The sequence below is a fragment of the Mercurialis annua genome, linkage group LG8 (assembly GCF_937616625.2).
Source record: "Mercurialis annua linkage group LG8, ddMerAnnu1.2, whole genome shotgun sequence".
Taxonomy (NCBI): domain Eukaryota; kingdom Viridiplantae; phylum Streptophyta; class Magnoliopsida; order Malpighiales; family Euphorbiaceae; genus Mercurialis; species Mercurialis annua.
In genome coordinates this window covers 9,450,038-9,724,481 of record NC_065577.1, presented here as the reverse complement: position 1 = coordinate 9,724,481, position 274,444 = coordinate 9,450,038, and the positions used below count along the sequence as shown (strand labels likewise).

At 32.0% G+C, this 274,444-nt stretch overlaps 18 protein-coding genes and 1 long non-coding RNA gene across 34 annotated transcripts; 6 read left to right on the top strand and 13 right to left on the bottom strand.

Moving 5' to 3' along the window:
• Window positions 1-8,434: 8,434 nt before the first annotated feature.
• LOC126660219 (uncharacterized) lies at window positions 8,435-10,486 on the top strand. The gene is made up of 2 exons (XR_007635272.2): window positions 8,435-8,604; window positions 10,240-10,486. It is a non-coding gene; the product is annotated as an uncharacterized LOC126660219 (long non-coding RNA).
• An 8,475-nt stretch (window positions 10,487-18,961) lies between these two features.
• Window positions 18,962-20,699, bottom strand: LOC130014954 (ubiquitin C-terminal hydrolase 12-like). The gene is made up of 4 exons (XM_056104112.1): window positions 20,672-20,699; window positions 20,466-20,595; window positions 19,331-19,500; window positions 18,962-19,257 (listed from the first exon to the last, which is right to left on the bottom strand). The coding sequence occupies exons 1-4, from the start codon at window positions 20,697-20,699 to the stop codon at window positions 18,962-18,964; spliced, it is 624 nt and encodes a 207-aa protein (XP_055960087.1).
• A 6,899-nt stretch (window positions 20,700-27,598) lies between these two features.
• LOC126660217 (uncharacterized) lies at window positions 27,599-29,227 on the bottom strand. Its single transcript, XM_050353586.2, has 5 exons — window positions 29,016-29,227; window positions 28,763-28,932; window positions 28,380-28,665; window positions 28,139-28,305; window positions 27,599-27,938 (listed from the first exon to the last, which is right to left on the bottom strand). Exons 1-5 carry the CDS (start codon window positions 29,225-29,227, stop codon window positions 27,775-27,777), a joined length of 999 nt encoding a protein of 332 aa, XP_050209543.1. The 3' UTR covers window positions 27,599-27,774.
• Window positions 29,228-40,108: 10,881 nt separating this feature from the next.
• LOC130014953 (uncharacterized) lies at window positions 40,109-41,347 on the bottom strand. Its single transcript, XM_056104111.1, has 5 exons — window positions 41,136-41,347; window positions 40,878-41,047; window positions 40,508-40,766; window positions 40,263-40,429; window positions 40,109-40,170 (listed from the first exon to the last, which is right to left on the bottom strand). Exons 1-5 carry the CDS (start codon window positions 41,345-41,347, stop codon window positions 40,109-40,111), a joined length of 870 nt encoding a protein of 289 aa, XP_055960086.1.
• Window positions 41,348-42,339: 992 nt separating this feature from the next.
• LOC126660216 (peptidyl-prolyl cis-trans isomerase FKBP42) lies at window positions 42,340-48,583 on the top strand. 2 transcript variants are annotated; one of them, XM_050353581.2, is made up of 8 exons: window positions 42,340-42,523; window positions 42,743-42,811; window positions 43,923-44,105; window positions 46,094-46,183; window positions 46,681-46,865; window positions 46,967-47,089; window positions 47,187-47,339; window positions 47,958-48,583. In XM_050353581.2, the coding sequence occupies exons 2-8, from the start codon at window positions 42,772-42,774 to the stop codon at window positions 48,279-48,281; spliced, it is 1,098 nt and encodes a 365-aa protein (XP_050209538.1). In that variant the 5' UTR covers window positions 42,340-42,523; window positions 42,743-42,771; the 3' UTR covers window positions 48,282-48,583. The 2 variants fall into 2 exon arrangements, with proteins under 2 accessions (XP_050209538.1, XP_050209540.1); XM_050353583.2 differs by having other exon boundaries at window positions 42,341-42,458.
• Window positions 48,584-48,977: 394 nt separating this feature from the next.
• LOC126660215 (uncharacterized) lies at window positions 48,978-49,436 on the bottom strand. The gene has a single exon (XM_050353578.2). The coding sequence runs from the start codon at window positions 49,347-49,349 to the stop codon at window positions 48,999-49,001; it is 351 nt and encodes a 116-aa protein (XP_050209535.1). The 5' UTR covers window positions 49,350-49,436; the 3' UTR covers window positions 48,978-48,998.
• Window positions 49,437-85,347: 35,911 nt separating this feature from the next.
• On the top strand, window positions 85,348-90,735 carry LOC126659668 (protein OBERON 4). Its single transcript, XM_050352987.1, has 2 exons — window positions 85,348-89,179; window positions 89,941-90,735. Exons 1-2 carry the CDS (start codon window positions 85,855-85,857, stop codon window positions 90,501-90,503), a joined length of 3,888 nt encoding a protein of 1,295 aa, XP_050208944.1. The 5' UTR covers window positions 85,348-85,854; the 3' UTR covers window positions 90,504-90,735.
• A 9,963-nt stretch (window positions 90,736-100,698) lies between these two features.
• LOC126660230 (DNA topoisomerase 2) lies at window positions 100,699-107,949 on the bottom strand. Its single transcript, XM_050353602.2, has 19 exons — window positions 107,249-107,949; window positions 106,353-106,645; window positions 106,193-106,259; window positions 105,836-106,106; window positions 105,548-105,744; window positions 105,255-105,473; window positions 105,052-105,165; window positions 104,859-104,969; window positions 104,583-104,747; window positions 104,125-104,466; window positions 103,904-104,037; window positions 103,447-103,819; window positions 103,186-103,372; window positions 103,045-103,094; window positions 102,483-102,926; window positions 102,222-102,384; window positions 102,067-102,131; window positions 101,871-101,976; window positions 100,699-101,540 (listed from the first exon to the last, which is right to left on the bottom strand). The coding sequence occupies exons 1-19, from the start codon at window positions 107,792-107,794 to the stop codon at window positions 100,933-100,935; spliced, it is 4,455 nt and encodes a 1,484-aa protein (XP_050209559.1). The 5' UTR covers window positions 107,795-107,949; the 3' UTR covers window positions 100,699-100,932.
• Window positions 107,950-114,674: 6,725 nt separating this feature from the next.
• On the bottom strand, window positions 114,675-122,718 carry LOC126659999 (uncharacterized). Of its 9 annotated transcripts, XM_050353328.2 has the most exons (6): window positions 122,573-122,718; window positions 121,502-121,610; window positions 120,697-120,740; window positions 120,262-120,280; window positions 119,835-119,912; window positions 114,675-114,860 (listed from the first exon to the last, which is right to left on the bottom strand). In XM_050353328.2, exons 1-6 carry the CDS (start codon window positions 122,609-122,611, stop codon window positions 114,820-114,822), a joined length of 330 nt encoding a protein of 109 aa, XP_050209285.1. In that variant the 5' UTR covers window positions 122,612-122,718; the 3' UTR covers window positions 114,675-114,819. The 9 variants fall into 9 exon arrangements, 3 of the variants coding, with proteins under 3 accessions (XP_050209285.1, XP_050209286.1, XP_050209287.1); XM_050353329.2 differs by lacking the exon at window positions 120,262-120,280 and having other exon boundaries at window positions 120,684-120,740; window positions 122,573-122,707; XR_007635180.2 differs by lacking the exon at window positions 121,502-121,610 and adding an exon at window positions 122,391-122,448 and having other exon boundaries at window positions 114,839-114,860; window positions 119,835-120,280; window positions 120,684-120,740; window positions 122,573-122,653.
• Window positions 122,719-127,965: 5,247 nt separating this feature from the next.
• On the top strand, window positions 127,966-129,271 carry LOC126661335 (double-stranded RNA-binding protein 4-like). Its single transcript, XM_050355161.2, has 3 exons — window positions 127,966-128,253; window positions 128,332-128,542; window positions 129,029-129,271. Exons 1-3 carry the CDS (start codon window positions 127,993-127,995, stop codon window positions 129,142-129,144), a joined length of 588 nt encoding a protein of 195 aa, XP_050211118.1. The 5' UTR covers window positions 127,966-127,992; the 3' UTR covers window positions 129,145-129,271.
• A 13,894-nt stretch (window positions 129,272-143,165) lies between these two features.
• On the bottom strand, window positions 143,166-147,180 carry LOC126659900 (phenylacetaldehyde reductase-like). Of its 6 annotated transcripts, none has more exons than XM_050353226.2 (8): window positions 146,785-146,857; window positions 146,509-146,562; window positions 145,960-146,243; window positions 145,588-145,757; window positions 145,257-145,448; window positions 144,791-144,953; window positions 144,496-144,682; window positions 143,166-143,457 (listed from the first exon to the last, which is right to left on the bottom strand). In XM_050353226.2, the coding sequence occupies exons 3-8, from the start codon at window positions 146,072-146,074 to the stop codon at window positions 143,313-143,315; spliced, it is 972 nt and encodes a 323-aa protein (XP_050209183.1). In that variant the 5' UTR covers window positions 146,075-146,243; window positions 146,509-146,562; window positions 146,785-146,857; the 3' UTR covers window positions 143,166-143,312. The 6 variants fall into 6 exon arrangements, with proteins under 6 accessions (XP_050209183.1, XP_050209184.1, XP_050209179.1 ...); XM_050353227.2 differs by having other exon boundaries at window positions 145,960-146,043; window positions 146,785-146,852; XM_050353222.2 differs by lacking the exon at window positions 146,509-146,562 and having other exon boundaries at window positions 145,960-146,043; window positions 146,785-147,180.
• A 779-nt stretch (window positions 147,181-147,959) lies between these two features.
• On the bottom strand, window positions 147,960-150,374 carry LOC126659902 (phenylacetaldehyde reductase-like). The gene is made up of 6 exons (XM_050353228.2): window positions 150,160-150,374; window positions 149,557-149,726; window positions 149,216-149,407; window positions 148,683-148,845; window positions 148,374-148,560; window positions 147,960-148,122 (listed from the first exon to the last, which is right to left on the bottom strand). Exons 1-6 carry the CDS (start codon window positions 150,275-150,277, stop codon window positions 147,978-147,980), a joined length of 975 nt encoding a protein of 324 aa, XP_050209185.1. The 5' UTR covers window positions 150,278-150,374; the 3' UTR covers window positions 147,960-147,977.
• A 5,253-nt stretch (window positions 150,375-155,627) lies between these two features.
• Window positions 155,628-157,990, bottom strand: LOC126659904 (phenylacetaldehyde reductase-like). Its single transcript, XM_050353231.2, has 6 exons — window positions 157,788-157,990; window positions 157,223-157,392; window positions 156,831-157,022; window positions 156,342-156,504; window positions 156,021-156,207; window positions 155,628-155,928 (listed from the first exon to the last, which is right to left on the bottom strand). Exons 1-6 carry the CDS (start codon window positions 157,900-157,902, stop codon window positions 155,784-155,786), a joined length of 972 nt encoding a protein of 323 aa, XP_050209188.2. The 5' UTR covers window positions 157,903-157,990; the 3' UTR covers window positions 155,628-155,783.
• A 212-nt stretch (window positions 157,991-158,202) lies between these two features.
• LOC126659903 (phenylacetaldehyde reductase-like) lies at window positions 158,203-161,112 on the bottom strand. Its single transcript, XM_050353229.2, has 6 exons — window positions 160,617-161,112; window positions 159,967-160,136; window positions 159,673-159,864; window positions 159,351-159,513; window positions 159,018-159,204; window positions 158,203-158,613 (listed from the first exon to the last, which is right to left on the bottom strand). The coding sequence occupies exons 1-6, from the start codon at window positions 160,732-160,734 to the stop codon at window positions 158,469-158,471; spliced, it is 975 nt and encodes a 324-aa protein (XP_050209186.1). The 5' UTR covers window positions 160,735-161,112; the 3' UTR covers window positions 158,203-158,468.
• A 3,097-nt stretch (window positions 161,113-164,209) lies between these two features.
• Window positions 164,210-172,701, bottom strand: LOC126659905 (cinnamoyl-CoA reductase CAD2-like). Its single transcript, XM_050353232.2, has 6 exons — window positions 172,582-172,701; window positions 168,452-168,618; window positions 167,008-167,196; window positions 165,971-166,133; window positions 165,445-165,628; window positions 164,210-164,881 (listed from the first exon to the last, which is right to left on the bottom strand). The coding sequence occupies exons 1-6, from the start codon at window positions 172,697-172,699 to the stop codon at window positions 164,731-164,733; spliced, it is 972 nt and encodes a 323-aa protein (XP_050209189.1). The 5' UTR covers window positions 172,700-172,701; the 3' UTR covers window positions 164,210-164,730.
• A 6,167-nt stretch (window positions 172,702-178,868) lies between these two features.
• Window positions 178,869-180,878, bottom strand: LOC126661578 (uncharacterized). The gene is made up of 2 exons (XM_050355432.1): window positions 180,470-180,878; window positions 178,869-178,933 (listed from the first exon to the last, which is right to left on the bottom strand). The coding sequence occupies exons 1-2, from the start codon at window positions 180,876-180,878 to the stop codon at window positions 178,869-178,871; spliced, it is 474 nt and encodes a 157-aa protein (XP_050211389.1).
• A 2,743-nt stretch (window positions 180,879-183,621) lies between these two features.
• On the top strand, window positions 183,622-188,701 carry LOC126659732 (phenylacetaldehyde reductase-like). Its single transcript, XM_050353063.2, has 7 exons — window positions 183,622-183,909; window positions 184,425-184,594; window positions 184,685-184,876; window positions 185,236-185,252; window positions 187,687-187,832; window positions 187,970-188,156; window positions 188,384-188,701. The coding sequence occupies exons 1-7, from the start codon at window positions 183,789-183,791 to the stop codon at window positions 188,520-188,522; spliced, it is 972 nt and encodes a 323-aa protein (XP_050209020.1). The 5' UTR covers window positions 183,622-183,788; the 3' UTR covers window positions 188,523-188,701.
• Window positions 188,702-197,558: 8,857 nt separating this feature from the next.
• LOC126660710 (alpha-N-acetylglucosaminidase) lies at window positions 197,559-207,953 on the top strand. 2 transcript variants are annotated; one of them, XM_050354353.2, is made up of 19 exons: window positions 197,559-197,932; window positions 198,787-198,860; window positions 199,100-199,311; window positions 199,830-199,951; window positions 200,625-200,710; window positions 200,933-201,027; window positions 201,212-201,293; window positions 201,492-201,598; window positions 202,495-202,525; window positions 203,097-203,214; window positions 203,542-203,592; window positions 204,432-204,541; window positions 204,670-204,772; window positions 205,015-205,113; window positions 205,775-205,885; window positions 206,649-206,896; window positions 206,983-207,220; window positions 207,377-207,455; window positions 207,538-207,953. In XM_050354353.2, the coding sequence occupies exons 1-19, from the start codon at window positions 197,711-197,713 to the stop codon at window positions 207,771-207,773; spliced, it is 2,424 nt and encodes an 807-aa protein (XP_050210310.1). In that variant the 5' UTR covers window positions 197,559-197,710; the 3' UTR covers window positions 207,774-207,953. The 2 variants fall into 2 exon arrangements, with proteins under 2 accessions (XP_050210310.1, XP_050210312.1); XM_050354355.1 differs by lacking the exon at window positions 197,559-197,932 and having other exon boundaries at window positions 198,787-198,864.
• Window positions 207,954-209,132: 1,179 nt separating this feature from the next.
• Window positions 209,133-216,860, bottom strand: LOC126662173 (polyamine oxidase 1). The gene is made up of 10 exons (XM_050356067.2): window positions 216,749-216,860; window positions 216,398-216,647; window positions 215,925-216,044; window positions 215,736-215,797; window positions 215,272-215,426; window positions 213,966-214,109; window positions 212,359-212,508; window positions 210,628-210,882; window positions 210,088-210,169; window positions 209,133-209,870 (listed from the first exon to the last, which is right to left on the bottom strand). Exons 1-10 carry the CDS (start codon window positions 216,798-216,800, stop codon window positions 209,659-209,661), a joined length of 1,482 nt encoding a protein of 493 aa, XP_050212024.1. The 5' UTR covers window positions 216,801-216,860; the 3' UTR covers window positions 209,133-209,658.
• Between the last annotated feature and the right edge of the window lie 57,584 nt (window positions 216,861-274,444).

Below are 274,444 nucleotides of genomic sequence, written 5' to 3'. Positions count from 1 at the left end.
ACAAGCCTATCGAGTAGCTCGTTTCAATCCAGATCCATAATCGCTTAAAACAGTTCAAAAGCATTTATAATACTAACATAAATTGTGTACTTAATAAAGCGGTAAATAACACTACAAACTCACTGCTTGCTTATCCACGTGAATCCTGGCAAACAGCTTACCCTGCGTAGAGTCCGAAGCACGAGCAGTCGACGGGTCTAAAACAATATATAAGTTAAAACCCATTCAACCCCTAACTCTAAGAATACTAGACACTACATAAGACTAGCATCATACCAAGTCTCGCACAAAGCATAGCCACAACAAAAAGAGCAATTAATTATTACATAATGACCCGAGTCAAAAACGAACCACATCGAGTAATGCAATACAAAAATAAATAAGTCAAGTCTATTGGGTTTTCGTTTTAAAATCCGTTCTTAAAAATATTACTTAAATAATAAGTAAATAATAACTTAAATTCATTTCCTCAAATATTGGGTTAGCCGAGTTACCAATAACTACGAAGTTACCTCACATGTCGGGTGACTCAAGTCTAACCCGATCCAAATATTTTAACAAAATATAGATCAGAGTTTATAATTCTCAAAATTTACTTTAATAAAATAAATATGATCATATACAATTATAAACCATATTTTATAATTATAGAATCAACTTGATAAAATAATAAATAAATATTTAAAACGGAACCCAATAGCTTTAACTTCAAGTAACCCAAGTTACAACCAAAAACTTAATCAAATAAGTTTTAAAAACGTTCAAAGGCTAAATTGTAATTTAACCAAAATGACATATAATTACCCAAATAATTATATTAAATTATTTTATAAAATAATCATCGTTTTCAATAAATGATAAACAAAGACAATTTATATTATAGTCGGTACTAATATTATTTTTTAAATTTAAAATAATAATAATAATAATAAGGGTTAATTCCTAAAAAAATCACGAATTTTACACGAAGTTTCATTTTAATCATGACCTTTAAAAGTTGCCATTTAAAGGCACTAACTTTCATTTTGGTTTCAAATCTATCATTTCAGTGTATTTTTGTTGACTAAATTCTTCAATAAACCATTAATGAAAGACCCAAATTATAAGTCGTGGTTTCAAATTCTTTAATAAACCATTCATGATTAAAATGAAACTTCGTGTAAAGTTCGTGATTTTTTTAGGAATTAACCCTAATAATAATAATAATAATAAGTAATTTAGAAATCAAAAAGTTAATTAAAAGTCCGTGTTCAAATCGGCATCTTAACAAATCAATAATATTTATAAATCATAAAAACAACCAATAAGAATTAAGAACCAAATAGCCAATAAGAAATTCTAAACACCTAATTATTAAGAGAAAAAGGAACCAAATGCAGCACTCAACACAAAGCTCATATAATATTGAATTAAGGACATTCCCGCCAACCATTAAACATGGCCAAAAATTCAGCTTAAAAATGAAACAATAACAGCAAGAAATATGAACCCATGATGAACCAAAATAAGAATAACCAACAATGGCCAAACCCATTATTGCCAACCTCATGAATTTAAACCAACAATGGCCCGTAAAAATAATGCATTAGGGCCGGGCTTGAAGTATATTTAAAGCCCGAACCGGGCTTGGGCGAGCTGGAGCTTGCCTTTAAAAAAGTTAAGCCCGCCTAAACCCGTCCTGATCCCGTCCAAGCCCGGCTCATGAACAGGTCTAACGATAATTAGAAATAAAAAATATAAAGAAATCAAAGATATTGAAATTTATTCAAATAGTTATATAATATAACTTCTTATACATGTAAATATTTGTTTACATTTCAATAATGAAATAGGGAGTTTGTCTATTTTTAATGATATTATAAAATATATAAATGTAATATAATGTGATAATATTAATTAAAGACTTAATTGTTTAAAAAATTATAATTTTTAGTGTTAAAATACCAGCTTTTAATTTATCAGCTTTTAATTTTTTGCAATTTCAAACTTTTCAAATTAATTATGAATTTTAAAAATTTGTGTTAAAATCGAAAAACAAGCTAAATTTCATGATTTTTAAAGTACGTAAGCCTTAACTGATTTTTTCAAATAATAGGTAAAGTATATTACTTTTTATTTTAAATTAAAAAAAATATTTAGGCTTAATATAATATTTGACCCCTAAACTTTACCCTTTTGTTCCCTATGACCTCTAAACTATTTAATTGTTCTATTGGACTTCTTAACTATTTTTGTTTTCTATTTAACCTCATGTTAGCAAAGCCATGTCACCAATTTTATCCATGTCATTGCGCGTGGTGTGCACGTTTCAAATGAGGGGTTAAATAGAACAAAAAAAGAGTTAAGAGGTCCAATAGAACAAGAAATTAGTTTAGAGGTCGCAGAGAATAAAATGATATAATTTAGAAGTCAAATGATATATTAAGCATACAAATAATATAAATATTAATTTGGAGCCTCCTTGATCTTCTTTTCAAAAATCCATAAAAAAAAATTAACGTTTTCTTTTTATGAAATCTCTCTGGAAGCTACACGAAGAAATAGAAAAATTACTTAGTATATTATTAACCCGAAGAAACACTTTCCATGATAATAAAATAATAACATACAAACAAATTTAATAAATTACACTTATATAGTCTTTTTGCCATATGATATGATATCTATATAAATAGATAGATAACTAAATAAAAGTTTATAACAATAAATATAGCTCTTAAGAATCATAACATAACATCAAAACCGACATATATACGATATAGTCTTTTTGCCATATGATATGATATCTATATAAATTTAATGACTTAAGTGACAATTTTTCCCTTCAATTTATAAGCAATGTGTAATTAACACACAAATTCGTGTACTAATATAACACAAAATTAATTTATATGTTAAATGTCCATTACTTACAAGTTGAAAGGGACTTAATTCTACATTTAATTTTTTGAAGTGTTCATCTATTAGTTAAAGAGTTGGATTCATATCATGTGTCATGTCGGTTTCATGTCATGTCTGACATAGGTATGACAGGAAAAAATGAAAAGTTCAGGTATCATAGCTCGGCATATGTCATGCATTCCCGGAGCTTCAGATGTTGGTGGGAACGAATATGTTGGTACGAGAATTTCATTATAAATCTTTCTTGATACGAATTGGAAATTTGGAATTGGAATTGATTAACCATCAATAAGAATTACCATAATTTAAAAGTGAGTTTTAAATTTTTCAGATGTACAAAATTGTAATTACATATTTCCGCATCTGAACATCTTGTATTTAGTCACCCTCAGTAAGAAAGGATAAGTGATCATAAAGGTATCTAAATTATCTTCTTCTTTTTTTGTAATTAGAAACCAAAATTTTAATTTATTTCAATTTCATTATTATATATTAATTTATTTTAATTTTATTTGAACATGAGGTTTTTCAGAAAAAGTACATACGTGGCAGTCGTATTTTATCCTTTTTTATCTTAAAATTTTCACCAAATATATGCCTTAACCTAAAAAAATTATGTTATAATAAAATTATATATATACATGATAACTTTTCAAGAAAATACAAGCAAAAATGAATTTTACATGAAATGTTTTTGTATTTTGATCGAAAACATATGTTAAAATGAAATTTAAGTTTAGTATTCATAATTAAGCATCAAAATACAGTAAAGTAACAGTTTGAATGCTCTAAAATCAATTACTCCAATAAGAAATAAATATGAACACGAAACAAGGGTGAATGTCAAGAAAAGTGAAAACAATTATGCTTATTTATGGTACCAGAATACTAGCTATACTAAAGGTTATTGAAATTCAAACACATCATAAAACTTAATTCAGGACAGCCCTTTAATCACGGTCATGGCTTGAATTTCTACTTCGACAATCAAAGTATTATTACAGAGAAAGCCCTTTGATTTGTCATTAAGATTATTGAGAGACATAAATTTTGGAAAACCCCACCCAGTCTTGGATTCGAACTCAGAATGACCTGCAAAATGTTAATTAAGAGTCTTACCATTTCCCTACCCGATGTGGAAAAAGAAAAGATTGAAAACAAGTGAAAACATGAGTATTGAAACATTTACCTTCCAATTCACAATGTTTTCCCTCAAATTGGTTTCTTACTCGTAACATGAATTCCGCGTACAACTATCTTCCATTCTCGTCATCCTCTAGTCGTAAATATATGGATATGCTTTTGCCTTTCGCTCCTTCAACCCCTTTTGGATAAACCTGTATTGTCCTGAAAATTGTTGGAAATTAGTAGAAAGATAATCGATTCGACCAACATGTTAAGAAGCATCAAAGCATGCATACCAATTACTGCCACCGATGGCAAACTTTTCGGAATGAGTATGTAATGAATTCAATTCTGAAAATTTGTGAATTGTCCATGCAAAATTACGGAAATAGACTTCATTATGGGTATAAAAATAAAAATTAAAAATTAAAAAGAGTTGTTGTATGTTTAGGTTAATATAAATTATTATAGACACTACAAGAAACTTGATTTTTGGAAACGTGAGTTGTCGTTGTGAAAACCTAAAATATGGTTGTTAAAAGTTTTTAACAACGACAAATGTGGTTGTGCGTGTTGGCGTAATGTAATGTTTTTTTATAACGACTTTTTTAAATAATAGTCGTTGCTATAGGTTTTACAAAATCTATAAGATTTGTTGTTAAAAGTTATTAGTAACTATAAAAAGTCGTTGTCAAAACATTATAATATTAATTATTATTTAAATATGTTATATAATTTTAGAATTTTTTTATTTTTATAATTTAAAATACAATTATTATTAAAATTTAATATTTTTTACTTTTTGATTGATATATTACAACAAAAATAAAAATTATTTTTTAAGTGAAGGGTGGGTTTGTTTTATGCATCATTCTCATTTCACTTATTTTCAATGTGGGATTTTCACTATTCCTTCTTTCTTTTAGCAACGAAATTATTTGTCGTTGTGAAATGATAATATTTAAAAACGACAAATATTAAATCGTTGGTAAAGCAAATAATTTACAATGACATGATTAGTCGTTGTAAAAAATTTATCTTTAAAAACGATATAAATTAAGTCGTTGCTAAAAGTATAACTTTTAATAACGATTTTATTAGGCGTTGTAAAATAATTATATTTAGAAACGACATTAAAATAATCGTCATAATAGGTATATGTATTGTCACGATTTTAATGGTCGTTATAATAGACCGTTGCTAAAACTCACTTTTCTTGTAGTGAGAGTTGTTGTACGTTTAGGTTAGTATAAAAAAAGACTCTTAAAACAAAATAACACAGAATTAGAAATTTAAATATAAGAGATGCTTCAATCAGAAATTCACCATGTATAGGACTCTTACAAAGATAAACCGTCATATTATTTCAATTGTATCATTTGTAAATATAGAAACATGTTTTTATTTAGGTAATATATCATCTATATCTATATATCTATATACTTATATAATTGCGCGGAATCAAATTTATATATTATTTAATGTATGATAATCAATATTATTTTTACTTACCAATTGTCATGTTTCTTTTTTCAAGTCTTATTTTTTGTGAAAATTCTTAATCTGCTTTACAACTTTTTTTATTATCTGATGAATTATATATTTCTTGGTCGGTATTTATTTTATTGTTTAATTTATCTTCTAAATTCTCTTCAATTTGACTTTTTAATTTGATTCTTTGTCGGTTTCTGATGAACTTGTTATTGTTCTTTTTTTTAATGCTATGTTTTATTTTTGAAGAAAGCTATAGAACATATAAAATATTATAAACATATAATATAAATAATTGTAATTGAAGTATACTATGCAAAATAATAAATTGTTTATCTGAATTATTTGTTGTTGTTCCTATTCTTAATTTTCTTCTTCGGTCAAAAATATTTTCATATTCTAAAATTTAAAAATCTTTTTTTTATTTGTCAGACTTTTTTTAGCAGTCAATTTTAACAGTTTTTTTGGCCTTGTTCTCAAAGATAACAAACATTGTTCTTAATGCATAATCGATTACTTCAATTTGTATTTTGCATTAATAGAAAAAACATTGAACAAATGGTCAATTCATCCCACGAACTTGGCTTGAAATATTAAAAAAATTATGTTAGATTTTTGTTTTATGTTTATTGGAGAAATTTATGTATTTTGTAAAAATTGATTGCATTGAAAAAATTGGCGTTCAATAGAATTTTTATCATTTCTGATGTTTAATGAATTTTTTTAAAAAAAATAGGAAAAAAGATGATGACAATAATTATTTTTTTCTTTTATAAAATATGTATTACAAAGTATTTATGCTATTTTTCTATAAAAAAATATTGATAAATTCTAATTATGAATATAATATATTTATTTTTAGCTCATTAATATTTCAGTAGCATATCATATTAGCTTTTCTTAATATTACACTTGAATTTATAAAAAAAATCCAAATTATCTATAAAAAATATAAACATGTTTGACTTTACCAATGTCATCTATAAATAATTGTAAACATTTTATTAATTTCATATTTATATTAATTGAAAATTATGTAAATCAATTATGTTTGACTTTACCAATTTTATAACTGCTTTTAGAAGCAATTTCAAAGGTAATGTTAGATTTTTATAATGTTGATAAATTGTGTTCTATCTATCACAACGAAAAATAATAAAATAACAAAATCTTATAACATTTTAAATTAGGCCTAATGGTAAATAAAACCCAAACCTTTACGATTTGTTGCAATTATATCCAAACCTTTTAATTTTTGCAATAATATCCAAATTGCATTTTTTGTTGCAATAATATCCAAATTGCATTTTTTGTAGCAATAGTAGTCAAATTGATGGTTAAACTTGTTGTTTTCAATTAAGATATTAGGCTATTATTATGTTTTGATGTATAATGATACAGTAAAAGTTCCAGAAAATGATAAAAAATTTTAAAAAAATTCGCATAAAAAGTGCAATTTGGATATTATTGCAAGAAAATAATGAAATTTGAATATTATTGCAAAAATTAGAAGGTTTGGATATAATTGCAACAAATCATAAAGGTTTGGGTTTTTTCTGCCATTAAACCTTTAAATTATTAGGCTATTTGTGAAAATATTTGGCGTATCAACCTTCTTGAATGCTCAATTCCGGTTTGTTCGAAAATCAACTTACAAGTCTTTTGACATTCTACTTGTATCTATTTGCCTTTGATATCTGTTCAAATTCTACACAAACCATCAAAAAAGTTGAAGTCTTTTGCTATTTTTTGGTGACATCAGAGTTATATATAAAATGAAGAAGTGATTGTATAACATGTTAAATAAACAGTAATGCAAATAAAGAAGTATAAAGTAATTTCACCAATTGATCTTTAAAATTAGAAGTAATTTTATTCTATAAACAATACAAAGTGGAACTCTTAAAATAAACGATTATCAAAAGTAAAAATTGGATTCATAAAAAAAAGAGTAAAAAATGTTCACCTCAGAAAACCTCAAACACATCCATTTGTGTCTCTTTAGCTAATAAATATATTGCCGAAAACCTCAAACACATCCATCTATATATGTGTCTCTTCAATACAACAATTCATTGTTTATTTATACGACATATTTTCGAAAACCTCAAGTAAAATCCATATATAAGTAGAAATAAGAGTTTACATAATAATAGGTTTAAGTGTTTGAGATAAGTATAATCTCTAAATTTTTAAATGTGTTTAAGTGTTTGAGATAAAAATAATCTCTAATTTGTTAAACGTAGAGATTATCTATTAATAAAAAATAAAATAAAATAAATAAATAAGTAGTTTAATTAAATGGGGAACTCATAAGAATACTCTATTTACTGAGAATCAATGAGAGAGTTCCGTTGGTCCTCTCAATTATATATGAAATAAATAAATATAATCTCTAAATTTTTAAATATGTTTAAGTGTTTGAGATAAAAATAATCTATAATTTGTTAAACGTAGAGATTATCTATTGATAAAATTATCTATTAATAAAAAATAAAATAAAATAAATAAACAAATAGTTTAATTAAATTGGGAACTCGTAAGAATACTCTATTTGCTGAGAATCAATGAAAGAACTCTGTTGGTCCTCTCAATTATATAAGTATATAGATATAATTGAGAGGACCAACCGAGCCTTCTCATTGATTCCTACAAAATAGAGCGCTCTCATTGATTCTCACCAAATAGAGCATTCTCATAGTCTCCAATTTTTTTAAACTACTTAACTTTTATTATTAGATAGTTATCATTAATTATTAATTTAATAGATTATTAGATAATTATCATTAATTTTTAATTTAATAGATAGTTAATCTAATAGAACAGAGATTGTGTTCATCCTAAACACATAAGTCTATTTCTATATAAACTCTCTTAAGAGTTAATTCATGGACTTTGCATATTTTTATATTCTCACGGTTCTTCTCTTATGAATGTGTTTCAAGTTTAGTAACTTATGAACTTCTCATATTTACTGAAGGAGAAAAGGAAGGGGATGAGAGACAAAGTGGAGCTATTGCTACAATGGAAGCAAGCAAGTATATACTATTGGGTTCAAGCAGATTTAATTCAGGAATAGGCATGGAGGTAAATAAGGTTTATATAGTGAAAATATGTCATATATTCACATGTTCTCTCATTAGCAGTTCAGATTTATTTAACTTTTTCGTAGCATAAATATATTGTCGGATTTCTTCTTCCGGTACAAGACTATTGTCAAAGAAAGTTTGAGAAAAAAAATGCATTAGGAATTTTCAAGACATGAAAAATATACAACAAAAGTGAACAAAAAAACATGACTATATAAAAAGGAAATTTCAACAAATTACAAATCATTTAGTGCCCATGTAATATAATTAAGATTTGAAATATTGAAATTTATTAAATCATCAAACTATTTTAAACTTTTCTTACAATTCATCTCTTTTAATCTCAAATTGAAAGAACAAAAATTACAGTTGTCTTTTGAATTAAAGAGTTTGTTTCAGTTACATTATAAATTGAGATAATTTGATTTTGATATTCAAAAAGAGAATTTTTAGAATGATTTGAAGATGTAGTTATGTTAATTTGGTTTTATATTTTGAAAATAAAAAGACATATAGCTATTGGATTCACCATCACCGTTGGCTGAATAAGCCTTCATCTTAAGTAAATTTTCATAATGACAAACAAAAGCAGAAGTTACATTACAGTTTGATAAACACCGCCTCTTCTTATTTGGTATAGTATTTTCATATGCTTTTTTCTCTTTCTTTTGCTCATTTAATCTGTTAAGTTTCTGTAGAAAAGGCATTTACTCATTTACTATATCAAAATGTAACCTCACAAAGATAACGATGCAATACTAAAATGAAAAAGCTAATGAGATCCTCATATTTCTATAATTAATATGTAATGCAACAATAATATAGCTTAAACTCAAAAAATTATCCAGAACACCCTTTGTTTCTTATCTTTTCCTTATTTCGTTTAATGAGCCCTCTCATTCATTCTCACCAAATAGAGAATTTCTGTTAGTTCCCACCTTTTTCAAACTACTTATTTTAATTAAATTTTATAATTTTTTTAATTTACAATTTCAACTTATATTAGTATTTGTTTAAGCTTATAACTCTACCTTTTTCAAACTACTTATTTTATAATATAATTATTTTAATTTAAATTGTTATCAGATTTTAATTTATATTTATATCTTAATCTATTTATTAGATAAGTATTTAACAGTTGAGTTGTTATGAAGTTCACAAGTTTTATTTAAACACAATTTGTTTAATTTTAATTTTAGTCTTTATAAACTCTACCGATTCACTTTTTGATGAATAGCAATTCTTCTCTATCATAATAACTATTATATTCTAGGGTTAATTACATATAAAATCACCACCTTTACACGAATTCTCAAAAATAACACGACCTTTAAAACGTGTTAATTCAGGGCATCACCTTTCATTTTTTTTTAAAAACAACATGGGCACGTTTTTAGATAAAATTTTGCTGACTTGGACAGCCAATAGGAGCGCCACGTGTCATGCCACGTCAGCAAAAACGCCATTAAAAATGTGTTCATGTTGTTTTTGAAAAGAAATGAAAGGTGGTGCCCTGAATTGCCACGTTTTAAAGGTCGTGTTATTTTTGCAATTTCGTGTAAAGGTGGTGATTTTATATATAATTAACCCTATATTCTACTGGTGAAACTAATAAGAATTTTTCTTTTTGCAGCATAATTTGATACAGGTAATGAATATACTAATATTGTTTTGTTCACATTCATGTGCTATACATACACATCTAAGGTCACTGAAGTACTTGATAGAATGGAAAGCCCGTGTGTGTATGTACATATTATAATTGGATCTAAGTTCCTTGCTAGAGCATACATGTAAATGGACATATTCAAAATAGTGCTGGTACAGGTAATCTCTATGTACCATTAATCTTATCTTCCTTTATTATTTATCTCTCACAATTTTGTGATTTTCTTCACAAATAGCGCTACGGTGATCGTGTTCGAAGTTCTTTTTTCATTGATTTTTAATTTAATCTGTAAACTTCTTTTGTTTTGCTATGTCCTTTGCCTGCTTGGTCTTCTAAAGTTTGTTTCTTTTTTTATATCCTGAAAAAATTTTCCTTGTATTTAAGGAAAACGGAATATGAAAGAAAAAAATTAGACATTATTTCAATGAAAATATACTAAATTAGAAAAAAAAAATAAGATGAACCACTTTTACATTAGTTAATCCCATTATTGAAAAATAAGAAAATTTTCATACGGAAGAATTCCACAACGGATAATTCCACAATTTAAAAGAATAAAATTCTTACTAAAGGGATATGTGAAAGATCGAACTAAATAAAATTAGTAATTTGATGTATTATAGTCACCATGTTTATGCATTGATTTGTTTTTATTTTTTAAAAAAATAGTTACGCCGGATTACTTATTATCATAGAGACGTAATACTAAGATACCTTAATTAAATAGTGAAAAAAATCAAATATTATTTTTAAAAATCATTCGAAAAATAGCTATGAATATTTAATTTTTTTTAAATTTATATCTAATATTTTGTTATTAAAATTTACTGTTATTATTGTTTGCAGGAAAAATAGTTCAAAGATATCACAAACTATATTACTATTGCATATGTGATGAATTAACGCATAAATAAATGAAAATGTTATGGTAGTCAATTGTAAAAGAATCAAAATCGCACAAACCACTTTCATGAATATTGTAAACTACTGAGAACCATGATATTTGATTTATATTTTACTACGAAAAGTAGCATTATGCACAAAATTCCAACAAATATATATAATAGATATTCTATATTTAAAAAAGAAGTATAACTAAAATTAATAAATATTTTTTATTTTATTTATTTACATATTATTCAATTTTACTTTTTTTGGCATTCTTTGTATTAAAATTTCTCAACAAAATTATTATTTATATTAAATGAAATATAGATTCCGCGCAAATGCGCGGGCGTACGACTAGTATTATATAATTGAGAGGATCAACGGAGCCCTCTCATTGATTCTCACAAAATAGAGCACTCTGGTAGTCTCCAATTTTTTTAAACTACCAATTTTACTTTAATTAATTTAAATGTATATTTAATAATCACTTAAGTTTTTTAATTTAAGTCCAACTCATTAACCTAAGAAAAACACAAAATCTGAATAACAAACGGTGATTTAAAAGAAATCAAACATTATCGAGAAAGGACCGAGGGCGAAGATGATTGTAAAAGGCTATTTCATGTATTGTTGTTTACTAAATATGTCATAACCTTTTTATTATAAGCATTGTTATTTCTTATATACCTGTTTGTCTTTTCTTGCATCATAATTTGTGTTCTTTTTACTAATAGCTTATTATTATTATTATTATTATTCCTTAATAGCTTATTATTTACATTTTCATATATATTGATTTAATTTTTAAAATCTAAGTGAATGAACGTTTGTTGTTGGCATTAGAAAGTGTTTTTCTCAAATCTATTGTAGATTATTGATTTTGTACTAGGCTAATATTATTCATCAAAAACTCTCTTTTTTATTAATTTTTTTTTTCTTTTTAGAAAATACGATTGATATATATTGCTTATTAATAATAGCATTAAGTATTAGGAGCATTGCTTATCAAGGCATAAAAACTTTACTATTTGTCTAGATTATGTATATATATATATATATATATAATTGGTTTAACTAATAATTAATGGATATCTCATAATATCATTATAATTTAACTAATATTTATTTATTTTTGGTTTGTAGTTACAGGAGTGCTAAAATTTTAGAATTGATAATGATTTAAAATTTATAAGCGATTAGAATCTTTTTAAATGTTGAGCCAAACACTGATTATTTGGTGAGTTAACATACATCGCTTGGATGACAATATGATAAATTCATGATTAATATGTGTTTACAAGATTGATCTACATGCTCTTTATTGCATATGATTCATATTGGTAAAAAAAATTATTTTCTAATGCAATAGAAGAAAACCAACAAAATTTTCTCATTAGTTATCATCAAATAATACATTATAACGAGTTCCTATTTTTTTAAACTATTTATTTATTTATTTTTATTTTAATGAGTTTTTTTTAATCTATATAGACTATTCAATTTTTAAATTTTTAAAATAAAATTAATTTTTTAACTATTCTTCATTATCGACAAGATATAGACTCTAAATCAGTGGCGGAACCACGTTCAGGTTTGGGTGTGCTTTAGCCCGGGCTGAAATAAATATATATATACATATTATGTAGTGATACGTAGGAGGAAGTACCTTGGCTCAGTGGTTCAATAGTTCATTTTCTTTCTTATAAGGCATGGTTCGATTCCATGTTTGTTATATCATTTTTATTTTTCAATTGTTTTACTAAAAGCTACTAACTTAATCACTTTTACTTTTTATTTTTTGCAGTTATAAAAAAAATCAATAAAATTTCACCTAGCCCCCTTAATTTAAGATAAATAAAAAAACTAAATAAAAAATTATTAGTTTAAAACCATCCAAAATTAACAAGCCATGAGTATTACTCTTTTTCTAAAAATTACGAATTTGAACTTTTTTATTTTTTTATTCTAATTGGAGGAGCGAAATATTTTATATTGAAATTATTTTAAATTATATGTATGTGCACATTTACGTTAAAAATATCAACTTTTTATATATTAATTAGCCCGGGCTGAAAATAAATTCTGGTTCCGCCACTGCTCTAAATACTAACTATATTATCTCCATTTTTTTAGGCTACCTTCTAAAAGAGAAAATTTATCCATAAAAGTTTGAGGTTATAAAAAATTTTGAAGTTTACAGTTATACGAGTCCATTGAAAATAAAAAAAAATGAGGTTTATATGAGGTGTTGGTCTAAAAATGAAAGCGTGTCCACATTGATGGGAAAAACACATTTTTAGGTTTTAACAAATATTTGCAGGTTTACATGACTCAATGGGTTTAATTCCAAAGTTATTGCTGAATGCCATATGGTTATATTTTTCAATTGGTAGAAGAGAATTATTAAAAAATATAGAATTATTCAATTTATTTATCGATAAGTAATTATTCAGTTATCTCAATCACTTAAAATTCAAACAAAATTTAACCAAACTGTTTAAAATTTACTTTTGTAAAATTTAAAAATATTAATTAAATATTTTTTTCATTAAAATATTTTTTTTTCTAATGAAAGCATATATTGGTTATATATTGATGGTTATATATTGAGTTGGAAAAATAGTTTAAATATCAAATTATACATTAACTTTTTTATAAACAAATGTTTTTTTAGATAGACATTATGACAAATTTTATTTCAATTATACTGTTTGGTTATCGTATTTATTATTATTTTGATAGATAAAACACAACTTATTAATTTAAAATTATAAAAAAAATCCAACATTATCTTTGAAAATTCTACAAATAAACAGCTATAAAAGTGATTTATAAAATTTTAAATTAATATAAATATATTATTAATAAATTATTAATAGATGCAAATAAAATATAATCTAATCCACTTTATTTTTGTAGGTAATTTAAATTTTACGTTGCAACACATAATTCAAATTATAAAAAGAATTTGAATCTCAATTAGTTTTGATATACATATTTAAAAATAACTAATACTGATATACTACTAAAATATAAAAAAGCTAAGAGTAAATATGCTCTAATCATTGTAACTTATTAATATGTTTTTTCCAGATATTATAATATTTTTAAAATTTAAAGCAGTGTTATAAAGACTAAACATGTAGCAAATTGTATTTATACAGTTATCGAATTCATGCTTTATAATAAACAAAAACATAAATTTTATTAAGAACTATAAAATTATCAAATCGTACAAGAAAATTTGATAAATATTACTCCCTCCGTCCCACTTTAAAAGTCCCATTTGACTTTACACACAGATTAAGAAAATATTAATTATTCTTGTCTTTTCATGTTTTTTCATGTTTTGCCCCTATTAATGATAGTGAAATTTTCCATAGAACTCTTTTAAGATGACTAAAATAAGGGTAAAATATGGTATTTAATGGAAAAATACTCTAAAAATAGTAATGGGACTTTTTAAATGGGACATCCCAAAATAGAATATGAGACTTCTTAAACGGGACGGAGGGAGTATAAAGTACTAAAAATCATATTATCTGGTCCATAGTTCATTAGAATACGCAACTTTATGTAAATTTTTGAGAATATAAAAATGAAAGAAAAAAATCAGATATTGATATTAAAACTATATGAAAAAATGTAAAAACTGTACTAATATTTTTTTTTCACATAACCTTTGTAATCAAATTATTATTCAAATTAAATTGTAATTTGATTCCACGCAAATGCGCGGGTTTACGACTAGTGTAGTATATAATTTAGAGAAAATAACAAAAAAAGTCATAAATCACAATTGCTTTTCACCAATTGTCATCTTAGGTAGAGTTATTTCTTTATTACCGTTATTATTTCAATTAATAACACAAAACCTATTTAGTTTTCATTTACTGTCATCTTTCTCAAGTTGACATGTGTCCAAGAATAAAACACATGATAGATAGCTGTTTGTGTTCATTAGCATATTCAAATGAGTTATTACGTGAAGCCTATCCTTAAAAGGTTGTTCCGGTGGTGTTTCTTTATGATAGAAGGATTGTGCAATGTCTATCGTATTTTTCACATTCATTTTCTTACTCTATGAAAAACAAAAAGATCCTTCAATACTTCCTTTACTCTTTGAACTAGGTTTTTATTTTACATCTTTATTTATTAATTATACGACTGTGTTGGTTTTAAGCTATATTTGGCGACATTTTATGGCTTGGCAAGAAGAAGAAAAAAATGACATGGCATGACTGAATCTGGTGAAAATGGACTCACTGAAGTAAAGAGAATTTTTTTTTGATTGAAAATAAAGTAGAAAATAAATATTTTGATTTTTTGCAGAAAACAGAAAGTGAATACTGATAGCAAGTACATGAATTGGAGAAGATAAGAAAGAGATATAGTGAGGGTTTATTGTTTTTTTTTAATTGAGAAGATAAGGAGACCAAATACAAATGAAATTTGAACCAAATTAAAATAAAAAGGAAAGAATTTCTAATAGAAATTTTTGTGGAGTAATGTGATATTAAACTAATGGGTTATAATCGAATCAACACAGTTTTGTATAGCTTTTACAATAATTTTTTTTGAATTTTTTTTAAATTTAGGTAAAAAAAATGAAGAAATTGTGATAAAAAATATGAAAAAATATATTTAAAAGACAATCGTCGATACATCTCCGATACATATTTTATACACGATAGATACATCTCCGATACATCGTAGATAAATAATAGATATATTTTTGATACCTTTTTGATACATCTGCGATACATATATGATACATTTTCGATACAATTTGACCGTTCGAACCCTTTTTCTTGTTCTTTTATACGTCTTTTTTGTAGTTTTATTAGACATATTTGATACATTTCTAATATATACTTGATACATCTTCGATATACAGTTTATACATGATAGTTATGTTCTTTTTACTACATAATTTATACATGATAGATATATTTTATTTTTTGAATTATATATAATATGTATTAAAGATGTATTTTTATTTTTTTAAAATATAAATTTTTAAATGTACGTAACAGATACATCAATGATACGTAATTTATACATGATAAATGATATATATTTTAAATGTAGTTAATAGATATATTTATGATATATAATTTAAACGTATTCGTTATGTATCAATAATGTATCTGTAGTTCATAAAATTAAATTTATTAAAATTACATTATTTTTATATTTTTATATTATTAAAATTTAATACGTTTAGATTTTTAAAATTAAAATTAATATTGACATTTTAAATATAAATATAAATTTAAATAGTAAATAAATATACAAATAAAATTGATGGGCAAGGTGCATGAGTGAAGGTGTACTCTGAGAATAGAAGTTTAGGTGGGTAAGAATCTCCTATGACGCGCGTCAGTCAACCAACAAGGCTGACGCGCGCTGACACATACATAAGATGGCATAGATGAAAAGAAAATTGGTTTTTTTGGTACTGGTGTAAAATTTTTTAGTGAAATGATATTTAGTGTAAAACCAATTGTTTTTATGGTGATTTTGTTATTTTCTCTATAATTTATAATGTATTGGGAGAGATTTCTGACCGTGGCTATGGTTTGTATCATACGTGTATTTATGCTATTAGTATGTAATAGAATTAAGTGGTTCCTTTATATACAAATTATAACATATTTATAGTATATAAAAATGACTAAAAGATGTTATAACTACCTTTATTTTAATAATTCAATTATTATTTATTATATTTATTGGATTATATAAATATCACTCACGTGTACATGCTATAATTTTAATTAAAATAAAAAATAATTTATAATAATCTATTTAAAATTAATTATTACGTTTATAATAAATATTTAATTTATATAACGGGTCATATAAATATAACGTGTACTGTAGTTTTAATTTGAATAAAAAATTCCAATAATTTATTATAAAATAAAATATTATATCTAATAATTTAAAAAATATTTAATATAAATAACGGGTCATATGAAAGCCGCTCACGTGCGTAACACGTGGCGAAACGCTAGTTTTATATATAAAAGCACGGATGGGGGGGGGAGAACAGGTAAATTTACTGAATAATTCTTTTCAATTTACTACTAAATTAAAGGTTTTATAGTGATTAACTAATTAGTTATTTAATTAATCACTATTGTAATTCAAGTTTTAATTAGAATAGGTAACTAAATTATCTCCAATTTAGTTTTTAGTATGTAAACAATAACTAAATTGTCTCTAAATTAGTAGGAATACCTATCTTTTAGTTTGATTGAAGTACCAAACTAAAATACTGTATTTGGTCAATATAATATTATTTAAATTTTTATCTTATTATTTTTAAAGATATTATTAATAAAATTAAGCTAATTATTTAATTATGGTTATTATAAAACAAAAAGAAGAATAAATTCAGTATGTAAAAAAATTTAATAACCGAATATATTATATTTACTTTTACAATTTTTTTAACTAATTCAATATTAATTAAAAATAAAGAAATTGATATAATTATAATAAATTTACTAATATTTTCATTGACGACTTACGTTACGAGCCACATGCATAGCACGAAATGTAATATTAGTATAAAAAAGGGTACGATTGAGGATTAAGGTAAAATGAAAATTTTCCTATGTTAAGGTAAAATTACAAAAGAGATTAAAAGTAAATTTTTCTTAATAATTAGGCCTATGAAAAAACAATTAGCATAGCATATCAAAACAAGAAAAATGCATAGGATTCATTAGTGAAGCGTTACTAATGTATCCATATTGGAGCACCCAAATAAGTATCCAAAACAAAGATTATTCATTCGAAAGACAACTGTCATGGCATGACTTCGGAAATAGCAACAAAATAGGGTTAAAATATATTTAGGTCACCGGATTATAGTATTATTATAAAACGGTTACCGAGTTATAAAATTACAAAAGATAACCGAACTATAATTATTTTTACAAAACATTTAATTATCGTACTATTTTATTTTTTTTACAAAACAATTATTTTACCATACATATTTTTTTTGTCCACCTCATCGAGATGGTAATCCATTTATAAAAAAAAATACTCCGGTTACTATTTTCTCACTTTTTATAGTGTGGCAACTGTTTTGTAAACAACTATAATTCAGTAACTATTTTATAGCTTTTTATAAGTCAGTAACCATTTAGTATAAACACTATAGTTCGATGACCTAAATACTATTTAACCCCACCAAAATAAGTAAAGTTGGAAATCGCATGACTTCAGAACAAATCTTCAATAACGGTCATGGCATGAATCTCTACTTCAACAATCAGAGTATTATTATATATGAAGCCCTTCGATTTGTCATTCAGATCAGTTAGGGACACAAAATCTGAATATCGCCATCCGCTTTTAGAAACGGTCACATCATGATCTGCAAAATGTTACTTAATGACATTAATAACTGTCTATGTTGAGTCTTAGAGTGTAGGATCAAAATATTAATTCTAACTTTCGTATTATTTAGGATTCCAGCAAAATTTTGAATCGATAAGAGAGAAAGGAAGAGATTCGAAATGAGTGAAGCTTGCATACTGAAACATTCACCTCTCTCTTCGATATGATGTCCTGCAAGCTGGTTCCTTATTCGTAAGGTGTAGTCCACATATAACTTTCTTCCATTCGCAAAAGGTGCATCATCCAGTGGACTAAAAAATAGGGATAAGCTGCTTTTGCCTTCCTTTGTTGAATCCCCGTTTCGATAAATCTTAACGAACCTAAAAGATGATATAAATTAGTAGGATGATTATACATGTTAAGAAACAAAAGATTTAAATCAAGTTTGTGCATACCAATTAATGCCACGGAGGGCAAACACTTTTGAATCCTCAAACGGTAGATCCAGTTCCAAAAAATTTTCAATAGTCCATCTATACTTATTGTTTGCACGCTTCTTCAACATTGACAAGCATCCGCCTTTACTGGTAGTTTCTATAATGAAAATTTCAGCGCCAAAAATGCAACAGTCGTCCAATAAGTATCCATTGGATTCATCTTCGAAATCAGCAACTGAAATGAGTTTGTCAAATCCCCATTCTCTTTTCACTCCTTGAAACCGCCTTTCTTTGTCATCTACAAAATGATGCATTAACAAATTAATAGTCCCTTCAACTTACAAACGACACACAATGTCACTGTTTATTACCTTGAATAGTCCAGTACTTGTCATGAATATAGTCATAAACAAAGAGCTTGAAATTTACGTTAATCTCTTGAGTGAAAATAAGTTCGTTGGATTCAGACAGAAGTAGATATAAAGATATGTATCCATCGCCTTTCTTTTTCTTATTTCCGCCAAGGTACACAGATAACTTCCTGCACTCACAAATTTATAAATACATATTCTTTTCACGAATTAATATGTATATAAAAACCAAATATTAAACACCCTATGTCACTAGGTTTACTGATAGTCACAAAAAGATCACTATATTTTATTTTGTTATTAAAAAGTCATTGAACTTAGTATTTTGTTAAAGCAGGAGCCCGTATAAAACTCACCGTTTTCACGGATATTAAACTCTGTAGGTCACAAGATTTTTCTCAAATTACAGAAAGGTCACTAAATCAACTTTTATTACAAAATGGTCATTGAACTATACCCTTTGTTACAAAAGGGTTCACCCATGTAAAACGTACCGTTTTCACATAAAAATGCAACATTTTTGCTTACGTGTCAAGCCGAATTACAAAAAAGGACATACTTCAGTAACCTTTTTGTAACAAAAGGTATAACCTAATGACTTTTTTGTAATTCACAAAAACCTTAATGTTCTTTTTGTAATAACGGAAACATTTTTATAACAAAATGTATAGTTCAGTGACTATTTTGTAAGAAAAGTTCGTTTAGTGATATTTCTGTAATTTGAGAAAAATCTAGTGACCTAAAGAGTATAATATCCCCGTTTTCACATTTAAACGTACCGTTTTCACTTCCATGGCAAGTCATAAATACAAAAAAAGATATAACTCAGCAATTTTTTTGTAATTCACGATAAATTTAGTTATCTTTTTATAACATAATTGAATTGAATTTGCTGCAATGACCTTCCGTTGTAACAAAATGTATATCATGACTTTTTTGTAACAAAATAAAACATAGTAACCTTTCTGTTGTAACTACCGATAACTCCAATAACCCAGGATGTTTAATATCTAATAAAAGCCATAAAAATGGCAAAACCAACAACACAAAACGTGGCGTGGCGCACTTATGAATTAATATATATTGAACTTTTAAACACAAGGCTTGCATGAAGAACAAGAAATAAGGTACTAACCATTTATAGGCACCAACTTGAAAATCAGCAGACTCGAAGCACTCAGCTTTTGAATCGGACAGCAAAGAGAAGTCTTGGATCTTGAAAATGTAGTGTGAAGGTGGAAGACTTCTTAGTTTCCAACGTATTTCTGTTCAACAATATCAAGAAAGAAAAAAAGATGAATACGGACTAATCTGAACAAGTACATAAATCAATTAATATACCTGAATTATCATCTGTCAGTAGATTCATCTTCCATAGCTAGTTTCCTTCCTATCGTGTTTTTTTCTTTATTTGATTTGGTGTTCTTGGTAATCCTTAGGTCACATATTTATATGAAAGTTGAAACCAATATGAATAATTGCAAGTGTAACGGCCTTTGGTTTTTCAAGATAGTTTTATTGGTAATTGCTGTTTTTATTTTATCCAAGAATTTAAAGTAAATGATGTGTGTGATTGTGAAAGTCTCGAAGAGCCTGAGAAATGGTTAAGAATTCAAGTCATGATTACAAATAAGGTTATTATTCAGTTCAGTTTTTTAAAAATCGGGCTATATGGCCGAACCGTATAGCCACCGGTTTCCGGATAAATAAAATTATTTAAAAAAAAATCCAGGAGGATCGAAACAGATTAAAGAGATATTGTGTTTATAAGATTTTATAATTTTTTAACTTACCATTTTAAACTCCTAATATATTCTCATTTCTTAAATAAAATTTTAAAAATATGAATCTCATATATGAATTAAATTTAATTCTAATCAACATGGAAACAAATAACATATTTAATTTATATATTGAAAACTTACCACTTTAAAAATTAATTAAAATCATTTATTATGATTTGTTAATAAATACTAAATAAAATCCAAATATATATCACATTTTTTTAAGTTTTAATTAAGCAAGTAAAATTTAAATATGCATGTTTTCAAAATCACATGGCTCAGTTTCATATAGGAATTAAATATGACTCTAATCAACTTAAAACTAAACAACTGATTTGATTTAAATATTGAAAATTTGCCATTTTAATTTAATTAGTTATTAAAATTGCTTACCATTAATTATTACCAAATGCTGAATAAAATTAAACAAATATCATAAAAAAAATTGAGCTTCTTCATTCGGAGGCTCATTCATGAGGATTTATAGACCGGCGACATTCTGTGAACATAACTAAAACCCTCCCTTTCATCTCTATCCTTGAAAACATAATAAGTTTTCTACACATTAATTATTCACCCTATTCTCCTCACCATGTTGAATCTAATCATAATAACCTCACACAAATCCATGCTTTGAGAGATGGAATTTCACTAGGTTAACATCTTAAAAACTCATATTTTGACATCTTGATGGACATTTTATTTGTCCCTCACCAATACATTCAAAATGTTGTAAAGCAACGTTTACAAACTCCTCAACATGATATTCAAACGCAATACTTAACAGCTCATTCCTTATTATCTCATTATACATCCAATTTCATTCTAACTGCATTTCAGTACAACATATAATATATATGGTTTAAATGCTTGATGATCTTCAAGTCGATCAAATTGGCTACTGAAAGGTAGGACAGTACCTCATTTACAAAACTGGCACATATCACTCAATCACTGTATATGCATAACACAGAGAAAAATATTTGGCAGCCTTTCAGCGTAGTTTTCCAAATGCATTATATAATATATTGAATAATATTAATTAATCGAAAAGAAAGTGTTACGAAGCGTATATTAAATAAGCTCTCAGAGAACATACATCCAGTGTTTTAAAAACTGAACCGGTGGCCGAACCGGTGAGGCCACCGGTTTCCGGTTCAACCGGTTTTTAAAACACTGCATACATCAATAAGTTACCAAATATTCTTCTACCATATGTATGAATATATGTTATGCGTGATCAACATACAAAGCTATCACTTTTGCAAACTGTCCACATAGACAATCTTGTGTCATTTATTCTTTTGAGGCTTATCCCCTTAAAAACCCCCCACCTTTTACCCCCAATTCGTTTGCACCCTCACGTTGTAAAACCACCAAATATACCCAAATTACGACCTTTCACTTTCAATTGTACCCTCAAGCATCAAATTGACCTCTTTTCACTTGAAAAATGTTCAAATCAATACTTTAAATTTTAGCATATATTTTAAAATAGGACTTAATATTTTATTTAAAACAAAAATAAACCTATTTTTTCAAGTGAAAAGAGATCAATTTAATGCTTGAGGGTGCAATTGAAAGTGAAAGGTCGTAATTTGGGTATATTTGGTGGTTTTGCAACGTGAGGGTGCAAATGAATTGGGGGTAAAAGGTGAGGGGTTTTTAAGGGGATAAGCCTTCTTTTGAAGACACAAGACGGGTTTTCTACGATTAATAAATATTTTATTCAATTTGAATAAAATATTTATATATATTTTAAATATTAATCTAATTATTTTTTAAACTAAAATAAGTACTATAAACAATAACACTGGTTGAAGAGACGGCCATAAGCGGAGGGCAGTGGAGGGGAGCGGAGACGTGAGCGGCTATTAGTAGAGACAAGTGTTAACGGAGACAAACTTGTGTATATTAAAAAGGTAGGAATTTTTGACCGGTTTGTAATAATATAAAAATTATTAAATACAATTTAGAGTTTTTATCAGTTTTTAATTATATTGAAAATCCGACAGCACTTCCCCTAAAATAGAATTATCACACATTTTTCAGGAAAACCCTGTAAGAAAATAATACATATTTAAATACACAAACCACCGATTCCGCTGCACATATTAATCTGGTCATGAACCGGTCACAAAAATTGGTATCAATCTTCAACAATTGGTATCGATATTACAACAATTGATATCAGAGCCATTTTGTTTTTCAGATTTAATATGGATCCTGATTATTATGGCAAAAATATTATGTGGAGAATTTCACAATTCAAAGGTGAAATTTCTTGACACAGAGGAGATGATTTGGAGATAGAAAAGCTACTAGTTTGAAATGCCAAAAGTCATTGATTCAGATTGAAGACATACTTGGCTATGAAAATGCATAAGGAAAATTTTGTGATGTAGATCAATATGCCACTTTAATATACAAAGAAGAAAGGTATGATTTTTTAACGGGTCATATAAATATCGCTCACGTGGTATATAAAAGCACGGATGGGGGAGACAAACAAATTTACTAAATAATCCTTTTCAGTTTACTACTAAATAAAGGTTTTATAATCATTAACTAATTAGTTATTTAATTAATCACTATTGTAATTAAAATCCTAATTAGAATAGGTAGCTAAATTATCTCCACTTTAATTTTTAATATGTAAAAAATAACTAAATTGTCTCCAAACTAGTAGGAATACCTATCTTTTAGTTTGATTGAACTATAAAATTAAAATACTGTATTTGGTCAATATAATATTATTTAAATTTCTATCTTATTATTTTTAAAGATAATATTAATAAAATTAAGTTAATTATTTAATTATAGTTACTATAAAATCAAAAGAAGAATAAATTTAGTATAGAAAAAAATTTAATAATCGAATATATTATATTTATTTTTATAAAAAATTGTAACTAATTTAATATTAATTATAAATAAAAAATTAATATAATTATAAAAAATTTACTAATATATTCATTGATGAGTTACGTTACGAGCATATGCACGTAATGCGAAACTAGTATACAAAAGTACACCGACATATACTTAGTTACTTAGTTACATGTATGCATTACATATGCATATCCTATTAATTAGTAGACTAAGACATCGGTGGATAGGTTGTTGAACTTATTTAGTACTAACCTTCTCATTTAAATTTTAAAAGATCAATTCCGATTCATATTGAACTCTTATTAAAGTAAAACTCTTTAATGAGATTAAGCTTCTTTAATTTGTGCTTAATAGAATTAAATTTGTAAATAATTGTAATCAATTTCTAGTTAACTTTTATTAACATTTGATCTGTACTTAATTCCGTAAATTTTTAATTGTTAAAGACTAATATTGTAATTTTGTCTATCCTCTCCTTCCCACATATAAGATAGCTATAGCTAGATAGATAAATTTGTTTTTATTTTCGATTTTATCTCTTTTCAGTAAAATCCTAGTTCTAACGCTGCTTATATATGTATAGACTATAGTGACATAGCATATCAAAATAAGGAAATTGCATTGCATATACAAATAAAAGTTTATTATAAATTGTATCGATCTAGTAATTTAGTCGGAATATTAAATTCAAAGGCAACATAAAAGTCAGAATCTCCATAACTTCACAATCCTTTAATCACTGCCATGACTTGAATTTCTACTTCGACCATCAAAGTATCATCATGCATATCAATGTTGGACATAGAACCTGGAACACTCCATATCTTCTTACTAGAATCAAACTGATGATTAAGACCTGCAAAATGTAATTTGATTATAAGAATGTAATGAAACAGTAATGCTGATTGTAGTTTTAATTTTATCTAAACTCTTTCATTCCAAACCATTCATTGTATAACGAATATAAAATGATTCATTGCACATAATAGTTAATGTTCAATCAACTTGACAATATTATAATCCATTTTTAGTTCATTACATATATATATAAGTGTGTATGCGTGTTTGGATTAAATATAATAAAAAAGAAAAAGAATTATGCACCTTTTAGTCTAATAAGGAAAATACATTATAGTGTCTGAACTAAATTTTGAGTTTGTCAATATTCTCCTTTATAAAATAAAGAAAGAGACTAAAACTCTAGTAATGAACAGTTCGTCATACTTTTCCAAAAGTTGATTCCTTACTCGAAACACGAATTCCGCATACAACTTTTTTCCATGCTGAAAAGTTGCATGATCCTCTAGCTCTAAAAATATGCCTAAGTTTTGGCCTTTCCCATAAACATGTATGGTCCTAAAAAATAATTTGGCTCAGACTTTAACAGTACATATAATTATGCATCATATTCAAATAAAATTTGTGCATACCAATTACTGCCACCGATGGCAAACACTTTGGATTTGGTAGATAATTTAAACTCTGAAAAATTATGAATTGTCCATGAAAACGTATTGTTTGCAGGCGTCTTCACCATGGACAAGCACTCACCTTTACTGCCATTTTCTATGACAAAAATCTCAGCTCCAAAAATGCAGCAGTCATCCATTAAGTATTCATTGGATTCATCTTTGAAATCAGTGAGAGAAACTAGTTTATCAAATCCCCATTCGCTTCTAATTCCACAAAACCGCCTTACATTTTCATCTACAAAACCATGCATTGCAAATTAATAATCCATTCAACTAGCCTAGTTGAGCATACATAGATGTATACACATCGTATATACCTTGAACGTCAAGTACTTGTCGCGAATATAATCATAAACGAAGAGCTTGAAATTTACGTTAACCTCTTGATTGAAAGGGATTGTGTTGGATTTGGAGAGCACTAGATATAAAGATATGTACCCATCCCCTTTCTTTTTCTCGTTTCCTCCCGGATACACAGATAACTTCCTGCACTCAAAAGTTTATAAACACACGCATATTATTACAAAAAGAATTTCCTTTAATCACAAAAAAAGCACTAACCATTTATAGCCGCCAGCTTCAAAATCAGCAGATTGGAAATTCTCAGCTCTTGCATTGGAAAGCAAAGAGAAATGTTCAATCTTAAAAGTGTAGTGTGCAGGTGGAAGTCTTCTTAGTTTCTAACTTATTTCTGTTCAAACAATTACAAGAAGATGAATAAAAAAATATATGAACTAACAGGAAAAAGAAATTATTATCATCTTCCTTTGACCTGCCATTAGAATCATCTTCACTGGCTTGTTTGCTTACTATCATGCTCTGTTGATAGAGATTTTTCTTTATTTGATTTCGTGTTTGTTTTGTGAACTCGGAAACCCTAAAGTCACCCTTTTATATGGAAAATGAAACCTATATATTTGCTTGAACAAAGGATCAATTCACCCCCTCAAGTTGGCATTGATTATCAAAAAAGTGAATTCTATAAAAATCGATAAAATAATACCCGAACCTTTGCTAAACTGTATTGGTTTTACCCCTAAAAAAAGTGAGACACTTAATTAATCTTAATTAAAATCTAGCCCTAATTAACTCTACTTATTTAAAACCTAACCCTAATTAACCTAACTAACCTAATTAACATCCAACCATTTGCTCTCAATAAAAAACCTTCCCAATAGTTTGTTTTTTAAATAACTTTTTTGTTTTTTTATTTAATTTTTGGTCGGAAATTTTTTTTTGGCCGGAAGTCGCAAAGGTGGTTCTTGGTTTCAAGGTGGTCGGGATGAGTTTGACGTTTTTTTAATTTAAAAAATAAATTATGTATATATTAAATTAATTTAGATTTAGTTAAATTAACTAAAATTTAAATTAGTTTAAATTAGATTATGGTTTTTTTGTTAGTTTTTAAAGATGAAGGATCTATTTGTATTTTTTTGAGTGGAAAAATATATAATTTTATCATTAGACTTGGTTAATTGAATGATTTTATCCTTCAAGTAAAAAAAATGTAAAAAACTAAAAAATTGAGTATAATTGAAACGAAAAAATATAAAATAAGGTAAAATTTACCAGTTTTCAACGTCATAATAGAATTGAAAAGGAGTTTCAGATGTTGGTGAGAAGATAATTTCATTCTAAATCTTTCTTGTTACAAATTGGAATTGGAATTGATAAATCAGTAGAAGTAGCTTTTAATTTTTCTGTTTAATAAATCAATACGAAATTCTAAGTACTTTATTTCCGTATCTAAACATTTTGAATTTAATCATCCTCAATAAGAAAATTGATTATGAGTGTATCATCGCTTCTTTTACTATTTTAGATATTAAATTTTGGTTTGTTTCAATTTAGTTATTAGATTTTATTACTAAACTTAATTTTGTGATCAACGAGAGGTTTTCGGCAGAAAAGTGCAAACGTGACAACCGTATTTACTCTTTTTTACCTGAAATTTTGCCATAGATGCATAATTTTAACCTAAACACTTTTCGTTGAAATAAAATTATAATGTGATAAACCTTTAGGAAAATACAAACAAAAGAAAAGAACTTTACATGGAAAAATTCGGCGTTTCGATCGAAAAACCTCTGTTAATATGAATTCAGAAATTAATACCGAAATGTAACAAAACGGTAGTTTGATTGCCCTCGATCAAATATCCCAATAAGAAACATAAACACAGAACAAGGGTGAATATCAAGTGAATAATTATGCTTATTCATGGTACCATAATAACTAGCTATACCGAAGATTACTGAAATTCAAAGACACTATAAAAGTTGGAAATCTTCATTACTTAATTAATTGAGGATAACCCTTTAATAACAGTCATGGCTTGAATTTCTACTTCGACAATCAAAGTATTTTTATGTATAAAGCCCTTTGATGTGTCATTTAGATCACTGAGGGACATAATATCTGAATAACCCCATCCTGTCCAGGATTCGAACTCAGAATGACCTACAAAATGTTAAATGTCGGATATTAAACTCTGCAGATCACTAAATGTTTCTCAAATTACAGAAAGGTCAGTAAATAATTTTTTCTTACAATTTCCCTTCCTCTTCAAATTACAGAAAGGTCAGTAAACAATTTTTTCTTACCATTTCCCTACCTGATATCATAAAAGGAAGTGAAAGCTTGAGAAATGTAACATTTACCTTCAAACTCAAGATGTTCTCCCTCAAATTGGTTTCTTACTCGCAACATGTATTCTGCATACAACTTTCTTCCATGCTTAAAAGTTGCATCATCCTTTAGGACTAAGTAAATGGATAAGCTTTTGCCTTCCGCTTCTTCATCCCCTTTTGGATAAATCTTTATTGTCCTAAAAATTGTTGGAAATTAGTAGAAAGATAATCAATTCAACAAACATGTTCAGAAGAATCAAAGCATGCATACCAATTAGTGCCACCGATGGCAAACTTTTCGGAATGAGTATATAATGAATTAAATTCTGAAAATTTGGGAATTGTCCATGTATACTTATTGTTCGCAGGCTTCTTCACCATGGACAAGCACTCGCCTTTATTAGCATTTTCTATAACTGAAATCTCGGCACCAAAAATGCAACAGTCATCCGTTAAGTATCCATTGGAGTCATCCTTGAAATCAGTGACGGAAACAAGTTTGTCAAATCCCCATTCTCTTTTAATTCCTTGAAATCTTCTTACTTTCTCATCAGTATCTACAAAATCATGCAATGCAAATTAAATTTTTTTTATGTTCAGTAGTAATTTAGTTGAGTGGTATAATATAAATGAATGGACAACACAACAACACACCTTGAATAATCCAGTAATTGTCGCGAATATGATCATAAACGAAGAGCTTGAAATATACGTTAACCTCTTTATTAAAAGTGAGTTCATTGGATTCCGATAGTACTAGATATAAAGATACGTATCCATCCCCATTTTTTTTCTTGTTTCCTCCAGGATACAAGGACAACTTCCTGCACCCACAAATTTATTAATGCATATTGAACAGTCATGAATATATTCAGGTGTTGCATGAAGAACGAGAAGACTTACAAACCATTTATAGCCGCCAACTTCAAAATCAGCAGAGTGGAAGGACTCGGCTTTCGCATCGGAAAGCAAAGAGAAGTTTTGAATGTTAAAGATGTAATGTGCAGGTGGAAGGCTTCTCAGCTTCCAATTTATTTCTGATGAAACGATATTAATAAGAAGAAAGAAGATGAAAATTGTTGTTTTTGCCTGAATTATGATCTTCCTTTGACCTGCCATTGTTACAGATTTTTGTTTATTTACTTCGGTGTTTGTTTATGTGATATAAAAGATCTTAAGTCAACACTCTTTGTGTTGAACTCAATCACTAGATTAAAACAACAACTCTATCTTACTTCTCTTTTATAAATTATTACTATTAACTGATTAGTATGATATATTGATTATTTATTGCATAACTTATTAATTCTCCTCTTTTAATTTATTACAATAGTAGTATATTTTATAATTTAAAGATATCATAAAGCAAACTAATAGCAAAATTAACTAAAAATGTTACACTTAATAGATATAATTGCAAATCATAGTAAGCGTATTATATCATAGTGAGCGTATTATACTTAAATCGACACTTAAAATTGCAAATTACTATATTTTTTATTATGTATATTTAATATTCTATTTTTACTTTTATTTTTATAATCTATATGTCATTTATTTAATATATTCGCTCTTCAATATTATTTGGACTTCCGTTTGTAACACATAACATTGATTATCAAATTTAAACGTTTTTTTAGAGGTTTAAAAACTAGTATTTTATTTTAAGAACTAATTTTCAAGTTAAATGGATGCATCATTATATCTTTAAGGACTAATTATCAACATTTTGTTTTAGTAAAAATTTGGAGTCGAGAAATCAGGAAACGCACCTGAACATCTCAACTAGGTTGACACCCTCTTAACGTATGCATCATTTTTCTCGCTACCAATCCATAAAATATATAAAAACTAAAATTCAGTTACAAACCCACATGGGTAAACCCAGAAAAGGGAAACAAAGCTTAAAACGCCTAAAGCTAAAACTCAAGGAACTAAAGAAGTTCAATGAAAAAATGTCAACTAAAACGAGAACTTAGCCTAAGAGATAGAATTTCCTAAGCTGAGGACTATTTTGGCAAAAAGAAATTTGATAAGCAATCCACTCATTAAGCCAGGAGCAAGGAGATGATGCACGACCATAATAAGTGAGAATGACAATTGAGACCACATCTCAAAGAACAATACTGCACCAAAACAATGAGCAGAAGCTTGAATGTAAAATTTTCAATGTGCACACCACTCTGAAACCCAAATGGAACCAGAATCTAGCCAATTCTCCACCTCTCCTTCCTCGAGAAGTCGTGATAAAAAGAATCATTGCAAAAGTCCGGAGACTGATTCCACCAGAATACACCATTATTCAACGCCCCGTGACGAGCAAGATCATCTGCTACAGCATTTCCTTCTCAAAAAATATGTGAAACAACAAATTGAATGCTATTGATGTACTTTAAACAAGCAATCCATCGTAATCTGAGTTTCCAAGGAATCTGCATATCTCTTCTCTTGAATAAATTAACCACATAAATAGAATCACATTCGAGCCAAACAAACTGAAAACCCATCTCGAAGCTTTAAGAACTGCATATATGGCAGCCTCTATCTCCGCCATGAAAGCGAAAGAGCACCCTAAATGTAGAGCAAAACATCCTTGACAGAAGCCTCTAGTATTTCTGAAAATACCACCTCCTCCTGCAGGACCCGGAGCACCCAAAGCTGATCCATCAGTATTCACCTCTATCCATCCTATCGGCGAACGCCAAACCACTGAAATAACTCTTTGAGGTTTTCTTGGTACACTTTTAATACGAAGAAGTTTAAGAGTTATCATGTCATTGATCGAATTATTACAATGTCGAAGACTAAGAAAGTCGCATTCCTTTAAACAACAAAGAATTTTTCTAATCACACCATGAATATTAGAGAGTTGACCATCAAAAATAATCATGTTTCTATGTTTCCAAATCGACCAAATTGTGGTAACCACTGCCACATTCCAAACAAAAAACACTTGAGGGCTGAATTTTTCATTAGAAGCATCCATAATCAGAGAATGAAGAGACCCATTTGTATTAATTTAATAGATCTGATTGCATTTCCAATATCTGAACTAATAAAGCTCAGCAAAATCCAACTTTCATTAATAAAAAAATATGTAACTAAATCAGTTTTCTTAGACTTAACTGAATAGGACAAATTCATTCTCTCCGCAACTGTTGGAACAATCCAGTCATCAGTCCAAAAATTGAGCCTTGAATTGTCACCGATTATCCATCTACAAGCTATCTTATTCGAAGGGTTAAAGATTCTGGGGGTCACTGAACTTTCCAAAAGTTACAAAACGGTCACCAAACTTCAAAACGTAACAAAATGGTCACCGTACTCTTACTTATTGAACCTCCGATGGTCTGTAAATGAATTCCGGCCAAAAAAAGCATATGTGGCAACCGGTTGCTGACTCACCTCCACACCTTATTTTACATGTCATTTACCTTTAATTATTTTACACCTCACCAATACACATCACCATTCTCTCTTTAAATCACTTACAAAAAAATCCCCAATCCCATAATCCCTAACCCTAAATCGCAAAAGAAACCCAGCAAAACCCCTAACTGTAATTCCTACCTCGACCATTATCAACTCAACAAAATCCTTACCCCGACCATTATCAACTCAACAAAATCTGCAACTGTAATCGCTAGTCCCTTACTGATGGCTGACAGATTCTATCTTCCCAAGTGTAGATGTGGCGAGTTGTCAATTCTGCGAACGTCTTGGACTGAAGCAAACCCAGGTCGAAGATTTTTTGGTTGTAACAGATACGAGGTAAATTATTATTGGGTATATTTGAATTTTGTTCAATTTTGTGTCGAATCATGGTATAATTGATGAGGGTCTGAGATTTTTCATTTTGTTGTAAGTGATTTTTCAATCTTTATCGTTTTTCATTTTGTTCAATTTTGATGTTAGATTGGAGGAGGATGTGATTTCTTTCAGTGGTTTGATCCTCCAATGCCATATAAAATTGTGGGGCTGCTGCACAAAGAAGATACATGTTATGAGCACAAGTGCAAGGAACAGAAGACTAAGAAGCTGTCATGGATTCAGCTGCTGTTTGTGATGCTAATTGGTGTTGTTGTTGGCAGACTAAGCTCTGCATCTGGTTGTAATGGAAATTGACTATGCTCTGCATTAGCTTAGAATAAGAAAAAAATGTATGTTTGTGTGTACAATGGTGACTTTATGTTGGATGTAATGGAATTTAATATAATGAAAACGGTTCTGTTATCTGTGCTGTCATGTGTATTGTTACTTTAAGATCAACTGTAATTAGTATTAACATTCACCAAACACTTACACCTTGAAATAAGGAAAATATAAGTTAATATTATAAAAATAAGTGTACATAAACATCATGTTCTCTCCACTTGCACCATACAGGGAGAAAATCTAAAGTATTCAAAAGAGTTGGCCCTACATTTACTCATACTAGCAATAAAACAGCACAACCAACAAAATAGCACAGCACACAAGGCTGGCAAGACAGTCAAGATGGTCCCCAACATTACTAGTGGCCTCTACCAACATATGTATGAGTAAATGCAGCAAAAGAACAATATAAAGTCTTCATTTTCCTGTTGGTATCCAGATCTTCCTTTTCTTCTCCTCTCTATCCTTCTTGAAAGTAGACAGGGGAGCTCTGAGTGATGCCATATCATATTTCTGTTGTACCTCCTTTCCTTTGAGCTTTGCTGCAGATGCTGCCTTTGCCTTCGCTGCCTTTGGTGCTGTTGCTGCTGGTGGTACATCCTTCCCTTTGAGCTCAGCTGCTGCCTCCTTTGTCTTCAATGCATTTGATACAGGTATTGGCCCCTTTCCCTTGAGCTTATCATTTGCAAACAACCTCCTTGCTGTTAGCTTAGTGCTTATTCTATTTGGATCTGCCTCAGTCCCTATAACCACACCATGTGCCAGATCTACAATTTCAGTCAAATTCTTCCATTTCCCTAACAAGGGATCCTCCTCTGGTGTTAAGCCCTGCATCTAAAACTCAAGAAATTACCAATCATTTTTACAAGTATGTAATGGAATGTGTTAAAATTTGATTGTCAAATATGCCTACCTGTGATAGAGGGATTTCCTGTGTTATAACATCAGGAATTTGTTCTTCGGGTGCAGGAGGTGCAGGAGGTGCTTCAGGTGCAGGTGCTTCAGGTACAGGAGGTGCTTCAGGTGCAGGTGGTGGTTGTGCATTAGGATACCTACTTGAACCCTACAAATAGCACAAATATACATTACATTATATGGACACAAGTCACAAATAATAAATAACAAATCATAAGCATGTTTGTATCTTACATCAGGCATCCACTGGACTGTCAAAGGTGGGCCAAGATTCTGACTTGCAGATCCTCTTGCAACCCCAGCAGTCTGAGTTGTTGGTCCTCTTGCAACTCCACCATTTTGCCTTCTAGGTACTCTTGATTATGCCATAGTCTGACCTGTGCAGCTTCTCTTATTATGGCCTCTTCCTCCACAGTTTGTGCACCTCATGATACGACCCTTTCTTGTAATTCTTACAGGTTCCAAGGCCTCTCCTTCTACTCTAGGGCCATGTCCTCCACGTTGAATTTCATCAGCTTCCCTCTTTCGTAATAATGCTTTCCTTCCTCTTTTCAAGTTAACTGGTTCTGGAGCTATGATACTTGGCAAATTGCTCTTAGGCCACATTTGCTTTCCATTTGTAGGATTGAGGAAATGGCTGTAAATCCTTAAGTAAGTTGATACCTTGTAGCAGTCATGAAGATACCTTTCAGGGCTTTTCTCATTATTTAGGTTCATGGCAGAAATGGCATGGTGGCAAGGTATACCAGTCAATTGCCATCTTCTGCAGGAGCATGTTTGCTCTTTCTTGTCCACAATAAACTGCCCATCACTCCCTATAACTTGGTATTTGTCCCCACCAGACCAATCTGCCCTATAGTACCAGCTAATCTGCTTAGCTTTCTCCAATTTCTTTAAAATTTTAGGACAAAATTCCTCCACTGATCTCAGCATCACACTCCTTTTCTTTTGGATTCTTTTCATTAGCAAAGTCCTAATAATTTCATTCATAGTTATGAACCCTTTTGTCCTAGCATCTAGAATGAAACTATTAAAACACTCACACAGATTGTTTAATAGCATGTCACACTTAAATCTTTCATCAAACTGATACCTAGCCCACTTACCATTAGTAATTTTTCCTAGATAAGTAGATGCACCAACAGACATTTCACCTAACAGTTTCATCTCCTCATTAAACTTAACCTCATAACTAGACCTAGCACATCTCCACAAATCATCTTTTAGGGCCTTTCCCTTAAACCTCTATCTATAGTTAGTTAGGATGTGCCTCACACAAAATCTGTGTTCAGCATTTGGAAAAAGGGCTTCAACTGCAGGAATCAGTCCCTAATTTCACAAGTCACAAACCAAAATAAAATAACACAAGTCACCAAACAACAACTAAGACAAGTCACAAACCAAAAAAATAAGCCAAGTCACAAACCAAAAAAATAACACAAGCAATCAAAGCACAATAACATTTAAACTAAAAATCTTATATGGACATACCTTCTGTCTGTCGCTCATAAATGCCCAATCTCTGCTATGATTGATGTCCAGATCATCTGCGAGCAATCCCAGGAACCACATCCAGCTTTCTTTGGTTTCACTTTCAACAATTGCCCATGCAACTGGATAGATGCAGTCATTTGCATCTATCCCAACAGCAGTTAAGAGTTGTATACCAAAAAGACCCTTCAGCCAGCATCCATCAACAGAAATCACATTTCTACACCCATCTTTAAATCCATCTCTCAAGGGTGCCAAGCAAACATACATTCCCCTAAACACAGCATTGTCTTGCTTGAACATGATTGTTGATGTAGGGTGTGTCCTCATAAGCTCAAGCCTGTAGTCATAAAGCAAACTAATTTGCTCTGTCTCATCCCCATTGATAAATTCCAGAGCTGCCTTCTTTGCTCTGTAAGCAACAACCTTTGAGATTTCACATTTCTGATTTTCCCTAACTGCCTGCATAATCCCTTCTAGCTTCCATGTTGGGTCTGCCCTAAATTGCTCAAGGTACTCCTTGGACAGCCACTTTGTATTTACATGTCTGATGTTGTGATCCCTAGCACATGTATGGGTCAGAATTCCTGTTTTGATCTGCACAGTTGGATTGTCTGCACTTATGACAGAAGCCCACAGGTAGAATGGACATGTTTTCTTGCACTTTGCCTTGCATCTCTGCTTGTTATTTGGCTTGAAATTAATGACATATCTATTCCTAATTCCATAGTTTTTGCAAGCCTCTTTAAATTGTTGAAAGCTGCTGAACATCATCCCCACTTCCAACTTAGGATCACTCATATTCTCTTCCATAAAATCTGCAAACCTTGGCCTGGACAGACCTTCGTTGTCACTATCAGAGCATGACACCAACTGCTCTGAAAGTGCATATTCAGATGAAGGACAATCCAGTACATGTTCTTCTGCAACTCCCTCATTGGCAACACTCTCATTGGCAACACACTCAGGTAAGTTGCTACCTGCAAAAGCATCATTCTGTGGAGCATTTTCAGATTCTTCTCCATTGAAAGATTCAGAGTCCAGTGACACAATGTCCTCTATATCCTCGTCATCATTGAATGAATAATCAGAATCATAGAGATCACTATTGCTGATATCCACAATTTGTGGTCCATCCAAATTCACAACTGGTACCGGGGTTTGGAGCCTAGCCTCAACAATTACAATCCTAGAAGGACCAACAGATTCAGCCATTCTCAGCACATCATTGTCAGTCACCAATTCCCTCAAGGGATTATCACCAGGAAGCATCCAGAAATACTTGAAATCACCATCTCCTACTCCTAAAGCTTGTCCCATACTTATAATTTCAATTCTTGACAGGTGATCTGCACAACACCAGTCAATGTATCCTAATACTCTTTGTGTTGTCTCACCGGCAGTGTCCATAGTGACTTTGAAATATCGAATTGTAAAATATTCAGACTGGGGAGCTGCAATCACAACACCATAAATGCTACCAGTAAGAACACATCGCTAATTGCAAAATGCAACCCCAATTTCAAAATAACACCCTAATTTCAAAACATAACCCTAGTTTCAAACATAACCTTAACATCTTCATAACCCTAATTTTAAAATTACCCTAATTTCAGACAAAACCCTAATTCAGAATACCCTTAACTTCATACACAACACTATTTCGAAAATAATCAAAAACATAAAAAGATATCACAGACAAGATTGACTTACCGAATAAAGGACCATCTTCATGGTCAAATCGTACGACCCACTGAGCCATAGCCATTGCAAGATAACGATCAGTACGCCTGAGTTTGAGAGAAACTGAAATGGTGGAAAGGGTTTGAGAAACTGAAACGATGAAGTGCAAAAAAATGAATGCGTGGGAAAAGAAATCGTTATAAGTGAAAGAAAGGGAGGGAAATGATGTGTATTGGTGAGGTGTAAAATAATTAAAGGTAAATGACATGTAAAATAAGGTGTGGAGGTGAGTCAGCAACCGGTTGCCACATAAGCTTTTTTTGGCCGGAATTCATTTACAGACCATCGGAGGTTCAATAAGTAAGAGTACGGTGACCATTTTGTTACGTTTTGAAGTTTGGTGACCGTTTTGTAACTTTTGGAAAGTTCAGTGACCCCCAGAATCTTTAACCCCTTATTCGAAGCATAAACTTCCCTTATTGAACTCCAAAAAGAAGAACCAATTGGAAGTTTTTTTGGAACCCCCGAAACTGTGAGAAAACGAGATTTAAGAATGTTAAGAGGAAAAGTATCAGAACTAATCATATCCCAAGCAATTTTGGATAGTATTGCTTTGTTCATAGCCTTAAAATTTATGATTTTTATTTACAATATGTGTAATATTCATAATATTTTTTTAATATTATTTATTTATATTTTAAAAATTATTTGTATTTAGTAATTTATTTTTAAAATAGTTAATCTTGAAAAGGTTTCATATGTAAATATAATAATTTCAATAGTATTCAGTAATTGTAGACTTGCGGTTATCAAACAGACTTATTTAATTCAGCACTTAAAAAATCAGCAATTATTATTTTCAGCACTTAAAATTCAGCACTTAATTTTCAGCACTTAATTTTCAGTTATTTCAAAAGTCACCTAACTTTTCTTTTTCAAATTTCTATTAAATTAATTAATTATTATATATTGAGTATTTATTGCATAAATTATTAATTTTCATTTGTTTATTTATTACAACTAGGTCTATGTTCGTGCTTTACATGGGTGAAGTTAAATAATTTTTATATTATTATAATAATTTTCTAAATTTAACAATTTCAATTTATTAAGTATTATTTTAAATATTCTCTTTTAAGCCTTATTCAATTTTGAAATAGTTCATAAAAGATGAAAAGTTTTTAATTAAATTTATTTAAAGTAATTAAATATTATAAAATTAAATAATCTTTATTGGTTTATTTTTAAAATTACTTTATTTCTACAACTTATATTAACTTAAAATTATGTATTATAATTAATATAATACAATTTAAGTTTAATGATTAAATATTAAAATTATTGATATACTAAATTTCTTCAAATTTACAATCATAGAATTTATAAAATTTAATTAGTTTGCACTTTATATATGTAAGAGATGGTTGTATTAATATTTGTAAAACAAGGATTAACTAGAGCTAGACTTTCAAATTAGTCGAAACTCGTATACTAATAAGTGTCTAATATTCTAATTCCGTTGTTAAACACTTCTTAATCAGACTCTTTATATTCTAATTCCGTTATTTTATCTTATTATTATTATTATTATTATTTCAAATCCCGAGATTCTAGTACTCGTCATGTTTAATTATTATTCATTTATTTTATTCATATTTGATTCTGTTGGAACTTTATTATTTAAATATTTATAAAATTCTTATTCCTTAATTATAAATTTATTAATATTTTATATTTGATTTGATATTATAATAAAAATCTTTAATTTATAAATAATCATTTAACATAATAAAATTTTAATATTTATCGGACTTTAATACCATCTAATTAACTTTAACTTTCAAATTATAAGTTTTTATAAATAATAATCGGAAATTATATTCCGAAATAAATTTATATAAATAATAATCAAAATAAATAATAACATTCTCGAAAGCCGAAAAAAGCTATCCATTAAACCAATAGAACCTTAAAAAACACGGCTCAAACCTAATCTTAGAAAGAATTGGAAAAAAAAGGACGTAAATTATCAAGATATTGCCAATTTATAAAGGATAAATTACTAAAAAAAACCCTGTGTTTTAGTAAAATATACTAACTCACCCTCTGATTTTTACAAATTCACTATGGCACCCCTCATATTTAGATATATTGTATATTATAGCCATCTGGTAATCTTTTCATTAGTCAATTCGGTAAAAGAGTTAGATTTGACCCTTAAAATTAATTTTTGTCCAGTTTCATTCGAAAATTATCAAAAATAATTAAAATTATTTTTTTTATTTTTTTAAAATAACAATGAATTTGATAAAAGTAATTAAAATATGATGTAATATTTTAATAAAAATTTATTTATAAATTTTAGTAAAATTTCTAAAAAAAAATCTAATGACATTTCATATACTAAATTATAAAAATGCGATTGTTTATAAATCTTATTGAATATGAATATACATGAAAAAACGGGATATAAATAAATTTTAAGGGTCAAATCTAACCCTTTAATCAAATTAACAAATGGAAAAGTTACTAAATGGGTATAATAGTACTCCCTCCGTCCCGTTTAAGAAGGGACATATCCCATTTTTATTTGTCCCATCTAAGAAGGTCATATCGTGTTTTCTGTGCCAATTTATATTGAACTTCCACTTTTATCCCTTTAGTTATTTCAATATGCATTAAAAACAACTCAATTTACAATACATTTATTCTATTATTAGGAGAAACTATACTAATTAATAAGGGTAGACATGATAAAATAAAATATTGTCTTATTTTATTAATATTTGTGCAAAATTCATTTGTCCCTTCTTAAACGGGACGGAGGGAGTATAATATATCTAAATATGAGTGGTGTCATAATGGATTTATAAAAATCAGAAGGTGAGTTAGTGTATTTCATAAAAGCACAGGAAGATTTTAGTAATTTAGCTTTTATAAATTGGCAATATTTTGATAATTTACGTCTTTTCATTTTGATAATTTGAGTTTTAGTAATCCACCTACAGCTGATTGAATTGCGGCTTTTCTAGGGTAACGACACAGATAATAATTTTCAAGATAAAAAAGCACATCATCATATTTAGTGCCTGATTTAGCCTTAAGAGCAGATTAGACCGCCAAAACTGTCAAGCTCGAGAAATTTATAGAAGAGGAGAAATTGGAAGGTTGAGTTGCTTGAGAATATTCAAACCGTAAAATTTGTACTAGTAGATATGCTAAACAATTCAATAATATAAGTGAGTATTTTAATTGTATTAAAAGTAATTTAAGTTAGCTGATACGACTTTACATATTTTCCTGAATTAGGTCAAGCAAATTTCCCAGCTGATACGGATACTCAGCATATGTCATGCATTCCTGTATTTACTCCTTTTTACTTGAAACTTTGTAATTTTACCTACACACTACTCGTTAAAATAAAATTATGCATATCGAAAAAATCTTTGTTAGAATGAAATCATTGATTAATATCAAAATGAAATAAAGCGATAGTTTGAATATCCTCGATCATTTACCCCAATAAGAAACATAAACACGGAAGGGCGAATGTCAAGTGAAAATAATTATGCTAATTCATGGTACCATAATTACTAGCTATACCAAAGATTACTGAAATTCATAGAAACTATTAAAGTTGAAAACTCCATTACTTAATTAATTCAGGACAACTCTTTAATCACGGTCATGGCTTGAATTTCTACTTCGACAATCAAAATATTATTATGTAGAAAGCCCTTTGATTTGTCATTAAGATCATTGAGAGACATTTAAATCTGGATAACCCCATCCATTCTTGGATTCGAACTCATCATGAGCTGCAAAATGTTAAGAGTCTTACCATTTCCCTACCCGATATGAACAAAAGAAGATTGAAAACCAGCGAAAGCTTGAGAATTGAAACATTTACCTTCCTCTTCACGATGTTTTTCCTCAAATTGGTTTCGTACTCGTAACAGGTATTCCGCATACAACTTTCTTCCAGGCTCGGAACTTGCATTATCGTTTAGCAATAAGTAAATGGATAAGCTTTTGCCTTCCTCTTCTTCACCCCCTTTTGGATAAACCCGTAGCCCCCTAAACAATGTCGGAAATTAGTAGAAAGATAATCGATTCAACCAACATATATGTTAAGAAGCATCAAAGCATGCATACCATTTAGTGTCACCGATGGCAAACTTTTCGGAATCAGTACTATATAATGAATTCAATTCTGAAAATCTGTGAATTGTCCATGTATACTTATTGTTGGCAGGCTTCTTCACCATGGACAAACACTCACCTTTATTAGCATTTTCTACAACTAAAATCTCAGCACCAAAAATGCAACAGTCATCCGTTAAGTATCCATTGGATTCATTCTTAAAATCAGTGACAGAAACAAGTTTGTCGAATCCCCACTCTCTTTTAATTCCTTGAAATCACCTTACTTTCTCGTCAGTATCTACAAAATTATGCATTGCAAATTAACAAATCTTTTAAACTAGTAATATAGTTGAATGGTATAAATGAATAGACAACACACCTTGAATAATCCAGTAATTGCCGCGAATATGATCATAAACGAAGAGCTTGAAATATACGTTAACCTCTTGATTAAAAGTGAGTTTGTTGGATTCGGACAGTACTAGATATAAGGATACGTATCCATCCCCATTTTTTTTCTTGTTTCCTCCGGGATACACAGACAACTTCCTGCACCACAAATTTATAAATGCATATTGAACTGTTTCGAATATATTCAGCTTTCGGATTAATCGCGCTAAATTAACGAAGTACAAACCATTTATAGCCGCCAACTTCAAATTCAGCAGAGTGGAAGGACTCGGCTTTCGCATCGGAAAGCAAAGAGAAGTTTTGAATGTTAAAGATGTAATGTGCAGGTGGAAGGCTTCTTAGCTTCCAATTTATTTCTGATGAAACAATATTAATAAGAAGAAAAAAGATGAAAATTGTTGTTTTTGCCTGAGTTATGATCTTCCTTTGACCTGCCATTGTCACAGATTTTTGTTTATTTAATTCGGTGTTTGTTTATGTAATATAAAAGTCTAAAAGATCTTAAGTCAAAACTCTTTGTGTTGAACTCAATAACTAGATTAAAACAATAAGTCCATCTTACGTCTATTAATAAAATTAACTAAAAAAATTATACTTAATAGTAGATATATTTATATAATATATTAGTATATATTATTAAAATAAAAAATAATTAAATAATTTTTTTTGTTAAGATTTATAAAAATTCTTTACAGGCCTTGGGTGCTTGTTTGCGCCTTTTCAGACATAAGGGCATATTTGCTCCTCACTATAAACATTAGGGGCATATTTGCTCCTCACTATAAACATTAGGGGCATATTTGTGCCTTTTTCCTTTTTTCTATTAGAGATGGCAATGGGGCGGGGTGGGGACGGGGAAGCCATTCCCATCCCCATCCCCGCGTCTATGGGGAATCCCCATCCCCGTCCCCATTTAATTAATGGAGATAAAATCATCCCCGTCCCCATCCCCATGGATTCCCCATTCCCCATGGGGATCCCCGTTCCCCGTACAATTAAATATAATTTATGAATAATTTTATTATTTTCATAAGATATTTGAAAAAAAAATCATTATAGAAAATACTATTACCTTTTATAATATTATATATTTATAACTAAATAGAAACTAATAAAAAAAATTATGTTAAATTATTTAAAATTATAAATAACATACTAAAACTTATAATATAATATAAATATACATAAATATAAATCGGATCCCCATGGGGACGGGAATGGGGATCCTCATGGGGTGGGAACTATACTTTCCGTCCCCTCCCCATCTCCGTGGTTGGAGAATGATTTTCCCCCATCCCCGTACCCATGGGGGTAATTGGTGGGGATTCCCCGTCCCATTAGGGGGCGGGTCCCCACGGGGAACGGGGAATCCCCTCCCCATTGCCATCCCTACTTTCTATGTAGATGATACTAACAGCAACTAAAATTTCTATATTAGCCGGTTTTGTTCTGGAATCTTCTTTGATATTTACAAACACGAACTCTATACTGTTTGTTTCCCGAGAAAATTTTCTTTTCTTTTCTTTTCAAAACGAAATAGAATCTTTCAGTAAGGAAACTTTCCTGCGTCTAACTTTTGGCTGCTTTTGAAAAGAGTGATAATCGATCAACTTTGTAAGTAATTGCTTTAATCATTCCCCTATTTGTTTAATTCTTGCTGAATTTTTTTTCTCGGTAACCAAACAAAACTTAATCAATGTGCTACTTTGGGTTGTTCATGTCTTTATCTGCATTTAGCATGTTTAGTTAAATTCAGGTTTCGATTGATTAATTATACTGAAAATTGAAGTTTTGTTTTTGGAATTTAACTCCTTTGTGACTTCTTTTGTGCAGAATTGTGATCTTCAATTTCTAATTGAGTAATGGAGGATTCTGAAGAGCAGAAGCAAAGTCAACCGATTGGTAATTTGTTTTTATCATCATTATTCATAGTTATGAGCTTGTAAATGTTTAGCTATATGCATATGCGCGTTTAGATTAGTAATTTATTATGCAATGGCCATTGGTACGAAATAGAGTTATTAGATTTAGTTGAAGTGGATTCGTTACGCTGTTTTCTAGAAAAAATTGCTCAATTAGAAAATCTAGCTTATATTTCTCTATGGCTAAGTCTAGCTTTGGATCTTTCCGCCACACAACTTTTAGAGATGAGACAAGTTTGATTTCGGAGGTGAAATTAGGGTTTATAAGAGAATTTAAAATGGGTCTCTTGAAAAGCATACCTCTAGATTGTAGTGATCAGTTGATACAGATGCTGAATTAGCAGATGTGAAACTAGGTGGAAATATAATTAGGGTTTAACTTAAGCTTTCGGCTTATCAGAAGAACCTGATTTTAATAAAGACTAAAGTGTATGGATGAAATGTCAAACTAATTAAAATGCATGGACCGAAAGTTAGTTATGCCATGAACAGTAACGTAGACAGAGCACAGAGGATTAGAATCCGATAAAATTATTCAGAAAAAAAACGCATGCGGTTGACTTTGCTTCTGCTCATTTCCATTTTCACAAGCAAAAGCTCAACATCTTTCGACTCACTACACTGGCTGTTTCCATTTCTATCACAATCTCTCACTTTCTAACAAAGAAACAGAAAATGGAGATGTTGCTCAAGACATGTTGAGTTTTAATAGTAAAGTAAACAGTGGCCTTAATTAAGGAAACTAATAATTGATTCACCTGTGCACATAATATTTCTCTGACGTATCTGTTTGCTGCATTTTCTGTAAATTTTGTTTCGCTGGTCGACTGTCTAGCAAATTTACCTTTTTACCTATATTGGAAATTAAATGTCTCGGCTTTGGTCTCTGCAAATACGGTTGCTTATGAATGATATAAATAAATACTTCCATTGAGAGTGTAATGAGATTTTTGCATCACTTGTTTATGCTGTTTCCCTTAGTCTTTTGTCATTGTGGGGTTATAGATTTTACCCCTTTTAGTTGATAGAAGCTCTAATTTTATGTTTACAAAGTCAAACTCAATCTGGCTCATATGCTGCCTTATTCTCAGGTGAGGATGATGAAAATGAAATAGTTGCTGAAAGTGCTGCTTTTGTTCATGGTGATCCTCCTCAAAACGGTGATGGTCCCCCAAAAGTCGATTCTGAGGTGGAAGTCCTCCATGAGAAAGTCACGAAACAAATTATCAAGGACGGACATGATCAGAAACCATCAAAATATTCAACTTGCTTCTGTAAGTACCATGGTAGATAGTCATTGATGCTTCTAAGAATATCATTATTTCCTTTTGTATTCATATTCTGTGTCCATGACTTTGGCAATTATGCTAGATTGTAAAATCATATCATAGCTTTGCTTTAGGTTGTTTGAAAACTTTTTCATCTATATGTCAGTTTTAAGGGAGACACTGTTATGTCTTGCTGATTAAGATTTTACCTTCGAAAACATGATATCAAACTCTTCTTAGAACTTGAACTAGATTCACTTTTTAACAAAAAACTGACCTATGAAGAGGCGGTCCTAATCTTACGAACTAGAGCTTCTAAAAATGTCAAGAGACTCCCTTTCTATTTTCTGCATGTATAAATTTAAGAGGACACTCACATTTCTTTTACGTAGAGTAAACTTTTGTATGAAATTCATCGAGAAAGTCATTACGTTGGCATAAAAACCATCTTATTTAGAATGTTGATGTTGGTTGGCCTGGTTTGGTGTGTTCTATTGTTGCTTGATATGAATGCATGGTTCTCCTGATGTTGCAACATTTACAAATTTTTAGAAGTGTGCATCACATCACCATCCCCTATCTATTATAACTGCAGGACATGATTACCATTAGGTGTAGGATCCTGTTGTTGAAAAAACTGTGTAAGGGGTTTTAGTGTGATTCTAGTTACTGAGTGTTAAAATAGTGAGATTGGAAGGGAATTCTTTGTGGCTTACCCTCTCTGTCTTACTCTTATATGTTACTCAAAAACATGTGAAGTTATGTTGGTTCTAGGCTTGTGTGGTCCACCGGATCTGTTTTCTTATCTCAGATTGTGTCCAGCTAACTTTATGGTTGAATCCATATATTTGCTATCGGTATGTACCTTAGAGTGGTGGGTCAAATGTCAAAAAGTAGAGCTGTGCCCATCTTGCATAAAATCAATTAGCTTGTACTTGGTTTCATTAACATTCACTTATAAGTTACTTACCCTTTCTTTAATTATTCGGTGTAAGATTTATCTGTATCTTCGACACTCTCTCAAATGCATTTAGGCGTGAGGACTTTTTCATATGTTCAATTCTCTCTCAAATGCAATCGTATGTGGACTAGTTCTCACTTGATTGATATGGATGGTAACTCTTGCATCCTTACCATTTCTTAGTCTGTTCTTCTCAAGGTCTAAGATATATATTAGAGATATACTATTGTTAGAGGAGGGTCATCTGACAGTTTGAGTGTCAGGGTGAACTAGTTATTTGATATAGTATTAGAGCCTCTATAATCTAAAGGTTTAGCTTTCGATCTTTGACTACCTTCAGTTGATTTATTTAATAAAAAAGGTAAAATGAGCTTGTACTTGTTGATGCTTTAAGCCTGATGAGCATTCGCATGCAGGGTTGTTGGAGATAATATTGTCGAATAATCAATTCATTCAAAAGTTTAACCTGTTAGGTGAGATTCTAATGAATATTCGCATTCGGGACTGTACTTATTAACGCTTCAAACCTAATAAGTATTTGCATGCAGGGGTGTTGTTGGAAATAATATATTATTAGAATCTTACACCTAACATGTTGAACTTTTGGATAAATTGGTTATTTGACAATAGCATTAATGTGTTGGTCTTTTCTGCTAGTCTAACTCTAGTTTTCAAACACAAGTTTAAAATCATCCAACAATTAAGTCATTTGATACTTTGATATCTTATAGAGACTTTATGGACTCTTAGAGTGGGGCCCAAGTGACGGTAAATGAAATTGGAAGACGTCTTTAACAAAATCAGTTGACTTATACTGAGTACTATTAACGTCCACTTCCAGATCAGTTAATTTTTTGTTAATTAATCAGTGTGCGAATTATTTTTATCTTCAACAGTATGTGTTCTTGTGTCTGTTGCATGAATGGGCATGTTGCATGTATGGGCATTCTAGTTCTGGTCGGATCTTATGCAATGTGGAGTCTTTTATGAATTATAGAACTAAAAATCTGTATATACTGCTTTTTCTCAATAGTGCACTACAGAGCATGGACTGAAAGCACCCAGCACAAGTTCGATGATACATGGCTCGAGCAACGGCCCACTGAAATGGTTATAGGAAAAGGTATGGTCGTCCTCATTCTATTTTGGGTTATGTTTTTTCTTTTTCTCTCTATATTTTATGTTTCTGCTGCTGCTTTCATCCGAAACATTGCATTCAGACTGATCTATATATTTGCTTCTGATTTTAATTCTCATTTTGTACTGCACATGCATTCAGCATATTATGATATTTAAAAACAATATTATGTTTCCTACTACTTTGTGAACGGACAATATCGGTGAATGAGTTCAATTGTTCAAACTATGAACCGTCAATACTTGCATTCCTCTAGAGTCAATTCGAATGTGTTTAGTTAATGAAAATATTAAGCCTTTCGCTAGTATGGAACAGTAATCAAATGGAAGAATGTAGTTATATGATTTTATCTTGGCAAAGAGGAATTGTGTATTTATTTCTGTACTGCATTAAAGTTTGTTCGCATGTTATTATGCTTCACATGTCTTAATATTGAATACTTGAATGTATCCCTGATTATTGATTTTCTCCTACAATAACAGAAAAGAAAGAAATGACGGGTTTAGCTATTGGTGTATCTAGTATGAAGGCTGGTGAACGAGCCCTCTTACACGTGGGCTGGGAACTTGGTTATGGGAAAGAAGGAAACTTTTCTTTTCCAAATGTTCCACCCATGGCTGATATAATTTATGAGGTTGAACTTATTGGGTTTGATGAAACCAAAGAAGTAAGTTGTACTTTAAATAATTTTCTATTGATGCAGTTATAAATTATTGGCTCTTCATTTCAAATCACATTGATCTTAATCATGATGTTTGTACTTCATAGGGAAAATCTCGTGGCGAGATGACTGTGGAAGAGAGGATTGGAGCAGCAGATAGAAGAAAGATGGATGGGAATGCTTTATTTAAAGAGGAAAAACTTGAGGAGGCCATGCAACAATATGAAATGGTTAGTCTCTTGTGCCTTTTAACATTTTTTCTTTGGTAGGTTCCTTTTATTCTCTTTTTATCCTGTTCTATTTTTGACAAGTTTGTCATCATATTAGGCTGTAGCATATATGGGAGATGACTTCATGTTCCAACTGTTTGGCAAATATCGGGACATGGCATTGGCAGTTAAAAATCCATGCCACCTTAACATGGCCGCATGTTTGATAAAGCTTAAGCGCTATGATGAAGCCATCGGGCAATGCAGTGTTGTAAGTATCACATATCAAGTGTCTTTTATACATACATAATTAAGCTAATAATGATTAGAAAAAATATCTGTAACTGAAGGAAGTTTTCTAGCAGCCCCCAATTAAATAACATAAACATAAGCTCTTTTAACTTATATACTATTACATTATCCTGGTTCTGTAACTCATGGAAGTTTCTTTGAAGCCCACAAAAGTTTGGTCATTCATTTATTGATGGCAAGTAGGATTGTAGATTCGGCTCATACCGAACTGAAATTTTAATTTCTTTCGGAACTGAACTGAACTGAGAATTTTATAATGATATTAGTTTTAAATTTATAATAATTTTAAATTGAATTGAATTAAATCAGACGATTTTGTTTGATTTTTGGTTAGGTTCGGTGTATACCAAACATGAATTGATTGATTTAATTTTAAAACCGAACCGAAGTGATAAACTATTTTTTTAATTAATCTCAAACAAACTACTTGGTTCTTGCATACCCCTAAGACCATGTATGATAGTTAAATGATTAGATTCTGTGCTTCATTTTAGTTCAGTCTGAATTGTTTCCACTTTGATGCCAAGTAATGATTCTCAATGTCTGATAGCATAACAACCGCGAAATGAAATCACAGGTTTTAACAGAGGATGAAAACAATGCAAAAGCATTATTCAGAAGGGGAAAGGCCAGACAAGAACTTGGGCAAACAGATGCTGCCCGTGAAGACTTTTTGAAGGCGCGAAAATATGCACCCGAAGACAAGGCGATAGTGAGGGAGCTGCGATTGCTTGATCAACATGACAAAGCTGTATATCAAAAACAAAAGGAAATATACAAAGGAATTTTCGGACCTCCTCCACAGCCAAAACCCAAGACTAATATGGTGATTCTCATTTGGCAATGGCTGCTGTCTCTAATATACCGCCTTTTTAAGCGTGAAAGGCGCAAAAGTGACTGAGTAATGAAAGATCAACTCGGCAAAGAAATGATAATCTTCATCAAGCAAAATGTAAACCCACGGAAAGAAAAAGCAGGTAACTGGTGGACTAACTTTCAAAGGAGTCAATGATCCCTATTGTTCATGTCGCGTGGAATTTCGACTGGATATGGATGAACTTTCATGGTTGTGCAGAAAACTTGGCGCAGTTTCTAATTTATGACTATAAACTGATTGTTTTGTGGATTCAATCAGTTAGAAAAAATCATACGATTCATTCCTGCCCTTATCCAGATCAAAATAATATATCTTGGTTCATATTATTTTGTTTTCATCTGCTAGATTATTCAAATGATTGATTAATCATCATTAAACTACATAGTCAGTTGTATTTTCTTGCTTCTATAATATTTGCTTAATGCGTGTAATGGAAATGGAACATTGAAACGAGAAACACTGAGAAGAAACTTTTTACAAGATTATGTTATAAAATTGTAGAATTTCAAAATTACTTTCAGAAACGGAAACAAAACAAGACACGAGATTCGACAAGTCGTGCAACATAGTTTGCTTTGAAGAAATATTTGCATCATTCTATCTTGAAATACTTACTTTACCATATCAGTAAATCAACCAAAACCCCAAAAAAGAAAAATCAACCAAAAAATCAGAAAAAGCAAGAAAATCTTAGCTATGTATAATATTATATTCCACTAATTAAAGCAATATCTACCATGATTACTTGAACATAGAATTCCAAGCACAATAAGCACAAACAATCTGCTGAGAAATATACACATAAACAGCAAATGACAAACTCATCAACACCACATCTTTCCAATCACCCTTTTGCTTGGGGCTCAAGCTATCCTTAACTCCCTTCCCCAATTTCTCTAAACTACTCAAAACTTGCCTCACCATCATCACTTTCTTCAATTCTTTCTTCACTTTAGGGGTAGAATTGTCAATTGGCTGATCTCCTTGGCAAGACAATTGTGCAACAACTTTTGTGTAATTTCTTGTTTTCAACCCTTGAGTTGAACTTTTATTGTTGTGGATGAAGTTATGAGTTAGTGATAGAGCTGCCATGGGAGAAGGGAAAAAAAGTATAAATGAAATAAAAATGATCTTTGAATTTTAAGTTTAGGTGTTTATGTTAATGTGAGATGAGAAAATATCTTTGCATGAGAAAGCAAATGTTTGTTTGCCTTAGATTTTTTTTAAAGTAGGAAATGGATAAGAAGTTTGGTCCCACGTAAGAATAAGGGAGATTTACATATTTACCTAAAATAAAATAATATTTATAAAGTTTACCTCAGCACGGAAAACTTATGAAAAATACATCACGATTCTAACCTTTTTATTTTTTTACTCCCCGTGTCTAAGAGCTTATGAATTTACTCTGACATATAACACATACAATCTGACACATCTCTCCTTTTCTCTTTCTCTTTTCCTTTTCTCTCTTTCTTTATTCTCTGACACATCCTTCAACTTGCATGCACAAATTACTAAAAAAATTGACATTCTTTTTTATTTGCTCAAACGTTTAATTTTCTTCATTCTTTTGATCTTTTCATTCTTTAATTAATTGCAAATGTGCAGATTTCAGTTACTAATAAAATTGACCTTTTTTAATTGTCCAAATATTTAATTTTTTCGTTCATATGTTTTTTATTCTTTTAAATTAATTATAAATATAATCATTTTAATTAAAATATCAAACTTTTCTATAAATTTTATAATATGTGTTACTATTTACTTAATAATTTTTGTTAATCTCAGCTTGCAATTAATTAAAAAATGATTATTTTAGTTTCTGATTTAAAAATTTGCAAAAAAAAAAAACAATCAGTAAAAAACAATTTTTTCATAATATTATCATAAAAGCAGCAGTGACATTATCATCTCGGTATCATAATGTTTCTGTAAAAAAATTATTTTTCGTACGTTGTCATACTATTATCATTAACTTTGTCATACTATTATCATAACCTATTTTTATAAAAAAAAATCATTAACATTATCATAATATACTTTATCATAACAGTATCATAAAATATTATCATAATATTATCATGACGTACTTTATCATAATTATATCATAACCTTTTATTATAACATTATCATACTATCATAATATTATCATAATATACTTTATCAGGACAGTATCATAAAATATTATCATGACGTACTTTATCATAACTATATCATAATCTTATTATACTATTATCATAACCTTATCATAAAACTTACCATACTATTATCATAACCGTATAATATTATGATACTGATATGATAATGTTATGATACATATATGCTAACGTTAATGATACCGATATGATAATCAAGTATTTTTTTGACAAAAAATTATTTTTCTCTATAGTGTTATGATACTGATATGATAATGTCATAGTGATACCGATATGATAATCAGACGCTGTTTTCTGCAGAAAAACGTTTTTTTATGCAGAAAATTGATTTTTCATTATAAAATCGTTTTTTATGCAAATTTTTAGATCTGAAACTGAAAAGATTAAAGAGCAATTTTTATTGATCTGAGAATTAAAATAAATCGTAATAATCACCACGATCTAAGAAAAAAACGCAAAAATTAAATATTGAAGAACGGGCGGATTGACGGCGGCGTGATGGCGGATCAACGATGGTGTCATGGCAGAACAACGACGGATCGATGAAGGACGGAGGCTGATCGATGAAGGACGGAGGCGGAGCGATAAAGAAGAAAAAAAAGAAACGAGGAGGAAGAAAAAAATGGAGAAGAAGAAAAATGGAGAAGAAGAAGAAGAAGAAGAAGAAGAAGAAGAAGAAGAAGAAGAAGAAAAAAAAGAAGAAGAAGACAAGAGGGAGAGAGAAGAGAAACAAGAAGAGAGAAAAAAGATACAGGTGTAGAGTAAAAAAGAAATACTTAGAGTAAAGAATAACAAAAATAAGTATTATTACCATAAAAAAGGATCTTAGAGTAAAAAAAATAAAAGTGCTAAAAAGATGAGATATTTTTTCTATCTTTTTCTTATTAAGGTAAAACTCACTATTATTTTAGAAAATGGAGTGTTTTTCTTAATTTTTTCTAAAAATAATGATATTTTGTTTTGAGCAGAGTGATACTTTTGAACATTTCAGAGTTGGCCCAACTCTGAAGACAGGCTTTTCTGAGATGCTTCCTCCTATTTTTTTTCAGTTTATCTTAATCATGGATGTTCTTGATTGATTCCTAGGAAAGTAATAATAAAAATAAAAATATTCATTGATATTTTATTTCAAGAAATACTTGTTGGACCCCAGAAATTATAGTATATTTTAAAAAAATAAGAATATTTATAAAATTATTAGTCTTTAAACTCTAAATCCTAACTTAATTCTAAACCTTAAATCTTAATTTTTAAGCTCTACACCTTAAATTCCGACCACCACCCCACCACCTCCGGCCTCCGGCCACTCATCATCCTAAAATTTAAACTCTAAAAACTAATCACTAAACCATAAATTCTAAGTACTTTTACAATTATTTTCACTTAAATAATTGTTCTTGTAAATAATTTTGATCAAACGATTATTGTTTTATAAAAAAATTAAATATTTAGAGCATCTCCAAGGATGCTCTTTATTTTATAAAGTATATTTAGAGCATCTCCAATGGCCTTTCTAATATAAATTTTTTATTTAATTTTATTTTTATAAATATAATAAAAATATTCAATATTAATAATATTAATTTAATAGACTCTTTAATATTAATATTTTATTTTAGTTTATTTTTATAAAAATAATATAAATATTAAATATTAATGATATAAATTTATGTTTATTTTTAATTAATTAATTTATTGAGTCTTTATATTAAAAATAAAAAATATTTTATTTTAAACAAAAATAACTAATTTATTATTTGAAATCTTATCTCTTAAAAATAAAGTAGAGAGTGAAAATGACTCTACATATGGAGAGCCATTTTTACTCTCTATTTTAAATTTAAAGAATAGAGAGTTCATTGGACTCTGAATTTGTTGTCAAACTCTTTAAATTAAAGAGTTTGACAATTTTAGAGAGTTCTTTGGAGATACTCTTAATAGGTCATCAAACTATTTTTTTTATTTCGAAAGGAATAGTGAACATTGATTTATTTTTAAAAGGCTATTAAACTATCAACTTATTATAAAATGAATACCGTACATTAATTTATTTTTTAAAAGGTTATCAAAATTTAGTTTCTCTAATCATCTGAATCATATGTGAAAATTTTTGAATAATTATTTTCCACATAAACTATATCCATGTTCAAATCTTCAATTAATTAAAAAAAACCTTTCATTGATAAAAATAAAATAAAATTTGATAACCTTTCAGAAATAAAGTGATGTTTGATATTATTTTTGAAATAAATTAATAATTTGAAAATCTTTTAGAAATAAGTAATGTTCGGTATTTTTTTTTGAAATAAATTGATAGGTTGGTAACCTATCAAATATTTAACCTTCCAAAAAAAAGTCAACTAAACGCTTTCATTTTTTTTTAGTATAGGATGTAACCTTTTTCATGTTTTTAGGAGTAATTTAGGGATATACGAGCGCCATTCTTCAGATGGATTGCTGGAACAAACACATAAATAAAAGGACGAGAAAGAAAAAGTGGTCGTTGATTGAAGAAGATAGAGTGAGACTATATTAAAAATTCAGTCATCCACTTTATCCTTTAGTTTTGTTTTTATATACACTCAATATATTTGGAATGATATATCATTTATTAAGATGGGATTTACATAGATCAATAATGGTCTAAATAAGTTTGATATATATATATATATATATATATATATATATATATATATATATATATATATATATATAGTTATATAGTTATTTAGTTATTAGAGAGATGAATTGGTGAAAATTAATATTAAGTTTTAATAATGGTTTAACTTTGGACAGGAGAGATTGAGATTGAGATTGAGATTGGTGATTAAATATTGGAAAGCTTATGAAAAAAAACACACAAAGATCAAATGTGACTTTTTACTTTTAGTATTAAATAGTCACTTGCAGTTCAAGTGGCAATTTTTAACCTAACTCTTTAGGTTTACGTACCATCATGGGCATGGAAATTTCTTGTTAAATTCCTCATTTTGTGGAATTCTAACCAAATATTCTGCCACATTGAAAATCATAAATATATATAAATGTGCTTTCCTTGTTTTGAAATTACTAATAGATATCAGTAATGTGTGATATAAAAAAATTAACGTCTTTTAAGTAAGATATTGGTTCGAATATTGTGAATAAACACTACCACATAAGTCATTTTCAGCAACACCGGATAAGTTTGCTTTATGTATGAAAACCATTATCTTAGGCCTATTGCAACGTTTTTCAATCAGCTATAAAAAAGAATATGGAGATTGACATTGATTTAGTAAATCCTAGGTTGTGCACTGTAAATCAAATTGAAATTGAAAATAAAATCAAAAATAAAAATGAAGAACGATCGCTTACCTTTAATCGAAGAGAGATGGCGAAGAGAGATTACAAAAAAGAATATGGAGATTGACATTGATTTAGTAATTTGGTGAAGCTTTAATGAAACCAAACATAGAGTTATTTAGTGATTGTTGAGATTGAAAAATAATGTTAATATCTCATCATCTACTGCTGCTTAATAATATGTCATCATATTTATGAAAATTGTACAAATTTGTGGAACTGGTAGTCTGGTACAATACAAAAAAAAACTATGATTTAACTATCCTAGAAGAAATGGATTAAGTTTTTTTAGAAAAAATAGTGGAGAATGATAATTACAAATATAACAGAATAGGAGAAATTAAATTGTAAAAAAACTTCAAAACTAAAAAATTTGAGATTTTAATTCAAAATTTAATAGAGTGATTTTGAATTTTTTTAATGAAAATATAATAAAAGATTTCACATTTTAATGAAAAATTATAATTGAAAATTTTCAAAATTTTTATAGTATTTAAGATAAGACAACAGTTTAAAAGTGTTGTTAGATTCAGTCAAACTGTTGCATTTTCTTAAGCTAATGCAGCAGTATTCTATATATGTTACCTTATGCTGTAAATTTGTGAATTTTGTTAATTTCTTTGCAACGGTTTTTAACTGTAACTTTTCTGTCGCCTTATATATATTATTGCAACGGTATTGAAAGTGTTGCTGTGTTAGTGTTGCTGAAAGTGACTTATGTGGTAGTGAAGAGATTATACATTGAAAAAAATTTACTTTTACTTTTCGTGGGTTTTGATTAGATTATGGAATACTTGGTAGCACTACAACCAAAGAAAAGCTAATACATATTGCCCTTATCAATGTTTTAAAATTCGGATTGGCTGATTCAACTGGTTTTAGAAAATTCAAGTCGGTTTGACTTAATCGTTTAGTGAAATACTAAAAAAATTCAATCGTCTCATTCTTTATTTACTAGTTAGAATTATGATCTAGTTATTATTTTTTAATTAATTTTCTAATTTAAATTTTATATATGAGATTAAATTTTTAAATTACATATTTGTTCTATCATATATGTGATATAAATATACTTATGTTTTATTTAATTGGCTGAACCGACGAGTATAGAAGTGGACAAACTGATTCGGACACCGGTTTGATTCTTAAGCCACGGGCCATCACTTTCAAATTCCTTGCAATCCGATATAGTGTAGTGGAACTTGTTTTCATCTTCTTCCACATCTTCAATAAAAATATTTGGTTATCAAAGAAACTTCTTAGTGTTTTCCCATGATATTTAAGGTCAAGCACAATTCTTGTTTGTTATAATCATGGGTACGGCTATAAGGGGTTTGAGTGTATAACCGTAAATAAAAGACCTAATGCTCTAAAAAAATAACTCGACCTTATAATTTCTTTTCTTATAATTTCTTTTTGATCCTATTTAATGTTGAAAATTTGTCAATTTTACCTTATTTCGCATTTAATTGTTTCAATTGAACCCTAATTTTTTGATATTTATTAATTTTTTTACTTAAATGATGAAATCATTCAATTAATCATATTTAAAGATAAAATTAAATTTATTTTCATTCAAAAAAGTATAAATAAATCTTTTGTTTTTAAAACTAACTAAAAATCATAAATTAATTTAAATTCTTAATTAATGTAACTAAATCTAAATACATTTTAAACATGTACAATTAATAGATGCTATACATTGAGAACGTTTTTTATTTTCCAAATGAAAAAGATGTCAATTTAATATTTCAGGCTACATTTGTAAAGATAAAATGCGGAATAGAGTAAAATTGACAAATTTTTAATGTCGAGTTAGGATCGAAAAGGGAATACAAGTTGAATTTTTTTAAGATAATAGGCCTAAATAAAAAGAATAATTTAGTATTGAAAGGAAAACAATTTAAAAGTACTCTTTCCCCATAATTGCTCTGGGTAGGGATGGCAATGGGGAGGGGATTCCCTGTTCCCCGTGGTGACCCGCCCCTAATGGGGCGGGGAATCCCCACCAATTACCCCCATGGGTACGGGGATGGGGGAAAATCATTCCCCAACCACGGAGATGGGGAGGGGACGGGGAGTATAGTCCCCACCCCATGGGGATCCCCATCCCCGTCCCCATGGAGATCCGATTTATATTTATGTATATTTATATTAAATTATAAGTTTTAGTATGTTATTTATAATTTTAAATAATTTAACATAATTTTTTTTATTAGTTTCTATTTAGTTATAAATATATAATATTATAAAAGGTAATAGTATTTTCTATAATGATTTTTTTTTCAAATATCTTATGAAAATAATAATATTATTTATAAATTATATTTAGTTATACGGGGAACGGGATCCCCATGGGGATGGGGAATCCATGGGGATGGGGACGGGGATAATTTTATCCCCATTAATTAAATGGGGACGGGGATGGGGATTTCCCATAGACGCGGGGATGCCATCCCCGTCCCCACCCCGCCCCATTGCCATCCCTAGCTCTGGGTTTGAGGTTCGATATCTCCAAGGGTTTCGGTCTCATATTATGAGTTATTAATTAGTTTAATCATTAGAAAAAATATATGATTAAAATTCTTTCAATTTCATTTCAACTTGGTCAAATTTAACAAATCTACACCATTCATTTTATAATAAGTGGTAAATAAAAAATATAATTCTTATTAGTTAATCTGCACTATTCATTTTATTATGAAATGGTGTAGATCATGAATTTAACTCTCTCAAGTTGAAATTAACTTGAAAAAATTATAATCCGAAAAATTATTATTAGATGATAAAATTAGCTTTTAAACAAAAATTAACACTTTTTAATTGTACTAGTCTCGCTTTGCGTGCTACGCACGTGGCTCGTAACGTGACTCGTCAATTCATGTATTATTATTTTAAAACAAAATTAAAAAAATCAATTTTTTTTGTAAATTTACACATAACTAACAAAGATTTGGATAATATTAATTGTGTTGCTAGTGTAGTCAAACTAAAAGATTGATATTATTGGAAAAGATTAGCTATTTTTTCTATACTCAATTAATATTCCTCTATCATGATACAATTTTATTTTAACTAAAACTCTAATTATAATAATTTTTTTTGTAATTAATTATTATAATTAATTTGTTAATGACTATAAAACCGTTATTTAATATATATTAAAAAGGATTATTCCGTAAATTTGTCTGTCCCCCCCCCCCATCCGTGCTTTTATATATAGTATAGATTAATGATTAAAAAAGGAATACATACAAAATGATAGCATTAGAATATTAATAATAATAAAAGAAAATAATTATCAAAAAGTGGAAGGAAATATTAATATAAGGCAATGTCTTATATTTAGGGTCGTAAATGAACCGAATCGAGCCGTATTTTGAAGTGTTTATATTCAACTAGCTACATAAACAACGTTCATATTTGGTTACTTCTCATTCGGGATTTGAATAAAATGTACATGTTCGGACGCTTATTTATTTCGTTTTCGTTTGTGTAGCTATTAGACAAGCTCGTTCACGAGCTAAAACTCAATTCTTATGCAGTTGCAACTAATGTGCTTGTTTTGTAAGTGAAATACACACCAAACCGTTAACCAAGAATCAATTGGATGTGAGAAACAAGCATACGCTTGTTATCAAGTACACATGCTTGTTCATATAGTCTTATGCCCTTAAAAGTCAGAGGCATGAACCCCTAATGTACAGGCCCACACATTTACCTTTGAAAAAAAATGCAAAAATTACAAAACAAAATTTAAATTTTATTACTCCAATCATTCTCAAATGTAAAATGTCAAGTATTTTCAATAAAATTCGGAAAATACAAACTCAAAATTATCAAAAAAAGTTAAAATTTAAATTTTTCTTTTTCAAAAGCATCAGAATCCCGTGATTAAATTTTTCTTTTTCAAAAGCATCAGCGTGATGAAAATATATTTCAAATGATTAAATAAACCATCCTTGCAAAACTCAAAATCTATTTGGATTGAGGGTTGAAAAGGGTTAGTAAAAATTAATAGTGGTTGGAAAATTTTGACTCTCACCTAAAAAATATTTTTTAAATAAGAGATGTGGATTTTAGAGGGTCGAAAAAATTTTCTAAATTTTTCTCAACTCCTATATGTCAATGCATCAAATTGAGGTGTTGGATTATTTTTAATTAAATTTTGCTATAATTTCATACTTTATTGTTTCCCAAACATAGAAGGATTAAGGATTGGGATTTCCTCAAGTTTATTTGAACTTGAAAGGGTCATATTTACAATCTACACCGTCCATTATAAAATGAACAGTATAGATTAATTTGATTGGAATTGTACTTTTTCAATCTATATTGTTCATTTTGTAATTGACGGTGTAGATCGTGAACATGACTCCCTCAAGTTCAAAATGAACTTGTGGGAATACTAATTCAAGGATTAAACATATAACACTTCCCTTTTTTTACCGTCTATTCTTTTCTTTACTTTAAAAAATTTATACTTTACTCTATTCATTTCTCCCTCAAAAAAATCGTAATATTCCAATAATTAATTCATCCATAGCCTTGAATTGCAGATAGTCAGATTGAAGACTATGATAATACAAAAATTCAAAAGGGCAGAAACTTCCAGAATTAAACCAGAAAATTAATAATCAACAATGTAATGTAAAGAAAATAAATTACCCAGTAACCGGACATTCAATTTTCCAATGGTGACCGGTGTAAGAAAAATCAAATTTTGCAAGGAATATAACTTGGTTTTTTAGTGGTAGTCTGACATCATAAATTCACAATTTATATGAAGCAGTTCATCAGCAATCCAAGTGGTAACGGAATAATGGAATGCGTAATATTCACAAAAATTCAAATTTTTCAATTTTATTTGTATTATACTAAAAAGCAGGATTTTTTTCAATAATATTCAACTGCGTGATTTTACTGATGTAGTGCCTACGTAGCGCTGATGTGACAATACCACATATCAGCGCCATATAAATAAAATTGCATAGTTGGACGTAATTGAAACGAAATCCTGCATTTCAGAAAAGATTGGATAAAATTAAAAAAAATGGATTTTTGTGAAATTTTCATGAAAGATTTGAGATTTTTTAATCATTTGACCAAAATATTATGAAAAATTGCATTGTTTTCTCTTATACAACAAACTGTTTTTTGTTAAAAATTATTTTTTAATAGATTTTTAGATTTTGAACTGTAATAAGCATTTATATTAACTGTGAGTGGAAATAGACAAAATATATTTGTATTGAAATTAATTTTATTGATTTTTATTTCAAATCATAAGTAAAATGACGCCATACTATAGAGAGAGAGAAAGAGAGAAAGTAAAGATAAAAATTGCATAAATCATTTTTGGAATCATTTTTAAAAATTTAAAGATGAAATAAACAATCAATATCATCACAACTTAAAGAAATTACTATAATTGTTTATAATGAGAGAGAGAAAAAAAAGAATAAAATAAAGCAATATAAATATTTTTTTTGAAAACTATCTTTTCTGGGGAAAAATTTCAAAGCATTTTTTAAAAAAATTTAATTATGTGGTATCCAATTTTTCAAAATAATTTTATCGTGTATTTTTTATTTTTTAAATATATTTTTTAATTTCAAAATATTTTATTTTTGTTGGTGTTTTTAGTGTAGTTATTGTGTAATTATGCCATATTTTATAATGTGTTTATATTATTTTTACAGTGTACTTATAGTGTTTATGGTGGGTAAATGATTGGTAAATAAAATATATTTTTATTAATATTTTATAAAATTGGAAAAAAAAAAAATTAAAAAAAAATTATGATTTAAATTTTTAATTATTTTCTGAAAATAGAACAGTTCAAGGGTAATTTCATTTTTTATAAACATAGTAAAAATGTGAATTAATTAATAAAATAATAAACATAAATAAATAAATATAATATTTATACATATATTTATTTTAATATGATTGTTATTAATTTAAAAAAAAAGTATGTCAGGATGAAAGAAATTTTTATTTTTAAATGGAAAATTTTAATCTAGATACGGTTTATGAATTTTTTGTGAACATATCTAACGAAATGTTAGAAAACTAATATAAATTTTTCTTTTTTTCTCTAATTTTTTTCTTCTTCTTATTTTTTAATATTTTATTGGATAAGTCTATAATTTTTCTGTAGACCGGGTTTAAATAAAAAAAATATATTTCTAAACGAAGGTTTTCTTTTTCCAATTTCTAAAGGAAGTTTAACAAATACTTGTAGGCATCTGTAGGCTACAGTGGACCTCAAGTAGGGTCTTTTTGACTTTTGTTTCTGTATATCTCATTACTACAAGGACAACTTACACGTCTTATTTTTTTTTTTTCAATTTATCACCATTAATCTGTGAGTCCCATCTCAATCAAACGGTGCTGATCCGATCTTCAATTTTCGAATTTATAATTTGGAAGAGTCAAAAATGTTGTGTTTTATGTTATGTTATTATGACGTCAAAAAAGTCTATTACAAGAGTCAAAGTTGCCCCGCACTATATCTTTTCTATTTCATAACAAGCGCATGATTTATAATTTAAACAGCACGCGCTCCCATGAAGCCAATGATATTAGATCATTAAGACGTGTACGTTATAGATGGAGAGTAACTCGATTCATTTAAAAACATACGCAAATCTGATGAATTGGACACAAATTTATACTCCCTCCTGTCCATAATATTTGTCGCATTTGCCTATTTCACATAGATTAAAAAAATTATCTTGATTTGTGTATAGTTTTACTAAATTGTCCATATTAATTACCACTTGTTTTATGTTTGACTAGTTCTTTTAACCTTATAAAGTATTTATTGTTAGGGATAATTTTGGAAAAATAGTAATTAATGCTTTCTTGAAACTCTAATGTGACAAATATTATGGACCAAAAGAAATTTTCAAATGCGACAAATATTATGGACCGGAGGGAGTAACAATTTTTATGGTTTATTTGTATAATACTTTATTAACTTAATTCTTTAAAAAAAATCCTCATCTTAATTTTTTTATTTATACCCTGATTTTATAAAAACACCATTTATATTTAATTTTGAGTTTTTAAATTTCATCCTTAGCCAAAAATATTAAATTGTACTTTTTTCATTTAAAAATAAATTTAAAACAATCCTTTATTTTTAATATATATATTAATTAAATATTAATATATTAATAATATAAAAATTCTATCCTTTTAAAAAAATTAAAAAAATAATTTCTTTTAATTTCTTTTTTTTTTAAATCTTTCTGGAGCTACCGCCGCCGCTCCTTTTCATCGGAGAAAGAGCGGTGGCCACTCCTTCTCCACTTTCAGAGAAGGAGCCGCTCGCTCCTTCGACAAAAATGTTGTGTTTTATGTTAGTACTAGCTTTAGGCCTGTGCGTTGCACATTTTTTATTTAAAAACTAATTAATAGTATTTTTTTTTGATAATTGGATATGGTAAAACATATGTGGGAGATTTTTCATTTGCGATCTAGCAGTTTGTTGTGCAATGCTAATACAATTTGAGTTATAGTCGTTGGTAATTAATATTTTATTTTAGCTATAGTTATAGGAATTAGTTATGCATTTTAATAAATATTTTTTTAATTAAGTATCAGTAGTTGTTGAATTGTTTTCAATAAATAAAATTTATAAATTTATTTTAATTAAAAGTGTCGGTTTGCTTCTTATTTTTTTTTTAAAAAAATTCATCTCAAATTTATACAATTCTATCTTTTCTATTTCAAATTTCAAATTTTTTTATTCACACAAAACGACTCGTCATTTCATATCTTTCATGCTAAATTAATTTCATAATAAACTAAAGAAAAAACATGGTTTCAATTATAATATTAAATTATCCATTGTAATTAAAATTTATATATTGTACATTTCTTCTTCTTTTATTAGCTACTAAATTAATTAAAATAGAACAAAACATAATATATATTTAAACCGTCAATTTTTAATTACTTTATGGATAAATGAATATAGTCCTCTAGCTATATATTACTTAGAAATAAAGTATATATAATTATATCTACATTTTTATTAATAATTATTTTAATATGTTATTTGGCAAAATAAGTTACTTTCAACATAATTAGACCTATCAAAAGGTTAAAATTAAACATAAAGAAGTGATAATAGACTGGAAGGTTTGATAATTAGAAGAAGAAAAAATAATGTAGTCTATTTATATATATTATGGTGAGATAAAAAATTAAACATTTATTTTTAATAAATTTGATTTAATTGTCTTAATAAATAATCTATTGTAACTGACTAAAGTTAATTAAGATTTTACAATTGCATAATTTTAAAAAATATAAATAATAGTAATGTGAGAGTGAAATGAAATGTTAATATTTTTTTTTATATATTAGAATTAATTTTTTAACGGATATTAACATTAATTGATGATACATTGATAGTTTTAACTTTAATATTATTAATATATTAGCATTGTAACGTTTGAAACTCAGGGGGTTAATTAGCTAAGGAAATTAGTAAGTTAAATAATATGAAAGATAAACAAATTTTTAAAAATCTCTTCACATGCCTAAAAGTATATTTTACTTGACTCCAAAAATAACAATAAAGCAAATATGCCAATGGAGATGATTATTATTTTTAGGGGTACATATTTCATTCAAATTAAATTCATAATGTTTTTTTAAAATGAACCAACACATATAAAATAAATAAAAATAATGATGATAATTATTGGCTATCAATATTATTTTATTTCTGTTAATATTCAAAATAATAACATTTATAGAAATAATTTACATAAATAAAATATCATGAATCATTTATAAAATAATAAAACAATGTCAAAAGAAAATATATCAAATTTGTTCAAAAGTAACTTTCAAAATAATTACCATTTATACTTTAAATTAGCATTTTAAATGTTCATATTTTAGCAAATGGTGATAATTTTAAATGTTAATTTTTAAATGTTAACATCTTTTAAAATTGTAATTAGTAAATGGTAATTATTCCAAATATAAATGGTATTAAATAGTGAAGAAATATATGCATTTAATAAGATAATTAATAGACATTATTAAATATATTTTTAAATTTAGCATTTTGAATAATACAATTTCAGTGAAAAAAAAATGATTAATTAGGAAAGAAAAGCCAAATAATTGTTTTTACAAACAAAGAAACATGAAAAAAAATTCTATTCAGTAAAATATGAAAAAAGATATAATTAATATTATCAATTAATTTTTTTAAACAAAGATTAGTAAATATATTTATATTAAAAATATAAGAATAAAATAATGTGGCTATATTGCTCTTGCATGCTTTATATCTACTGGAATTGTCAATAAACAATTGAGATATTGGTTATTGGTTGTTTTTAATTTTGATATTTTTATTAGATTATGGATATTTTACAGTTTTAGATATTTAAAAATAAATAAAATGCAATATATATATTACAATAGATAATTAAATGAATAAATAACCACACGTATCATATAATAATAAACCATAATATAATTAAATTAAAAGCAAATAAATCACTAACCTTTTCAATGTCATCTAATGGCAAAAATGACAAATATTTAAATTTTAAAGGAGAAAATACTAATTTTAAAGAAGAAAGTGCTAAATGTAAAACACTGAAAAAGTAATATATTAACGAATAATATTAACTAAATCATTACATTTGGTAAATTTAAAAGAGAAAAGATCTTCTAAAATATGAATTGAATAAATAACACATCCATATTTTTTTTTATCTTATTGTAGAACTATATTGCTAAATTCACAATAACTTTGTCAATTTCAATCGGACAAAAGAGCAAATAAAACATAAGACAAAAAATAACAATCTTATGAACAAATATGCAAAATATATTACAAACGATCTAAAAACAAATGATATAACCACAATATGAAAAGAAAGAGGAACAAAGGATCACTTTACCCCCCGAACTTGGCGCAAAGTATCAAAAACGTCCAAATTAGCAAAACAGGATCACTTTTACCCTGAACTTGTTAAATTTAGTACAAAAAGCCCCCTCCCCACTCTCACCTCAGAGAGTGAGATACACTCTCCGGTTTTAATAGTGGTTTTGTTTTATAGGATGGTTTTTTAGTGGTAAAAAGGTTTAAAATAGTCCTAATATTTATTTCACAATATAAATTAATACCTAATAAATTAAAAAAATACAATTTAATCCTTTTAATTTTAAAACTTTATATAACAAATTGACCCCTAAATTTTATATATATGACCAATTAACTCCCATATTAATTTTTTAACAAAAATATTAAAACTTTAACAAAAAAAAATTTAATTTTTTTTATTTTTTTTTAATCATAAACAGACCCATGGGTCTGTATGAACAGACCCATGGGTCTATTTTTTGTTCATCAAACTGATGAACAAAAATGTTCATCAGTTTGATGAACAAATCTGTTCATCAAAAGATGAACAGAGTCGGTTCATCTTTTGATGAACAGAGTCTGTTCATCAAGCTCAGGCGAGGAGGAGTCCTCGCCTGAGCTTGTTCGTAGACACAAACGGGTTCGCCTGAGGCGAACCCAGATGCAAACGCATCTGGGTTCGCCTCAGGCGAACCCATCTCTGTCTGGGTTCGCCAAAGGCGAACTCAGATGGGTTCGCCTGAGGCGAACCCAGATGCAAACGCATCTGGGTTCGCCTCAGGCGAACCCATCTCTGTCTGGGTTCGCCTTTGGCGAACCCAGATGCGTTTGCATCTGGGTTCGCCAAAGGCGAACTCAGATGGGTTCGCCTGAGGCGAACCCAGATGCAAACGCATCTGGGTTCGCCTCAGGCGAGCCCAGATGGGTTCGCCTGAGGCGAACCCAGAAATGCGTCTGGGTTCGCCTCAGGCGAACCCAGACAGAGATGGGTTCGCCTCAGGCGAACCCAGACAGAGATGGGTTCGCCAGAGGCGAACCCAGAACCGGCGAGGGGGAGACATCAGAAAATTAATTTTTTTTTGTTTTGAAAAAGTTCGAAAAAGTCCCTGAATTAATTAAGAGTTTAATTTTGGTTAATTAGAATTTAATTAGAATAAATTATTAATTTATAAAACTCACTCTCCAATTAAGGTGCCACATCAGCGTAAGGGGTTTTTTGAGCCGGTTTTGACAAGTTCGGGGTAAAAGTGATCCGGTTTTGCTAATTTGGACATTTTTGATACTTTGCGCCAAGTTCGGGGGGTAAAGTGATCCTTTGTTCAAAGAAAGAGCAACCAAATGACTAACCTTATATATAAGAGCAGAGAATAAGAATTTAAAAAAGGAGCATTAAATTCACTAATCATACCATATTAAATAGTATTAATTAGAAAAACGTTAATTTCAATAAATTTTCTAAAATAAAACTTTAAATAGAAAGGCTAAGAAGTTTTTCTATTGGTGGCTTACCATTTATAGTCATATAATCATAGCTATAAATTTTCAAATTATAAAAGAATAAGAATCAATAACATTAAAATAATAGATGCTAATTTTTTATGGAATAGCTTAATTTTTTATTTAATTTTAAAAATATACAATTAGTATGTTTATTTTTTTTATTTGTATAATTTTTTATTTATAAATTAATACATAGTTCATCCCTACTTTTAAAAAGTTCAGAAAATTGAAAAAAAATATTATCAAATATAATATTTTATATGTATTAGAAGTAGATAGTAGTAGATTGCATGTGAAAAGTTAAATTTCAATTAAGCATGCCTTTTTTAGGAAGTGTATTTTTATATAAATATTTATTATATGATACAAAAATTAAAAAAATTAAAATCTTATAATAATTGGTAGATTTTTTTTTTTGAGAATGCAAATAAAATTTATCAAATAAATGATTAGTCTATTATTAGCAATATTCTTATTTTCATATCAAGTTACCAATTTACGATGAATGTTAACAAATCAATCAATGTATTAAATTGTGAGAATAATGATTAAAGCAATTAAAGTAACATATTTCTAAGACCAATTGGAATGTGCCAAATGTCAACGTATCAAACTATGGGAAAAAACATCCTGCTTTATATATATGTAGTACTAGATGTTATTATGACGTCAAAAAAGTCTATTACAAGAGTCAAAGTTGCCCCGCCCCATATCTTTTCTATTTCATAACAAGCGCATGATTTATAATTTAAACAGCACGCGCTCCCATGAAGCCAATGATATTAGATCATTAAGACGTGTACGTTATAGATGGAGAGTAACTTGATTCATTTAAAAACATACGCAAATCTGAAATTTTTTTTGTCAAAGATAAAATTACACTAGGTTAGGTGTTAGTTGTCAGTATTAAACACTAGGTTAGGTGTTAGTTGTCAGTGTTAAATTTTTAAAAAATATAATTTGTCAACCCATTGGCGGGCAGAGAGGTGGGTCGAACCCACGCCCTCATGCAAATGCACAGTGAACTATGGCCAACCGGGCCAACAGTCACTTGCACGCAAATCTGATGAATTGGACACAAATTTATAACAATTTTTATGGTTTATTTGTATAATACTTTATTGACTTAATTCCTTAAAAAAAAATTCTCATCTTAATTTTTTTTATTTATACCCTGATTTTATAAAAACACCATTTATATTTAATTTTGAGTTTTTAAATTTCATCCTTAGCCAAAAATATTAAATTGTACTTTTTTTATTTAAAAATAAATTTAAAACAATCCTTCATTTTTAATATATATATTAATTAAATATTAATATATTAATAATACAAAAATTCTATCTTTTTTAAAAAATTAAAAAAATAATTTCTTTTAATTTCTTTTTTTTAAAATTTTTCCGGAACTACCGCCACCGCTCCTTTTCATCGGAGAAAGAGCGGTGGCCGCTCCTTCTCCACTTTCAGAGAAGGAGCCGCTCGCTCCTTCTACAAAAATGGAGAAGGAGCAGCAGCTCCTTCCCCAAATTGGAAAAGGAACGGCTGCCACATCCGAATATTTTTTTAAAAAATTTTAATTTTATTTTATTATCTTATAAAATTGAACAAAATAATATTTGAATTGAATTTCTTTAATTCGCTCGTTAAAAGGGGTCTTAAGAGAATTTTCTGGGAGAATATTTTTAAATTGAAGGACTTGTTTGTATTTTTTAAATAGAAAAAAATATGATATAAACTCTTTTCCAAACAAAAAGAGTACAATTTAATATTTTTGGGTAGGCATGAAACTTAAAAACCCAAAATTAGATACAAATTGTGTTTTTACAAGGTCAAAGTATAAACGAAAAAAAATGCAAGGTGAAGGTTTTTTAAGAAATTAAACCTACTTTATTTTGAAACTTAATTACAACAATGCTGGCCATCTTTTTATAATTTATGTCGCTACCTTGTAATTATTTTCAAAAATAACCTCTAATTAACAGGAAGAGATAACGACGTTATTCTCATGTTTTCACCTACCTTATTTTTGTTCAACCATTATCACCACCGATGCAATCTACAAATCTGTCAGGCGGCTTTCAAACTTTCACTCGTCCTCTCCCGACCTCTATGGCGTCACCATCGTTATCATAATCATCAAACGAAACAGATAAAAGTAGCCAGACACTAGCATTCAACACCGGCGATGTTAAACTTTGTGATTATAATAATGTTTGTTGCTCTGATGGAGGCCTGAGAAAAGAATAGGCGGTTTTTTGTTAATAAAGATTTCCGTCTTCTATGTGCTATTTTAACTGTTTATTTATGCGTTTTACTTGTCCTTTTTTCTATTCGACAAATTCAATTCTTGTTCATGGATAACCAGAATGAGCTTATGCCAATTCACTCTTAAGCTATTTACAGAATTTGATTTGATAAACCAAACATAAACTTAATTGATCCATGTGATTTTTGGAAACGTGAGTTGTCGTTGTGAAAACCTAAAATATGGTTGTTAAAATTTTTTAACAACGACAAATGTGGTTGTGCGTGTTAGCGTAATGTAATGTTTTTTATAACGACTTTTTTAAATAATGGTCGTTGCTATAGGTTTTACAAAATCTATAAAATTGGTTGTTAAAAGTTATTAGTAACCATAAAAAGTCGTTGTCAAAATATTATAATATTAATTATTATTTTAATATGTTATATAATTTTATAATTTTTATAATTTAAAATACAATTATTATTAAAATTTAATATTTTTTATTTTTTGATTGATATATTACAACAAAAGTAAAAATTATTTTTATAGTGAAGGGTGGGTTTCTTTTATAGTGAGAATGCATCATTCTCATTTCACTTATTTTCAATGTGGGATTTTAACTATTCCTTCTTTCTTTTAGCAACGAAATTATTTGTCGTTGTGAAATGATAATATTTAAAAAAGACACATATTTAATCGTTGGTAAAGCTAATAATTTACAATGACATGATTAGTCGTTGTAAAAAAATTATCTTTAAAAACGATATAAATTAAGTCGTTGCTAAAAGTATAACTTTTAATAACGATTTTATTAGGCGTTGTAAAATATTTATATTTAGAAACGACATTAAAATAATCGTTATAAAAGGTATATGTATTGTAACGATTTTAATGGTCGTTGTAATAGACCGTTGCTAAAACTCACTTTTCTTGTAGTGTAAATTTTCATGGATATGTTTATGTATTAACTGGAATTAAATTAAAAACTGATATGACTATCCCCAAGAACTAAAATTACAAAATTATTATAATTTAATCAAAAATTAATTAATTTTTTTAAAAAAGAAGATTAAAGGGATTCTTTTCCAAATTTCTTAGTTAGTTTGTAACCTGAAATTATACCAAAAGTTCTTAATTAGTGTACGTTCGAATAGTTAGAATACCGTTATCGAATTGTCCTTTATTTGTTATGGTCTCAGAGTCGATGTTAATTATGTTGGTGGTGGTAGTATCAGTGAAGTAGAAGCTGCAAGGTCCTAATACTCATGAATTACACTCTTCTAATACTCAATTTATTACCCTGAATTCTCACCCTTAATACTCTATCATCCAACATGTGTCTCCTTTTTTCTAGAAATTAAGGCTTATGAAATTTTAGGGTTTATAATGAAGTCATGCTCAACACTTCAAAATAGAATGTTGGTTAATCCATCTTTCCTCTTTAAAAATGGAACTGAGATTTGCTACTTTTTATATAGTTGTTGATTGATTGTGTTATTATTTTGCTGCTGAACAGTCTGCTCGCACCATTGATGCTAATAGTAAATCGGTTTAGTTTTTATTTGTTTAGATTTTTTAAAAAGTATTTATTGTCTCCAACAATAACTGATAGTTTCAATCACTTAATATAACATCAACATCCAAAAGAAGCGTCATTGATACCCAGGGGCGGAACTAGGGAGGGTCGAAGAGGGTCGGTCGACCCTCCTCGCCGGGCAAAAAAAAGGGTTTTTTTCAGTAGGGGCGGTTATAACCGCCCCTATAAACCGCCCCTACATGTGTTAGGGGCGGTTTTTTCCCTGTAGGGGCGGTTAACAGAAAATTTATAAATTTACTCTATATTACATCCGTTTGATTTTTTTTAAATAGCCGAACGTAAAAATTTCGACCCTCCTAAGTTGGAGTTCTGATTCCGCCACTGTTGATACCTATAGTAAATCAGTTTAATTTTGGTTTTTTTAGGTTTTTTTGAAGAGTATTCATTGTCTCCAACAATAACCAATAGTTTCAATTACTTAATATCATTAATAGCCAAAAGAATTAGATAGCAACACTTTTTAAACCTTAGTTAAACCTTACTTTGCATAGACATATTTATTAAATAAATAGGATATAATCCAAGAAAGCTTCGCATAAAGTATTCTTATAATAAGCCTTGAGTGTTATATGCAGTTGAGGCATTAGTTTATAAATCAGAGGCCAATGTGTTTAAATTTAAATGGGTTTACTTTTACTTTACAAGGAGTTCATGACTGTTTATTGTTTATTATGTTTGTGTCTTTTTATTATAAATAGCTTTACTTGGAGGTTGAGTATTCATTTGCAATATGTGTTTAAGTTTTGATTTTCGGTAATTCTATAGAGATAGTCCTTTAAAAGATTCAACTGTTCTCAAGTTAATTCAGAGCATGAGTAGTGCTTTCTTTCCTTTGTTCAGGTAAGTAAGTTAGATGCTTGGTTAGCCTTTTAGGCCTTCTTGATACCCTATAAAACTTGACCTTTTGATTTCCTTAATAGAACTTCAGCAAGTATTGAAGAAGTGACGATTATTTGTAGCTACAACTATTATGTTAATTTGATAAATTTTGGTTTAATTACGATACTCTCTCATTTTACTTTTTAGGAGTTTAATTTTGAAATATTTTTGATTTAATTTGATATCCTTTCGGTCTATGGTGATCAGTTTTTATACCATTTAAAATTGGCTTAACAGTTGCATAAAAATACACAACATAAAGTTGATTGTAAGAAAACAGATCTCCGTATTGCATTCACTACTAGAAAACAACGTTTTAGCGACGGATTTTAGTGACGGATCTAAATCCTTCGCTATTTTTTTGATTAGCAACGAATTTAGCGCTAAACACCACATTAAATTTTAGCGACGGATTTTTCGTCGCTAATGTTGGCGGGATTAGTCCCGCCAATTGTTTTGATAAAATTTAGCAACGGATTTTAAAATCTGTCGCTAATTATTGGCAGGAATACTCCCGCCTTTTATTTTCCGCAATTAGCGATGAATTTTAAAATCGTCGCTAAATTACGCCTTTTGCGACGGAATTTAGTGACGGATTTCAAATCCGTCGCTAATTTTCAATGTCAAAAAAAATTAAAAGGTATCAAATATTATTTAAGATAGTATTTAATAAAAAATAGTTATTAAATTTTTTAGTTAAATTTATATTATTTTAATATAACGTTTTTATTTATAAAATAATAATTAAACCTTATTTATGAAAAAATAATTACATATTATTTATTTATTTAAAGTATATAAATATTTTAAAAAATTATTAATTATAAAAAAAAATTATCTTAGAATGCGGTATTAAATTATGGAAACAAATATTTGTTGTTATTTAAGTATAATATATATAAATATATAACATGAATATAAGCTGGTTAAGGTGGAGTTATGCGCTGGAGAACTACAAGGTTAAGGAGTCTTGAGTGGGAGTAATGGAAGGAAGAGTGACCTACTGGGAAGTTTGCGAAAATTGACAGGTGGATGCGGGTGGGTGATTTAACTCAAGTGGGTGAGTGACGGAGGGCACGGATGAGTGATTGATTAAATAAAAATTTTATTTTACGATGTAATTTTAAAATTTTATTTTTTTTAAATTAGTGACGGATTTAAATCCGTCATTAAATCCGTCGTTATCAAACGTTGCGACCAAAAATATAACGGACTGTTTCCATCGCAAATCCGTCGCTAAACGTGTTTAGCGACGGATTTTGATCATTTAGCGATGGAAATATCCGTCGCTAAATGACTGTTTTCTAGTAGTGATTTACTTGCAACAATTTGGTGGGTTTAGTCCCTAAATTTTTTAATATTGGTCTAGTTTTTGCTATTTATGATATTATTTTTCTTTTATTTTGGTTTATTTATAATTTTGAATATCTGAACTAAACCTTCTCCCATTCGCAAACCCTCGAATGAGATACACTCTCCATATAAAAAAAATGGAAAATGTTTAAAAAGACCCTTAGTATTTATTTATTTCTTAAATTGATTGTCGATAATTTTTAAATTTTAATTACGTCTTTATAATTTTAAAAAGGAAAAAGGGTCATTTATGCGCTCAAGGTTTGGCCTTAGGATCAAATAAGCCCGATTTGGACAACTAGGCCCCTGACGTTTCATTTATGCGTCAAAATTAGGGGCCTGGTTGTCAACATTTTAAAACGTTAGGAGCATATTTGAACCTTTTCGGACGTGGAGGGATTAATTGATCCTGGAGATAAATCATAAGGGCATAAATGACCCTTTTTCCTTTTAAAAAGGGCTAATGTCATAAAAATTCATCTTTACATGTTTTTTTATTTTAATCACGCAGTTTAAATTTTCTTATTTTCATGCACGAGCTACCACTTTTCTCAAATTCATGCACGGTGCTGAGGTGTCATGGTTCTATTGATATAATTTGCTGAGTTGGAGGTTATTTTACACCAGTGAATGAGTGTCACCTCAGCACCGTGCATGAATATGAGAAAATTTAAACTTGATGATTAAAATGAGAAAACGTGTAAAGTTTGTGATTATTTTTGACATTAACATATTAAAAATTTGATATTCATTTTATTTTCAAATAAAAGTTTAGGGATCTTTTTTCTCTATTTTTTCTTCTTCTCTTTTCTTCTTCTTTTCTTCCACCAGTTTGATTTTTTCCATCACCGCTTCTTCTCGAAGTAGACGAACCCACAACAATATGGTGACTATCGAAGATACAATATGCGGCATTGTAGAAGAGATTACGGTTAATTAGGATTTTAAATTTAATTATTTCTAATTAGAATTATATTAGGTTGTAATACCCCAAAATATTTTAAGATAATGACGTCGTGCCACGTGTCGGGATTTCCGATAAATTAAATTAAGGAGAATTTAATTTAATTATATCGGGAATTTAGAATAAATTTTAATAAGTTAGTTAGCGGGATTTAAGGATTTAACTTCAGAAATTAATATAAAATATATTATAAATCCCGTGACGGAAATTATTTCGCCAAAGTCCGCGAAATAATTTATAGTATTAGTGGTAAAAGTTTCGAGTCAATCGGAGACCGTTTAAATTTTGGACGCGGATAGGTTTTGGGCTAAATTGCAACATTTGAAAAGTTTCAAGGACCAAGTTGCAAATTGACCATTTTATATATGATTTCCTTCAAATGAAGGAATGGATCAGAAGCTTAAAACCTTATCAGATTTCATTTCTTTCGTTTATCGCCGTTTACACCGTTTCTCTCGTACGATCTCCGTTTCTCGTCCGTTTTCGACGTTCTATAACTCGAATCGATCGTATTCCGAAGGGCAATCACGGTAAGCAAGTCGTTTCTCCGTTTATTTGAGTATATTTGATGGAAAAACGGTTTAAAACGATAGGTTACGGCGAAACCGAATCGCGATTACGTATTCGATTCGTTTTAAGCGTTTTTCTTGCGTTTCCGACTAGCTTGATTGATGTTTTGATGAATCTAATGGCTCGGGAATGTTTTAGCACGTCGGGAGGGCCTTTTTCAGCGGTCAGGGTCGTGCCCACGAAGGTGCACGACGTGCACAACATCAGTGCACGTCGTGCAGGGGCACGACATGCACCAGTGAGGTGCACGACGTGCACCCAAGGTGCACGACGTGCACTAGGGGGGTGCACGACGTGCACCACCCCTCTTTTGAAGGGAATGACCCTAAAACCCTAATTTGACGATTCCCCATCCCGATATCGACTCCCGGACTCCGAAAATGCGAGATTCGGACGTAAAACGAGTAAATTATGACTAGTTGTTTGGGATAAGTTAGTTTATGGATATCTATTGGTTTCATTGAGAAAACCTATATTCTCTATTGAGAATTGAATTGAGAAGTATTAAGAAATGAGAGAAGAATGATTCGCTTATCGGAAAAGATTACGTTTGAAGCACGACGGCTTATGTTTTGTGTCTTGTCGTGTCTCGAGTCTAGAGTCAATCTTAGAATAGGATTCTGATGTGAGTCAAATGTTTTGAAATTGTTTTAGATCCAGCGAGGCAAGGAGGAGCTGGACCAGGAGCTCGGGAAGCTTGACGTTTCTAAAGCCCCGACGTATTTTTGGATAAGCGTTTTCTGTGAGTTTATACGATTTGCTTTTAAAGTATTTAATTAAGCAATTATTCTATATTGCTTTATATTTGAATTGCATGATTTATATATTAAATCTTTAAGTGAGTTGCACATATGCTTGATTTGAAACCAGTATTGATCCGATGGAACGTGCTACCTATTGAGCGGCAATAGGACTGTGTGATCACCAGTTTTGATTTGATACAGCTGTGAATATGATTAAGTACATGAATTCTGAAGGTAGATGTATGATTGTGATACGAGAGTGAACTCGGTTACAGTGTAACCTGAGCCCCGTATCTAGTGGGTTAAACCCACCACTGGGATTAAGAGAAGTGTCGCGACTGACGTGGTAGAGTGTGAATACTCCCGGGTCGGACTATTGGATAAGTCTTCCTCTGAGTATATACGGTTAACATATTTGAGGATTAGGGTTTCAATCGGATCTTGTACTTGGCTGCATATGATTGATTATGACTTTATGTTTTATTTGAATACTTATCAGTAAATGTATGAACTCACTCAGTATATTCCCATATACTGACCCCTCACAGATTTCCTTTCAGGATAAAGACGCTTTGACGCAACGGACTTCTATCCTACTTCCAGAAGTCTGTATTTTTGAGTATGTAAAGAAACAGTACTTTACTCTTAGAGCTGCAGTAGATAAGTGTTTTGTAAGTCAGCTTGTATGTATAGTTTTCTGTAAATATAACTTTAACGTTTTAAAGTTCTAAACGTTTTACGCTTGCTGCGTTATATATATTGTGACTGCCAGAGGATATGTGTACCTGGCATGTGTGCTTCTGCATGACACGTGATTGCTTATGTCATGCATGACGTTTGTGTTTTGCGAAAAATTATTTTACGTTTTTAGGCTTGCTACGGGTTTTGGAGCAACCACTCCCATTCCCTAGCGCCGGTCTCGGCCCTGAGATTGGGTCGTGACAAAGTTGGTATCAGAGCATGGTCCAGTTACCATTGCTTATGTCAGAAGAGTGATTGATTTTCCTAGGATTCTACTGCAGCACATAGGACTCAAGTCTTGTCTTTGTTACGTATTCATTTGATTTTCAAACTTTCAGCTTTCCCTCTAGGTTGTGAGTCTGTCTTACGTGTGTGTTCGCATGTGATGAGATGCGCGTTTTATACGGTATGCGTTTGCGATAATATGTGATTAAGTGGCTAAGTAACGCTGTTTGTCTTGGTCAGGATGTCTGACCAACGACAAGAAGTCGAGCGAGCTGCCGCTGCAGCACGAAATGTTATAGAAGGGGCGCATGACGTCCATCCAGAAGCTCAAGATGAGTCTTCTGTTCAGGGAGGAGGAGGTGGCCAAGAGGCCCAGGCGCAGGCACCTGGAGTGCAAGCGCAAGCCCATCAACCTAATGTTGTGGGTTTTGATCTGAATCAGTTTCTTACGGGAATTGCGGCTATGCAAGCCAATCAGGCTGAGGTGCAGAATATGCATCGTGAACAACTACAGCAGCAACAGTTACGTAATGTGGCTTTCACCGATCGAGATATCGTCTTGGCTTATATGCGTCTCAAACCAGCTAAGTTTGACAGTACAGGCGATGCTCTCGATTTCCTCGAAGAAGTAGAACGTAACGCTCGACGCCTGCAAGCTAATGAGAGGCAGACCATCATTATGGTGGAAATGTCATTGAAAGGACCTGCGAAAGATTGGTTTCAGCAGCATATTCAGCCAACCATGGACACTATGACCTGGGCTGAATTTGCAAACCACTTTAGGGAATACTTTTTACCCTATGCGGTGACAGAGAGTTATCGTAGTCAGTGGTTGACCCTGAGTAGAGGCAATCGGTCTGTGCAAGAGTATGTAACGGAGTTCACCAGAGTGAGTAGGTTTGCATCAGACCTGACTACAGACCCAGTTAGAGTGAACTCAAGGTTTGTAGAGGGTCTAGGAGCTGAATTTGTGAGTCTGACGTCTGATATCGGAAGAACCCTAGTGCAATTGATTGATAGCGCTAGGCAAATGGAAGTTTCTCTGATCCATTTTGGAAGAATTCCTGACCCTTCCAATGTTGCACCTGTGAGAGATAATACGTTTCGTAGCGTACAGAGTGCGCCTACTCAGTCATATGTTGGGAATTATTCTCGATATACACAACGTCAGCGAGAACGCAAAAGACCTCGACGCGGAACACGAGTTAGTACCTCAGGCACCGGATTTAGTGCCAGATCGATGAGTGACATGGGAGGTGGAGTTCCTTTATGTTTGAACTGTAATAGGAGGCACTATGGCGCGTGTTACACTGCTAATGGAGCATGTTTTAACTGTGGTCAACGAGGTCACTTTGCTAAAGACTCTCTGAGGCAGATGCCCCAGGGTTCGATGACTACAGTAGTACAGCCTTCTTATCAGCAGCAGAGGACTGCACATCAGGCAGCGTCAGGATATGATCAGACAGGGAGTACCTTCACTGGCCAGAGAGGCCGTGGTTACGCAAATCGAGGAGGCAGAAATGGCGGAGGACGCGGTACTGGTCAGACTTTGCAGACTGGCGGAAGTCAGGCTAGGGTCTTTGCACTGAATCCTCAGGAGGCTCAGGCTTCCAATGCAGTGGTGCAAGGTACCTTTCCTATCGCTTCTCAAGACGCATTAATTTTATTTGATCCGGGCGCTACGCATTCGTTTGTTTCGCCTAGTTTTGCTAGTAAGTTAGGAGTGCAACCAGCGTACCTTAGGAATCCTTTGTTAGTAGCTACCCTAGTCGGAGAAAGTGTGGAAGTTAGTATCGTTTATCCGTCCTGTCCTGTGAAAGTTCAAGGACGAGATTTGTTAGTTGACTTGATTTTACTCGAAGTATTAGCTTTTGATGTCATATTAGGAATGGATTGGCTAGCTCAGCACTACGCCAATGTGGATTGCCGGAAGAAGACGGTAACGTTTAACACGCCTGGAATTGAAGCGGTTTCAATTCAAGGTGATAAGATGGAATCTTCTGCGAGTATTATTTCAGCTATTAAAGCTTGTAGTATGTTGAAGAAGGGATGTCAAGGGTTCTTGGCAATAGTACGAGACGTGGAAAAGAAAAGTGCAAAGTTAAGCGACGTACCAGTTGTATCGGAATATCCAGGTGTTTTTCCGGAGGAATTACCTGGATTACCCCCAGATCGTGAGATTGAGTTTTGTATCGAATTGGCTCCTGGCACGAAGCCGATATCGATACCACCTTATCGAATGGCACCAGCAGAGCTCAAAGAACTTAAGGATCAGCTAGAAGAATTGTTTGATCGTGGTTTCATCAGACCGAGTGTATCCTCGTGGGGTGCACCAGTGTTGTTCGTGAAAAAGAAGGATGGATCGCTTCGATTATGTATCGATTATCGACAGCTGAACAAGGTGACGATCAAGAATAAGTATCCGTTACCTAGGATCGACGATTTGTTCGACCAGTTACAAGGAGCGAAGTTTTTCTCCAAAATTGATCTAAGATCAGGTTATCATCAATTGAAGATTCGTAACGACGACATACAAAAGACTGCTTTCCGAACTCGATATGGACATTACGAATTTCTTGTTATGTCATTCGGATTGACAAACGCCCCAGCAGCCTTCATGGATTTGATGAATAGAATATTCAAACCTTACTTGGATCAATTCGTGATCGTGTTTATCGACGATATTTTGATCTATTCACGTACAGAAGAAGAGCACGCTCAGCATTTGCGGATAGTACTACAGACGCTAAGAGAGCATCAGCTTTACGCCAAATTCTCTAAATGTGAATTTTGGCTAACGGAAGTGGCTTTCTTAGGTCATGTGGTTTCACAAAGCGGCATTAAGGTTGACCCAAAGAAGATCGAAGCTGTGATAGAATGGAAACGACCTGAATCAGTTACGGAAGTTAGAAGTTTCCTTGGTTTAGCAGGATATTATAAACGATTTGTACAGGACTTTTCGAAGATCGCTGTACCTTTGACGAAGTTAACTCAGAAAAACGCGAAATTCAACTGGACGGACCAGTGTGAACTCAGTTTTCTAAAACTGAAAGAGTGTCTGACAACAGCACCAGTCTTAGCGCTACCAGAAGGAACGGAAGGATTAACAGTTTACTGTGATGCGTCAAGAATTGGACTAGGATGTGTTCTTATGCAACACGGTAGAGTAATAGCGTACGCGTCGCGACAGCTTAAGAAGCACGAGACGAATTATCCGACGCATGATCTAGAACTAGCAGCAGTGATTTTCGCGCTAAAGATCTGGAGACATTATTTATACGGCGCTACGTGCGAGATCTTTACAGATCATAAAAGCTTGAAGTACATTTTTGACCAACGAGAGTTAAACCTCAGACAGCGGAGATGGATGGAGCTACTAAAAGATTACGACTGCACGATACAATACCATCCAGGCAAAGCCAACGTAGTGGCGGATGCCTTAAGCAGGAAGTCGGCAGGAAGTCTCGCGCACGTTACAACGACATGGCGGAGACCATTAATCAACGAGATTCATACGATGTTTAGCCAAGGAGTGGAGTTCGAGATTTCATCTCTCGGAAACCTAATGGCTCAGTTAACGATACGATCGACGTTGATAGATCAGATCAAAGAGTTGCAAGCAGACGACCCTCAATTAAAGCATCTAATTGAGGAAGTTCAACAAGGAAAGAGTCAAAATTTCAGTATCGTTAACGGAATGCTGAAATACGGCAGTCGAATGTGCGTTCCAGACGTGGAAGACTTAAGACAGAAGATCATGGAAGAGACTCATGGAACGATGTATAACGTTCATCCTGGTTCCACGAAGATGTACCATGACATCAAGACAACGTATTGGTGGAGCGGAATGAAGAAAGATATTGCAGAGTTCGTGACGAAATGCCCGACTTGTCAGCAAGTCAAATTGGAACATCAGCGACCTTACGGATTTCTTCAGCCGTTACCCATCCCGGAGTGGAAATGGGAGCAAATCACGATGGATTTTGTCGTCGGATTGCCCAAGACACCAAAGGGTTTTGATTCCATTTGGGTAATCGTGGATCGCTTGACGAAGTCAGCGCACTTTATTCCGATCAAAACAACGTATTCTGCCGCAAAGTTGGCGGAGATTTACATCGATAAGATCGTGAGCCTACACGGAGTTCCCGTGTCAATTGTTTCAGATAGAGGTTCCGTATTTACCTCTCATTTTTGGAAGAGCTTACAAGACGCATTAGGAACGCGATTAAATTTCAGCACTGCGTTTCACCCTCAGACAGACGGCCAGTCTGAGCGGACGATTCAAACGTTAGAAGATATGCTTCGACTTTGCGTATTAGACTTCGGAGGTAGTTGGGATACGTACCTACCTCTAGTCGAATTTGCCTACAACAACAGCTATCATTCAAGCATTGAGATGGCTCCTTACGAAGCATTATACGGTCGCAAGTGTCGATCCCCTATCTGTTGGGACGAAGTCGGTGAACGAAAGCTCACTGGAGCAGAGATCATCCAGATTACGTCAGAAAAAGTACCATTGATAAAGCAGCGTTTGACTACTGCTTCCAATCGACAGAAGAGTTACGCGGACCCCAAGAGGAAGGATATTGAATTTCAGATTGGAGACTACGTGTTTCTCAAAGTATCACCGATGAAGGGAGTAATTCGTTTTGGAAAGAAGGGTAAATTGGCACCGAGATATGTCGGACCTTACCAGATCGTAGAACGCATAGGCTCAGTTGCCTATAAGCTGGATTTGCCACCAGAGATGTCGCAAGTTCATCCTGTCTTCCATATTTCCATGCTCCGGAAATATGTACCAGACCCTTCTCGAATAATTCAACCACAAGTGGTGGACGTGAGCGAAGAACTAACTTACGAAGAACGACCAGTGCAGATTGTCGACATGCAAATACGACAATTACGAACAAAGAGGATTCCAATGGTGAAAGTTCTTTGGAGAAGTCAGTCCGTAGAAGAGTGCACGTGGGAGACAGAAGAGGATATGAGGCAGAAGTACCCATATCTTTTCACTCAAGGTACGTGGCTAAATTTTAAATTCGAGGACGAATTTATTTTAAGGGGGGGTGAATGTAATACCCCAAAATATTTTAAGATAATGACGTCGTGCCACGTGTCGGGATTTCCGATAAATTAAATTAAGGAGAATTTAATTTAATTATATCGGGAATTTAGAATAAATTTTAATAAGTTAGTTAGCGGGATTTAAGGATTTAACTTCAGAAATTAATATAAAATATATTATAAATCCCGTGACGGAAATTATTTCGCCAAAGTCCGCGAAATAATTTATAGTATTAGTGGTAAAAGTTTCGAGTCAATCGGAGACCGTTTAAATTTTGGACGCGGATAGGTTTTGGGCTAAATTGCAACATTTGAAAAGTTTCAAGGACCAAGTTGCAAATTGACCATTTTATATATGATTTCCTTCAAATGAAGGAATGGATCAGAAGCTTAAAACCTTATCAGATTTCATTTCTTTCGTTTATCTCCGTTTACACCGTTTCTCTCGTACGATCTCCGTTTCTCGTCCGTTTTCGACGTTCTATAACTCGAATCGATCGTATTCCGAAGGGCAATCACGGTAAGCAAGTCGTTTCTCCGTTTATTTGAGTATATTTGATGGAAAAACGGTTTAAAACGATAGGTTACGGCGAAACCGAATCGCGATTACGTAGTCGATTCGTTTTAAGCGTTTTTCTTGCGTTTCCGACTAGCTTGATTGATGTTTTGATGAATCTAATGGCTCGGGAATGTTTTAGCACGTCGGGAGGGCCTTTTTCAGCGGTCAGGGTCGTGCCCACGAAGGTGCACGACGTGCACAACATCAGTGCACGTCGTGCAGGGGCACGACGTGCACCAGTGAGGTGCACGACGTGCACCCAAGGTGCACGACGTGCACTAGGGGGGTGCACGACGTGCACCACCCCTCTTTTGAAGGGAATGACCCTAAAAACCTAATTTGACGATTCCCCATCCCGATATCGACTCCCGGACTCCGAAAATGCGAGATTCGGACGTAAAACGAGTAAATTATGACTAGTTGTTTGGGATAAATTAGTTTATGGATATCTATTGGTTTCATTGAGAAAACCTATATTCTCTATTGAGAATTGAATTGAGAAGTATTAAGAAATGAGAGAAGAATGATTCGCTTATCGGAAAAGATTACGTTTGAAGCACGACGGCTTATGTTTTGTGTCTTGTCGTGTCTCGAGTCTAGAGTCAATCTTAGAATAGGATTCTGATGTGAGTCAAATGTTTTGAAATTGTTTTAGATCCAGCGAGGCAAGGAGGAGCTGGACCAGGAGCTCGGGAAGCTTGACGTTTCTAAAGCCCCGACGTATTTTTGGATAAGCGTTTTCTGTGAGTTTATACGATTTGCTTTTAAAGTATTTAATTAAGCAATTATTCTATATTGCTTTATATTTGAATTGCATGATTTATATATTAAATCTTTAAGTGAGTTGCACATATGCTTGATTTGAAACCAGTATTGATCCGATGGAACGTGCTACCTATTGAGCGGCAATAGGACTGTGTGATCACCAGTTTTGATTTGATACAGCTGTGAATATGATTAAGTACATGAATTCTGAAGGTAGATGTATGATTGTGATACGAGAGTGAACTCGGTTACAGTGTAACCTGAGCCCCGTATCTAGTGGGTTAAACCCACCACTGGGATTAAGAGAAGTGTCGCGACTGACGTGGTAGAGTGTGAATACTCCCGGGTCGGACTATTGGATAAGTCTTCCTCTGAGTATATACGGTTAACATATTTGAGGATTAGGGTTTCAATCGGATCTTGTACTTGGCTGCATATGATTGATTATGACTTTATGTTTTATTTGAATACTTATCAGTAAATGTATGAACTCACTCAGTATATTCCCATATACTGACCCCTCACAGATTTCCTTTCAGGATAAAGACGCTTTGACGCAACGGACTTCTATCCTACTTCCAGAAGTCTGTATTTTTGAGTATGTAAAGAAACAGTACTTTACTCTTAGAGCTGCAGTAGATAAGTGTTTTGTAAGTCAGCTTGTATGTATAGTTTTCTGTAAATATAACTTTAACGTTTTAAAGTTCTAAACGTTTTACGCTTGCTGCGTTATATATATTGTGACTGCCAGAGGATATGTGTACCTGGCATGTGTGCTTCTGCATGACACGTGATTGCTTATGTCATGCATGACGTTTGTGTTTTGCGAAAAATTATTTTACGTTTTTAGGCTTGCTACGGGTTTTGGAGCAACCACTCCCATTCCCTAGCGCCGGTCTCGGCCCTGAGATTGGGTCGTGACATAGGTATAATTGATTTAAGGCCTAATGTCTTAAAAACCCCCGACCTTTTAGCCCCTTTTCAATCATACCCTGACGTTGAAAAATTGTCAATTTTACCCTATTTTGCATTTTTGTGTTTCAATTGTACCCTGAAAAATTAAATTAACGTCTTTTGCGTTTGGAAATTTGTTTAAAACATTCTCCATGTATATATTAATTGTATATTTTTAAAATTTATTTATATTTAGTTAATTTAATTAAGAATTTAAATTAGTGTTAATTTGATTATGGTTTTTAGTTAGTTTTTAAAAATAAAGGACTTATTTATACTTTTTTGAATAAAAAATAATTTAATTTCATGTTTAGACTTAATTAATTGAATGATTTCATCATTTAAGTAAAAAAATTAACAAAAATTAAAATATTGGGGTACAATTGAAAACGGAAAATTTAAAAGTGGGTAAAATTGACAAATTTTCAACGTCGGGGTGGAATTGAAAAAAAGTTTAAAGATGAGGGGTTTTTAAGTGATTAGGCCTTGATTTAATTAGAAAAAGGCAGATAAAGTCTGCAATTTTTATCAATTAAAATTTTAATGAAGATTAATTAGGGTTAATTAAAATTAATTAAAATTAATTTTTTTTTAATTTGATAATTCCACCTCCTTTTCTGTAAGAGGATGAATTTGATACGAAAAACATAAGCTGCAGGTTTGTTTGATCATTTTTTTTAAAAATGACTCATTTGATATTTTATGCTAAATTGAAGTGGTGAATTCATGCTTTGTTCAATACAAAACTATAAATATAATTAAATATTTTATAAAATAGAGAATTAAGTACTTTTTAATTGTCTTTAATTATATTTAAATGGATTAGATATATTTAACCCGTATATATAAATTCTTTGTGGCCTATTATTTGAGGCTAATAATTATCTAAGGTCTTTGAATTTTGAACTTTTTATACACAAACCCCCATAATTTTATTTCGTTTAGTAAGCACCATTAGTTTTAATTTTGAAGCTATTAAACTCCTTTCGTCCATTTGAATTCTAAAACAGTTAAATATTGCTGACATGACATTTAAAAAAATATACACTTAATCAGCTCAACATTACTAGACACGTCATTAAAACAAATCCTGCAAATTCAGAAAAAACATAAATATTCTTAAAATCTAAAACTACAAATCTTAAAAATTTAATCATACAATAAATAAAAATATAAAATCCTAAATTTAATTAAATAATTAAATAAAAACTCCACTCCAACCTTCCTCCATTACTCCGACTACCATTGCCTTTGTCACCTCTATTATTTCAGCCATCGTTGCCTCCACCGTCCTCCTCAGTGGAGGTAGCTGGAGTGGGTGGCAGCGGAAGCAAGTGGAGAAGCAGCGACAGGTGAAAGGGTTACGTTGACAGCAAGTGGAGAGGTGAGTAGAATTTTAGAGTTTTTAAATTTAAGAATTTTAGTTATAGGGTCTTAAGAGTAATTTAGGTTTTTTTAGGGCTAATGTTTTTTTTAATACTAAATCTTTATTGGTTTTGTCAACTGTAGCCAAATCTTTCAAATTCGTCAAGATTATTTCATTTTGGAATATTCATAACCTTTTGTGGCCATTTTTTGAATTTAACCCTAAATTATTACATGCAAAATTAGCATAAATGGCTAAAAAAGTTTCAGAATATCCGAAAATGGACTATTCTTTACAATTTTAAAAGATTTGGCTATAACAGACAAAAAATACAAAGATTTGACATTAAAAAAAAAAATCCTTTTATATGATCTATCATGTGACATGGAGCTGATTGTGTGTGGCACATCATTAAAAGTTTAATTGTGCAAGTTTAAAATGGACAGTAGGAGGTTTACTAATCTCAAAATCAAATCTCAAAAGTTCTACTAACTAAAATTGAAACTCAAATGGTTAGTGGATCGAGGATCCAAGAGTTAGAAACCGTGAGTGACAATTAGCCATTATTTGATGGTATGGTGTCTAAAATTGTTATTCATATTAGTCCGTCGTTATAATTAATATAAAACGTGTTTTCATCAATAAACCCATTAGTTTTGATTTTGAGGCCACTAAATTCCTTTCGTCCATTTGAATTCTAACACCATTAAATATTGTTGACGTGGCATTTAATAAAATACACACTTAATCAAGTCACATCATAAAAAATCCTAAAAAATTCAGAAAACGCAAAAATATTTTTAAAATCTAAAACTACAAATCTTAAAAATGTAATCACATAATTAACAAAAAAATATAAAATCCTAAATTTAATTAAATAATTAAATAAAAAGTCCACTCCCGCTTTCCTCAACTACTTAAACCACCACTGCCTCTGTCGCCTCCGTCACTCTGACCATTGCTGCCTCCACCATCCTCCTTAGCAGATGCAGCTGGAGTGGGTGGTGGCGGAAGCAAGTGGAGAGGCAACGACATGTGAAAGGGTTGCAACCACAACATATGGAGAGGGGTAGAATTTCATAGTTTTAAAATTTTAAGATTTTCAGCTATGAATTTTTAAGATGTTTTGATTTTTTTGATGACCTATCACGTGATGTGGAGCTGATTGTGTGTGACTAGTCATCAAAAGTTTAACGGGGTAACCTTTAAACTAGACATTAGAAAGTTTATTGGTCTCAAAATCAAATCTCAAGAATTTTACCAACAAAAATTAAAATTCAAATGGTTAGTGGATTGAGGATCCAAAAATTAGAAACCATGAGTGATAATTAGCCATTATTTAATGGTATGGTGTCTAAAATTGTTACTCCTGCTATTAAACTATTTTACTTTTTTTCTTTATACAATAGATCATTTTTTGTAGGGTTTCCCAAAAATTCAAAACCGTTCGGTTTTTTAAAAAAATTGGTCACCGAACCATATTAACCAAATTATATCAAAGCCGTATTAACCAAACCGAAATATTTTGGTTCGGTTCGGTCGAAAACCGTAATATTTTTTATATGATTTTTAGAAAAAAAAAACAGTTTTTAGAAAAAAATAAAAAAAATAGAGAAATTAACCTAGAAAGTACATGTGCTTTAAATTAAATTTATATTTATCGTTTTTTATTCTAAAACTATTAATATAAACAAATTTAAGATATAAAAGTGTGTATATGAAAGTTTTAAACAACGTAGTTTTTAAATATGGTCGGTTCGGTTATTATGGTTATTTTTTTGTAAAAACCGTAAACCGAATAGTCAAAATTTTAAAAATTCAGACTGTAATCGAACCATATTTTCAAGTTATATTTCGGTTTGAATAATTCGATTCGGTTTGATCGGTTATTCGGTTTTAACCTTTTATGCTCACCCTTGTTTTTTGGGTGGTATTTTATATAGCCGAAAATGCATCTTTTGACTGTAATTATCTAATCTGATATCGTGGTTAGATACAAGACTTTTAATAACCAAATTTTATATCAATGAGATAATTATCTTTTGTCGAAAAGATGAAGAACCAAAATATCTAATTAACCTTACATAGCTATCTTGCGTATCCAACATTCCAAATTTCTCACTCTTTTTACCTTTTTATTAATTGGAGCAGTAGTAGTTAAACTGCGTTGACTGTCCATAACCCACTTTCAAGTTTAAACAATAAAACACAATTTTTCCTTCTTTCCTATTATGACCTCACTTCTCTCTCTTTCTCTCTCTCATCGCCGGCGTAACTAAACTTCCCATCTCCGGTCAACTTTGTAAGATCAAAACTCTGTCCCCGGTGTCGTTTCGCTTGTTATCCTGCGAAAATTCTCTGTAAAAAGCTCTTTTTTTCTTTTTTTTGACCAATTTGTAAATTTTGAGAACCCTAATTTCTTGTTCAATTTGTACATTAGAAACCCTAATTTAATGGGTGAGCTTTTTTGGGGGTTTTTTTGGTAGAGAAAAGATGCAATTTTTATATCAAGTTAATAGAAAATTAGGGTTTCAAGCTCCAATCTTGATTTTCATTTTTAAGATTTAGCTGGTTTTATTCTTGTTTCTTGCTCTTGGGTTCTTGGTTGTATTATTATTATTATTGTTGTTGTTGTTGTAATATTTTAGGTGATATTATTTATAAATGAAGAGGCTCAAATCAAGTGATGATCTTGAATCTTATAATAACGAGAAAAGCTCGAATAAAGATTCGAATCCGAATAGATCATCTCGGAGCTTCTATTATAAATCTGATAATGTCAGGAAAGGATTGATGTCTACATCATCTTCTTCTGGTAGGTATGATCGAGACCGATCTGTAGATGATGATAGTAGGGAGAGTTCAAGGATGGTTAGGAAGCGGTCTGATCATGATTTTGATGGATTTGATCGGAGAAAAGGCGCAGGGTTAGGGTTTGATAGGTATGGAAGTAGAGAAGGGCATAGCAGCGGTGGAAGTAGAGAAGGGCATAGTGGTGGTGGAAGTGATAGAGTTGTTCATCGATCGGAGAGTTTTTGTGGCTCGAGGAGGGATTTTCCGAAAGGATTTAGGTCGGAAAGGGATAGGTCGAGAAGAGAAGGGAGTGTTTCGTCATGGAGGAGATTTGGGGGGGTTATTGGTAAGGAATTTGACGAGAGTAGTAGAGGCGTTAGAAGTGGAAATGAAGAAAGACTGAATGTGAATGCTGCTACTCGGTCTTCACCGAATGGTAGAGGTGGAAATGAAGAGAGACTGAATGTGAATGCTGCTGCTAGGTCTTCACCGAATGGTAGAGGTGGAATTGAAGAGAGACTGAATGTGAATGCTGCTGCTAGGTCTTCACCGAATGGTAGAGGTGGAATTGAAGAGAGACTGAATGCGAATGCTGCTGCTAGGTCTTCACCGAATGGTAGAGGTGGAAATGAAGAGAGACTGAATGTGAATGCTGCTGCTAGGTCTTCCCCGAAAGGATTGAGAGATGTAAAGTCACCGAGTTGGTCGAGGGATTCAGGAAGTGAGCAAACTAGGGTGGTGAGAGGTAGTGTGAGGGATGAGGGGAAGGGGAAGTCTTCGAATTCGAAATCGAGATCATCACCCACATGGTCTAAGGATTCAGGAAGTGAGCAGTCAAAGAGTGTGGAGGTGGCAAAGAAGAGTGAGGTGGAGGCCAAGAGTGCTGCTAGTGAAATAGAAGTGAAGAGTGTTGTTGCTAGTGGAAGTAGCAGTGAAATGGAAGAAGGGGAGCTTGAACCAGAGCCCGAATCAGTTCCTCAAGCTGTTGAGGAGGTTAAGGAAGATGCAACTGATACTGAGAAAGGACGACAAGAGAATTTCATGTCCAATGCTGATAACAGGGAGGTTGAGAATGACACTGAGGTGAAGGATCAAGTTAATAAAGTAGAAAAAGAATCCGACAAAGCAAGTTCTCACAAGGTGAATTTTTTTGTTAAAGAAGTTAATAAGATGTCGAGTTCCGAGGAGAGTTTGAATGATGGTAATAGTACTAATGAGGATGAAATTGGGAATATGAAAAGTGATGAAAGGGGTGAGAAGAGTCAAAGTTTGAATGAAAAGAGTGTGTGCAAGGAGGAACATCAGGACATGGTGGTTGATAAGCCAGTATATGTGCAGGTAGAGACTAGGACAGAGAAAGTTATTGATCTTGTGGATAAGGTGGATGATGTTGAAGCATCAAGGTTGAATAAGGTAATTAAAGAGGAGAATGGAGTACTTGAAATGAACATCGGTCCAGTTACAGAAGCTTTAGGCCAAAATTTGAAGGACAAAGGCAAAAGTGTGGCTGTTTCACAAACCCATGCTGCTGATGCCTCAGAAAATGGTGCGTGGATTGAGAGAGAATCCAGAAATATTGCGGCTTGTCGGGATGAGGAAGATGATATGGAAGGGCCAAGTACTAGGGCATTTGAGTTGTTCACTAGCTCTCCTGTCAGAAGATTTGAAAAAACAGACCATGGTCTAAGTAAGCCTAAAGATGAAAAACTGATGCTGGAGCCTCTCGATCTTTCTCTTAGCTTACCAAATGTTCTGCTGCCAATAGGTGCTTCCAAAGATGCTGCTCAGGCTCCTGGCTCTCCTAGTCATGGGAGAAGTGTTCAATCTTTTAGCTCATTTCGGACGAATTCAGATGGATTTACTGCATCAATGTCTTTTTCTGGTTCGCAGTCATTTTTCCACAATCCAAGCTGTTCTCTAACACAGAATTCAATCGACATGGACAACTATGAGCAGTCTGTTCACAGTCGTCCCCTTTTCCAGGGAATTGATCAAGGAATTTGGCCAGGGCTAGCACAAAATGATTCTAAACATAAAGATGTTCCCTTGTATCAGAAGGTTCTGTTGAATGGAAATGGTTCTGTACATCAGTCACAATCATTGCAGGGTTTGTCAAATGGTCAAGCACTGCAAGGGAGCTCTAAGATTCCCAATGGACTAGAAAGGCAGCTAAGTTTTCATAAACAATTGTCAGGACAGGGGAGAAATCCGGACGAAACCAGATCTCCTTCACAAAGTATAGGATCTCATGACATTGGTTCAACTTATAGCCTTGAGAAAAAGCGGCCCATGAGAGAAAACCATGAAGGTAGACTATACAGGAGTAATAGCCAAAAAGAGCAAGAACAGTTTCTAATTGGTGGGGCTGATTTCGTTGAGACTATTGTTAGCAGAATAGTTTCTGACCCTATTCATGTTATGGCTAGGAAATTCCATGAAATGACCGGGCAATCCACATCATTAGTGAAGGAAAGTATTCGTGAGATGATGTTGAATGCTGATAAGCAAGGGCAGCTATATGCATTTCAAAGTGCCTTGCAGAACAGGTCTGACTTGTCATTGGATATACTACTAAAATCCCATCGGTGTCAACTGCAAATCTTGGTAGCTTTGAAAACTGGCCTAAGGGAATATCTTCAAGTAGACAATAACATCTCATCACCTGATTTGGCGGAGGTCTTCCTGAACCTGAGATGTAGAAATCTTACCTGTCGAAGTCCCGTGCCTGTGGATGAATGTGATTGCAAGGTTTGTTCTAAAAAGAGTGGTTTTTGTAGTTCATGTATGTGTCTTGTGTGTTCAAAGTTCGATATGGCGTATCAAACTTGTAGCTGGGTCGGATGTGACGTTTGTCTCCATTGGTGCCATACGGATTGTGCATTGAGGGAGTCTTACATTAGAAATGGGAAAAGTGCAAATGGAGCACAAGGGAGCGCTGAGATGCAATTTCATTGCGTTGCATGTGATCATCCCTCTGAGATGTTTGGGTTTGTCAAGGAGGTTTACATAAACTTTGCAAAGACATGGGGGGCAGAAACATTTTGCAAGGAACTTCAATATGTCAAGAGAATTTTTAGCGGCAGCAAAGGTGTGAGAGGCCGGCGGCTCTATGAAATTTCTGCTCGGATGCTGGAAAAATTAACAAATAAGTCTAAACTTCCAGAGGTTTACAGTTGTATCATGGGCTTTTTGAATGGTGAGTACCTATTCTTTGCTTTTCTTTAAAGTTGCTCATTTTTTTTAATCAACAAATTTAATTTTTTCTTTTAATTTAATTAATGTAGAAGATATGAATTTTGAAATCTAAAATTTTGAGTTGCTCTTGTTATTATTTCCCTTCCATGCATGGAAACTTTGTCATCTATTAAAAATAAATCATGTCATGCGTCTCTGTCTTACTCCTTATTATGCAACAATTTGCATTCTTATTTGTAGAGCCAATTTAATCGTCATTGGATGGGCCACTTATTAATTAAACTTATTATGGAAATTATTGGAAGGACCACTTTCCATCACCTTCATTAATTTATCAATGGTAGATTGCTTAGCAGAAAATTTTTGGGTTCATAATTTGATTACTTATGCTCAAATGTTTTCTTCTGACATCTTTGGACTTAGCTGTTGCTAATAGTAATAAGTTGTAGCAAAACGGTCATAAACTCTGATTTTGAGTATTTGTTTCATATCTATACAACTTTTATTCTGTTTTGACATTTTAGTGTAGTTGTATTTGGTAATTGATAAGGTTAAGAAATAGTATTTGGTTGCAGATTGATACGTTTTATGTATATTTCATATTTGATTGTAAGTTAGAGAGGTCAAGTGGTGATTCTGACTAAATAACTTCTCATTTGAAAATTTTCAATGCTCACATCTTATCTGATATTCTGTTGTTATTTGTTTATCATTTTCCTGTTGTTGATGTGTATGTTCTTCCATGTTATCCTCTTATTACAGAAAGTGATTCTTCAAAGTTCAGCAATACATCTTCCTTCTTGGGGAAGGAACAGGGAAATGGAAGCAATGTGGGTACGGCAGGTCCTAGCCAGGATGCGTCCTGGCTCAAATCTGTTTATAAAGAAAAAGCTCCGCAATTGGAAAGATCAAATAGCCTCCTTCCCACCTTTCATACAGACTTGCATGATAAACGTCGAGTAGATCCTGAGCTGGAGAGAAGTGCCCAGAAAGAACCAGTTTTTGACGAACTGGAGAGCATCGTGAGAATTAAACATGCAGAGGCTAAAATGTTTCAGTCACGTGCTGATGATGCAAGGAGGGAATCTGAGGGTCTGAAGCGGATTGCACTTGCGAAGAATGAGAAAATCGAAGAAGAATACACAAGCAGAATCACAAAACTGCGGTTACTCGAGTCTGAGGAAATGCGTAAACAAAAATTCGAAGAATTCCAATCTCTTGAAAGAGCCCATCAGGAGTACTTCAGCTTGAAAATGAGAATGGAATCAGATATCAAAGACCTGCTGTTGAAAATGGAAGCTACAAAACGAAACCTCGCAAGGTGATTCCCTAACAAATATGATTGTAGCATTAGAAATGTTGTAAATTTACTCGAATTGCAACGTCCGAATGCGATGTAGCATTACGGCAGGCATTCGGTTTGGCATTCAGAAGTTAGGTAGATGTTCCGATTAGATTAAGTTTTGGTTATCGTTTTGCTGCTAACTTGATATGTACAGAGACTGCAGAATCTTTGTAATCTTTGTATTGTAGTAGCAGAAGCAAATTTGAAAGAAATATGGTAGGAGGTCAAGTTTGTACTATAATGCTGTCAACTTTGTGTTAGGATAGATATGAGTAAAAGCCGTAGCTGCCGGCAAATTCTCGAAATTGTTGTTCATTTCATAAAAGCCAAAAGAAAAAGCAGAAAGGTCAAGCTGGCCATGTGATGGCAAGAAAATCTAGGCAATTGTGGTCACCATGTTTTGTCAAATGCCATAATTCGTGGTGGATTGACATGTAAACATGGATTGCATTTGGACTTGATTTTAGTTTGACCAAAGCTTTAAGTATCTTCAAAATTCTAAAATTTTAAATTCGGTGATTGGGTTTTATTTAAAAATTTGAGTTTGATAAAAAAATTCAAATTAAGTTTGACTTGGTTGTTTGTATAAAAAATTTAAAAAAATAGATTTCAGTATAAAAGTCGAGTCTTTTGATGAGTATTTTGATGTTTGAAGCTGATTTGAAAGTTGATTCGACTTGTCCTATTCAATTAAGAACAAAGAATTCGTGCAACTTGAAATTTCCTGCAATTCAAATTGCTTGAAAGTCCTACTACCATATTTATGTCAATTATTGATAAAAAAAGGCTGAATTTATTAAAAACATTCGACCTTTTAGCCTTTTTATAATTCTATTTTGATTTTGAAAACTGATCAATTTTATCATACTTCGCATTTTCTTGTTTCAATTGTACCTTTAATCATTAAATTGACCTTTTTTTATTTGAAAAAAAGTCAAAAACGTTTTTCAAATTGACTCTTTTTGCATTAAATTGACCTTTATTGAAGAATTTATTTAAACTTTTTTTAGCAACGAGAAACTATTTCAAATAAAAAAAATTATTAAAAATAAAAAAAAATTCCGAGTACAAAACGAAACTAAACAATCTAACAATAAATAAAAAAATTAAATCTAAAGAAAACCTCAACATCAGACCATCTTGCTTGGAAATTGCTTCTTCTCGCTCTTCATATATTTAGCTTTATTGGTTTTTTGAAAATTCTTTTAGAATGATTTGCCTAATTTTTTTTTTATGTGCCAGATTATTTTCTTTTGAACTGTAGTTCAGTATTCTTCTTCTTGCATATTATTTGACCAACTCTGAAAATTAATTGTTTTAGAACATTTATCAATATTTGCATTTATATCATCCGAAGTATCCTTTAAAAAATTATGAATCAACCAAATCTTCTCATCTCTGAGCAACCACTGCAACAATTCTGCATCAATCTTATTTATATCGTCATCCAATAAATCTATATTGTTCTCATCCATACTGTTTACGCCAAAATTAAAATATGGCCCGAAGGCCATAAAGCCCATATTCTATTAAAAAGATAGAAAAAGTTACGTGGAGAATTCCAAAAATTTCAGAGGTTAATTTCAAGAGATTTGACCTTTGAGAAATTAATTTCAAGAGATTTGACCTTTGAGAAATTAATTTTAAGAGATTTGACCTTTGAGAAATTAATTTTAAGAGATTTGTTTTTTAGAGGTTAATTTCAAGAGATTTGACCTTTGATAAATTAATTTCAAAAGATTTGACCTTTGATAAATTAATTTCAAGAGATTTGACCTTTGAGAAATTAATTTCAAGATTTGACTTTCAGATGTTAATTTCAAGAGATTTGACCTTTGAGAAATTAATTTCAAGAGATTTGACTTTCAGAGGTCAAGAGATTTGACCTTTGAGAAATTAATTTCAAGAGATTTGACCTTTCAGAGGTTAATTTCAAGAGATTTGACCTTTCAGAGGTTAATTTCAAGAGATTTGACCTTTGAGAAATTAATTTCAGAGATTTGATCATCTCAGAGGTTTTTGACCTTGACCTGACCTTTGAGGAAAAGAGAATTTTAGAGGTTAAGTTCAAACAATATAACTCGGAGAGCAGAAGTGAAAGCTCAAAAGGTCAGAAGCCCGTTAGAAGCTCAAAAGGCTGAAGCCCAGAAGTTTAATTGGCCAAAGTCCAGAAAATCACGTGCTTTTTGTAAAGCGATGTTTCAGGAGCAGTTTTTAGAAGTGGGAAGCGTTGTGAAGACGTGTGCAGTTAAAGAGGCAGTTATCATCAGGCAGTTTCTACAGACGCTATAAAAGAGAGAAGAAGATAACGATTTCCAGCCAAATTCAACAAAAACTCAATATTCTCAGGAGATTATCAACACCAAAAACATTTATTTTATGAAATCATTTGTAAACACTTTACCGTTTTCGCAATTTCAATCTTTTGTTTTTGACATTAATTCAGCAGCAGTTTCATTTACAGTGTTGAATTCTAGATTTTAATTGTAGAAGTTTATTCTTGTTTTTAAAGTTCTTCAAGAGTTTTTCTTTACGAACCGTTTAGATTTTTTACGTCCTTTGAAAATCAGTCACAATCGCTTGATCAATTTTTAATTTTCAATTTGAGGTCCAACCTCTGGCACGCTCGCACACACTTCAAAGGCATCAACCGTTTTCAGGGAAACACACACCTTTATTTTAAGCAATATTACTATTTGCTTCTCCTTCACATTTATCTATCGAAGCAACTCTAATTGAATCCACATCACTGGAATTCATTGTAATCGTATGAAGATCATGCTTTTAATTGATATCCTTTCCAATACTGCTAAAGATATGCTTAACTGGAATCTTAGAAACTGATTTTTTTTCCTTCTCCAAACTCGACGGTTGATATCTTTCCCAATACTGCCATTATTATATTTAAAACATAAATATCAAATGTATATTTATATAAAATAATGTACTTTTTATGAAATTTCTACTTGAATAAAACTTATTATATTTTCAAAGTTAATTAACTAGTTTTATAATAGGAAAAAGGTTATTAATGCCCTTAAGATTTGACTTGTGAATCAAGAAAACTCTTAACGTCCGAAAAGTTTCAAATACACCCTCGGCATCCTACAAATGAACAACCAAGCCTCCAGTTTTAACACCGTCTCAATGTTTTGAAAAGACGTCATTAGTTTAATCCTACGTGGCTGATATTACCGTTTGCCTTGTCAAAATTGGAGACTGATTGTTCATTTTTAAGACGTTGGGGGAGTATTTAAAATTTTCAAGACATTGAGGGCTCGTTTAATTATGAAGTCAAACCTTAGGGGAATCAATGACCTTTTTTCCTTTATAATATTTTCAAACTTATTAAATTGATTTCTACATATAATTTCTTTAATTTGATTATTTAGCCATGAGATACAAGGTTTTAAAAAAAACAACACTAAATTTTTTATTATATAAAATATTTTTTTCCTAGTAGAAAATGATTTGTACATTTGTATATATGTTAACTCGCTTTCAGGAAAAAAAAATTACTTAAGCAAATAAATAAAATGGTAAGAATTAAAATATTATTTATATCGTAAAATAATGATTAAAGAGCAAAAAAACAATACTATTAGATGACATTGTTTAATAACTAAAGTGTGCAATTGTAATAACTAAAAGTAAGTCGGGTGTGCTTCACACTCGATTTAGTTACACCTCCTCAGAATAAAGGTACAACAAATGTAGTTCGAGTCAAGCAATAATTGTTCATTTGGACTCTCCAATTTTAAATAAAAGATTAGAAGAGTCTGTGTTTGTGCTTTGAAAGAAATAAACCCCTAAACTTGTAAACTGTAAGTCAGTTATTTTCGCTGAAGGAACTAGGAATTTAACATTACAAGAGCCAATTCATAATATATATTATATGGAGGAGGCAATTTTTAAAAATAGGAAGAGTCAAATTGTAAAATATAAAAAATTTAGATACTAATTTTGCCATATTTAGAAAATTTAGATACTAATTGACGATTGTGTGACTGAAGTGGACTCTCGCGATGTTCAGTTCCAACATATTCGAAGACATTGTAATCAAGTGGCTCATGCTTTAGGCAAATGGGGTGTATTTTTTTGGCAAAGACTGTATTAGTGACGGTGATGTTCCTTACCCGGTCACGGAACTTGTTAATTCGCTTAGTTGATTAATAAAGTTCAGTCTTTCTCTCAAAAAAAAAAGTATGAGGGGGCAATGGGATGCCCTCCGTTAGGGGTGAGCACGGTTCGGTTCGGTTCGATTTTCCAAAATCCGATACCAAACCAAACCACCCCTAATAAATGAAAACCAAATATTCCATATTCGGTTGGCGGTTAATTCGGTTCGGTTAACCGAATTGTCGGTTTAATGTGGTCTGGTTCGGTCGGTTCACCAAACAAAATAAAATACAATAAAAAATTAAAAATAAAATCCAAAAAATCTATTAATACAAATTCTCATCCTAAGTGCTATAAAATTACAAATTTACAATAGCCTTAATTAAAATACACAGTTATAAGTTCTGTGTTAGTTTAGTTGTATGAATATATATACAACTAAACTTTGTATATTAGCAAAAAAATAGAACCTGTTCGGCTATTTGCAGCCGTTTAATTACAAAAAATAAGGACCAAATATGTGCAAAAAATAATTATAAACAAACAACTACACTAGAGTTGCATTTAGTTAGCAGCCTGTCCTTTCACCTTTGCATCTACAAACCAGACAATCCTCAAAAATTTGGTCCCAAAAATAGTTAACAGCTGCAAAACAAAAACAAAAAAAATGTAATAAGTGTTCAATCAAGAAAAGAGAACTGTAATTGAACAAAACATAAGTGTAATTTTCATAAGTTAGGCTCAGAATTCTGAATTTTAAGCCAATGAGTAACCCAATTCTTAACATGCAACAAGAAACTAATGTCGCACAATTTTTAATGTGAGTAATTCTAGACTTAAAGGTGGAAGCTCCATCATAGCCAACAACATAAATGAAAAATTAGCATAAGACAGAGAAATCCATACAATTGCAGTAAATTATACAAGACAGATCTCATCAATGTCAATAGCTAAGTAAGGCTCAGATCTTTAAGTGTATTTCAAGTATTAGAAACCAAAGATCATAAAAAGGTGGCAACAAACAATCAAGTGCCTCTCAGTTCACAATCTAAAGCATTCTAACTTAGATGTGGAAGCATTCACCATAGTCATTTAGCATACTGAAATGAATAACTAGGCTCAGATTTTAAGTTTATATCTAGTATAAAATACCAAAGATCATAAAAAGGTGGCAACAAACAATCAAGTGCCTCTCAATTTACAATCTAAAGCACTCTAACTTAGATAGGCAAGCATCATCATAGCCATTAGCATACTAAAAGTTAGACAGAGAAATCAGGGCCAGTCAAACACAAACTACAAACCAACAAGGATCTCTACAATGTCTTAGCCTATGCTAACATTTCAGTAATACCAGAACATAAACACAGATCAAGTAAAAGACATCAGATTAGGAGCAATATACTTCCACCAGATTAGGCAATCAAACCAGCAAATAATCATCAAGTAAATGAAAAAAGAATAAACAGTTTTAGTCAATTAGACAAACTGTTAATCATTTGCTGGATCTTGAAACCCTGAAAAAAAAACAGTTAGCAAAATTACCAATTAACAAAATTAAAATTAAAAATAAAACAAACACAGAATTGTTTACCTTCTTCTAGCTCTTCTAACTCCTCCAAAGTCTGCTCCACAGAAACAGGCTTTGATGGGTCTCTAAGCCAATCTTGAGTGCAAATCAAGGCCTCCACAATCTTAGGAGTTAGACAACTCCTAAAGTCATCAAGGACTCTTCCACCAGTGCTAAAAGCAGACTCTGAAGCAACTGTGGAGACTGGTAAAGCTAATATATCACGGGCCATTCTTGAGAGAACAGGGAACCTCTGAGAATTGAACTTCCACCAACTTAGAATATCAAATTTTCCATCATTAGCAACTACTGCCTCACTTAAGTAGATATCTAGCTCATATTTTCTACTTCCACACATACCACCAGTCTAAATCATTTGCTGCAAGAACCTTTCTTTTAACACAGAATTGGCTTGAGAGGATTGACCTAGAGTTTCAGCAGAAGAGCTACTATGACCAGAAGCAGCCAACTCTTTCTTATACTGAACATCATAATCATTAAACAACTCACCCAAGTCTTGTAACAAACAATCAAACAAGTATTTGCCATTATGGGTTCTATACATTTGTTTAAGGGTATACTCCATAAACATTATCCTATCCCTAGGATCTAAGATATTAGCAAAAAAAATCAGTTTGTTCATCACCAATGGATCACCCCAATATTTGTCAAATTTAGCTTTCATTTTAGTACCCATCAATCTCACAGACACATCACTAGAACTAATCCAGTCTTGCAGAATTGTAGACAAATCAGAAATTTTATTGAAGTGGTTGTTAGCAGTCACATAAAAAGAACCAGAAATTCTCAAAGTCATTTTATAGAAGCATTCTAACATACGACATAATTCCCTAACATTTTTCCAATCATTCAAATCAGGCACATTGTCACCCAAATCTTTTTTAAAACTAGACTCAACTTCCTCATACTCTTCAAAGACTTTCTGATACAACAAAGCAGTACTCAACATAAGGTATGTTGAATTCCATCTAGTAGGAACGTCTAGACAGAAAGAACGCTTGCAATCAATTTCTGTGGACACTTTGCATTCCTTAAATTTACTCAACCTAAGAGGTGAGTTTTTAATGTATCTAACTGCCCCCCTAACCTTTTCAAAGGAAACACCAGACTCCTTTAGTCCATCAGAAACAACAAGATTAAGAATGTGAGCAATACACCTCATGTGTGCATACTTGCATCTTGCAGGTGTAGTACCCCAAGTAAGCATTTTTTTCATAAAAAAAGTCATGGCAGCAGTGTTATTCTCAGCATTATCTAGGGTCACAGAAAATATACTTTTAAGCCCCCACTCTTGCAAACATGTTTCTATTGCCTTAGACATATACTCACCGTTATGCTTAGAACAAGGGACAAAATTTATTATCTTTTTGTTAAGCTTCCAGTCATTATCAATGTAATGGGCAGTGATGCACATGTAATTCAATCTTTGATTCGAAGTCCATGAATCACTAGTTAGACTGACTCTTTGTATACTAGTTTTGAAAATCTTTTTCAACTTCAGTTTCTCCTCAACAAACATAGCATAACAGTCTCTATTCACAGTGAATCTGGAAGGGATTTTAAACATTGGACAAGCAGAACTCATTAACTTCCTAAACCCCTGTTTCTCAAAAAAATTAAAAGGCAATTCATCAACAACTATCATATAAGCAAGAGCATGCCTAACTACATCTTGATCAAATTTCCATGCAGCAACATTAAACATATCATTACCACCACCAACATTTGAAACAGGTTGAAAAGAGAGAAGAGCTTGCCTGATTTCAATAGAGTGAGGGTGTTTAGTGCATTTGACCAAATGACTCCTCAAGGTGGATGTGCCATTTTTTGGCATTGCAGTTGCATATACGGGCACAGTAGGCACATTTTGCTTGCATTATGACCCCTTTGGCATCTTTGATGGATTCAAAGTGATCCCACACTACTGATCTCTGCACATATTCCTTTCTTTTTTTGGGATTTGCTTCCACATTTTCAGTTTGTCCAGCAACAGAAGGGTCAGGTACATCATCCACCACTTGAGCATTTTTCCCATCAGGAACAGGGGTCGATATAGCTTCCACACCAGCTGCTTCTTGGCCAATTTCAGGCTCAAGTTGGCTAGCTATTTCAATTAACTGCTCCATCTGTAAAATGAAATCCATAAAGGATCATCAAAAGTGCAACAATTACCAAACAGTTTCAATATCAAACACAAGTTACAACATTTGCAGAACCAGAAAAACAATGAAACAAAAATAGCCTCAACAAATCAACAAGAGACATATTACCTTTTTCAATGATCAAACAAAGCTTCCACCGAAGTTTTTTCCAATAACCTTCGATTTATTGTTCATGAAAGAAAAAAAAAACAAACACAATACGTTTCATTAGCAAACAGAGAAAATTTGTTTAAATATCCAAAGCATATTAGACTCGGTTATACCTCAAATTAATCGAGTCTTTTTGTTAAGAAATACCAGATCTGCAACCAAAAACACCAAAACAGAAATAAAAAGTTAGATCCAGTATGTTAAAGAAAATTTTAACAAAATATAAACAAAATAACTTTAAATCGAGTCAAATTACCTTAGGGTTCAAGTATTTCTTCACAAAACTTATCGATTCAAACTCTTAAAACCAGAAATATAACATGTAAAAGAAAAGAGTGCTTCGTCAGAACGTGTAAGAGAAACTGCTGGTTCTTCGTTAGAATGATCGAAGATGTGTTGATTCCATTACCAGTAGATGAATTTGTAACAGAGATGAGACTGAGAGAGTGAGAGTAGTGTTTTAATTCATTATCGAGGTGATAATAGAAGCAGATTAGGGTTTGTACATGAGAAAAACCAGAGAGAGTTGAGAGAGAGGGTGAGTTTGAGAGAGAAAAGTTGAGAGTGAAATGAGGCTGCTGCAGCGAGTGAATGGGGGGTTAGGTGATTAGGGTTTTGTTTTTAGGTCAGGATATTTCCAAAATCACCCCTCCCCTTATATCATAAAACGGCGTCGCATTGTCCCTCGGTTTTCGGTTCGGTTCGGTTAACCGAGCCCTAAAACCAAACCAGAACCGAAAACCGAAATTTTCAAAAAATCTAAACCAAACCAATCCATATACTCCATATTAACCACTCCATATTTAAATTCGGTCTGGATCGGTTCGGTTCATCAGTCTGGTTCGGTTTTTGCTCACCCCTACCCTCCATCATTGGTTACTCTTTAATCTGATGTCAATTTAACGTTAGTCTTGATAGTGAAAGGTGATAATTTATTCAAAATCGACAAGTTAGAAAATTATTTTAAACTACGAATTTGGACTTTTTTTTATCATTTATCTCAAGTTGGCAATATATTTTTTTGGACTAATTAAACTCCAGTTTAGATTTTTTTAACATTCTTTATTGGTTAGTAGAAAATAAACTTCTATAGACCCACAAACTTTGTTCATTTAACATTACTGCAAAAAAAAATTGCAGAAACTTTTACCAACCCAAAAAAGGATCAAAAACAATATGGAGCAAGTTAATTTTACCATCTAGTTTTTTGAAAAAAAAAAAAGTATTTCTAACAAATGTTAAAATTTTGAAAGAGAGCAAACTGATCACATAAACATTGCAGCTCACAACAACAAAAAATGACATTTGAAATCAAACGCCCTTTTTTTTCATTTTCTTCCCTCTTTTGGACATACATTACATTTCTTTTAAAGTCAACAATAATTGAGAGAAGATATGTTGAGCAAATAAGTGTTGTTTTAATCAATATTTTTAAAAACCAGATTTGTCTGATTTTAGTAAACACCCAATTGTATCCGTTTTAATTCGATTTTTATATGAGAGCGATCTACACGGATGGAATCACACATTAGTTAAAAATCAGATTTTATTAATTTATTTTGATTTTGAACCGCCAAAGATCTACATGGATAGGTCACATACATTTTTAGGACTAAACGAGTAGAATTTCTTGAATAGATCGAGTCTATTACATTATTTGTCAACTAAACCAATCAAACTATAACATTTCATTAAAATAATAGAAAAATTGCAATATCATTATTAAAATCTGAACATATTTATAACAAGTTTATCATTATATAAATGTAAACACACGTTATAATGTAATTGGCTTAATTTAATTTACGAATGACGTGGTGTGCTCGATATATTTAAAAATTTCTCCTAAAGGAGTTATTTTGACCAAGATTTTTAAAATCAAATTTGTTAGGCTTAGTGTATTTATTTTGATATGTAAACAAAGTACGACAGCTAATCAGTATCCAGTTTGACATACACTACATTTGTTTGAATTTAGTAAATTATCAATTTATTGACTGAAGGCATACGAAAATAACTCTGCTTATTCATGGTTTAAAAGCATTAGTTGGAGGCAAACAAAAGTAACCAAGCTTTTTCTTAATTTCAGTCGAGCATTTCTTTCCACTCCATAAAAAAAATACTTTAAAAGCATTGGTTGGAGGCATTTAAAATCATTGTTAAAAAGAATTAATCATCAACTAATCATGTCTCTTTGACAGACCAATGCATATGATACCATTAGATCAAACCGCAAAGAAAATTCTGAAGTGTATATGCATGGAAATATGCAGTAAAAATTACAGATAGGCTACCATTTACATATTTCAAGCTGGGGAAATGAGAATTCTTTTACCCGTTTTCAACTTGCTAATCAGAAACTCCTGTGGATAAGCAATCTACAATCTTCATTCATCCGCATCGAAGTCATCATCATCGGTGTCATCATCTTTCTCGAAATCGGATTCATCAGCAGCCTCTTCTTCATCATTATCCGAGTCACTTATCACATACTTATTCTGTGTGCGGTTTACTCTCTGTGGTCTAGCTCTCGCTGCCACTTCAACAACTTCGTCTGTATCACCGGATGGCGAAGTAGAAACAGACAGCTCTCCCATTCCGGCAGTAGTAGCCTCAATTCCCTGGCCAACCACCCTGCCCAATAATGAACCACTCTTCTTGTTAAACGGAGACGCCCTCATTTTCCTGACTTTCTTTTCCGGGGATATTCCAGCATTTTCAGCCGGCTTCAGCATTTCTGTCAAAAGTTTCTGACCCACTCCTCTTTTCTTTGTGCCTGCATGGGGTTTGGCTGCCTTGGGATTTGCAGCCGTCGCCGCCGGCTTTCTCCCTCCTTTCTTTTTAGCTTGTGGTGCAGGTACTACTTCTACATCAGAGTCATCGTCTGCATCATCAAGGTCTACTTGATCATCCTCACTGTCGGACAACGGCTTCTTCTGAACCCTTTTGCTTGTTGGTTTCCTACCAGGTTTTTGGGGCACATCAGTTTCCATGGCTGTCAGAGTACAACAAACAGAATTTTGACTGTTAGAAAACCACAAATAAGTCTATTTAAATTTGAAATTCACAGAAACTTCCATTCAAACCCCGTTTCTGCCTCATAATATGCAACATTAAAATGCCATCAATAAACAACTATGTTTCACAAACTTGTCAGAGTTCTATCTTTTGACATTTAGTTTATGTTTCGAGAAAATACTTCTAAAACTCCGAAAATAGTCCTTAATAACATTTTCAAACTTTTACTTGTATTGTTCTACTGTTTCCGTTTCAGCAAATCCATTTTCATGCAATGTATATAAACAGCAAGGAAAAAGTAGCATACCATTGGATTGTTCAGGTGAGGAATCAAGTGTATAAGCTTTCAATCGATCTTTCAGTGATTCAACTTCATCATCTTCATCCACCAAAGTAAGAGTGGGTTTGTCTTGCTGAAAAAACAAATTACCAAATCATTACATATAAGGATAACAGGCTTGGTAGCTGAATAAAATAAATAGTCAAGTCAGTGGTAAATATACCTTCTTAGCAGGAGCCTTCTTTGCACCTGCCCTTCCCTTCGGTTTAACCACCTCAGCAACACTCTCTGATATTTCAAGTGGAAGAACATTAAGTAAGATGATGAAATCAACTATGTAAGAAAATAAAAAAGGAACTTTTTTTGCTAGCTGCTCACCTGTTTCTATTGTCGAACTGGATGCTTTTACTTCATTTTTGACTGTATTGTTGTTCTTCCTAGGATTTTTTGGTCCTTGTCGAGAAACTTTGAAACCACCTTGACCATTTATTTTATCATTTGCAGACTTCTGTCTTTCCGCTGCGTCCTCAGCTTCCAATTTCTGAATTAATGCAAAAACATCAGATAAGAATATACAGGTTGGAGTGACAATCAAAATTAAGTAAATAAGAATAATAAACGTCCAATAGAACTTCATACATCAAGTTGCATCTCAAAAGCTTCAAGATCTTTGAACCATAAATCCTTTGGAGCTATCCTTCTTAAGGTTTCAAGTTCCTCATTGATGCTATCTTTCTCAGAGCATAATTTCTCAACCCTCTCAAGCGTCAATGATACAATAGACATAGACAGCAAATACTCGTAATCATCAGCTTGTACATTAGACTTGGCAGTCACGGACTCCTCTGCATCTTCCTCCTCTCCACTTTCAGATGCTAATGTATCATCAGTTGCCCCAGAAACCACAGCTTCAATAGGTATGTTCTTAGGAAAAGGAGTGAACCCTTTCTGCCGTAGCTCCATTAGCAAATCAGCCTTCTTCCTGTTGTTCACCACAATTTCTCCTGAAACAACCCCAAGAATAAACCTCACCTTATTTTCTAACACCAGCAACTCCTTTTCGAGACTAAGAAGTTTAAGGTTCTGCATCCATGAAAAAATAAATAAGGATACACTATATCACAACTTGGATAGAATCAGTCAGAAAGGAGTGAGTAGATAAAGTCAGATAAATTATATGAATATGACCTAAAAAACTCACCTTCCGTTTCTCATACAATTCCAACCTCAAGTGGAAAAACTCTTCAAGGACTGCAGACAGAAATACACAAACAAAAGTAAGTCATATTATATTATAATGTACTTAAAGACACAACATACTAATCAAAAATATGAATTATACTTTCTTCGGGGCTGTCATATTTCTTTATCGTCCCTTTAGGATTGAAGAGATGCATGTTAGACGTGCTAATAGTGGTCGCCAGTTTGAATTTTTTCAGCAGACCTTCTTTCTTGACCTCACTCATTTTCTCTTCGGACAACAGAACCTCAAAGCATACAGAAACATCATCGCCATACTTCCTGAAATCCTGCAACCAGAATGTTATTTTATTAGTAATGTAAAATCATAACTGACAAAACAACTTTTACTGAAGACACTTACCTTGATAAAGGAATCCTTGATTAGATTTCCCTTTTCATCTCTTCCATTTTCTACAACAGAATTCAAAAAATCCTTGTAATCTTCAGTCCACCTCCGAACTGGTAATTCTGTGATCCTCAGAGTAGTTTCATTCACTTCCTCAATTATTCCATTAACAGCATAGCTCGCCCCACTTTCTTTCGATGCAACTCTTTCAATCGTTCCCTTGAAACCCCTATACCAAGGATGCATAGGTTCCATTCTTTCATCATTCAACAAACGTCTTATATTTCCAACAATATCTCTTGGATTGAAATTGGGGATAGAAGTACTCCACCCAGTGCCAATTCCTTCACAGCCATTCACAAGAACCAGTGGTATGATTGGAGCATACCTGAATAGCAAAATTTTTTCAGGTCAAACTTTCACACACGCACATCCTAAATTCATATGAAATTAATTAAAAAGGAAAAGTTACCAAGTAGGTTCAATCGAAAGGCCATCTTCTTGTAAGTAGTCAAGAAGACTGTCATCGTCTTTTGAGAACAGGAACCTTGTAATTGGAGATAGACATGTAAAGATGTACCTTGGGCTTGCATGATCTTTGCCTCCCTGTGAAAGAGCAAGTTCAACTTCAAGAAATCATCATTATGTTCCAAACAATTAATTTTGAACAAGTATATATATGGTTTATCTTACATTGCAACGAGTGCCAAATTGACCTCTTGGTGCAAGAAGATTAACATTGTTGCTGCCAACATAGTTCTGTGCCATGGAAACGATTGTTGATTGAAGACTTGCCTCCCCATGGTGGTAAGCCGAGTGCTCAGACACATAACCTTGTAATTGGACAACTTTAAGTTCTTTGACCAAATTCCTCTTAAAACAACAAAAAAGTATCTTCCTTTGAGCTGGCTTTAGTCCATCAACCATGGAAGGTATTGATCTTTGCAGATCAGCCACAGAAAACAAGATAAGCTCCTTGTTGATGAAATCACTATATTTGATGAGTTTGTTCGTCTGGTCAAGATGAGTGCCAGGCTGCAAAAATTGAAGATTATAACTAGATCCTGTCAAACTGATTTAAAGATTTCTGAATGACTACTTGAGGGAAAAAAAATTAAAAAAAAAATACAATTGCACTTGAATATTCTCACCTGAAATTGCCGAAGCCAGTTTTTCCTTGCCTCGATCTTCTTCTTACTGAAGGCCAGCTCTATGCAATTACCATCTTCTTCATCCTCCCAAAAAAAATCTTTCTGATGAGTTTCAATATCTCTAAAGTATTGCATTCCTTCTTTTTTTTCATTTGTTCCTAACCCCTGACAAATCAGAAACTCCATCAGTAAAGTACAAACAAACAATGAACACAACTACTTTGAAGCAGAGGACATATAAAAGCACTAATTTCATTCTTCTTAAAAAATCCAAACCTTATAGTACTTAATAGTCCAACCCTTTGCACTCCCAATCAGACTTTCCTTCCATGATTTATACTCTGGCATGGTATAAAAGGATAAAACAGTTCCATTGCGATGAGAGGCCTGCACAAAATGGAAAACCATAATTGGGAATCTTTCACAAAATTTACCATCACAATAGAAATGGCAAGTGAACTTAGCCAACCTTCACAATAGGAGTGATGAATTCAACCAGGAATGATGGAATTCTCAGCAAAGATGGCCAGAAATAATAAATAAAATTGATCAACAAGCCCTTGATGTGGGAACCATCATGATCCTGCATAGATTGGACTCTTGTAAGAAAATTTTGGCTTAAATAATGCTCATACCACGGGCAATAAAAACCAAGTGAACAGAAGAGATAACCTGATCTGTCATTATCATAAGATGTCCATATCTCAAAGAGTTGGTATTATCGTACTTCTTACTTTGCTGTAACCCAAGGATCTTCTTTATGCTTTCAATTTCCTTATTCTCGTTCAGCTGTTTAGGAGTGGCTTCCCTTACGTTTAGCAATTTACCTCTCAATGGAAACACTCCATATAAGTCCCGAACATCTTGAGACAATGCACCTAAACCAGAAATCTGCAAATACGAGAAAGACATTACTAAAAAAAAAGTTCACCTCGGGACATATGACTTAACTGTAGGTAACTTACTGCAAGAGTCTTTGCTGAATCTCCTTCAGTCAATATCAAGGTACATTTATGAGAGTTCTTTGTTCCGGCCTCATTGGCATCCTCCAGTTTTGGAATATTAACCCTTCCTCTTTTGGTTCCGTCAGTTTTCTTCAATTCTTTCTCATTTTTGAACTTTGCCCATGATAGCAGGTTTTCCACAATATCAGACTTCGCTACTGCAATGTTATTTCAATAAAGACATGAACATTAAAAGTGTTTGTGGATAATTTCTATCTTAGATAATATCAGATAAATTATTCAGCTGACCTTTCTTCAGGAAGTCATCTGGAAGTTCACATTTAGAACCGAAATTGCTTTGACGAAGAGTGAGAGTCTCTTTAGTTTGAGAGTCAAAAGCAGGGTTATCAATGAGAGCATTGACAAAAACCCACAAATAGTTCTTCACATTGTGAGCTTTGATATTGGCAGTCTTGTTCTTCTTATTAACAAATCCCACCAAATAGTTAGTGATCTGATTAGTAACATAATCGACATGAGTCCCACCCTTGATTGTCGCAATAGAGTTGACAAAGCTGACCTGTAATGAAGACCATAACATGATCATACAAGAAAAGCAAATGGCTCAGTGCCTAAAATATACAATTCGAACAGTACACTAATTACCTGTTGGAACTGACCCTCAGTAGTACTCACGCATATTTCCCATCTATCACCTACTTTCAGGTAGAAGCTGGTAACAAACAATGTAATACAAGGTCAGTGCAAAACTGTAGAACAAATAAGAGCTCCAGTTGTGTAAACAAAGTAAACATAAAAGAAAAACCTTTTAGGGATGTCTGCTTCAGATTCTGAGACAGTACCCAGGTATAACTTAACATAATCCTGAAACGATTTAATAGGAACACGCTTCCCATTGAGCTCAACCTTCACATTATGTCCAAGACAGCCAGCCATATCAATAACACGCTTCTTCATCAATGCGACAACATCTTCTTCAAGCATCTCCATATTGAATTTTGCTAGATCAGGCTTAAAGGAAATCTTCGTCCAATTTTCACCCTGCTTACACTTCGTTATGCTTGGAGAAGATTTCTTCCCCATGTTATTGGAGAAAACCTGCAAAACACCATACCAATGTAATACGATTAAACAAATGCCATGAACTGTGAAATAGTTTACTATCTAAGAAATAGTGGGACAATTTAAACTCAAAACTCAAAGTTAGTGGCACAATGTAAACTTCCTGAAGAAGTAAAGCTTCTGATCACATAAACAGCAAGAAGAAATTTATACCCACAGCAGCAATAACAAAACCAACTGGCTAAATATAAGCTATTCATAAACCAGAACAATCTCAGGAGTTAATTCCGGAGCCGAATCATACTATTTAATAAAACCTTCAAACCAAAAAATCAGCATAACCAAAAATATATAAATGACTAAACCAAGCTTAAGGATCCAAACTAAACTCTAGTAGTCAAAAATCAACAGTAAACCGCACAATGAATAACAAAATCTGCCAAATTAAACCCTAATTTACAACTACTAAATCATACTATTTCATAGAACCTTAAAGCTTAAAAATCAGCATAACCAAAACATTTAAATGACTATAAAAAGCTTAATGATCCAAAACTAAACCCTAATACGCAAAAAATCAACAATAAAAAGCACAATAAATGACAAAAGTAAACCAAACTAAACCCTAACTTAAATTACCTGTTTATACTTCTTCAGCCTCTTACCATCGGCCGTCTCAATGACAAACTCCGTCGAAAAAATGTTCGCCAATTTCGCTCCATAGCCATTTCTCCCGCCGGTAGTTTTCTTCTCACTGTCATCGTAGTTACTACTAGTCAACAGATGTCCAAAAATCAACTCCGGCACATAAACGCCCTCCTCCTTATGAATCTCCACCGGCACTCCGTCGCCGTTATTATAAACACTGATCATGTTATTCTCCACGTCAATCGTCACTCTCAGCGCGTCCATTTTCGGATCCCTCTGTTTATTATCGGCCGCGTTGACAAGTATTTCGTCGAAGATTTTATAAAGGCCGGGGACGTACGTGACGCTCCGGTTCACCATCGTGTCGTTCTCGTAGACCCATAGCGTCTGCACGTGCTTCTCAATCGAGCCAATGTAGGTGTCAGGACGGAGGAGGATGTGCTCCAGCTGGCTTTTTTTCTGGTAGGTTTCTTCGATCGTTTTCTTGTTGGCGTTGTTGCTTGTTGTTAGCGGCGCCGCCGTGGTCGGTGGTTCCATTTCGGTTGGTTTCTAGAGAGAGAAAGTTAGGGTTTGGTGAATGTTAGAGAGAGAAAGTTAGGGAGACACAGAGATGGTGTCTGGTGAAGTGAGTAAGCGAGCGTCTGAGTGGGGAGATGAGGGTATATAGATGAATAAATTGTTGCCAAACAGGGTGGTAAGATGGTGTAAAACGGTCAGAAGTTTGAATTTGAAATTTGAATTTTTTTTGGGGAGGGGGAAAGGGAGAGTTTTGAAATTGGACGGTAGAGATATTGTGCGTTCGGAGATTGGATGGATAGGATTTGATTTGGTTTCTGTAGAAGTCACGTGGGCGTGTGCGTGTTTATTTAGAAATGAAAAAAAGAAAGAAAAAGTTGTCAATACAAAGGCTTTTAAAATTTATTACATTTTTTTCTCTAAAAACAAATGCTCTATATTTCATTTTTGAACTTATTTTTCTTTTAAATTTATAAATCAATTTTTTAAAATCCATATTACATAAGTAATTTATAGATTTTTTAAATGAACTGACATAAAATTAAAAATTCAAAAATTTATTTAAGTTTCAACAAAAAAACACCGTGAAATATTTTAAAAAATAAAAAAGAAATAATAAATAACTCATTATTCTTGAATTGTATGATTCTAATTTTTCATAAATAAATATTATTTATTTTAATTATAAATGTATGATTGAGGACTTTATAGAGGAAGTCCTTTTTAGCTTAAATTTCTCGGATAAGCTGATTTTTCTGATAATTAATTGCATTAGAATCCCTACAATTCAGTGGAATGGTAGAAATGGTGAGAAGTTTAGGTCTGGCAAAGGGCTCAGACAAGAAGACTTCATTTCTCCCCTGAGTACTTATCTAGATCTCATAAAAAAATTAATAGTTATTTAAGTACTATCATGGGTGTAAGGAGTTAGGTATTAACAACTTTATGTTTGCTGATGACCTTATGCTCTTCTGTAATGTTCATTTGAATTCTATTAAGTTCATGATTAACAAGTTGAATGAGTTTAAAAACACCTCTGGTCTTCATCTTAATACTGCTAAAAGTCAAGTCTTCGTTTGGCCTATTGTCTCTTGGTATAAAGTGGTATGGAGCAAAGGTTCTATCCCTAGATATAATTTCATTTTATGGCTTACCATGAAAGGAATAAGAACTAAAGATAAGTTAAAGAAGTGGGGGGTTACTGAAAATGATGATTGTTTGTTATGTTCTAATGGTTCTAAATCCATAGACCATTGTTTTTTCAATTGTGATTTCGCTAGCAGAATTTGGAAGAAGATTCTGGAAGTCTATGCTTGTACCAGTAACATCAGAAGATGGAGAAGACTTATCATCTGGTATTGTAGAAGGGCAACTGGTAAAAGTAATGTGTCCATAATCAAAAGATTAACTTTGACTACTGCTGTTTATCAAATCTAGACTACAAGGAATAGGAAAGTCTTCAGTAATGAAGATCAACCTGTTGAGGTAGTTATTGTCACGACTCATTTTCATGAATCGCGACCGGCGCTAGGGTATGGGTATGGTTGTACCAAAACCCGTAGCAAGCCTTGCGAATAACCAACAAATACATAAGTCTGCAAGAAACCAATGCTCGGGGGCAACCGAGACTTCAGCCTAGTTCTAGCAGTTCATAATTTACAACATTTATTATAAAGTGCTCAGCCAACTCTGAGTCTTAAACATGGCAGAAGTATATATTAACCCAAGTTAATAAAAGAATGCCAAAATAGCAATAATTCAGAGAATAAATTTATAACTAGTATTCGACATAAGACTTCTATTTACTACTGCGGTCTAAGAATAAAATAAGTTTAATAACATTATTAAATATAGTAAAACCTCCGAGGAAATAAAGAATCGGAGAGCAGCTGACTCGCTCATATCATAACCCTGGAAAATTTGGGAAAACAACGGGGTCAGATATACTGAGATGAGTTCATACCACTATTTACATTTATCAAGTGGAAAACCATTGAAACCCTTTTAAAACATTTAATATGAACATTACGTATAATAGTTGGAACCCTAATCCATAATACTAATATAACCATAATCCATTAGGCATGGTCCCGAGAGCTGAGCTACACCGAGTTACCACCGACCACTCTTAATTCATAACTAGAGTCCCGAGAGCTGAGCTACACCGAGTTACTCTACTGGGTCCCGAGAGCTAGGCTACCACCGAGTTACCCCCACATATCACATACCTTATCTAGATCAATACCGGTGCGCACACAGTCCTAATGATGCCCATTAGGTAGCATGTTCCAACTAAAAGCCATAATGGAAAAACAGTTCGAAATATACATACAGTATATATTTATATATTAAAATAACAATTTACTTAATAAAGCGGTAAATAGTAAGTACAAACTCACTGCTTGCAAATCCACGTGAAAACTTGACAAGCAACTAAACCTGATTCGACTCCGAAGCACGAGCAGTCGACGGGTCTAAGAAAATATATATAATAATTAATATCATCCCCTAACTCTAGAGAGTACTAGACACCACATACGACTAGCACATAAATCAATCAAGCCAACGTATAAACCATCATAACGCCATTATACATATATAGTCAAAATGCCAAAGCGTAAACCAACGTGGAATAATCATACTTACTCGGACTGTCACCAAAGTCATACAATCAGTTAAGTCAAATTGAGTTCCCACTTTGAAAACATGATCCGAAAATCCATTTCAGATAACTTAGTTAAATCCATAAACCAAGTTTAAAACCAACATGGTGAGTCAGCCAAGCTACAACAATTGCAAGGCATCTTCTCACAAATCGGGAGACCCAAGTCTAACCCGAACCAAAATCCAACCAGAGTAAAACCAGAGTTTAATATTTAGGTCATCTTTTGATAAACTATGAAATCCATTTTGAAAACAAGGAACTCAATAAGAACTCAATAACCAAAATATCATAACGCTCATAAGGTTCTCGACAAAAGTCCTCAATGGGCAAACATGTTCAAACGGCCAACATAAAATATACAATCACCTTAGCATGCCCTCTAACATTAAACATGCCCAATCAAGATTTATAATAATTTATACATCATACTAACATGTTAACAACAATCCAACATTAATCAATAATGTTAAACAACCCAACTAACTTATTTAAACAATCAAAACATTACATGGCAACAAATTCAACATTTAGCCAAAATCGGCAAAACAAGCCAACCTCAAAACAACCATGCCATGACACTTTAATGAATCCAATTCATCTCAAAAGCTTAAACCAATTACATTTTCAGTTTCAAAACCTCTAACCAAAACATATCAATTAATCATGATTATCAAGCCAAATAACAAACAATTTGATATGCTCAAACCAAACTAATCCAACTCTGTCAATTTGATTTTTAATCACCAAACACAGGTTAATTCAATTATTTACAGCCCTATAACAAAATCAAACTAAAACAATTTATAGCAATCTAATTCTTTAAACAAAAACATCATGGTAATGAAATTATGGACAGCCCTAACATTCCCCTTTTAAGAAATCCATACAACGCATGAACGAACCGAATTCTAAACGACTACAACAAATGCCCAACAAGTATTGACAATGAATTTGATACAATAATAAGAAAACCAAATCAAAACAGCCCATATAATTACATGCCACAAAACTAACATTTAAAATTGAAATCTAACAACCATCACACCAACGATTCGAATTAAAAGGGTAAAGGAAGGATTAATTACCTTAGCAATCCAAAAGAGCAAGGAAAACTCAGAAAAATAGTGGAATAATGGCTACAACAATGAAAAACCGAAGGACCAATGAATACCCAAACAATTCGATTACATAAACTATGAATTGAATGATGGAAAGGATGTTAGAACACTTACCAAGTGTCTTGAGGCACCAAAATGTGATTGGGAATTGTCTATAAATGTTTAGAAATCAGTTTAGGGTTTGTGGGAACGAGTGGGGGCTGATTTGGTCGAGAAACGAAGTTTTTATAAGCAAACCCGTAATGAACCGGTTCTACGGCCGGTTCTGTCCAGCGGAACCGGTTATTGAACCGGTTGACTCACTGCCAATGCAGAAGTCAGAGTGGACCGGACCTACGGCCGGTTCAACCCAGCAGGTCCGGTTATAGGTCCGGTTGACCCGAAAAGAGGTCAAAACGACGATCTGAACGGTCGAATGAAAGATAATCCTCTTAGGTACAACATATCCAAAGGGCAGCCCGATCCGACGGTTAAATTAGGAGATATGGACGTTTTACTAGAGCATAGCAGATTTTGAAAACATGCAAACATTGTTTCGATAACAATCCGGAAATAAATCAATTCAACATCAAATACTTAAAGGTTCAAGGGGTACACATAAGTCATTCAACATGACACAACCAAGGTACCACATATGCTAATTCGCACATAAATCAATCCGAAAACAAGTCGGAAGCACAATGAGAACAAGTCGAAGTTAAAACACAACCAAAGTCCATCACAAACAAAACTTTAAACGGACAACCAACCACCAAAACAAGTTATAAAAAATACGGATTATTACAGTTATGAGGAAGATCAGGTCCGTGCTTATAGACAAAACTGAAGCACTGAAAGTTAACCCAAAACTGCAAAGTATGTTGAATGCCATTCATGGAATGTAGTTTGATATAGCTGCTGATTCTTTTGTTTGTTTGTTTCTGCTCTAGCTGTGTTTTTGTTGCTCGAGTTTGTTGTTTGCTAGTTCTTATTTTTAATAGACTGCTTTTTTCTTGGTTGTAAAGGCCTTGGCCTTTTTGTTTTAAGACTTTTCCTAGTTGTAGTCTTCTCATTAATATAAGCTTTTTTGGTTTTTCACACAAAAATATAGGATCAATTGTTTTGTTTCAATATTGAACTAATAAAATAGTCGGAAAAAAAAATTCTTTTTTCTACTTTACTCCGAGAATGTTACTTTTGTAAGTATAAATCAAAAAAAATTACAAGTATCAGCAATGTTTTAATGTCGAGCAAACCAGAGAAAGAGGGCTAATAATCAACTGTGACACTCCAACTTAGGGTACCCTTACACTAAACCCCATAAGTTAAAAAAACTAACACTAAATCCCCTACGTTTTACTAATTGATCAAGTAATTCCCATATGGACCAAAATACCCCCGATGTCGTCATTTTATGGTGAATTGCCAGTTTTGTTTTAAAATATAAATTGGCGATGCCATATACACATCATTAAAAAATCCAAAATACCTAAAATGCCCCAAATTTTATTAAAAAAATCAATCTAACCCAACAAAACTAACCCTTATCAAACCTAACCATTCAACCCAACCGCCACCCACTGAGTTCCGGCCGCCTCTACCACTACCGCCGACCGCCTCCACCCTCCGCATCGCCAGAATTATTTTTCGGCCTGCTCTTCCCATGAGAAAAATAGATCCAAATCTGGGTCGGTTCTTCCCATGGAAAGAACAGACGGCGGTTGTTCTTCCCAGGGAAGAACAGGATCCTATGGGAAGAACAGACCCAAATTTGGGTCTGTTTTTCCCATGGGAGGACCATGCCTAAAAATAATTCCGGTGACGGGGTGGGTAGAGGCGGCGGTGAGTGCAGCCAACGGTGGGTGGAGGCGGCCGAAAATTAGTGGGTGGCGGTAGGTTTGTATGGTTAGGTTTGATAAGGGTTAGTTTGGTTGGGTTGGGTTGATTTTTTAATTAAATTTGGGGTATTTTAGGTATTTTGGATTTTTGACGACGTGTTTGATGATATGGCGCCGTCAATTTTTTTTTTAAAAAAACTGACATCTCACCATAAAATGACGGCATCAGGAGTATTTTGGTCCATAGGGGGTTTACTTGATCAATTAGTAAAATTTAGGGGGTTGAGTGTAAGTTTTTTTTTTTTAATTTAGAAGGCTTAGTGTAATTATATCCTAAGTTGGATTGCCACAGTTGATTATTAGCCAATAAAGAGAGGGAAGAAAGAAAGAAAAAAAATGAAAAGATGAAGAGTGGAAAGATAAAAAAATAAAAGAAAGAAGTTATTGCGGCAATTTTTTTTACTGACGTAAACTGATAGTCCCTTCCATGCACAGACCCACATGGCGAGGCAAACGAGTAAATCGTTACCACGTCACCCGATTACTACAAAAAGTGACGGAGTTAGCCAATTTTTGGAATGAGCGCCGTTATAAATTTCACTTCACCAGACAGAGATGGTGTCTGGTGAAGTGAGTAACCGAACCGAACCAAACCGAACTTTTCAGTTCGGTTTAGTGCAAGCCAAAATTAAAATTCGGTCCGGTTCAGTTTGAGATTTTTACCAAACTTCGGTGTTCGGTTTGTTTGGTCCGGTGACCGAACCGACCGAACGCACAGCGCTAACCGCCACCCATCACCGCTCCTGGTCCTCAAGCGAGGAGGTGCTAGGTTCTTTTCGAGGAAGACGAACCAGATCGCGAGGAAGACGAACATTTTTAATAAATGTAGCTTTAAAACAAAAAAAATTAAAAAAATTAATAATATATTTAAAAAAAAATTATTTAATTATATATTTCTTCGGCGAGTCGGAAGACGACTGAGAAATCAGAGGAGGAGGGTGGCTATGGAGTTGTTCAAATATCAGAATAAATATAAAAAAATAAATATCATTAATTGCAATTATTTGAATTTATAGGAAAGAAAGTTTTTTTATAACATCAAAGTTTTTTTGTTCGATTTATAACATCCCATGCTATTTAAACAATATGCCAAAAATAAAGAATTAAATTGATCATTTTTAAATGATAAAATGTAAATTTAATGCTTTAAGATGGAATTGAAGCCGAAAGATATGGATTTGGATGCAATTGACGAAATTGCAACGTCAAAGTGAAATTCAAAAAGAGGGTTAAAACGTGTGGGTTTTTGGTCAATATGCCTTTTATTTAATATAAAATGTATACAATTAATTTAATATACAGAAGGCATATTTTAATAATAACATTAACTAAAATTAATTAAAAAGTAAAACTATAGGCATGTAAAATTAATTTTCTTTCCCACCATCATCCTGAATCCATCCAAAATTTGCACACAGGACATGTACCTGTTGTCACAAACAACCATGAATCGATGTAATTGGTACGAAACTGAAAATGCAGAAGCCATTCTAGTATTTAAAAATTAACCATCATTTATCACACGAAGTAGCTCAAGAAAACATTATAACCATAAATTATTGGCCAAATGTTATAAAAAGGCCAAACCTTTCACAAAAGTTTCACAAAAGTCCTGACCTTTTAATTTTATCGATTTTGGCCAAAAACTGATTATTTGGTTTCACAAAAGTCCTGACCTTTCAATTTTGGCCAAAAATGGATTATTTAGTTTCACAAAAGTCCTGACCTTTCAATTTTGTCAATTTTGGCCAAAAATGGATTATTTGGTTTCACAAAAGTCCTGAACTTTCAATATTTGACATGCCACATAGGCATCACATAGGCGCCACATAGGCGCCACATAGGCAAATTGAAATCAAATTGAGAGTTGGCCACAACTGAAACCAAATAATTTATTTTTGACCAAAATCGACAAAATTGAAAGGTCGGGACTTTTGTGAAACTTTTATGAAAGGTTTGGCCTTTTTACAACATTTGGCCTAAATTATTTGGAGAAAAATTGAAAAATATTGAAAAGGGGGAAAATAATCCCGTAATTACGCATGTTTGTATTTAATTAGGAACAACACTTAATTAACTTCCTAAATAAAAGTTAGCACTTATTTTCTCATATCATTCTCAACCAACACGTGAACCAAAAAATAAAACTTCTCCACTTTCTCTCAAGTTAATCCAAGAAATTAGTGGATCAAGTAATTCTTTTTCATATATAAGAATATTGACATGTTTTATAGAGGAAGTCGGTGATCAGTTGCAGCCTTGCAGGTGTAAAAGTTGTATTGTGCGGTCAAAATCACCACCACCGCCATCTTTTTTCTTTCTTTATAGGCCACTGTGTCTGTGTTGCCACGGGAAAAGAAATAGATTAAAAAGTATGTCGTCCCTGTCGTCACTGTCGGCGGTTGTTTATTCTCCAGTTGCCTTTTTTAATGGAAATTCTACTTTTATAATTAGTTCTTTGGGATTGTATATTTTCTGATGGTTTTATTGATTTTTTTGTTTTATATTATATGGCTGTGTTTGTTATTGTTACTGCTGCTGCGTTTTTACTGTTGTCGTTTTTACTTTTGCATTTATTTGTTGTCGCTGCTGCTACACTCTATGGCTGATGCTGCGTTTTTATGGCTGTTGCTGCTTTTGATTGTCATTCTGCATTAATAATACGATTTATTTATGATTATCTTTTGGTTTATTCTTTAATCGATGCGGTCAACCCAAATAGTAGAATGATGCTAGTTTGTACAAGCTAAAGTTTTGAAATTTGGATTAGTTGTTCTAATATCAGGGTCTAATTTTGTTAGAAAAGTTTCGCAAACTCCCTCTAATATATATGTGGTCATTATCCTCTATACCTGTTGATTCCCTTTTTGCTGTAATGTTGGATTTGAATTCTCTTGCTTGTCAATGATTTGAAGAAGTTAGCTTCTTCTTAAAGTTGGTTATTCATGATTGGTTAATTTCATTTGACCGGTTACTTTATTGATTTTCATTTATTGTTTATTGTTATCATGATTTTGATTTAGTATTAAAAATAATTATTTTCCTCTCTCTAATTCAAATTCTAAAATTGTATTTATGATTTTAATTAATTAGAAATATTTTTTATAATTAAATTGAAAAATAATACATAAAATATACATATATATATATATATATATATATATATATTTTATTTTTATAAAGTATACACAAAAAATAAATAAAATATATTTATTATTTTCTAAAAAAATACCAAATCTATTCAAAAATAATTACGTAAGTATACACAAAATATACATAGACTATATTTATTTATTTTATAAAGTATACACAAATTATACTTATTATTTTCTAAAAAAAAAGTACAAAATCTATTCAAAAATATATCAAAATTAATTATTTTAAAATTAAAAAAAACACACAAAATATATTTATTATTTTAAAATTTAAAAGTATACAAAAAGTATATATAAAATATATTTATTATTTTAAAATTACAAAGTATACACAATAAATTCACATAGTATATTTATCATTTTTAAATTAAAAAATATACACAAAGCATACACAAAAAATACACTATGTGTACTTATTATTTTAAAATAAAAAAGTAATACACAAAATATAAACAAAATATACTCATTATGTTTTTTAAAAAATATACACAAATATACTTGTTATTTTAAAATAAAAAATTATATACAAAATATATATAAGGTATACTTATTATTTTAAAATTTAAAAGTATATACTAAAATATACACAAAATATAATATTATTATTTATTTCCAACAAAATTCTTGTTCCATAGGATTCAACTTAAACAAATTACAGATATGAAACTATTGTATACTAATTATATAAAAATTAATTATTTTAAACTTATAAAGTATACAGAAAGTATATTAATTATTATTATTTTAAAAATAATATACTTAATAGTATATAAAATTTCAGATGATTATAGTGTATCTGCATACTTTTTGTATGTTTTATTATACTGTAATTACATAATATGTGATTGATTGATTGATTATAGTTGACATGTAAACAACGAAAAGTACAATCTTATATCTTTTTCTATAGTTTACAGTTTTATTATATATTTTATGTATACTTTGTGTATTCTTGCAAATATTAAATTCTCTATTGGTACAATCTTGTGTACAACATCCTTGTATACTTTTTGTATATTTGTTGTATATTCGTACATCTTGCGTTGCTTTTATTACTGTTTTCAATGTTTTGTATATCTTGTGTATATTTTCTGTATACTTGCTCTGTTTTTTTTCTTAATGATAAAAAATGGAATCAATAGCAGTTATCATCCATTATAATGGTAAAATCAGACTTTTTTTCCACCTTACGGAAAACTTGCTTTAGGAAGACCTAAAAAAGAAGACATAAGGTATCATGAGAGAAAAAAAGTTTCGGTTACTTTTAAATTATAAAGTATACACAAAATATACATATAATATATTTTTTATTTTTTTATAAAGTATACGTAAAATATACACAAAATATGTTTATTATTTTTTTAAAAAAGTATCAAATCTATTCAAAAATAATTATAAAATATACACAAAATATACATAGAATATATTTTTTATTTCTTAAAAACGAAAAGTATACTAAATACTTGAAATTTTATATTAGAATCAATTATTTTAATTTATTAAAAAATATACAAAAAATATACTAAAATTATATTAAAAATAAGTATTTTAATATATTAAATATATAATAAAAATATTAAAATTAATTATTTTAGTGTATAGAAAAGTATACCAAAATACATTAATGTTTTAAAAAATATACAAAAAAATATAATAAATAAATTAAATAAGTACTTTAATGTATTTTTCAAACTTGATACAACCCTTTCTCCTCCTTGGAAAATTTATTAGTTTTAATAATTAAATAATTGAAATAAAAACAAGCAAATTACAAAAATCTATCTAAACAAATATGTTGAAAAGTCTGAAATTGCGAAAAATAATAAAATCATGGTTTGAAATATTGACATGATTTTGCAAAAATTCAAGTCAATTCTTATGCATCACTCTTACAAAAGAAATGCTTATGATAGTTGATTAGAATCATCATCACTGGATTATTTAATTTCTAATCCAGATTGAAAAACAATAAAGTGTAAATAGGCAACAAAGCCTGTAAGAGCGGTAATGGTCGACCACGTGTAAATAATACCAAATGGGGGTAGAACAGTAAATAAAACTTTGGGTCGAGATTCTTACCCTTATGGAACCGCGAAAATAGTCCACCACGTGTTTGTAGCAATTAAAGTAGCCCATCGCGTGTTCGTGGCAAACCTTAAACTTTTATTGCAATTAATAATTTATGCACGTATTTTTGTTATTATTTTATAAAAATAAGTGCTACACCTAATTTCCTCAATTATTTGAGCATGTCAATGAAAAACTTGAAAAGCAAAGGAATTCAGAAGAAAAGAAGGTAATGGTGGGTCTATTTGAAAACAAAAAGATATAGCAAATATAATTGAAACCTTAAAATTAAGAGACAATTACATTCAATCCCCTGATATTTAAAAAATAATTCAAAAGCCTCCCTCTAATTTATTTTTGGTATACTTAAAACCCCTTCCATTAATTTTCAATAATTATATAATGAAATTACCGTAAACACCTTGATGATTTAAATATTACACTAATCTAACCTTAGCATTTAGGATATATATTAAAATCCCTTATTGTCAAAAGAAAAATTAAAAGTAGCATATATTTATTAAATATCTATGTTTTCTTTCTTAAATTATATCTTATTCATATCTATTTTCAACTTTTTATTCTTTGTATTGTAATTTTTCTCTCATATATCTATTTCACTTGTTAAAACTCTATAAGTATATTAATATCATCGATGCATATTTATTGTTATTTAAATTTATTTTATATTAAAAATAAATTAACAAGAAGGCATACTAATTGTTGTTAAAAATATAGAAAATATGAAAAAAGAGTTTCTCTACAATTTATACTTTTTTTTACCATATTAAATTTACAAATCTAAATATGTTAAAAATATAGATGATGATAAATTTATAATGTCAAAAATTAAAGGATCTATTAGTATAACATGTCAAACCTAAACAAGTATACAAGATATTATTTTTTTTAACTAAAAAAGTTGACTAACTAGATAAACGTATCATCAAACTTCAAAAAATAAATTAAAAGTAGTTTAAGCAAATCCGACGCCTGATCAGATTTAGTTCAAATATATTAGTTAAATAAACTGAAAACAGTCTGCTACATGTTTTATGTGTAACATTACAGAGTAAGAAATCATGACCGAAATGCAAACAGGACAATGGAATTTCAAAACTGGCTCAGAAGAGCTGGTCATGCTAACATTCTATATAGCTAAACAGAGAAAATACTGACCTGGCTCTATAATCTTCAAGGGTATAGTCTTTGCATAGTCAATGACCACAATGAATTTCAATTCTGGCTCTATACTGACTGCATTTAATCAACAAAAAGTAACATAGGAAACAATGAGCCAATGACCTCGAATACAATTTCTCAGCCTAACATAATAAATATTAACGTGGATACGATTGAATTGATCGTAGAATATAATATTATTTCAAAATGGACATATGATATGACTGTCATGTATTCGCAGTTTCTATAACTATCGATGCATTATAAGAGTAAAATATCATAAACCATTTCGTCCTATGCAACACCTATAAGCATATTCACTCTAGATTGGTGTCTCATAAGAAAGGGATGCAGATGGTTCCCGTATATTGACAATTACATCATTCGAGTGAAATTGAAGCCAGACCAGAAACACAAATCTCACATTGTAATACATTGGCACCCTGCACAAGTGAAATTGTAAAACAACGATCAAGGATAATTGAATTTATAAGCTACGACTATGATAAGCAGACATGGACATGCAATAGTTTGTTATTTTTTGGCTGCAGCTTGTTTTCTTTTTAAGTTCATCTGTGGCTGCATACAACATAACTCATCTTAAGCATGCACATGGGATGATAATCTTCAGAACTAAAACATTACAAAATTTCCTAGTTCAAAGTCAGGCCAATAGAGCAAATTATTTGTGAACACTTCCACAAGGCTGAAAGCATATGCTGCAAAAGCATGAATAAAGTCGACAAATTCAATAGATAAATCATAAATGCCAATCGATGTGTACCATTCACACTACCAACCACACACTTAAAAATAATAAAGATGATGGTAATTGGTTATCACTACCTGGTATACTAACCACTTTGATCTTTTCTCTCAAAGGCCTTGAACCCCACCGAGCAGCTACAAAGTGAAAAAGATACCAAATTTCATCAGCTGTCCAATAATACATAACAATTAAGTCAATAAAAAAATTTCATGCAATTCAAACCTAAGTCAGATGGCTAACCACATTTAAACTCCAGACTAGAGGTAACTACTAGTTACAAATTAATGATACAAAACCAGGAAATGGAAAATCAATAAAATGGTACATCATCAAGAAACTACTTTTACGAAACTGAAACATAGCAATACATTTATCGATCAAATAAAAAGCTCTCACCAAAATGTTAGAACCAAGTGAATAAAGAAGCAACCACTATCCCATCGGCCTCATACAAGAACATATAGTATTAGAGTTAAACTAACACAATATATTTGTTAAACCATTGTAAGGTTTTGCTCTGAATTTTCATTGATTTCAATATAAATGCAACAAAGTTGGGAAAACTGCCACAGTAGCTACTTCAAAATGACAGTCATAATCACAATATTGCTACTTTCAAAACTAAGCAGATGTTCACGTGCAAGAGTTGTTATTTCTGGACGCAGCTGGGAATGTTTTCAAAGTTTATATGTGGCTTTTATAGCATAAGATAAAACTCATCTTAAGCATGCATATGAGATGACAATCTTCAGAATTAAATCATAACAAGAGTTCCTAGTCCAAAAGCCATACAAATAGCAATTTATCTGCGAACACTTCCACAAGGCTGAATGAATTATATGCTGTAAAAGTATGAATAAGTCAAGAATCAGTCACACTATCAATTCATACGCACTTGAAAATGATAAGGACAAATGGTAACTGATTATCAGTGCCCTTTTTGATCTTATCTCTGAATTGCCAAGAATGTGGAGCAGACGGGTAATGCAGCCACCACTAAGCAGCTGCATAAGTGAAAAAGATATAAAATTTTATCAACCGTCTAATATACATAACAATTATTTCATTAAAAAAATCACGCAATTCGAACCTAAGTCAGATGGCTAATTGCATATGCAGAACCACATATTAAACTCCAGAGCAGGAATTGAAAAATCGTTAAAATGGTACATCATCAAGAAAACTACTTCTACAAAACAGAAACATAACAATACATTTATCGATAAATAAAAGCTCTCACCATGCGGTTCGAATCACAATGTTAGAACCAAGTGAGGAATATACAAGGATATAGTGTTAAGAGTTAAACTAACACAAGAAATTTGTTAAAAATCTGTAAGACTTTTCTCTGAGTTTTCATTGATCTCAAAACAAATGCAATAAAGTTGCACAAAACTTTGACAATGGCTACTTTAAAAGAACAATCATAATCACGAAATCGCTACCTTTAAAAGATGAAATTACAAAGTTTTTGGTCACTAAAGTTTTGTACCTAATTTAAATATTAGTTGCAGTGAGATGAACTCCTATATAAATGAAGCCTATAGCCTTATTGTTTGTGCTACACTACATAGCATCATTCCAATTTCGACAAAGAACAACTTAATTGCAAGAATGTTCCATAACAATCACCACTTATATGCAAGCATTTTGCAGTTCAAAATGCGAATAACAACTCTATGATATAGGCCACCATCATCAGTCATGATCAAAAACCTTAATGATTTGAAGAAAATAAGTAGAACATCATATATACATAAATTGCGGAAAAGCTGGAATCAAACCTACAACACAGCTTCTCCTCCTAAGAAAGTTCCCTTATCAGTTCCATATATGTATAAACTGCATTGATCCATGACACAATATAAAAAATCAGATTCAAATGTACATCTGAATCAAACACAATAGAGACACAGTCGATTGATAGCGTATAATATATTACGGAAACAAGCCTAAATGCACATACCTGAACAATGAGATTTGGACCATATCCGCTGGCCACCATGTCTCTGCTGAAATCTCCAGCTCACCCAAAATCCAGCACCTGCAAATTCATCTGGAAAAATTAGTATTTCCTATTTCAAATGAATCTCCATCCAGATTGTTGTTCACCAGAAGACAGAAAAGTCCCATTCAATGCTCAAAATAGCCAAATACTCATCCAAACATTACAATAAAGCTAACACATGAGTGTAAGATTCACAAAATCAATTAAAATGAGAAGAACACAAATACTGAAATAATCCTCTGATTTTGACAAAACAAAATTGAGATAATATCTCAAATAAAACTCAATCAACATTCTAAATAAACAGAAATAATCAGATTAAATTGCCATTTAACTGGAAAAATAGCTCCATACCTTTTGTAAAACAGCAAAAACCACAAATGATCATCTAACTCCAGATGATACTCATCATTCATCCAAAAACAAATAATTTAGGTCACAGAATCAAAGAATTTTAACATTTTGATTTGAAAATTAGAGAGACAGAGAGTTTGATTTTATATGTTAGACATTGCCACTGTCTTACCATTAGCTCCCTACTTTATTACTTTTCTCCCTTTTAAAGACTTATTTTTACTGTCGCCTTTTTACCATTAACCACCATTTTTTTTGTTTTTAACTGTAAATAAGGACAAACTCTCCGACCATTATTACCATTTAAAACACCGAAAGTTTCGTCTCTATTCCCAAATAAATAAACACAGCATGCAAATTTACCCGATCAGTTCCATGCATTACACTATTCATCCACCACATAACATAAAATATCTGATTCAAATGCTCATTTTATAATCTCTGTTTTTCAGATTTATCACCCTTCTGTATATACTAATATTTAATTAAAATACCATCAAATTAAATAAAATCATATAATTTAGCATAGAAAATTATCTAAAGTATATGAAAACTGAATATATTAATATCTTCCAATAGCACCAAAATCAAATAAAAAAAAATTAGATAGTTCAATACTAAATTTCATTGCAATAATAATCAAGTTAATACATCAAAACTAATAATAATAATGTCCTCATTCAAAATTACATCAAAAAGCCTAAAAACTAGAAGATAAAACAAAACAGAAATCATCCTAAATATTAAACTTGTTGTACAACTTGTTCATCTGCATTGTTCGGAACGGGGCGGCTGAGATTAATCAGTGCAAGCCAAAGTTTCCCCGGATCTTCTTCTTCAGCGACAGCGGCCTCTTCGTTGTCTCTGCTAACCCTAAATGACCAAACCTGAATAGTGTCACCTGCGTCGAAGAACTTTCTTTCGATTAGCTTCCCTGTCTTCTCATCATATTCATCCTTATTCCTCTTCATCAGTTTAGTCCAATATGTCCTCAAGTTCAGATTACGGGTACTCGGCATATTCCATTTTTTCAGAATCATATCAGACACAAAACCGCACGGTTCCAAAACTTTAACTTTTAGTTCTCCTCCCTCATGGTATAGCAAGTCTGCCTCGTCCCTGGTAAGAAAGGTACGGTCTTGTACTTGCAACTCAGGGATTGATAAACGATCGTGACCTGGATTTACATCTGTTGGGTACAAGTATTTCTGTATCACCAGCTTCGCGTTTTGGCCTCCAAGTGCTCTAATTTGCGCTTCCAACTCGGGACGAAGCGGCTCTGGATTCAACGCTTTTGTTGATCTCACCATGGGTCTGGTACTTGGTTTCTTGATTTTCTTCTTCTCCTTGTTTTTCGGTTTCTTGATTGTCTTTTTCTCTTCGACTTCAGTTTCTTCTTTATCTTCCGCAAATAATCTCTTGATTTTCTTGGTCTGTTTCACTTCATGTTCTCTCTCAACAAACTTGCGTTTTCCCCCGATGATATTTTCTTGATTTTGATAATCAAGATCATGTCCCATTCTTGAAGTTGACATCTTCACATAATGATTACGAGCGGAAGTGGGCGATCGTTTTCTCCGTGGAACAGGAGGAAACAGGTTAATTAGGTTGGAGTCGGAGACAAGAGAATGATTGAATGAAGGCGTATTACTACTAGTAGTAGTAATGGTTAAGGCGTCTGATGAACGTTTAATGAGTAAAGCTGTGAGAACTTCTATTGCAACCAAATCCAGAACCTCGGATGGATCTGTTGTTATTTTCTGAGCGTCTGCCATGAATTGATCGAACGTTGGATCTGCAGGAATCACCATCATTCTTAACTCTTCACAGCAAAACCTAAATATTTTTGACGACTGTACTGACTGCATGTGTAGGTATTTATATATAAAATAGGAAATAGAGTAGTGAATAATCCTGGTTTGTTATGGATTCAATTGATTAACGTGTGGTTTGTTACTTCCTATTCAGCAAAGAATTAAACTATATGCGATCAGGTTTTTGGTAGTAGTAGCCGTTGGTTCCAAGCTTGAACAGAATAATAGTTGGAGTTTGGGAGATATGCTGTAATGTGATAGGCTAACTTAGATTACATTTGATTCTGTTTAAGAAGTGTTAGTTCAATGTGGTTTCTTACTCTTTTATTTCCTTTCCCAGAAAATAATTACAATGATTGGTCTTCAAGTTTGAAGTAAAAATTCGGGTAATTAATCCTGAAGATCACTGAACTTTCAATTTTTTTCATTTCGGTCATTAAACTATTTTTTTTTTCATTTTGATCACTGAACTTTCATTTTTTTTCATTTTGATATTTCAGGCCAAATATGCTTAGGTGGCAGCCGGAATTTGACATGTGACAACCGGATTTTACAAGTTTTACTTTAAAAATTTATCACATATACATAATTTCACTTTATGCGATCAGGCTTGTAGCTTAGATCAAATAATACATATATGGCAAATTTTTAAGTTTAAAAAAATTAATTCCGGCTGCCACCTAAGCATTTTTGGCCGGAAAATACCAAAATGAAAAAAATAAAAGTTCAGTGATTAAAATGAAAAAAAAAATAGTTCAGTGACTAAAATGAAAAAACTCGAAAGTTCAGTGATTTTCAGGATCCATTACTCTAAAAATTCAGCTGATTAATTAACGTGGTTTGTTACTTCTCTTTTTTTCCTATTCAGGACATAATTAAACTATATGCGATCAGGTTTGTAGCTGTAGGTTCCAAGCTTGAGCAGTTACACTAAATAATTGTTGGAGTTTGGGAGATATACTCTAATGTGATTGGCTAAGTTTGATTACATTAGATTCTGTTTAAGAAGTGTTAGTTTAATGTGGTTTCTAATTGTGTTCTTTTATTTCCTATGTATTCCAGAAAATAACTGCAATCATTGGTCTTCAAGTTTGAAGTAAAAATTAAATAATACTAGTAATTCAATTTTGTGGCACACTTTTTAAAAAAAACTTGAGAAATAAATTTTATTTTTTAAAATAAATCATCAAACAAAAAAATTAAAACCAAACTGAACTTAATTTTTTTATTTTTTTAAATCAAATTAAACCAAAAAATAATCTATTATTTTTTCAAAATTGAACTAAATCAAAATATTTCAAAATGAATCTAAGCTAAAAAAATTTGGTTGAGTTATTTTAGTTTGATTTACATTAAAATTTAACTAAATTTTTTATGCATGACATCAACCCCAAAAAATCATTTCGTTAATTTTAAACCGAACCAGAATATCTGAACTGAAGTAAAACTTTTTAATTTTTAAAAAATTAGACCGAACAAAGATTTTAAAAAATTAATTTTCAAATAAAACAAAACTAGTTATAAGTTTGATCGGTTTTTCTGGTTCGCTTCTTTATTTTTACTTAACTAAATTTTCTATGCCCAAAACCGAATCAAAATGTACCTAAATAAAACCCAATTGTTTTATAATATCAAATCGAACCGAACCGAATCAAATCAAATTAAAATTACTAATTATTTTAAGATTTTTATTTTTCGAATCAAACTGAATCCACTGCTTTTATGTTCATTTGAATTACGGAATAATCTTTACAGATAGATTTTTATATTGAAATAGTATTAATAGGTTGTTTTTATCAAGTAGATCAGAAACATTATAATAAAAAAAAAATACACAACCCGCTTATTACAAAGCATTCATATCTTTACAAGTACATTACTAATATCTTCTATAAGTACATTAATTTTATATTACTTATTTTACAAATACATATGAAAATGCTATCACATGTTTGTTATATTATAAATTCTAAGTATGGATATTAAACCAGTTCATACAGATTAATGCAAAGAATAATAATTTTAGACATTATTGTATCAAATATAGCCAAATGTAGTATCTAATAAGAACATATTAAAACAATCTAATTTGAAGTATTTAAAATATAATAATAATACATAGAATTATACTCATATTAAGTTCTTTAATTATTGAATAATTCAATAGTGTTCTAAATTTATATACATATAAATATTTCACATTATTAAATATATAACCGCTAATTATAAAGCATTGGCACATGCTCATGGAAAATATGTTATATTTTGTAGTTAACATGTTATGTATATTTTTAAATTTTAAATATATAAATTTATTTTAATAGATACAGTATTACATAACTATATTTATTATTATATGCATTTTTTGAACTGGTGATTGAACGGTTAAATATTAATTGAAAATGAACAGATGATCACACTAGTTAAACTATCGATTTGATTTCTAAATCAATAGTAAGAAGTATTTTTAATAGAGTGTCATTTTGCCCCTCAACTTAGTTTCAAAAATCCAATTCTTGAAGGTTGGTTTCAAATATTTGGAAGAAAAATGGGTTCTTTGTGGATTGATGAAACAAGTAGAGATTTTTCTTGGTTTTATTTTCTTAAATAAGTATTATCTAAGAAAATAATTGGGTGGTTCATTTATTAGTTACAAAATCACTTAGAGATGGTTTGTTTTGTTGTAATATTCTAGCACAATCGGTGTGTTTAGACTCGAGACTCTCGTAGTCAATTTTTTTTAATAAAATTAAATCTTTTAACAAAACAAAAAAGAACAGCTTGGACAAGTTCTGAGTTTATTTGTCAAAAAATCACTAATATAGACTTTTTTTAAACTCTTAAGCCAAGTTCAGGGGGCAAAATAACCCTTTGTTCTAAGCATTTCATTTCCTTATAATCATGCAAAACTGCTGCTAGCTCTACTCTGCATGCTGTCCTTTTATTGTCTTTTTTTTTTCTTCAGCCAATTATTTTCAGTAGTTTTCTTTTAACATAATATTATGAGAAAAGCCTGATTTTTGTACTATTTGATTCCAATCTGATCAGCTTTTGCTTTCCTTTCTTCAACCTTAAAAAACTTAGCCTTTTCTTTTGGTAGACTGAGCCAAGAAAATTTCCAGGTTTGCTATTGATTCTCATTCTTTTCTTCATGTTTTTTTTGGTGCAAGATTAATATTTGACAGTGTAATTCATTAATTTTGTTTAGACATGGCTGAAGATCTGATGTATAAGAACCGTCTACAAGAATACACTCAGAAGTTAAACTTGGCATTGCCGAGTTATCACACTGTGAATGAAGGATTCCAACACGCACCGAAGTTCAAGGCAACTGTGTTGGTTGATGGACAGACCTACGAGTCTAACTCAGTGTTTCCACAATTAAAACAAGCTGAGCAAGATGCTGCAAAATCTGCTCTTCACACCATTAAAGGGAAGACCAAGGATCAATGGCGGTTTGATATTAACAAGGTGCGTCAACTTTCAGGTTTAGTTCCTTGGTTAAATATGTATTCCAGATTTGATAACATGCCATTTATGGTACGACAGGATCCAAAATGGTGCAAATCTATTTTGCAAGAATATGCTACCAAGATGATGCTGAGGACACCCAAGTATACAACCGTCCAGAAAGAAAAAATGCGGCCGGTCTTCTTCTCTCGGTTACTTTTCGATGGCAAAACTTACTCCGGCGAGGTGTGTGCAAGCAAGAAAGACGCAGAACAGTTTGTGGCAAGAGTTGCAATTCAATCACTTGTTGGTAAGACTTGATTTCATTACACATTCTTTTACCGTACATAATTGGATAGGCAAAGGTTCTCAATTCAGTGATACCAAATCCGCCAGATTTTGGCGACTTTCACTTCGCCACCTACGTGCTCTTTACGCCCGGTCATTCTGAAAAAAACTTGCTTTCGTTGTATATTTTAATTTGGTACTACAATTTTAATGTGCGTCAAAGAGTTAGTAATTTTCTTTTCTTTTGAGATGATGGTAACTTGTCATTTTCGGATTTGATATGTCGATTGAGTGAAGTATATTTTAGAATATGCTACCACATCGATCGCCATGTCGATCTCTTTTTAATGTGTTTTCTTAGATAACAATATTATAACCGCTACCAATTGCCACATCAAACGTATTTTGACCTGAATTTTTTTGAAGTATTTTACCGTTAAAAAAAAAAAAATTGTTACCAAATTGAGAGATAAAATAAAGTTTGGTAACCCTAATATTTAAGTTACAGGAACTGATTCAGGAGTTTTGCGAGAAATAGTGAATTCCAAAAGTAAAGTGTACAAGAATGCAGTACATAAGATTAGAAGGCCAAGCAAGCTTGAAGCAAAGCAGCTCATCCGGTAAGGTGAAGATTGTGCAAACTCATGGGCGATGAATTTTTATCAATAGACTTCATTTATGTATTATCTAACATGGATTTTACGCATGTTTAGCTCTAATTTTCCACGTCAGCTTCCGCCCATTAAATTTTGATATTATGGATTATCTATTTAAAATTATAAAATATATGCGGTACATTATAAAATTAAAGAATTTCTAACCGTAGACTTTCGTTTATGACTTATTTATGGACTTATCTAATCAAATGATAGAAAATGATATCTATTTTTCACTTATTATTCATTTTCTATTAATTGATCGACCGGCATTAAATTCAAAAAAAGGAAATTAAATGTTAAATGTTCATAATTTTTTCAGTAATGAATTCCTGTTTTAGTTTTTTTTTTCCACAATCAGTCAGAAGAATTTACTTGAAGTTGTGGATTAGCAATTTAGCATGGCTTTGGATGCAAAACCAAAATATTTATTATTTATAACAAATAATAAACTCTGCTTTTATAAGTGCCAATTGCTATTTTAAGAATATGAAAGTAGAAATAATGAAGAAATATTTTTGGGACAATCCTGTTATTAGTTTTTAGTTTTTGTGTAGTACTCTTTCCGCAACTTATTATGCAACGGCTAGCACTCCTCTTGTTAATAAAGATGATTTAATTATTATAAGGCTTATCTCCTTAAAAAACCCCTCGTCTTTTACCCCCAATTCGTTTGCACCCTCACATTGCAAAACCATCAAATATACCCAAATTTCGATCTTTCACTTTCAATTGTACCCTCAATCATTAAATTGATCTCTTTTCACTTGAAAAAATAGGTTTATTTTTGTTTTAAATAAAATATTAAGTCCTATTTTAAAATATACGCTAAAATTTAAAGTATTAATTTGAATATTTTTCAAGTGAAAAGAGGTCAATTTAATGCTTGAGGGTGCAATTGAAAGTAAAAGGTCGTAATTTGGGTATATTTGGTGGTTTTACACTGTGAGGGTGCAAACGAATTTGGGGCAAAAGGTGGGGGGATTTTAAGAGGATAAGCCTTATTATAAGAGAAAATTAGGAAAAACACTCTATTTTCTAAAATAATAGTAAATTATACCTCAACAAGGAAAATATAGAGAAAATACCTCACCTTCTTAACACTTTTATTTTTTTACTCTAACGACTTTTTTTATTATAATAATACTTATTTTCTATTATTTTTTTACTCTAAACATTTTATTTTTACTCTCACATGTATCTCCTTTTTTTCCTCAGATTTTCTTTTCTCTCTCTCTCTTTCTCTTTCTTCTCCTCCATTTTTTCTTCTTCTCCATTTTCTTCTTCTTCTTCTTTATTTATTTTTTTCTTCTTCATCACGCGGCCGCCGTTCCTTTCAACGATCCGCCATTACTCCGCCGTCGCCCCGCCTTCGTTTCTTCTTCACTCCGCCGTTCTTACACATTTTAGCGATTTTTTTCTTAACTCGTGGTGATTATTACGATTTATTTTAACTTTCAGATCTAAAAAATTATTTTTATATTTTTTAGTTTAAGATCTGAAAATCTGCATTAAAAACGATTTTATGATGAAAAAAAACGATTTTCTGCAGAAAAAACGATTTTCTGCAGAAAACAGCGCCTGATTATCATATTGTTATCACTATGACGTTATCATATCAATATCATAACACTGCAGAGAAAAACGATTTTCTGTCAAGAAAAATGCTTGATTATCATTAACGTTAGCATAAATGTATCATAGCGTTATCATATCAATACCATAATATTGTACGGTTATGATAATAATATGATAAGGTTATGATATAGTTATGATAAAGTACGTCATGATAATATTTTTTGATATTGTTATGATAAAGTATATTGTGATAATGTTATGATAAAAGTATGATAAATTTATGATAAAAGGTTACGATATAGTTATGACAAAATACGTCATGATAATGTTATGATAATATTTTATGATACTGTTATGATAAAGTATATTTTGATAAGGTTATGATAATAGTATGATAAGGTTATCATAATATTGTCATATAATAATCTGCTACATACGGTACTAATAATAACATGATAATAAGATGACAATGCAATATGATACTGTAATACCCCGTGTTTTTATGACTCGATTCGAAGGTTGGTTGACTGTATAATGTTCGGTTTAGGTTGAACACTAGCCGTGTTTTCACTTCGGTTTGTGCATGTGTTTTGGTGTCGGTTTGGTTAACACTTGTGTGTGCGATTGGAGGATCATATCGTAGCTTTCGGGACGTGTTCGGACATGTTTTAAGTCGGTTTTAAGGCCTCGACTAGACCTAGGACCGGACCTCCTGAGTAGAACCGGTTTGGAGGTCCGGTTTGCTCAGTTTTACTGAGCAGAGGGCAAACCGGTTCTCTGACCGGTTCTGCCCAGTAGAACCGGCCAGAGGGCCGGCTCACTTTGTGCTTGGCCGGTTCATTGACCGGTTCTGCCCAGTAGAACCGGCCAGTGAACCGGTTCACTACGGGACGGATTATAAAAGCCCGTTTCTGAAACCTAATCAGCCCCCACTTTTTCCTAAAACCCTAAACACGATTCTAATTCATTCCCAACTGATTTCCTACCTTTCCTTGGTGATTTAGACATTCAGTAAGTGTTATAAACCTATCCCTTGTCGTTTAATTCATTGATTTCTTTGTCCTATCGATTTGGATTAATTAGTTATGGTGTTTGGTTGATTGTAGGTTTGTTCTAATCAAATATTTTCTGGGTTTTCTATATTGAATCGTTCTTAATCTATTCCAAGAGGTTAGTGGCTCTAATCCATTGTTTAAATGTGTAGAGGTTGCTAAATGATTGTATGAATCCATACCTAGGGTGTTTGGCTTGTTAATTTCTGTTTGGTTGCAATATAAAAATCTGTATATAATGATTAGTGTTGCGATTGGCTTGTTCTTGTCAATTGTACTTTGGGTGGATTGATTTGGTTGAGTTAATTGGAGGATTAATACATTGGGCAATATTTTGAATTGAAATTCTACGAAAGTTAAACGCAACGATTGCAAAATGGTTTTCAAATGCTATATCTACTGATCTAATATTTTCTATATGATGTTTTGATGTTTTTAAATCAGTAGTGACATATTTTGGTTCATCGATTGTTGGTTTTGAATCGTTTGGCTAGTTTAGGCAATTTTCTGCAAAATTGCCAAATTTGATTATTTGAGTGCTTTGGCTTAATTTTGATTTTGATCAAATTGTTAATGGCTGGAAATACATTTTATAAACTATTTTGGACATTTATAAAATGATAGTTTACCTTGGGTCGTTTTAAAAATCAGTGGTTGTTATGGTATATAAGTTATGGTGAATTTTACAAAGGTGCTATGGCTATCTAAGTTAATATTTTAGATTTGAGTTTAAATCTTTAAAAGGTGTTTAAATCCTATTAATTGAATTTAAGATGGCATTTTTAAGTGATGTATACCTTGGGTGAAACTTGTCAAGTGTTGGCAAGCTATATGATTTATTGCTTTTAAGGTTGGCATTGTTAAGCTATGGATTAAGTTCTTATTTTCAAATGACTTTGGTTTTATTTAAGGATTGGTTTTATACTCTGGTTTTCACTTTGGCTTATGGTTGGGTCGGGTTAGACTTGTGTCGCTCGACATGTTGTGTTCAGCTATACTGCAGTTAAGGCTAACACACTACTCTGGGAAACTCTTTGGTTTAAAAGAACTATTTAAGTTATGAAAAGGACTTCGGTTTTGTTTTTATGGATAGGAACTCATCTAAGCTAACTTGCCTAAATTGTTTAAAGTGAATGATATGAATTCTTTGGTTTGTTTGATACATAGATGTTTACCTTACTTGGGTTGTACTTTGGTTGTGTTCAAGATGCTAGTCCTATGTGGTGTCTAGTATTCTTAGAGTTAGGGGTTGTATGGATTTTAACTTATACATTGTTTTAGACCCGTCGAATGCTCGTGCTTCGGAGTCTACGCAGGGTTAGCTGTTTGCCAAGATTTCACGTGGATAAGCAAGCAGTGAGTTTGTAGTGCTATTTACCACTTTATTAAGTACCGCATCATATTTTAATATTATAAATGCTTTTGAACTGTTTTTACGGATTATGGATCTGGATTGAAACAAGCTGCTCGATAGGCTTGTATCGAGACTGTGTGCACCGGTAAGTACTCTGGGATCGGCAGACTAAAGTCTTGCTTACGCTGGTATATGACGAGGATATGTTCCCGTCCACTCTGGGTTTATCAGTATGCTATGTCATACTTACGCTGGGATCATTTCAATACTGTTTTCCATAATCATATTATATTAGTATAAAATGTTTTGATTTAAGGGTTTTAAACTTAATAAATGTAAATAGTATTGCGAACTCATCTCAGTATATCTGACCCCGTTGTTTTCCCAAATTTTCCAGGTTTATGATTTGAAAGCTGGTCCACTCCGATTCTTGATTCTTGGAGGTTTTTATGTCAATAAAACTAGTCTGGTGTTTTAAACTCTTAGACCGCAGTAGAACTAGTATAGTGTTTGATTATTATACTTTGGTTTGTCGTGGTGGTACGACTTTTATATTATTATACTTTGGCATGTTACATTGGATTATTATATTTGAGGCATGATTCACAGTTTCAGATTATTATCAAGTTATGATATTAGAACTGTTGCATAAACTGTTAGACTTAGGTTGGAGTCTCGGTTGCCCCCGAGCAGTGGTTTTCTTGCAGGTTTATTTGTATATAAGGTTATCCGCGAGGCTTGCTACGGGTTTTGGTACGAACATACCCATACCCTAGCGCCGGTCGCGATCCATGAAATTGGGTCGTGACAAAGTTGGTATCAGAGCTTTGGTTTCAAACCAAGGCCATTTTGCATGTTACGTGTTTACTGCTTTAAGGAATGTTAAGTTGTTGTGTCATAGGATCTACTGCGGAATTAGGATTCAAGTCATGTCTTTTGAAACGTCATCATTTATTTTCAAACTTTCTACCTTCACCTTTAGGAGTGTTGTGCGTCGGTTTTATGTGTTACAAATGATTTACTTTGGAATGTTTATTACATATACATTGGGTGATTTGTTGGCTGTTGTGCCATATGTGAGATATACTTTAGGTGATGTTTTGTTGGCTTTTGCACCTTATATGGTGTTTACTTCGGGTGACGTTTTGGTTGGCTATTGTGCCTTATATGGTGTTTACTTCGGGTGATGCTTTGTAGGATGTTGTTCCTTATATGATTTTTACCTTGGGTGATTAGTTCTTGGCTTTTACTCCTTGGATAATTTTGATTATAATTGGGTTGCCTTCACCTTGTTGGTGAGTACAATTTGGTTATGGCTGTGTTGTTGGGTGCTAAATAGGTTGGCACGTACTATGATACATTAGGCTTTGGCCTTGTATGATTTTTAAAGGATTTTTGTGTTAAATCTTTAAGCATGTTTTGTAGCTTTATGTTGTTTAATCGCACATTGGTTTTACAGTTTTTATTAAGAAAATTGTTTTGATTACTTTTGTGTTTTGACACGAGAATCGGAATAGACGTCTGTTTTAATACTTTTTTTAAAAAGTGATTTTTGATTACTTTGCAAGTAAAATGAATTCCATGTATTTCAGAATCTTACGTTTGGATTAGTGTTGACAAACTATTATTTTCAAAATAATTTAAATTATGAGGTGATTCACATTTGAGGATTTAATATTGCTTTTGTTGTTTTCACCGCGTTGTTGTTTGTCGACGTTTGAAGCGTCGTTGGTCATATGTTTGGTATATTACGTTTGGCCAGATTAGGTGTTTACAGAATGACTGTTTGAGATTAAAGATTTTCTCACTTGAGATTTTGAAATGCTTTTGATTTTCGGATAAGGTTGAACTCCTATTTTTTTTAAGAAAAATTGAGATTTTATTTAAATGCTTTTTCAAATTTATAAATATTTGTGGTGATTTACGTTCTTCTCAACTGAGTGATTGAGTTAATTTTTGATACTTGGGTTGCGTTGAGCTCTTATAAAAAAATAGAATTTTATTTAAAGGCATCCTTCCGGACTTACAAATGTTTTGAATACGTTTTATAGACGGTTGTTTTGGGTTCGACTTGGGTCACCCAAATTTGGGAGTTGAGCTTGGTAGTTGTAATGACTCGGCTAACTCGATGATTTTATAATTGAAATACTTTGGGAATTCTTTTAATGCGATTGATTTATAAGAAGAGATGTTTTTTCCGGATAATTGATTGCGTTTTAACAGTGGGTCTCAAAAAAAAACAATTGAATATTTTTTGGTTGACTTTAAATTTCAAAATGAATTTGAAGCGTACTCTTGAAAGGTGACATATTACAGGTTGACTTTATTACAAAGTCAAAACTGGTTGTAGCACATTTTGATTTTGTCATTTAAGTATGCTGGTTTAATTGGCTGTATGGCACACTTGTAGGGTTTTAGAATTGTAGAATTCATGATCTCTTGATTTGAATTTGCGTTGTTTACCTCGCAAGTTTAGTTGATTTATGTTGGTTGAGTTTGTTTTGTCTCTTCGTGCGGAGAAGCACGTGAGGTAAATTATTTCACGCGGTTCTTTTTGGCTTACCTTGATGTTGGTTCGATAGTGAGTGGAACCTTCGTTTAGACCCTATTTTGTTTTAGTTTCAATTTGGGTGACGCTGGGTTTGGTGTTTTGTTTGTGGATCGAGATCTTTGGATTTCGATATCGAGGAAATTGATGGAATTGTTTCTTTGGAACGTTTGGTGGTTTATGTTTATCCTAGATAAGGATATTAGAAATTCTAACTCGAGGATATATATCAGTGTATTAATACACTAGTGTTTTTCATCAAGGTTAATCGATGTAATGCGAGAACGGGTGGTAAGTGTTGCAGAAACGTATATGATGTGTTGTTTTCCTTGGGTGTAAGTTTCAGTTTTGTTGAAATTTAGATGGATATTATTTATGCATTAGATAGTTTAATAGAGTTATTGAGTTAGATTGTTATAATAGTATCGTGTGATTTAGTGAATTGCAAGTATGGAGTTTGAGAAATATTTTTGAGGTTATCGAGTGCACGTCCCACAGAGTGTAACGTCTAGTAAATATTTTATCGAGAAATTGATTTCAAATGTTAATTTGTTAACGTATTTGAAATGTTTTTATCACATAATTGTGCCCAGACATATCACGAACATGCATTTTTGTATGTCACGAATAGGAAATTGCATTGAGCACTGAGTATGTTCACTAAAAAAAAAATTAATAATTGATACATGCATAATAGTACATGCATCACGTGCATAGAAAAGTTTAGAGTTGGATGCAACTCTTTGGGGATGAGAGATGTCATCACCCTGGCGCACAATTATGTAAAAAGGGATTTTATCGATAAAGTGTTTTTATGAAAGACGTTTTGAAACGAACTCGCGAGTCACATTATGATAAATGTATTTATAAAGTTGTTGGATTTCAAATCATTTTGAAACTGTTACCGAAAGGTAGCTAGGCAAATACTCTGTGATTATGGTGGTGAATTAAGGACGATTACGTTATGAGTGATTGATCTGTAGTATCATAAATTTGGTGCTTCATAGGGAGTAAGAATGAATATAAAGGTTGCACTCGAGTTATTGTTGCTATAAATGTGATAGGATTTTGAGGTCGGATTGAAAGGCTTATGTGTTAGCTTTCAATTTATGATTTGAGGTTATTAGATTAAGGGATTTGGTTATGCTCGTCGTATGTATTTACGCCGTGATTTTAAAAGAAGTTTATTTTTACATAATTCGTTTTTGTATAAATGTTTTGGTATACTCGTATAGAAATATTGTGTGGAAGAAGATATTTTCTTTACAAATATTTTCTATTTTGATAAAGGGATAAATTTTTATCAAGCATTGATTTAAGAGAATAATAATTATGTTAGTTGAACTATTTTATATATTTGCAAATTTATATTGAAAGTAAGGTGTAACTGCGGAATTCAAAATACGAATGTTTTGAAACTTTTATTGTGTTTACAAAATTAGAGGTTTTCGAACGGTAAAAGAATTTTGTTCTATGTATATAAAGAGAGGTATAAGATGTTAACGTCTTTAAAAGAGAAGTGGAAAATATAAATATAATATTTTGTGTTTGGAAATTTTGTTTTCATATAAGTTTGACTTGAGCATAACCAATGACCCAGTTGCTAGTGAATTTGATCTAGGTGATATCCTGGTTGCAAGATTACAGTTACATTGGTAAGATGATTTTGAGAATTTGAGTTAGGTTCGGATTTATTAGTTAGCGGATTCAAAAATCGTGATGAGTAGGTTTCGACTATAAAGGTTGGCTGGTCGATAATATTGATTGGGGATTTTTGTTGTTTGAAGTTGGATATCGTTTTATTTAGTTGTTGAACCTTTTGTGTGTGGCATAAAATTTGGGTTGTGCAAAAATTTGTATGTATGTTGGTGTTTAATTACCTTGGGTAACTTCGGGCTGTATGCTTTCTTATTGTATGAGTGGAAGGATCTATTTGAATGAGTCAGTTTGTATGTAACTTGGAGATTTTGTTATCATAAGTTAAAACGGTATATTCTTTGGAATGTCAGTATGTGAGTACGTGTTTAATGATTGTTAAGGTTGATGGTCTTGTTGAGCTTAGTCCTTGTCGTGGGTACAACTCGATTTTGATGATGTTTTAAAGTTGGCTGATATATATTGGCGAGAACCTTATCTAGTTAATTTTGGACTAGACTGTTCGTTTGATATAACGAGTTTATTTATATCTTTGATATGAGATAATAGGTGTAGTGATGTTAAGTAGGTGGCGAGGATTGCATGATGTTATTAATGCGGATTTCAAAGTTTCCATTTTGAAGTGTTAAATTTTGGTATTGTAAGAATTACGATTTGAGTTTCGGGTTTGTCCTTGCACCTTGTTAAGGTTGTTATTATAGCTGTTAGACCTTGAGAAGGTCTTGGTAACCTCCCTTGTGAGCATATTTGTTGTTTGTAGTTGAAAAATCTTAAAGGTTTATATTTTGTTTAATCAAGTAATCGTTTGGATCAACGAACTGTTGGATTTAAAATTTTGCGCATATTGTGTGGTGACAATTTGAGTTGTTGATTTATATGTGTGGTAGTTTTGAATTATCATTCCAGGAGCAACCTACTAAGTTAGTGGTCACACAAGTGCGTAGGTTGATGAGTGAAGATATGCCTATGGTTTCAGTTTTAGTCGGTTTTATTGTTGGGGAGTATACTTAGGGGACGGAGTCCATTATGTGGAATTGTTATATTTCATTCCTTGAGGTACGTTGAGTTTAGCGTTGCTTCGAATGTTCGATGTTATTTTGGTACTTTGTATTTGTGTTATATGTTTTACTTGGGCTGCTTTGTGCGCGTATATCGTGTTTTGTGCTTGTTTGCGTTGTGTTAAAATCGAGGACGATTTTGTTTTTAAGTTGGAGAGAATGTAATACCCCGTGTTTTTATGACTCGATTCGAAGGTTGGTTGACTGTATAATGTTCGGTTTAGGTTGAACACTAGCCGTGTTTTCACTTCGGTTTGTGCATGTGTTTTGGTGTCGGTTTGGTTAACACTTGTGTGTGCGATTGGAGGATCATATCGTAGCTTTCGGGACGTGTTCGGACATGTTTTAAGTCGGTTTTAAGGCCTCGACTAGACCTAGGACCGGACCTCCTGAGTAGAACCGGTTTGGAGGTCCGGTTTGCTCAGTTTTACTGAGCAGAGGGCAAACCGGTTCTCTGACCGGTTCTGCCCAGTAGAACCGGCCAGAGGGCCGGCTCACTTTGTGCTTGGCCGGTTCATTGACCGGTTCTGCCCAGTAGAACCGGCCAGTAAACCGGTTCACTACGGGACGGATTATAAAAGCCCGTTTCTGAAACCTAATCAGCCCCCACTTTTTCCTAAAACCCTAAACACGATTCTAATTCATTCCCAACTGATTTCCTACCTTTCCTTGGTGATTTAGACATTCAGTAAGTGTTCTAAACCTATCCCTTGTCGTTTAATTCATTGATTTCTTTGTCCTATCGATTTGGATTAATTAGTTATGGTGTTTGGTTGATTGTAGGTTTGTTCTAATCAAATATTTTCTGGGTTTTCTATATTGAATCGTTCTTAATCTATTCCAAGAGGTTAGTGGCTCTAATCCATTGTTTAAATGTGTAGAGGTTGCTAAATGATTGTATGAATCCATACCTAGGGTGTTTGGCTTGTTAATTTCTGTTTGGTTGCAATATAAAAATCTGTATATAATGATTAGTGTTGCGATTGGCTTGTTCTTGTCAATTGTACTTTGGGTGGATTGATTTGGTTGAGTTAATTGGAGGATTAATACATTGGGCAATATTTTGAATTGAAATTCTACGAAAGTTAAACGCAACGATTGCAAAATGGTTTTCAAATGCTATATCTACTGATCTAATATTTTCTATATGATGTTTTGATGTTTTTAAATCAGTAGTGACATATTTTGGTTCATCGATTGTTGGTTTTGAATCGTTTGGCTAGTTTAGGCAATTTTCTGCAAAATTGCCAAATTTGATTATTTGAGTGCTTTGGCTTAATTTTGATTTTGATCAAATTGTTAATGGCTGGAAATACATTTTATAAACTATTTTGGACATTTATAAAATGATAGTTTACCTTGGGTCGTTTTAAAAATCAGTGGTTGTTATGGTATATAAGTTATGGTGAATTTTACAAAGGTGCTATGGCTATCTAAGTTAATATTTTAGATTTGAGTTTAAATCTTTAAAAGGTGTTTAAATCCTATTAATTGAATTTAAGATGGCATTTTTAAGTGATGTATACCTTGGGTGAAACTTGTCAAGTGTTGGCAAGCTATATGATTTATTGCTTTTAAGGTTGGCATTGTTAAGCTATGGATTGAGTTCTTATTTTCAAATGACTTTGGTTTTATTTAAGGATTAGTTTTATACTCTGGTTTTCACTTTGGCTTATGGTTGGGTCGGGTTAGACTTGTGTCGCTCGACATGTTGTGTTCAGCTATACTGCAGTTAAGGCTAACACACTACTCTGGGAAACTCTTTGGTTTAAAAGAACTATTTAAGTTATGAAAAGGACTTCGGTTTTGTTTTTATGGATAGGAACTCATCTAAGCTAACTTGCCTAAATTGTTTAAAGTGAATGATATGAATTCTTTGGTTTGTTTGATACATAGATGTTTACCTTACTTGGGTTGTACTTTGGTTGTGTTCAAGATGCTAGTCCTATGTGGTGTCTAGTATTCTTAGAGTTAGGGGTTGTATGGATTTTAACTTATACATTGTTTTAGACCCGTCGAATGCTCGTGCTTCGGAGTCTACGCAGGGTTAGCTGTTTGCCAAGATTTCACGTGGATAAGCAAGCAGTGAGTTTGTAGTGCTATTTACCACTTTATTAAGTACCGCATCATATTTTAATATTATAAATGCTTTTGAACTGTTTTTACGGATTATGGATCTGGATTGAAACAAGCTGCTCGATAGGCTTGTATCGAGACTGTGTGCACCGGTAAGTACTCTGGGATCGGCAGACTAAAGTCTTGCTTACGCTGGTATATGACGAGGATATGTTCCCGTCCACTCTGGGTTTATCAGTATGCTATGTCATACTTACGCTGGGATCATTTCAATACTGTTTTCCATAATCATATTATATTAGTATAAAATGTTTTGATTTAAGGGTTTTAAACTTAATAAATGTAAATAGTATTGCGAACTCATCTCAGTATATCTGACCCCGTTGTTTTCCCAAATTTTCCAGGTTTATGATTTGAAAGCTGGTCCACTCCGATTCTTGATTCTTGGAGGTTTTTATGTCAATAAAACTAGTCTGGTGTTTTAAACTCTTAGACCGCAGTAGAACTAGTATAGTGTTTGATTATTATACTTTGGTTTGTCGTGGTGGTACGACTTTTATATTATTATACTTTGGCATGTTACATTGGATTATTATATTTGAGGCATGATTCACAGTTTCAGATTATTATCAAGTTATGATATTAGAACTGTTGCATAAACTGTTAGACTTAGGTTGGAGTCTCGGTTGCCCCCGAGCAGTGGTTTTCTTGCAGGTTTATTTGTATATAAGGTTATCCGCGAGGCTTGCTACGGGTTTTGGTACGAACATACCCATACCCTAGCGCCGGTCGCGATCCACGAAATTGGGTCGTGACAGATACATTGATAATCACATGATAAGGTGAAACTGTGATAATCATATGATAATGTAATACTGTGATAATCATATGATAATGTGATACTGTGATTTTGTCTAATATTATCCAGCAGTATCATCACATTATCATATATTAATCTGCTACATATGATACTGATAATGACATGATAATAAGATGACAATGCAATATAATACATTGATAATCACATGTTAAGGTGAAGTTGTGATAGTCATATGATAAGGTGATAATATTATGAAACTATTATAAAATTGTAATCTAACTATGCATAAACTGCATAATATAAGTTTATGCAAAAATTATCATAAGGTTGATAAAATTATAATAATATTATGATATAGTTATGATAATGATAATTTATATAATAAAATTATGATTATGATTACGATAAGGTTATGATAGTGATAATATTATAACAATGTTATGATACTCTCGTGATAATATAACGGCAGTTTTTTGAAAATGTTATGATAAGGGTATGTTAAACATATAAAAAAAATTAAAATATGACTATTAAATAAAAAAATATTTTTTATATTAAATATATTCTGATATTTTATAAAAATTTATTTTTTATTATTAATATTCTTTAAGTAATTTAAACAGCTAAAAAATAGTATTATATTATTTTTATTGAAAATATTATGATAATACTTTCATAAAGATATAATACTATTTTGAAAAGTCAAAAAGAAAAAGAAAGGAAAAAAAAGATATCAGATGTATGTAAGAAAAAAAAGAAAGAAAAAGATGTCAAATACATGTCTATGATTGTGGTAGCTTTTTATGTGTCAGGTGTGTGCTCCTTAAGCACGTGGAGAGAGAGAGAGAGAGAGAGAGAGAGAGAGAGAGAGAGAGAGAGAGAGAGAGAGAGTTGTCGGTATGTGTCAATATATATGGAGTAAAATCACAAATTTTTACTACACGGAGAGTAGGAACACTATGTTCATAAAAACATGATGTATTTTTATTAAGTTTTCTGTGTTGAGGTAAATTTTATTAATATTTTTTATTTTAGGTAAATTTATAAATTTCCCTTATTACAATATGTTAAATCATATAGTTTAATATATTTTCACAGTTTATATATTTATCTGATTAATAATCTTTTAAAGCTAAGTTTTAGACAGAAGATATAAAAAATCATTCAAATTAGTCAAAAAGAATGTACAAATCCTTGTAATTTTTTCTTTGCCACACGGGCTTTCAATTTTTTTAATTTGTAAACAAATCTTCACGGTTGAAAAAATTACACATTATTAAAAATATGAGGGACTAAGTGGCAAACAATATAAACTAAAAAGGATTAAGTAATCTTTTTAAAAAATTTACAGGATCTTTTGCAACATCAAAAACATTGGCCTCAAATGGAAAAAAACTAACCAATTAAGCTTAAGTTCTCTTAACGAAAAAATCAAATTTTTTTGTTTATGCTTTTGGCTTAATTTTATCAATAAATCTGAACTAAATTTTTAATGAGATATTTTGAACCAAATACTAAAGTTTCTTTGAGTTAATAATGCATTTGACATCTAATGTTAGCATCATTGTAGAAAAGAATTAGTATTCATTAAATTGTCTTTTTATATTTTTGGTTCCTCTCCTGATAGTTTATATCCATTTGTTGAATTTATGATAAGTAATTGAAAAACATTATAACAATTATGTCTAATTTTTTGTCAAATCTTCTATTCTAGTGTCTTAACTTTCATTTTTTTATATTATAATTTCAACTTTTTAAGATGTAACATACAAATAATTTTAGCTATTTTTCAATTAACGGTGTGCTAAGAGATAAACATATATTCTTTTACTTAAATTTATGTGTCATTAAAAAAACAATAGATTGCGCATATATATCAAATTAAAATATCAAACTATATAAGTAAATTTAAAAATTATCTGGTTCACAGGGTCGAAAGGACTCCCGTGCCATATTAATTTCTCGTCACAGAAAAAAAAAATCAATAGCCAACATCAAATTGTTATAAATCCCTTCTCCTCCAAGCTTTCAATAGTATCCTTGAGAGTCACATCTAAAGGAATAAAATCAATACCTAAAGTATTTGCCCTTTCCTTAGATACTCCATACTTCACCAAAAAACTCATTCCAGGGATGCACCTGTCATTAACAAAACAAAAACAAAGAAAAATAGACATTTATTATTGGACGTATGTATAATGAATACCCTAACCCTAGGGAAAATTGAATCCACAATAATTGAGCATGCGATACTAACAACTCAATAATGCTCACATCATTTTCATATTACAAAGGTTACATGGTTGTCTCCTTCGACTTAGGAGTGTCAAAATAAGTCGTGTCACGATAACACGATTCGTTTAACAGGTAAATTTAGTGAATAAGAGTTGATTCTTAGCAGGTTCGTGTTGAAAACGTGTCAACTTATTTATGACACGGAATAAATAGGTCGAGTCACAGGTTGACTCGTCAACCCATCTAACCCGCCTAATCTGTTTACAAATTATATTATTTATAATAATATTGAAATAAAATAATTTTAATTTCATAAAATAAAAAATATAATTATTAAATTAATTAAATATAACTATAATAATATATAAATAAAATTAATTGTATTAAAATTTTATAATTTTATCATATTAAATGATAAATTTGAAGCTAAAAATTATATATATATAGTTTAAATATTTTTAAATGTTAAGTGGGTCGTGTTAATCGTGTCATGTTAGTCGTGTAATTGTGTTAATCGTGTCGTGTTAGTCGTGTAATTGTGTTAAGCATGACCCGTTTACCTTAACATGTTATAAATCGTGTCGTGTCACTCGTTTAAAATTCGTGTCGCGTCACTCGTTTAAAATTTTGACACGATTAGTTAAATGGATTGTGTTCGTGTGACCCTAATCGTATCAACAGAATGGGTCGATACGAACACGACCCACCAACCCATTTTCACACTCCTACTCCGAGTTGTGTATTTGGTTCAAATCAAACCAAACCAAACCAAACCAAGTTTATAAGAATTTAAAATATTTGAAACCGAATCGAATTAGTCAATATTTATAAATCAAATCAAACCGAACTTAATTTTTTAGTTTGGTTTGATTTTTGCACGTCCCTAGGGCCAATTTGATATTAATATCCCATCATCAGTACATTGTTGTGCAAAGAACTTACTTTTGAGGGAGGTCCAAGGTAGGGTAATGTTGATGAACAATCTCAAGAACCTCAGAGCAGTGACTCTCTCTTTCAACTAAACAATATCTCCCGCTAGCTGAAGAAATCTCAAAAGCTTTAATATGTGCATTAGCCACATCTCTTACATCCACAGGTTTAAAATATGCATCCGGATACTCTTTCGCTCCTGCAACAAATTTCAACAGAATCACATAAACGTCGATGATTGAATAATTGAAATCCATGTAGAACACATATGATCATACGTGCATCATATAAAGTCGCACAAGCGCACCATTTATAATTTTCAGAATAATCCCCACAGAGTAACTACAAGTTGAATGCAGAAGAGGTCCGAGAACAAGCCCTGGATTTATTGTAACCAAATCTATTCTGTTGTCTTCTGCGAATTTCCAAGCAGCCTGCTCTGCTAATGTTTTCGCAAGTTGAAACCAAAGCTGTAGAAAGAAGTCGAGATGTTAAACAATATCATTAATGGAAATCACGTATTCAACGATAAGCCTAAATCGATAAGAGAAAAGGTTTTGCAGTTATTAAGACCCTAAAAAAATAAAGTGTTCAACAGCAGTCCGTGTAGGCCATTTGAACTAGTCGAGATGAAAAATGACATTACACATTAAATTTTCATTTTCTTGTAAAAATGGGTTTGGTTTTACATTTTGCTGAGCCAAATCAAGCTAACTTAGAAGAATACATTATAAGCATCATATCACCAATTAATAATGACATGACGCAAGTACCTTTCGTTCCTTGCAAACATCTGGGTCTGAAAACCAAGTCTCATCAAATACTGTCTCAGGAGGGATAGGTTTCCCATCGTATGGAACAGTTACAAAGGAAGATGTTAGAATCACTCTCCGGATAGTATGAACTTTTGCGCAAGATGTAAGAACATTAAGCGTCCCCCTTACTGCAGGATCAATTAACTCTGTCTAAGACATGAATAGAATCAAGCAGTCATCATATATGGGCTTAAATTACTAAAGCTAATTTGAGAAAACTTTAGCAATAGGATACATCAAGATTGATCTGAACAAGAACAACACAGTAAACAACTGGTACGTACTGCACCTGCGGGTCAATAGGCGACAATGAGACGGGGCAAGCTGTATGGAAAACACCTTCACACCCATGAACTGCAGCATCAAAAGAGCCTTCTTCCATTAAATCAGCTTTGAAGAAACCCAGTCTTTCACTGGCTCCATCAAGTTCAAGTAAGTGTGCAGTTTTTGTCGGATCATCTGGGACATGGAGACAGATTGAGATTGACCGTAAATATGTGTCATTTAGACATGAAAAGAAGAAAACATAACAAGGTTATAATTTTTTTGATAAAACTGAAGAAACCTAAGCACATAAAACATATAAAACATCAACCCCAGATATTAAACAAAAACAATACTGAGCTTGTCAAAAGGGAGAGACAAAGAAGCTGGGGCTTACTTGGATCACGAACGGTGGCATTAACAGTATAACCACTTTGGAGCAAGAATTTGATTAGCCATGAAGCCGTACAACCAGATGCACCTGTTACACAAACAACCTTTCCTCCACTCATTTCTCTCTAGTTCTAAGAGATAAAAACTTTGAAAGGAAATCAACAATAGGAAGTGATTTACCTAAACATGTGGCTTGGCTAGTGAGTTGTAAGTACAACTCACAAGCCACATATTTCAAAAATGAGGACTTGTGACACAAAGGATGACTTTTAACGTGGAGTAATTACCCTGAATCAAAAATAGTAATTCAAGTGGAGTAACTTCCCTGAGTCATTGAGAAATATCTAGTCTCAGACGAAGACAGACCAACATTTTTGTGAATTATTTTGTTCTAACAGAAACAATGAGTGTCCGAAAAAGAACGTCAGACCTTATTCTAACATTTTCATAATCTTTACAAAGATTTCAGAGTACAAAGATATGATCATATTAAAACATCAAAAAATAGATAACAACAATGTAGAAGACGATGCAGCACGAAGAAAAAACAAACCTTCTGTTCCCTACAAACATCTGAGCCGGGAAACCAAGGTCCATAGGTATTCCGCTAATTGAAACAGTTGCGAACAGATAATTCATAATTAGTTTCTTCATAGACAACACTTTTGCATGGAAATATGTTCATATGAACAGTTACGAGATACTAAGCCTAGTAAGCAGCAATAAAATTGACATATTAAATTGCAGCAACAAAAATTATGAGTAAATCAAAAATTCCCCTACAACAAGAAATTAAAATCTAAGCAGCAGTCATAATTCAATTCCATACAAGCATAAAATAAATTACGAAAATCAGGTGAGAGCGTCGGATGACGGGCGTTGTTAGCAGCAGCGTCAGAGTTGGGGAGGGAGAACGGCGTGAATGATTGTAAGGAGTGTACGGGCAAAATAATCAGGGAATCGGGCTCCCTGTTCGTTAAGCTTTGCATTGAATTCATCGGCGGTGCGGCTGTTCCGCCCCAATTCCGTGATGTACTCCGCCGACACTTTGTCTCCGAACCCTAAGATTCGAGCTCTGTGCAGACGTCGGATATGAGTGACAGGTATTCCAATATCCTGCAACCATTAGCGTCTCCGTCTCTTTTTGGTGAGTTTGTTTTTGTACCCATTGAATCTAATTTCTTCTTCAAGATGTTCAATTGATTCAACTTCAAAAAATTTAAAAATTACGAAAATATTTATATTTATACGTTATCTTAGATCATTTAATTTAGGGAAAATTTCCCAGGGAACCTTTTTAAAACTTTAATTGCAATGCTACCCGCTTTTTAAAAATAATTACATCGCGTATTTTTTTTTATTCAAATTATCTTTTTAATTTTAAAAATATTCTTGTTAGTATATTTTTTTTATTTTTATTGGTGTTTTATGGTGTAGTTTTAGTGTAGTCAGTGTATTATATAATATTATAATAATGTACTTGTGGTGTATTTACAGTAAGTAATCGCTAAGTAAAAAAATATTTTTATAAATATTTTGTAAAACTGGATACCAAATGTAATTAGCAATTCATGACCCAGATTTTTGTAATTATTTTATGAAATAAGGATAGTTTGAGAATAATCCCTTTAATTTATCATAAAAATATTATATCCATTACAATAATAACAAACAACAAAATAATAAAAACTACTAAAATAGTATTATAAATTAAGAATTTAAAATTTAAAATTATCAATTAATAAAATATATAAACATTAAATATAAAAGTTAAATATGTGAAAGTGAGGTTTACAAGTAGTGCAACTTCTGATCTCATGACATGCATGAGACCTAAAAGTTACCTGCAAGTTGCATGATTCTTGATCACTGTTAAATACAAGCTTCCGTAATTTCAGAAATATAGCACATATAAGTAGAACAAAGACACAACTTCAAGATCAGCAGGTGCAATGGTAGAAATAAATCTGCTTGAAGGGCAGTGCAGTATTTGCTTGCTTCAGTTTGCATCAATGACCAAAATCAAATGCTAAGGTAGCCCTTCTCTTTTAAGCTTTCAATAGTGTCCTTCAGACTCACTTCCAATGGAATGAAATCAATCCCTAAAGTTTTCGCTTTATCCTTTGACACCTTATACATTATTAAGGATCCCATTCCGGCGTCACACCTGCCATGCATGAACGTAAATGAGATACACCAGAGGAATCAAATCAATCGATGTTTATACTTGATCAACCTTAATGGCTCTCATATTTCACTTCAAGATTGAGCTTCATAACGAATTTCTACAATTTATTCCCATTAGACACATACTCTAAGATAGAACCAACTATTGATCATACATTTTATTTGACATGGCTCTAGAGATAGGTATTTGGACACGAGCAATATTCAATGAATTCCAGAAAATCAACTTACTTTTGTGGGAGTTGCAAGGTAGGATACAGTTGATGCACAATCTTCAGAATCTCAGAATAGTGTACATCACTTTCAATTAAAAAGTATCTTCCAGCTGCTGAAGAACTCTCCAAGGCTTTAATATGTGCACAAGCAACATCTCTTACATCAACAGATTTATAATATGCATCAGGATACTCTTGGGCTCCTGCAACAAAGACCTTCAAAGATCAAAATATTCCTTCCAACGCAGAAATTGGTTTAATAAAAATTAGATACTCAAATTTGTAAGTTAACTATCTGTATTATCTAAATAGTAGAGAAGCATACCATTTATAAGGTTTAAAATCATTTCCACTGAAACATTAAGTGTGGGCTGTAAAAGAGGACCGATGACAAACACAGGATGAATTGTAACCAATTCTATTCGGTTTTCTTTTGCAAATTTCCAAGCAGCCTGCTCTGCTAATGTCTTCGAAAGATGATACCAACGCTGGATATAAAATAAAAGAAATTCTTTCATAACAAGCTAGAATAACTAAGATATGACCTTGGAACAAAAAATATATATAGAATGATAAGAAATGAGAATAAAACAGATATGAACTTTTTCAAAATGACGACCTTAGAAGGTTAATAAATTAATTGCTAGAGAATTGGATTCAGAGTAGGGACACTCAATGGCGTCCATAGTACCATGTGTCTGTTTAAGATGAATTACAAAATCAGAATTAAACAATCTTATAGTTTCATTATCTTTACTAAGATTTCAGAGTATAAAGATATGCTCATACTAAAATATGGTGGAACACCAAAACAGCTAACAATGTAGAAGACCATGTCAGAACAAAGAAAAGACAAACCTTCTGCTCCCTACACACATCTGGGTCGGAAAACCACGTTTCATCAACAATAACATCCGGGCCAAGAGGTTTTCCATTAATAGGAGCAGTTGCAAACGAAGATGTTATAATGACTTTCTTTATAGAAGGCACTTTTGCACAAGATCTTAGTACATTAAGCGTTCCCTTCAATGCTGGATCAATTAGCTCCGTCTGTTACATGGAAATAGTTCCATAAGAACAGTTACGAGATACTAAGCCGATTAAGCATCATTAACTATGCTAATAGTTCAAAAATTATGCTGACATAAAAACTAAAAAGTATAAGTGGTGAGAAACAGTGAAGACTTTTGGGGAAAAACCTGAGGTTCAGTGACTGAAAAAGATACAGGAGAAGCTGTATGGAAAACACCTAGGCACCCATCAACTGCAGCATCAAATGATCCTTCTTCCAATAAATCAGCTTTAAACAAATGAAGTCTTTCGTTGGCTCCATCAAGTGCAAGTAAATGTGCATTTTTCTTTGGATCATCTGGTAAAAATTTATTAAGCAAAAGCTGAAAATAAAAATTCAATGACAACACTATAAATGCTATCCAAGTAGCACATACACCGACACGGAAAACAGGACATATGGACATGGCAAATTGGTGTTCGATTATGTTAAAAATGAAGTTTTGTGTTTGAAACGTCAAGTTCCAGATATGTTTCCGGAACGGAAAACATTGATCGAATGAAGCGTCCATTCTAATAAGCAACACAAAGGAAAGGGAAAAACCCAAATCTACAATAATAAGTGAGTTTAGTGAAATTCTGGTCCTTTCTATGACAATCAAATCGCAGCAATAAAATTATGAATAAATGAACAATACCCACATCAAGAATTTTAATTTTAAGCAAGTTATAAAGAAAGTCACCATGTTTTTTACTGGTTAAAATGCAGAAGCAAGCAATAAAAAACTTACTTAAATCACGAACAGTGGTGTTGACAATGTAGCTGCTTTGCAGCAAATATTTGATAAGCCATGAGGCTATGTAACCCGATCCTCCTGTTACGCACACCAGCTTTCCTTCTCTACTCATTTGTTTTTTCTTTTCTTATTGTTATCTGCACATTTCATAATACTCTCATTTCATTACCCAAACCAACGATTTGACATAAAGTTCAATAAAATATAACTATATTATCTGTTCTAAAAACAATTAATGGCAAATAGTTTTTTCCTTTTATGTTTTTTGTTGAGTTAAAATACAAGAATGGAAAACTTCTCTATCTGATGACGTGTCTTTTCTCTCTGAAATTTCCCATGAAAGAACAGGTCGAGAAAGACCGCCGGAGAAAATTTCCATCGGTCGGTTCGATTTTTTTTGCGGACAGAAAATTGTCATTTCGAAATAGATTCAAGGAAAGATTAGCGGTTGTTGAAATTTTTTTATATTAATTTCGGTTGATTTAATTTATGTTTTTTATTTAAATTTGAATAAATTTATTAGTCATAATGAATTTTAATCGGAATAAAATAAAATATTGAGATATGAATATTTATTTTAATTAAATATAATTTTAATAAATTAATTTTAAAAAGATATAATTTTTAAATTGATTGGATTTAGTTAGATTTGGTTTTATTTGATTTACTCTTTGGTTTGGTTAGGTTTGGGTTAGTGATTTGAAATGTGTCATGTCAGCTAGTTTTGTTGAATGGGCACTGATGTAGATTACATGTAGGCACAAAATCCGGTTTGATTTGCAAATGGCTAAAAAAGAAACGGACAATTTAAGGTTTGATTAAATATGGTGATTTTTAAAAGTTTGGCTAAATTTGACTCAAAACGCAAAGGTTTGACATTTTTTTGATGAATAAGCATATTTATTATTATAAATAATAAATTAAAAGATCATATTATTAATTACTATATTAATTAACCATTTATATCATACCCAAAACAGAATTAGATAAATTAAAAATATAATTTATTTTACGAAACCTATATCATACATCAAATAGGTTTACGAACATACCTATGTAAAATTTTGGAAGTTGCAAGATATAGATCTAAGAAAATGTTTTGCAACTAATAAATTTTATGTTTTGTTTTCTTTGTATGATTATATTTATTAGCTTATTTATATTCTTAATTTAATTTTAAAATTTTATATTTAAATACTATAAATTTAAATGACCATAAATATAAAAAGAAAAAAAATTACGTGTTACAATTTCAAATATTAAGTTTCAATTCATATATAATTAATAAATTATATTCATTAATCTCAAATATAAGTCATGATAAATAATAAAATTATAAACTAAATCTAACGCACGTGTATATCAAACTAGTAATTTAAAAATCCGTTTCTAAACTTACATACTCAATGAGTTTAAAATCATTGGTTTAATATATTGATTGACCTTTGAGCTTGTACTTTTTTTACCAATTTAATCCCTAAACTCAATGCGTCCCCCATTTAACCTCTAAACTTGTAAAATAAACTCATTTGACCATTTGTTTGGAGATTGTATCTCAAACACACACACACGTGGTGAAAGAAATCTGACTGGACTGCAATATCATTTGCCACATGTGTAAATATACAATATTTCATAAATCCTTTTTAATGTTACAAAAACCCTTGTAATCCTTAAAACACACAAACTTGAACCCCATTATTGAAAGTAGTAAAATCCCCAAATCAAAAATCAAAGGCCTTTATATTTCTTTCTTGAATCACATTCACAAACTCCAAATCCTTAAACGTTCGGTAATCAAAGCAGAAAGGATACGAAATTGAAGCCTTTTCAAATGACTGTTAACCTTAATGTTTAATTTGTACTCCCTCCGTCCCATTCTAATTGACAAAATATGGAGTTTTTGGTGTCCCATTCTAATTGACAAAACTAACATAACTATAATTTTTTCTTTTAATTTTCCATCTTTACCCTCATTTAAAGTCATGTCTTTTATGGAAAAATGGTGAATATTCAATGAAAATTTGACTAATATACTAATAGCATTAATTAGCTCTATTATCAATAGAAGATAATAGAAGGGTATACAAGTAACTCTCTATGTCATTTATTAGTTTGTATTGGTTATTGTAATTTAGTTATTTTGTCAATTAGAGTGGGACGGAGGGAGTAATCTACAACGAAGAAACCCTAAAAAATTCTCATCAAATAACCGTGTAGAGCAGACAGACAAAAGCAACAGGTGATGTCTTTTTGGTATGGGTATTTGAAACAGCAGTGAAGGTAAACGTTTTGGCCATTTTCTATTTCTTTTATTATGTTTGCTTGTTTGAGTTGATTAATTAAGAAATATATGGTTTTTTAGGGTTTTGAGTGAGTATGGTCCCTTGATGTTTGTAGTTTTATTTGAACTATATGCTAGAATATTTATGGTTTTAGTTTTTTAATGCTTCAGTGATTCATGTGGATCCATTATTGTTTGCTTGGAAATATAGTTGAATGATTGAGTCATTGAGTATGGTCCCTTGTGTGTTTGTTGTTTGTTGGAAAATATTGTTTAATGCTTTGAGTTTGCTAGATGAAAATAAGGTTAGATCTTCTAGATGCCATCTGTAGTTTGATAGGGGACACGGCTTTGAAATTATAGATGGACCTTATGGGCACAATGTTGACTTGTCGAGGGAGACTTGCACTTTCAGAGCATGGCAGGTTAAAGGGATACCATATGCACATGCCTCGTGTGCCATGGTGCATAAGAAATTGGACCCTGACAACTATATTTCCCACTGGTTCAGTAAAGAGAAATATTTGGAGGCTTACAAGTATCTTATGTAGCCAGTTGGAGGTATGATATTGTGGCCAACATCCAATCATCCAACAATCAGGCCTCATAAGATAGTTAAGAAGGCAGGGAGACCAAAGAGACAAAGAAGAAAAGATAGAGACGAACTAAGAAAATATAAATTTGGAAAGTTTATAAGGAGAGGTGAAAAAATGACATGTTATCTGTCATAGTGAGGGCCACAATAAGAAAGGATACAATGGAAGTTTGTTATGTTTGTTATTTATGTTATATTTTGTTCTGATTTAGACCAGTTTTCTTTATGTTTGTCATATTTGTGATATAGACTAGTTTGGTTGTGATTTAGACTAGTTGGTTGCGATTTAGACTTAGTTATGTTTGTTATATTTGGATCACTATGATTTACTTTGTTGTCATTTGAATGTGTTTGATGTGATAGGTGAACCTAGGGGAATGTAGTTATGCTTCTGCTCCAGCTTCTGGAGGCACAGGGTCTACACAAGCCCCATCTTTTAGAGGCACAAGACCTGCTCCAGCTTCTGAACGTACAAGGCCTACACCTGCTGTACCTGTACCCGTCCTAGCGTTTGAAATAAAAAGGCATGTACCATCTCCATCCTTTAGAGACAGTGAAAATGTACAAGCTGCTGCTAGAGGTTTAGGAAGAGGTAGATGAATATAAAGGGGGAGAGGCAGAGGTACATGCATAGGAAGGGGGAGAGACAGAGAGTCTGCAGTAGAGCATGTTTCCATTAGTTCGAAAAGGTTTGCTGCTCCAACTCAATCATCAATTGCCAAGAAGAATTGCCCTGGATATGGAATTACATACTTGGACAATGGAGCTGAAGTTCAGGATGTAAGTAATTTCTATGTTTTACTACAAGTATTATATTATGATATTCTAATATACTGATATCTTATTACACCTTTATAACAGATCAGGACACCGTCAATTAGAGTGTTTTAGGTGCCACCTCAAATTAAGAGTACTGTAACCATCACTGGGGACTTGGGATTTAAGCCTCCTGGTTTGAGATGGAAAGGGAAGAACTCTATAAGCTCGAGAAATCTGCAAAAATAAAGAGATGCGATCCGGATGACTAGGTTATAGGCGGCGCAAATGGCAAACCAAAGTTCCCAGAATCAACTCTAGCTAGTTCCTCCAACAACAATATATGAACACTTGTTAACTATTTTGAATGACTTTATAGTTCAGAGGTCGTCTTCTCGTCTGGAGAAGATGAACTGGGTTCTTCTTCTCAAAATGAAGAAGACGAACAATGATTTGTTCGTCTTCTCCGAGACGAATCCAGATCTGGGTTCGTCTCGGAGAAGACGAACGCGAGTGGTTTTCGGCGGAGTGGGAGCCGGATTAACAGTCGGAGTGCGGAAAGGCGGTTTTGAAAAACAAAATCGAGATAAAATTCGAAGTAGTATTGCGGATGGTTCATAAGCAATTTTTATTTAATTAAGTTTTTAATAAAATTTAAAAATTTATTAATTATTTATTAAGACTTATTTGAATGTTTTTAAAAATTAAGGACTTTTTTGTACTTTTTCAAAAAAAAAATATAATATTATCCTTCTATTTAGTTGTTTGAACTTTTTCATCTTTAAAGTAATTAAATTGCCAATTTTTTTTAATTTGGGGTACAATAGAAATATAAAAAGGTAAATTAAGCTAAAACTGGAAAATTCCTATGTTATGGTATAATTGCGAAAGGGGTTAAAGGTGAGGGTTTTTTTGAGTGATTAGGCCAATTTTAAATAATAGGTATTATCTAAAAGGCAGAAGTTACAAAAAATCCTCAACTATTTTTCAAAAGTACAGATCATCTCTTTTGCTTTTTTTGGGCACAATTAATCCCTTTTATTTTTAAAATTGAACAATTAAACTCTCGTTGTTTTAAAATCAAACAAATAAACCCTTTTAGTTTATTTTTGGAACACTTACCCTCTCAAATTTTCGGTAAATATTTTAAACATTAAAATTATTTCTGACTTTTTTTTCTATATGATTATGAAAGATATGTTAGTCATTAACGAGTGATTTTAATGCTGTTAGAGGAAATGAGTTATTTGTTCTATTTGAAAACAGAGAGGGTTTAATTATACCTAAAAAAAACTTATCTATAATTTTGTAAAAACTATAAAGTTTTTTTTAACCTTTTGCCTATGTAAAAATAGCCCTTTGAGTCTCGAGTCATTTTATTTTTGGTCTTTTTAGATCAGCATAAACAATTTAATACTAGAAGAAGTTCCATGTCATATAACTACAAATTATCACTAATCAAACAGTTGGATACAAGAAGGGTCGATAAATATATATTAGAAACTATTTTTTTCTTTCTTTAAAACGGTTGCAAATTGTGCTTTTAAAAACCGCTTGAAACTATTTTTAAAACACACAGCTAGAATGAGATTTGGAGCCGGAAAAAAATAAAAACAATATTAAAAAAAAAATTAGATATGATGAATTATAGTTTTTAAATTATAATTTTGGAATATAATTTTATAAATATTTAATTTTTTTAAGTATTTTTGTAAACATACCTATTTTATTATCCAATTTTACCCATCGGATCACTTCTTTAATTTTGTTAGCTCAAAATATTGTAAATCAAAATGAGTTGAATAAAAAATGACTCAAAGACAAAAATAGACTGCAGCATATGAATATTGGATTATTGATAGATTCTAACAATTTATTGATTACAGTGGCTTGGTTTGTTTTCTAATATTTCATGACCAACCATATAGTTCCCTAAAAAAAGCCAAATTAATGGATCATTTGCATATTGAGAAGCAAGCTGCATCAAATTGTTATAAATCCTATCACCTTCAAGCTTTCAATAGTATCCTTCAGACTCACATCTAAAGGAATAAAATCGATGCCTAAGGATTTTGCTTTTTCCTTGGACACTCCATACTTCACCAGAAAACTCATTCCAGGGATGCACCTGCCAATATTAACAGAAGAGAAATCAAGAAACATAGACATTTATTATTAATTTCCGGTATGGTTCGGTTCAGTTTGTACAAAAGAACTTACTTTTGAGGGAGGTCCCAGGAAGGGTAATGTTGATGAACAATCTTTAGAACCTCAGAGAAGTGACTGTCTCTTTCAACTAAACAATATCTCCCACTAGCTGAAGAATTCTCAAAAGCTTTAATATGTGCATTAGCCACATCTCTTACATCCACCGATTTATAATATGCATCGGGATACTCTTTCGCTCCTGCAACAACTTTCAACAGAATCACAGAGAGTTCCGTGCTCGAAGTAATGTCAAATTTTCACATAAACGTCAATGAGTGAATAACTGAAATCCATGTAGAACACAATGCATCATATAGAGTTGCATAAGCAAACCGTTTATGAGGTTCAGGAGTATCTCCACCGAGTGACTACAAGTTGAATGCAGAAGAGGACCAAGAACAATCCCGGGATTTACTGTAACCAAATCAATTCTGTTGTCTTCTGCGAATTTCCAAGCAGTCTGCTCTGCCAAGGTTTTTCCAAGTTGATACCAAAGCTGTAGAAAGAAGTCAAGATGTTAAGCAACATTGTTAATGGAAATCACGTACTCAACGATCAGCCTAAAATGATAATCAGAGAGGGGTACTGGTCTGTTTCTGAGGATAATATGATAAGAACAAATGTTTTGCAGTTATGAAGATCCTAATAGCATAATGTGTTCAACATAAAAATTTAGTTGTCATATGTTAATTTGGCATGTTTATAACCGAACCGAAGAAACTTATAAATTTTGGTTAACGAATCAATAACGACATCAAACCAACACGGAAGAATATATTATAAGCATCATATCACGAATTAATAACGACATCAAGCACGTACCTTTTGTTCCTTGCAAGCAACTGGGTCTGGAAACCAAGTCTCATCTAATACTGCATCAGGAGGGATAGGTTTGCCATTGTATGGAACAGTTGCAAAGGAGGATGTTAGAATCACTCTCCGAATAGTATGAACTTTTGCGCAAGACTTAAGAACATTAAGTGTTCCCCTTACTGCAGGATCAATTAACTCTGTCTAAGACATGAATAGAATCTAGTCTGGTTAGATGACACTAAGACAATCAAGTAGTCATAATAGATGCACAAAATAAACGAAGAGAAATGGGCTTAAATTACTAGAGCTAATTTGAGAAAATGTTAATTTATCTACATTTAACAATAGGATATATAAAAATTGCTCTGAACAAGACAGTCAACAATTGGTACGGAATGCACCTGCGGATCAATGGCCGAAAAGAAGACGGGCGAAGCTGTATGAAAAACACCTTCACAGCCATGAACTGCAGCATCAAAAGACCCTTCTTCCATTAAATCCGCTTTGAACAAATGAAGTCTTTCATTGGCTCCATCAAGTCCAAGTAAGTGTGCAGTTTTTTCTTGATCATCTGGGATACAGACGGATCGGAATAAAGCTTAAACATGTGTCATACGGACAACAAAAGCTAAACTTGTGTAAAGGAAAGACTTAAACATTTTACATCAAATAATCAAGCTCAACTGTGTATCATACTGACAGCAGTTTGCCCTTGTAATTACTCTCAGCAGTTAATCAAAATAAGTACACTGCTCAAAATCTAAGCAAGGGTTTACTTAAAGCAGATTAAAGCACATCCTTAAAATTTAGTTATTTAGACATGAGACAGAACAAGACATAAGAAGGTTATAACATTTTTAATAAAATTTGAGCAATCTAAGCACATAATACAAATAAAACTATAAAATCCACAAACTAAACATAAACAACATGCTAGAAAATCATGATTTTAGATACTGAGCTTACTTGGATCACGAACGGTGGCATTAACGGAGTAGCCACTTTGAAGCAAGAATTTGATTAGCCATGAAGCTATATAACCAGATCCACCAGTTACACAAACAACCTTTACTTCACTCATTTCTCTGTAGTTCAAGAAAAATCAATAATAATAGGAAGCTATTTGACCAGAGGAGGCCAAATATTACTCCTTCAATTACCTTTGTCTCTCTTGACTGACAAATAGTAAAATATTGATTCCAAATAGTAAAATGTGCATTAATAAATATAGAAAAAGACAGCATCTTGTTTATTTTAAGCAAGCACAACTGACAAGCTACATGATTCAAAAATGAGTCCAATCTTTTTATAATATGAGCAACACATATTATAAGTTAGCGATCTCGATCAACCTACTTGTTACAGAGTGATATATCAAGAATAAAGATAACATAAGAAAAAGTAATAAAGAAAGAAAGTTAAGTATACAAGTAGTGCAACTTCTGATCTCATGATCTCATCTGCAAGCTCCATGGTTCTTGAATAATGTTAAACTTAAGCGACATACAAGGTTCAGCAATTCTAGAGGACATAGCAAAAATAAGTGAAACAAAGGCACAGCTCCTAGAGCACTAACTGCAATGGAAGAAATCAATTTGCTTGAAGGGCAGTGCAGCATCTGCTTCACTTTTGCTTCTTTGGCGAAAATCAAATGCTAAGGAAGCCCTTCTCTTTTAAGCTTTCAATTGTGTCCTTCAGACTCACCTCCAATGGAATGAAGTCAATACCTAAAGTTTTCGCTTTATCCTTCGACACATTACACACAGTTAAGGATCCAAGTCCGGCGTCACACCTGCCATGCATGAACAGAAATGAGATACTCTTGATACACCAAAGTAATCAAATCGTAGATGTTTACTTAGCAATCTTAATGGCTCTCATATCGCATTTCGAGTCTGAGCTTCATAAATAACTTATACGATTTTTAGACACTGTACTATAGAAATTCCATAGACAGTGAGAATGTTGGGCCAAATTACTGGGGTTGGAACCCATCTTGCACAAAATCAACTGTGATTGTGGTAAGTACCATTAACCTCCAGTTATAAGTAGCTTGACATCCTTTTAATTATTTAATGTGAAATTCATTTTCGGATCTCCAATATAAAGATTGATCATACAATGTATTGGACATGGCTCTTGATATAGTTATTTGGACACAGGCATTATTCAATGCATTCCGGGAAATCAACTTACTTTTGTGGGAGTTGCAAGGTAGGATACAGTTGATGAATGATCTTCAGAACCTCAGAATATTGTACATTACTTTCAATTAAACAATATCTTCCAGCTGCTGAAGAAATCTCCAATGCTTGAATATGTGCATAAGCAACATCTCTTACATCAACAGATGCATAATATGCATTCGGATATTCTTGACCTCCTGCAACAAAAGACCTTCAAAGTTCAAGTCCTTCCGAAGAAATCACGCAGAAATTTTGTTTTATGAAAGTTAAATACTAAAATTGTAAAGTTAGTTGTTAATTATATGGTATTATGCAAATCTCTCTAAGTAGTTGAGAAGCATACCATTTATGAGGTTTAAAATCATTTCCACAGAAGCATTAAGAGTTGGCTGTAAAAGCGGACCAGTGACAAACACTGGATGAATCGTAACCAATTCTATTCGATTTTCTTTTGCAAGTCTCCAAGCTGCCTGCTCTGCTAATGTCTTTGCAAGATAATACCAAAGCTGGAGAAAATAAATAAAATAAACTATTTTATACGAAAAAAAAAACTGAATGAAGTCCATAGTACTATGAGGCTGTTTAAGATGAACTATAAAAGCAGAATTAAACTATGGAATCACATCTTTATATATTCATTATCGTCACTAAGATATCAGACAAACCTTCTGTTCCCTACACAAATCTGGATCGGAAAACCAAGTTTCGTCAACTATAACATCCGGGCCAAGAGGTTTTCCATTAAACGGAACAGACGCGAATGAAGATGTTATAATTACTTTCTTTATAGACTGCACTTTTGCACAAGATCTAAGTACATTAAGTGTTCCCTTCACTGCTGGATCAATTAGCTCCGTCTGTTGCACGAAAACAGTTTCATAAGAACAGTTACGAGATACTAAGCCAACTAATAAGCATCATTAACTATGCTAATAGTTCAAAACTTTTTGGGGAAAAACCTGTGGTTCAGTGACTGAGAAAGATACAGGAGAAGCTGTATGGAAAACACCTTCACAGCCATAAACTGCAGCATCAAATGATCCTTCTTCCAATAAGTCAGCTTTGAACAGACGAAGTCTTTCATTGGCCCCATCAAGTGCAAGTAAATGTGCAGTTTTCTTTGGATCATCTGATACAAATTAAACAAAAGCTCAAATAATAATTGATGACAAGGCTAACAAAGGGGCAGTGGCGGAGCCAGAATTTGTTTTTATAAGATGGGTAAGATTGCACCGGAAGTCCGTAAGATGGGCAATACTGATAAAATATAAACTTTAAGGTGGCCAATCCTATAAATTTTAAAGCCGAAAAACTATACCATTAAATCCTATATTCATATTTTTTTCAAAGATTCAAAACAATAATACGGCCAAGTGCCGACCATAACCTCTTCCTAAATCCACCCGGGCCAAATCAATTCTAAGAGAATATGTTTAGTAAACTTTTCATCCTTTCTATGATAAAAAGATGGCAGCAATAAATATTATCAAAAGTCAACAATACCAAGTAAATAATGAATGAAGATAATCAGCAACAAATATTATCAACCCATGTTTTTCAATGGTTAAAAGGTAGAAGCAAGCACAAGAAGCAGCAATCAAAAACTTACTTAAATCACGAACGGTGGTGTTGACAGTGTAGCTATTTTGCAGCAAATATTTGATAAGCCATGAGGCTATGTAACCCGACCCTCCTGTTACACACACCAGCTTTCCTTCTCCGCTCATTTTGTTCTACCGGACTATTTCTAATCTGTCGGAATCTATTCTAAAGTTGACGCAAAATACAGAATACGTTAAGCAAAGTGTTTTTCTTCTCTTTAATGTTCTCTCTCTGTTTGTCCATCCTTTGGTCTTTGCTGGCTTTTTTTTAATATTTTTTTATGAATATATTGACATCGTTGGTGGGTTGGTTATATTTTTGTTAATTTGTAACTCCTTTCGGGTCAAAACCGCAGACTGTTAGTGGGATTGTGTCCATTTTCTCTGTGTTGCACACATATGACTCGTAGCCTAATTAATCACTTCTAAATTTATTATTTATTATAAAAATAAAAACTAATTTAATAATTATAGTATATTATTTTTATTATTATAATAATTTTTGCTTTAATACTAGTTAATTAGAACTATCTTATTTTATGTCGTATTTTAGTTGATTATTTCAATACTTATTGTTTCTCCTTCTTTGTTTGCATCTATAGAGCTCTCCAAAATTTCTCTTGGACGAGATTCGTGAAAAACCTCATTATGAATTTTTGGTTTAGCTATTTTCAGGTGTGGATCGCCCGACCTCTAAGCTGTTGAACCATCGTTGTGCCGTATCGCTGAGGGTAGTAGGAAACATTTTGCGGAGTATGACATCTGAGACGTTCAAGAGGACTATTTTGTTGTAAAATTTGGTCACGTGGTTCTCCGGACATCCGATTTCGTCAAAATTATCATAGTTTGGTATCTTGAACCTCTTTGACAGTTTCTCTGACAAAATGTTGCCGCTAATGGTGACTTTTCCCGTATTAGACTCCTAGCGTTGATATGTTTCCTTACTTTGTCTTTTGTTGCTGACTTCATGGCTTTTGCTATCATACTTTTTATGCAATGGTATTTAGACTTAAAATTTACCTTAAACTAACATGAAGTTTTACATACGTTCTTTTAAAACATCCACTTGCATATAAGCGAAATGACATTTTTATTATCTATATAAATAGGGGTAATTGATTTTAGAGGTCACTGTACTTTTTAAAAATTGTAAAATTGTGACCGAACTTCAAAACGTAACTATGTTAAGATAGAAGAATTTTTGATCACCGAAGAAAAATATTTCAAGTCGATTTTTTGTTGATTGCGTATATATATGAAATATAAGGTATTATTTGTCATAAATAATCAAAATTTGATTATTACATATGTATAATTCGACCGTAAAGCACTTTTTTTTGATAAAAGCTCTCAACTTCTTTATTGATTAATATCAGAATTCAAAACATCCATAATGAAATCTGGAGGATCTCTAGACCACTCCATAAGTTCTGGCGTAGAATATGTTGCTTTACACAAACAATGAGCAACCATATTCGCAGAACGATAAACAAACCTAACATAAATAGTAGGCATAAGTTTGAGCATACTCTTACAATCATCAACTAGACAAGAAAAGTAAGAGTTCGGTTCTCCCTCAGCATGAATGGCTTGTATTAGCTGAAGGCAATCGGTCTCGACTTGAACATCTTGAATACTTTGCTGTTTAATCCATGAAAGGGCCTCCTTAAGACCCCAAGCTTCCGCCACAACCGGAGAAGTAAGATGCCATGTTTGAAAGTTTAGTAACCATTTTTTTATGTTTTGAAGTTCAGTCACCATTTTGCAATTCTTAAAAAGTACAGTAACACCTAAAATCAATTATCCATATAAATAGTATAAAAGTGAACCCAAAACACTGTATATTAAACAATGTTAAGTTCACTTTACTAAAAGATCCTCATAATGCAGCAACAATATCAAAATCAATACTATAGTCAAAGCCATTTGTATGCCTATTTATGTAACTTCACCTACAATTCCATATAAATGTCCCTGTTTTTTTTATTATATTACGATAAACCCAGTTGCAAGCGGATATTCTCTTTAAGATAAGACCATAATTATAGAATTAATTACAAAATTAACATTCAATAAAATGCTGTCGTTTTATCTATTAATCAGCGGAATAAATAATAATTAAAAATGATCTCATATGGGATTGACAACCTTGATCTTCTCAAAAGACATGGCTTTATTTTGGGTAATCTGAGTTTTGATTTGTTCAAAAAGTGAAATGGGTATTGAATTTTAAAGATGATTGTGCAGCAAAAGTTGAATAAAAAGATGTGGAAAATTAGCGGAGCAACGACCAACAGCGGTAAAAGAGCAACGAGCAGCGACAGTGTAGGAGGAAGAGCAGCGGAGTGCACCGGAAGAGAGACTCGACGAAGTGAGGAAAACGATCAAGGTGACTGATTTGATGACCGATCCAGGAAGAAGAAACTGATCCCATCTTTGCGAAACTTGCGCATAATGCGGCTGAAGAATAATTTTATTGGGTTCTTTGAATCCTTTTGGTTGATCAATAAAATTATTAATCTGTCTTAATTTGTGGATTAAGAGAAGTGTCAATTTTGGGTTAAGAAGAGTCAGCGTTATGCTTTTGCAGGTCTGGTGGAAGAATGAAGATGATGATGAAAGTGTACAATGGTCCTTAAATTTGTAAACAAATAATTTTGAACTAAAGAAAAGATTTATTTGTCATTAGTGGAAGCTTTTAAAGACTTACTCTCCACCATTGGAGTGTGAATCTCACACAAATAACGGGAAATTTTTTTAGGTAGACTCAGTCCACCACGTCATCCGTGGATTAAGTCAATCATATTATAACACCTCATTAAAATGAGGGTATTCTTGTAATATCATTATTCAAAAGTGTATGCAAATAAAATACGAAATTAGAAGAATACCCTCATTTTAATGAAGTGTTGTGATATAATTAGCTTAATCCACGGATGACGTGGTAAACTGAGTCTACATAAGAATTTCTCTAATAATGGACATCCATTTAGGGACTCAAATATGTATTTTCGTGGAGTTAAAGGACCAGTAAAAAATAAAAATTAGTTCAAAAATCAGATAATCAAAAACGGTATATTTTAAGGACCTGAAAATGGATTTTTCCTTTATAGTTTAACAGTTCTTTTTTTTAGCTATCTAGCTTATGCTCTACTTAAAATAGTCTATGATAAAACTAGTTATATAGTCTATATTATCAAATACTCATATATTGATATTATAAGTATATCTTTTGAAAAGGTTAATTCATCTCTCCGGCCCCTTTCTGGAGCAATCTTATAGGACCAACATTTTTAATATATGATTCAACCACCACTTGACATACCCTTTATAAAAAAAACAGATAAATAGAAAAAATAAATTTAATAAAGAAAGACAAATAATAAAATATATTATCCAAAAAAAATAGTATAGTGCAAAAATGATTCCAATTTTATTATTAAAAGATCTTAAATCCTTCTTTGATTCTTTATTGACGATGAATTGAATTTGATATGCACTTCGTCGATAAATTTTACTCCAACAAAATAAAAAAATAAAATAAGTCGGCAATTTATTATATTTTATGAAGCGAAAACAACATTAGCAAAAAATGATTGCTAATTATTAGAAAAGATAATTGACGCCAACAGTAAAAACAAACCATCAACGAAATAGACAACAAAAGAAGTCATAGATGGCTATAATTTTTTTATTTAAGAGAAAAAAAGACCAACAAAGGATTTAAAATTGGCTTAATCACCAAAAAAACCCTCACCTTTTAGCCCCTTTTCAAATGCACCCTGACGTTGCAATTTTGTCAGTTACACCCTAATTCGCACCTTTAGTTTTCAATTCCACCCTCAAGTACTAAATTGATCTCTTTTTCATTCGAAAAAAATTGAAATAAGTCATCAATTTTTAACTTTTTATGTGAAAAAGAGTTCAAACGAGTACTTTATAAGGGTTTTTATGAATTTTTTCCGAGTGAAAAAAGTCCAATTTAATTTTGAGGGTGGAATTGAAACCCAAAGGTGCAAATTAGGGTGCAATTGACAAAATTGCAACGTCAGGGTGCAACTGAAAAGGGGCTAAAAGGTGAGGGTTTTTTTTGGTGATTAAGCCTTTAAAATTTAAATCACATCAATCAGAGATATTAATAAAGCCTTTCATTTTCAAGCTCTCTATGAAGTCCTTAGTGGTGAGCTCCAAAGGAGTAAACTCCAAACCCAAAGTCTTCACTTTCTCTTTGGATACTTTATATTTCGGCACGAAAAGATCGTCATCTACACATCTGGTTTTGTTAAGGAAAATATTAACAATCTCTCTATGTTATGTAGAAAGTATAATATTTTTGTTGCAATCGAATATGCAAAAGCCTATAAAAATCCATTTTAAATGAACAAATTACTCTAAGACCCCTCACAGTCATAATTTACAGTTTGATATTTTTTTGAAAATAAACGATTTGGTATTTCACTTCAAATTTCGTTAATAAGGGCTTCTGTTAGTTCCGCTAACAATTTGGTATTCATTTTTAAACATTTTGTACCCCACTTTTAATTATATTAACAATTTGGTACCTCACTTTTTAATTATATTAACGATTTGGTACCTCATTTTTAAACAATTTGGTACCTCACTTTTAATTCAGTTAAAGGTTTGGTACCCGAATTTAACAGAAGGTTGTAATTGTTTGCAAAATTAAAAATAAGATACCAAATCGTTTGATTTTCAAATAAGAGGTACGAAACTGTGAATTAAGACATAAATGGGGTCTCTCACAATAATTTGTTCTTTATAAATTTATAGCTAACTTATCAATCGCAAATGAGATTCACCGAAAATAACACTTACTTTTCAGGAATGGATAGTTTAGGGTATTGTCGGCGCAAAATATTCAAGAACTCGGAGAAGTGCGCAACATGTCCAACTAAACAATATCTGCCGCTAGCTTCTAGTCTTTCAAAAGCTAGAATATGCGCGTTAGCGACATCTCTAACATCAACAAATCTAAAATTGCCATTTGGAAATGTTTGACCTGTAAAAAATTTGGAATATACATATCATTAGAATATTCATGAAGGGGTAAATGGTCGACTCGGTATCTAAACTTGTGACACAAAGTCAAATAAGTTATTTTCAACTATTTTGATTTTCGGTCAATTAAAAAAAATCCCAGTTTTTAGGTCAATGAAGGATGAAACTGGATATTTTTTATCACTAAATTTGTACAAATTACACAATTATTGACTTAAGAAAATAGGTTATTGTTTTTAACTGATCAAAATAATTATATTAATCCGAATCACAAATTAAAGAATCAAATTGACCTTTTGCTCGTTCGTGAAGTCATCTATGGTACGTAAGAGAAAAGCAGTACCGTTTATATGGTTCAATATAATCTCGACGGAGAGATTAAGTTTTGGCTGTAAGAGCGGGCCAATTGTCAAGCCTGGATGCACCGTAACCAAGTCCATACCATTTTCTTTGGCAAATTTCCAAGTGACATCCTCAGCTAAGGTTTTTGAAAGCATATACCACAGCTGAAAATGCACCAAAATAAAAGACAACTTTAGACGACATTTTTTTTTTAAGAATTGATCATTTATAAATGAAACAATGCTTTAATTGATCATGAGTAACCATTTTACTATCATTTTAGTGATCAAATTTTAATTTATTTTAGTTTGATTATTAAATTTTAATTTTAATTTAAAGGATGTTTTTTTTATTGAAATACATACATGACAGCTGTATTACGCCACTTGGAATTATATTTTGCTAGTTTTTCATTAAAAACTTGTGGTGTATATGTAATTTTAGTTCGAAGGAGAGATTTTAAGTCAAATTATGTATATATAACAAGTTTTCAAATAAATAAAAGTAAAACATGAATGTCATATATGCATTTTGACCGAAAAATCTCTCGTTAAAATAAAATTAAAATTTAATAACTAAATTTAAAATAAAAAAATTTAAGGGGTATTGTCATAAAAATTCATCAACTTTATACGTTTTCTCAATTTAATTACACCGTTCAAAAATCGTCTTTTTCATACACCAATTATTAATTTTTCTAAAATTCATACACCGTTCAAAAATCCGGCAAAAATTGATAACGTATCACTATTTGATTCGTTATATATAATATGTCACTATCGGGTTTCCAACTCAGCAATTTTTTCCGGATTTTTGAATGGTGTATGAATTTGAAAAAAATTGATAGTTCGTGTATAAAAATGACGATTTTTAAACGGCGTGAATAAATGAGAAAACGTGTAAAGTTAGTGATTTTTTATAACATTAAGCCTAAATTTAATAATCAAATTAAAACAAACTAAAATTTAATCACAAAATTGCAAAAACTAATAGTTATTTGGATATGTTCATGATCCATCACCCTAAACAATGAAATACCTTATTTTCCTGACAGAAAGCTGTATCAGAATACCAAGACTCATCAACAAGTGTATCAGGAGTTACAGGTTTTCCATTGAACATAACTGCTCCCATAGAAGATGTTACAACCACTCTCTTGATAGAAGATACTTTTGAACATGACTTCAGAACATTTAGGGTTCCCTTAATAGCTGGTTCAACCAATTTCTGAAGTGGCGATGATGTAGAAAAAAAAGAGTGATTTATTCTTGCGGTATTTAAATAATCATTTTTTTAGTTTGATGATCAAATTTTAATTTATTTTATTATGATTAGTAAACTTCACTTTTATTTTAAATGAGGCTTTTCTTGCTAAAATGTATGTGGCAGCCAATTATGACACATGGCAATATAATTTTGCTAGTTTTATCTTAAAAAAATTGGTTAAATACTTTTGAGGTTACGGAACTATTATCTTTTTATAAAATTATTACCGAATTATAAAAAACTACAAAATGGTTACCAAATTATAAAAAGTTACAAATTGGTTATTGAACTAGTTTTTTTACAAAACGGTTACCGAACTATAAAAAGTTACAAAACAATTACCGAACTATTATTTTTTCACAAAACAATTACCTTACTATGCATCTTTTCATTGTCCACATCATTAAAATGGTAACCCTTTTATAAAAAAAAAAAAATTAGTTCGGTAACAGTTTTATAACTATTTATAATTTGATAGCTCTTTTCTAAAAGAGTTATAGTTCGCCGACCATTTCATAACTTTTTATGTTTTGGTGATCGTTTTGTTAAAAACCTACAGTACTGTAACCTTAAAAATATTTAATCTTAAAAGTTTATCACGTATACATAATTTTATTTTATAATAAAATTTTATTTTAGACGAAATGGATAAATGGAAAGTCTTCAAGTAAAAAATAAAATAAAATATAGCTGCCACGTAAGTATTTTTAGTTGAAAAATCTTTTGTTAAAATAAAATTATTGGTCATAAAATTAGAAAAACTTAATAGTTTGAAGGCTAAACCTATTTTAAAGTCTCTGAACTATACGTTTTTTGTTCATTTGATCCTTCAACTTTTATTTGGTTTCCTCAAGTCCCTAAACTTTCATTTTTTTGGTTCATCAGGTCGCTCAACTTTTATTTGGCTTCCTCAGATCCCTTAATTTTGGTTTTTTGGTTTTTTAGGTCCTTAAACTTTTATTTTTTTTACTTCATGAAGTCCTTAAATGGATCTCCCTTAAAGAACCTAATGAACCAAAAAAACAAAAGTTTAGGGATCTGAAGAAGCCAAATAAATGTTGAGGGATCTGATGAATCAAAAAATAAAAATTTAGAAACCTGAGTAAACTAAATAGAAGTTGAAACTCAAAATGAGTTTAGCCTAGTTTAAATACTCTCAATAACAATTACTCAGAGATATAGTCATACTTTTCTTAAGCAAACTGGATGTGATTACCTGTGGGTCATTTGTGGAAAAGACAGGAGAAGCTACATGAAATACACCTTCACATTCATCAACTGCTGAATCGAAAGATCCTTCTTCTACTAAATTTGCTTCCAACAACTGAAGTCTCTCTTTTGCTCCGTCAAGTGAAACCAAATGTTGTGTTTTCTCAAGGTCATCTATCATATACATAAACAAGATCCATATAAAATTATGAATCATTCACTAAACTTATGACAAATGTGTTATTATTAAATAAATTAAACGGTTGATATTTGACATTTAATAATATTACGTGTCACGTATTTAACAGACGACTTATAATTCTATATAATAAACTAGATTCACGTAAAAATGTCTTTAATTTAAAGAGAGAAAACTTGCAAATTTGTTCGACACATAAAGAGCACTTAATTTGTTTTTCTAACATGAGAGGCAATAGGCTATTTGTTAAGAAACAAATCTTACGCGACATATGTGTCCTTTGTCATTTTACAATGTATTTCACATGTATAAATATGTGGATTTTGTTTTAAATATCGATTATTTAAATTTTTAAAAGTAAATCAATATATAAGAATTGCGTGCAAAATGATATTGCACATCGGTTGTATGGAATAACTATTCATTTACTATGCTAAAATAGAAAGGTTAAAAAAAAAACCTTAAAGGCGAAATTAAGTTATTTATCAATAGTTCTAGCCATTTACCACAACCGGCTATTAATAACCATGTCACTCCCTCCTATCACTAATAAATCCTCTGAACTTTAAAAACGCCCGCTAAACTCCTTTAACTTTATCTAATAGTCCAGTAAACTTCTTTTGTCTCAAAATACCCGTAAAATTTATAAGAAAAAACAATCAAACCAACCAAATTTAACCAAATCTAAAGTAATTCATTTATCCAATCAAATCAAACATAAATCACTAATCCATCCAACTAAATCAAACTGCTCACCGGAAACCGCCACCCACCGCCGCCATTTTTTTCCGGCCACCGCCACCCATCCATCGCCGAAAAAAATCCGTCTAAAAATTAAATAAATAATCAAAATAATTTTTTTTGCATCTTACATAATTAAATAATTATTATTTATTTTTCAATTTTTTTTATTTTTAAGAGAAAAGGGTCAAAAAAAACCCCTAACGTTTAGCCTATGAGTCAATTAGATCCTAAATGTTCGGAAAGGTGCAATTAGGATCCTAACGTTTATAAATCGTATCATCTAAGTCCTCCATAGGGGTCATCGTTAATACAATTTAACAAATATTAGGGTCCTCGGTATTTGTATGTAGGGTTTAGATGATATAATTTTAAAATATTAGAGTTATTTGATTTTTTTCCGAACGTTGAGACCCTATTTGACACATAGGTTAAACGTTAGAGATTTATTTAAACTTTTTTCCTTTTTTAATTGGAATTTTTTTTAATCGAAGGTCGCAGAGGTGGTTTCCGGCGGGTGTATGGCGGCGGACGAATGGATGTCTATTTTAGGTCTGATTTGTTTGGATAGATAGTTTATGTTGGATTTAGTTGGGTGAGTGACTTTAGATTGGGTTGGTTTATTTTTTTATTTATATTAAAGATATTTTGGACATTTTTTAAAAAAGGAGTAGGTGCGCTTTTTGGGATGGTATTAGGGCAAAATTAATTTACTGAACTACTAGATATAATTTAGGAGATTTAATTGGCGTTTTTAAAGTTTAAAAGGTTTAATAATAGGGGCCTTAAAGTTTAAAAGGTCTAATAATGCAGCAGATCATTTGGCCTCGTTGGATAGTGGTAGGGGTGTGGGGGATTAACTATCATGACTCTATCCCAAGGAGTCCGTTATCGTGGTATCATCGTCATCTTAGGGGGTCTTTTATAGTAGAAGCATTATTGCTTAAGTTTGTCTAAACTTTTACCTCTTCTTTTGTATAAAAAAAAAAATTAATCCAATTTTTTTTCAGGTAATTATGCCAAAATTATCCTTAGTTGTTTGGAGTATGTGTGGCCCAATAACTTACACAACAAATAGGGAAATTGGCTTGTTGTAATGCCCATTAAATTCAGTCTACATGGTAAATGTTGATCAGCTGATTATAAATATGACATCACGATAGCCCTTGTACTTTACACTTTTTTTTCCGTAAGTCCTTATACTTTATTTTTATATTATCTGGTCCCTCTACTTATCTATTTTTTATTTTCAGGTCCTTTTTAACTTTTTTTCTGTCCTTTTGTATGGCTGGAGGAAAAAAAGATTGTAAGTAGAGGGATTGGAGGAAAAACAAATTGTAAGTAGAGGGACTGGAAAAAATTCAAAAAGGACCTGAAAATCGAAAATAGGTAAATACAAGGATCAGATAATACAAAAATGAAATATAAGGACCTACGGAAAAAAAATATAAAGTACAGGGACCTCTAAATGGATTAAGTCAAATAAATACTTTAATAAAAATCCCTCATTGGAACAAAATTCATTAATACATCCATCAAAATAACATCCATCTTGTCTTAGCAAACGATTTTTATTATATAAATCACTGTGTCCCATTAGACTGAAAAATATTTCAAAACAAATCAAGTATTTATTTGGCTTTACATACTCAAAAAGCATTATAATAATAAATAGACCATAATTTATTAGTAGATACATACTGCATTTGAAAAAGAATATTATCAAAATATTTTTCTAGTGTGAACCCACATAAATTGGGTTAAAATAAAAAAAATAAGGGTCAACGTGCTCGCTAAACTTATAATGCGGGGTTATAAATTTAAATTGTACTTTTTAAACAACTAACCCCTAAACTGTCTATTTTTGGGTAAAACGCGTAAAATACAAATTAGAAGTGAGGGATTCGAAAAAAGAAATTAGAAAATTCTTTAATTATTGCCATAAAATTGTTCTAAATCTATTTTTGCAATAAAAAAAAAGGGTTAAATGCAAATTCACACACCAACTTTGACCTAATTTGCAATTACAACATAAACTTTGAAACTTGGCAATTTCAGTAACAAACTTTACACCTTTGGCAAATCGATACACCAAACTCAAAAAACACTAACGTGGACATTGTAATATGCCGCCATTTGTCGTTGCATGATTGGTCGGTGTACCAATTTGCCAAAAAATGAAAGTTTGTTACCGACATTGCCAAGTCTAAAAGTTTATGTTGTAATTGCAAATTAGGTCAAAGTTGGTGTATGAATTTTTGCATTTAACCCTAAAAAAAATCAATTATCGGGTAATCTGAACTAAAAATGAAGAGTATTAGGTTAGTTGATCAAAAAAGTATAAATTGGATTAAATAATTACGTGTCACAAGTTCAGGGGGTCGCATTGACCCTTTGTTCTAAAATAAATCGAATTCGGTAATTAACATTTTTTTGCTATATAATGACAAATTACTTTTTTATTTTTGTTACAACGAGAGAATACTCTTTCTTTTCAGGTGAAATTTTACTTACATGTCAAAGAAAATTAATAGTATGTCGTTTATGTGTCGCTTTTAAATAATATGATTCTTGATGTGTTTTTTTTGTCAATATTATGATTATCCATTTATCGTTTTTTATATTGTTATGGTTATTTGAGGTTCTTATGCGACAAAGTTGGATTAGAAAATAATTTGCATTAATCAATTTTATCTGATTTGTAAATGATGTATTTAGATATTTGAATATTTTTGTTATTCCATTTTAATTGGCCTGATTTTAAGTCTTTTGTCTTCTACTATGTGTGTGTGAGCTTAATAAATCATCATTAGTGTTATAATGAAAACAAAAGTTAGATAACTAAAATATAACAAATAAAACATTAATTATCGAGAGCAAAATACTTATAACTTGGTATCCATAAAATATTTTAACCATACAAGTTTCGTGTAAGATTTACCCCAAAATTGTGCAAGACTTGCACTAAAATGGTATTTAGTTTTGGAGACGACCGGATATGAACATTTTTAGTACTATTTGCATTCAACTATTATTAAAATCTAGGAATCCAATTACATCATTTGAAGTGAAATTAGTCCTAGAAAAAAATAATCTCAAAACTCTTAAATCTTAAAACTTCAATTAGTCATCAAGAATTGAAAACTGAGAGTTGGAACACATTGAACTAAAAAAGATAATAAAAATAAGTAGCTTACTTAGATTGGAAACGGTGGCTTTAACGGTGTAAGCTCTGTGGAGCAAGAGCTTGACAAGCCAAGAAGCTATGTAACCTGATCCTCCCGTTACACACACTACTTTTCCTTCTCCACTCATTCTCTTATTTATTCTATCATACAAGAATATCCAAATTTATATTATCACACCAAATATATCCAAAAACAGACAAAGTTCAACTCTCAAAATTATCCCAAAACAGCATGCTAGATAAAAGGTCAAATTTAGCCTCCTCAACTTTAAAAGCTAAACCTATTTCGGATCCGTAAATTGTACAATTTTTAATTATTTGGTCCCTCGTTTTTAATTTTCTTTCCATTTTCTAAATTTCTAAATTTTTTTGTCAATTTGATCCTAAATGGATCCTCGTCTGTGGCACCAATTCAATTGAACTACAAACTGAAATAATGATAAAATATGAGTCTTAATAAACCTTAGTCAAGTCACATTTAGAGTATTAAATTGAAAATATCAAAAGTTAATAACATAAATAAGACACTTAATATTGACATTAGTACTGCAAATAAATATAGTTTAGGTTAATATTACAGCAAGAATATTAAATTAATCAACTCCAGCAAACGGATCTCCATTTTAAGACCCAATTGATAAGAAAATAAAAGTTCAGGAACTGGAAAAGATTGAATTGAAGATGAGAGACTAGATAATCAAAAGTTTTATACTTTAAGAACCTCAAAATAGATTTAACCAATTTAAATAAAAATTCTAGTGATCAAATCTTCAATTTTTTAATAAATTAGGGGACTTATGTACATTTATACCAAGTTGTAAAAGAAATAATACAAATATTGTGTCAAAAACTTAATTCTCTCGCTGCAATATATTAAAAAACAGTTTATACATCTAACTTGACTAATGCTTTGTATGGATGGGGATTAAAAAGAGGAGGGAAAAATAATATAAATGAAAAGGAAGAAAAGGAAAGGGAGGAGAGGATAAAATTAATATTTAATTGTGTTTAGATAGTTAAACTAATAGGCAAGTTAAATGAAGGAAAAAATATATTGTTACTATTTGGACAAATAAAAAGAAAGGAGAATATAATTTATAACTGACAAATTTATTTTTTTATTACTTGTGAATAAATTTTTTCATTTTTTTAATAATTTTATGAAAAACTAACCAATTATTAATAAAATTAATAAAATTAAATTCAAAACAATAAACTCATGTACATTTTTTTTGCCAGAAACTCATATACTCTAACATTAAAAAAATACAATATTTATAATTATTGATACAAATTAAGAACATTCATTAAATTAAATTGTTTAAACAGTCATAGAAAAATAAAAATAAAACTCATGGAGTTGTGGGGAAAAACCAAAAACAATTGGTTAAAAAAAAACCTATCGATACATCTAAACAGATAATCTATCAAGTAGAAGGTTTTTACAATATCCTATAGGACATCCAAGAAAAGCACGTAAATCGTTAGGATTGCTCACAAGATGAAGATAAACAGAAAGCATGTACTGAGATCCGAGCTCCAACCCCTCTAACTTATTCCACACATTTTTTTTCTAAAATAGGAAGTGGTTGACGGGTCTTCACCAATAGATTAGTTGACTTTTTAATTAAAGAGCGACATTATCCAAACCTTGCTTCACTAATTCACGACCTTGATCATACTTACTTATTGTTTTTGCATCAGAGGCAGGATTATCGCCTTTGGTCTTTAGCTTTTTAGATGATTTTTCATTTTGAGATTGTATCCCACGTGATCCTATATTAAAAATATCATCATTGGTAGTTGAAAAGTTTTATAATATAACTTTATTTTGAGACACTAAATATCAATATTTTCAACTGTGTCTCCTTCTAGATCATGTTGATTACCATTTGCGAACCTTGCCCTCATTTCACTTGAAGTTTAAGCAAACTCACCTGTATCTCGATCTTAGCCATAAAGATCTGCGAATATGTCATAATTACAAATTAGTTTATTTCTCCATGCACGAGCTTCAGGATGAGCTTATCAAAATAAGCATAAATAATATGTAATATTAAATCTAATACTATTTAAACACTCATTATCAAATAAGTTCAAATAAACACATACCGCAATTAAGTTTTCCCAAACTTCAGGTTCAGCTGTAAATATGCAAGTAGTAGAATTCCAAGTAAAACCGCTACCTCTATTTTTAAAAATATCATAATATTTGTTAAATGGACCTTTAATATAATTGATTCTATTCTGAATTTTCTTTTTGTCTATTTTTTTCTTCATGAAAGCGCTCTCCAAGTTCCTTAACTATATTAAAAGTTGAAGTAGTGAAGGTTCCATTAACACGACTAGGGGTGAGCTCGGTTCGTTTCAGAGAAATCTGAAATCAAACTAAACCAACCCTAAAAAATGAATACCAAATTGTGCCTCTTTGGTTAGCGATTAATTCGGTTCGATTAATCGAATTTTTGGTTAACCGCGGTTCGGTTATATAGGTTAACCGTTTAAAATAAATACTTAATTTCTAATTAAAATTCAAAAAATACAACAGTTAAATGGTATATTTTTACAGACTTAAATTAAGCCTTACTGGCCACTCGTAGCTAAATATATTACACAAGTTTTTGAACTTGTGAACAATATAAGTATAAAAAGTACAAATATCAAAAAATAAGACCTAACTAATTACAGCCCTTTTTAATTATAGTTCAAAAAATTTAGGTTAATTTTAAGACTTAAATTATATACATAAACTGATCTCAGCTTCAAAAAAAGGAGTATGCAGGTCAGTTTCAAAAACTTCTCCAGAACAACAGCAGCTGCAAAATAGAAAACATAAAGATTCAATGAGTTTGTGTTTAAAACAGAGAATTGAACATTGAATAAAACTACTGCATAATGCATTTATCTTAAGTTAGGCTCAACATTCATATTTTTTAAGCCAATGCTAACCCAACTTAACAACAAGAAACTGATGTCGCACAATTAAAAATCAAGTAGTTGTGAGCTTAAACTTCATCATTGCCAAGTACATAAATGATAAATTAGTAAAAGACAGAGAAATCCATAACTATTTGCAGTTACTAGTGCTACAAAGAAAACTACTTAAGACATATCTCATCAATGTCACTTGCTAACTTTGGCTCAAATATTATATATCAAGTATAAACAACTAAAGGTCATAAAAAGGTGGCAACAAATAATCAAGTGTCTCACAGTTTACAACCTAAAGCATTACAACTTAGATGTGGAAGCATTCATCATAGCCATTTAGCATACTAAGACAAGTAAGGCTCAGATTTTCAGTGTATATCAAGCTTAAAATACCAAAGACCATAAAAAGGTGGCAACAAACAATCAAGTGCCTCACAGTTTACAACCTAAAGCATTCTAACTTAGATAGGCAAGCATCATCATAGCCATTAGCATACTGTTACTAAGAGAAATTAGGACAAGTTAAACACAGACTTCAAACCAACAAGATCTTTACAATTTCTAAGTATGCCAGCATTTCGTTAGTATCAAAAGGAAAACAGAGAACAAGTAAAAGGCATCATATTAGGAGCAAGCAACTTCCACGAGATCAGATATTCAAAGCAAACATTCATCAAGTAAATGAAAAATATTGAACAGTTAAGTCTTATAGACAAACTATTAATCATTTGATACATCTTGAAACCCTGAAAAGAAACATAAGAACAGTTAATAGCAGAAGTTCAAAAAGTAAAAAGTAAAAAAATGAATTTCAAAACTGAAATAGTTACCTTCTTCTAGATCTTCTAACTCTTTCAAAGTCTGCTCAACAGAAAGAGGCTTTGATGGGTCTCTAAGCCAATCTTGAGTGAAAATCAAAGCCTCCATAATATTAGGAGTTAGACAACTCCTAAAATCATCAAGCACTCGCCACTAGAGCTAAAAGCAGACTCTGAAGCAACTGTGGAGACTGGTACTGCAAGTATATCTCTAGCCATTCTAGATAGGACTGGGAACCTCTGAGAATTGAACTTCCACCAACTCAGAATATCAAATTTTATATCATTAGGAACTACTGCCTCATTTAAGTATATATCTAATTTAGTTTTTTGGCTTCCACCCACACAACCAGTCTCCATCAATTGCAGCATGAATCTTTTTTTCAACACAGAAGTAGCTTGAGAAAACTGGCCTGGAGTTTCAAAAGGAGTGCTACTCTGGCCAGCAGCAAATAATTCTTTCTTGTATTGCACATCATAATCATTAAACAACTCACTCAATTCATGCAGCAAACAAGTGAACAAGAATTTTCCTTTTTTAGAATCATTCATTTACTTAAGGGTATACTCAGGGGCGTAGCCACATGGTGGCTAAGACTGGTACTCCCTAACATTTTCCCAATCACTAAAACTAGGCACATAATCACCTAAGTCTTTTTAGAACTGGACTCCACATCCTCATACTCTTCAAACACTTTCTGATATAGTAAAGCAGTACTCAATATAAGATATGTTGAATTCCATCTAGTTGGCACATCAAGACACAAGGAACGCTTACAAACAGTTTCAGTTGACAGTTGGCATTCTTTAAATTTACTCAACCTAAGTGTAGAATTCTTAATGTATCTAACTACCATCTTAGCCTTTTCAAATGAAGAACTAGACTCATTAATTCCATTAGAAACAACAAGATTGACAATGTGAGTTATACATCTCATGTGTGCATACTTGCATCTTTCAGGTGTAGTACCCCAGCTCACCATTTTTTTCATAAAAAAAGGCATTGCATGTGTGTTATTTTCAGCATTATCAAGAGTTATAGAAAATATGCTTTAACCCCCCACTTTTGCAAACAAGTTTCCATTTTCTTATACAAAAAGTCACCCTTATGATTAGAACAAGGGACAAAAGAAATGATCTTTTTATTAAGTTTCCAATCATGATCAATGTAATGGGAAATGATGAACATATAGTTAAATCTTTGATTAGAAGTCCGTGAATCACTAGTCAGACTAACTCTTTGTGTACTACTGTAATACCCCGTAATTTTAAGTAATTAGAATATGCCACGAGGTCAAATTGGAGTAGTCAAAATATTAAAAATAATATTTCGTGGGTTCGAATATTAAGAAAAATATTTGGAAAGAATCACGGGAAGTGATTTAATAGATTCGGAATACGTAAATTAAATTTAAATGTAAATTTAATTTATATGAATCCGTAAAAGACTATCGTAATAATATGAGTTTAAAATTTAAATCGAAAATTTAAATTTTAATAAATGAGTGTGAACAGGAATAATAAATTTGAAAATACTCTTTAGCGTCGTATAAATTGATATATTGATAATTAAAATATCAATATACATCTCTAAATGGAGAGTTTAAGATTTCGGACAAAACCCCGAAATTAAAATGTCGGAACTCGGAAAGTTCGACGAGTTATGGATGAATATATATATATATATTAAAAAATAAAAGAAAAAGAAAATAAAAAGAATGAGGCGGTGGAGAAGTGGGCGCTAAGTTGGAAAAATGTCCATTTTGATCCCTGAACTTTTAACTTTAATTAGTTTCAGTTATAAACTAATTAAATGTTATTAGTTGGTCTAAATTAAATATAAAATCATATATAAGTCCCGAGCGAATAATTTTGGTGTCATTATTCGCGAAATAATTTGAAGAAGCTACGGTTCAATTTTCATTAAATTTGGACGTAGTAAATTTATTTAAGTGGGACTGATTTAGACCTAATAAATCTTTGGAGATTTATTTAAAATAAAATATAAGTTGGATGTGAATAAAAATTATATTTTTATTCGTTTTATATTTTATTGGATTTTTGGGTAAAGTTTGACGGAATTTAGAATTAGTCTCCGTTTGGACTACGGACGACTAATTAAAATCAGAGTTAAAGTGCATAATTGAGCTAGTACCTAATGATACTTTAGCCAAATCATTTCTCTATAAATAGAGAAGAGGGGCAGCCTCACTTCCTTGCGCAGGGAAGGAGGGACATGCTTGCTAGGCTTAGCAAGCAGAGGTGAGATGGTGGGCGCGGCGCGATCCGATTTCGCGATTCCGACTTCGATTTTTTCGGTAGTCCGGTAGTGCGAGATAATACTCGATAATTAGTAATCGATTAAATAGAAAATAAATTAAAATATTATAAACGTAGGAAGCACGTCGGAAATCGGCCCGGGAACGAAGTTCCGAGGGTGGCCTGACGGTGTACACGAACGTGCATTGGCCAAGGGTTGTGCACGAACGTGCATTGGCCAAGGGTTGTGCACGAACGTGCACAGGCAGTGCACGAACGTGCACAGGCCCTACACGGACGCGTAGTCCAACTCCGAAGGGGTCTTTTCAGGCGGTGAATCTGAGGGGATTTCGCCTAGTAGGACGGTGTGTTTACCGTCAGTCAATAAATGTTTAAAGGTGAACATTCTAAAATGATATAAGTCTATACGTTAAAACGATACGACGTTTTAACTAGGCTTTACATTAATCAAAGTGATTAATATTAAAAGGACTATAAGTCCATACCAAGAGTGGTATTATATATTGAACGAGAAGTTCAATATTGAGATCAGTTTATATGCGATATTTATAGTGTCAGAGTTTGTTTATGGAGTTTATCGTTTATACGATAAGACTAGAGTTAGAAATTCAATGTCTGATGTGTTTTGACATTTGAATTTTAATTAGATCCGACGAGTGGTCGATCTAGTGAGCCAAACACCAACGTGTTTGACTGACAAGTTTGCTTGGAGCCTACGTTTTTAAAAATGGGGACGACAGTACTGTGAGTTTTACTTTGTGGTTTTTACTTTTGAATATTTATATTTAAACTGTTTTTAAATAACAAATCGCACTAGTATAACTTAACCATGAAAGATCCATTGGAACAAGCTTCCTATTGGTTGTCAATAGGACTGTGTGATCACCAGTAGTGTTTCTCGATACGAGCCTGTGTCTGACATAGAGGTCAGTTAATGTCATTGGACGTTGGAAGTGCTAGCGACCCTGACTTAACAGTCTGAGATGGCAGTAACGGTTACGGTCACAGGCAGTACTGTGATGGCAGTTTTACGGTTACGGTCCAGACACCCGGCTTAGACGGCAGTGATTCAGTTCACGGTCTAAGGCCTATATTGTGTAGGTTGAGACCCATACAATAGTCTGTCTTGTAGGGTTTCATCTGGATCGACTAATTGGTAATATTTTACATACACAAATGTTTTATGTATTTGCGATTTGAATATTCAATTGTAAATTGTAGACTCACTCAGAAATATTTATATTTATGATCCTCCCCAATGTTTACCTTTCAGGTAATCAAGTACGAGGTCTGACTTCCACAATAATTCCGAAAGTCAATGTCAGCCATACCTCTAGAGCTGCAAGTAGTTGGGTACGGGAAGTCTGTCTTTCTGTTTACAGTAGTTTAAACTATTTTGATAAACTCTGATTGAACTACTGTATATAAGATATAATTTTTGAAAAGCTGCGTGTTTTCTAAAATGCTTGGACCAGTTGTTTGAGAGATACAATGGTTTCATGATTTAGCATTTTAGGATTGTATTGAAAACAGAGCAGGTGCGTCAACTGAGATTGATGTTTGCGCTCTGATTTCTTGAAATACAATCAGGGTCTTAAGACCCAGTTTTCAGAAATGTGTTTACGTTAAACGAGAGAAAGGTTTTAACGATATTTTCTGAAAACAGATCATATGTGATATATGATCTTGAATTGCGATCGCGTTTTTAATAAAAGTGTTAAAGTGTTTCCGCAACGAGGTTGCAAACCTTTTTATGTTTTAAAACGCGAAAAATTTATAAAGGTTTTTAGGCTTGCTACGGGTTTTGGAGCAACCACTCCCATTCCTTAGCGCCGGTCGGGACCCTCGGATTTGGGTCGTGACAACTACTTTTGAAAATCTTTTTCAATTTCATCTTCTCTTCAACAAACATACTATAACAATCTTTGTTCACAGTGAATCTAGAAGGAATATTAAACATCGGACAAGTAACACTCATTAACTTCCTAAACCCCTCCTTCTCAACAAATGTAAAAGGCAATTCATCAACTACTATCATATATTCAACAGCCCGCGTAACTATATCCTGATCAAATTTCCAAGCAGTAAGATTAAACATATCAGAACCACCAACAAGACCAACATTTGACACGGGTTGGAAAGAAAGAAGAGCTTGCTTGGTTTTAATACAGTGAGGGTGTTTAGTGCATTTGATCATGTGAGTCCTCAAAGTAGATATGCCATTCTTTTTAGCATTGCAGTTATATATACGAGCACAATATTTGCATTTTGCTTGCATAATCACACCTTTTCCATCTTTGATGGATTCAAAATGATCCCACACTATTGATCTTTGCACATACTCTTTTTTTTGAATTTGCTTCTACAGTTTCAGTTTATCCAGCAACAGCAAAGTCAGGTGTATCTTCCACCACATGAATAGGACTAGGGCTAGGGCTAGTTATAGCGTCCACACCAGCTGGTTCTTGGCCAATTCCAGGCTCAAGTCGGGTAGCTATAACATTTACAGACTCCATCTATAAAATACAATCCATAACATAAAGGATCATCAGACATGAAACAAGCACCAATAACAGTTTGAATCACAAATTCACAAATCACAATAAACTTCCAGAACAACAAAAACAATGAAACAACAAGCATATTACCTTTTAAATGATCAAACTAAGCTTCCACCAAAGTATTTTCCAAATAACCTTCGAGATCATCAGACATGCAATAAGTACGAAGAACAGTATGAATAACAAATTCACAATAAACTTCAAGAACCACACAAAATGAAACAAGAGATATATGACCTTTTAAATGATCAAACAAAGCTCCACCGAAGTATTTTCCACATAATCTTCGAGTTATTGTTCATGAAAGGTAAAAAAACAGACAGGAACTTGATAAGCAATCAAAGCAAATATGTTCAAATACCCAAAATAAAACCAGATTCAACAAGCTAAAAGAACTAAAGCAGATTAGACACGGCTATACCTCAAATAAATCGAGTCTTTTCGTTAAGAAATACCATATCTTCATCCAAAAACACCAAAAGACTGAAAAAATGCTAGATCCAGTACATTAAAGGAAATATAAACAAAAAATAACTAAAAAAACCTTTGAATCGACTGAAATTACCTTAAATTTTAAGTATTTCTTTACAAAATTTATCGATTCAAACTTTTAGAACCAGAAATTTAACATGCAAAATAAAAGAGTGCTTGATTAGAACAGATAAGAGAAATTGGAACCCATTGGAACAATTGAAGAACTGTTGGAAATATGGTTGGTCGGATTAAGAAAACAAACGTGTTATTGATCAAATTTAACTTGTCAATGAAGATTGTTGACCGAGTCAGAATGAGTGTGTTGTTCTTTTTCAGCATGTTAGTAGATTTTGTAACCACGTTGCACATTATCTTGCTAAATGGGATGTCTTCTTTGACAAAGATCACATATTTGATGGAAGTATTCCTTTTCCGGTTAATGAGCTTGTAAATATTATTCATTAAGGAACAAAGGCAATCTTGCCTCTAAAAGAAATGATAATTTAAGAATTTTTACCTTCTATTTTTTGTGATATAGCTTTAAAACAATCATTTATTTAAAAAAATGTCAATTTAATATAAAAAAGAAAATATGCTTCATATGAAAAAAATAACATGTTCAAAAAATAATTGAGAAAAAACAGTGTTTTTCTAGATTAAGAAAAGTATTTTTAGTTGTGGATTAGTTGTTGGAAATTTGAGAAGGTTAACAATGTTATGAAAAAATATACAAATAAACTCTTTAACTTTTAAAAATACATATTTATATCTTAAACTCTAACTCTATTCAATTCAGCTTAAAATTTATAAAATTGGTGCAAATAAACCCTTTTACTAATAGAAATTAGTGGTGTTTGTTTGAAGGGCTGGTTTGCACCGATTTTAAAAGTTTAGGAGTTGATTGCACCAAGTTAAAATTTAAAAATAAATTACTCTTTTATGAAACTTTACACCTTCTATTAGAGAGCATATTTGCACTTTTTATGAATATAAAATTAAAATTATTTTAAATAGAATGAGTAATAAATTATTTGATTGTTGAAATATAATGGAGGTAATAATTTTAAATATAATGAATAATAAATTTTTTAAAAATAAGATTCTAATTGCTAACTATGTTTTAGTATCACTAGGAAGATTAGTTGGACTAAATTAATTGAAAACCGATTATTTGTAAAGTCTAATTAGATATTAAATTCTAAAATAAAATAAACAAAAAATAACGTTAAATATTGGTATTACCAATTTAATCAAAAAATATGATAAAATTAACTTTTTAATTCTACATTTAAATTTAAATTTCATCTTTAACTATGTACTTCTGAATCATTTAAATAATAAGTATTTACATGTCAAAGATAATAATATTCATTTAAATTACTACTTCAATATAATTCTAGAGTTCATTACTTTTTTAATTTTTATTGGTTTACAAAATATATTGTTTTTTCACTTTAAAATTAAATTACCTCTTATATTTGAAATAAATTAAATTAGAACTTCAATGAAATTTTTACTATTAAATTTATTTTTATATTTAAAATTTGGTAGTCAATTTTCAAGTAAGCCGGTCCAAACAGCCAATCAAATTCGACTTAAAAATACTAGCTACTAAGATTATTTCTTGAAATAATTCATAACTAATTATATTCAAAACAACTATTTCCTTATTTTATTTTAACAGTAAAAGTTACTCATTATATTTGAAATAATTTTAACTTTTAATTAAATTTATAAAAAATGCAAATACGCACTTAAATAAAAAGTCCACAAATGCTTTTAAATTTCTATAAAAAAAATTTATATTCTTAAATTTTGCAACCCGACACATAAACTTATAAAATCAGTCAAATCAGCCCTTTGGACTAACTCCATTTATTCTTCTGTGGATAAGGGTTTATTTACACCAATTTATAAGTTTTGAGGTTGGGTTAAACCGAGTTAAAATTTAAGGGTATAAATATTCTTTTATCGAAAGATGAAGACCTTATTCATACCTTCCGTCAAAAATCATTAATTGTCTTCCAAATAAAGAACCTTAAATGGTTGAGTTGACTTTTTTTATGTAATTTTAATTAAGTCACACTAATTTTAATATTGTATAGGATGATCGTCAAAAATTCTACATTTTAAAAGTAATCCAACAAAATCAAATGAGTGGAGAAGGAAAGCTGGTGTGTGTAACAGGAGGATCAGGTTACATAGCTTCTTGGCTTATCAAATATTTGTTGCACAGTAGCTACACTGTCAACACCACTGTTCGTGATTTTTTAAGTAAGTTTTTTCCTTTCATCTTCTTCAATTTCTTTATGCTTTTGTAGTTTATGTCATGTTTTTTTTCTTTCTGATTGCTGCTTCAAGTTAAAATTCTTGATGTGGGATTAATTGTTGATTTTTCCATAATTTTATTGTTATACAAATGTTTTGTTCTCAATTAGTATCAGCTAAGCCCGACTTCAAAGCTCCAAATAAACAGGTTCAGCAGTTTATAAATTTTACTAAACTCACTAATTATCATTGTAGAACTGGGTTTTGCCCTTTTCTGTGTTACTTATGATTTTACTATAGCATTTTAGGTGGTACGAACACTTCATTCAATCAATGTTTTCGGTTTCGGAGATGTGTTAGAAACTTGACGCTTCGGACACAAAGTTTCACTTTTAACATAAAAAAGTAAAAACCTTAAAACGAACACCGTTTTTCCATGTCCGTGTCCGTGTTTAGGTGTCCTGTTATAGTGTTGGCATTGAATTTTTATTTTAGCTTTTGCTTAATTAATTTGTACCCAGATGATCCAAAGAAAAATGCACATTTGCTTGCACTTGATGGAGCCAAGGAAAGACTTCATTTGTTCAAAGCTGATTTATTAGAACAAGGATCATTCGATGCTGCAGTTCATGGGTGTGAAGGTGTTTTCCATACAGCTTCTCCTGTACTTTTTTCAGTCGCTGAACCACAGGTTTATCCCTAAATAAGTTAACTATTGATTATTTGTTGGCAAGTTAATGTTGCTAAATAACTGTTCATATCAAAATATTTCCATTTACAGACAGAGCTAATTGATCCAGCATTGAAGGGGACGCTTAATGTACTTAGATCGTGTGCAAAAGTGCCCTCTATAAAGAAAGTAATTATAACATCTTCTTTCGCATCTATTCTGTTGAATGGAAAACCTCTTGGCCCAGATGTTATAGTCGACGAAACATGGTTTTCCGACCCAGATGTGTGTAGGGAACATAAGGTTTGTCATTTCTTTGTGCTGCATTGGTCTTCTACATTGTTATTTTAATATGAATATATCTTAGTAAAGATAATGAAAATGTAATAGATGCGATGCTATGGCTGCTATTCTCCTTTTATGATTCCTATTTAACAATGTACTTCAACTTCATTGAGTGTCACTGTGAATCCATTTCTCTAACAATAAATCTTCTTACACCTTCTAAGGTTATCATTTTGACAATCCGGTTTCTTAATAATTGAATGAAATCAAATGTTTTATTCTCATTTCTTATCATTCTTTTTATTTTTGTTTGTTAAAAGGTTCTTGAATATCTTATTTTTTGCTACAAAATAATTTCCTTAATTTAATTTCTCCAGCTTTGGTATGCACTTTCTGTTGGAATATGCCTAGAATTCTAATTCCTATTTGTATTAGGACTCTATTAATGAAGTGTTTGAGAGAAGGATAACTTTTTATCATTGGCTAACTAGGAAGTAGAAATCCAATTAGGATTAATATTCCTAATGCCATATAGACTATTTATTCACTATATATACACTACCTTATTCACCTTTTAGAAGACACCAAAACCGAACACACAATGTAGACATTGATGTGAATAAGGGGAAAAGGGGGGTGTGTGTGATGTGAGGAATATAAGTTAATTCTTACCCTTTTGGGTGCTTCTTGTAAAGAGAGAAATACTTTGTGGGTTTTCTTCTAAGGGCATATTTACTAGAGATGTTCTCTATTTGGTGATTCTCCACCAATTTTGTACTCCTTTTGATGATTAGTGGATGGCTCGAATCTTTCGCCCGTGGATGTACGCTTTAAAGCAGAACCACGTAAATCTCTTGTGTTATTTATTATTTTGTTATATTATTGTTTGTTGATCAAATCCATAATTAAATACCTACCAATGGTTTCGATTCCGCTGCGCATACCAATCCGGTCACGAACCGGTCACGGCAATTGGTACAAAAGATTCAAGAATCGATATCAATGTTACAACAATTGGTATCAGAGCCAATTTGGTTTTCAGATTAATTTTGGATTATGATTATTATGGCAAAGTATTATTTGGAGGATTTTGCTGGGCGAAATTACTTGACACAAAGAAGATTATTTGGAGATAGAGAAGCCGCCAAATTTGGAAGTGCCGAAAGTCGTCAATTGAAGACAGACTTGGGTAATAAAATTCTTAAGGAGATTTTTGTGATGGAGATCAATATGCTACTTTAAACTACAAAAAAAAAGGTATGACTTTTCTAAACACACAACTATTTGAGGATTTTATAGAGCCTTTGTAAGATGAATGATTGGGGTAATCTCTTTATACTCTCATAAAATTCTATTGGTAATATAAAAATTGCTTTTAAGAGTTTGTTGAATGAAGAGTTCGTTTGGGCATAATCAGATTTTTGATAAAATTATGATATTGCAAAAGAGATTTTGTTTTGATTAAGTAGCAATCTTAGACACAAGATGGATTACAACGTTTGTAATTTGAAACGGCGTCACTATTGAATTGCTCATAAGCCAATTTGTTTGGAGATAGGCAGAATATTTTTTTATCCAAAATTTATGCAGATTCAGGTTGTTCATATCACATATGTGCCAATTTCGATTGGTTTTCCGTCTACAACTGAGTTGATAGTGGAGTGTAGTTATGGGTAACGGTCAATACATGCAGAATTTTAGGATTTTGGTTCAGTCAAGGACAAGATGCATAATGAGGCAGTTAGAACAATAATGTATGTTCAACATGATTTCTATATGCACATGTCTGGTATCTCAATATATAAACTACGAGTTTTATGGGTTATTTGGCGATGAAGTGAGATTGGATGTTGCACTTGTGATGTATGCTCATTGGGTTGGTCGACTTATGAAGATTAAGGGATATGCTACGACCTCAACATTTGTTTTTTAATTTAATCATTATAGGCTACTAATGACGTTTGTTTCTGGTATCAGTTTTAAGACCAACAAAATTCGAAGCTTCGTGAAATTTTGATTGATACACCCGAAGATAGTAAATCTTCAAGTCATTTTGGTTTCAGCAAGTTCAAGACGTTCTTGAAGCTTGTATGGTCCTCCTCAAAGAACCTCTTTTGGAATAAGTTCAGTTTGGACTTAAATGGAGAAGGTGGAGCACAATAGTAATCACAGTTTATTGGAGAATTCAAGTCAAGGTGGAGATTGTTGGAATATGCCTAGAATTCTAATTTCTATTTGTATTAGGACTCTATTAATGAAGTGTTTGGGAGAAGGATAACTTTGTTATCATTGGCTAACTAGGAAGTAGAAATCCAATTAGGATTAATATTCCTAATGCCATATAGACTATTTATTCACTATATATACACTACCTTATTCACCTTTTAGAAGACACCAAAAACCGAACACACAATGTAGACATTGATGTGAATAAGGGGAAAAGGGGGTGTGTGTGATGTGAGGAATATAAGTTAATTCTTACCCTTTTGGGTACTTCTTGTAGAGAGAGAAACACTTTGTGGGTTTTCTTCTAAGGGCATATTTACTAGAGATGTTCTCTATTTGGTGATTCTCCACCAATTTTGTACTCCTTTTGATGATTAGTGGATGGCTCGAATCTTTCGCCCGTGGATGTACGCTTTAAAGCAGAACCACGTAAATCTCTTGTGTTATTTATTATTTTTTTATATTATTGTTTGTTGATCAAATCCATAATTAAATACCTACCAATGGTTTCGATTCCACTGCGCATACCAATCCGGTCACGAACCGGTCACGGCAATTGGTACCAAAGATTCAAGAATCGGTATCAATGTTACAACACTTTCAAAGACATTAGCAGAGCAGGCTGCTTGGAAATTTGCGAAAGAAAACCAAATAGAATTGATTACAATTCATCCAGTGTTTGTCATTGGTCCTCTTTTACAGCCAACTCTTAATGGTTCTGTGAAAATGATTTTAAAACTCATAAATGGTATTGCTTCTCAGCTACTTAGAGAGACAGGCATCATACAAATTTGAGTATTTAAATTTCATTAAACCAAGATGTCGCTTGTGCGTATATTCAAGCCTTGGAGATAATGTTTTGAATTTATAAGGCTTTTATTGCAGGAGCCGAAGAGTATCTTGATGATTATTACAGATCTGTTGATGTAAGAGATGTCGCTTATGCACATATTCAAGCCTTGGAGATTTCTTCAGCAGCTGGAAGATACTGTTTAATTGAAAGTGATGTACACTATTCTGAGATTCTGAAGATTGTGCATCAACTTTATCCTACCTTGCAGCTCCCACAAAAGTAAGTCGATATTGTGGAATGCATTGAATAATGCTTGTGTCCAAATAACGATTTCTAGAGCCATGCCAATAAATTGTATGATCAATAATTGGTATCAATCTTAAAATATGTGTCTTACGGGAATAAGTTGTGGAAGTTCGTTATGAAGCTCAGTCTCGAAGAGAAAAGTATGAGAGCCATTTAGGTTGCTCAAGTGTAAACATCTCATTTCCGCTCATGCATGGCAGGAGTGGCACCGAGATTGGATCTGCGTATAAGGTGTCGAAGGATAAAGCGAAAACTTTAGGTATTGACTTCATTCCATTGGAGTTGAGTCTGAAGGATACCATTGAAAGTTTAAAAGAGAAGGGCTTGTTTACCATTTGATTTTGGCCATAGATGTATAGTGAAATAGATACTACACAACCCTTCAAGCAAATTGTTTTCATCCATTGAAGCTGCATCTTTAATTGTTTCACTTATTTTTGCTATATCCTCTTAAACTTCTTTAGCTTGTATGTAGCTTAAATTTAATATTATTCAAGAATTATGAAACTTGTAGATAATTGTAGATTATGTGCATGTCCTCTCAATGTCTTGAAAAATGCATAAACACTATTAGCATATATTTTTTAAAAATATATGTGGGTTTATGTGGGTTTATGTGGGTTCAGAAATAGCATATGTGGCTTTATGTGGGTTCAACAAATGCTATGTTAAGGGCCTAATTGATCTTTGGACTAAACAAGAAGGGCGTACTTGATTCTTTTCCCTTTACTTTAATTCAAAACTAAAGATAAAACAAATATCTTCTTCATGAAAGTAATCAGAGTACATTCTTCTCCTAATAATTTATTTAATAGAGTGTCCATTATTATATAAAAGAAAAAAAAATAATTGAAGAATTCTAAAACATACACTTATTTTTTATCAAATAATGAATAAATAAAATTAGATAATTACTGTAATAATTAATCATAATACTTTTGTTTTATATTTTACTTTAGAGATAAAATTAGAATGTTATGCTAAATATAACATTTTGCTATTTTTGATGCTAATTAATCTAGTATAAAGAATAGCATTGTATTGGCCATACTCTAACTTGTAAATATAGTTACATTTTCAAAACTAAATAAAACAATGCTACCGAAATTGCATCTACATGCACATGTTTATATTGTTTATCTAGGATTAATTGAAAAATAAATTATGAACTTTTCAACTTTAGCTATTTAAAATACGAACTAACGCTTTTTGATCATTCGAAAAACTGAGCACTTCTTTAATGATTAATATGGTGATATTGACGTCAACATATATATTATTATAGCCTTTACATTAGTATTTTTATCTGAAAATTATTTGGTGTTTTGAATTCTAACAATTTATAGTTTATGTAAAAGTTAAAAGTTCGTAATAAAATTACGAAATATGCTAAAATTTATCATATATTTTACAATTACCCTCTTATCTATTTATATCTAATTTATATGAAATAAATACATTACTTTTCTATTCTACTCGTCTTTTACAAATAAAAATTATTGTAATCTGGCTTATAAGTATTATACCATTTACTGATAAATATATCATATTTTGACGTAATTTGAAAATTGTTATATTTTGGATCATAGACAGAACTAAGAAGGTAGAGTAGGCAATTGTTCCCTTGAATCCAAGTTATGGATTATTTGTAATTAATTTTGTTTTTTCTTTGATTATTTCATTTCACTTTCTTTGTAATTTGAAGGGAAAATGGTCAAATAAGCCACTCATGTTTGGCCTAAAGATCAATTAATTAGGCTATCAGTAACATCCACATTTTAGATTAACGTGGTTGACAGTGAGGGTAAAGGATCATTTTGAAAAACGTTAATGGTGTTTATGCACTTTTCCAAACATTAAGGGTATATATGACCTTTTTCCTATATTATAGTATGAACTAAAAGTATAATAAAATAATAACCAATTAACACCAATAATTTACTAATTGAAATTAATAGTATATTGAAAGCATACATATGAAAGTAAGCTAATACTAAAATTATACTACGAATATTTATAAATTTTTTTGTTCCTTTCTAATTTTGTAAAACCTTTTAAGTCAACATTACATCTTAAGAACAAGAAATAGTCAACCCAAAATCTAGTATTTTAAAATATTTGGGTAGAATAAAATGTGAAGGTTGTCCTTATCCAAGAGAGAGTAGGAATCAGATTACAGTGCTGATCTCTACTGAATTAGGAATCAGATTATACTACGCTTTTCCCTATATATACCAATGCATTTTACTTCTTCATTTTATTTCTATCGACTGCGAATCATGGCGCCAAACCAAACAGAAGTTGCTGTACATTCATGCTCGTTACAACTGATTAGCACAGATGCTGAGCACAAAGCAAGGCATCGATCGTTCGATTTGAACCTCGTTCCGCTTCCTGAACATGACGATCATCATCCCGATCAACAAAATATCAACACTGAACATTCACCAAAGCCCTTTAATCTAAATCTGAATCTTTCTCCGGCGTTGAACATTCTCCCGCTTTCTGTATATCATCGTCAAAATATCAATGCTGATGATGAAATTGTATATGAGTGTACTGAATTACTGAAACCGAAAAAGAGAAAGAGAAAAAACAGTACTACTACTCAAGTCAAACAGAAAACGAGGAGATCAACAAAAGAGTTAAATCCCGAACCGCTTCGTCCCGAGTTGGAAGCACAAATCACAGCACTTGGAGGCCGAAACGTGAAGTTGGTGATACAGAAATACTTGTACCCAACAGATGTAAATCAAGATCATGATCGTTTATCAATTCCTGTGAATCAAATACAAGAACCTACCTTTCTTACCAAGGACGACGCAGATTTGTTATACGACGAGGGGGGAGAATTAAAAGTTAAAGTTTTGGAACCGTGCGGTTATGTGTCGAATATGATTCTCAAAAGGTGGAATATGAACAAAACCCGTAATCTTAACTTGAGAACGTATTGGGCTAAACTGATGAAGAGGAATAAGGATGAATATGATGAGAAGACGGGGAAGCTAATCGAAAGAAAGTTCTTCGACGCAGGTGACATCATTCAGGTTTGGTCGTTTAGGGTTAGCAGAGACAACGAAGGGGCTGCTGTCGCTGAAGAAGAAGATCCGGGGCAACTTTGGCTTGCACTGATTAATCTCAGCCGCCCCGTTCCGAACAATGGAGATGAACAAGTTGTACAACTAGTTTAATATTGGCCTAATGTCTTAAAAAAACCTGACCTTTTAGCCCCTTTTCAATTATACCCTGACGTTGAAAATTTGTCAATTTTACCTTATTTTGCATTTTTGTGTTTCAATTGTACCCTGAAAAATTAAATTAACGTCTTTTACGTTTGAAAATTTGTTTAAAACATTCTCCATGTCTCGCATATATTGATTCTATATTTTTAAAATTTATTTAAATTTAGTTAAATTAATTAAGAATTTAAATTAGTGTTAATTTGATTATGGTTTTTAGTTAGGTTTTAAAAATAAAGGACTTATTTGTATTTTTTTGAGTAAAAAAGAATTTAATTTCATGTTTAGACTTAATTAATTGAATGATTTCATCATTTAAGTAAAAAAATTAACAAAAATTAAAATATTGGGGTACAATTGAAAACGGAAAATTCAAAAGTGGGTAAAATTGACAAATTTTCAACGTCGGGGTGGAATTAAAAAAAAGTTTAAAGGTGAGGGGTTTTTGAGTGATTAGGCCTTTAATATTTTGGATGATTTCTGTTTTATGTTATCTTATAGTTTTTAGTTTTTTTGATGTAATTGGGATATTATTTTCAGATATTAATTAATTATAATTGCAAGCAAATTTAGTATTGAGTTGTCTACGCTTCTTATTTAATCTTACATAAAAATTTCACATAAACTTTATTTATTTAAATTAAACGTTATCAACTCTGAATTATTATCAGTTTTCAAATACAAAAGTAAAAAGATTCTTCTCGTAAGAAAGAATTCCAGTCATCCATATAGAATTGAGATGAAGTTGTAGAGCAGATAAGGACAGTTCATGATCAAGTATTTTTTTGGAATTAAATTGACAGAATTTTTAAATTTGGGGTACAATTGAAACACAAAAAAGCAAAAATAGAGTAGAGTTGTAATTTTTTTTACGTCACGATATAATTGCAAAAAGAGATAAAGGTAGGGTTTTTGAGTGATTTGACCATTAATTAAATGTTATACATAGAAGGGTAATTAATTAGAAAAATAGACTATATAAAATGTGCATTTTGAGTCAGATTTTTGATAGTGTCATCAACGAGGGATTTTTAGATAAACTCAGTCTATCATGTCATCCGTAAACTAACCTATCACATTATGACACGTTATTAAAATAGTGGCATTTTTATAATTTTATTTATTACTTATTTACATTTTTAAATAATAATATTACGATAGTGCCATTATTCTAATGACGTGTCATAATGTGATAGATTTTGTTTATAAATGACGTGTTAGACCGAATCTACTTAAGAATTTCTCGTCATCAATCAATATAGTCTAGTAGTGTGTACATGTATGGAAGTGATACAAGAAATTTTTGAACATGTTTTCTTGTTGTCTTTATTTTGGAGTTAAACTTTTCAATTTTGTTTTGTCAAAATTTGAGGAATCTTTCAGCTAAATCATACGTGCATTTGAATCGTGCGTTATGTGTTGTGTTTGATTCAGATAAATCATACGTGCATTTGAATCTGATTTTGCATATTATGTCATGGATCAATATTGCATTATATATATACATAGATGGTTTTGATATAAAATTTTCTCATGAGGATATAAGCAATGTGATTCACAGATGTTATAGTTTTTAGATTAAATTTATTATTGATTTGATAATAAAATGAATTTTGCGATTTATAAGATTGTCTTTTAGAAGTAGTATTTTCATGATCTTGACTATCATTTTAAAGTCATAAACGTCACAGTTTGGCGCATTTTTATTGCATTTGCTTTGAGATCAATGAAAATTCAGAGTCAGTTTAATTCTGATACTATAATATCCTTGAACGATGCAAGTGGAATCGTGGTTGTTTTTTTTTTTTTGACAATCGAATAATCTTTCATTAATAATAAAGAGCAGTTACAGGTATAATAATTCAGAAAAGGTATAACCGTTTCTAATGACCTGTCATGGAACAAGATATAAACCTTGATTTGCAGATCGCCTTATAAAATAAAATCAAAATTACATAACCGCTCTAACACAATAAGATCCAATTCTTTTCTGTCTAAAGAAAGACTCACTAACTCTTCATAAAAAACAACAAATCTTTCATATAGAAAGAACAACAAAACTTTCAAAAAAAGAAAGACAATCGCTGTAAAATAGTTATAAAAAAAAAATTAATATAACCTATAACGATTTTATCTTCAATCTTGAAAGGACTTGATCCATCTCTGATTTTTTATTTGTATATCAATTGAAATTGATGCGCCTCGTCGATAGATTTACCAACCAAAATAAAAAAGATGAAAAGGAGTCGGTCATTTATTTTATTTTAAAGCAATAAAAAAGAAATGGCTACCACCAACGGCAAAAAAAAACCATTGACGGCAGCCGAAGCGAAAAATAAAAGAAAAACTCTTGACGGCTAGGGTTTTCTATTTAAGAGAAAAAGAGAAGAGGAAAAAAAATGGTTGCTTCTTTATTCACTTGGTTCTAACACTGTGATTCAAACTTTGAGGTGAAATTTTTTATTTGATCGATAAGTGTGTTGTTGTGTTCCTGTTTCATAAAAATATTTTTCTTTATGATGCACCATTTTATGGATTTTTCAATTCTGGGTCTTTTTGAATAATTAGTGACTAGTAGTAGTTACATCTAGTCCGGAGTATAAATGTTTTTCTGCATATGTGATTAGCCATGTGGATGCTAACACATCAAAATAACAAGAAGCTAGTGATCAATAATTTTTCTTTATACCAAATGAAAAATTACATATATTAACGGATTAAATTACGAGCTTCACATGAAGTATGTATAACGATACTAATATAACATAAAATTGTAATAAAACTAATATCACTAGCATACTAAATTATAAAATTTTATTTATATTATAATAAAAGAATAATGAAATTATACCACTATTATACAGAAAATTATTAATAAATTTTAAATTTAAAATAATATTATATTGACAGTATACACATTGAAATATATTAAATTTTACTGACGGTATATCTTGGTGTATAAAAATTATACCAATAATAAATGCAAATATTTTTTTGTAAATAATTTTATTTAATTTGCATATTTGTAAAACTTTCAAGTTAATATTGTATTTTTGTTTTAAAAAAAATCTACCCCTATTTTCACATTTTTAAAATTTCAAAAATCAAAAAAAAAAAGTGACCAAGCAGAACCTAATCAGAGTTGAGTCTTGTCTTTCAGACTAAATTGTCGACCCTGTAAACATTTTCTCTTTTCAGCATCATTGCATTAAAAACTTTCATATGTATTATATCGTATTAGATGGTAAAAAACTTTTGGCCAAACCCATATCAAAGTTTCTCTACTTTACACAATTTTTTCTATTGGTCCTTAAACTTCATTTTTAATTTATCTAGTCCATGTACTCACCATTTTTTCAATTTTAATATCCTTGAGTGGATGGAATATGGAGAGTATGCAAGACTCTCCGTTTACTAACAAACTATTGTTAAATATGACGTGTCAAAGTAAACAAAATAATATGGTTAAAATTTAGGGGTCGATTATCACTTTTTCATTTGTCTTCTTTATTTTCGCCAGAATCAAATTTTTTTTGGCCATCACTAAAGACCAACAGGTCTCTCTAATTCCATTAATGTATTTGATTCTAACTAGTAACTTTTTTTCCTTTTATGTATTTGATTTTAATTATTAAATTCAGTTTTTACTTCGAACTAAAACACTAATAACTAAATTAATTTTCTGAAAAGGAAATAAAGGAACATAAGATACCACATTAATTAACAACACCTCTCGAACAGAATCTAATGTAATCAATATTAGCCAATCACATTAGAGCGTATGTCACAAAATCCAACTAATTATTTAGATTAACACTCAAGCTTGGAAGCTACGACTAGAAATTAATATTAGCCAATCATATTAATCGAATACTCTATTTCCTATATAAATACCTACACATGCATATTATTTTAGTCTTTATTTATATTTCAGTTTCCAAATATTTACTAGTTTTTGGCGAGAAGATCATTAAGAATGATGGTGATTCCTGTATATGCAAGGTCGTTCGATAAATTTAAAGCAGATGCTAAGCAAAGAAGAACAGATCCACTCCAGGTTCTTGATTTGGTCGCAATGGATGTTGTCACAGCTTTACACATCAGACGTTCATCAAACATTACTACTACTACTGCTAATCCACCCTCCTTCAATCATTCTCTTCTCTCCAACTTCAACAACCATCACCTGTTTCCTCCTATTCCACGAAGAAAACGATCGCCCCCTTCCGCTCGTAATCATGATGTGAAGATTTCTTCTATTCCAGGAATGGAGCATGATCTTGATTATCAAAATCAAGAAAATGTCAGGAATATTGGTGGAAAACGCAAGTTTGTTGAGAGCCAACATGAAGTGAAACAGACGAAGAAAATCAAGAGATTATTTGCGGAAGATAAAGAAACGATCAAGATTGAACAAGAAACTGAAGTCCAGGAGAAAAAGAAAATCAAGAAACCAAGTAGTACCAGACCCATGGTGAGATCAACCAAAGCGTTGAATCCAGAGCCCCTTCGTCCGGAGTTGGAAGCAAAAATCACAGCACTTGGAGGCCAAAACGCGAAGCTGGTGATACAGAAATACTTGTACCCAACAGATGTAAATCCAGGTCACGATCGTTTATCAATTCCTGAGTTGCAAGTGCAGGACCGTACGTTTCTTACCAGGGACGAGGCAGACTTGTTATACCATCAAGGAGGAGAATTAAAAGTTAAAGTTTTGGAACCGTGCGGTTTTGTGTCTGATATGATTCTGAAAAAGTGGAATATGCCGAGTACCCGTAATCTGAACTTGAGGACATATTGGACTAAACTGATGAAGAGAAATAAGGATGAATATGATGAGAAGACGGGGAAGCTAATCGAAAGAAAGTTCTTCGACGCAGGTGACATCATTCAGGTTTGGTCATTTAGGGTTAGCAGAGAAGACATTCATCAGGAAATTATAGACCCAATCGGCCATGATGACGAGCCTGTCACTGAAGAAGAAGATCCAGGGAAACTTTGGCTTGCACTGATTAATCTCAGCCGTCCCGTTCCAAACAATGGAGATGAACAAATTGTACAACTAGTTTAATATTTAGGATAATTTGTGTTTTATGTTATCTTCTAGTTTTTAGTTTATTTGATGTAAACTGGCCTAACTAATTAGGACACTTTTATTTTTAATTTTCATGTATTAACTTGATTATTATTTCAATGAAATTTAGAATTGAGTTATCTAATTTTTTGGTATTGTTCCACTGATAAAATATGCATATGAATCAGATTTTTGTATTTAGTGTGATGGATCAATACACAGTGTATATGCATAGAACTGAGAGGATAATTTTCGAAATTTGTTGTAGCTGTATTTACCACTCAATAAATACAAATTATGAGTCAATGAACTAGAAAAAACAAGTTTATTGTTTCTGTTTGATACAAAAAAATTTGGAACTTGATGATGAAAAGTTGAGGAATTAAGTATGTGTTAATCAGATTGACAATCTGATTTTAGTTTTAGTGTCAGTTCAAAGTAAAAAGTTAGTATATGTATTCTCTAAAGCTAATCTCTATTATAAGCTTCGGACTTTTCTCTCTTTATATTTAACCATGTAACGTTTTGGTGAATAAAAATTTGGATGAAGATTATTTTACCTAAACCTGATCAGACTTCAGATTTCCTTAGACTACTTCTAATATTTCTTTTGAAGTTCGGTGATACGTTGATCTAGGTTGAAGAATTGTTCGTGTTCGAAGTAGTTTGCTTTCGCCAACATTTTAAGCTCTTGTAGGGGAACTTGTTCATAGCTTGCCATGTTTGCATTAGGTTCATATTCCTTTCTCACTAATATAACTACTAATGAACTCATTGAAGTTCGGTGACTTTTCATTTTAGTACAATGCCTATTTGTCTTCGTTTGGTCAATTCGATTAATAAAATATTATGGTTAATTTATTCAAAAATTTAGTTAATTAAATTTTCAAATAATTTTTTGTTTATTTATCAATTTAAATATTTTAACCTAATTACCCGATCAATTTAATTGGTTTAATTTTATGTTTTTAAATTTTTTATTAATTAATTTAATTTAATATTATTGATTTATATAAAGTAAACAAAAATAATGGTTCTTTACAGAACTAACCAATATGTAAAACATAAACCGAACCAAGCAGCAAATACGACAGGCATGTCGTCAAAATCAGATGATGACAATTGCCACCCATCAATTATTCCTCTCAAAATCATAAAAACTTGTCATTTCATTCAAATTTCATTCTTCAAAACTTACCCATTTGATCAAATTCATGGTTTCCTCAATGTATCACTTAATTTCCTACTCAATAATACTACTACTGTCATTACCAGTAGCCTTATCCAGTTCAAGAACAGACTCTATAGACTCTTTAATTAGCCGTTTGGATTCAAAAAAATCATCTCCACCAGTTCAAGAATCAGCTGCTAAAGGTGTTTTACAGAGATTGCTTCCTTCCCATGCACGCAGTTTTCAGTTCAAGATCGTCTCTAAGGTAAACCCCAGTTTTTTTTTGTTTATTAACTTTTTATTTTCACTGTCTCTCATTAGAATTCTAAAATTCGTCACTTCAAATCTACTGGGCATGCTTTAGTTGTTGTTCTCTTTCATTAGTTTTGTTGCTTGCTCCAAAATATTGGGAATGAACTAGTTTAGCTTGGTAATAAAATAAGACCCAGTTTTCTTGTTTATGAACTTTTTAATTTAAGTGTCTGTCTTAGAATTCTGAAATTTGTCACTGTAGATCAACTAGGCATGCTGTAGTTGTTGTTCTCTCTCATTAATTTTGTTGCTTGCTCGAAAAATACGGGGAAAGGATTAGTTTAGCTAGGTGAAAATGTTTCTGATTAGCCCGCATGAGTTTGGTCTCGTGGTGTAAGCCTCAGCCATCTGGTGCCATGGTTGTGAGTTCAAATCCCGCCCTTTCCAATAAATGGAGTGGTTGGGATTGGCCTGCCAGCATTATAGCCCGGATTTGCCAGGTATTTGAGCTTGCGGGTGGTCTACATTTTGTTTAAATGGTTTGAAAGTGGAGCTAAAGTTGATAGTCAGTTAATTAAACATGATAGTAACAGCTATAGCACAGTTATGAAAACTGTTAGCTGTGAACAAGGAAGATATGTATATGGAGAAGAAGTTAAGAAGTTTAATTAACATTGGATATCCCGAAAACTAGTAATAGAAGTTAAGAAGTTAAGAAGTTTAATTAACACTGGAGCGAGTCTTTGTTACAATTGTTACAAAAAAAATAACATTTCTGATTATTATTATTTTTTTTTCGAGAATTTTGATATGTATATCGGATTGGACTAAATCTTGCTGATTTTTGTCACTTTCTTCATATATCAGGATGTTTGTGGTGGACAGAGCTGCTTTTTAATAAACAATTCCAATCAATTGACTCAGAATGAGCCTCAGATAATGTATGTAAGTTTGATAGCCAGCTTTTGTTTTGTTGCAATATGTGGAATATGATTATCTAAGAAAATTTCTGTTAAATGTTTGTTTCTTTAGCTGTTAATTTTAGTGCTATTGAAAAAGTTATGCAGTCTATGGATTTTTATGTATAACTCCATGTACTTCAAAAACAAAAGTTTGTCATCTATCATGCACTTCAGTGATTATTTTGTTTCTGTTCTTGTTTTTTATTTTTCTGTGTTAGTATTAAAGGGAGCACTGCGGTAGAGCTTGCTTCTGGCCTCCATTGGTATTTGAAGTACTGGTGTGGAGCTCATATTTCATGGGACAAGACTGGTGGCATTCAAATAGCTTCAATTCCTGTACCAGGATCACTGCCTCGCATAAAAGATGAAGGAATAATGATTCGACGGCCTGTCCCTTGGAACTATTACCAAAATGTTGTTACATCCAGCTGTAAGTGCGAATCTTCCTTGTTATTTTCACACTAAAATATTTTTATTGTTGTTTTATTGAGGTGCTAACTATCTATGTGAGAGATATGGCTTCTAGTGCAGAAATCGTAGAATCAATTGTGGGGAAGAAAAATGAATAAATAATTGTAAATTTGTATTGCTATCGCAAAACAAAAGCAGCAAGTTGAGTGTAGTTACAATGGCTTTTTTATTACACACCCCACTTATTTTATTGCATAATTTTCTAAACATCTCAAATCTTATGATGCTTTGCCATATTCACTTTTTAGCAATCCTTCTTATTATATGCAAGTTTCAAATATACCACTCACAAGTTCCTTATTGACCGGTTCTTAAAGAAACAATGTGTAGCTACTTTCCTGTAATATCTAAAGGCTTACATACTATTTAACGTTTCATAGTATTGAATGCCTCATTCTGAAATGGAGGATCTTATCACTAGTATTTATTGATATCGGCTAGTTCAGGTGACATGTAACGACGCATTATTCTTTTCAGATTCATATGTATGGTGGAATTGGGAAAGATGGGAGAAAGAGATAGATTGGATGGCTCTTCAGGGGATTAATCTACCTTTGGCCTTCACGGGACAAGAAGCCATTTGGCAAAAAGTGTTCATGGTAAGATAGTATCGATAATCTTATTCCTAGGCTTCTAGAATATTTAACATGCATCTCCTGATCTATACATATAGGCATTTTGGGTTTATTCTTATGTATCTATTAAGCTAGAAGTCAATTTATGTCTTTTTCTTTCTAATGTATGAATTTACTCTAATGATATTAGTGAATGAGATAGACCTTGGGAAATGCTATTAAGTATTATCCCTTAATGAAAAATTAATCAAATATAAGATTGTTCTCTTTATGAGAACCAATTGATGCGGTACCTTTTTTACTGTTATTTTCAACAATTTTAATATAAGTGATCCTTTTTCATGGAAAGTTAACTTATATCTACCTGATTCCAGTGACAATTCCAGTTACAATTACAAATTTATAACCTGCTGAAAGCTCTGGCATATTATGCATGGCCTGTTCTGATATCCCAAATTCTTGAATAGGTTGAGATGGCTTTCTATTAATCAGCTTTATTTCAGGTCCTTCACTTTATGTTCTCAACTGAATATAGATGAATTCTACTATATTTCAACCTGTAGATAACTTGCTTTTCTAATTAAGATCATAGAAATTTTAATACTATGCTTGACATATTCTCTTGCTAGCAAAGAAGATTGTTACCTTTAAATCTACTTTCCCTGATCAAAATCATATGATAAAAATCTTGCTGCAGAACTTTAATGTTAGTGCGGAAGATTTGAATGATTTCTTTGGTGGACCTGCTTTCCTTGCTTGGGCTCGTATGGGGAATTTACATGCGTACGTTAATAAAGAAACTGCTCCATTTCTTCTCTGTCCATCCACAGAGAAGTGACAGAAAGGAAGCTCATGCAGAGAAAAGTGTTTTACATATAATGACACTTGTATATGTTGGATTAGGCACAGTGCAAGATATGGCTAATCTGGCCAGGCTGCTGCATGCTTTTACTAGTTCTTCTCATGTGTTTTCGACTCCTGAACCTAAAACATTTATAATCACAGGTGGGGTGGGCCTTTATCACAAAATTGGTTGGATCAACAGTTGGCTTTACAGAAACAAATAGTCTCTCGTATGCTGGAGTTTGGCATGACTCCAGGTATTACAGAGCTTTCTACTGTAAAAAAAAGTTATCGTTTCTTGCTTCTTGTAATCTTCATGTGAGCTTATGCACATAAAACACATTCAAAGATACAGCTCTTAGCATTTATGTTCCTATTGCATATACTAACCCACTATATCAATGAAAAATTTAAGTTTCTTCTCTTCCTTGCTCCGTCCAGTGCTTCCATCATTCTCTGGGAATGTTCCAGCAGCTTTGAAGAAGATTTTCCCTTCAGCAAATATAACTAGGCTTGGGGACTGGTATGTCTATAATCTATATTCCTGTTTGTAAATCTCTTAGGTCGTACAATCATCACATGCCATACAACTAGTCATATTTCATTAGGTGATTTAGTAATTAACTTTACAATGCACTCCTCATTTAATTTTGCAGATTCTATGTTGATTCATTTATTTTTCTTAGGAATCGTTGGTTGATTCATTTCTTTTTTATACCAGGAACACTGTGGATAAAAATCCTCGTTGGTGCTGTACTTACCTTCTTAATCCTTCTGATCCCTTGTTTGTTGAAATTGGAGAGGCATTTATTAGACAACAAGTTAAAGGTGTGCGTTAGTATTGCTTGTTATCTGTTTTAGCACTACATCTTCCAATAGTCACCAAAAAAGGTCTTACATCAGCAAACTGGTCATTTTGGGTAACAGTATAAGAGTACAAAAGGTTGATAATGTTTAAGTTGCCAATGTATAGAATTAATTTCTGAATTTTTTTTATCAGTGGTGTTAAACTACGCATCTAAGTGATAATATCTAGTACATACATATGTGAACTGATCATTCAAATAGAGATATGCATCTTTGTCATTCTAAAGTACATGTTTAACCTGTAAAGAACAGCCAAGAGCAGTTTTGTGGTGTCGCAAAATTGATGTTCGGAAGTATTAGAAAGATGCTTCTCTAAAAGATGCCGAACTGAATGGCTTCAATGGTTAGGATGTGTACATAAGTTGAATTTAGTGATATTAGACAAAGAAAACAAGGAGTTGAACTCTGTGAGAATACCATGAATATTTATTAAAATGGTAATCAGGAGGGTCTTATATTAGGTTTTGGCTAATGTATAATTGATATGTTTCAAGTAATTAGAAGAAAGATATAAAAAATAAAACTTTTATAAGAATATTATTCATAACAGATAGATTCCCTTGAACGTTAACAAAAGAAACACAAATGTGAAGCAACTCCTCGATTAGTTGGACTTCAAGTACCTATCATATTTTTTTTGAGAGAAAGTACCTATCATCTTTTTATTAAGGTGGTTAATATAAAATTTGTTTGTTGGAGTTAATATACTTTAAAACTTAAGCTTTCTCACATAGTTTATAATGCACTTCTGTTTTAAATCTAAGCAAGAAATTTAATTTAATTTACATTTCTTGTAAGTTTCCATTCATTTGCTATCATTGATTCGTTAATTTTCCTTTTCTGGATGTTTGTTTCAGAATATGGGGATGTGACAGACATCTACAACTGGTAATGCTCATTTATTATATTTCTAATTTGCATCTTGTCATTATGGATTGCTTGATCGAAGTAGATACTGCTATATGTGCATCTATGGTAATTATGCTTGAAATGCTTTTTATGTCAAATATCATTTAAACAACTTCATTTAATCTTGAGCGTTGATGCCTTTACTGTAAATCAGCGAGCCCACTAGTTCAGGATCACCTTTAGAATGATGAAGTGAACATTTAGACATGTTAAGCTGACATTGATATGGAACTAATGTATAGTATATCACTGCCCATGCTAAAGTGATGTGTATGACGCAGGTCAAACTGTTTCATTTTAGTTATGGGACATCCATCTATTTAAATGGCTTCATCGTCAGATTGATAACTCCAAATAAATCCTTTTATCATTCCAAGAAAATGAAGAAAAAGAAATGAAAAATTAAAGTAGGCTTCATTTCAGCGACTTTTGAATAACTTACATAAAACCTACAGAGGTTGGAACTTAGGTAGAACAATTATTTTTAATGTCTTAAATCTTGTCTTACAGACATGAATTTAATAATTATTTGTACAATTGTTTATTGCAGCGATACATTCAATGAAAATCTCCCACCTACAAGTGATCCATTATTCATCTCTTCACTAGGTGCTGCGGTGTATAAAGCAATGTCCAAAGGTGATCCGGATGCTGTGTGGTTGATGCAAGTATGCTGCTAACTCTCCTGGTATAATTATGTTGATATAGCCTTTTGTTTAGACAATTAATTAAAATAAAATTGGTGTTTCCTCAATATGTGTATGCAAAGATTGCTTATACATCCATAGATAGAGATGTGCCTTTACCACCATAATAGTTGTTAAAAGCATCCGTTGCTTGACTGAGGTCAAAACCTTTAAACAACCTCAATTATTTAACGAATGCATTTATTTACCAATGATGAGAGATTTATATGGCCATATCATTAATTAAGTTCCCTTTGGGAGTTTGCAATGCATGTAATGAGTTCATGCTGACATTTCATCTATTTGCAGGGTTGGCTTTTCTATTCAGACTCTGCATTTTGGCAACCGCCGCAAATGAAGGTATAGATGGTTTGGAGCTATTGGCCGATCTTCTAACTGTCACTTTCTTGTATCTTTAACACAAACTCTACCACCTAGAATTAACAAAAATTGCTGTACACGCATACGTTGTTCAGTTAATGGCTGCTTTAGAAGTAACTTTAGCTGATATTCAGCAAAAATTGAAAGCCTTTGTCTACGTTGGCAAACTGAAAGCATTGGAAAGTGTATCCTTGAGCTTCTATATGACTATCACTTTTATTTAAAGAAATTTTGCCTCTAATTAGATGCTGTTTTTTTTCATAGAATTCAAGTTAGCACTCTTTTTGGCAATTTTTCCAGCTACCACTAGTCATTTTAACTCTTCTTTTGGATACCATCGTCCTGCTCTGCATTTTATTTTTCTTGTTACGTTATTTCTCGTTTTCTCTTTCTTCCTTCATTCATTTTGGTTGTGTAGCTTACTCTAAGTAATAAAACCTTTTAGCTATAGCATTCAAAAGAGATAAACATGTTCTTTTCTTCTAAATTAATTTTTGTGAGTAGATGCTTTATAAGTGATGCTTTATGGTGGAATGTCAAGTAAAGCTATAGCATTTGATGACTTCAAAACAAAGTTCCATTATTAGCAAAAGTCATGCAGTTATACTTATCATGATTGAAAACCTGCGCTAGAATGAGTCATCTTGTTCTTATATTTTTTATATGGAATTCTTTAGTCCAGAAGTACCGTGAGAGAAGTGGACCAAGTTTACGTGAGATGCTAGATGCTGCATTTTTAAAGAACTTTTCTTTAATTTGTTTGTCTATTCTAATTTTGGATACACTTCAGTATTTTGTTAACCTTGTACTATTTGCAGGCTCTATTACACTCTGTTCCTTTCGGGAAAATGATAGTTCTAGATCTGTTTGCTGATGTCAAACCGATATGGAGATCTTCCTCCCAATTTTATGGCACTCCTTATGTCTGGTACTTGGCTACCTATTAGCAAAGTATTAAATCTTCTAAATTTGTATTTTTTTAACCCATTCTTTCTTATGCCTCCTTCTATGAACTTGTGTTTCCTTCAATAGTAAATTTCTTTTCGACATGATCAGGTGTATGTTGCATAATTTTGGGGGAAATATTGAAATGTATGGCATATTGGATGCAATATCTACAGGTCCAGTCGAAGCCCGTGTCAGTAAAAATTCAACCATGGTATACAGACATCACTTTATAATCATATTTCAATATGTTTGAAAATCTAATCTAAACTATTTTTTTAATGCTTTGATATTATCTATGCTTCATTTATGGAATTATTATAGGCATCTTTCATTATAAATTAATCTTCTGCATCTTTCATTATAAAATCATCTTCTGGTTCTAGCATTGTGTTTCCAGGACTTCTACAGAGTATAGTGTATACTGATGTCAGTTTTAACTATTGATGTATGTAGGTTGGTGTTGGTATGTGCATGGAAGGAATAGAGCACAATCCAGTTGTTTACGAACTGATGTCTGAAATGGCATTTCGCAGCGAAAAAGTTCAACTTCTGGTAGTCTTAGTTCTCTAATTACTATTTAATTTCCTTTTGTTTTCCTTAAACAGTAATTACCATGTTTATCGCTTTCCTCACTTAAGCTTATATATAGATCATGAAATAGTTGGTATTTTGACATGATACTAAATAGATTTTGGCCTAATCAATCAAAAGCTCCCCACCTTTAAACTTTTTTTCAATTGCACCTGACGTTGAAAAATTCTCTCAAAACCCCCCGCCTTTAAATTCTTTTCCAATTGCACCCTGACATAGGAAAATCCTCTCAAAACTCCCCCACCTTTAAATTCTTTTTCAATTGTACCCTAAATTTGAAATTTCTATGATTTTTTATTTCAAAAAGTTATTGGATATAATTTTAGGAAAAATGTTTTTTTTACATTATTAATAATATTAGCGTTTAATTAGAATATCTACTAAAAACGAAAGATTATTTTAAATTTTTCATGTGAGAAGAGGTCAATTTAATATTTTGGGGTACAATTGAAAAAGAATCTAAAGGTGGGGCCGGGGTTTTAAGAGGATTTTTCTACGTCAGGGTGCAATTGAAAAAAAAAGTTTAAAGGTGAGGGGCTCTTGAGTGATTAAGCCATAGATTTTATAATGTCAATGACATTCTGGTTATTGTTATTCAATGGTTTAGTTGTGGTTTTGGTAGGATTGGCTGAAGACCTACTCCCGTAGACGATATGGTAAAGCAGTTCATCAGGTCGAAGCAGCTTGGGAGATTCTTTACCACACAATCTACAATTGTTCAGATGGAATTGCTGTATGTTATGGAGTATTCTCAATTTAACTGCAATATCTCCATTTTATATTGTTTCTCTATGCTTGATGATAGTTATAAGATAGTTTGGAGCCTGGAAGTGCATGTTTTTAGATTTGTTAATCTTTCTAGGGTTAATTGCAAAAAAAATCATGAACTTTTACCATATTTTGCAATTATAACACGAACTTTAAAATTTGGCAAAATCAATCACCAACTATAATTTTTTTTTCAACTGGAAATTAGCTCGGTATTCCTATTTGCCAAAAAATTGAAGTTGATGATCAATTTTGCGAAATTTTAAAGTTTATGTTATAATTGCAAAACACGTTAAAGTTCGTGATTGAATTGGCATTTAACCCATCTTTCTATGATTAGGGGTGTGCATTCCGTTCGAAATCACACCAAATAGAACCAAACTGAGATTGTAATTTTTTTAAAACCAAACCGATTTACAAGGTTTTAATATATTTGAATCTGAATCACAGTGGGTTCGGCTAGCTTATTGGTACCAAAAGTGAATTGAAATTATTTTACTTTTCAAACCAAACACAACCGAAAAATTGAAATTTATTTATAATATCAAAATACACCAAAGTGAATTTAGTGGTTAGATTTGCTTATTCGGTTTGGTTTGATTTTTGTACACCTCTAGTTATGAGATAGTGATATGATAAAGTAAACTTTTCTTGCTGTTCCCATTTAATATTCTGCCAGGCCATTTTCGTGTCAAATTTAAGTTGGAAGGCCTTCTGATTTGTTGCAGAACCATAACAGCGATTTCATAGCGAAATTACCAGACTGGGATCCTTCAATTGAATCTGGACAAGACTCATTGAAACAGGATAACATATATAGCTTCCTTCACCGACCCGGAACCAGAAGATTCTTATTTCAAGGACCAAGTTCCCCATTGCCCCAGGCACACTTATGGTACTCCACTCACGAGGTGATCAATGCACTACAATTATTCATCGATGGTGGAAATCATCTTAGAGGAAGTCTCACATACAGGTTAAACGGAAACCTAGTCGTAGATCTTATCTATGATATTTTTAACCATGCTTGTCATGTTTACTTATACTAAACAATTGCAACAGATACGACTTGGTTGACTTAACTAGGCAAGTTCTGTCAAAACTAGCAAACAAAGTATATATTGATGCTATAATGGCTTTCCGGAATAAAGATGCTCATGACTTGAATCGTCATAGCCAAAAGTTTATACAACTCATTAAGGATGTTGACGTACTTCTTGCTTCCGATGATAATTTTCTACTCGGAACATGGCTTGAAAGTGCAAAAGGGCTTGCAGTGAATCCTCATGAGACGAGACAGGTGAGTACAAATTTTTGTGACACTGGAATCTAAATTTCTGATATGCCAATTACTTAAATAAAACAACGACAGTAATTTGTCAAAACAGTGATTCGGTTTTTATCAAATCTAATCAGATTGTATAAGCTTACTGAGTGTGCTGTTTCTTCTATGCAGTATGAATGGAACGCTAGAACGCAAGTGACGATGTGGTACGATACAATGAAAACCAATCAGAGCAAGCTCCATGATTATGGTAATATTAATTTATCCTTTTGTTTCCGTAAATGATATATTTCTTTTAGGCTACTGCATTTATTCATTTATGGCGTGATCAGCAAACAAATTTTGGAGTGGATTGCTAGAAGACTACTATCTTCCGAGAGCCGCAACCTATTTCGATCATCTGGAGAAGAGCTTGAAAAAAAATGAGAAATTGAATCTGCAGGCTTGGAGGGAAAAATGGATTACATTATCAAATGAATGGCAAGCAGATAAAAAGCATTATCCAGTGAAGGCCAAAGGAGATGCACTTGCTATTTCTAAAGCACTGTATGGTAAGTATTTTGGTTAACTATATGATGGGTTTGTTTGTCTATTGGTTCATAGGGCTACAGTTCAAACCAGACTTAACCAAATAGATTGCCTCTAAAGGATAAAACCAAACTGAATTAAATTGAGGTAATTTGTTTTTGTTAGGTGATTTTATGTTAAATATGTTTCATAATGAACAAGTTTCTGGTTTAGTTAGCTAGTCAAAGGCGAAGGAAACCGAGACCATTTGTTCTGAAAAAGTTTCTAACCGAACCTGTTTCTTGGTTTCAGTTTGGTTGCATTTATATCTACCTCATTTTTAAGAATGTGCAAAAGAAAAAATCAACTAAGATATCGATTATACATCTTTGATCACAGCATATGTTAAAACATAAGTTAGTGTCGTGGTAGCTTCGGACTATGCAGTCACCATAATAACACGTTGGATGAGCACATGATCCTAAGTATGATTTACAAGAGATCACACTCGTTTAATTACTCATCAAATGGAAAATTTATTGTGTGACACGTGACAATAGTAAATGTGATTACCAATCAATGATATTATATTAGTTTTAGGTGTGATATAAATTGATTGATTATTTATTATTATGTGTCACACGATAAATATTAGATAATCCTAAGCTTCATGCAAGTATTTTTGCATCTAATCTATACTATATATAAAAGCACGGATGAGGGGGATAGGCAAATTTACTGAATAATCCTTTTCAATCTATTACTAAATAAAGGTTTTATAGTCATTAACTAATTAGTTATTTAATTAATCACTATTGTAATTAAAGTCCTAATTAGAATAGGTAGCTAAATTATCTACAATTTAATTTTTAGTATGTAAAAATAACTAAATTGTCTCCAAATTAGTAGGAATACCTATCTTTTAGTTTGATTTAACTACAAAATTAAAATACTGTATTTGGTAAATATATTATTATTTAAATTTTTATCTTGTTATTTTTAAAGATATTATTAATAAAATAAAATTAATTATTTAATTATAATTATTATAAAACCAAAAAAAGAATAAATTCAGTATGGAAAAAAATTTCATAACCGAACATATTATATTTACTTTTACAAAAATTCTTAACTAATTTAATATTAATTATAACTAAAAAATTGATATAATTATAATAGATTTATTAATATATACATTGACAAATTACGTTACGAGCCACGTGCATAGCACGTAATGCGAAACTAGTGATAATAAAGTTACAGTGCGACTCATAAATGTTTTTCTCATCGATATATCAATCATAACTTATATATTGCATTTAATTGTCTTGTCGATTTACTAGAGTCGATTCCTACATTTTAATTAATCAAAAAATGTAAACAAAACTCAAAGGAACCTTATCATTTTGGCAACTCAACAAAAAGAACCAATTGAAAAATAAATATATTAGGTTAACATTGTTTCTTTTATAAACAAGTAAAGAGTACAATTAGACCTCAAGATTATACCTCCCATAACACTATCTTTTCTCATTTCACCTATTTTTTTCCTACATCAAAGCACAATCAAATTGAAAATTCTTACCTACACCGGGTCCATACCTTTATCCAATCAATCAGATGTTAAAAGAATGACAGATTTTCACTTTCTAACATATGATTGGTTGAATACATGATAAATATGGTTACAGTCTAAGCCAAGAAATCCCCAAACACATAAAACAATTCCCTCCAAAATTTTCCTTCCAGCATCATTTTCCTGCCGCTGCCGCTTGTTTTTCTGCTTGCCTTACTCCATTTTCTGAATGGAATTAGTAGTCTGAACCGGAATTGAGTTCAAACCCGAAATTGAGTTCAAACCCATTGCATTAAGGGTCTGAATAGAATTTAATTTCAGACCCATTGTTACCATGAATCTCATTGATCAAATTATCATCATCATATAGTCATAATATAGCTTCAGAAATACCAAGCTTGCCACTAAGATATAATTGTGTAGGAATGTCACATTTATGTAGATTAGATACTGCGTCTGTTTGTGTCAAAGTTAATGATCCTGTCAATGCTAGTAATGGCTCCAGCAAAAATGTTTGATTCTCACTTTTTCTTTCCTTTTCTTCTTTTATTTCTCGTAATAGTGATTTGCTCGTGTCGATTCCTATATTAAATTAATCAGAAGAAAACGTGAGCTCACTTGCACAATTCAACAATATTGTATAAGGTGGTAAAATTTGAATTTGTAAGCAAACAATCAGTTCGATAGAAAAACTGACCAATTTAACTAAAACCAAATTAGACATATTATTCTACTTTTTTAAATTGAACTGACCGAATTAATAGAATTAATGAAATTAACTATGTCGGTATGTCCTCACCTGAAAGGTATCCACCATGGACGTAACCGTTAAATCTTTCACTAGTATGTTCACCAGTAAAGAAAATGCAACCTACTGGAGCCTGCAAAAAACATGATAATCAGTAAACGTCAATTATGTATACCAGCCGAGAATAATTAAGAACCAAAGCCATGAAAATATCCTTTTCTCATATTTTTAGTCTGCAATTTCCAAATTTCTTGAACAAAAGATCAACCCGGTTCTGAATTAATGATTCGAAATCGAATTAGTCTTCTCAATCATTTTGATCCATTAAGACAATTCGCTCCATTTTTAGGTCAATTAAGGACAAAGTTGGTCATTCAAGTTGCTTAACTTGTTCATATTAAATAACTTTGTCCTTAATTGATTCAAAATTAGAAAATATTATCCTAATTGATCATAATGATCGAGGAGTTATTTGATCTGAGTTGCAAGTTCAGAAACTGAGTTGACCCTTTACGTAATTTCTAACAGAATTTTGATTCCTTTTTACTTGGTAATAGTATTTTTCGACCATAAAGAGAAAAAGTGGCTTACTCTAATATCATAAAGAACTTGATTATTGGAAATGATTGGGTAATTACTGTAGCTGCCACGCTGGAACCTGTTGTTCCACCAGCGGGGCACAAGAATATCCATGGCGATTGGTATATTGGGCCCAAACATGTCCCTAAGCACTTCCATAGCTTCTTTTAATGTTTCCTGGTCAGATTGTGACTCAACACGTTTCGATTCGCCATTGGTCAACGTTACAACAAGAATATTTGAACCAGGGTATGCATTTTCCATGTGCTGATGACACAGAAACAGATCATTAGCCAGCTTATAGATAGAAGTAAAACTAATGCAAGTTAATTAACATTTAACAATCATTCAACTAGTTTGTGTATGATATCAGCATTAGGTTTAAGATCAGAATGTGCACAACCATATGGAAATGACAGACAGAGACTTCTGAGTAGGGTGTGCATCGAACGAAACCGATAAAAAAATCAAACCGCTCCAAACCGAAAATGACCACTTTGGAAAAGATTTTAGCTCACTTCAATTTTTAATTTTAGACCGAAGAAACCGAACTATCTATATATATTATTTAGTTTTTAAAGTAATATCAGATTCCTATGTATTGAAGTGGTTAAACTATATGATACTATCATTTAGTCTAGATTTGATTCCTCATTAGAGAATCTCTAATTATCTTATTGATTTTTTAAAAAATTTAAAAGAACAATTCTTGTATTTGGATGAAATAAAAAAAAAACCAAATGTATTTTTACTCTTCTAATTTGGTACAATTCTATTTTCTTCAAAAACCCGATTAATTTTTAAAAAAAAACACTTTCAAATAGAATTGAAAACCAATTGCACATCCCTAGCTAGTTTTGAGATCACCATAACAAGAAGCTAAAAAAAATTAATTAAAAAAGTTAATCCTGTCTTAATGAAGAAGAGGATAATATTTTAGAAATGTAGCTAGGGACAAGAGTAAATAATAATGGTTATGAGAGTGATTTGTTTAGTTAATTCCACTAATAATGCCAGCTTTAAGACAATGAAAGGAACATGAGGGTACACATCAATCATGGGTCAGCCTACCAAAAACAAAATAATGTAAAATGAGAAAGGTGATACACTTAACACTTTCATGATTCTGTAAATATTATGCAATTTTATTATACAATAAAGGTGGTAGCAAACTAGATGTTAAAAATAACCAAGCAAAAAAAAGTGAATAGGTCAAGCCTATGGAAAACTAGGTAGCTTTAAACTGATGTTTCAAACAAATTGACAAACATATAGAGATATGTTTGAGCATTTTAAGATCATTAGATTCTTCTAGGTTTGAAAATATTAATAGAGTTTATAACTGGACATGTTTGAGAAAAAGATTTTACAGCAGGGTTAGTATCTATCATCTAATTACACATAAAACAGCAGAAAATGACTTCTACTAGGTACCAGCTCAGTTAAGGCAAAGGTGCAGATATACCCTCAAACTTTAGTTCGAGGAATATTTAAGTTACTAAACTTTAACTCGTGTTACCCGACCATTAAATTAACAAAGAGATGCATTTAAGCTCTTCAAGTCGACCCGTTGTAGGTCCGCGATATCCTTTTTAATTTGAAGGACTTGTATGCATCATTTTGGTACCTTAAGGGTTGTGTTGCACCGAATTCGAGTATTAGGAACTTAAATATGGTATTCCAATTTTGGCATTATTATGAGAGTAAAAAAATGGCATCAGGAAAAAGAAATAGAGAATCAACCTGCCAGAATGTGTAGTATCCTCTACGCTCATGGGCATAGATAAAGAATTCTTTGTCAGGACAGCAAGGCCAAAATTTATATGGAAACTTGAGAAAAATCTTTGTGTATACCATCACATCACATTTCTGTATTGCCTCTGTTTTCCACCTCTGCAACATTAAAATAAAATTTCATTTTGTCAATGACATATAAAAACAAAGTTCTATAGTTATCATATTATCTATATTATTCCAAAACCAATAATTAAAGAGATTGATATATTTTCACATGATTAAAAATCATCATTATACCATCTAATTACCAACTTTTAATAGCTAAGCAATAATAATTTATTAATCATTTGACGAATCCATTATGTTGTAGGAAAATTGTCATGCATAACTCGATATCTCGTCTTCTTTTTCTATTTTTTTTATATTTTAAACTGATCAAGTTTATACCAATAAATAAAGTGTACATTTAAAAGGCAGTCACCAGCATTGCTCAATGCTGATTAATCAGCAAATTGGCTGGTAACAGTAAGGAAAACAACCTAACAGTGAACCTATGGGTTATCAGTCTGTGGATTGCCGAGCAACCCATGGTATTTTCTTTGAATTCTATGAAGAAAACAAGACACCTCGAAAATCCATCTCCCAGTCATGAAAACAGCTAAAGAACCTATTTAATAACAAGACCTAGCTCAGGTTCAAAACAAAAAACAATTACAAGACCTAGCTGCCATGAATTCCTGACTTCTCCAACTTAATGACATCTGGGCCATGCCCACTCTTACAAAGAAAATAAATATAATCAAAGTGAAAAAATAAGTTATAGCAACTCCAATTCCTAATCCTATCGGGACCCATTTCCCAGTAGTAATTTATTAGATTTCTTATAATTTTTAAACCAAGTAGTATATACATCAATTCTGAAAATAACTACCAGGGACTATTTCACACAAATTTTAGATTAATTGATTATAATTTGGGGTAATTGATAAAATTTAATAAGTTCAAAGGACTAATTTATATAAAGAAAATGATTTTGATCTTACTTGCTCATTATGTACAAGTTCAGGGGGAAATTGATAGTTAAGTCAATAGTTACAGTACAGAAGAATTTGATATTCATAATTTCATACCACCTAACTTCTTCACTTCATAAATCTTTCATAAATGTTATGAGAATCGCATACATTAGACCCCAATGTTAATCATGTCATATTTACAAGAAGGTTGAACCCAAAATAATGCTAGTCACATTGAATGGTGAAGATACAAAGACTACACGTAGAACTAGAACAATAAAAAAAAATCATAATTCTACATTTTCAAATTTAAAATCATATGGGTTATCATTGGTTATACTACATTAAACAAAACATAGTGCCTTCTTCATGCATGCCATGGGCATATTATATATGATGATTTATTAAAATTTAATTAGTTAAATGAGCGTCACAATCATACAAGTGAACATGTTTTAATTAGCATTTAAATTGTGCAAACTTGTTAAGTTGAAAAACAATTCTAGCAAACTGGTTCAATCATATGATATGCATGGTCCAAGGAAATTAAAATATGACCAAGAAAAAATGGAATAAATAAAGGAAGGGAATACGTACGGGCAAAGGAGGTCTAAAAGAAATGAGATCACTTTGGAGAACACCAATACTAGCTGACAAAATCACATAATTGGCTTCGTAGACGCAACCATCCTCAGTTTTCACCATAACACCATTTCTCGAGTGCTGTATTTCCCTAACAACCTGGCCCAATCCATGCATAAAAATTACCAATCAACCATTAATTAAACTTATATATAATGTGTTAGCTCTTTAAACACATTAGTGAAGACCAAGACAGCAACTTCCCAAATATAAGATTCTACAAAGTCAAACCAAGAAAAAATGTGCAACACAGTAGGCACAATTGCCTATTTCTATTATGTAATTAGTAACTTATTTTTTTTTATTTGGAGGATTTCTAAGAGCAATTTTAGTGGGAGTGAAGACAAAAACAGAACATTAAATGAAGAAATGGACAAGACTAGCTATTTTCTTGTTCTTATATTGAATTTGATATGACATCTCAACTCCTGGCTAGTAGTGGTCTCCTTGGCTTTAGGCCATTTTGAATCAATGAATGAACATTGTGCAGCAGGTTAGTGCAAAATGCTGAGAGAAAAGGGACCTACAGGCTCAGAAAAGGAAGGGGGGAAATGGCAAAAAGGATGGTGAAGATTAAAGCCAATTCATGGCTATGTGATTGAAATCTGACATTTTAGTGGATCAAATTTATGGCTTTTTTCCAAGGGTCATCTACTCAAAAAGTTCATTCAAAGTTTAGTTTTGTAATCATGATCACACTTTGAGCAAAAATGGTCAAACAGCACATAAACTAAAAACAATTATAATATTAATTAGGAAGATTATCAACAAATTTTATAATAAAAGCCTAATGATGACACAATCTATAAACAAAATTTCATTGATTCCTTATATAATCTATCATGCCATTAGCAAAATGTTCAGTTGAAGAAGATATTTAGCAACAATTTCTGCTAGAAAATTAGAGAAGCAATATAAATAAGATACTAATAAATGATTACAGAAAAACAGGAAAAAGGTCATAAAATGTCATTATCTACTAACCTCAAAAGTGGGTCAATCAATCTCAACAGTAAAAAGATTGCACTACATGCATACAAAGAAGTGTTTTGGAATATTTCACATACTTTTTTACTGCTCATTTTTTAAATTATTCAGCTTAACCTTTTTAAAAAATACTAACTCCTACCCCATGTGTAAACTAAAAAGGCAAAACTGTCTATTTGTTGCCGTCTAATTATGTTCTTTTAAAAGCACAAACTAACAAAAATACAAGTAAAATCAAATCAAAAACATTTTAAAAGTGCTCTCTATTGGTTACCTTGTTAAGTTTGAGACGAGTGTCCAAAATTTTACCCTCAGAGTTAAAAAGAAAATCTTCAGCTATCTTGTACAGTAAATACTCATACCCTCTCTCATCTGCAACTAGGAACTCTCTCTCCCCAAAATCAACATACGTTGATATTGGCTCTACCTCTGTAATACAAACCCAAATTCATAAATAACCATTTCAATGAGTTCAAATACGGACAGTTTCTTAATCAATAAAATTTTATTTAATATCTAAAAAATAAAATTTATTAAAATTAAGACCAATACATAATATTTTCTAAGTGATTTGTACCGATTGAAATAAACTTTATATGAGAAATTGTAATTTTTTTTTTGGAATTACACATACATGCGGCTATGCCACTGTTCATAATCATAGTAAAATTTTCTCAAAATTTCTTTCCTACATTTTCCCACGAAACAAACAGTAAAATGAGATTATAGGAAACAAACCTGCCATCTCAAAATCATGAAGAATGAAGTCAATGGCTAGCTCTATTGGTGTCTTTGGCGAGCTAAATAAAACAGATAAATTAAAATTAAATTAAACAAAGACTATTAAAATCACATTAATGATAATTAATTACTAGTAATTACTGTTTTTATTTCAAATGGAAAACACCAAGAAATGAATTTAATTACCATGGCGGTTCAATTACTTCATCAACTTGGTTTGCCTCTTGGCTTCTCAAATTCATAATGGCGGAATCCACCGCTTTTTTGTAAGAATCTGCCGCTACTCCACTTGGAAATATCTTCCCACTGCAACCAAACATATAACAAATTGAAAATAAAAAATTAGCCCAAAAAAAAAATCAATACATTTTCAAATTGCAGATTAAAAACAGTTTCCAAACTGTTGGAACTGTTAAAACAAACAACGAAATAGTCTATTAATTTGTTGAAATAATGTTCGTAAATTAAAACTAATTACGGAAATTTTGGCTGAGTAGCTGATTAGGTCGCTTTTTTTAAATTTCGCACAAACTAACAAAAATGAAAAGATTTTTCTGATATTACAAGAAAAACACTAAAACTGAGAAACAAAGCAAAAACAGAACGAAAAGAATTAGAATATAAACAAATTAATTAATTAAACGAACGAAAAATTATACCTGCGATCATAAATATTATAACGAGCATTGCTATAATCCGAGAAACAAGTTCGAAGACCGGATTGATTCGCAAGTTCCCAGACAGGATTCGATTCTTTACCGCCAACGCCAGCAATCCAACCAGCGCCTAACTCAACCGATACGCCGCCGAAACTTTCTTTCCTTACTCTTCCTCCGATACGATCCGACGCTTCTAATATAACCACGTCCTCTATTCCATTCTCCGCCAATTCTTTCGCCGCCGACAAACCTGAATTCACAGTAAAACAAATTTAATAATGTTCTGTTTTCATAATTAATTAATTGTTTTGAATTTTTTTTGTTCGTGGAATTGAGATTATTTATGATTACCGGAGATGCCGGCGCCGATGATGATAACGGAGGAGAGAGGAGGAGAATCCATGAGTGATTGTAGAGAGAGAAGCAGAGTGTTTGGGTTTGTTGGCGAGAGAAGAGGAAATAGCGGGAGTTGGTTTATATAGTTGTTTTTTTTAGTTTTTCTTTTTGCATTTTGAATTTTATTTTTATTTTATTTGTTAGTGGTTGTATGAAATCTGTTCATTTACTTTATTTTTCCTCCTATTTCACAGGGGGTTGACCCGGTGACGCGTAATTAGAAATGATAAGGGTAGAATGGGTAACTCCTTTTGGAAACTTTTTGATGAAAAGTTGCTGTTTTTTTTTTAATTTTTTTTAAGTAGGTCGAGTTTAACACGTCATCCGTAAACTAAACTGATCAATATATAACATGTCACTAAAATAATTACAAAATTATAATGAGATTATTTTTCAAATACCTGTTTTGGATAAAGTATTTACACCATTTTGGTCCATCGTTTCCTCTTATCATACATTACCTAATAAGCTAACTTATTTAACAAAAATACCCACTATATAAAAATGTCTTATCTCATTTTAGGTTAAATTTTTATATAGCCATCTTTTTTTTCTCTCTATTCTCTCTCTTCTTCTCTCTTATTTTCTTCTTATTTTCTTCTTCTTTTTCATTTGATTTTCAGTTTATCTCCTCCGATTACTTTTCCGTCCGTCTTTTCCGTTCGTTTTTCCGGTCGCGCTTCCGTTCGTATACTTCTGATGGATTTCTCGTCGTTTACGGTCGTTTTTCCGTTTGTCTTTTCCGTTCGCGCTAGTCCGTTCGTCTTTTCCATTCGCGCTATGGATTTCTCGACTCGTTTTTAGATTTGTGTAATTTTTTAGGTTTTTTTTTAATGATTTAAATATTTTATAAATAAATTATTGTAGATTTATAATTTTTTATTTATAAAATTGTTCTATTGTTCATATAATTATTTATTTTGTCTTCTCTTATTCATAGATTTGTTTATTGCTACTGATTTTGTAAAGAAAATATTGATTTATGGTGCATTTGTAATAATTTTATAATATTTTTACGTTTTAGTGTATTTTTGGTGTATTAATGGTCTATTTCTGCCGTTTTTAGTATATTTATGGTGCATTTACAGTGTTTATGATGTATTTGCAGTGTTTATGGTGTATTTGCAGTGTTTCATGGTTAAACCACAAAAAACACTACAAAAATGCTATAAATACACTACTTATACACCACTTATACACTACTTATACATTATATATACACTTATTTTACACTATATAAACACCATAAAAACACTATATATACACTACTGTTACACTATAAAAAATAAAATAAAAAATTCTAGGAAAAAAATCTATAAAAAATAAAAATTAACACTATATATACACTAATCTTACACTATATAAAAAAAACTGCCGGTCGGTTCGGTCGGTTCGGTTGACCGAATCGAAAAAACCGAAAACCGAAATTAAAAAACCGAAAAAGATATTTTGGTAAATAAAAAAACAAAACAGGTAAATAAAGTTAGCCAAAAAGTCAAAAAATAAAACTCAAAACTTGCAATATAAAGTTGTAATTATTTTGGCAAAACATATATTTAGGGAAATTAGCACAATTATAATAACTATGTTCGGATTTTATCGATGATATCACAATTTTACCATTATTTTAATGAGATATTATATATTGATTAGTTTGTCTACAAATGACGTAATAGACTCGATATATCTAAAAACTTCTCTTTTTTGATGAAAAATTTCTGCATTAAATTAGTTTTGAACAAAGGATCAATTCATCTTAGGTGGGATGTCCGTGAAAAATCTTAAGTTGCTTCCAAATTTTGTTTGTCTTTGCCCCTAGTTTGTTAAGCCAGCATTCTGAGGGTGGTGAAAAACGTATTGCATAGTATAGCATTGATAACATCTAGGAGGACTATTTTATTATAGAACCTGGTCTCATGGTTCTCTGGGCATCTAGTTCCATTAAAGTTGTCAAAATTTGGTATTTCAAACCTTTTAGGTAGTTTTTGTAACAGGATGCTCGTAACTAGTGGTGATTTTCCTCGTGTCAGACTCCTAGTATTGATGTGCTCCTTCGCCTTACTTTGTGTTGCTGATTGTATGGCCTAAGCTATCAACCTTTGCACCTTTATCATATTTACTCCTTCAGTTGCTATCACTGATTGCCTTCTCCTGATCTCCACTGGTGGTACCTCTACCGTTTCTTTTCTCTGATTGCACCCTTGACCGTTACACCCTATTTTTTGTCTGTTTGTTTCTTTGGTCTATCACGTTGGTTTTGTGTTTTCATCATTGCTGGTTCCTGCTACTCCTATTTCCTTCCCTATACTTCTTTCTTTTCTTCTTGTTGGAGTTTGGGATATTAATGTGCTCGTGACTTCCTCGACCATCGTGGTTATGTCTTCACGGAATTTTCGTAAAGCGTCGTCGATAATCTGGTTGATCACTTCCTACGGGGTTGAGTCGGAGCTCTCTCCTCGGCTCAGATTAGGTGTCCCGAATCCTTGGAAGTGGATGGATGGGGATCTTGGTGTTTGTGGTGGGATTATCAGTGTGTATTGACTATCGTTGGGTGTTTCTCTGGCATCTTGTGATAATAGGGCTTTTTCTTCGGTTATGGGGTTTGATGGGTTTTTATTGGTTTTCGTTATTCTAAGATCCAATCACTAATTTTTTTATCTGAAACATGTTCGCATAGGTGGTGCTAAATAATGGATCCCTAAAGACAGTTTAGGATTGTTTCTGATTAATACGGAGCTGGTTGTGTCATTGAGACAGATAGACTATCTGAGAAAGATAATTCTAGAAAAAAAGATAAAAGGAAACTTTAACTGATATTTAATTAGTATAATAAATGTAATAAATAAACATAAAAAACAGCAAAGGAGTGAAACTATTACCTCTCTATGTGATTTTTTCCTATTTTGGCGATGTGAAACTTTAAAATTTCATAGCGTTCCATCACTAGCATTATATTAAATTTTAGAAATTGTTAAATAGAAATATAAAGATCTTATTATTTTTTAAATCATTTTAAATTAATTTAAATATTAATAATAAATTTTAAATGATTTTATAAATTTTAAAAGATTATATTTAGGGTTAATCTCATATAAAATCACCAACTTTACACAAATTTCCAAAAATAACTCGACTTTTAAAACGTGTCAATTCAGGGTACTATCTTTCGTTTCTTTTCAAAAATAGCATCGGCAATTTTTAATGGTATTTTTGCTGACGTGGCAGGACACATGACAGATCTATCGGGTGTTCAAATCAGCAAAATTTTACCTAAAAATATGCCCATGTTATTTTTGAAAAGAAATAAAAGATGATGTTCTAAATAAAAACACGTTTTAAAAGTCGAGTTATTTTTAAATTGCCAAAGTTTTTTTATTCTAAACCGTAAATAATTAACCCTACAATAAGATCGTTTGTTCTACACGTAAGAAATTAAATGAAGTACAATGCATTTTGTGTCGCCGACTAGATATTCTGAAAGTAAGAAAGGAGTAGGAGTATACGATATGGCAACTCAAGATTTTGTCTATTGTTTGCTAGCTTATCACCAACATAAATGCCAAAAAACATAAAGCAAAAATATTTGAAAAAAGGACAAGATTAAGAAAAGGGAGGATAATACTCCCTCCGTTCCAAATTGATAGACAGTTTAGAACAAAAATAAGTATTAAAAAATTTATGAACCCTAAATAAAATGAATTAATATATAAAAAAATATCATACTTACCCTCATTTAATATAGGGCTTAATTACTTAAAAACCACTCAGCTTGTAATTTTTTTTCATTTATACCACGACTTAGGAAAATTTTCAATTGTACCATATTTTCGATTTTTATGTTTCGTTTGTACCCCAAAAGTAAACTTTTTGATAATTTAATTAATTTAAAGATGAAAATTTTAAAAACAAGATATATAAATGATTAACATTAACGTTTTATTAGAATATAGGTTAAAAATGAAGGACTAATTTAAACTTTTTTTCAAAAGAAAATAGGTCAATTCAACTCATTAGGGTAGAGATGAAACATAAAAATCAAAAATAGGGTACAATTGAAAATTTTCCTAGGTCATGGTATAAATGTGTCACGACCCAATTTCATGAATCGTGACCGGCGCTAGGGTATGGGTATGGTTGTACCAAAACCCGTAGCAAGCCTCGCGGAAATCAAATGAAAATTTAAACCTGCAGAAAACTGCTCGGGGGCAACCGAGACTCCAACCTAAGTCTAGCAATTTATAATACAGTTTTATTATAAATAACTTAAATATCTGAAATGCTCAACAGCATGCCTTAAATATAATAATGAAATATTCCAGTGTAAACATGCTAAAAATAAACAATCGGTCTAATCGATAATCCCAATGCAATAACAAATGTAATATATAAACTAGCTCTACTGCGGTCTAAGAGTTCGAAAATAGAAACTAGTTTAATAACATAAAAACCTCCGAGGAATCAAAAGAATCGGAGTGGACCGGCTTTCAAATCATAAACCTGGAAAATTTGGAAAAACAACGGGGTCAGATATACTGAGATGAGTTCGCAATACTATTTACATTTATTAAGTTTAAAACCCTTAAATTAAAACATTTTTATACTAATATAATATGATTATGGAAAACAGTATTGAAATGATCCCAGCGTAAGTATGACATAGCATACCGACAAACTCAGAGTGGACGGGAACAAATCCTCGTCATATATTTATACCAGCGTAAGCAAGACTTTAGTCTGCCGTTTCCCAGAGTACTTACCGGTGCACATAGTCTCGATACAAGCCTATCGAGTAGCTCGTTTCAATCCAGTTCCATAATCCGTAAAAACAGTTCATAAACATTTATAATATTAAAATACGATGCGGTACTTAATAAAGCGGTAAATAGCAGTACAAACTCACTGCTTGCTTATCCACGTGATCTTGGCAAACAGCTAACCCTGCGTAGACTCCGAAGCACGAGCAGTCGACGAGTCTAAAATAATAAATAGGTTAAAATCCGTTGACCCCTAACTCTAAGATTACTAGACACCACGTAGGATTAGCACAATTTAATAACCAGATAAATCACAGAGAAACACCATTCTCAAATAAATTGAATGCCGTAATTAATTCAAGACTATTGAGTTCGCACTTAAATCCAATCCAAAAAATATTATTAAAATAATATTTAATTGATAAATAAAATCAATTCCTCAAATAGTGAGTTAGCCGAGTTTTTTCAAAACTACCAAGCTAAACTCACATGTCGGTGACCCAAGTCTAAACCGACCCAACCATAAAACCAGAGTTATAAACCACAGTTTATAATTAATATTAAATAAAATATTAATTAATATCTAAGTAGAACTCAATAGCTTGAAACCCAACTAATTTAAATATTACCGGCAATTATCTCAATTAATTAAATAACAAACAAAGCTAAAATATAAATTTAATTCCAAAGGCATTCTAAGCCAAAAATATCAATTTAACAATTAAATAATAATTAATAATAATTATTAATTTAATTTTTAAATATTCAAATATTATTTTTAGGCCTTAAAAATAATATACTTAATTTGACAAACTTTTAAATAAAATAAAATCCCCAATACTTATTTAATATAGTCAATATAAAATTTTACTTATAACCATAATAAAATTAATATCTAATTTAAACTTAAAATATTAATGCCCGGAGAAATTTCAAATTATAAATAATATTATTATTTAAAACGCTAATTAATAAGTTGAAACCAATTTTGTAAATTGAAATTAAAAATCATTTAAAAGAGTTAAAAGATAAGTTTAGGAATCAATAGATTTAATGCATAAAACTTTAGTGACTGAAGTAACCATTTAACCAAACAGAATTAAAATAAGCCAATCAACCATTGACACACAATCATCTTCAACCCCCAACATAAGCCTAACCCGCCAATCATTACAATTCAATTACAGAAGCTCAAAACCATAACTCCTTATGAAATCAAAGCTTACCAAGACATCTCTCAACAATAATCAAATCATAACTTGAATCAATAACGACATCCAGAACCCGCGAAACATGTTAACCAAAAACAGTATTTCAAAACTTTTAAATCGTTCAACAAAGCCACAACCAAATCAAAATTAAAACGACGAAATCGAGATATGGCTCATAACCCAGAGCTTAAACAATCACAACTTGAATTACAAGGAACACGTAACCAGTAAAAATCACAGAAACAAGGCCTATCAATTATAACAAAAACCGGCAGTAGCTTATCAAGTTTTTCATTGCTTATAACTATATAAAACGATGGAACGGCGGCGATTGGTACGGGTTCGTTTACGTACCGTTTGATGAACGAAAAGTGTAGAAACGTAGATGCGTGAGTCTACTTTCACGGGAAACAAACGGAATTGATTTCAACCTCCGAACGGCTGTCAAACAAATTAAAATCCCAAGAGATCGATTTAATAACAAAAACAGGAATATCTTAAGAACGGTAAAACGACGGCGATTGATACGAGAAATATAACGTACCGTTCTTCGAAACAAAAGTTGGGATTTGTAGATACGCGAGTCTTCTATCTCTGGAAGGAAGCGGAACCTATTTCGGCTCAGAAACGAGAGAGAAATCAGTGATGAACGGAGATGTCGTTTTTGAACAAAAACTGAGATTGAACTATAACTTACCGATGATTTTTTCTAAACTTTGGTTGATGATTGTGGAAAGAATTCTCAGCGAAATTGAGTAATGAAAGAGGCTAGGGTTTGTATGTAGTTTGGTGAAGATTTTTAGTTTTCAAAATGTTTTAAAATAGAGGAAGGATCACGAGGAATCCGGGGCTGAAGTTGAAGGAATCGTGCCTCTGCACGTTAAGAGCTGGCTGTGTGAAGTCTCGTACGAGACTTCACTGTCTCGTACGAGAATTCACTGTCTCGTACGAGACCTTGCATTTTCAGCAAGGGTCTCGTACGAGACTCTAGGTCTCGAACGAGACCTTGCGTGAAAATGCAGGTCTCGTTTGAGACCTGCTGAAACCTTATTTTATTTTATTTTTTTCCTTTTTTTTTTCAAATCGAACCAACAACGAACCGAACCACGAACTACACCCCATCCCGAATTTCAAAAACTTAACGACTTAAAATTATAAAAAAAAACTCGCCAATTAAATATTAAAATTTTACGGGTTATTACATTCTCCCCAACTTATTAAAAATTCGTTCTCGAATTTAACATAATAACACATAGCACTTAAAATAACACAAACACAAGTAAAACTCACAAAATTTCACATAACACTTAGTTTTCGTACCTCAAAGAAAAAGAAAAGGATAGCGATGCCGCATATCCCACTCGGTCTCCCACGTGCACTCCTCAACAGAATGGTTCCGCCATAAAACCTTGACCATCGGAATCTCCTTGTTCCGTAACTTACGAACCTGCGTATCAACAATCTCAACAGGCTGCTCCTCGTAAGATAACTCATGGTCAATCTCAACACTCTGCCGTACTATCACGTGAGAAGGATCAGAAATACATTTCCTCAACATGGAAATGTGAAACACTGGGTGAACCAACGACATATCTGGTGGCAACGCTAACTTGTACGCCACTGCTCCAATACGCTCAATGATCTCATACGGACCAACATATCTCGGTGCTAACTTCCCCTTAACACCAAAACGCACAACGCCCTTCATAGGCGAAACTCGAAGAAACACGAAATCTCCAACCCGAAACTCCATGTCTTTCCTCTTCGGATCAGCATAACTCTTATGCCGACTAAACGCTGTCTCCAATCTCCGCTTGATCAATGGTACTTTCTCTGAGGTAATCTGGATAATCTCTGCTCCCGAGAGCTTGCGCTCGCCAACCTCCTCCCAACAGATAGGAGATCGACACTTGCGCCCGTACAAAGCCTCATAAGATGCCATCTCGATACTAGCGTGGTAACTGTTGTTGTAGGAAAACTCAATCAAAGGCAAATGAGTATCCCAGCTACCCTGAAAATCCAGAACACACATCCTGAGCATGTCCTCCAAAGTCTGAATAGTCCTCTCAGACTGACCGTCAGTCTGAGGATGAAAGGCAGTACTGAAATCCAATCTCGTACCCAAGGATTCCTGCATCGCCTTCCAAAATCGAGAGGTGAAAACTGAACCTCTGTCTGAAACTATCGACACTGGTACACCATGGAGACTCACAATCCGATCAATGTACAACTGTGCCAACTTCAAAGCCTGATAAGTAACCTTGATCGGTAAGAAGTGAGCTGACTTGGTCAAACGGTCAACTATCACCCAAATCGAATCATACCCCTGTCGGGTACGTGGCAAACCAACCACAAAATCCATAGCGATTCGCTCCCATTTCCACTCTGGAATAGGTAGCGGTTGCAGATATCCAAACGGTCTCTGATGCTCTAACTTTACCTACTAGCAAGTCAAACACTTAGACACAAACTCTGCAACATCCTTTTTCATTCCGCTCCACCAGTACGTACCCTTGAGGTCATGGTACATCTTGGTAGAACCCGGATGAACACTGTAAGTTGACTTGTGCGCTTCCTCCAGAATCTGGTCTCTCAAACCATCCGAATCTGGAACACACAGTCGAGAACCGTACCTGAGAACTCCATCCGCTAGAATAAACTCAGAATTCCCATCCAGATGGATCTCATCCATAATCCGTTTCAATTGTGGATCCTCAGCTTGTGAAGCTTTGATCCTATCAATCAAAACTGGTTGCACCTGCAACTGTGCCAATAAACAACCCTTCTGCGAAACCTGAAATCCATATCCCGAAGCTATCAGACTATGCCACTCACGAACCATGGGTCTCCGCCCAACCTCAAAAATATGGGCCAAACTGCCCGAAGATTTGCGACTCAACGCATCGGCTACCACATTAGCCTTACCCGGATGGTACTGAATAGTACAATCGTAGTCTTTCAGTAACTCCAACCATCTGCGCTGCCTCAGATTCAGCTCATGCTGATCAAAAATGTATTTCAGACTCTTATGATCAGTGAAAATCTCGCAAGTCGCACCGTACAAATAGTGCCTTCAAATCTTGAGAGCAAAGACCACAGCTGCTAACTCTAGATCATGAGTAGGATAATTCACCTCATGTTTCTTCAGCTGGCGAGAAGCATAGGCAATCACCTTACCATGTTGCATCAGAACGCAACCCAAACCGATACGAGAAGCATCACAATACACGGTGAACCCCTCAATGCCAGATGGCAACGCTAACACAGGAGCTGTAGTCAAAATCTCTTTGAGCTTCTCAAAGCTCGCCTCGCACTTATCAGTCCACTCAAACTTAACACCCTTCTGTGTCAGTTTAGTCATCGGTGCAGATATTCTGGAGAAATCCTGCACGAACCGACGGTAGTAGCCAGCTAACCCCAGAAAACTTCTGATCTCGGTAACTGACCTCGGCCTCTGCCAATCCATAACCGCCTCAATCTTCGTTGGATCAACCTTGATCCCATCCTTTGACACCACGTGTCCTAAAAAGGTAACTTGATCCAGCCAGAATTCGCACTTCGAGAACTTAGCATACAGCTGATGCTCACGCAAAGTCTGCAGTATCGTTCTCAAGTGGAAAGCATGCTCCTCCTCACTCCGAGAATAAATCAGTATGTCATCAATAAACACAATAACGAACTGATCCAGAAACGGCTTGAATACCCGGTTCATCATATCCATAAACGCTGCTGGTGCGTTAGTTAACCCGAAAGACATGACCAGAAACTCAAAATGCCCATACCGCGTTCTGAAAGCAGTCTTAGGCACATCGACGTCTCGAATCCGAAGCTGATGATACCCGGATCTCAAGTCAATCTTCGAAAAGCACTTAGCACCCTCCAACTGGTCGAACAAATCATCAATACGAGGAAGACGATACCGGTTCTTGATAGTAACCTTGTTCAGCTGTCTGTAGTCAATACACAGCCGAAATGACCCATCCTTCTTTTTGACAAACAACACAGGAGCACCCCACGGAGAAGTACTCGGTCTGATAAAACCACTATCAAGCAATTCCTGTAACTGTTCCTTCAGCTCTTTCAGCTCCGCAGGAGCCATCCGATACGGAGGTATCGAAATAGGAGCTGTTCCCGGAGCAACATCAATACAGAACTCGATGTCACGATCAGGTGGTAATCCAGGCAACTCCTCTGGAAACACATCAGTGAACTCATTCACTATCGGAACACTATGCACGTCACCAATGTCGCCCTCTAAATCACGAACCACCGCTAAGAAAGCCTGGCAACCCTTGCCCATCATACACTTGGCCTTGATCGCCGAAATTAGATTCTTAGGTGTATCCGCCTTCTCTCCTTGGAAAGAAAAAGGCATATCACCAGGAATCCCAAACAATACCGACTTCCCTCGACAGTCGATAGAAGCAAAATGGCGTGAAAGCCAATCCATCCCCAAGATGACATCAAAAGATAACACGTCAAGCATAATCAAATCAGCACTAAGATCCCTACCATGTATAACCACAGAACAAGACGGATAGACCACGTCCACCATAACACAATCAGACAAAGGCGTAGATACAGATAAAGGCTCTAACAACCTAGATGGTGTCACACCCAACTTAGCAGCAAAACTCGAAGAAATAAAAGAGTGTGTTGCACCCGCATCAAATAAGACCAAGGCATCTAAAAATGAAATGGGAATAGTACCTTGCACCACGACGTTTGATGCACGAGCATCCTGAGGAGTCAGAGCAAATACTCTGGCCTGACTCTGTCCTTGTTGTGGTGCCTGAGAAGAACTGTAACTACCCGAGCCTCTACCACCGTTCCCACGGCCACCAAAACCACGCCCTCCTGAACCACGGCCCCGCTGGCCACCAAACGAAGCGGCAGGTTGAGAGTACCCTGCCGAAGGAGTGAAAACAGGTCTCTGCTGCTGAAAGAACGGCTGAGCAACACTAGCCGACGACATCTGTTGTCCAGATGACGGACACTCCCTAGCAAAGTGACCCTGCTGGCCACAAGCATAGCAACTACCTGGTGCCACTGTGCACTGTCCTGAATGTCTGCGCCTACAGTTCTGATAAAACGGGACGCTAGATGTACCACTGTAACCGCGACCAGATCCACGGCTACTCCCACTATAACCAGAACTGTGAGAATACGGCTGATACCCTTTCCGAACACCCCCTTTCTGACTCTTGTACTGGGAAGTCTTGTGCTGATAGCTGCTGCTACCACCCTGCTGCCCACTACTCTGAAAACCACCGCTCGCCTTCTTCGTCTCAGTCATTTTCCCAAAGTGCAGTAAATTTGCCTCCATCCGACGGGCACTGTCCACTACAGCAGAAAATTCCTTGGTCGTCTCAGTCAGAAGGCTAATAAAGTCAGCAACCAGACCCTTTACGTATATGTCGTTCACCCTCTGCTGTTCAGTCTGCAGATCTGGGGCAAAGCGACTCAGTCTCACAAACTCAGTAGTGTACTCATGTACTGATCTGTCTCCTCTCCTCAGAACCAGTAGTCTGTCTCTGAAACCTTCTGTCACTGAGAAAGGTAGATAAAATTCCTTGAATTCTGTCACAAAGTCCGCCCATGTAATAGTAGCTATAACTGCGCGAATCTCCCTGCGAAACCAGTCATTTGCAGCACCCTTCAAGGACATCTCTATTAGCATAACGGTCTGTCTCTCAGAAGCCTGTAGTCTCTGAGCATTCCGCTCAACCTCCTCCAGAAAATCTAGGGCGTCGCCGTCGCCCGCAAACTCAGTCGGCTTCAGCCTCAAATAAGCCAACACCAAGTCTCTGTCAGCGATTCCAGCACCACCAACCGCAACACCACCAGCCTGTGGTACTTGTTGCTGCACAATCTGTCCCAGCATAGCATATGGTTCTGCATGGCGATCTGTCCCGCCTGCAGTTGCACTTGATTATTCTGGAGTGCAGTGATCCCGGCTAAAAACGTCGTGAAGTCAAATGGGTCAATAGGAGCTTGTGGTACACCTGGTGCCTGAACGCCTGCACCACCACGTCCCCTACCTCTGCCTCCAGCAGCCTGACCTCTGCCACCCCGACCTCTGCCAGCTCGGCCTCTACCAGCCGGAACTCCACCTGCACGTCCCCTGCCAACTTGAACCTCTGGTTCATGCTGGTCAACCTCAATCGACATAGCGTCATCAGCTTCAGCCTCAGCCTGAGCTGCAGCACGCCTACGAGTATTCATTCCTAAGAATGAAACAAACAAATCTCAAACAATGCCCACTTGGCAACACCCAGAGTATAATTTAATAGTTCACAAATCAACAATTTATCCAGAGTAATAACACTAACATTCCAGAGAAAATCAAAAATTTCGCAAATAAAACATTAGTAACACATAAGACCGACTCAAACATTCCTAAAGGTGAAGGTAGAAAGTTTTGAAAATAAAAGATGACGTTTCAAAAGAGAAAACTTGAATCCTAAATCCGCAGTAGATCTTATGACACAACAGTAACACTTAACATGCCTTAAAGCGATAAACACGTAACCTGCAAAAATTTGGCCTTAGTTTGAAACCAGGCTCTGATACCAACTTTGTCACGACCCAATTTCATGAATCGTGACCGGCGCTAGGGTATGGGTATGGTTGTACCAAAACCCGTAGCAAGCCTCGCGAAAATCAAATGAAAATTTAAACCTGCAGAAAACTGCTCGGGGGCAACCGAGACTCCAACCTAAGTCTAGCAATTTATAATACAGTTCTATTATAAATAACTTAAATATCTGAAATGCTCAACAGCATGCCTTAAATATAATAATGAAATATTCCAGTGTAAACATGCTAAAAATAAACAATCAGTCTAATCGATAATCCCAATGCAATAACAAATGTAATATATAAACTAGCTCTACTACGGTCTAAGAGTTCGAAAATAGAAACTAGTTTAATAACATAAAAACCTCCGAGGAATCAAAAGAATCGGAGTGGACCGACTTTCAAATCATAAATCTGGAAAATTTGGGAAAACAACAGGGTCAGATATACTGAGATGAGTTCGCTATACTATTTACATTTATTAAGTTTAAAACCCTTAAATCAAAACATTTTTATACTAATATAATATGATTATGGAAAACAGTATTGAAATGATCCCAGCGTAAGTATGACATAGCATACCGACAAACCCAGAGTGGACGGGAACAAATCCTCGTCATATATTTATACCAGCGTAAGCAAGACTTTAGTCTGCCGTTTTCCAGAGTACTTACCGGTGCACACAGTCTCGATACAAGCCTATCGAGTAGCTCGTTTCAATCCAGTTCCATAATCCGTAAAAACAGTTCACAAACATTTATAATATTAAAATACGATGCGGTACTTAATAAAGCGGTAAATAGCACTACAAACTCACTGCTTGCTTATCCACGTGATCTTGGCAAACAGCTAACCCTGCGTAGACTCCGAAGCACGAGCAGTCGACGGGTCTAAAATAATAAATAGGTTAAAATCCGTTGACCCCTAACTCTAAGATTACTAGACACCACGTAGGATTAGCACAATTAAATAACCAGATAAATCACAGAGAAACACCATTCTCAAATAAATTGAATGCCGTAATTAATTCAAGACTATTGAGTTCGCACTTAAATCCAATCCGAAAAATATTATTAAAATAATATTTAATTGATAAATAAAATCAATTCCTCAAATAGTGAGTTAGCCGAGTTTTTTCAAAACTACCAAGCTAAACTCACATGTCGGTGACCCAAGTCTAAACCGACCCAACCATAAAACCAGAGTTATAAACCACAGTTTATAATTAATATTAAATAAAATATTAATTAATATCTAAGTAGAACTCAATAGCTTGAAACCCAACTAATTTAAATATTACCGGCAATTATCTCAATTAATTAAATAACAAACAAAGCTAAAATATAAATTTAATTCCAAAGGCATTCTAAGCCAAAAATATCAATTTAACAATTAAATAATAATTAATAATAATTATTAATTTAATTTTTAAATATTCAAATATTATTTTTAGGCCTTAAAAATAATATACTTAATTTGACAAACTTTTAAATAAAATAAAATCCCCAATACTTATTTAATATAGTCAATATAAAATTTTACTTATAACCATAATAAAATTAATATCTAATTTAAACTTAAAATATTAATGCCCGGAGAAATTTCAAATTATAAATAATATTATTATTTAAAACGCTAATTAATAAGTTGAAACCAATTTTGTAAATTGAAATTAAAAATCATTTAAAAGAGTTAAAAGATAAGTTTAGGAATCAATAGATTTAATGCATAAAAATTTAGTGACTGAAGTAACCATTTAACCAAACATAATTAAAATAAGCCAATCAACCATTGACACACAATCATCTTCAACCCCAACATAAGCCTAACCCGCCAATCATTACAATTCAATTACAGAAGCTCAAAACCATAACTCCTTATGAAATCAAAGCTTACCAAGACATCTCTCAACAATAATCAAATCATAACTTGAATCAATAACGACATCCAGAACCCGCGAAACATGTTAACCAAAAACAGTATTTCAAAACTTTTAAATCGTTCAACAAAGCCACAACCAAATCAAAATTAAAACGACGAAATCGAGATATGGCTCATAACCCAGAGCTTAAACAATCACAACTTGAATTACAAGGAACACGTAACCAGTAAAAATCACAGAAACAAGGCCTATCAATTATAACAAAAACCGGCAGTAGCTTATCAAGTTTTTCATTGCTTATAACTATATAAAACGATGGAACGGCGGCGATTGGTACGGGTTCGTTTACGTACCGTTTGATGAACGAAAAGTGTAGAAACATAGATGCGTGAGTCTACTTTCACGGGAAACAAACGGAATTGCTTTCGACCTCCGAACGGCTGTCAAACAAATTAAAATCCCAAGAGATCGATTTAATAACAAAAACAGGAATATCTTAAGAACGGTAAAATGGCGGTGATTGATACGAGAAATATAACGTACCGTTCTTCGAAACAAAAGTTGGGATTTGTAGATACGCGAGTCTTCTATCTCTGGAAGGAAGCGGAACCTATTTCGGCTCAGAAACGAGAGAGAAATCAGTGATGAACGGAGATGTCGTTTTTGAACAAAAACTGAGATTGAACTATAACTTACCGATGATTTTCACTAAACTTTGGTTGATGATTGTGGAAAGAATTCTCAGCGAAATTGAGTAATGAAAGAGGCTAGGGTTTGTATGAAGTGTGGTGAAGATTTTTGGTTTTCAAAACGTTTTAAAATAGAGGAAGGATCACGAGGAATCCGGGGCTGAAGTTGAAGGAATCGTGCCTCTGCACGTTAAGAGCTGGCTGTGTGAAGTCTCGTACGAGACTTCATTGTCTCGTACGAGACTTCACTGTCTCGTACGAGACCTTGCATTTTCAGCAAGGGTCTCGTACGAGACTCTAGGTCTCGAACGAGACCTTGCGTGAAAATGCAGGTCTCGTTTGAGACCTGCTGAAACCTTATTTTATTTTATTTTTTTCCTTTTTTTTTTCAAATCGAACCAACAACGAACCGAACCACGAACTACACCCCATCCCGAATTTCAAAAACGTAACGACTTAAAATTATAAAAAAAAAACTCGCCAATTAAATATTAAAATTTTACGGGTTATTACATTCTCCCCAACTTATTAAAAATTCGTCCTCGAATTTAACATAATAACACATAGCACTTAAAATAACACAAACACAAGTAAAACTCACAAAATTTCACATAACACTTAGTTTTCGTACCTCAAAGAAAAAGAAAAGGATAGCGATGCCGCATATCCCACTCGGTCTCCCACGTGCACTCCTCAACAGAATGGTTCCGCCATAAAACCTTGACCATCGGAATCTCCTTGTTCCGTAACTTACGAACCTGCGTATCAACAATCTCAACAGGCTGCTCCTCGTAAGATAACTCATGGTCAATCTCAACACTCTGCGGTACTAGCACGTGAGAAGGATCAGAAATACATTTCCTCAACATGGAAATGTGAAACACTGGGTGAACCAACGACATATCTGGTGGCAACGCTAACTTGTACGCCACTGCTCCAATACGCTCAATGATCTCATACGGACCAACATATCTCGGTGCTAACTTCCCCTTAACACCAAAACCCACAACGCCCTTCATAGGCGAAACTCGAAGAAACACGAAATCTCCAACCCGAAACTCCATGTCTTTCCTCTTCGGATCAGCATAACTCTTATGCCGACTAAACGCTGTCTCCAATCTCCGATTGATACGAGAAATATAACGTACCGTTCTTCGAAACAAAAGTTGGAATTTGTAGATACGTGAGTCTTCTATCTCTGGAAGGAAGCGGAACCTATTTCGGCTCAGAAACGAGAGAGAAATCAGTGATGAACGGAGATGTCGTTTTTGAACAAAAACTGAGATTGAACTATAACTTACTGATTATTTTCACTAAACTTTGGTTGATGATTGTGGAAAGAATTCTCAGCGAAATTGAGTAATGAAAGAGGCTAGAGTTTGTATGAAGTGTGGTGAAGATTTTTGGTTTTCAAAACGTTTTAAAATAGAGGAAGGATCACGAGGAATCCGGGGCTGAAGTTGAAGGAATCGTGCCTCTGCACGTTAAGAGCTGGCTGTGTGAAGTCTCGTACGAGACTTCACTGTCTCGTACGAGACCTGCTGAAACCTTATTTTATTTTATTTTTTCCTTTTTTTTCAAATCGAACCAACAACGAACCGAACCACGAACTACACCCCATCCCGAATTTCAAAAACGTCACGACTTAAAATTATAAAAAAAAAACTCGCCAATTAAATATTAAAATTTTACGGGTTATTACAAAATGAAAAAAAGTCACAAGGTGGGTGGTTTTTAAGTAATTAGGCCTTTAATATAGTAGTAATTTTTGTCTTTTTTTTATTTTTATTGTGTTTTCAAGATATTTTCTATAATTAATGAGAGTATACTTGACAATTATTTATTTAAGTAAATATCTAGTGCCGGATAAAAAAATTTGAAATAGTGTCTATTAATTTGAGACGGACGGAGTAATTAATAAAAGGTTCAAATGCTGAGTCAGAGTAAAAATAGATTAATACTTATCAAAATAAATTTAGCCTTTTTTTCCTATAGTCTATAGTATACCACCTTATATTGTGCTATTTTTACGTGAAAATTTTGAAATAGTTTTGTCATTTCTCGTGGTTTAATATACATATTATTTATAAAAAAAATCTATGCGATACTAATATTATTGTACGTGCACGTTCTTAATATAAATTATCACGTAATTCAATTATAAATTATTATTTTAATTATTGTCATATAATGATTAGTATTTATTTATTTATTTTCTAACAGAAATAAAATCTAATGAGAGAGTACAATTTATATTATTTCAGCCAAAAACAACATGTTATGGTTCCGATCAAATTCAAAATTTAAAAAATACATTTGCAAACCGTTTGGATTGAGGGATTTTGAAGGAATAAAATCCATGGATTTTATACAACCCATGGATTTCACCAAAATCCGTTGTTTGGTATGGAAAAATGACTTGACTATCCATAAATTTTTAAATTCCCTCATGCTCTAAATTCTCTCATTAAATTCCCACCTAGGAGGTGAGAAAGTTAAAATCTATCATTTTTTATTAATAATGGATTATGCCAACACTTAATTATTCCATATATGTTTTTATAAATCCATGAATTTTATATACATTATAAACGATAAAGTTTATAAAGCCATGGTTTTCACATTCTGTTGATTTAAAATCCATCAATTTAGCAAAATCCATTGATTTTAAAAGCATTCAATCCAAACTGTCCCTTGAAGATTTTAACTAGTGGAGTCATAACTATAATGCCTCATTTATTAAAAAGTAAATATTTGAATTAACTCATTCTAAGATTCTTCAACTTTATATTTTTAATTTATTTAATTTATTTAATTTTCATTTGATTTTATCTGATTTTTGAACTTTAAATTTTTAATTTATCTGATTTTTGAATCTCTATTTGATCTTATTTGATTTTTGAACTTTATATTTTTTAGTTTACTCAGTTTCTAAACTTTCATCCGTTTGAGAATTTGAATAATTAAAAAAATAAAATTTAAAAATTAGATAATACCAAATAAAAATTCTGGAAATAGATAAATTAAAAATATAAAGTTCAGACATCATGAAAATTCAAAATCAAATAAACTAAAAGCGTGAAGTTCAAAGCCCTTATAATGAATTAATCCTAAATATTTTTCTATTTATTTATTGAGTTTACATTCATGTGTTGTTGTGGATAATATTTTTCTACTGCCTTAGCAGCAGGAGTTCCTATAGTATCCTATGTGGCAGCTTCATTCATTTCCAATTTAAATGGTTAGTTTGTCAGTTTAATAGCGGTTAATTAACCAGTTTAGGTATTTTAATAGCTCATATTCTCTTTCAAGGTATATTTTATTAACTTTCGTCAACTTATAAAAAAGTTAAGAATCATCTGTTAATTGTTTAGGAAAAAAATTTAAAATATTTCTATACTATTTAATATATATTTTTCTCCAAATTTTTACGTTATGCTATAAATAGTATATTTTATAATTAATTAACTAATATAATAATATCTTTAATTTTATTTCGTTGATCTAATCACCACGTATAAATTAAACTTATTTAATTTGATTATTTTGCTAAAGCATAGCTAATAAATTTATTAATTAAAAAAGTATAATGAAATGCAATGTTCTAAAAAAATAACATAAATAAATTTTTATTGTATAAATTTTTTTAGAAGGAAATAATTTATATATGCACATAACTTTTTTTACCAAAACAATTTTTTAAAGAAAATTTTAAAAAATAAAACTAAATTAGTTTATAATTAATAATAGTTAACAATATTTTTTTCTGTCATTTAAAATTAAGAATTTAAATATTACAATTTATAGAAATATATAGAGATTAAAGAGCAAAATATATATAAGATGACGTTTCTAAATAATTAAAATATAAAAAACTAATAAGCTAAAGATAGTCAAAGTATATTCTAACTGTTTTTATAGACGGACAATTCTTAACCTGTTATAAGTTGAGGAAAGTTAATCAGGAGTATTACATAACCCAGCCTGTTAATGATTCTTGCCTAGATAGGCTTATCTCCGGCTCACTAATCCTTTAAGAACTAGTAATAGATGGCATTCTTGTAGAGACCTTGCAGAGTGTGTTTGGATACATTAATTTGAATTTGAAATTTAGATTTTAAATTTTATATTTTAAATTCTACATTTCAAATTCATGAATTTCAAATTTATTATTTAGATAAATAAAAAAAATTGAACTCTCAATATATGTAATATTTAACTAATAGTTAATATTCTATTTTCTATTTTATTAAAAAAATTAATATTTTTTTAAATAATAATTTAAAAAATGTATATTTTTTTTACATCGAAACAAACCAATAGAATTAGATTTTTAAAAGTAATAACTTTTTTCAAAAAATCTTAAACCGGTTAATTTTTTTGGTTTGGTTTATATTATAATGTAACTAAAGTTTTTATGTTCAAAATCGAAACAAAAAACAAAATTTTTATAAAATTAAATTTTTCCGAATAATTCTGTTTCCATTTTTTAAAATAAAACCAAACCAAAATTTTGAAAGAAATAATTTTTTAAAGTTTTCCAAAATGAAATTTCAAATAAAAAATTCGGAAAAAAATTTGTCGGAATTTTTTTTTTGTCGCCATAGCGGGTGCCTCGGAAGAGTAGGAGCCTGATCCTTTGAATAAAAAAAAATTCGGAATTTTTTCAAAAAATATATGTGGACTACAATATATTTGAAAAAACAATTGTCGAAATACAATTTCCGATCGGAAGAGGAGGAGTCTGATCATCCAGAAAAAAAAAATTCGGAAAAAAAGTTTCAAAAAAAATATATGGATTAAAAAAACGGAAAATGAATTGTCGGAAAAAAAATTTTGTCGAACGCCGGCAGCGGTTACCTCAGAAGAGGAGGAACCTAATCCTTCAAAAAAAATTCGGGAAAAAATTACTGTCGAAAATTAATTATTCCAAAAAAAAATTAAAAATTACCGTCGAAAATTACCGGAAAAATATAGGGATTAAAAAATTCGGAAAAAATTTCCGCCAGACGGCGGCAGCGGGTACCTCGAAAGAGGAGGAGCCTGATCCTTCAGAAAAAAAATGGGAAAAAATTACCGCGGACAGCATGGGCGGATATCTCGGAAAAGGAGAAACATGCTCTTCCTCCAATAAAATTTTTTTGAAAAAAAACTCGGAAAAATATTGACCGGATAAAAATTTCTGCTTTTTCTCCATTCGAATCGGGTTATAGTCGATTTTCGACTAAATTAAATTCAATCGGTTAATTTTAATATAATAAAAATAATGAGATTTATTTGAAATCCATAGGTTATAGGAGTTATTTCAAATTCTTAATTTTGTATGTGTTGAAAATTAACTTGAATTTGACTCAAATCCAAATTCAATAAATTTTACAATCCAAACAGAGGATTTGGCTCAAATCCAAATCCAAATCCATATCCACCCTTATCACCCGAAAAGAAGAAAGATGAGCTATTATAACAACTAAAGTGGTTAATTAACCAGTAAATTAAACTGGTTGATTAACTACTTAATAGGGAAATGAATTAAAATGGAGTTAGGCTGCCACTTATATACCCACAACAAGTTGTTTGCTTTACTAAAATTTAAGAAAAAAAAAGAATGAAATGAAAATAAATATTATTATTTAAGTTTGATTGTATATATATATATAAATGGAATTCGTATCACATATTTTCATTAGGATCTGTATTTTCAAAAACCGAATAGGTGGGTGAACCGGTGAAGCGACTGATTCTTGGTTCAACCGGTTCAATAAAAAATTTAAAACATATAAAAAAATTAAAATTAGCGACGGATTTTAGGTTTTTAGCGATTGATTTTTACGTTGCTAATTCTTTTCATCCGATTTTGACAGAAGTCCAACCGGTTCAATGACTGGTTCGTCAGGTTTACTCGTTCAACCAAATTTTTGGATTTTTTGTGTTTTTTTCATCGGACGCTGGCTGAATCCCGGTCTGACTGATCAGTACGATCCGATTTTTAAAACAATTAGTAGGACTAACTTTATTATTTAGGTTTTAAATTCAATTTTTACTTTTTATTCAAACTAACAATATATAAAATGAAAGAATAATCCATTTTCAGGTCCCTAAACTATACCTGTTTTGTTCATCTGATGTTTTTTTTTTATAATTGGGGGAGGTGGAGCACTTGTGGAAAGAATTGAACCCACGACCTTGACAGTTTGTTGTCCAGCGCTTATACTATTTGAGTTACAGCTCGTTGGAGTTCATCCGATCATTAAACTATTTTTTTGTCCTTATTTAGTCCTTTAACTTAGCGAAAAATCATTTTCAAGTCCTTGAACGATAAAAACAACGTTGTTTCGTTAGTTTTGAAAATGCAATTTGTTATCTAAACGGAGTCGTTTTTGTTAATTAAGGACTCAAAAATAATTTTACGCTAAGTTAAAGGATTAGATATGAATAAAAAATAGTTTAAAGACTGGATGAATAAAAACCTGAAATGAATTATGCCTATTTCAATTCTTTTGATTAAATAAAATAAATCTTTAAATCATTGCAACATTATGGAAAACAAAAACGTTTCAATGAAATCAAATTATTAAATATAGTGCTAGTTCTTAAATGTTATTATAACGTTTTAGTTTTTTTTAGTAATTTACGCCTAACGTTTAAAACCTTACAAAATAAATCCCAATTTTTTCAATTTTTATATTGAGAGATTTAGAAATTTACCTAAAAAATAAAAATTATAGGATTTTATACCTCAATAAGGAAAAGTTAGTACAAATACCTCACTGTTTTAATATTTTTATGATTTTACTCTCTTTATTTGATTGTTTATAATTTTACTCTCACACATTGCATATGCTCTCTATCTCTCTCCACGTGGCCCCCCTTTCTTTCTTTTTTTTCTTTTTCTCTCTCCACGTGGTCCCCCTTTCCTCTTTTTTTTCTTTTTTTCTCTCTCCACGTGGTCCCCCCTCCTCTCTCTCTCTCTCTTTTTCTCTCTCGTATGACGTGACATACCTTATTTATGCCCATTACAAATTATTCACAGGTTTAAACTTGCTTTTGTTTATTTCTTTTTTGTGATTCATTTCTTTTTCTTTTTTCTTTTTTCTTTTTTCTTCATTGATTAAATTAATAAAATTGCAGATTACACGTTATTAAATAAATTAAAAATTCTCTTTTCATTTATTTCAGTATCAAATATTTTTTAATTTAAAAATATATGCTAATATTTAAATATTTTATTATATTAATAGCATATTCAAAAACTATATGAACTAAATAAAAAATCACAGTATCACATTATCATATGATTATCACAGCTTCATCTTAGCATGTAATTATCAGTTTCTGATATTGCATTGTCATCTTATTATCATGTCATTATTCAAAATCGTATATAACTGATCATTATATGATAATGTGATGATACTGCTGCATAATGTAAGACAAAATCACATTATCACTTTATCATATGATTATCACTGTATCACATTATCATATGATTATCACAGCTTCATCTTAGCATGTAATTATCAGTGTATCATATTGCATTGGCATCTTATTATCATGTCATTATCAGTACAATATGTAGCAAATTATTATATGATAATGTGATGATACTGCTGGATAATATTAGACAAAATCACAGTATCACATTATCATATGATTATCACAGTATTACATTATCATATGATTATCACAGTATTACATTATCATATGATTATCACAGTGTCACTTATCATGTGATTATCAATCTATCATATTGCATTGTTATCTTATTATCATGTCATTATTAGTACCGTATGTAGCATATTATTATATGATAATATTATGATAACCTTATCATACTATTATAATAATGCTAGCATGATATTATCACAATGTTATCATAATATACTTTATTGTAACAATATCATAAAATATTATCATGACGTACTTTATATATCATAACATTATCATACTATTATCATAACCTTATCAAAATATACTTTATCATAACAGTATTATAAAATATTATCATAACATTATCATGACGTACTTTGTCATAACTATATCGTAACCTTTTATCATAAAATTATCATACTATTATAATAACATTATCACAATATACTTTATCATAATAATATCAAAAAATATTATCATAACGTACTTTATCATAACTATATCATAGCCTTATCATATTATTATCATAATCGTATAATATTATGGTATTGATATGATAACGCTATGATACAGTTATGCTAACGTTAATGATACCGAAATGATAATCAAGCATTTTTTTTAACAGAAAATCGTTTTTCTCTGCAGTGTTATGATATTGATATGATAACGTCATAGTGATAACAATATGATAATCAGGCGCTGTTTTCTGCAGAAAATCGTTTTTTTTTGCAGAAAATCATTTTTTTTCATCATAAAATCGTTTTTAATGCAGATTTTCAGATCTTAAACTAAAAAAATTTAAAAATATTTTTTTAGATCTGAGAGTTAAAATAAATCGTGATAATCACCACGAGTTAAGAAAAAAATCGCTAAAATGTGTAAGAACGGCGGAGTGAAGACGAAACGAAGGCGGGACGAAGGCGGAGCAATGGCGGATCGTCGAAAGGAACAGCGGCCGCGTGATGAAGAAGAAAAAAATAAACGAAGAAGAAGAAGAAGAAAATGGAGAAGAAGAAGAAAAGAGAGAGAGAGAGAGAGAGTGAGAGATAGAGAGAGAGAAAGAGAGAGAGAGATCGAGAAGAAAATCTGGAAAAAAAAGGGAGATACATGTGAGAGTAAAAATAAAATGCTTAGAGTAAAAAAAATAATAGAAAATAAGTATTATTATAATAAAAAAAGGTTTTAGAGTAAAAAAATAAAAGTGTTAAAAAGCTGAGGTATTTTCTCTATCTTTTACTTGTTGAGGTATAATTTACTATTATTTTAAAAAATAGAGTGTTTTTCCTAATTTTCTCTTTTATATTGGCAAAACTCATACGGAGGCCCCTCTATTTTACTATTTTGTTCGAGAAGTCCCTACACCGAAGTTTGTCAAGTCCGGGTCCTTGTACTTTGCAGAATCACATTTTGATATCTCTTTTTGTGTTTTTTTCAGTCCCTCTACTTATAATTTGTGATTTTTCCGGTATATAAAAAATGACTTAAAAGATTATAATTTATAATTTGAAAGACTGGAAGAACAAATAAGGTAAGTAGAGGGACTTTACGAACAAAACAAAAGTACAGGGGCTACCTGAATAAAAATGGTAAAGTAGAGGGGCCTCCATATGAATTTTGCCATTTTACATTTACTGTTTTTCAAAAATTATTTACATATGTGGCAGCTATATTATTGCCATATTATATCCCATCGTTTAAAAATTTTGCAAATAAAATCCCAACCTTTCGCATTTTTGCACTATATAACTTAAAAAAGATGAGAAAATGATCGGAATTCGAAATGAGACTAGCTAGAAAATGCAAAAATTGGAAAGATTAGAATATGTCATGTAACGTTATAAACATTAGGCTTAAATCATTAAAAGAATGAATAATTAAGATTTGTTTTTCCAATGCCTCTTTTTTTTAATCACTACAGAAAATTGGTTGTTTTCTATGACATGTCGGTTTCTTTGTTAGTAATAAAAATAATACAAAACTCATTCTCAGGTCTCTGTATTTTTTTTGTTTACTTCATTTTTTTTGAAAAAAAATTATTTACTTCATCTCTTTACAATCAAATGTCGCAACAGTTTCATCCTTAATTGGATTAAGCAATTAAAAAATAAACTTTAAAAAAATTAAATAAATAATAAATTTTACATAAAATGGTGTTAAATACAGAAATATCAGGACCAACTAAAGAAACAAAATAGACTAGGAACAAACTATTAGTTTAATTCTTGTTTACTTTCAGTTAGAATTTTTATCAAACACCTTATTCTCATCATTTTGAATTTCAAAACCTTCAAAGCATGAAAATACCAAAACGGATATTTTGTCCATAATTATAAAGAAACAACAAGTCGTTAACCTAAAAATAAGAAGGGATAATGTCATAAACATACACCAACTTTCATTTTTTTCTCAAATTTATACACGGTGCTGACGTGGCACTCATTCATAGATGTAATTTGCTGAGGTGTAAGTCATTTTTAACCAATGAATGAGTGACACGTCAGCACCGTGTATGAATTTGGGAAAAAAATAAAGTTGATGTATGTTTATGAGAAATTTTAAAGAACGTGATTAAATTGAGAAAACGTGTAAACCTGGTGAATTTTTATGACATTAACCCAAATAAAAAGTACCCGTCAGTTATGCAAACTCAAGAAATGGGAAAAAAGAAGGCACGGCACCACTCATGAATATGTGACGTTTTCATAATGAAACTCATAATCTTTCTTTTTTTTTTGGTAGAAAACAACCAAAAAGCTCATTTAATAAAAATTAAACAAGAATATTACAAAGCAAAAACAAGCCCTTAGAAAATAGGGCCAAAAGCAAGAAAGAGGAGAATGGCTCTGTTACACAAGCCTCAAAGCCAAGCTCCCCCTAAACACAGCTAGAAGAAACTCAGAACCCCTGTTACACAAGCCTCAGGGGATAAACAACTACCAGACAGAAAAAAACCAAGCTGAACAAAAACACCCTGTTACAAAAGCCTCAGAGTGCTTTGCCCAGCAGAAAAGAAAGCAGCAAAAATCCTGTTACAAAAGCCTCAGGATCAAGCTACCAAAAGCAATAACAAACAAACTGACTTTATATAGAGGACTAAAGCTGTTGAATGATGCTCATCACCTCATTCAAGGTGTTACTGGTACTGTAGTTGCTAAATTTTTCCATAAGAGTGCCTCTGATCTTCTTCACAATAGTATTGGGATCACAATCTTCTTGAAGAAACACTTTCCTGTTCCTGGCATTCCAAGTGTAGTAGACAGTTGCTGCAAGGGTAACTCTCCTGATATTAGCCATAGGGCTTTTTCCTGCTGTCTTTCTGCAGAACCAGCTAATCAGTCTCCTCCAAGAGCCAATTCTCTGATTAATTCTGCAGACCATATTCATTCTCCTCCAAATCTCAGTTGTTACATTACAATCAAAAAAACAGTGGCCAATGGTTTCAACACTGTTATTGCACATTACACACAAATTGTCCTCAGTGACTCCCCACACCTTAAGTTTGTTTTTAGTTTTAAGTCTTCCCCTTAAAGCCAGCCAAAGAATAAAATTATGTCTGGGGATAGAGTTTTTCCCCCAAACAATCTTAAACCAAGGATAACTGTCATAGTTGTTCCCATGCCTCTTCTGTAGCTTCATCACTAGGGTCAGGGAACTCCCATCTGTTGTTCCTCCATAATTCAGCAACCCTAGTATGCTTAGGAATATCAGTATCCCTCATCTTTACTCTAGGGAACTTCTCCATCATAGTACATCCTTGGATCCAGGGATCATCCCAAAAATCTGTGTTAATACCATTGCCAAACTTATAATCTTATCAAGCTTCACCAGATTAATTTTCCCACCCAATAATTTCGCTAGATTTCCGACAGCAGTAGTCCTCGCCAGAACATCCTTTAACCAAGTGAAGCAAGAGCAATACATGCATAATAATTTGCAGCAAGAGCAATATGGGTATGACGATATGTAGCAAAAGCAATCTAGGCAATGACGATTTGCAGCATGAGCAATCTTAACATGAAGGTCTGTAGCAAGAGCAATCCGAACATGAAGGAAGTCGACTGCATGTTTGCCTTATACAGCCCGCAGCGTATTATTGAAGAAAAGTAGAAGTAAAATTGAAAGAAAAAAGATTATATCTGAAACTCGATAACTTTGTAACGTAATTTTGCAAGAAAGTGACTCACGCCGTATTCTTCAGATTATGTAGCACTTGGTGAGGTATTTTTATAAAAGCCTTTATTTTATTTAGACCAAACACAAATTTTCCAATTCATTATAGGAAAAATGAACTTAGATACATACAATTTTAATGTTTTTGCTAAATATAGCACGATTTTTAAATTTTGGCATTTTGGTTTTTTATCTTTTTAATCTTTACTACATATACTCATAACTCGTTTTGAGCTGATGGGGTGTACTGTTGTTCGTCTATATATATAAAATTTATCCTACGTGGCATGTACAACCTTGCACCATGTCAGCTCCAAAATAAGTAGTTGATATATTTGAAAAATATTTAAAGGAGTATTGGCAAAATAAATCTTAACGTTTCACTTTTTTGCAATTTAAGTTTAACGTTTAAAACGTTATGAGATAAATCCTAACCTTTACAATTTTTGTATTTTGTAGCCCCAACTGTTTTCTAGCTATTATTTGCATATGCGGCAGCCATATTATTGCATATTAAAATTCCAATATTTTAAATTTTTACAAATTAAATCTCAACCTTTCGCATTTTTGCACTCTATAGTCTAAAAAAATGACTAAATAACCGAAATTCGAGATGAGGCTACAAAATGCAAACACTGAAAAGGTTAGGTTTTATTTCCTAACATATCAAAAGTTAGGCTTAAATCGCTAAAAGAGTTAAATGTGAAGATTTGTGTTGCCAACATCCTAAATTTAAAAGATGATGGATCAAAATGGATAAATATAAAGATCGTGGTATATAAGAAAAAAAATTAAAATTTGTAATACCTCGTGATTTTAGTTGTTCATTTTGCCACGTTTCATGATTTGGATGACCAGAGTTACGAAAATTCAAATTTAGACTTGAATTAATAAAATATATATCCAGAGATTTTTTACGGCTTAAATGCACTAAAAATCACAAATTTTCGTGTGTTTTTGGTATTTAATATAATCTTTTAATTTTAGCATATTTAACATGAACTTTTTAATTTTTTGCAATTAAGACCACATGTGTTTTCCTTTGAAAAATAGTGTCATTTTATATTCAAAACGGCGCTGTTTTAATATAAAACGGTGTTGTTTTACATCCAAAATGATGTCGGTGTCTTTAATTGCAAAATTTTGAAAGTTCATGTACTTTTTTTTCAAAATTAAAAGATTGTGTTAAATACCAAAAACACTCGAAAGTTGGTGATTTTTGGTGCATTTAAGCCAATTTTTATTTATTTATTGGAGTCTTAATATTTAAATTTAGAAAATATTATTCGGTAAGGTGAGTTTAAGCGGGACAATGATATATCTTGAAAAATAAGAATAAATTAATTTAAAGTCCTGGAAAACTATTTTATGGTTAATATTGGAGATATAATTTTAGAATTTAATCCGAAAATTATTACCGAAAAATAAATTAATTCGATAATCAAGTGTGGTTAAGTAATTAAGTGAGTGAGTTAAAGTGATCAATCAATGACTGATGATATCAACTAAACGAAGGTATCAAATTAGACATTTAGCAAAAAATACACACACACACACACACACACACACACACACACACACACACACACACACACACACACACACACACACACACACACACATATATATATATATATATATATATATATATATAATTATAAAATTTTGTTTTTGAAAGCTTACAAAACCCATTGCACTCTGATTTTTTTCTCCTTTCTTTGATCGGAAATTTTAGGGTTTCGAATCCCTATTTCCCATCACAATCAAATTTCAAAACTTTCACTTCAACCTTCTCCAAATCCAAGTCCTTCATCAATTTGAAGATAAGAATCAAGGATTTTCTCATATTAAAGATTATTAGCGGAGTTGATGGTTCGTTCGATCGGACCTCGAAATTGGTAACATCCAGTAATTTTCCGGCATTGTTCTTGTTGTGTTTCCAAATTGTTTCTGGCTTGTTATATGTTAGGTTAACACATATGGTACCTTGGTTGTGTCTTGATAAGTGTCGTATGTTTATCCCTTGAATTTATGAGTGTTCGAAGTTGAATTGATTTATTTTTTCGGTTGTTTATCAAAACAGTATTTGTGTGATTTCCAAAACTGTCATGGTTTAGTAAAATATTGATATCTCCCAGTTGAACCGTTGGATCTAGCTCATCTTTGCATATGTTATTCTTAAGAGGATTATCTAGCATTCGACCGTTACGATCGTAGTTTGAAGTTTTTTTTGGAGTCAACCAGACCTACAGACCAAACCTTTGGGTGAGACCCGGCTAGAGGTCTAATTTACTCTCTGTTTGGTGATGTTTAAGTCAAATGGACCTACTACCGGATATGTGGGTGAGGTTCGGCCATTAGTCCGGTTATGTGCAAAATTAGGTGTATTTAAAGGCTGTTTTCCCCTTTTGTGCGAGGAAAATCCCTAGAAATCGAATCCACTCCTTTTCTTAGCCCCCAAACCCATATTCCTCATAGATCCTTGTTACTCTTTCAAACTAGAGTCTAAATACACTTCTAAACGCTTCAATTTACCCTCCTTTTTAAGGATTTGTGTGATTTTGGATTATTGGTTTAGTGTTCTTCCTTCATTGTTAAAGTTTGAAGCTTTTTGAGTGATTTCCTTCTATTCTTATGTTCTTAGTTGGAGAATCATCAAGAGGTAGGTTTTTTGGTGTTAGATTGTTGATTAAATTTTTGGTTTGAATTGGGTTTGTTGAAATGTGTAGAGATTAGGAGGATATATATTGATTATGCTTAATTGATAAGTTCACGTGCTAATTAACCTATTTATCATAATGTATGTTGATTTCATGTCTTGGGCATGATGAATTGTTGATTTTTGTTGATACCCATGTTAAGGTTTGTATGGATTGATTTGGATTTGTTGAATTGAGTTGAAATTTTTAAGTTTACATGTTTTGTGTAGATTACTTGACTTGGCATTGTTGATTTGTTCATGTTAGGTGATAACCATGATTAGGAATTGTATGTTGGGCTTGAAATTAAGAAAAAAGGCTAAGTATTATGGTTTGATTGAGTGATATCATATGCTTTAGATTTATGATTGCCTCATCTACATGCTTTGATTGTTAACCTTGAAATTAAGGCTCTAGCTAGTGGCTAGCTATGCATGAGAAATTTGGAGGAAATAGCATTGTATGGATTTATCATTATTGATATGGTTATGTGATTGGTTGGTTTGATTTAGAGTTTTGGGTAATCTTGTGCTCCCTTTATGTTCAAATGTGGTATTAAAATTATGTTTTAAACATATTTTCTGGATTTACAGAAGATCGCATTTATGTTTATCTATGGTTATTTCGGGAGTAAATTGAGTCTCCCAATTTGTAAGTTAGGCCTTGTACTTGAGATAGTTCAGCCAACTCAATTAATATCAATGATTTGAAAAATATTTTTAATATAACCATTTGAATTCAATCAAAGCTCACAGCCTAGACCTAACGAGAAATTATGAGGTGACTACATAGTTCGCAGCCCAAAAATCCGATACAGATCTAAGGTGACGATACAAGACTTACGGCCCAAATACTGTAAAATAAGTGAGAGTTTGTAACGATGGTCTAGTATGTCCGGTCCAAACTTCTTAGACTATATTGTGGTTATCATATATGGTGGATTATGGTTAATATCTTATGGAACGTGACAGGTTCTGATATATATGGATCGAGGTTTAGAGTTTCGTTCGGATCTAGTATCTGGATATATTTATGAATCATTTTGCACTTAATTTTTGTATTATTTAATGTAATTATATGAACTCACTCAGTTTTCACCGACCCATTGATATTACCCCCCTTTCAGGTATTTAGTATTTTAAAGTGATCGAGCTTTCATCTTTTGTTCAGGAAGTCACCTTTTTGCAATGTAAAGGAAACTATTATGTACTTCTAGTGTTGCAGTAGTTGGTAGTACAGTAGTTCATAGTCAGTGGTTCATTTTATTTCGTATAACTCTGATATGAGGCCACTATTTTTTGTATATATCTTTTGATGGCTGCGTGATTATATACGATATGAATGGTTCGCCATTTACTATTTTATCGAACTGGTTCATATAATGATGACATTATGTTTGAAACAGAGCGATTTATATTATATGAGATAGGTGGTAAATGCTCTGCTTTCTAGTAATACAATACTAGTTTTCTAATAATGATATCAAGAAATGTTATAATATTTTAAATGTGTTTTCAAAAACATATTGTAATTTTTATAAGGCTAAACCCATGTATAGGCCCTTGTACTATATCATTTTTATTCAAAAAGCTCTTTTATTATTTTTTTGTTCTTCAGGTCCCTATACTTGACAAAATTCCGATTTTCAGGTCCTTTTGAAGGACTGGAGGAACAAAAAAATTGTAAGTAGAGGGACTGGAAAAAACTAAAAAAGGACCTGAAAATCAAAAATTATGTAAGTAGAGGGACTTGAAGAACAAAAAAATAGTACAGGGGCTTTTTGAACAAAAATGATATAGTACAAGGGCCTCTAGATGGGTTTAGCCTTTTTATAATGGTTTTGTGACAAAAAAAATTATAGTGATTTCAGACTTAATACGGATTTCAGAATTAACACTCTCATTTTCTAACGCCGGTCTCAGCCCAAAATTCATGTCGTGACAAAATTATCGATAGATAAGTTCATTTTACCTTCATTTATAAGTTATATATAGATATATGGCTTGACGATAACTAAAATTCAAATCATAAGACTCAACAAATAACAGCCATCAACAAGAAATATTGGGCAAAATAACACAACCATAAATTGTAAATTGTTTTTAGGCCAAATGATTAAAAAAGGCCAAATTTTTTATAAAAATTTCACAAATATTTAAAACATTCAATTTTATCCAATCTGTCCAGAAACGCATGATTTCGTTTCAATTATGTCTAAATACACAATTATACTTATGTGGTGATGATATGTGGAATGCCACATCAGCGCCACTTAGACGCCACATGAATAAAATTATATAATTGGACATTATTGAAATAAAATTATGCATTTCAGGATAAATTGAATAAAATTGAAAAATTTGAACTTTTATAAAAAATTTCTGAAAGTTTTTTTTTTTTGTCATTTAGCCTTGTTTTTAAGGATATAAGTGTGATGTTCGATTTAAATGGGGGAAAGGAGAAATTGGACTTGATTTTTGTTGAAATTTTATGAGGCGGGCTTGGTTTTAAGTACAAGTTAGAATTTTGAACACAAGATTGATTTTCAGTTCATCCAATGAATAAATGGGTCGGAAAAAAGCCATTATATTTTGTTTTCTTTAGCTTAATGATGATGCATTGATTAAGACTAAGTTTTCATTTTCTTTTCCTGGTATAAGAAGAGATTACCATTACTCGGATTATTAGTGGACAAACAAAATTGTGTGCTTTCTTTCAAATGAGTAATTATCCTGAAAAATTAAATAATATTATAATGATAATTTTCAGCAGAAGGTACCAAAAAAAACTCTAAATTTTTTTTCAAAAATATATATCAGTTTTTTTATTTTTTTGACACAATTAAACTCGTGTGTTTTTAAAATTGAACAATTAAACTCTCGTTGTTTTAAAATCGAACAAATAAAATCTTTTAATTTATTTTTGGGATACTTACTCCTTCAAATTTTCGGTAAATATTTTAAACATTAAGATTATTGTTAACTTTTTTCTTATATGATTATGAGAGACATGTCAGCCATTAACCGGTGTTTCTAATATTGTTGGACGAAAGAGGTTATTTGTTCTATTTGAAAATAAAAATGGCTTAATTATACCAAAATTAAATAAAAGGGATGATCTATATTTGTGAAAACTACGAGGATTTTTTAGACCTTTTGCCATAATTTTAGTATTTCTATTAGGGTTAGTATCAAAAAAAATCACACAGTTTAAATTTTTTCATTTTCATGCACGAACCGCCATTTTTTCTTAAATTCATGCACGGTGCTGAGGTGGTACTCATTCAATGGTTCAAAATGACCTCCACCTTAACGAATTACACCAATGTAGCCGTGACACCACAGCACCGTGCATGAATTTGAGAAAAGGTACTAGTTCGTGCATGAAAATGAGACAATTCAAACTGTGCGATTAAAATGAGAAAACGTGTAAAGTTGGTGAACTTTTATGACATTAACTCTTTCTATTAGCATAAAAATATTAATTATAAAATTAAAATGTAATTAAGCACAGTCGTATTCAGGAGGTAGAGTAGATATCCGCCTTCCTTCGCCGGCTAAAATGTTCATAGGCCAGTGGCTAGGCTATCTCTGCCTCCTTCATCAGATAAGGAGGAGCTTATGTGAATGGAAAAACTCCTTTTCTTTGACATAAGATGTAAATCCACCCATCAACTAGGCCTAATGTTTTAAAAGAAATATTAAACTTTTTCGAACATTTTTAATTCTTACCAAATATAACCCTTTTTTTTCTTTCAAAAATACTTATAATTTTTTAAAAGAAGAAGATCATAATTGAAACGAATTTAAAAGGTCTGATATTTTAAAATAATAATAGTAAATGATTAGTTAAAATTGAAATGTACTTATTGAAAATTGGCTAAAATTGGTGTTTTTAAAAGGTTTGTTTAGAATGACCCCACTCGAAAAATTTGATACTAAGCCTATTAACTATTATTTAAAAGAATACTTGAGTTTTCCAAAATAAATTTTAAATTATTATTTATTTTTATTAATTATTAATACAAAATAAATTATATTAAAATACACCTACATTCTCTAAATATGAAAATATTGAAAATTAAATAATATTATTAATTAATTAATTAATAAAATCTAAATCATAAAAAAATATTGAAACTTTAACTAGATAAAATTTGATGGATTATCTTCTCGTCTCTCTAATTTTTTTTCACCTTTTAATCTTTACTATTATGTTCAAATAAGAAAAATTCACCACCATTGAATTTTTTTCCTACCTATTATCACTATTTTTTAGAAAATAAAAATCATAAATAGTTTTTTTATTGTTTTAAAGGTGTCGAATGACGTTTTTTATATAAAAAAAAATAGATCTAACGCCATGTCATTTTGTCTAGATTTGTTTTAAAATATAGTCGAGTAACATATCAATCGGCCAAATAAAATTTACCTCAAAAAAATTTGAACTCCAATATAATGCTCAAATATTTAGATAATCAAATAACATTTGCAAATATCGCATTCCAAATTACCATAAACAATTGTTGGAAAGTTATTGAATTTAAAAATTAAAAAGAAAAAAGTGCCTTGTAACTTGAAATGAGAAGATAGAGAGTTTTGTGGTTTTCCCACATTGCTTAGGAAAACTCAATACATTGGGTTTATAAACTTGGTCTTTCTCATATGGGTTTGGGCCCCAAGGGGTACCCAGTTTTGTGAACGGGCTAGGAGTTACATCCTACCCGATTTACCACACACGCGCCGTCCGTCCGGTCGGTCGGCCGGCCTGGTCTGGGTTGGGTGGGTGGTTCGGTTCGGTTCGGCTAGCACTTTATTTTTTGCATACAAAAGTATTAATGATTTTTTATTCAATTATTTTGTAACTGTAATGACTCTTCCACTTCATCTGACTGCTGTTTTTCTTCATTAAATAAGAAATCATTTTCTGTATTTATTGTTCACTCAGCAGCTATGTTTTCTTAGCCTATAAATACTGGCTTCATTTTTCATTTTAGAACACACAGAAACACAGAGCAATACAAAGAAAGTGTTTTAGAGCTGATTTCACAGTGCAGTGTGATCAGTATTTCCGGCTGTTTTATCCTAGGGACGCCGCGGTTGATAGTCAGCTTTGCACCACCGAGCTGTGCCGCGAAACGTCTAAAAGAGAGCGACCTAGTCCGCGACTCAGCCTCATCATATTCAGTTTTACAGCAATTGTATCAACAATTTTTAGACGTGTCCCTTTACAATTGCTGCCATGAATACCGATGAGGTTGCTGCCTACGGTTCTTCTGCTGTTGATGCCAACAAACCATTCCGGTTTGAAGGCTTGCATTTCAAAAGATGGAAACAGAAGACTGAATTTTTCCTAACCATCAAGAAGGTGGTTTCTGTTTTGACAATGGCAGTACCTGTCGTTGATGAAACTGCCGAGGAAGAAGAAAAGGAAAAACAGAATGGTGAACTTCAACAGTGGATGACTAATGATTACTTGTGCAAGAATTTTATTCTCAATGCACTAAGTGATGATCTCTATGATTACTACAATGATGGAAAGACTGCAAAAGAAACTTGGGAGGCGCTGCAAAAGAAATATGATACCGAGGAGGCGGGGACTAAAAAATATGCAGTCAGCCGCTACCTCAAATATCAAATGACTGATGAAAAATCTGTCGAGGCGCAATCCCATGAATTGCAGAAAATAGCTCATGAGATCATCTCCGAAGGTATGGTTCTTGATGAACAATTTCAAGTTGCTGTTTTAATTGACAAATTACCTCCTTCGTGGAGGGACTTTAAGAATTCTCTCAGGCACAAAACAAAAGAGTTCTCGCTGGAAAGCTTGATCACTCGTCTTCGGATTGAGGAAGAGGCGAGAAAACAAGATCTAAAAGATGAAGTGCTGGTTGTTTCTAACAACACAAGGAAGTTTAGTTCGATGAGTCTGAAGCCTAATGGCAAGAATTTTAAGAATCAGAATCGCAACTCGAACCAAAACCAAAATGTGAATCGCAACAAAGCGAACCAGAATGGTAATCCTTCAAGGAACCATATTGTGAAACAGGCACCACCTGTTAAGAATGACCTGCCACCATTTCTATGCTTTAACTGTGGAAAACCGGGTCATATGGCACGCAAGTGTCGGAACAAGCCAAGCACTGCTCCACAGGCTAACTTGACTGAAGAGCCTTTTACGGCTATGATAACAGAAATGATGGCTGAGATCAACCTTGTTGGTGGATCAAGTGGTTGGTGGGTAGACACGGGCGCTAATCGCCATGTTTGCCACGATCGTGCTATGTTCAAAACATACACTGCCGTGGACGATAAGAAAGTATTACTGGGTGATACTCACACCACTACTGTCGCTGGAATTGGAAGTGTTGAACTGAAATTTACTTCAGGAAAAACACTAATCTTGAAGGATGTGATGCACACTCCTATGATAAGGAAGAATTTGGTGTCTGGCTATCTTCTCAACAAGGCTGGATTCTTTCAGACTATTGGTGGAGATATGTACACCATTACTAGAAATGGTATTTTTGTGGGAAAGGGTTATGCTTGTGAGGGTATGTTTAAGTTGAATGTTGAAATTATCAATAAAGATGTTGCTTCTGTTTACATGGTTTGTGATTTTAATACTTGGCATGCAAGACTCTGTCATGTAAATAAAAGGATAATTAACAACATGAGCACCCTAGGATTAATTCCTAAAATGAACCAAACTGAGTTTGAAAAATGTGAATTCTGTAGTCAAGCTAAGATAACTAAAAACTCACATAAATCAGTAATTAGAGAATCTGAACCTTTAGATTTAATACATTCTGATATATGTGAACTTGACGGTACCTTGACCAGAAATGGTAAAAGATATTTTATCACTTTTATTGATGATTGTTCTGATTTTACACATGTGTATTTGATGAAAAATAAAAGTGATGCACTTGACATGTTCAAGTTATTTGTAACAGAAATTGAAAATCAATTCAATAAGAAAATCAAGAGATTTCGCAGTGATAGAGGTACTGAATATGAATCTAGCTTGTTTATAGAATTCTATAACTCACATGGTATTGTGCATGAAAGAACAGCACCTTATTCTCCTGAAATGAACGGTAAAGCCGAAAGAAAAAATAGAACACTTACAGAAGCAATAGTGTCTATTTTATTGAATTCTGGAGCTGCTTCTTATTGGTGGGGTGAAATTCTGTTGACTGTTTGTTATGTACTCAACAGAGTCCCGAAATCAAACAGGAAGATTTCACCTTATGAAATCCTAAAGAAAAGACAACCAAATTTGTCTTATTTGAGAACTTGGGGCTGTTTAGCCTATGTTCGGATTCCTGATCCGAAACGAATAAAATTAGCAAGCAGAGCCTATGAATGTGTTTTCATTGGGTATGCAGTCAATAGCAAGGCTTATAGATTTTATGACTTGACTGCACGAGTTATTATTGAATCAGTAGATGCTGATTTTTATGAACAGAAATTTCCTTTTAAATTAGGAAATAGTGGGGGCGAATCATCTAGTAATGTTCCTGTGGTCAGGAATAATGAGATTACTAATGATAAAGAACCAGAGATCACAAGAAGTAAAAGAGCTAGAATTTCGAAAGACTTTGGAACTGATTTCCATGTCTATTCTTTAGAGGAGGATCCTTCGAACCTCCAGGAAGCTTTAACTTCATTAGATTCTGATTTGTGGCAAGAAGCCATAAATGATGAGATGGATTCATTAGAGTCCAATCATACATGGCATTTGACTGATCTGCCTCCCGGTTGCAAAACCATAGGTTGTAAATGGATCTTAAAAAAGAAATTGAAACCTGATGGTACTGTAGACAAATACAAAGCTCGGCTTGTAGCCAAGGGTTACAGACAACGTGAAAACGTTGATTTCTTTGATACCTATTCACCTGTTACTAGAATAACATCCATTAGAGTGCTGATTTCGATCGCTGCGCTATATGATTTGGTCGTACACCAAATGGATGTTAAAACTGCTTTTTTAAATGGTGAACTGGAGGAAGAAATTTACATGGATCAACCTGAAGGTTTTGTAATACATGGTCAGGAACAGAAGGTGTGCAAGTTAGACAAATCTTTGTATGGTCTAAAACAAGCACCTAAGCAATGGCATGAGAAATTTGATAATCTTGTCATCTCAAATGGCTTTAAAGTGAATGAAAGTGACAAATGTATTTACTACAAATCTGAAAAGGAACTTTGCACTTTCATATGTCTTTATGTAGATGACTTGCTGATTTTTGGATCAAATATTCATGTTGTGAATGCTGTGAAATCAATGTTGAGTGCCAACTTTGATATGAAAGATCTAGGTGAAGCGAATGTCATTCTTGGCATAAAGATAACTAGATCTGAAAAAGGAATTTCTTTAGATCAATCTCACTATGTTGAGAAGATTCTAAAGAAATATAACTACTTCGACTGTAAACCTGCATGTACACCTTATGATCCAAGTGTAAAACTTTTTAAGAACACTGGTGATAGTGTACGACAGTCTGAATATGCGAGCATCATTGGCAGCCTTCGGTATGCCACTGATTGTACTAGACCCGACATTGCATATGTCGTAGGATTACTGTGCAGGTTTACTAGTAGACCTAGTATTGAGCATTGGCATGCTATTGAAAGGGTTATGAGATACCTTAAAAGAACAATGAATCTTGGATTACATTATCTGAAGCATCCTGCTGTACTTGAAGGGTATAGTGATGCAGATTGGAATACATTGTCAGATGATTCCAAAGCCACGAGCGGCTATATTTTCAGTATAGCTGGTGGAGCTGTTTCTTGGAAATCAAAGAAACAGACGATTCTGGCTCAATCTACGATGGAGTCAGAAATGATAGCACTAGCTGCTGCTAGTGAAGAAGCAGGATGGCTAAGAAGCCTGCTAGCTGAGATTCCTTTATGGGAAAGACCGATACCAGCTGTGTTGATCCATTGCGATAGTACCGCGGCTATTGCAAAAATTGAGAACCGTTATTATAATGGTAAGAAACGACAGATACGTCGTAAGCACAGCACTGTTAGAGAGTTTATCTCAACAGGGGCTGTTAGAGTGGATCATGTACGCACTGATGATAACTTAGCAGATCCTTTGACGAAAGGATTAGCTAGAGAGAAAGTCCATAAAACATCAAAAGGAATGGGACTATTGCCTATTGAATGAATCATCCATAATGGTAACCCGACCTAACTGACTGGAGATCCCAAGAAATAGGTTCAATGGGTAATAACAAGTTATGAATGATATGAGCCAGAACATGCAAAATTAATGCATGATTCCTAAAGCGAGAAGAGGATGAGTTAATAGAATCTCTTAATGAAGTCTATACTCCATATGGAGTGGAGTACCTAGCTATAGGAGTACTCTTGATAGCTTCACCTTTGTGAATGTGGAAGTGGGGCCGCTTCCTATGAAATTTGAGGCAAAATTTCTAGAACGTTCACTAAACTGGGATAGACGTGCAGGGCCATAAATGCACGGGCTTTAGAAAAACACTTATGAAAAGAACGTGCGTGGTTTGATGTCCGAGATAGAGTTCAAGACTACGAGTCACTCTTGTTGAATCAGAATCTTACTCACTACGCAAAGGTTCAAATCGAAAGATACCTTTGTTTATGCACAATCTTAACAGAAATTGCTCGAGAATTTTTTTTTTTTTTAAAATTCAAAGTGGGGGATTGTTGGAAAGTTATTGAATTTAAAAATTAAAAAGGAAAAAGTGCCTTGTAACTTGAAATGAGAAGATAGAGAGTTTTGTGGTTTTCCCACATTGCTTAGGAAAACTCAATACATTGGGTTTATAAACTTGGTCTTTCTCATATGGGTTTGGGCCCCAAGGGGTACCCAGTTTTGTGAACGGGCTAGGAGTTACATCCTACCCGATTTACCACACACGCGCGCGCGCGCCGTCCGTCCGGTCGGCCGGCCTGGCCTGGTCTGGTCTGGGTTGGGTGGGTGGTTCGGTTCGGCTAGCACTTTATTTTTTGCATACAAAAGTATTAATGATTTTTTATTCAATTATTTTGTAACTGTAATGACTCTTCCACTTCATCTGACTGCTGTTTTTCTTCATTAAATAAGAAATCATTTTCTGTATTTATTGTTCACTCAGCAGCTATGTTTTCTTAGCCTATAAATACTGGCTTCATTTTTCATTTTAGAACACACAGAAACACAGAGCAATACAAAGAAAGTGTTTTAGAGCTGATTTCACAGTGCAGTGTGATCAGTATTTCCGGCTGTTTTATCCTAGGGACGCCGCGGTTGATAGTCAGCTTTGCACCACCGAGCTGTGCCGCGAAACGTCTAAAAGAGAGCGACCTAGTCCGCGACTCAGCCTCATCATATTCAGTTTTACAGCAATTGTATCAACAACAATCTTTAGAGTAAAGAAACAAATAATAAAAGATCAATATGATCAAATCTTCGATCTCATTATCAAATAATTAAGACAAGCTTCACTTTTGAAAGTGACTACTGATGGGATCATTTTAGGCTAAGAAAAAGTTTGCATTCTTCTTTTTACAAATCCAATCGGCTGTCCTTATTGTGCAAAATTTTCACATGAGTATATAGGAGAATTTTTTAGATAAACTAAGTTAATTACGTCATCTGTGAACTAAGCCTATAATATAATGACACGTTATTAAAATAAAATAAATATTCATTAATCAGAAAATTACTAGCTAGTATATAATTATATATATATATATATATATATATATATATATATATATATATATATATATCCTGAAAGATAATTATCAAAAAAATAATATCTTGAAAGACATTTCCTTTCCAAATATAATAATAGCTAAACTCTGTAAAGGCTTTTTAGAAGGAAAAAAAAGAACTACCATGTTAGAATTTCTATTGACATTATGGAAATCTAAGCAACTGCTATTATTAAACAAATTAAATTAAAATAACGCTATTTTCAGATCATAAATTACTAAGACTAGTATTGAATTTGGCAAAAACAGATTTGATTCTCATTAACTTGCAAAGAGAAGTTACATCAGCTTTTATACTCAAGCTGCTACTGATTACCTAGCTCACACGCACAGCACATTCCTAACCGAATATGACAGCTGACAACATGCCATAAGCACAAAAATAACTAACTTCTAACTAATTACTTAGCTAAGAAGCTACGCAGCCTAAACATGCAGAAAGCATGTTCTGTTGATAGTCCCCCTCAAGCTGGAGCATGCAAGTCTTGGATGCTCAACTTGGAAATAGAAGCTTTAAACACTTGAGGAGATAAAGGCTTTGTCAGAAAATCAGCCAATTGATTCTGAGAAGAAACTGGAAGCAAGTGCAGCAATTTGGACTGAATTTTCTGGCGAACTATGTGACAATCAATTTCCAGGTGTTTAGTTCTTTCGTGAAATACAGGATTATGAGCAATGTGTATTGCAGACTGGTTGTCACAAAACATTAATGCAGGCTGAGAATGATGAACATTCAAATCTTGCAAAAGATAAGAAAGCCATTGAAGTTCACATGTAACAGTGGCTAAGGCACGATACTCAGCTTCAGAAGAGCTCTTTGAGACAGTAGCTTGTTTCTTGGATTTCCAAGAGACCAGAGAAGATCCTAAGAAAATACAATAGCCTGTGACAGACCGTCTGGTGGATGGACAAGATGCCCAATCAGAATCTGAAAAACCCTTAAGAAGTAAAGAATTCTGTGAAGAGAAGAAAATTCCTTGACCAGGGGAGCTTTTGAGATATCTGAGAAGGCGATGAACTGCTTGAAGGTGAAGAGCAGTTGGTTTATCCATAAACTGACTCAGCTGTTGAACAGCAAAACAAATGTCTGGCCTGGTTGAGCAAAGATATATCAATCTGCCAATTAATCTTTTGTAGATTGAAACATCAGGGAGCATTTCTGATTCTTGATGTAAATTGACTGAAGAGACCATAGGAGATGGAGCTGGTTTAGATCCCAAGAAGCCAATATCTTGTAATAGGTCTAAAGTATATTTTCTTTGGCACAAATTGATGCCTTTAGATGAGCGTGCTATCTCCAATCCTAAAAAGAACTTTAGAACTCCAATATCCTTGATCTTAAACTGCTCATGAAGAAATTTCTTGACTGAATTGATTTCTTCCATATTGTCACCAGCCAATATAATGTCATCAACATACACTAACAGTGCAGTGAAAGAAGTTTGATTGTGCTTAATGAACAAACTTGAATCAGCATGAGCCTGTTTGTAACCAAATTGAGTGAGAGCAGTGGTCAATTTAATATTCCATTCTCTGCTTGCCCGTTTCAGACCATAGAGTGACTTTTGTAGCTTGCACACTTGGTTAGGAGCAGAAGAAACATATCCTTGAGGTAACTGCATATAGATTTCTTCATGGAGATCTCCATGTAAGAAAGCATTATTTATGTCAAGTTGGTGTAAAAACCAGTTCTTGGAAGCAGCAACAGAAAGCATGACTCTGATGGTAGCCATCTTAGCTACTGGTGAGAAGATGTCTAGGTAGTCAATGCCTGCTTGTTGAGTATACCCTTTGGCAACTAATCTTGCCTTGTGTCTGTCAATTGAGCCATCAAGCTTGTATTTCAATTTGTAAACCCACTTGCACCCTATAGCCTTCTTCTCTTTTGGTAAAGAAGTGAGAACCCATGTGTTATTCTGCTGTAATGCAGATAACTCAGACTGCATAGCAGCCTTCCAGGAATCAGATTGAATGGCCTCATTGTAAGATTTTGGTTCAGAGGTAGCATAAATTTGCACAGAAAAACATCTTTGAGATGAGGAAAGTTTATCATAAGATAAAACTGAATTGATGCTATGAGGGGTGGAATCAGTAGGTTTGAAAACATAAGGTTGTTTTAAGGTGCATTGGTAATTTTTGAGAAAGGATGGTGCAAATCTCTGTCTGTGAGATTGTCTGACCTCAACTAAAGGTTGGTCAGGGAGAGAATTGGTTGATGAATGATCTGTTGTAGGTTGGTTTGAAAGATTAGAATGGCTTGAAAGAGGTGAAGTTGGAGCAGTAGGTAAAGAAGTGTTAACAGGTAAAAAAGCAGGTATATTAACAATGTCATCATCATAAAACATATTTGAATTAGAAGATGAAATGTCTGTGGAAACAGCAGATTTTGAAAAAGGAAAAATGTTTTCATGAAAAATCACATTACGAGATAAGAAAATATGTTTAGTTGTAAGATCATACAACTTAAAACCTTTTGTTGTTGCTGAAAAACCAATGAAAATATTTTCTGATGCTCTAGCATCAAATTTGCTGCGCATGTGATCAATAGTAGATGCATATGCAAGACAACCAAATGTTTTTAAATTTGTGTATGTTGGTACCTTGTTGTATAGAAGTTGGTATGGGGTTTTATTTTCAATGATTGGAGAATTGCGGTTGATTAAGTAAACTGCATGAGATATGCAATCAGACCAAAAAATGACAGGAAGAGAGGCTTGGAAAAGAAGTGATCTGGCCACATTAAGAATATGTTGATGTTTCCTTTCTACCACACTATTTTGTTGTGGTGTGTATACACATGTGGTTTGATGCACAATTCCTTTAGAATTGTAGAATACTGGCATATTGAACTCTAGACCATTGTCTGTTCTTATGCACTTTACTTTTGTATCAAACTGAGTTTGAACATATGAGACACAATTTTGAATGAGAGTTTGGACTTCTGACTTTAGTTTCATCATGTAAATCCAAGTATATCTGGTCTTATCATCCACAATTGATAAGAAGTATTTATGTCCATAATGAGATGCTATTTTGAAAGGACCCCATATGTCCATATGTAAAAGATCAAACTCTTTATTAACAATGGAAACACTAACAGGAAAGGACAATTTTCTTTGTTTAGACAAATGACAGATTTTACAATGATCAATAGAAGCTTTTGGAACACAAGAATCAATATTGTGTATAGCATCTAATCTAGGATTTGATAAATGTCCTAGTCTAAAATGCCAAAGTTTGGAGATATCAGCAGATGAGTTGTTATTGGAAATTGCAGCAGAAGTGATATTTTGAGTAGAACTAGGAACAACAGATTTGGAATGTGGAAATGAAGGCTGAGTCAAGAAGTATAAGCCATGTTCCTTTTTAGCTAAACCAATCCTCCTCGAGGTGTTGGTGTCCTGAATGAAACAATTGTTAGAATGTAAGAGTATGTAGTATTGTTTTGAATTTGTCAATTTACTTGCTGATATCAGATTGAAAGAAAAAGTAGGTACATACATGACATTTTGAAGAATGAAAAAAGGTGATAGGGTTATAGTACCAACATGTGAAACTTTAACTCTTTGGTTGTTAGGCAAATGCACAAAACAATTTGAAACAGTTTTATAACTTGAAAAATACTCTAATGAGCATATAATATGATCTGTAGCTCCACTGTCTACAATCCATCTATCATGTTTCAAACAAGTTTTAATAAAGCAAGACATAGAGAGTATACCTAAATTATTGCCTGCTGGATTGAAATTGGTTGAGAAAGTATTTGCAGAAGCATGTACATTGTTATCCTGTTTCAGCAGACTCATCAATTGCATATACTGCTCAGTAGTTAACTGCATATTTTGGGCCATTGAATCATTATTGGTGTTCATAGGAGCTGAATAGGATCTGTTCATATCCATATTCACTTAGGATGGATAAGATGAATAAGGAGTGTTTGAAACATGCTGTTCATTCTCTACAGCACTGTCCACTTGATTAGTATAAGCAGTTTTTCCTTTGAATTTTGACTTAAATCCAGGAGGGAAACCATGTTTCCTGTAACATCTGTCTACTGAATGACCTGATAAACCACAATGAGTGCATTTGTACTGACTAGTTGTAGTTGTGAACTTCTTGAAGTTGCTGTTACCATCAGCCTTCTTAAAATTGTTGTTAGCATTTGAACTGGAAGCTTGATCAGTAACAGAATTCACAGGGCTTGTGTTAGCATAGAAAACATTAGGCTCAATTAGTTTTGGCAACATCCCTGAAACTTGTCTCTCATGTTGACTAGCCAAGGAGAAGACTTTGTTTATGGTTGGCAAAGGTTCCATAATCAAAATCTGAGACCTAAAAGTAGCAAAGTTTTCATTCAAACCTTTAAGAAACTTGATGACAGTATCATTGTCTCTATACACCTTCAATCTATCAAAAGCACCACATTTGCACTGTGGATCACAAGCACAACCAGGAATAGGCCTCAAGTTAACCAGTTCATCCCACATTTCCTTCAAATGTGTGAAATACTCAACTACAGTCAAAGAATTTTGCTTAAAACCATTAAGTTCTTCCTGAATATCAGACACACGATATGCATCTCCCAAAGAGAATCTAGACTCTAAATCAGTCCAAGCATCTAAGGCCGCATCAATCCATTCTATGCTTTTACTAATAGTAGGAGAAACAGAGTTTTGAATCCAAGACATTACCAGATTGTTGCTCCTCTCCCTTACAGAATACATAGGATTATCCTTAGCTGGAACTGAAATCGATCCATCAACAGAACGCATCTTATTCTTTGCCAAAAGAGCTCGTTTCAAAGATCTTGCCCAGGAATGGTAATTAGGACCATTCAGAACTGGACCAACAAGAATGAGAGCAGGATTCTCATTAGGATGGATATAGTATGGGCTTGAAGGATTTTCCTCTTGCCTCCAAGCATTTTGTGTAGTATTGTTTGTCATTTTCAAAAGAAAAGAGTAGATTCAGAATCGCAATGAACAGGAGAACAATAATCTGTAATTTGTTCTTGAAATGAATGAGAAAATAAAAGAGAATTGACAGAATCAGGCTGTTTGTTTCCTGAGAAAAGAAGAGAAAAAATAATTGCCAAGAAAAATCAGAGAGAGCTTTTTAAGCTCTGATACCATATTGAATTTGGCAAAAACAGATTTGATTCTCATTAACTTGCAAAGAGAAGTTACATCAGCTTTTATACTCAAGCTGCTACTGATTACCTAGCTCACACGCACAGCACATTCCTAACTGAATATGACAGCTGGCAACATGCCATAAGCACAAAAATAACTAACTTCTAACTAATTACTTAGTTAAGAAGCTACGCAGCCTAAACATGCAGAAAGCATGTTCTGTTGATAACTAGAGCAAATTTTTTATTTTGACCAAATTTTTCTTATTTAAATTTGAGTTTGTTTCTTTCTCTTTCTTCTAATATTTTCCAACTATATTAAATAGAAAGTAAAAGTTTAAAACAATATATTTAACAATCATAATTCGTTTTCTCTATCCGTAACCAATTTACATTGTAATCATTTTAGAAAAATTAGGTTTGACATTGAATCCGTTTAATTTTAGTTTTCGGGTAATTCTTTTCCATATAGAGTTTTATCAAATTTTCGCTCTATTACTACTTGTTTTTTTTTTGGTAGAAAATAACCAAAAAGCTCATTTGATAAAAATTAAACAAGAATAATACAAAGCAGAACAGCACCCTTAGAAAACAGGGCTAAAAGCAAGAAAAGAGGAGAATGGCTCTGTTACAAAAGCCTCAAAGCCAAGCTCCCCCTAAAAACACAGCTAAAAGAACTCAAAGCCCCTGTTAAGCCTCAGGGGATAAGCAACTACCAAAATAGACAAACCAAGCTGAACACAAAACACCTTGTTACAAAAGCCTCAGGGAGTTTTGCCCAACAAAAAGAAAGCAGCAAAAAAATCCTGTTACAAAAGCCTCAGGATCATGCTACCAAAACAAAAAACAATCAAACTGACTTTAGAGAACTAAAGTTGCTGGATGATGCTCACCACCTCATTCAAGGAGTTGCTTGTACTGTAGTTACTGAATTTGTCCATACGAGTACATCTTATCTTCTTCACAATAGTGTTAGGATCACAATCTTCTTGGAGAAACACTTTTCTGTTTCTGGCATTCCAAGCGTAGTAAACAGTTATTGCAAGAGTAACTCTTCTGATATTAGCCATAGGGCTTTTCCCTGCTGTCTTTCTGCAAAACCAGCTGATCAGTCTCCTCCAAGAGCCAATTCTCTGATTAATTCTGCACACCATATTCATTCTCCTCCAGATCTCAGTTGTCACATTACAATAAAAAAAAAAGTGGCCAATGGTTTCAACACTGTTGCTGCACATTACACACAAATTGTCCTCAGTGACTCCCCACACCTTTAGTTTGCTTTTAGTTTTAAGTCTTTCCCTTAAAGCAAGCCAAAGAATAAAATTATGTCTGGGGATAGAGTTTTTCCCCCAAACTATCTTAAACCAAGGGTAATTGTCATAGTTTCTTCTGAGCATACTCCAGGCTTTGTTAATAGAGAAGATATCATTCTTCATGACTCTCCAGTAAATGCTATCCTCATTGTCCCCCAGGTCTGATATTATGTTTAATGAATTCCCAAACCTGATCTGTTGCTTCATCACTAGGGTCAGGGAACTCCTATCTGTTGTTCCTCCATAATTCAACAACCCTAGTATGATTAGGTATATAAGTGTCCCTCATCTTTACTCTAGGAAACTTCTCCATCATACTACTTGTTGTTTTCTCTACCGGATAATACACATATATTTTTCTTATTCAAATGTAATTAGCATTCACTAGTTGTTTGAGTAATTTACATGTTTATGTTTATAGAAAGGATTAATGTCAAAAGAAATTATGAACTTTACATGTTTTTTTAATTTTAATCACGCAGTTAAAATTTTCTCATTTTCATGCACGAACTACCACTTTTTCTCAAATTCATGTACGTTGATGAGGTGGCACTCATTCATGGGTGTAAAATGACCTCCACCTCAGCGAATTACGCCAATGGAGCCGTGACATCTCAGCACCGTGCATGAATTTGAGAAATAATGGTAGTTCACTCATGAAAATGAGAAAATTTCAACTGCGTGATTAAAATGAAAAACATGTAAAGTTGGTGAATTTTTATGACAATAACCCTTATAGAAACTCTAGAGTAGAATAATAATTAAATATGAGGGGCATAAATATATTTCATTGTTTTGGATTTATACTTTGTATTTAAATTAGTTGAGATATTTTCTAAAAAAAATAGAACTAAGAAAAATAGTTAGATTTAAATTTAAATAATGACAATTAGGTCAAAATTAAAAATTTATACTCCGGAAAAGGAGCCACCCTTAAATTAACACAGTCAGAAACTATTTAACTTACATCATTTTAAGACAATTCTTTTTTTTATGAAAATCGATGAGTTTTGGGCTTAATTGGAGAATTCTGGAGGATACTGAACCGAGAGCGCATTTGCATATATGCAATTTGGATCCCTTTGAACTGGTTGAAGATTTTGGAATATCTAGAGACTTCTATTGCATATATGTGACTCATAATAAATAAAGTAGACATTCTAATTTTTCCATAGAATCAACAACCAACTCATTTTGATGTCCACATCGAGTTATAAAGTTTTAAAATTATTGGTCATGCAACAAAAATTAGGCGCGCGGGCGCGCAAGGACCTGCGTGAGCGCGGAAGTGCTGATTTGAATGTCCAGTGAATTTTGGTGTTGGGTGGACATTAGAATGCTCCATCGTGAACATATTAGTTCCAGATGTTTGATTTGACGTTTTTAACATGATTTATCATTTTGGACACCAAATATGACATGAGTAACATCGGTAATACACACGGGACGAGTCAAAACTCTTCTTTGAGATAAAAGACATATAAATACCATCGAAATACATCAAATAAGAAGTTGGCCATTACTATATTAGATCTAAACCCTAAATTATTTTAGTTTTTCATTATTTTTTATATCCATTACTCAAAATTTAGAGATTATTATCACAATTGAAAACAGAGTCAAGGAGACAAGGAATGAAGACAACGATAATTATTGTTTGTATTGTTTTAACCATGAATTCCATTTATATCATTATTGAATTTTTTTTAGACATGCGTAGCTAAACACATAATTGGGAATTATTGACTAGAACTATGTGATTTTTATTATATTGGATTATGGGTATTAAATATTTTGTGCCAAGTTGAGGGGGTGAATTGATCCTTTGTTCAATTTGAAATGCTAAGCTTTATATCTAACCTCTAAATTATTATAGCATGGCTTGATTTAGCATTTTAATTTCTTGTTTTACTTCGTGGTTTTTGATAATTGTATTGATTCAGGTGTTTTCGAGCAGTCTATGCATAATACACGACAAAAAAAACTACTGATAATGGAGCTTGGTGGGGATAAGAATGGCCGCTTCAATGGGGAATACCCGTTCCCATTCCTATTAATTGATGGAGATAAATCCATCCTCATTCTTATTTATTCCTACGAGATTTCTCATATTCATGGGGATCCCTATTTTTGTATAATTTTTAAAAATAGCATTTTTTTTTTAATTTTTATGTTTCATCTCTACTATAATAAATTGAATTGACCCATATTTTTTTTAAAAAGAGTTTAAATTAGTCCTTCATTTAAATTTTTTAAATAAAACAAAATATGATATAATCCTTTTATTTAATTTTTTTAATATTCTCATCATTACATTAATCAAATTGTCAAAAAATTTAATTTTGAAGTATAGATGAAACATAAAAATCAAAAATAGAGTATAACCGAAAATTTTCCTAGGTCATGGTATAAATGAAAAAAACTTATAAGGTAGGTGATTTTTAAGTAATTAGGCCTTAGATTAAAGGTTTGAATTTTGTTTTTTTTATTAATAATCAGTGTTATTAAAAATTATCCTAACTATTTAAAAAATGTGTTTTTATTTATAAAAAAAACACTATTACTTTTTATTTTAAAAGCATGAAAATACATTTAAAATTTTTAAATTAAAAAAGCTACAACTAAACGCGAAACTAATATGCCTATATTTTTTTTAATCTCTCGGTCAAAATATGAATATACACGACATAATTTTTTATTATTAAAATTTATACTAATTAAAATTAATTTGAATAATAGTATATGAATTACATATATAAAAAAAGAATATATGTATATACTCCGGCTCCTCATGGGACAGGATGGGATCCACATGGGGTGAGGACTACACTCCCCGTCCCCACCTTCTCCGTGAATGGAGAATAGACTTTCCTCATCTCCACATCCATGGAGATAATTGATAGAGATTCTCCGCTCCTTTAGAGGCGGATCCCCATAAAAATTGGAGAATTTTTCTCTATTGCCATCCCTATAATATAGTTGTGTTTAAAAAAATCCCATCAACGTAGATAACTTTTTTTAATTGAATAATAATTTGGAGAGCCATAAAAATTACTGTGAATATTTTTCAACTGTCGTATTAATTTTTCTATTATCAATATTATAAATTTAGGGGGTAGTGTTAAATAAATTATAAATTATACATGTTTTCTCAATTTAATTATGAACTTTAAAATGCATGAACTTTCATTTTTTTCCCAATTTGATGCATATGATGACGTGACACTTATTCATAGGTGTAATTTTGTTGAGGTGGACATTATTTTTCGGCAGCCACATTATCATATTATGACTCTGTGTATGAAATTGAAAAAAAAAAAATTCATGCATACAATTGAGACGTTTTAAAATTCGTGATTGAATTGAGAAAACATGTATAGTTTATGAATTTTTATAGAATTACTCCAAAATTTAGTGGTTGAAAAGAATTTTAATATTATCTTTTATATACGACTATATTTCTCAAATCATTTTTCTTTTCTTTTCTCTAATATCTATTAATTTATTAATAATCCCAATAACATTTTCCCTTTATTTTTCCTCTAGTAATGCTTTTCTTTGCTATAATCTAAACATCACAAACTGATCACCAATGATGGTTTTGAATGGTTCCAAAATAGTATGTGAATAGGATCAAAGTGCTTTCATATTTCATATTTCCAACTTCAAAATATGTATTGCATGTATATGACATTAATAATTTTATGCAATTATACCAAACAACTTCTCTCTCACTTTTCCTAAGGCATTGGGGTTGGAGGGATAACATTGGTCTAAATTGTAAGGCATTCATAAATGTAATCATGGATGGACCTTTGTAAAATATATGCTGGATAATTTATTTATCTTATAAATTAAATTTTAAAATAATATTATTAATATAAATGTCATTAATATAATTTTATTCATCTAAAAAAATTTTATTTTTTATTTTTATATTTTATTTATCCACTTTATGAATTTTATTTTGGTCCATTATGCAATGATGTTTTCTGATGGGTTGTCTTTGAAAAATGGATACTTCTGTTGATTAATTTATGATAAGGAAGTTGTATTTAGTCCATATATAGATTGCTCCATTAGAAGTTTCTATTTTAGCATATGTAAATAGTGGTCATGTCAACTATATATCCAACTATTTTTGCCCGTTTCACAAGAAAATCAGAAATCTTGACATAGAAAAAGGTCTTGTGACTCATGTTTTGACTTAATTTTTGTTTTGAATTTGAGCATATTTGCTATCATTTATAATTTTATTTCATTCTTTTCACACCTAAAAAATTCAGAAGTAAACGTATTTATAAATTTAGAAGCCACCCACTTTGATTCTCTTTAATAACTAAAATGGTCAATAGTAGGATATTTGATATATTTTATATGCAACTTTTTGAATCATAATGCGAGTTATTTTTATACTATTAATAATATACTTGAAAGATAGTGATTTATTGGTAGATGTATACGTCCGATTAAGGATCAAATAAATTGGCAAAACAATAAAGAAAACTCGACATTCTGATAGGTGAATTAAAGTTTTATGTCGAGCCAAACAGTTGCTCGAACCAAAATATCTCGGTTGGTTCAACTTGACGAGCTAACCTTAGTCCGTCAAGCAATTTTGTTTTTTGGCAATGACTCGAACATAATCGAGCTTAGCTCGTTGAGTTGATATGGTGTTCGAGCCAAAATCCTTTGGTCCAAAGGCCAATTCGTCGAGCTAACCTAACATGTCGAGCTGGCTGCAAAAAACAAGGTAAAAATATTTCTTCATGTGATATCAAGCTAAGTTTGACCTTAATCCAACTCAAAACTCTACATGGCATGACTATTTATTTGAATACTTTTTTTTAAAAGAACAAATAATCAAGGGTATTTTTTTTTTATTTTTTAAAAAGAGAATTAAATAATTTCACTTTTATCCTTATTGTAATTTGAACTCAAGACCTATTGATCTTAGATGAGGTGATGGGAGTAGAAATACCCCTATATTTAGGTGTGCTTTTGATACGGTATTTGCACATTTGTACTTGTTTTTGAGGTTTATTCGGGTACTTATTGTTATTTTGAGTATTTCAGGAAAATGTGCAAGTATGACGTAATTTGGAGCATTTTAATATTATTCAGAGATTGCCGGATGTCGGAATGGATCACAGAAGAATCGGGAAGCGGAAATAGGTGATTTTAGCCAAACGGAAGAGTACACGAACATGCACTTCCCTTTAGTTTCAGAGTGCACGGTCGTGTATTATCGCCGAAGGGTGGTATTTGAGAAGCTGAGAAAGAAACCAGAAAATTGGCTAAGTGATATAGTACACGAACGTGTACTTCCCTGTAATGTCAAGATACACGGTCGTGTACTTCTGCCGAAAGGCATGTTTTGTTTGGGAGCTGAGAATTGAAGATTTGGCCAAGTCCCTTAGTACACGAACGTGTACTGCTATGAAGAACAAAGTACACGAACGTGTACTTCTGCCGAAGGGTATGATTTTGTGAAATTGAAAACATGAAGATTTTGGCCAAGGCACCAACAACACGTTCGTGCACTACCTTACACGGTCGTGTAAGTGTCGAAAGCTGCTACTGAAAAAGACAAAAATGTTTGTTTTAACTCCGAACTCCGAGAAACTCAAAGGGCACTTCTGGGTTTTCATCTAGCTTGACCTAATACCAGATTATGAAGTTAGGAGCCGTATAAATAGTGAGTTTAACATCGAACAAAGGTTCGCGTAGTTTTTGTAATCACATAAACCATAGATTAGAGTTTTCTTATCGTTTGATTATCGAATTCTTCAGTTCTTCATTATTTTATTGTCAATTATCATTAGTTTACTTTCGAACAAGGTACGATTATTTTCAATTCCATATTCAGTATTCAATTTAATCTTAGAATGAGTATTAGTATGTCTAGCTAAACCCTTTATTGAGGATTATTAATCGCAATTATGACTGTTTAATTGAATTGGAGTTATGGGTTTTTGTTCTTGATGGGTTTTAATTATTGTGCTTAATGCTTAGACTAAACTGATCACTTAGTCTTTGCCATATGTTTTGATTTTAACTCGAGAGAGTAAAATTGGAATAGAACAATATAATTAATAACGCAGGAGTTGATTGTGCGAGAGTGAATTAACGAGTGCGAGTTCTTTGAATTTGCTTAATAATCATTAAATCGATTTATACATAGGTTAATCCTTGTGCGAGAGTGAATAATTAACCTAGTATTAGTTAGTTTAATGCTTTTGCCTGTAATTGCTCGAGAGAGAATTTTAGGTGCTCTAGATTAGTTCGAACGTCATCAGAATCATATAACCCGAATCAAGTACACAGCATAACTAAGATTAATAATCCCTACTTTTCCCATTATTGTTAAAACACCATTTGAATTACAGCTTTACTTCACTTTAATCTACATTAGTCAATATTTGTCTTTTAATTTACAAAACCAACAAAAAAAATTGTCTTTTCGACTATCCAAATCGAGATTTTTAACTGGTTGTCTTTAGAGCTTTCCTTGTGGGTACGATATCCGGACTTCACAGTCTGTATTATTTGTCGATTACGTACGTTTGCGTATTTTTACCAACATGAGGCATTCATACCATTTGAACTAACCCGACTCGTAAACGTCAAGGCTGTTAGAATATATATTTTTTTATGTAGATTTTTCATTATATTAGTTTAATCACTACTAAAATACAGTGTTTAACCGACAGAATTTAGCGACGGATTTTAAATCCGTCGCTAAATTACTTTTACCGACGGATTTGGCGACGAAATTAATATTCTGTCGCCAAATCGCTAAATTAAAATGGCGGGAGCTTCCCCGCCATTTTTGACGACCAAATTAGCGACGAATTATAAAATCCGTCGCTAATTTGGTTCAGCTTAGCGACGGATTCGAGTATCCGTCGCTAAATTGAATGACTTTGGTGACGGATTTTACAATCCGTCGCTAAATGTCAGCTAAGTGAAACGGTGCGTTTCACTTAGCAATTAGCGACGGATTGTTCATTTTGCGACGGATTAAAATCTGTCGCTAAAATGCAATTAAAAAACGAAAAAACCTTTCTTCCCCCCATTTATTTTTTTTTTTCCAATTTTCAGAACATCTTCCTCGCCGCCATCTTTTCCCTCCTCCGGTCTGCCATCTTTCCCTCTCCTCTCCCCCGCCATTTTCCCCTCATCCGCTGTCGCCATCTTTCCCTCTCTTTACCCTCTCCTCGCCGCTGACTGGAAATCGCTGCCATCCTTCTTATTCCGGTAAGTTTTCTCTCTTTTCTTTTCTTTTACTTGTTAATTATATATTTTAGATGTTATTTTTTCTTTTTAAAAACAGTCCACTCCTCCATCTGCCTCCATCTGCCGACTAAAGGTGGCAAATAGATGCCCAACCCAAGCACCCAACCCAACCCGCCCAAAGAAATACAGCCCATTTGCACCCAAAAAAAGTTTGGGTAATTTTTGACCCAACTCATTTTAGCCCAAAATATTTTGGTCTAAAATGGGTTGATAAGAATGACCCAATGGGTGAAATTAAGTCCAAACAAATTTCAATATGAAGAGTATTTGAGTTTTGAAAATAATATTTATAAGTTGTATAATTTATTTTTCAAAATAATTTTTTCCGGAAATTTTTTTTCCCGGAAATTTTTTTTCCCGGAAATTTTTTTTCCCGGAAATTTTTTTTTTCCAGAAAATTAGTTTTTCCGGAAATTTATTATTTTTCCGGAACTTTTTGTTTTTCCAGAAATTTTTTTTTCCCAGAAAATTATTTTTTTTCCAGAAATTTATTTTTTTCAGAAATTAATTTTTCCCGGAAAATTATTTTTTCGGATATTATTTTTTCGGGAAAATTATTTTTTTCCGGAAAATATTTGTTTCCGAAAATAATATTTTGAAAAGTAATTTTTTTTTTAATTTGTTTTTTTTTTATTTTGAACTCTTTATCTCAAATATAGATTTCAAGTATCTCACTTTCTATTTTGGGTAATTTTGGGTTTTCATGACCTAACTCAACCCAAAATTACCCAACCCAAAACTGCCCAAAAATATTGTGACCCAAAATTACCCAACCCGAAAATGCCCAAATCCAAAGAAGCCCACCCAAACCCGCCCAAGAACACCCATTTGCCACCTCTACAGTGCCGACCTCCGACCGCCGCTTGGATCGCCGACCATCGCCTCCGCCTCAGCCTTCTGTTGACAGTGAGTATGTGGTGTTTTTTTTATACTTTATTTGTTATTATTTTAATTATAAATTAGGTTAGATTATGATAATCTATATTAAGTTTATTTAGGTTAATATATTATGTTAATTTATTAATTATTAGGTTAGATTATTATAAGTAGGATACATAATTGTAATTTAGGTTATTCTTAACAAATTTTAGATTATTTAATTATAAACTAGGTTATTTTATTGTTAATTATAGGTTAATTATTAAATTATATTAATTATTAGATTAATTTATTTTTATTTACATTAGGTTAATGTGTTTTATTAGACTATATATAATTGTAATCTTAGGCAAGTTAAATTGTTTATTAATAATGATAGGTTAATTTGTTTAGGTTTATTGTACTTTTAGTGATCTTATATTAAATTTGTTAAATAGTTTGTCGTAATTTTGATAGTTAATTTAGAATATTAATACTAAATTATCAAATAAATTTAGGTTAATAGGTATGAATAGGTTGGGTTAATTGGTATGATTTGTGTGTTGGATTTTTTTAAAATGTATTATTTACTTGCAGGCTTTCCCTGAAAAATAGGTGATGCTCATTTTTAGGGAAAGTGCTGCCCAATTTTTGTAAAAAAATTATAAATATTTAGTTTGATCTTAAATTAGAAACATTTGTAGTATTCTAAAAAAATGATTTGAAACTACTATTGTAGGTTTGTGTCCCGTTGGCGATTGTTGAGATAGCCGATCGATATTGTTAGTTCGACTTTCCCCTATTTGTTGCGGTTCTGCTCTACAACAAGTAAGTACCATTGTTTATTTTTTTAATTTGTTTAATTAAAATATACTGAATTAACTTAAACAAAAAAAAAGATTTTATTCACACCGAATAAAATCTCACATAGCCGTAGAAAACCTGTCACATGTCCTCAAGAGACTGAACGGCACGGGATTATACGTGTGTACAGTTCACAAAACTGGTGTCTACGTAATTCGATCACGGAAAAAAATATATAAGGACTCATTTGGCGACGGATATGCTGGACGTCGCCAAACGCGTCGTCTGGCGACGCAGTTGGCGATGGCCAGATGCCATTTAGCGACGGATTTATCCGTCGCTAAATGGCTACGGATAATTAGCGACGCCACATTGCCGACGGACGCTGTCGTCGGCAAATCCGTCGGGAAACCATTTCCCGACGGATTTCTGCTTTTTAATAGTGAATTTATTACTTTAGCTTCGTTTGGTATTTTATTTCAAGCTAATTGTGGATAATTTCAAGGTTTATCATTGAATTTTTTCAAGCACCAATTTCAACTTCAGTTCTAATCCTTCTCTCTTTTAACTTTGGAATTTATTACTTTATACTTATTTATAGGCAAAAGGCTCATTTTGGCCTCTGAGATTAGATCAAAAGAATAAATAAGACCATGAGTTCGAATTTAGCTCAATTATCACCCTGAAGTTGTCCAAAATGGTTCACATCACACCGAACGCAGCCTCTATTAGTTTTCTTCCGTCTAATGATGACGTGGCTCATAGGAAAAAAGTTCAAAAGCATCTTTAATGTTTAAAATACTTACCAATTTTATAATTATAAATTTTTAAACCATTTTCACCCTCTTCTTCATTTAAATATCAATAATAAATAATTTAAAATTAAAATATATATAAAGACAATTGAAACTAAATTAAACACTTTGAAATCCAATTAAACAAATCAAAATTCAATTAAACCAATTAAAATTTCATTAAATCAATCGAAATTCAATTTAAATCCAATTTAAATCTAATTAAATCAACTAAAATAATTAAATAATTCCTAAATCACCGCCGATCGGCTTCAAGGTTTTCCTGCATGAGTTCCTGTATAGGATTCAGCTTGGTGTCCTCCTTTTTAGGGTAATAATGGTTAAAAAAAATCATAAATATAACATTGGTAACTATTTTAAACATTAAAAATGCTTTCGAACTTTTTTCCTATATGCCACGTCATCATTAGACGGAAGAAAACTAACAGAGTCAGCATTCATTGTGATGTGAATCATTTTGGAAACCTTGGGATTATAATTGAGCCTACTTCGATTCCAGATTCTTATTTATTCGTTTGATTCGACCTCAGAGGCCAAAGTAAGCCTTTTGCCTTATTTATACTATGTCTATACTTTAAGGCTAATAATCCTCCACGGCCCATGACTTTTGGGTACCTTACAACAAACATCCTGATGTTTAAAAACGATCAGTAAACCCCCTGATCTTTGTGACGGCGCTCGCTAAACCCCCTGAGGACGAAAATACCCTAACGCCGTCTTTTTTGGTCAACAGACATTCTGAAAAATGATATTTGGCTGCGCCACGTCACCAAAACACCCTAAGAAATTAAAACAACCAATCCAACCCAACCAAACCCAATCTAAAACAACCCAATCAAACCTAACCCAATAAAATCCAACCAAACCCCTTCACCCTAACTGCCACCCACCGTTCTCCGGCCACCAACCGACGCCGCCACTGCTGGAATTTTTTTCCGGCCGTCGTCCAGATTTGTTCTTCAACGGAGGTTGAAGAACATATCCAGGTCATAACTTGACGACAAACAAATAATTAGCAAACGAATTTACAAGATCGCCATCATTTTAAT

Excerpts from the sequence above, each read along its gene's own strand:
- LOC126661335 (XM_050355161.2), top strand. The coding sequence starts at position 127,993 with ATGGCTGAAGATCTGATGTATAAGAACCGTCTACAAGAATACACTCAG. Across the intron at positions 128,254-128,331 it reads GGCGGTTTGATATTAACAAG|GATCCAAAATGGTGCAAATC; the intron begins GTGCGTCAACTT and ends ATGGTACGACAG. Across the intron at positions 128,543-129,028 it reads TGCAATTCAATCACTTGTTG|GAACTGATTCAGGAGTTTTG; the intron begins GTAAGACTTGAT and ends TTTAAGTTACAG.
- LOC126659732 (XM_050353063.2), top strand. The coding sequence starts at position 183,789 with ATGAGTGGAGAAGGAAAGCTGGTGTGTGTAACAGGAGGATCAGGTTAC. Across the intron at positions 183,910-184,424 it reads CACTGTTCGTGATTTTTTAA|ATGATCCAAAGAAAAATGCA; the intron begins GTAAGTTTTTTC and ends ATTTGTACCCAG. Across the intron at positions 188,157-188,383 it reads ACCTTGCAGCTCCCACAAAA|GAGTGGCACCGAGATTGGAT; the intron begins GTAAGTCGATAT and ends CATGCATGGCAG.
- LOC126659999 (XM_050353328.2), bottom strand. The coding sequence starts at position 122,611 with ATGGTGGCCAGCGGATATGGTCCAAATCTCATTGTTCAG. Across the intron at positions 121,611-122,572 it reads GTCCAAATCTCATTGTTCAG|CTGCTTAGTGGTGGCTGCAT; the intron begins GTATGTGCATTT and ends TCACTTATGCAG. Across the intron at positions 120,741-121,501 it reads TTTGTCCTTATCATTTTCAA|CTGCTCGGTGGGGTTCAAGG; the intron begins GTGCGTATGAAT and ends TTCACTTTGTAG.
- LOC126659668 (XM_050352987.1), top strand. The coding sequence starts at position 85,855 with ATGAAGAGGCTCAAATCAAGTGATGATCTTGAATCTTATAATAACGAG. Across the intron at positions 89,180-89,940 it reads TATCATGGGCTTTTTGAATG|AAAGTGATTCTTCAAAGTTC; the intron begins GTGAGTACCTAT and ends CTCTTATTACAG.
- LOC126660216 (XM_050353581.2), top strand. The coding sequence starts at position 42,772 with ATGGAGGATTCTGAAGAGCAGAAGCAAAGTCAACCGATTG. Across the intron at positions 47,090-47,186 it reads CCATGCAACAATATGAAATG|GCTGTAGCATATATGGGAGA; the intron begins GTTAGTCTCTTG and ends TCATCATATTAG. Across the intron at positions 47,340-47,957 it reads CCATCGGGCAATGCAGTGTT|GTTTTAACAGAGGATGAAAA; the intron begins GTAAGTATCACA and ends ATGAAATCACAG.
- LOC130014953 (XM_056104111.1), bottom strand. The coding sequence starts at position 41,347 with ATGGCAGGTCAAAGGAAGATCATAACTCAGGCAAAAACAACAATTTTC. Across the intron at positions 40,767-40,877 it reads CAATTACTGGATTATTCAAG|GAATTAAAAGAGAGTGGGGA; the intron begins GTGTGTTGTCTA and ends GGTGATTTCAAG. Across the intron at positions 40,171-40,262 it reads AAAACATCGTGAAGAGGAAG|CTCATGATGAGTTCGAATCC; the intron begins GTAAATGTTTCA and ends AACATTTTGCAG.
- LOC126659905 (XM_050353232.2), bottom strand. The coding sequence starts at position 172,699 with ATGAGTGGAGAAGGAAAAGTAGTGTGTGTAACGGGAGGATCAGGTTAC. Across the intron at positions 167,197-168,451 it reads TTTCCACAAATGACCCACAG|AAATTGGTTGAACCAGCTAT; the intron begins GTAATCACATCC and ends TCGCCACTTCAG. Across the intron at positions 165,629-165,970 it reads TATATTGAACCATATAAACG|GTCAAACATTTCCAAATGGC; the intron begins GTACTGCTTTTC and ends AATTTTTTACAG.
- LOC126660710 (XM_050354353.2), top strand. The coding sequence starts at position 197,711 with ATGGTTTCCTCAATGTATCACTTAATTTCCTACTCAATAATACTACTA. Across the intron at positions 199,312-199,829 it reads AAATGTTGTTACATCCAGCT|ATTCATATGTATGGTGGAAT; the intron begins GTAAGTGCGAAT and ends TATTCTTTTCAG. Across the intron at positions 199,952-200,624 it reads TTTGGCAAAAAGTGTTCATG|AACTTTAATGTTAGTGCGGA; the intron begins GTAAGATAGTAT and ends ATCTTGCTGCAG.
- LOC126659904 (XM_050353231.2), bottom strand. The coding sequence starts at position 157,902 with ATGAGTGAAGTAAAGGTTGTTTGTGTAACTGGTGGATCTGGTTATATA. Across the intron at positions 157,393-157,787 it reads TGCCACCGTTCGTGATCCAA|ATGATCAAGAAAAAACTGCA; the intron begins GTAAGCTCAGTA and ends TCTGTATCCCAG. Across the intron at positions 155,929-156,020 it reads TCCTGGGACCTCCCTCAAAA|GTGCATCCCTGGAATGAGTT; the intron begins GTAAGTTCTTTT and ends TAATATTGGCAG.
- LOC126659900 (XM_050353222.2), bottom strand. The coding sequence starts at position 146,953 with ATGAATTCAATGCAAAGCTTAACGAACAGGGAGCCCGATTCCCTGATT. Across the intron at positions 146,044-146,784 it reads TCGTAATTTATTTTATGCTT|GTGCATCTGGTTGTACGGCT; the intron begins GTATGGAATTGA and ends TTTGTGTAACAG. Across the intron at positions 145,449-145,587 it reads TGTCGCCTATTGACCCGCAG|ACAGAGTTAATTGATCCTGC; the intron begins GTGCAGTACGTA and ends TTCATGTCTTAG.
- LOC126661578 (XM_050355432.1), bottom strand. The coding sequence starts at position 180,878 with ATGCAAGCAAAATGCAAATATTGTGCTCGTATATATAACTGCAATGCT. Across the intron at positions 178,934-180,469 it reads ATTGAAAAAGATTTTCAAAA|GCGAAATCCCCTCAGATTCA; the intron begins GTAGTTGTCACG and ends CCGTCCTACTAG.
- LOC126659902 (XM_050353228.2), bottom strand. The coding sequence starts at position 150,277 with ATGAGTAGAGAAGGAAAGCTGGTGTGCGTAACAGGAGGATCGGGTTAC. Across the intron at positions 148,846-149,215 it reads ATGTGTGTAGGGAGCAGAAG|CGTTGGTATCATCTTTCGAA; the intron begins GTTTGTCTTTTC and ends TTTTATATCCAG. Across the intron at positions 148,123-148,373 it reads ACCTTGCAACTCCCACAAAA|GTGTGACGCCGGAATGGGAT; the intron begins GTAAGTTGATTT and ends CATGCATGGCAG.
- LOC126660230 (XM_050353602.2), bottom strand. The coding sequence starts at position 107,794 with ATGGAACCACCGACCACGGCGGCGCCGCTAACAACAAGCAACAACGCC. Across the intron at positions 106,646-107,248 it reads GGCTGAAGAAGTATAAACAG|GTTTTCTCCAATAACATGGG; the intron begins GTAATTTAAGTT and ends GGTGTTTTGCAG. Across the intron at positions 101,977-102,066 it reads AGAAGGCTCCTGCTAAGAAG|CAAGACAAACCCACTCTTAC; the intron begins GTATATTTACCA and ends TTGTTTTTTCAG.
- LOC126659903 (XM_050353229.2), bottom strand. The coding sequence starts at position 160,734 with ATGAGCGGAGAAGGAAAGCTGGTGTGTGTAACAGGAGGGTCGGGTTAC. Across the intron at positions 159,865-159,966 it reads TCTCAGTCACTGAACCACAG|ACGGAGCTAATTGATCCAGC; the intron begins GTTTTTCCCCAA and ends TTCGTGCAACAG. Across the intron at positions 159,205-159,350 it reads GATTTTAAACCTCATAAATG|GAGGTCAAGAATATCCGAAT; the intron begins GTATGCTTCTCA and ends CTTTTGTTGCAG.
- LOC130014954 (XM_056104112.1), bottom strand. The coding sequence starts at position 20,699 with ATGAATCTACTGACAGATGATAATTCAG. Across the intron at positions 20,596-20,671 it reads ACTGACAGATGATAATTCAG|AAATACGTTGGAAACTAAGA; the intron begins GTATATTAATTG and ends ATTGTTGAACAG. Across the intron at positions 19,258-19,330 it reads CAAGTACTGGACTATTCAAG|ATGACAAAGAAAGGCGGTTT; the intron begins GTAATAAACAGT and ends ATCATTTTGTAG.
- LOC126660215 (XM_050353578.2), bottom strand. The coding sequence starts at position 49,349 with ATGGCAGCTCTATCACTAACTCATAACTTCATCCACAACAATAAAAGT.
- LOC126662173 (XM_050356067.2), bottom strand. The coding sequence starts at position 216,800 with ATGGATTCTCCTCCTCTCTCCTCCGTTATCATCATCGGCGCCGGCATC. Across the intron at positions 210,170-210,627 it reads AAGTTCTTTATGATATTAGA|GCTCCAGTAGGTTGCATTTT; the intron begins GTAAGCCACTTT and ends TGTTTTTTGCAG. Across the intron at positions 209,871-210,087 it reads CCATGGTGGATACCTTTCAG|GAATCGACACGAGCAAATCA; the intron begins GTGAGGACATAC and ends AATTTAATATAG.
- LOC126660217 (XM_050353586.2), bottom strand. The coding sequence starts at position 29,227 with ATGGCAGGTCAAAGGAAGATCATAATTCAGGCAAAAACAACAATTTTC. Across the intron at positions 28,933-29,015 it reads GAAGTTGGCGGCTATAAATG|GAAGTTGTCCTTGTATCCTG; the intron begins GTTTGTAAGTCT and ends TTGTGGGTGCAG. Across the intron at positions 27,939-28,138 it reads AGAACATCTTGAGTTTGAAG|GTCATTCTGAGTTCGAATCC; the intron begins GTAAATGTTACA and ends AACATTTTGTAG.